Below are 239,781 nucleotides of genomic sequence, written 5' to 3'. Positions count from 1 at the left end.
CAATATACCACTAGAACTCAGGTGTTTGCATACATGTGCAACATAATGAAACAGGTGGATCTCCACCCCCCACACACCTCCAGTTTAAATTATTGTCTGAAGCCACTTCTCTGCATATCCCAAATTAGAACCCACACATCCCATGGTTTGTCTTTCCTTCCATTCACACCTTGTCATCCCTGCAGGTCACATTTCAACCCCTTCTAGACTGCCGGCTCTGCAAAGAGATTAGATTGCGTCGCAGTGGCCTGCTGCCGCACTGCTAAGCTTCCATCTGCTTCCCTTCTTTCACCAGTGTTGGTGGCAAAGTCAGCCGTTGAAGGAGAAATATGACCATGCACACACAGAACACCAGCTGGGCTCTGATGAGATCTCAGGTGAAGAGAGATGCCTGCAAAGAACCCAGGGCAAGGTCTGAGGCCAGAGGAAGGATTTCCTGCATCAGGCAGGGTGTTGGGGCTCCAGATAGTCCACAAGGCCTCCTCCAACTGGATGATCTGAGTTTATTTATTCTTAAAAAAAAAATACATTCAGCCATTTTATAAAATATCAGGGCAGTGTGCAGCAATAGGTATACAATAAAACACAAAACATCATGAAAAATGGTACAAAATAATCACTGAAATGACCACATTGACTTGTCGGCATTAGGTGGTCTTCAAGAGAGGCCTGAACATCAAAAGAGAGGGTGCCTGTCAAATCTCTGCTGGAGAGCCCCTGGAGTTGCAGGTGTGGCTAGGAGAGACTTTTAGCAGCTATGGCTGGTAAATACATTCATGGCCATTCCCTGATCAGGATTGTTTGACCACAGTTGTCCATGCATTCTAACCTCATGGCTGGATTACTGCAATGTGCTCTATGTGTAGCCACCCCTGTGATTGATCTGCATAGCTGCCAAGTTTTACCTTTTCTCGCGAGGAAGCCTATTCAGCATAAGGGAAAATCCCTTTAAAAAAGGGATAACTTGGAAGCTATGTTGATCTGGTGGTTGCAGCTGGTGCAGAACGGAGGAGCTACGTAGGTTGTTTTTGTGAGCAAACTACTACCATCATAACAACACTTCACTTGCAGGATTTGCACTGGCTGCCAAGTTTGCTACCAGGCCAAGTTCAGGGTGTTAGTACCAACATGTAAATCCCTATACAGCTCAGAACAAGGTTGCTTGAGAAGCGCCTTATACACCCAGTAGATTGCTGTGTTTTGCAGGAGAGTTTCTCCTGTGAGTTCCACAGACCTCAGAAGTGTTAGTATTTTAGCTATCCTTAGCTGCTTCAGCAAGGACTGTTAGGTTTGGTGTAAATCACATGAGTGTCTGAGAGAGTGTGAGAACGGAAGTTTATCTTATATCTTCCGCCTAAGTGTTGCTATTGTATGTGTTAGTTTCACTTCTGCAGTGTTGCAGTTCTGTACTCTTGTTTGGAGAACACAGACGTGAATTATGGAGTCTCTGTACTGTATATAGTCTGTAAATAAACGTAGTTTAGATCTACGGATGTTTCTCTCTTCTTGGCTGCAGCATGCTAGAAGACTTGCGTCCTCTTCTCATATGAGGAGGGTCTCATATTACTCGCACTTTGGACTGAAGGAACATGCTAGCCACAGAGGGCCTCACGGGAATCGCTCAGGGGTCTTGGAGTCCAGCGTCTTCGAGAGAGCATCACCCGACAAGAAGCCCTCTCCACAGTAGCTCAGAGCAGGGCTTTTCGTGTGGCTGCCCCTGTTCTGTGGAACAGCATTTCTGTCGAAATACAGCAGGCAATCACTATCTGCACTTTCCAGAAACAATTGAAGATAGTTATTGTTCTGACAGGCTTTCCTAGCTGGGTAAATGAGTATTCAGCATAAGTGTCCACTTTTTAGGGTTTTAGTCTTGCTTTAAGTGTGGTTTTTGTGTTCTTAACAGATTTTAATTATCTTATGTGCACACTGCCTTGAGACAGTGGTTTAGAAGGCAATTAATAAAGCAATAAAAGTAAATTTACAACAGGCTCTTGCTGCTGATTGTAATAACCAGATAGAAGGGCAGCCAAGGAATGAACACAAGCAGCAATAAACAATACCCGAGCCTAGATAAATAAAAACTTTATATGGCTTATTTTTAAACCGAAGTCAGCAACCACTGTTGCTGCTGTTTTTCAGTTCCTAGAAGGTAAAGGTAAAGGTAAAGGGGCCCCTGACCATCAGGTCCAGTTGTGTCCGACTCTGGGGTTGCGGCGCTCATCTCGCTCTATAGGCCGAGGGAGCCAGCGTTTGTCCGCAGACAGCTTCCGGGTCATGTGGCCAGCATGACAAAGCTGCTTCTGGTGAACCAGAGCAGCGCACAGAAACGCCGTTTACCTTCCCGCCGGAGCGGTCCCTATTTATCTACTTACACTTTGATGTGCTTTCGAACTGCTAGGTTGGCAGGAGCTGGGACCGAGCAACGGGAGCTCACCCCATTGCAGGGATTCAAACCACCGACCTTCTGCTCAGCAAGCCCTAGACTCTGTGGTTTAACCCACAGCGCCACCTGGGTCCCTTAGAAGGTAAAAGAAGAGCAAATTATTTGAGATCACAAGGACTGAAGGAGAAACAGTCTTATAGGTACAATGAAGCAGGATATGTCCTTTTGCTCTAAGGTACATGAAAAGGGCCAGGGCAGAGACAATGTGACCCCCATGAGGAATCCCTGGCAGCCCCATATTTCTTATTTTATCCGCAGAATGGTAGGCACCCACCTTGGGAAACTTTAGCACCACCTCTGCAACTCCAGCACCGTATTTGCACCAAGTCCAAACCGTAAGGCTGTGTAGAAATGCGTCGTCAATGTTTGTTCCAAAGTGTGGCAATTCCCTTTTCTAGGGCGTTCATCGAAACCTCAAGCCAGATGGAGCACAAGATCTTCTTGCTCATCTTGGCATTCAGCTAAGCTGGGAGATGTATTTTCAATTACTATAATAGGATGCAGCACTGCCTCAGCACTAAATGATGTTAAATAGTTTTAGCAATGATAGCATTATATCCTGATCTTCTTTTAAAACCTGTCAACATATGGCCGGAGCCTCCAGCCAAATACAAGCTGAAATCGATACACAGAAAACAATTCAGTTAGGCTTTGTTTTCCCCTCCGGCCTTTTAAAGCGCAAGAACAACCAATAGGAGCACACTACAAACCTGTGTCCCTTCTTCTTTCAGGCCTGATTCTACAGCATTGCCAGGAAGACCACATCTAATTATGGGTTGAAAAATTTCCATAACAACAACAAAACACCTCCTTCCTACAAACCATATGTCCAAATACAGATAATAAACCAAACACAAATCATATAGCATGCCCCCTCGCAGGACCTTTGCTTTGCTGAGACTGGTTCAGGTGCCCAAGTATGTTTTCCTGGGTGACGGAAGGTCAGTTAACCTCTATTTAAATACTGCCTTTTCACATTTTGCATGCTGCATAACCACAGAAATTCCAATCAAACACTGTATTTGACTAGAAGGCTGAACAGAATGTTTCAATCACTAGGCAACGGGCCTGTTAAAATTTATTCGTACCATCTGGGCAATTGACATCAGGACAATAATAGACTCTGATTTCCAGAAATCTGGTCTGTGCTGAGTCCAGTTCCTTTTCCCTTAAAGTAGAGGTGGAGAACCTGCACAGATGGCCCACAGCCCAGGGTTGGCACCACTATGAGCCTTTCTGATTTGAGGCAGCCACCGCAAACAGCACTCTGGGAGGAGTGGCAGGTTTGGGTCTGGGTTCTGCGCCCAACCTCCCTGCCTCCTGCCTGCATAATCTTCTACCCGGGACAGTTTCTTCACACTTACGAATCCCTTTCTATCCTCTCTCTTTCCACTCTTCACCCTCTCAAAACATGCCTCCTCCTTCCATTCCTCTTGCAGCCTTTGTGAGATCTTGAGGAGGCCACCAAAGCCCACAAGAGAGTTCCTAGAACTCAGTAGGAAGGCTGAAATTGCGCTAGTTAAAACTGCGCAAGTTGCGAGTTAACGGTATCCCAGAAACACCAGCATCTCCAGTCACCCTCATTCCAAGCAAACCAAAACCCAAGTGTGCCCTGGCATCTGTGGAATCTCTCACCACTTGGAGATCAGGGTGCATGTAACAATATTAAGGTCCATCTCCAACAAGTTCTGGTTATCGTTTTCCTGAAAAGTGGTTCACTCAGGCTAAAGGTGCTTCATTTCCTCTCAAACCTTTTGGTCAGGTTAGAGATCATATTCGGCCATCCTCACCCAGTTTGCAAAATATACTACTCCATTCCATGTCCCAGACAGATTCCTAAAGCATTGTGCTCTCTCAGGGTCCAGAAAACTGTAAAACTGGGGGCAGGGGGGTGGGATTACTAAGAGAATCTCATCCATGCTGCATTTCACATGCTGTGTTGCCCTACATCAAGTTGTTATGTAATGTTGCCTCAGAAACTGCCTTGCTGCTTGCCTCATGCAAGTTCTTTGTGGGCTTATCCTGCTGAATTGTACAATGGCAGTTTCCTATTGCTTTAGCTTATTGGTTCAGTAGATATACATCTCTCTCTCTCTCTCTCTCTCTCTCTCTCTCTCTCTCTCACTCACTCACACACACACACACACACACACACTTGCTGTGATATTTTTTTAAAAATCAGCCTTGTTCTGTTATAGACAGGAGACAGAGTCGATACAGTGCACAGTAAGACCAGCTAAAAACTCTGTTGCTGTATTAAGCAGCTAACCTACTATTACCTCAGATTAAGCTCTTTCAGTGCATTTTTTACAACCTTTTTACTCTCCTCTGACTAGCTGCTTCAGGCAAGGTTTTATGTCTAATCAACCCTTTCAGGATTCATCTACTTTACACTACAGTTCATACTCGTCCACTTTAAAACCAGTCATTGATATTATCTACACAGTGGATGAGCACTCAGCATCACTGTGGGCAGGTGGCAGAATAAATGCCTGGGCTAAGTCTGAACGCTGAATTTTAAAATGCAGTGTTCAGATACTGAGACCTGGGTTTGGGGGCGCATAGCCAAGAAGTTAGACTCTGAAGGCATATTTGAGTGTTTTATTACTATTACACTGAGTGTTTTGTTATATTACATTCTAATAGGTGTCTTATAAGTATGGTGCTCTTTATCTTTGAATATTAATCCACTTTGAGCATTCACAGAAATAGATAATGACTATCTTGTGCCCGCCCCCTGTCCCCCAATTCATTGGAACTCCTTCTGTGAGACAGCTATCCGGCTGCAATGAAGAGAGCAACAGGATGGTGAGTTAGTTCACCATTTTGTTCTGGATGGAGTAAGAGCAAGCATCTGCAGGAGGATGGATCTTCTGTTAGGGACAACAAAGAACAGTCAAAAGACAGGTGTATGTTGTTTCAGGTAGATAATTTATTTTCATTTTAAAAAATCATACCCATGAAAAGCAAGATCAGACCTAGAAAGAGTGAATCAGCTGCAGACTCTAAAACCTAAAATTGTCTAGGACCATATAAACAGCTACAAGATTCAGACCTCGGTGAGGCCACTCAATATTAGGTATCCCTGTTTCACAGACAGGCATTAAATAGTAGAAATTCCCCATGAAAACATGCTCTGAAGAAACATTAACCAAGATGCTCAGAAGCCAGCGGAATGGATTCCGACATAGCCATTCCCAGTTCCTTATAACAACAATACAAAATATCAAAAAACACTACTTGCTACTTACACAGTATGCAGTCAATAACCCGCCCCACCCTGAACAAAACCAGCAATCACCCAGCCCAGGACTCTTGGAAACCAAGAGCACAATTGACCGGGAATCTCTCTTTCTCAAGCCTTCTTGAAATGAATGGATGCCGCAAATCTTCTGGTGCAGCTCCCATTCATTTCAATAGCGCCCAAGCTGGAGGATTTTATGTTTGACTGTGTTGCAATCTTTCATTCCATTAGGCACACTGAAGTTGCATTCAGTTCAGTGGGACTCTAAGCACATATAACAAGGTTCAGGGCTGCCACCTAAATGCCCCCATACTTGCTGCAGATCCTCTTGGGTCAAAAAGTTAATTTCTTTTAAACCAACAGGGCTCACACACACCCCTCCTAGTTACCAATGTACGGTAGGAGCAGAGATTAGTCCCACTTGCGCCTCTTGTTCCTGGGCCTGCCTCAAGTGCCATGGCTGACCTTGAAGAGTGTGAGGAAATGCTAGAGGTCTACCTTGAAAATCAATCAGTGTGGAATGTTGCCAAAAGTTTTCTGGTGTCCACTAACAATGGGCATCATGTCTTAACTCCAGGTAAGTTTCCGGCTCCAGAATGACTAATGCTAGGGGAGGAGCCAATAATCCAGAATGTATACCGTGTCTGCTTTAAGCTCATCACCCCTGCAAGCTATACAAAGAGAGTGTGAAGGATCCCTCTAGGGAACAAACGAGGAGAAAATTTCCCAGGTGTTGTTCTATGGATATTCTTAATGGATATGTATGTACACTTAACTGAAATAAATGCAGCAGTATGCGGCACTCAATAAAACTCAGCATTGTCGATGAAACTTCCTATGACCAATCAGCTTTCCAAATTGATTCCCATGAGCTGCTTTCTACAATGCACCCACACCTTGGAGGTGTAGAGGGGGACAAATGTAGAGACTGGGACCAAGGCAGTCCCATACTCTGGCTACTTCTCAGGAGGTTCAACTTTGGGAGAGAGTCTTTAAAAACCATCTGCAACCCAGTGAGCCATCCAAATCAACACCACGTACTGTTTTTCTCTTACATTTTGCACCAGGGTCACCAATGGAGCCAGCCAGAGGCAGAAAAAACGCACTCATGACTTTCCCGTGCTCCTACATGCTTCCCTTCCGCGTTCTTCTCTGGGTCTCCAGCTGACCTGGGACCGCCACCCCCCAATACTACACCATCTTCAAACACACTTTAACATGTTAATAATCCACGTTCCAAACTCATGGTGAGCTCCATAAACGGCCTATGCAAAAAAGAGGAGTCCAAATGTTACCTCCTAGTCCAAGGCAGAGCATATCAAGCCGCATGCTTCTTAGCCACAGTCTAAAGCTGAGACTGTACTGGAGAAAGAAGAGAGATGGTCCCTTTGGCCTCGCTGGCCTGGCAGCTGGAATACTGGCAGTAATTGACGGAACTCTGTCATGCAGGAAAGGGCCAGCGTTGACACCTCAAAATAGGTGCAGCTGGTGTGATTTCTCCATACAGATTCCTCCTCTTGAGTCTTCTACACAGTCTCTACTTTTAAATCGTAACTTACATCGTTGGAATTTGGCGGATGGGTTGCTGATGATTCTACAGATGCGGCCTCAGTATCTGTCCTGATGGTGTTCGGTTCAATCAATATGGCCTAGAAAACAGAAGAAATTTAAACTTGATTTAAATTATAAACTTGATTATAAATAATGTTAATAAATAATACATTTTTATTTATACCCTGCCCTTCCCAGTTTAAAAACTGGGCTCAGGATGGTTAACAGCAAATACTGTATAAACATTGATTAAAATGCGACTTAAAAACAGCATAAAATACAACATAAAATGCAGCATCAATATCAATAAAATTCTAAAATTCAGGGGTCTTTTTTTTGGGGGGGGGAGACCCAGTCAGTAGACATCAAGTGGTATTATCAAGTGGTATTATTAGCTGGTATTATCACATTTCTTATCCCTATCCAACCAAAGCTATATTCCTATCAGCTAAAATATGTACCCCAGGACGTATCTGAATGTATTAATTTCAATTTTCATCCTTTTCTCATTTTTTCCAGTCTTAAATTTAGTTCTCCACATTTCTGCATCAGTTTGTAGACACTTTTTGTTTTTTGTTTTGTTTTTTAAAAAGAAATCATTTAAATTTCTCATAATTTAAGTGCAAAGTTTTCTTAATATATGCATTTCATAATACTTTATAACATATTTTTGGAGTTGATTTTCACTAATAAATGCACTTTATGCACACTTTCCTGTAATATAATGCATTTTTGAATTTTATTTTCACTTACATATGCATTTGTAAGCATGCTTTCCCCTAATGCATGCAGTTTTAGTACTCATTACTTGGTTTGAGAACTGAATCACAAAATTTGGAGATGTGGATTTTGAAGGATATTATTTCAGAAAATGCAAATTAAGTAGTTTTGCATTAAAATGTGAACCGGTTCCCCCACTATCTGCCCAACCTAATTGGGTCATATGCATTTACAGTGGTACCTCTACTTACGAATAACTCTACTTACGAATCTTTCTACTCACGAACGGAGCTCCGTCCGCCATCTTGGATGCGGTTTAGATAGGATTTTTTCTACTTATGCATTCTACAACGCATTCCTATGGGATTCGACTTACAATTTTTTTCGACTTACGAATGTGCGTTCGGAACGCATTAAATTCGTAAATAGAGGTACCACTGTACTTATGCAGCTGATTGAAGTGTAACTAATACACTCTGGCCCCCAAACACAGATACAATTGCAATTCTGATGAGAATTATACACTTACCTCATTGGAATCAGAACGGGTTGCCTTACACCAAAAATATGCAGTGGCAGTTGCGATGCAAAATTCCACAATGGTGAATGTCAGCAATACAATGGCAATCCTATTGCCTGTCTTCTCCAAAACGGAAACAAACACAATGTTAGAAAGCTGATCACCACACTGAACTTTATCCATTTACCTTCTCTTTATCCCATGAACCTGCCTAGATTCGTACCTTTCCCCCCTCTATTCTGTGTGAATGCAGGAAGAAGTTCTTTGAAGCTGTCGACCAAATCAGCTTTGATCTGGCTGTGGCATGGGTGTCTAGCTGCTAATAGGAGATGAGACTCTGGCTGTAATCCTGGGAGTAATCCTTATTGAACACAGTGGGACTTACTTATGAGTAAACATGCATAGGATTATTATCAGGCTGCCTGTGTCCTTTTTTTTTTCTTTAGAAGTTTTATTCATGTTTGGGATTTTTACATACATTACCGTATATTATCTCCTTCCAATTTTTAAATTTCCCGTACAGTTTTTTCCTTTCCCTCCCTTCCCGCCCCCCCTACCCACATCCATTGGAAGGGTTCAGACAGTTGACCTCAGCCATGGGCATAGCGTCTTTAGTTTCCACCGAATGTCTTTTGTTCCAGTAGTTTCTATCCATTGAAGATAAGGGTTCCATCTGTTCCTTATCGTGGTGTACTTGACCTTCCACGTTGTTTCCTGTAACGTGACTGCAACAATGTCCGACTGAATAAGTTCATACAAATAACTATTCCATGCCTCTACTGTCCATTTTTCAAAGCTATTGTTGCCTTTCCCGCTAATATCATAGTTTTGAAGGTAAGCTGGTCACCTTTCTTTATAGCCATGTTTCCAAGTACTGTATACCCATTGTTATGAAATCAAAGTCTATTGAAAGCTTCACTTAAAAAAATTCATTGATAACCTTTAGAATTTTATTCCAATATTTCTTTACCTCTGGGCATTCCCAGTACATATGAGAAAACCATCCCTTGGCTTGTTTACAGTGCCAACAGTTAGAATTCATTCCTGCTACCATATTAGCTAGCTGGGCCGGGGTTCTGTACCATTTTAGAAAGAATTTTAATTCCAGCTCCCTAAATTTGCTTATTTTAATCTCATTTATTCCTTTCATTATCCTTTCGACCGTTGATTTGCTAACTTGTTCTTTCTTACTCCACATCTTTTGAATAAGTTGGTTTGTCTGTTTCTTATTTGCAATCATTCTCTTATAGATTTTGCCTATCATTCCTTGTTTCGTTTTTTCCATTTGTTTGTATAGTTCCTCTATTGGCTCTTCTGAACACATATTTCCTATCTCTTGGGCTTTAGAAATTTTATTGTATAGTCCTCCAATTTTTAACCAATATTGGTTGCCTATGTTCTCTATTACTTCCTGCAATGACTTTAAGGACTCTCCTCTATACATATCTTTAACTATATGATATCCCTTAGTGTTTAAAATTTTCCACCATTTGTGATCTTCTATTACATCATAAATGCTTTCTAAGGGTGCACTTTGAGAAATCTTTTTAACCATAAAGGTTGCCATTTCCTCCATATACCTAATGCCAATTTCCTGGGGCCTATTGCAGGTTTCAAATCTTTGGTTACATTATTTGTGAAAATTCCAAATCTTCCTGCACCATTGTTTACCTCGTCTTCAAATTTAATCCACTTTTGTTTGTTTTCAACTGTGATTTCTAGTAAAGTTTTTAATTGAACAGCTTTGTAATAATTGTAGGTGTTTGGGAGGCCTCACTCTAATTCTGATTTGTGGTTGTACACAATAAATTGTGTGGTTGTACACAAATCTCTTTTGTATCCTTGATTATTTACTTCCAAATATCCATTGTCTTATCTCACGATTCCATTGTTCCAATTGCTGTTTTCTCATTCCTAATGGGATAGCTTGGAAGAGATGGCTCAACTTAGGGACTCAGAACATTTTGGTAACCTTGACTCTAGCTGTAATACTTAGAGTTTTGTTTCTCCATCTTTTCATATCCTTTAGTATTTTATTCCATACCTTCTTATAGTTCAGTTCTGCCATTTTGTTAATATTTCTGCAGTGTTCAATGTCCAGGTATTTTATTCTTTTAGACCCCAGGCCCATTCCTGTTATGTTGTTAATTGCTTTTTCCCCGGCTAGATTCGCATTAAAATACATTATTTCTGATTTTGTTATATTTACCCCTAATCTGGAATATTCCTCAAAATCTTCTAATATTATCTTTATTTCTTTTATCCCTTCCTTAGAATTTGTTATGATTACAATAATATCATCTGCATACAAATTTATTGTCATTTCCTCTTTCCCAGTCTTATAGCTCTCTATCCTTCCACAGTTCCTTATCCTTTCCGCTAATTATTCTATGGCCATTATAAATAGGAACGGCAAAAGAAGACACCCCTGCCGAATGCATCTGCATTTTGGGAAAGGTTGGGATTATTCACCATTAACTCTCACCACTCTTGTGTCCTTAGTCCAAATGATTAAGCTTGAGAAAACACCCAGTGCTGTACTTTTATGCCAGCTCTTTAAAGCTTTTTGGCTCTCTCTGTGTAAGAGAGACAGACAGAGAGAGACAGAGAGAGAATGTGAGGTGGAAGGGAGAGAGAGAGAGAGAGAGATGTTCCCTGCACAGTCTGGCTCCAGTCTCAGCTGGAGACTTTCAAGATTCATGACTAATAAATAGCACCACAATGTCAGTCACCTTAGGTTCTCTCTTAACCAGGATCTGGAAACAAGATCTTCTGAAGCTGGTTAGCAAACCCTACTTAAGATCAGGGCCAGACCATGACCAGGGCCTGAGGTGAAGGACAAGATGGTGCCCTCCTACGACCCTCAAGCCCACTGGCCTGGGAGTCAAATCTTACTTCAACACTGGCAATGGGACAATGCCCTTCATCACACCTGTGACTAGCAAGCAAACTCAAGGGGTGAAGAGAAGGCTGTGTTCCAAACCCATCAGTACCTGCTGCCTGAGGCAACTGCCTCACTTTGACTAATGGCAGGGCCAGCTCAGATGGCATCCTGGTTGCTAGCATTTACCATGGTTCATTGTGCTGATGCACCACCTAACAACGGTAAAGGCTAGCAGGGGGAAGGTGGCAGAATGAGATTTATGTTAGAGAGAGCTGGGTGAGGGAACATGTGGGCAGCTTTTCCCCTAGTGAATTTCACATTGTACAATGCCAACACAGAAGTGGGGCAAGCATCACGACAATAATGTGGTGCCTGACAGTATGGATGTGCGGGCTGTGCAATGGTTGCTCTTTGAGACTGTGCTATCCACATCTTGACCCTCGCCTACCATTTGGGATCCTGACAGTCCCTATGCAGCTGGCATGCTGACTCTGTTGTATGCTTGGCAGCGTTTACAGTCACCTTAAGCACATTGTAAATGCTAGTCCATTTATATTAAAATATGCATGTACTAACTCCTCTGACCCCCCCCACACCCCGTTAATCTCAAAAAGTTACGTTGTTGCTGAGGTATGGAAACTTACCATAACCAGAGAATAGTGATGATTATCATCGTAATGAAATGACCCATTTTTGCTCAGGTCTACTATAAAAGTCAATATTCCAAGTAATGCAAAGATGGCACTGATGATATTCATGGCTTGGGAGCCTTTCACCTGAAAAACATAAAACACTGAATGCAGGCTATTTGGGAGGAGGGATTCTGCTAATTTAAAGTGGTAGACAACTGGAGGAGCTGCCATCCTCTTATACTGTATAGTCTTTGCTTGGGAACTCCAGTCTCTCAGTTCCAATGTCAAGTGAGACTCATGATGTGAAGCACCCAGAGAGAGTGGATCTGGCAGCCATGGAAGCTGCTTAGGCTGAAAGACACAAATGGCAGCTTTGGAGGGAGCTGAAGGCGGCATGATAGAGACATCACTGCCTGTGATATACTCTTTTTTTTGTCTCGCTGTGATCTCTGCTCAAATAGGTTTTCTGAAACACTCCTCGCCCTCAATGCATCCCTGAAGAGAGACAATAGGGGTATGAACGCCATCAGCAGCAATGCCTCTGTTGTCTGCTATTGTCTGCCTCCAGCTTTGGATCACCCAAGAATAATATATCAACTTTCCTCTGCTTGAAACTCTCACCCTCTCTGCAGCTGCTTCATCTGGGTTCCCGGAGATTCAAAACCTCACTACAAAGGCATTCTTCAAAGTTCTTCCCATAAGACTAAGGAAAACTTCAAATGCAGCCCCATCATCCTTTGCATGCTTACTCAGATATAAGCTCAGTTGAATTCAGTGAGGGTGAGTCGTGTGGCAATTCTGTGCATATTTACTTGGAGGTAAAGCATTCAGTGGGACTTACTCTCATGTAAGTGGCTATAGGACTGCAGCCCTAATCTAGTAGATCTAAGGGAACCTGCAGCCCTCCAGTTGTTACTGGACTCCAGTTCCCATCAGACCCAGCCAACATGGCCAGTGGTGATGGATAATGGGAGTTGTAGTCCAACAGCAGCTGGAGGGCCATTCCCAATTTTCCATTCCTGACCTAAAGCTTTGTATTTACAATAATTCACAGGAATGGACTGAAAGGGCCTTGGAAGGACATGCCAGAAAGCAGAACAGTGCTTCTTGCTCTTGCAGGAAACATTATATGGAGAAGCTGTAAGGAAGATGACTAAATACTGGGCCACAGGAGAGGGGACATTGTTATCCTCCACACCCTCCTCCTCCAAGTGGCACAGTACAAGCCTCTCACTCTGTCCAATTTGTGGCTAGTCCATCTGGAATATATGGCAACTCAAAAAGGAGTGCAGTAATGCCACCAGAAGTAGCCCCATTCCTGCCCTGCCGTTTCATAAATACGGTATCTACCACAGTATCCTTTGCACATATCGCATAGCTCTTGCTAGCCGTACTCCCCATTATAAAACCAAGCTTCAGCAAGGCGGCTGCATCATCTACCCTCAGACCTGGGTATATGTCCCTTTGTGGTGTACTGAGCCTTTCAATGCTGTGCAAAAACTCTCTATATAAAGCAGAGACTTCCCCTGAAATAGGACCACATATATTTCATGAAAGCCAGGTGTACCAAACCTATGGCCCCCAATATGCTTTTGGACTCTATATCCCATCAGCATCAGCCAACCTTGCTAATAGCCAAGCACGATGGGAGTTGTAGTTCAACAGTATCTGGAGGGCAGAAGTTCCACTTCCCTGATGTCATCTATCAGGGCTGAAATCAGGCTTTGAATGGGACTTTCTTTAACCTCAGAATCCACTTTCACTTCAGATTATTGTTACAAAGTCTCCACTATTTCTTCATTGCATTTATATTCTATATTTCCTCCAGGAAGCTCAAGTAGCACATATGGTTCTCTCCCCCACCCCTCCCACAACCTGTCCTCACAGCAACCCTATGAAGTAAGTAAGGCTGAGAAATAGTGACCAGCACAAATTCTCCTCCTGAGCTTCATGGCTGAATAAGGATTTGAACCAGAATCTCCTCAGTTCTAGTCCAATGTTCTTTAACCACTACACCACAACACACTGTTGCTCAGTTGATCCCCGGAACCTGCCAAACCTTAGCTGTTCATCTGAGGTGAGCAGAGTTAGACTACAGTTAAAAGAACGGCTGACTTCAACTCACTGCACACTCTGTAGGGCTCTTCTCAGCACCAATTGAGAGGCATCCGGAGACAATGAACTGTTCGGGAGGAAGGAAACAAGTGTGTAATTGATAGTCATGTTAAAGGCAGTCACCCTTCCCACAATCACTGGACCCACCTTAGAAGGCTCTGATAGAAATCGAGAGGAAGATTGATACCATCCTTGCTGGCTTTTCATTTATTTTTAAGGATGGTTTGTTAAAGGAAGAAAAGCCTATTATAGCCTGTTAATCACATGTAACTAGGTTGCCCCATCATCTGGCCAGGTCAGATTTCCCACATGTAAAAGATCTCTACTGTCTGGGACAGCTCATCTTCTTACAACTCACTTAACATCCCAGTCGTCTACTTCAATGTTCCATTCTGGGCCTCAAAACTAAGACTATTTCTGTACTTTCTCTTGGCAGGCACCTCATACCTCCAAAAGGAAGTTGGAGACGCAAGATGAATGAGGCCTGACACCTCTGCCCTGCTCTGAGCCTAGGCAGAGCCAACCCCAGAATAATGGTTGATCAAGTGATCGCTGAAGTGACTGGGGTGATGTGGAGCCATGCTAAGGATTCTCTGCTTCGGAGCCACAGAAAGAGTGTAGTGCATTTGATGTCGTTGATTTTAGAGCTGAGATGAAACTTTTGGTTTTGTGAGTGTCAAAAATAAAAGAAGGTAAAATAAAAAGAAAGAAAGACAAAAAAGAGCCTCCTATTTTTGCAGTGTTGAACACTTGTGAACATATCTGACATTGACTTTAGCCCTCTTCAAGTGGTTTATGTTTGAGTTAAGTGACCACAAAAAGGGGGAGCTGTGGGGACAAGCATGCTAGCCCACCCCTGTTGCCTTCCCCTCTGCAAGTTGGGTGGTGGTGGTGGTGGTGGTAAACGTATGAACTGAAGAGCCTGCCATTTGGATCTGTTAGGATTCCGTTTCACACACAGGAAGACTCCGTGAGTACAGGAGGCCCCTCACTTTGTACATTCACCTTACAAGTCATGGAAGGTGATGGGAACAGCACCAGCGGTGTGGAATTAGTGCCCTATGCACACCCATCATGAGTTTACCTAACATACAGAATATTCAAAGAGGGCTCTTGTCTCATTGCTGGTCTTCTCTGAGCCATTTCCCTTTTCATCCTTTGCCCTCACAGTCTTCTTTAGCCTCTTTCCCCCACGCTGCCGTTTATTCCAATGGTGAACCATTTTATTTTGTCAATGGTTACACAAAGAAGGGGTGCGAATCTTAGGCGATGATGTCAAGGAAGCTTGAAAACAACAGAACCCACTGATCACCTCAGACAAAGTGGCTGAGGACTGTGAGGGCAGAAAGTATCAAAACAATCTGATTACTCAGTGAGACAAGTATCCTTAGCAGTCCTTTGTCTGGCTGTGTTAATTTCAAGGTGAATGTTTGCCGGAGCCCTAATCAGGGCAGGAGTGAGGAACAGATGCATCTTGGGGAAGAGGTTTTGCAGAAACAACTTAAGGGTGATTTCATACGCGAGGCTTAAATAATCTTTGAACCTCTCCATTGCTCAGCCATGGCCAATTTTAATCAGGCTATGCCAGCACTTTCAGACTGCTCCTAGGGTGCCAGCGCATAGGCCGGCAATGCAGAAGCCTAGCATTTTAATTCTCCACAATGCCCCAGAGTAACATGATATCAGGGGCATGGCAGGCAATTTATCATGGGGGCTTGAAGCTGCCCATTGCCACCAGCAGGTAAGCCTGAAGCCAAGGACACCCTGTAAGAGGAGGAGGGGCACCAGAAAAGCCCTCTGCCAAGGGCCCCCTCAGATTTGGAGATGGCTCTGTTAGAAAGCAGAACCGGGGCTTTTACAATATAAGTGTGCCTTCTGCGCCCCTTAGGTTTCCCATTCGCATCCCATCGCAATTTAAAGCAAGGATCACTTTAAGCCTCACACACAAAAAGGTAAAAGACAACACAGAAGGACACCAATAGACAGCGAAGGAAAATCGAGCTATAGAGTGAGACTGCCCAAGGCAAGTACCGGTAAGTTGTATGAAGTGGATGGAGAATGGAAGATGTGAACAGACTGCAATGTGAAAAATGAGATGTTGATGGAACTTCTCAGAAAAGACAGCCACAGGTTAACAGTAGGAGTGAACATTGGCAGTGCACCCCACCCTAACCTCACCCATTGCTAGGCAGCCATTTCCCCATGCATTTGCCCTAAAGTAAGGTCAGGATGCACCCACTATTTTCTGTATGATCTGCTATAGAAAGTAACTTGCAAAAGCGGCATTTTCAGATCACATTTCATGAACTGCATTTGTTTAGCACTCCACACTTCCTTCCTTCCTTCCTTCCTTCCTTCCTTCCTTCCTTCCTTCCTTTCCTTCCTTCCTTCCTTTCCTTCCTTCCTTTCTTTTTTTAAAAAAGTGTAAACATGTGGGTTTCATTACAGAAGCAAAGACTTTTCCACTTATCTGGCCAGAATTCTCATGCTATTTCTTCCCTTTCCACTAGCCCACCCTCACCCTGATCCTAGTTGCTGGTGTATTTTTAGTTTCCTTGCACTGCAAAGTTTGTGTCCACTGCATCTATGCAACTTCTACCAGAGACACCTTAGCAACCCATCTGCTCCTCAAACTGGTTCCTTCCCAATTCTTCCTTGAAATTGCAAGAGTGCAATATTGTGCAGTCTGTCATTAATAAGGAACAATAGTTTAGGCTCACAACTCCAGGAGGAGGAGGCGGCACATGTGTACAGGAGTATAGGGAGAGAGGGAGAAATTTGATTCAGTATGTATTTAAAGCTGAACATATCAAATTCATACCCTATCCTTCAAAATTCTCACATCAGAATTTTACAGTGCTGTTCTCCACCCCAAAAATGCTTCCAAGAACACATATATTAGGGATAAGAATGGAGGTATTGTTGAAAAAGAACACACAAAAATGCATTATATCAGGAGGGGGGAATTGCTTGACAAAAATGTGTACATTATTCAAAAGTGCATATAAAAATGTGTTTAATGGGAGAAATTGGCACTAAAACACTGGTGAATTTTCAAGAGGATTTTGAAAATTATTACTGCAAAAAGCAGACAACTGAGTTCAAAATTAGAAAAATGAGAAAACGAGAGAACCAAAATTGACATCCCTTCCATCCCTATATGGGAAATGTGTACTGAAGCAATACAAGATAAAAATGAACCAGAGATGATAAGGGCTTAACTAAACATTACAGGGAATGCATCCTGGCAGACCAATATCTGCCCCCTTCATCTCCTTGATAATGTCACTGTGATTAGTATTTCCCCACTGCAGTTAACTGGCAGCTACCGAGGATGGGGAAATAAATGCTTGACAGCATGATGTCATTTCACATGTTGATCTGACATGTTTATTTGACATTAATGGTGACATGCATATGGCATGGCAGGGCAGGGCGAGTCATGTAAGCTGGCAGCAGCTATGTGTCCTATTAACATCTGATTAAGCCCTGAAAGTGGTAAATATATCAGAAGAACAAAATTCTCTCTATATTCGAATACTGGATATTCAATATATTGAATTTCCCTAAACCTTGTCAAATGATTTAGAGCATAGAATTTATGCATGTTAAGGAAATAGCAGGGGAGTCCACAAAGATCTCAAAAAGCATTTGCTATCCCTGATCCTAAACCCCTTTTTCCCATGAATTAAGTCCAATGGAACTTCTTAACAAGTAAGGCTGCGCAATAAGCAAATGGTTAAGTAAGAATTCTTGCTGTCGTTCCTCTTCCATTAGAGGGTGGCAAGCTGGCAGAGAGGAGGAAGATCCACAAAGAGGCAGGGCCACATGGTTGCACTTTTCTGGCTTGGTTGCACGGTGACATCGTAAGAACGACCACAGAGAAGCCATACTGCATATCAGCTTGGGCAGATGGTAACCCAACATGGATCCTGATTAAAGTATGTGTTTGCTGTCTGCATGCAAGTTAAAACAGGCTCTGGGTAATCATGTGCTGTCCTTCTTCAAAGTTCCTTCTCCCATGCAGCAAGAGGAGGTGTTGAGAAGCCACAGAGAACTCTTGTATTTTAAAACACCTATTATGATGTTTCACTGGGAATAGACAGGGCCAGAAGGCCGGCTTGGATAAGTGCTTGGAAGGAATGAACTAATTCAGATGAACTAATTCACTGAATTGAAAAAAATCTCTGAATTACATTGGAAAGAAGCTGTTATAATTACTGGGTGAACACTGTGGAACTCTGGGCAATTTCTAATTCGATAAAATTTCAATTCTTAACTCTGTTTGTTTGTGGCCAATGCATTTACCATTTTTACCTATCTGAAAAGTGATGCTCCTATTTAAGCTTAAAGAACACAGTTCTTGGGGGTTATAAGTAAAGCAAATTTTGAAATTACACAGTGTGTGCTTTCTTAGACTTATTGAGTATATTTTACATTTAAGCAGAGCAGCTTGTAGAACTCTGAAGGCTGGGGGGAAATGCCAAGGATGATGTGAACAAAATATGAATTGAAGGGATCTAGTCCAACCCCCTGAAATGCAGGAATCTCAACTTGAACTGTACTGTACTTGATTCCTTTTGGGAGGGGTGCAATGCATCTAATTCCTTATTAAAATGAACTTTCCAAGTACTGGCTAGGACTCACGTTATTCACAGAGCACTGCTGAAAACACCTTCCTGAGGGGCTAGCTCTACTATCAGGCAGAGTGGAGTCATTGCCTCAGGAGTAGAGCCCCTGAGCCCCTCAGCTAAATTTGCCGCAGGCCTGTCAATATACCCCCTGAACTAGCCTGCTGCTCTCAGGTGCACGGTGCTATCACATTGACAGCATTGAAGTAAGGTTTAACTGCCAATCTAGTCAGCATCAGTACAGTGGTACCTCGGTTTATGAACACAATTGGTTCCGGAAGTCTGTTCATAAACTGAAGCGTTCATAAACTGAAGCGAACTTTCCCATTGAAAGTAATGGAAAGTGGATTAATCCGTTCCAGACGGGTCCGTGGAGTACTTAAACTGAAGCGTTCATAAACTGAAACATGGGTGTAATTGGTTCCGGAAGTCTGTTCATAAACTGAAGCGTTCATAAACTGAAGTGAACTTTCCCATTAAAAGTAATGGAAAGTGAATTAATCCGTTCCGGATGGGTCTGCGGTGTTCATAAACCGAAAATTCATAAACCGAGGTGTTCATAAACCGAGGTTCCACTGTACATAGAATGGGTGGAGACGCCATCTTGTGTTTTGTCTCAGACAGGGAAAAGTTTGGGGCTGGCCCTGCCTTCCCCAGCATCAAAGTCTGCATACCATAAGCAGAAGGGTCTTCCAATCTAACTGCTGATGTTCTGCCATGTCACTCTGAAAATGGCAGCTCTGCCCAGCCAGTGAACTGCACCCTTCAACCCAACAAGATTAGGTGAACAGAGAATCCAGTAAGACCAGTTTTGGCACTAGGTGGCACTGGATTTAGTTGTGGCTGGGTGAAGTCTGCAGTTGCTGCTCTGGTCTTGTTGGAGAGAGACAGGAAAGCTCTTGTCTAGCTCGCTGGACTCTGTCTCCTCTAACCCAGTGATTTGTAAACAGCCTCCTAACTTGTCTGCTCCTTCCCTCCTAGCAATAGCCTTTTAGTTAGACCCAATGCCAGCATTAGCAACTCCTTGCATGCTGAGTAAAGGTGGCCAGGAGTCAGAGAAGGTGGGGAGGGGGGAGAAGGTGAAAGGGTCAGAGGCATAGCTGCCAAGTTTTCCCTTTTCTCGCGAGGAAGCCTATTCAGCATAAGGGAAAATCCCTGTAAAAAAGGGATAACTTGGCAGCTATGGTCAGAGGAGGTGTTGAAGAAAATTTAAAAGGGATATACAAGGCAATCCTTGTTACCAGTATATAAACCAGGAATAAAAGGGGAATACATAGGAGAGAGAAACTGTTCTGGGAATGAGAAGTGGTTGTAAAAGGACCAGGAAGAATGGATGACAGAAATTGGAAATTGTGGGATATGGTACTAGTGTGAAAGGAGAATGGGAAAAGAAATTACAGGAGATTTTTTTAAAAACACACACACACACAACACATTTAGAGAGGTATGTGGGGATGAGGAGAGAAAAATATAAAAGAAAAAGCCTTCTTAATGGATCAGAGAGGCTGTCACAAATAGCTCCAGAGCAAAGGTCTGTACTTGAGGAAGGCTTAGGTATGGAACCCTTGCCATTAGGAAAATGCTGGAGCAAATAATGTAGGAATGTCCAAAGATGGATTAGATATTAGTAGGAAATGATGTCAGTAATTGCCAGCTGATTATGCCAAACTCTTCCTCCATTTGCCACCATTTTGTGACTGTTGGGGCTCAGTAATATGAGCCTTGAGAGCAGAAAAGGTGAGAACCTCTTGCTGTAGGCCTTCCATGACATGAAACCATGGTTCTGGACCGGCTCCTTAATGCTAGCTGGAAGGCCTCCACGGGTCTAATGAACTTTTAGCCTGTCAATGGACTTTTAAAAAATCCATTATCCAGAGACAAAGATTGCTTTTTTATGCCTCCCAAGTCTTAGGGTCACTCCTTCAAAAAGAATGAATTCACTATCTAATACCAAAGTTAGTTTGGTTGCCTCAGGAGATGGAAAATAGGTGGCAAATGTACAGACATTCACTGGGATGTTTATGTAATCACAATTCCAACCATAACACAACCACCACCTCATTTTGGTTTGGTTTTTCAAGGTTTATGTATGTGAAATACTTGCTAATCTTTTACAAAGCTTTGGAGGTGACATTTTGTCAAAAGATAACCAGGTGCTTGCTTCTGCCATAGACAGAAAGAGGTTTTTTTAAAAAAAAAACCTTAGGGTTGAAGGCACATTTTATCCTTTCTGTAAAAAAAGAACTAGTTGTGAGACTTGGAAACATTTTATATGACTGTGTGTTTTCACTTTATTTCAGTTACTGAAAAACTGAAATTACTGTTGTTTTTTCAGCATGAACTGCAACAGCTACGTTTAATAGGCTATATCTTTCTGCAGTCTTACATTCCCAAAGCCCTTTTACATGTTCCATGTTGTTGGAAGAGAAGACTATGAGTTGATGTTGCAGTCACGTAGTGTGGACAGGCACTACGTTATCTAAGATAATGTAGCCACCCTTTGGTACAACAATCTGGGCTGTTAAACGTTAATTTAGACTGCTGCAGTGGAAATTATACCTGGCTATTACCTGGTGATTTATTCTATGCTCCAGGCCCCAACCCCTGGAATCTTGCACCACTTGGAGATTGAGGTGGCATGTAACAATATCCTAAAAAAATAAATACCCTCAAATAAGGCCAAACCCCAAATAAGACTAGCGTGGCTCTCAGACCTGAATCCCTGAACCTATTTACAGAAGGTGCTTGTAATTACCAATCTTTTGGACTGGAACATAAGGAAATGAGGGCAAGGGTGTCCCTCTCTCTAAGGCTGCCACCCACAGTAGCTATATAACATTTGATAGATCTCCTGCAGATCTTCTTTTGAGTAGTTCAATATTCATAATTTCAAATTATGACTCAGGAAAACTACACACGTTACACAACAGTGTGTAAAGAAGCCCTGCTCAGTGTTTGTTTGTTTGTTTGTTTGTTTTAATGAAAAGTTGCCTCAGGAGGCTGCGATTTTGAGGGGAGTAGCAAAGGTGGTGCTATGCTTAACTCTTCCCTTGCTGGCTAATTTTCTGTTGCAACATTGCTCCTTCCAAAGCTGCTTTCTCCCTATTCCCCTAGGGAAGAAAAATCCCATTTTGATGTCTGGAAACCGAGGGTAGCGCATCCTGTTTCGCTGTTTGAGAAGAAATGGGGAATGCCACCCTGCCCGTGCCCCACTGCCCCTGCAGTGGCAGTGTGAAGCAGCAGCAGCGGCAACAGTAGGTTCCAGCAAGACCTTGCCAAAATCTCTCAAGATCTTGCTGGAAATCAGCGCTGAGTCCAGCACCACTTCTCCACCTGTAGTGGAGGCAGCAGGGCAGGTGCAGAAGGCACTAGCTTGAACCCTTCCACCACCTGAAGCAGCTTCTTCTCTGCCTAATGGTAGCCCTGCTGGAAACCTGTGAGGGCAGGTGATTTTGTACACACACACACACACACACACACACACACACACACACACACACAGCTTAGCATCCTTTCCCCCCTGCCACTTTTCCACTTGAAATTTAAGCCTTCCAAGAGTGCTTTTCATTTCATTTTAGTCAGAAATTAATTAAACCCAGGTAGTTTGCACCTAAGGGTTCGTGCATTTCTGTGTAATTCTGCATGGAGACCCAAAGGAGACATCTTTGGGTGACAAGATGTAAAACAGACTTTGCAGCAGAAAGGGCATTGTGTCTTTAGAGTTTTTGACACATTTGATTAAGTTTTGCACAGATTTTGTGTGGAAAGTGTGTGTGGGGGGGAGAGAAACCACACACATTCTAGACAGTGTCTGATTTCTCTAACATGAAATTTCTCAGAAGTAAATACTAAATTTATCCCTAGGAATTTAGTCCAAGGATCTCAGCACAACACAAACTTTACATATACAATCATTTATGTATTTTGCTCTCTAGAATGAGGAAGAGAGCATCTGAAAAGGTTTGATTTTCATTTTTGATTTTTTAAATGTAAATTGGCATCTCCCCAAAATGAAAACGTTTTCATTTTTAGTTGCACTACACTAACAATACAGTATAACGAAAAGAGAAGAATTCTGGACACTTCAAAACAAAACTGAAGAGGGAGGGAAGGAAGTCCAAATTTATAACATATTTTTTGAACATAAAGGACAATGTTAGGCAAAACACTTAACGAGTTTCAAAATGGATTACACACTTTTGAAAGATGAAAAACATCGTCTCTGTTGTCATTATAAACCAAGAGAGGATCTGATGGCTTCACTCCACAGCATTGCCTGAAATCTCCATTGGGGCTGCAATCCTACACCCACTTACCTGGTAGTAAGCTCCACTGAACTCAATGGAATTTACTTCCGAGTAGACAAGTCTAGGATTGTGCTGCAAATCACTGTAGTCCAGGAGTTTTCTGATGGCTCTGCAAACTTCTCCTTCAACAACTGATGCCCCTTCCAGGCTGTTACTATCTCTTTCTCACACTTGGCATGCCAACTCTCTTTCCAGTTTTTCCTTCCTCACTCTTCCACCTCGCTCCCCATCTTCCCAGGGGGGCTTGTCCAGTCCCATGTGTGATACTCACGGATGCTCCTCCCAAGAAGGGGATCTCTCCAGACACAAAGTATGAGGTATATACACTGGTCAAGGTGCTGAGAATGATCCCAAAGCTAATGTGTATGAAGCCAGTCATGATCTGGATGGTCTGTGGGAACAATCAGGGGAATAATACTTGGCACTTGATGGTCTAAATTAACATTCACACACACACACACACACACACACACACACACACACCCTTAATGATTACACCAACTTCGAAGGACTGATGCCAGAGAATCTACTGAGTTGATCTTTTTAATGGTAAGATCACTATTCCTTATGTTCTAGGTAGGACATCTTTCTGCTGAGAAAGTGCTTTCACGATTTTCATCTATTTCATTTGACTTTGTGTATCAGACAATCTTTATGTTCTCAGCACTTCCCGACTGTTCACCAGTATAGTTAATGTCATCTGGTAACTAAATGAAAGCTGACATTTACAAAATCTGCTCTAATTAACACTTCTGTATTGTTGGCAGAGGAGGAGGACATCCCACTAAAATCTACTCCAAACCAGGCTGAGCTGATCCAGGTGCACCTATGAGCAAGTAAGAGAAAGTGAGATTTGGAGGAGGGGGTTTGTGACCATTGCAAATTCTGGTCTTTTGGTTAACTCAGAATCAGCCAGATTATGGGAGATCGCAGAGGATGTATGCAGAATGTATTCAAATAAGCTGGATTCAGGTCACCAGCCATTTATGATAGGGCCACATCTATCTATCTGCACACATCCTGGTTTTACCACCTGCCTGGCACAGCAAAAATGGGAGGTGGGAGATACCTAGCAGGCTACAACTTATGACTGATGTTTAGCTGGGTCATAAATTACACAAGGCTATTCTAAACGAGGCAGTGGAGAATATCAAGTGAAATGTGTTCTTCTGCCCTGGCCTGTACACAGGGGACCATGTTTATCTGGTTTGCCACTGCTCTGGATTTTGTGAGGCATGTGTAAAAGGACTCTGTTAAATCCAGTTTTCAACTCAAATTGCTGTTGGTTGTACAAATATTAACAGTTTGGGCAAGAACAAACCGCCACCATGTTACAGCCAAAGAAACCGCAGCCATAGTGTAACATAAGCCTCTTGCATTTTGGTCAGCTGGAGAGACACTGATTAGGGCTCATAATACGTGGAAGATGCTTCTATTTGGAGCCTGTTTAAAGGCAGAAGAAGCCTGTGCCTGTCTGCCTTTTGGGATTTAGTCTGTTTTAGGACCATTCTTCTGTCCTGGCATTGGGTGACAAGCAGCTGAAGGGAAAGGGCCAGGAAAACGTAGACAAGTGCAAGGAGGAAAAGAAGGTAGCAGCTGTCAGAAGGTAATTGACAACATTACACGTTGGGGCTGAGTTGGTCAAAGTGGATCCCTCTAGATGTTGACGGATTACAACTGGCATCAGCCCTAGCCAGCTGTGACCAAAGATCAGGGATGATAGGAATCATAGTCCACAATATATGGAGGGAACCACTTTGGCTACCTTTGGGGAAGGTGCACATGAGAATAGTGTTTGTAGGGGTGGAGGGACAATATTTCTTCTGCTAGGTTTCCTCACAGTAACAAGTAAGAAACAACAACGGTGTGAGCATTAGGAAAGGAGCCACTAGGTGACAAGTCTGACACCTTCAGAGTTGCTAAATCACTTTTTCAAAGTTAAAGGACTCTGTTGAACTATACTGATGCATCTGGTGAAAATGGTAGGTGTATGTGAAATTACAGGCCAGGCCACATCTTCACTGCTGGTGAATTAGGTCCCACTTGGTGGAGCATCAGTTTTACTGGCTCAAAACCAAGTAGAATTTGCCATCCACAGGAGATTACCACTTGCATCTACTCCACACACAGTAGAATTGACTGGGACAACCCGACCAAGGTTTCTGAATTTACAAATAACCTGATATTTACTAGCCCCCATTTCTTCCTTTTTTAATGTCTGTCTGTCTGTCTGTCTGTCTGCCTGCCTGCTGCGGGGGAATTGTGTGCCTCTCATTTTTATCTGAACATAATCTTCATCTCCGTGCATTTGTGCTCCCATGAATTGTGCAGATTGTGAGGCTTGGTAAGAGAAAACAAGGCACACAGTATGAATTGCATTTGTGCCAACAGATGGGCAGGAAGAGTAGGGCTGCAATCGCATGCCCACTTTCCTGGGAATAAACCCCATTGAATACAGTGGGACTTACTTCTTAGTAGGCATGTGTAGGATTGCACTGTAAATGTTCTTTTCAGCATGGTGCAGCCTAGCACAGCAGTGTGCTGACATCAATTCCTCTGACAGGCTATTTTTGTGGTGACCCAAAGCACTCTTATAGCATATCTGTTGCCTCACAAGCCCACACGCTCTGGTTGGGAGCTGGGCTGTGTTCATAAAGGGAGTCGGTGTTGCTGGTCTGGGAAATCCCAGCACAGCAGCATACCTATTTTTAGAAGGTAGGGAAAAGTCTGTTTCCATGCTTTCATAATTCACTGTAGCATTAATGCATCGAATCAGCCATGAGATTTCCCTTTGTAAATGTAGTCTGTGCTGGACTCTCATTTATTCTGAACCTGTGGCAGGACCAGTACACATGAGTGTGTAGTAGACACAGCAGTTACTTTCTATGCAGATTCCAACTGATATGGCCGTGTGCTTAAGCTATTGTCTTAAAGGCAGCCCCATGCATTTTGTCTTCTTACAATTGCAGAATAAGAAACCTTTTTCACATGCATAAAGAGAGTGGCATGGAATCTGGGCTTGATAAAGACATTGTACTGAGCAGGTCCACTCAGTAATGTGGCCCTAAAGCCTTCTCTTTCCCCAAAGTGTTGCCCTCTGTCTTGCTATCTCCCATCATCGGTCTGTAAAGAGGCAGGAGAGTAAAGAGGGGAGAAGCCTGTTGTGGGGAGGGTGTGCTGCTGCGCCTTATTATCTGCAAACCATTGCAAGAGTGTTCTGACTCTGCCCTTAACATTCAGAACAAGGCAAGCTTGAAAACCCCACTCTGCCTCCAGGATCAGTGCCAAGACTTGTTTTGAGTCACCACTCACCAAGACTCAGCCATGGAACCCATTTTAAAAGCTAGTTCTGAGCTCTGGCAGGAGTATGTGGATTAATAGTGAGGAGAAGGCCTCTGGGCATGTGCAAAGTATTCACACCTACACACACACACACCATATCGGGAATTAGTGTTCAGGGCCGCAGGTGAGGTTTGTAAGCAGTCCAATTTCCCGCATCAGACTGATGCAGGGATAGGCGCCCATGCCCCCACTTCCCCAATGTTGATGGACTCCAGCTGCCATCTGAACCAGCCAATGGTCAGCGATGAAAGGAGCTGTAGTCTAACAAGACCTGTAGGACCACAGGTTCCCTGCTCATGGTCGGTCTAGTCCAGTACTGTATTCTGTTTCCAATTGCATTCAGCCCTTTGTCAGCCCATTGTGTCTGGAAAACTCAGAAGCAGGGCATAAAAGCAATGGCCCTCCCTTGTCTGTCCCCAACACCAGGCATTACGGGGTATACTGCCTTTGAACATGAAGGCTCCATTTAGTTGCTGTAGGCTAACAGTGATGGGCACAGCAATTCTCTCTCGCAAATAGTGGTGCTAGGATTCGATCATGTTCCGCTGCCTATTTCTGCCTTTTGTGCTGTGTTGCTAGAGCGATGCTGCTCACTTCCTTCATGTACCGAGGCACGAATGCTCATCTGTCGCCTCCCCTAAAATTGATGCTGAAGTCTGCAAGCCCGTAGCACGCACCAGGGCACCGGGCATTTTAGAGGTAGCGACCAGCAGGGTCTTTTCCCACTCTCCTTTCTGGCTGCAGATTTAGTTACTGCTCCTTGGGAATATTTAGCATATGAATACACACACACACACATACATATATATATACACACACAAAACCACGAGCTGCTCTCAAAAAGCTATTCCCTTTCATCTGAGAGGCATAATAAATCCCCAGGTTAGTTTAAGGGACCATAATGATTAGCTGTCCTGATGTTTCTCCCCCGTCCCCCGTCCTGCTTCTCTCTCTTTCTCTCACACATGCTTAATTCAGAAACAGGAGAGATCTAGAATAACACTGCCCCCTAAGTTAGGAGATCGGATGCCATTTCAGGGAAATCCACCCCAGTCCTCTCCATCCATCCATCCTCCTCCTCCTCCTCTTCCTCCCTCCCCCCCAATATTCCAGCTCACCTCCCTCCCCAAAGTGCCTCCCCCAACGTTCTGTCACTCACCCCCAGCACTCGATTCTTCCCTTTGGGAATGGTTTCCACTGTGTACATCACAGTCCTTCTCCCCAGCCGGAAGGTCCCCATTCCCTGCATGGGGAACTAGCTGGCGCGTTTGCTCCCAAGCCTACTCGGTCCCTAGCAACTGAACACTCAGCTGCCCCACGCAGGCTGAGCATGGATGGCAGCTCGCTTGGCCTGGCTGTGCTCAGCTCCAGCACTCTCTCTTCTAGGGAAAGGAGAAAGAGTGGTCTTATTGGCTTCTGTCAGTGGTGATGTCACACACAGTCGGATATGCTGCAGAAAAGGCAGAACGGGGTGGTGGTGATGGGGGATTCATTCCCTCTTCCTGCTGCTGCTCATAGGTAAATCCTGCTTCTGCCAGAACTGCTTCCTCAGCAAGCACAAAGGCAAAACCAGGGTGTGTGTGTGTGTTTTGCATGATGCTACCAAATTCCAGGGAAATAAATGCTTAGTTTGGAAACACTGATGAAAATCCCTGTGACGGGAGTTTGCTGCAAAAAGAGATGGAAAACTGTGAACATGAGGTACCAAGGAAGTGGTCAGAAAACCCTCCTGCACCAAAGGAAAAGATTCTTGGATCTTCTCCATGGCGATGCAAAATCCACCTTGAAATGTCGCTTTTGTTTTATTCATTTGCCACATTACATTTTATATAATGCTTATACATTTGTATCTTTTCCTCCCAGAAACTTAAGGCCATGTACATTGTCTTCCTCACCCCCGTTTTATCCTCACAAAACTCTGTGAGGTGGCGACTGGTCCAGATTCATCCAGTGAGCTTCATGGCTGATGAGTGTTTTGGACCCGGCTCTCTGTAATCTTTGCCTTGCAACACTAGACCGTGCTGGTGCATCTCACCTAAATATGAGATAGAAGGTGCAATCCTATAAACGTCTACCCAAAAGTAAGTCCTGCTGATTTCAGTGGGACTTGGTTCCAAGTAAATGTGTGTAGGATTAAAGCCTGAGTTGTCTCTTTCAAAGTCATTGTAGCTTCAGACTCGGTCCTGCCTTGCCCCAAGTTTGTGTCTTTGTTTGTCTTGCCAAATGAGATCTGCAGAGTATCTCATTTCTGCTTGTGGCATCTTGTGGCCTGGATTCCATTTGCTGAGGTTGTGTGGATCTAATCAGCCTTTGGGTGCTGCAGGGAGTTCCAAGAACTACCATATTTCATTCTAAAGCCAACCAGGGATCCCCCCTTCCCTCTGGCAATGTGCCAGAGGTATTAACTTGTGGTAAGTAGATACAACTCCTCCACCTGATTAGGAATAGGACAGATTAAGGCATTAATTTGGAAAGAATCAAGTGAACATTTCTTCTGACCTTAATTCCTCTTTTAGGGTGTGTTTATACAAACAAAAAGCCACATTATTTTAGCCTCATACTTTTTTGAACTAAAACCCATGTAGCTTAAGATCAGGCTTCCTCAAACTCGGCTCTCCAGATGTTTTTGGCCTACAACTCCCATGATCCCTAGCTAGCAGGACCAGTGGTCAGGGATGATGGGAATTGTAGTCTCAAAGCATCTGGGGGGCTGAGTTTGAGGAAGCCTGCTTAAGATCCTTTTTGCACTTTGGAGCAGTCCGCTATCCCTGAAGTTCTTCTTGCCTGATTGATCTATACTCTGTTTCTACCCACCTCTGCTTACTCAGCTGCATAAACATAATACAATACATTCTCTCTTCATAGAGTCAAAGAGGTTTCTGCTCCCAATGGTAGAGGATGAACAGGCTATTTTCCAACTCAAAAGTCTTGGATGCTTGAGCTGTCCATGAGGGCTACTATAGCAAGCATCAACTACAGTCATACCTCGGTTTAAGTACGCCTCGGTTTGAATATTTTCAGTTTAAGTACTCCGCGGACCCGTCTGGAACGGATTAATCCACTTTCCATTTCAATGGGAAAGTTTGCTTCAGGTTAAGTACGCTTCAGGTTAAGTACAGACTTCCGGAACCAATTGTGTTTGTAAACCGAGGTACCACTGTAGTGACGATTTGTAGTCACTAGAACAGTGGTTTTCAACCAGTGTGCCTTGAATGATGGTCAGGGGTGCCACAGGCAACACTGGCCTCTTTCCTTCGCTCCCTCCTTTGATGCCCTCTCACATCTCTGCCCCCCAAAGGCTTGCACAGCTGTTTGTTGCAGCAGCCCTGGCTACAGGCTCCCCAGGCGAATGGCGCCTCTGGGTCTGGTCAGGGGGTGCTTCCCAGGCCCCTGTGGGGCAGTGGGAGGAGGTACCTCTCTTTGAGGCAGGGGAGCAGCTCAGAGACCAGAGGCGGCGGCGGCAGCAGCCCAGAGGGCTCCCAAGTGGAGGGGAGGGGAGAGGAAGCTGAGGGAACACTCTGCAAGGAGTGTTCACAAAGGGGTGAGAGGCTGCCAGCTCTGCAGGCAAGGGGTGACTTTACTAGGCTTCTGAGCCCCCAGGGGTGCTGCAGAAAGAAGGTAGTTGGACAAGGGAGCTGTTGACCCAAAAAGGTTGAAAACCTGTGCACTAGAAGCATTAGCTACAGTGTATTGAAAGCAACAGCCCAAGAGGAGGCAATTCCTGCATAAAAAGGATGCAAGTTTAAACGGAAGACTGCCTTGTCACTCAACCAGCCAACCATAGAATAGCCACCACATGTATAGATCACGCAGACACCCTCTGTTACTGTGGTATAAGAAGTAGTGTTTGAGAAACTGAATAAAAACTTTGTATGAGTATAAACATGGTCCACATGAGGCTCAACTACACAACCTTCAGTAGGGAGAAACAAGCAAAGAGTACAATCAACTAATGGGTTAATCTGGCTGCAGATAGATCCAATTCCCAGGCAAATAACCATTTCCTTGTACGTCTCCATTCATTAAAGATAGATGCTGGAATCATTTTAGGTTTAGTAGACAATTAGCTAATATTTCATGAAAAGTACTTAGCTGTAATAGAGAACATTTCGAGATTCCATTAGTTGCTTTCTGTGAAGAAAGGTGTGTTATTTTTTGCTTTCCCAAAGTAATGTTATACTATACTGCCACTCCTAAAAATATACACATGCTGCTAGACAGAGTGCCATCATAAAATGCAGCATTAAAATACTGATGGATTACAAGTTCTGTTCTTGTAAATACTGTAGCTCCTTGTTTTCTGGGGAGGGGGGTGCTTTCTGCCTCCCAAATTCCTTTTGGATAACATGGATTCAGATTCTGTCCTTACTCAAGATCTAACCAGTTGGTAATATATCTTAAAGTGCAGAGGGGGAACAATATCTACAGCAGGTCAAATTGGCAATTGGCCAGCTATGGTGGAGCATAGAGACTGTCTTCTCCCGTAATGTAGTTCAGCTTGCTTGCCTGCTTGCTTGCATCTCCTGGATTCGCAGGTCCTTTTGGACCCAGAAGAGGGCAGAACAGGGGTGGGGCGGAATGGGCAGAGTGGGCTTATGAACATTCCACCAATGTGCATGGGGGCCAGGAACGCAACCCCGCACAAAATGGTTGCCGCCTATACAATGGAACAGCTAGTAGATAGTGTATGTGCATTTTTGGTTGGAGCATAAAAGCAGATGGGGCTACCACAGAATTTAGGTGACAGTGCCAGTATGCCTAATAGAGCACAAAGATGTTACACCCACAACTGTCAAAATGGAGCTGATTCATCTATCAGTTTCTACATGGTGGTGCCACCCTACAGTCACTTTTGAGGAGAGGCCTGGCATGATGAGCCAGTCTTTTGGGATCATGACTCAGTCTGTATTCAGTGGCAGCAGCAGCATCCAAAACTAGAGGCGTCACATTGCAAAGTGAGCTGTTCCACTTGTACTGACCCCATGGTCTCCCCAATGAACTCATGGATAGCAATACAGAGAGATCTGAACATAAGAAGATCATGATGCATCATCTCAAAGGCCCATCTAGTCCAGCCTCCTGTTCTCACAGTGGACAACCAGAGACCCTCGGGAATCCCACAAGCAGGACCTTGTGATTCTCAGCAACTGGTATTTGGAGGCAAACTGGCACAGTTTCTGTGGGGCTTATGGAGACTGGATATACAGAGCCAGCTCTTGTGGGCATGTCGTAAGGGGAAGAATATTGGATGTGATGCATACAAGTGGCCTGTCTGTCAAGGATGTTGCCACCCATCGTGAGTTAACACATGCCCCATCTCCACTTATCAACCTGCCAAGAGACAGAGACGTAGGTTATTAACCTTGTCACATAGTGTCAGAGGCTAGCGTTCCATAATCACATCTGTGCAGAGATCTGGATGGTTTGAAGTAAATTATAGGCAACCGATGAAGTCAACCATGGATAAATATGTTTGGTTTAAGTTAAATTTAATAGATTTATAAACTGCTTTGTAAGAAAACCCCAAACAAGCCAGCCAAAGCATAAATTCAATTCAGCAGAGTATGAACAGTATACAGTATATCTCCCAAGGATTCTAGAACAAGGGCTCCTACAGTATGTGGCTGTGTGGATGACCTCACCCTTGGCACTTCCTATACGGAAACTGTCTGGATGCCTCATGACAGGCAGAGATTTGGCCTTCTGTTTCTGCATAGCCCTGGGCAGTGATGCCGTTGGGAACTCAGAGGGTGCTGGGGAGGGGAGGGTCTAGGAGAGCTAGTCAGTGGACAGGAGGAGTGAGGTGTCCGTTACCCATCTCTTCTGTGTTCTGAGGTCACAGGTTGACCAAGCAGAAGACACACGTGTGTGTGTGTGTGTGTGTGTGTGTGAGAGAGAGAGAGAGATTTGTGTGAGCGGAACAGCTAATTAGCACAACCACCATGGAGACTGTGCACATGATCTGACTGTGAAAAGCAAATCCTGCACACAGTCTGTTGAATACACAAGTATGCATGAATGCTCAGCAACTGAGTGTGCCTGATCCCACTTCCTATTTTCCTGTATTTGTATAATGTCTGAAAGGGATTGCAGTTGGGGCTGGACATGTGGAGCATGATCCCAATCTCCAATCCACATGTTCTCTGAATGTGTGAAAATGTATTTGATGTTGACTCCCAGTTGCATATGCAACCAAGCACCACTGACAAGGAGCACTGCATCTGAATGAGCATCACATGATGGTACAAAAGTTCTATCTGTAAGGGCTGGTCTGGAACAGCATATTCAGACATGCACGTCACTAAGATCATGTGATGCTATAGTCAGTGCACGATGAACTCGCAGGGTGCACTCCTAAGCATAGCTATATGAGGCAGCAAGTCCCTTTGAACTCAGTAGGATTTATTTCTGATTAAGCATGTTTCATCTCAGGCTGCCTGGGTTAGCCAATGTAGTTCAATCCAGGTGTGGATTACATCTCCCACCACCCCTGATCATTGGCCATTTTGACTGGGCTGATGGGAGTTGTGATCTAAAACACCCGGAGGTCATTACAGTGGCTACCCCTGCTGTAAATGAAATACTGGTCTGTACAAAGAGACCAAACGAGTCCTTTCACTGGCTAAAAGCACTGCTTGAGTCCAAATGACTCCTTCAAATAGGACATAAATAGCACTTTGTGCAGGCCCATGCCACTGCCCCCTTGCCCAAATGTGAATGCCACCCTGTATGAAAAGAATTGGAGCTATTAAAGGAGAATGACTCAAGGAGACCTACATGCAGCCTTTTTACTGAATCTGGCATGGGGGGTATTGGGGACAGAAGCCTGCAGGGGTCTTTCTCTGGATGGAGAGGAAAAGCTCTGGTGAGTCATCGCAAACCTTCCTCTCTTGCTCGGTGTGAACTCAGCAAACTGTATGGTGTTGACAGTGATGCAAAGAGAGAGTAGGGGGAAGGAGGGAGGGAAGTCCATCTGTGCTTAGGCAGAGAGAGAGGAGGAGATGGATGGAGGGGAGAGAGAGAGAGAAACCAAGTCTGAAAACACGTTTGCAGCAAGTGAAAAGGGCGGACTATATTGCCTGAGCATGTGGCAGAAGACCCAGGGAACTGGGCTGGATCTGGTTTTGTTTGTGACCGTGCCACAAGGACACATGAGGCTCTCAGAAGGACTGACAGCTCATCCCCACGCAGCCTTTTCATCTGGGGAGAAAGCAAACAAAACGGCAGGGCTATAAGTAGGCACAGATGGAATCAGTGCAGCTAAAAAAAGCACCAGCCGCTGAAGCGTCACATAAAGCTCAGCCCCCAAGGTTTGAAAGCATTCCATCATTATTTATTCTCCTTCCCTTCCCTCCTCCCCTTCTCAGTGTTATTTCAGAGCAAGCCGGTCTCACGATGAGCTGCATCTTCATCTGCAGCAAACCAGCAATGGCTGTAAAGGGGAGTGGGGGAAACACACAAACACACACGTGTGGATTTGCATCCACTGGAGAGTGGGTGCCTGCATCATCCTCACCGCCGGGGAGCTGGTTGGGCTGCTATAGCACAGAGCTGCAAACTGGGAGCTCTGGCAGTAATTTAATTGCCCAGGCAGGACTCAGCAGACACCCCCCACCCTGTTTAAGTGTTATGCATAAGACCAGCATGTGAGCAGGGACATGTAAAATAGTCCAGCCCTTAGTGCTGTGAGAAGAACACCTGTATGTGGATTAGGGTTTTCCAAGAAATAAATAAATAACAGAGGGCTCCTGGGCACCCACAGGAAAGCATGCCTGTTGTTTCTCTGCTCTGGGATTCCTTCCTTCCAGTAAGATTCTGCTAGGCAGGAGGTGCGGGCGGGGTGTGTGTGTCTGATACATCAATGCCTTGCATGCGACTAGATCATTCAATCAGTCCCAGTACAGAAGGGCAGGTGCAATATCTACCCAGACAGAAAGGGACACTTTGAAACTATGGTGCCTTCAGATAGTGGCATCAAGGGTTTCCTTGGAAATGTGAAGCATGGAAATTCATCCTTTACATCCTGACAGAGCTGTATTGGTAGTTTTCATCCTGTTTTATGGGGGGATCCTAGGATTCCCTGGAAACTTATAAGGGTATGTGAATGAGAAGATTAGGAATGGTATACAAACATCCTTAAAAAGCACCCTCCTCTGTTGGTGTCCACCTAAAATGTCCAGCTGCAAGGGATTTCAGATGGGATCGAGGTGCATCAGCTTACAGAGAACGGTGAACCATAACGGTGAACCAAACAATACTTCTGTGAAACATGTGTACACCCTCAAACCCACCCCAGAATCCTCTGCAATGTGGAAGGGCTCCATGGCTGGAGCATAGGGATTCCTTGGCAGTCTTTTGGGCTCCAGGAAGTTAAGCAGTCTGATCACCATTTTCTAGAGGAGGAAACAACTTTTAGGCCTGGCCATGGGACTGAGTCTGCCTTGGTTTCCCTGCTGGATGACCTCGGTATGCGTGAGATGGGGGAGGACAAGCTTGCTCCTGCTTCTTGATCTCCCGTTGGCTTTTGATACCACTGACCATGGTATTCTCTTGGACCAGCTCCAGGCAATGGGAACTAGGGACATTGTACTGTACAGTGATTCCATTCCTACCTTCGGGACCATGTAGAATTGTACCGACAAGAGGAATTCCTCAAAATCTTTCACTTTCAAGGAAAAAGAGATTACGGTATTCATCCCAAACTCCAATTATGTCATGCTTTATCCCACCACCAATATTGCTCTTAATCAGGTAGGAATGGGAATTTAGTAGTCCCAGCTGCTGATATGATGGTTGTGTTGTCTTCTGGTGTTATGTAGGAACTCACTACAAGCTGAGTTAATGGTTAATCAATGGCCCATCTTCTGTTGACCTGTGATGTTTGCTTTCTTGCTGCATCCCCCCCTTGCTACATTCTATGCAACTGCACTCTTATTTCTCTGTTCTATCATATCCACATTTTGATTATTGTTAAGCTTCTATTAGGGCTTTTTCAAATGTGAAGTTATCTTTCATAAGTAGCTTTTCCTGTATGTGTTTTGAATTTGATCCCATTGGGATTCTGTCCTTTAGCATGTCATCCCCGTCTATGAAAGCACAGTGCTTGAGGATTAACTGCAGCTGGGTTACTCACTACTATAGCTTCTATTGGACCCTTGTTTCTCTGATTTAAAAAGTTTCATCTCCATGGAGGAGTTTTTTTCATGGCACACACTAGGCCTCAAAAGCTTCAGACTGCTTGAATCTGTCTTCTCTGCTTCTGTAAGCTTGCCACTACAGAGCCAAGTTTGTTTCTGCTCTTTTGTCCAACACATATTAGAAAATGAGCAGCTTTAGGGGCTGTAGACCACATATCGGCCCCTGCAAATATCAGTTCCATTAACTCCTTCTGTCTTGTCCAGTTCACTGCTGTGCTTCCAGTTTCAAAATCCATAAGTTACTTTCTGATATTCTGTATGTAGGCAGTGGTCCATCAAACCTCTGACGCCATGTGTTGCATTCTGCTATTGTGTATGAATTCTCCACAAGCTGAGTTAATGGTTGTTGTTGTTTAGTCGTTTAGTCATGTCCGACTCTTCGTGACCCCATGGACCATAGCACGCCAGGCACTCCTGTCTTCCACTACCTCCCGCAGTTTGGTCCCCTTCTCCTAGTGCCCTCCATCTTTCCCAACATCAAGGTCTTTTCCAAGGATTCTTCTCTTCTCATGAGGTGGCCAAAGTATTGGAGCCTCAGCTTCACGATCTGTCCTTCCAGTGAGCACTCAGGGCTGATTTCCTTAAGAATGGATAGGTTTGATCTTCTTGCAGTCCATGGGACTCTCAAGAGTCTCCTCCAGCACCATAATTCAAAAGCATCAATTCTTCGGCGATCAGCCTTCTTTATGGTCCAGCTCTCACTTCCATACATCACTACTGGGAGAAGGAATTGGCAAGCCACTCCAGTATCCCTGCCAAGAAAACTCTATGGAGTTAATGGTTAAACAAACTTAATTTCTGACGAGGGCTGGAAGCCTGCATAGAGTCATAACAAATTTTTCCAGTCAGGCCATACATTGTGAGTCAGCTAGCCAGGAGCTGGCCTACTGGTTCATAGCTGTTTCTCTTAAAGATGTTTAATTTAAGGTTACCAGATAAAAAAAATTCCTTCAGTAGCACCTTAAAGACCAACTAAGTTTATATTTTGGTATGAGCTTTCGTGTGCATGCACACTTCTTAAGGTTACCAGATGTCCCCGCTTCCCGGGGACAGTCCCCAGATTTACAAATCAGTCCCCTGACAAAATCCATCTACTTAGTAAGAAGTTGAAAACTGCCCCTGTATTCCTTTTAAAAAATCTGGTAACCTTAGTTTAGTTGATAATGCACATGTTAATAGGAATGTAAATTGAGTGGTTTATGTGCATAACAACTGAAGATTGTGTAGATTCACCAGGCCTCATGGAGAAGGTGCACATAATCAATTCATGAAGAGGGAATTGTGCATATTTCCCAGTCAATATTCATAGTCTCTAACAGGCCTTGGAGAATGTGCTTATATCAACTGAATTTTGTACATTCTCCAACCAAAATTTGGAATCTTATGTGGCCAACATACCCCACCCCCCCCACCCCGGTCATAAACTGGCTGGGGCTCCAGATGGAGATTAACTTTGTTAGCTGAATAGCACAAGGGGAATCCTGGGGAGAAGCAAGTTTTAAGCTTTTCCCCAACCACCCAGGAAATGTGTTGTTGTTGTTGTTTTTACTACACATGGCTGTTTCAGCTGAGCAGCACAAGGAGGATCACAGGATAGGGAAAGTTTTAAATCCCACCCCACCCCCTATTTGCCCTAACAGACCAGCCTCCACTGCCATGTCCCCTGAAGAAAAGGCTCTCTGGATGATTTTTAGAGATGGAGCTGTGCTTTATATTTTTGATTGTAGTTTATGTTATTATCCTTGTAATTTTGCTTTTGTATTTTCTTCTGTTTTTGTATTATTTGTTCATTTTATTCAATGCTTGTTTGTATGATGAATAAGTGTTTAAAAAGAGAGCGAGAGAGCGATGGAGATGGAGCTGTGGCGGCCTCTGGTGGATAACTTGGGCGACTCAAAAGAGCGGCAATATGCAAAGTCCTGCACCTGCCCGCACATTTTAGGGCCAGCTGTTGCTTAGAGGGATGGAGCCGTCGAACGACCTCAGAAGCACAGGCTCGTGTGAGGAAACCTCGTGATATGTGAAGGGCTTCCCTTCCAGGCGGTTGGATATTCCCAGCAAAACTGACAGTTCAAGACGCAGCATATTCTCTCCTTCGACATATCAATTTTGTAGCTAATAACTAAAGAGAGATTAGCAGGGGTGGAGGACTTGACCTCAGCCCTCCTGAAACTCTGAGGGAACCGTTGCCAGATAGCGCAGCCAGACTAAGGCTTCCCAAGCCGCAGCCTGCTTCATTCAGGTGGACCACGCAGCACCTGTGGAATTGTGATCGAAATTGACAGGAGGCAGCGCATTAAGTACCCACATTGATTTTTAAGTGCGTTTCGTGGCTTCTTGCGTTGCATTTCAGTTTGAATTGTGTGGGGTTCATCTTGTGATAGGCAAAATAGAGATGTAGAAGAATGAATGAAGAGAGAGAGAGAGAGAGAGAGAGAGAGAGAGAGAGAGAGAGAGAGAGAGAGAGAAGCTGCAATATTTAAAAGCATATAAAATTGCTACAGCGGGCCAAACAAACGAACAAAAAAACCATTCCGTGCTCCACCAGGTCCCTCAGCAATTTATAATTTACACAAAGCTAGATGACGCAATGGTCGGCCGTTTGTGTAAGGCAGCGTCGTGTGTCCCTAAAGAGCGCCAAGCAACCTCTGGGGATTTGCGCAGCCTCAGGAAGAGGGTATAGGATTGCACCAGGACAGATAACCCCCGGGAATAAGGGTTGCCCAAGGGCAAAGAAGATGGGACTCCCGCGCCCTCGACAGGCGAGGGAATTGCAGCAGATGCGACCGGGCGAGCGACACCGGAGGAAACTTCCGCTTCTGCAGTTACTAAAGGCGAAGGAGGAGCAACCGTATTCCGCCGCAGGTGTCAGCCCTGACCAGCAATGAGCGTGATTTCCGAGCGAGACCCATCGCGTCCCATGCCACTTCGGGCTAAGCACCGCGTTGCAAGCTCAAAAACCGCTAGTTGCTGGCAGACACTGCGAAAAGTTTTCCTGGTCGCTCATATTTTAATGTCGTTCCCGGTGAAGAAAACAGTAACGCCAAGTCGGGCGAGCTGGCCGGGTTGGATTTGATTTTTGCAAACGGGATGGGGCGGAAACAGGCGAGCGCGTGGCTTCGTTGGCGCGTTGTTGCTTATCTGCGGAGCATCTTCCGCCCTCCTTGCATTGTGGGCGCTGTAGTTCCTCCGTGCCTTGCCCAGGGCCGGGGCCTCGTCAGAACTACAGTCCCCAGGAGGCACCGGTCCCTCCCCGCCTCACCTCTCTCCACGTGCGAGAGGCTGCTGGCGCCTGGGGGAGGGCTTTGCGCCGAGAGGCGCCTGCAGAGCTCCTTCCCCGCGCGGCGCTGTGAGAGTCGCGCGCTGCTCAGGGACAGGATGGCGGCGGGGTGCCGCTTGCGAGGAGCCTGAATCCGTGCATTGGGAGAGCAAGAGGCAAAAGGTAGGAGAAGGGGCCGGGAGAGCAGGGGGGCGACGGGCCTGTGGCGGGCGCCGGGACCAGCCTTGTTAGCCAGAGGGAAATGTTTGGGATGCCACCTGGGAGATGCAGGGCCGCCAAGGGCTCTATCCTGCAAAAAACCGCAAAACCCCAATGCTCCCTAACTAGGCTGGTCCTGGAAAGAGATGCGGAACTTGTTGCAGCTTTTGATACTCTGTGCAAAGGAGCATAGGTCAGGTCAGGTGTCTCGCCCACGTTGCTCCTGTGTCAAATATATGTTTTGACACCTGGGAAGCCGTGTGTGAGGTAGTAAAACTTGTCGCGGCCACACCTTGCCGCGCGTTTGAAGGGGTGTTTAGTTTTTAGTTTTTTTAACTTAATGTATGCAGGCCTTTAAAACGTGTATCCCGGCCGCTCCTTTGAAAAAGCTGAAGGTGGCTTATGACACGGGGTGAAATTAAACAGGAGAACGAGATTACGAAAATATCAGAATACAAAAGCAGATATGAAGCAGCAATTAAAGTAATTGGCTGCCTTCCAACAGTGGAAACAATTCCTTGCAACAAGTTAAAAGCAGAAAACATTCACACACCCAATTCATGCTCCCAAAGCTTTTCTAAACAGGAAGGTTTTAGTGGTAAAGTCTTTCTAAACAGGAAGGTGTTGGTGGTAAATATATCCTGAAACGGTGCTTGTTTACAGTGCAAATATCCTAACAATGCTTAGAAGTAAATCCTATTGTGTTCACAAATAGGCTTCCTGGTTTTTAGGATGGCAACTTTAAACTATGGAAGATCTGTAACGCATATACCAAACTCTGCTGTTAAGTGGGGAGGGGGGCTCATTTTTAATGACTGCAGCTGTGGAATACAGTACTGATGTTCTCCTGATGAGCCTACAGATCATTATGTAGTCCTCCAGACCTATGTGTTTTTTTTTACAATAATTGTTATAAAGTAATGTAGATGGTGATATATTTAGTCAGACTGGACCCCCCCCCCCATACAATTGGCGCACTCATACAACTCCCAAAGCTATTTTTTATTTTTAAAAAACACCTGTTCATTGCCCCCAAAATAGAGAACTATCCTAGAGGTTTTTAATCTGAGGCTGGTTGACCACCTGCATTGAGAGAGTTGGACTGCATGACTTTTGGAATTCCAGCTCTCTGAATCTTGGCCCTTTACTTGTAAGTGCCAAGCACAATGTACATTCCCCCCTCTGCTGAAGAGAATATGTGTGCACACAAGCAATTGTATGTAAATATTAGTAGGGTTAATTGCTGTAGTTCTCGTGAACTGGTATAGGAGCAGCCGTCTACTGCATTGGTGTTTATAACATTCCAAGGGAGTAAGTTGCGTAATAAACCACATGTGACTAGCTGGCTGGCTTTCTTTACATACAGTATTTGGTTGAGAGCTGAATGTAATCTTACAGCTACTTAAACTACATCATATAATACATTCAGAAAATCACAGGCAGAGGAATGCTAACCAGGTAGATTCTGTTACATGTCACCCCAAACTCCAAGCAGTGCGAGATTCCAGGGGTACCAGGCACTCTTAGCAGGGTCTGTGTTTCCTTTTGGGCAATGAGACACAACAGAGACTGTGGTGTCTTTATGATAACCTGTATATACCCATATACCCTTTATTGAATCCATATATTTTAGGTGAGTCTTGACCCTCCAAAAAACTTATAAGAATATGTTAGTGTACCTCCTGTGTGAGATGAATATGCATCCTAGCTGCTTTTGGCTAGGGTTTTTTCTTGGGGGGGGGAATGTAAACCATCAGTTTTGGCTTTCCATTCACTCCTATGGGATGAATTTAGTTGCACCCACAATTACAGTGGTGCAAGTTATGCCAAATTATGTGGGTGGGACTAGTGGGTGGCATAAGAAAAAAGCATAAATTTGTTTCTCCTTCACTCCACCAATTCCTCAGCCTCGATGCTGTTTGCAAACACCATGGGAGACGTGAGGACAGCTGGCAGTCCCCAGCGGTATCAGGCCCTCCTGGCCGGCTGCCGGGCGATCTCCACCCTCCGGCGTAAGCGTGAAATAACGACCCAGGCTTTAGAAGCCAGGACATGCTGTAGTAGAAGGACCCACTGTGCAGCAGAAACGATGCGAGAGAGAGGAATGTGGCATATTTACAAGCGTTAATTTAAGCATATCTCAGGAGAGAGAAAAGCATGTCTGCTCTCCTTCGTGATCAGTGCAGAATAATAATAATAATAATAATAATAATAAATAATTTATTATTCGTACCCTGCCCATCTGGCCGGGTTTCCCCAGCCACTCTGGGCACCTTCCAACAAAAAATTAAAATACATTAAAATGTCACACATTTAAAAACTTCCCTAAACATGCCTTCAGATGTCTTCTAAATGTCAGGTAGTTCTTTATCTCTTTGACATCTGATGGGAGGGCGTTCCACAGGGTGGGTGCCACTACTGAGAAGGCCCTCTGCCTGCTTCCCTGCAGCTTTGCTTCTCGCAGTGAGGGATCCGTCAGAAGGCCCTCGGCGCTGGACTTCCGTGTCCGGGCAGAACGAATGTGCACCTATGAGAGATGCTGGGCTTGTGGATAGACTGGCCCCAGGCATTTGGGATTTTATGGGCTGCCCCAAACCAGCGCTTTGGCCAGTTTGGTTCAGTGCAAATTGTGGGAACATTGGAAGCTGCCTTATACTCAGTCAGACCATTGGTCCATCCAGCTCACTTGCATTGTCCGCCTTGTTTGATGGTGGCTCTCCAGGGTTTCAGGTCTCTTGCAGTACCGGCATAATATGCTCATTTACACACACACACACACACACACAAAAAAAAAATTATCTGGCCTTTAATACTGTATCTCAGAGTGGGTAACAGTAATTCAGGAAAACAACCAAAACAGAATGAGGCCATAAAACACATACATAAGACCATTCAGTTCCACACTGCTGAATGAATTCCAGTCATGTATCGAATGCTTGCATGGACAGCCATGTTTCAGTGCACCGAAGCCTCTTCACAACCACTTGAACCAGCTGAAAAACCCAATTGGTCTTGAAAAGTAACTTCATGTACCATGCATGCCAGTATTTAGTGGTCAGTAGTTAATCATAAGTATTAACCACTGTTATTGCCACTCATTCCTCATTCAGAGCCTGTGTGTTACAGCAGCGGCAGTGTTGGATTTGTATGGCTGGCAAACTTGGTTCTTATCCTTGCTCAGTTACAATGTGACCAATGTGTCCTTGGGTATTTTTCAGCCCACCTACCTCGCAGGGCTGTTGTGAGCCTTAAAGAAACCTCTGCTCTAAGCTGCTTGGAGTAAAAGAGTAGAAAACAAATGTATCAGTCCAGCTGATTAAACTCTGCTTCAGCATTCCTTGGTTTTTTGAAGTTCTGATCTGGCAGCCTTCAAGCATTCACAGGCACCATTTGGAAGCAGACTTGAAAGGCATTGTAGTGGCAGCAGGGGAGCGGGAACCAGTGTGTTGTTTGTTCTCTTAGATTTGTAGCTACAAAATTAAATAAATTCCTACCCAGATGATGGGGGTATTAGTTTGCAATGTTCCAACTAGGAAATTTGACGCGGTGCCAAACTCTCATTTTTCTGCAGTCACACCTATTTGTGCTGGAGGCTTTTCTGTGGCCAAGGGACAGGGATGGTGTGAAAAGAGCTCCTCTCTCCTACAACTGATTGAGACGACGTGGGCGAGCCATGTCTGCTGAGGCTGGAAACCCCGAAAAGCAACCCCCCGACCCACCCCCGGACCCACGCTGGAAGCTCCTTGTGTTCTACCTCTGTTTCTATGGCTTCATGAACCAGATCAGACCTGGAGAGAGCTTCATCACACCGTACCTGTTGGGGTCAGAGAAGAACTTCACAAAGGAAGAGGTGAGCTCAGGGGAGAGTTGCAGAAGGCCAAAGGGAGCCCTGGCATGTGAACGGAGCATGTTTTCCCAAGTAGCTCCTGGTTTGGGGCAGTAGGCTAGGGATGGCTGCTTCTTCATCCCCATATCCTTCCTGTGTGTGCTGGTGGGAAAATTGAGAGGTGGAAGTGGATCAGGGTATGGCTTCAGTGGGTGGCCCATGGGGAGGAGAGGGGTGGCTGGGATGTGCAGAAGACAGGTGGGCATAGGCTTCCTGTTGTGCAGCTACACATTAGGAGACATGTCCAAACATTGAGGGCTTATCCACACTTACCTTTCCCCAGCTTTTTCCAGCCACGGTCTGCGATTTAAAGCTCTGTGTCAGAGCACTTTTTTCCTCCTCCTTCGTAGCTTTCCCCATGGAAACCTGCACTTTAAAGCTCTATTGGAGCAAACAGCAATTGGAGGAAAACACAAATAGACATTTGCTCCAATTCAGCTTTAAGGAGCAGGTTTTTGTAGAGAAAGCTTGGGGCAAAACAACTAAAGGTAAGTGTGGATAAGCCTTGAGCTATCAGAAGCACAGACTGGCTTGGGAGATGGTGGACTCTCATTTGCTTGAGGTATTTAAGCAGAGGCTGGATGACCAGCTCAGGGATGTTGAGGCTGCATCCTGCATTGTAGAGCCTACGCTTAGTAGAGTGTCCGACAAAGTAACCTCCACGGTCCTTTCCAGTGCCGTAATTTGGTGATTCTGGACACAAAGGGCAGTGAGAGAAGAGGCTTGTGCTGAGCCAGTGCCAGCGTACGCAGCCCTTGCCATGCAGCATTGCATGCCTGATGGGAAATGGATTGTGCTTCACGTAGTTAACAAAGTAATGGAAATCACTGGGAAAGTGTTTTATCGTTTGGTCACAGTGCTGCAGGGTGCCAGTGTGCTTCTTTTTTAATTAAATGCAACCAAAAAGAACATCCTGTTGTCTGCCTGCCTGTTTAACAGTTTGAGTTTGTAAGTGAATTGTTCAGCTGGGTTAGCTAAGTAAGCATCTTGAGTTACCTGCTCACTGTGAACTGTTCTAACAATGTAGGATCTTTTTGCCCAGGAAGGAAGCAACATGTTTAAATGCATTGGGCTTTCTCTCTTTCTTTCTTTCTTTCTCTCTCCCTTTCTTCAAATGCTGCATTGTTTTAAGATTCCCCCCTTTGTTGTTCCTCTTCCCGTTCATTCCATCCATCCTTAGTTGTTTTCTTTCCTTTGGATTTAGCACTTTTGGGTGGCTGGGTACCTTTGGGAGATGGGACACAGCGTTCCTTCCTGCTGGCAGATGGCATCAAAGTGTATCTTTGCCCCTAACTGTAGCTAAGGAATTACTCAGCAACTTCTTACTTCAACCATGACCTCCTTTTCTTTCACAATCTGCTCCTGGCTATTCTCTAGTAGTTTCAGCAACAAGTGGTGCTCTCTGCCAGGAGACAGAGGGCATATTGGAAGAGTGCAGTTAATAATGAGAAGGAGGAGGGCAGTGAAGTGGTGTAAATTGCAGAGCATGTGGAAGGCCCTGATTCTCATAAATCTAGTGAAATCCCTTGCACATCTTATCCAGCTCTCGTTGACTTGCTTTGGACACCACACCAAACCATGTTTTTGACACTGATGGAGCAGTTAGGAACTCAAGCACTCCCTGATCCAATTCATGGCAATTCCCTGCCTCTTTCCTGGTTTGAGGAGAGCCATTTAATCCCACCTGGCAAACTGGTTTTCAATCCCAGGGCGAGCTCATACCATAGATGAGTTTTTGGACTAAATGGTTAACTACTGTATGCTCTGAACCAGAGTAGGAGGCAGGGGATCACCATGCAGAATGGGAAGAGAAGGAGGGAGTACATTAGCACAAGACTCCTGGGTCCTCATTCACAATAGGGCAAGCTACCATTTGACATTACCTCTGAACTGCCCCAGTTCTCTGGCTTGATACCTTGGTAGCCTTGATCTGTCAATAAAGCCTCAAGCTTCCAAGACATGCAAACATTTGCTCCTTATCTGGAAGTAACAGGTTAAGGTGCAGAGTTGTTAACTGAAGCTTCTCTCTGAGATAGTGAAGCATTGTTGACCTGTTACTTCTAGTAAGTAAACATTGGGACTAAGTCAAGGGCTCAGTGTGGTGTAGTGGTTAAGAGCGGTAGACTTGTAATCTGGGGAACCGGGTTCGCGTCTCCGCTCCTCCACATGCAGCTGCTGGGTGACCTTGGGCTAGTCACACTTCTCTGAAGTCTCTCAGCCCCACTCACCTCACAGGGTGTCTGTTGTGGGGGAGGAAGGGAAAGGAGATTGTTGGCCACTTTGAGACTCCTTAGGGTAGTGATAAAGCAGGATATCAAATCCATACTTCTCTTCCTCCTCCTCCTCCTCCTCTTCCTCTTCTTCTTCTTCTTCTTCTTCTTCTTCTTCTTCTTCTTCTTCTTCTTCTTCTTCTTCTTCTTCTTCTCTCCTCCTCCTCCTCCTCCTCCTCCTCCTCCTCCTCCTCCTCCTCCTCCTCCTCCTCATGAATAGAGCCAAACCACCTTGTGTGTGTGACTTGAACAGTGTTTCAGGGAGAGGGTTCCGCAGCAAGGAAGCATATACAGTGGTACCTCATGTCGCGAACAGGATCTGTTCCAGCGGCCCGTTCGCAACATGAAAAGGCCGCAACATGAAGCGCCACATCTGTGCACGCACGTGACACGATGCGGTGCTTCTGTGTATGCGCAAAACGCGATTTAGCACTTCTGCGCATGCACGCAGGTTACGGATGCACCAAACCCAGAAGTAGCCCATTCCGGGACTTCCGGGTTCGGTGCGTCCGTATCCTGAAAAGACACAACATGAAGCGGACGTATCATGAGGTATGACTGTATTTCTGCTCAAAGGAGATGGGGTACTGCCAGTCTTCTTCATGTGACTTCTGAGGATGAATACACTCTGGGGACTTCATTCCACTCAGTTACAATTGCAGTCAGAATGATCATTTTTGCTGGAGGATAATTGGTGTGTGTTGACTGTGGGGGCGAGAAGAGAGGGGAGATTTGGGGGTGTGATTTACAAAGTAAAGAACTGAACATTGCCAGGTAGTAAATGCCTAACAAGGAATCAAACTGAGCACTAGAACATTAATTTGATATAAACGTTTCAGTATTTGCTTTTTCTACTGATGTCTCATTTAAAAACTACAAATGGATCTAATCACAGATTTCAATATTACAAAAAGCCACATGCTGAAATCATTATCTTGGGAATGATCCTATTGCGCGAAAGAAAAATAGCAAGTATTTCTGAGTCTCGTCAGTTTTCAGCAGAGAGTTGACCATGTTTGAATCTTTTCCATTCAAATCATTGGGATTTTTTTTATCAGATCATGCCCTACTGCAGGGGTCCCCAACCTTCTTAGGCCCACATAAACAATTGCAAATTTAATAAATTGCCATTGGCATCACAGAATTCCAGTTTCACAGAAGAAAAATTGGCAAAGCTTGTGGATCTCCCCCCCCCAAAAAAATACAATAGCCAAAGCAGCGGCAGAAACTCCAAAGCAGGCAAAAAAAAGCAGAAAACACCTCCCAAATATAGGCAAAATCCACACACCACAAACAAAAGAAAAGTGGGCAAAACATCTCTCAAACACTTTCCCCCCTCCAAAAATAAAATAATAAAAAAATCAGTTAAAGCACACAATCAAACCAAAAATCATGCCAAATACCCCCTACGTCATGCACAGAGGCATTCTGGGGACATTTAGGTCAGAAGGTGAAGTATCTAGATGGCCTGCAAAGTGTTTTCCAATCAGCTCAGTGCCATTCATGTGGAAAATAATAATCCTCAATTGAAAAACTGAAAAGGGTGAGAATCTTGGTGGGTACTAAGGGAGTTTTGAGAGTGCCATGGTGCTTTTGGGAGGACACCAACCCTAGTGCATTGGAAGACCCTCTGCCATGACAGATATAGAGAAATACAGATCATACTCAGGGAAGCTTGAAGCTCCCCTTGCTTGATTTAATGATACATTCAATTTCAATTGTTTGTTTTGTAAAGTAGCTGTTTGAGTACAAATATTTTCCCTTGGTCTTTCCAAATAATGATATTAAAATGTCTGTGCTGGTAACCTCCCACATTTTTCAAATAGTAAATTTTCTAAACTTAGAATTATTGTAAACTTAGATTTTTGATTTTTTATTTTGTTCACATTTTGGACATAATAAATTAAAAAATGCTTTCAGTTGGTTAATCTGTCCACTAGCCAACAGCGCTTCTTCTTGCTTTTTTATTATCTAGCAATTTAAAAAGCACCCTTCACAAATGTTGTATGGATTTCTCTGTTACTAGCTTTAAGCGGGGAGGGGGAGAAGTCTGTATTCCACGACTCCCCCCAATTCTGAGAACTCTGAACTGCCTTAAAGAATATGAGCTGGGATTGCAACAGCCTTGCTGAACTTAACTCTCTGACCTGCTGACCTAATTTCCTGGTGGTTTATGTTTAAACCATCTATCTCTCCCTTTAGCAATGAATAATTTCTATTTTCTGTCCTCAAAGGCCTCTCTGGGACATGGGGCAACTCTCATCCCGCACAGGCCTGGCTGGGAGAGGTGACAGGGAGGCAGCCTGTATACATACATGATCACGTAATTCTGCCTTCCAACTTTGCCCTTTTGGAAGGGCCAAAGCTCAGAGACATGCTGATTACTGTGTGAGCAGTTTCTTTACATCCTGAAAGGACAAAGGGTGTGTGGGTGTGTGTACAGAATCTCTCCAGACTTAGGCACTCTTTCTCTCTGATTTTTTTGCCCCACTCATTTAACTTTTTTGATGTTCAGTGGAGCAGTAAACCCTGGCCCGAAGGGAGGCTCCCATTTTCCACTCTTTTGGGGCAGGGGGCACGGATGGTGTGAAAGTAAGGAAAGCCATTCCATGGCTCCCACTAGAACTTTGTGTATCCTTCTAAGCCTCTCCCAGCCTAAAAGACGAGGAGATTGAGGGAAGGCAGTGGCCTTGCTAGTGATAGATTGAAATATCCTACAGGTTGAATTCAATGAGGTAGTACCGTACTTTGAGACATAGTGCTGGACTATGGTAAAAAATATAGTTCCAGCACATGCCAGTGGACACAGAGCAGTTCCTAGAGCAGGAAAAATTGTAGGACCACATCCATAATTATTGCCCTAGAACAGAGATTTCAACCCTGTGTATTGGCTCAGCCTATGACCTCTATGTGTTCACATTTCCCAAACTCATTGAACAGAAAACCAAACAGGAACTGCCCACAGATAGACAAATAGACACAAATAGGTTCTGCTAAGTCAGGCATCCCCAGACTTCGGCCCTCCAGATGTTTTGGACTACAATTCCCATCTTCCCCGACCACTGGTCCTGTTAGCTAGGGATCATGGGAGTTGTAGGCCAAAACATCTGGAGGGCCGCAGTTTGGGGGTGCCTGTGCTAAGTGCTTGGATGGCAAGCCACTTGGCACCCCTGTGTATGTCCACGATGAAAGAACGGTGCAATATAATAAATGGCCTATATAAGTGAGGCATGTCCAAAGTCCGTTTTGGCCCCCGTGGTAGTACAGTGGACGCTTGGGTTGCGAACGTGATCCATGTGGGAGGCACGTTCACAACCTGTGCCTGTGCACGCGCGGGTTGCGATTCGGCGCTTCTGTGCATGCACAAAGCGCAATTTAGTGTTTCTGCGCATGCATGTGGACCGAAACCCGGAAGTAACCCGCTCCAGTACTTTCGGGTTTGGCATGGAGTGCAACCCGAAAAGACGCAACCTGAAGCAGCTGTAACCCAAGGTATGACTGTATATGTCCTGGGGTAAAATCCTAAAACAACTTTGGTCGGCCCTCATGCATGTTGTTCACTTCATCAAATCTGGCCCTTTTTGAAAAAAGTTTGGGCACCCCTGATATAAGCCAACAATTTATGTGCAGCCCTCTCAGGATCTAGGACTATCAGCCCTACAGATTTCAATATGAAGATAATAGATGCTCTTATAGATCAAGCCCATATACTTTAAAAATAAGAGCTGTGGTCAGGATTGCAGATTTGCCTTTGAAATATAGCAAAACAGTCGGGATGGCTCAAGTGTTAACTAAGGATATGTGGATTTTCTCCCAGGCACACCAATTTATGGGCAAATTATGTGTAAAGCATACACAAATGCCTGCAATTTTATGGTCTAGGTAGCATTTAAAACACAACTTGACAGGGTGGTTGTGCCAAATGTCCCTTGCGGCATCCATCATAATGTTTTGTCTCTCCTGATGGGGCAAGTGAGTTTAACCTTCCATGAGTCCTGTTCACGAGGCTGTCCCTTCCGCACCGCCCCCCCCACCACTCATTGGGCGAAAGCTTTATTTTTTGGGTCTGTGTCCTAGCAGGGCAGCTCTGGCCAAGGATCAGAGTCCCTCCTGCTGATTTGTTTCCATGGCTAGAAAAGAAGCAAGTTCCAATCAAAAGAGGCTGGAAGAAGCTTAGCTGACCTCCTTAGCAAGGGACCTGGAAGGGGGGTGGTGTCTGCTTTTGGGCTCCCAATGAAAGGAGCTCGAGATGTTTTGTTTTTGCAAGACCAAATATTTGTAATTAGGCAACTGTGATCAGCAGGTGCCTTTCCAGAAATCAAGGGGCCCCCAGGACATTTTGCACAGTTCAGCAGATTTGAGTGTCACCAGCGCCTCGCCTCCCTTGAACCAGCACACAGTGCTGTGCTTGTATTAGTATGCTTGCCTGCTCTGTGCACTGTGTAAAGTGTTCTCAGTGCACTGCAAAACGATACCGGAAAACAGGTGATCAAAATAGTGCAGGGTTAGGACTCCCAAAGTTGGTTGCAGTGAGAGCCTCTCCTAATTTAAAAGCGGTCATGGTTAAGGAAAGCCAGTTAATCCAGAAGGAGGTTAGCAGCAGATTCTGGCTGAGGTTGAACTCCTTCTAAAGGACCAAGTTTGCAGTTTGCGGGGTCTGTCCAGACCCTATACAAATCAATCTGTGGAAGGACAGACAGCAGTGGCTAGGAGCGCCCTTACCAGCTTTGGCTGTTACAGCAGCCAAAGGCCCTATCTTAGTGTGATAAATCTTGCTTCAGTTACCCATGCACTGGCTACCTCCAAACTAGACTGCTGCAATGGGTTTAAAGTAGGGCTTCCTTTGAAGATTGTTTGGGAACATCAAGTAGTGCAAAATGCAGCTGCCCAGATGTTAGTTGGGATAAAGCACTCAGAACATATGGCTTCAGTATTATATCAGCTGCACTGGCTGCCAGTTTGTTTCCAGGCCCAATTATAAGAGCTAGTTAAAATAGAGTTTCTTGAAGGACCATCTATGCCCATATGTTGGGCATATGCCTGGACCTTCCTGTTGACCTCAGCTCGTAGATCTGTCAGTGGGTAAATTAGACTGGCAGCACATGTGATAGGGATTTTTTGTGTGTGGTGTGCTCCTGTTTAAGAAGCTCCCTTCCCCAAGACTTTTATTTCACTCCCTGCTTTTGTTTGTTTGTGAGCCCAAATGTCTTCCCCATCTGCTTTTGGTTAAGATAAGCTGGAGTGACTGGCTGGAGTGCATCTGTGCTATTTGTTGCTCTTGTTTTGTATTTATGAGTTAAATATTTATTGATTTTAATGGCATGGTTAATAAAGTTTTGTTTTGTACTGCTTTGATTTTTTTTTTATTCTAAGCTGTTTTGGGCAACATAGAAATAGCTTACATATATCAGTAAAAACGGCCTGAGCCAACAGTAACAATTCACCTCCTAGGAGAATTCACCCTTGCCTGCCTTCAGCAAGCAAGTAAAGGAAACTTCACTGTGAACCGTGGACTACTTAGTAATGCCTAGGTAGCTTGGTAAACTGACCCGGTCATAAAGTTATTACTAAAGTAAAATGTCAGGTTGTGCATTTTGGAAGATGGAATATAGGTCAGAGCGATTACGGCTTGATGAACCACAGAATTCCGTGTGGATTTGCTGAGGAAGGTTAGTAGTGATAGCATACGAAGTACTGAGTGTGCTTTTCCAGACAGAGTTTGGATGTATTAACTTGGAGTTAAAAATGTTTAACATTGTGTCTGATGGCAGAATGCTGTGCATGCAGATTAAAGCCACCATTTCTTCATGCTCTCACTTAGTGATTTGGGAGATCTACGACATGGGATTTAGAGCATAGTCGTAATAATGCCAATCTCGTTACGTAGATGTACCAGCACCGGGGTCAAGGGCCATAGCTCAGTGGTAGAGCATGGTCCCAGTTTCAATCCCTGGCATCTCTTGATAGGGCCGAGAAAACCTGTGGCTCTCTAGGTTTTGTTGGACTAGAACTCCCATAATACCAGACCATTGGTCATTAGCTGCCCTCCTCTGGGGCAGACAATTACTGAACTAGATGAGCTCGATATAAGGAAGTTTCCTATGTGGGGTTGCTTTTGGAAGTTCCATCAGTGCAATCACTTTGGGAGGCGTTGGGGGTTTAGCTTCTGGAGATTGGGCTCTGCCATATTGCACTTGTGGACCCTTGGATTATGGCAGAACACACACAAAGTCTAGACTGCTGTCTTTTGCAGTAGCCTCTTGCGTACGCGCTGGGGTGGTTGTGTTGAAACCTCATTGATTTACCATGTGCTGTTGCTTCAAGAGGGGGGCATATCATGCCTCTGCACATCTTGCTCAGCAAAAGAAATGTAGGAAGAGAGCTCCAAATCAGTGGTTGAGGGAAAATAGGGACTAGGTTGTTTGACTACAGATATAGTGAGAATCTTTGTTCCTAACATCTGGGGTTCTCAAACCCAGCTTTGGGTTGGCATCACTTGGGGCTTTGAGGGGCAGGGTGTTCATAGAGTTTTGTCGTTCGTTGTTGGAAGGCGTTGCAATTGCTTTGGTTTTTCTCTCTCAGGTAACCAATGAAATCACACCTGTGCTGTCCTACTCATACATGGCTGTCTTGGTGCCCATCTTCCTGTTGACCGACTACCTGCGGTACAAGCCGGTGCTGGTGCTGCAGAGCCTGAGCCACATTGCCATCTGGCTGCTGCTAATCTTTGGGACCAGCATCCTTGCCATGCAGTTCATGGAATTCTTCTACGGCATCACCATGGCGGCACGGGTGGCCTACTCTTCGTACATCTTCTCCCTGGTCACCCCTTCGCGCTACCAGCGCATGGCTAGCTATTCCCGTACCTCGGTCCTCATGGGAGTCTTCACCAGTTCCGTGCTGGGGCAGCTCTGTGTCACAGTGGGGGGCACCACCTTCACGACGCTGAATTACATCTCCCTGGGGTTCATGGCCTTTGGGCTGCTGCTGACGCTCTTCCTGGAACGCCCCAAGCGCAGCCTCTTCTTCAACAGGAGTGAGCCTATGTGCAATGGCACCTCGCCCTCCGAGCGCGACAAAATGAACCCTGAGGCCGGGGATCCAGGGTGGCACAAGGCCCCCACCTGGAAGAACATGGTCTTTTTCCGGATGTTAAAGGAGCTGGCGGCATTTGTACGGCTGCCGCAGTTAAGACTTTGGTCCCTTTGGTGGATATTCAATTCTGCTGGCTACTATCTAATACTGTATTATGTGCAGATTTTGTGGAATGAGATATATCCCACAAGAGACAACAGGAAAATCTACAACGGAGGCGTGGAGGCGGCTTCAACGCTCCTCGGTATATAGAGCCTCCCCCATTTCCTGTTTGAGCTTGATTGTAGCCCCACCCCACCCTTTTCTCTCTCTGCTTTATGCCCCAAATATGAATTCAGAGCACCTAGCGGGGTCTCCTAGACCTAGACCACGGTCCTAAAGTACTGTATTTTTCCATCTATAAGATGCCCCCATGTATAAGACGTCCCCTATTTTGGGGACTCAGATTTAAGAAAATGGGGGGAGATGGCTCATTTTATAAGACGCCCCCTAATTTTTGACATTATTTTTTAGGGAAAAAACAGTCTTATACATGGAAAAATACAGTACATTCATGCAAAGGCAATTTCTGCTAAAATTACTTGGGTTTAAAGTAACTTCAGGTGATGCACCTCAGGGATCTCCCTGCATGGAGAGTGTAGGCCAACCATTCCACTAACCTTCCCCAGCCTGGTGCTTGCAAGGTTGGTCTACCAGCATGCTTTAATGTGTGCTAAAGCTCAGGGATGATGTGCATGCTCTGCATGCAGATGGGTAGAAGCTCAGTATTTGCCATCTCCAGCCAAAAGGGATTGTAGGGTCACTGTCAACCAGAACAGGGAGCATTGGGAGCAGATGCAGTAGTGGCTACACCCAAGAACTTGATCAGTCTGGTGCACTTCGGAAAGAGCACTGGCTTTCCTGAGTTGCCTCTCAACTCTCTGGGTTTTACATTGCAGTTTCCCAGCTGGTACCATGTTTAGAAACATACTGTTAAGAGTTTTACTCTTTCCCCACACCCAGAAGTTGTTTCATTTACATCATCCTAAAAACCATGCTAGAACTTTGGTGTATACTTGAATTCATTGCATCTCTGGTGCAAAAGGCTGGTACCCATTACAGGAAATTATGTTGAAAGTGACCCACCTCTTACCTTTATAGATGGATCCAGAGCAACTTGGTTATGAAACATTTTTAAGGGCTTGTCTCAGGACAAGTTTCCCCCCCTGCTTCTGTGAGAGTTGCACTTTACTGAAGCTGAATCCCATTCAGTATCTGTAAAAAAAAAAAGCCACCCAAAAAACCTTGCTTGCTAAATCCAATTAGGAAGGGCAAAAAAATCCTCTCCCCATTTACTTTTCGTTGCAGAACTGACATAGAAATAACTTGCCGCATAGTCCTTCTAGGGCAGGGCAGGGGAACCTGTAGCCCTCCAGATGTTTGGACTTCTGGCTGGGGAAGATTGCAATAACATCTGGAGTGCCATCATCTCTCTCCCTCCCCCCGGCCATTCTAGGACATTTTTTGTCCTTCGTATGGTAGTAATGTCCCCATTTTTCAGCCGCTCAGCAGTATACAGTTTAATTCCTGCAAACAAAAAACTGTCCAGACAGAACATAAAATATTCCAAGAAATTATTGGGGATTTTTTTTGTCATTGTGTGCATGTGTGTATCCTAGTTTAAAGTGTTGGGGTAAAAATGTCTGGAGCAAAAGGTGTTCAGGGAAGCAAAGGCAAGTGCCCAAAGAGAAAGTTCTTCCTCAATTACCTTGGGCTTAAAATAATCTCCTTGGATATTTGGGGTAGAAATTGTCCCTTGGGTTTTTCCAAACAATGACTGTTCTGCTGTGTGCCTTGTTGCGAGTGCCGCTTTGGAGAGTGGAGGCCTTGCTGTCCATATCTGGTCCTCTCATCCACATCTTGACAACATCTATGTGTCTTTGCAGGTGCCATCACCTCCTTTGCTGCAGGCTACGTGAAGATCCGTTGGAGACTGTGGTCAGAGCTTGTGATTGGTGTAGTGACGGCATTCCAGGCAGGCCTCCTTTTGCTGATGAACACTACTGCCAACATCTGGCTCTGCTACGTGGCTTACATCCTCTTCAGGGGCTCCTACCAGTTCCTTGTGCCTATAGCCATGTGAGTGGTGAGAACAACTTGATGACTAGGCCTCCATTAGTCACGTTGGTGGTGAGGAACATAAAGTTTATGATATCCGTCGTTACCTGGATATATATCATCATTCTCACTCTTTTCAACATGCAAAAAGACATGGGGGGGGTTTTTTGCATGCATACCCCAATATATAGTAGACCAGCTTAGCTTTCTAGTATCTGCTTTGCTAAAGGAGGGATTGTAATGCTAATACCGTATATACTGGCGTATAAGACGGCTTTTGAACCCAGGAATTTTTTTTCAAAAGTTGGGGGCCCGTCTTATACGCCGGGTCCAAGAATCTGCGGTCACCGCATACGGTGGGGGGAGCTCAAAAACGGCCGCATCCCCACTGTATGCAGTGACCATATGAACACAAAGAAGCGCGCTCGGGAGGGGGCTGCTCCCCGCCAGGGAGAATGTCTCCCTCATGGCTTTGTGACCTGGATCAGCACAGAGATACAGTTTTGTGTATTTCATTGGTGTCAAGCTGCTGCCTCTTCTCTTTTTGTCAGCGCAAAGCAAAGGGATCTTTCCGTCTCTCTCTCTCTCTCCGCTCTCTCTTTAACTGCTCTGCTCAGCGTCTTTCGCTGGCTGTGTGAGCCTCCGATGTCTCTGCCTCTCTATTTCTCTCCTCTCTATGGTTTCTTTCCCCCTTTTGATCTATGTCTCTGCCTCCCTCTCCCTCTCCCTCTCCCTCTCCCTCTCCCTCTCTATGGCTTCTATTCCCCTTTTGCTCATTCAGCCAGCCTCGTTGTCTCTCTCTCCGCTCTCTCTTTCACTGCTGCTCAGCGTCTTTCGCTGGCTGTGTGAGGTTTCTTTCCCCCTTTTGCTCGATGTCTCTGCCTCTCTATCTCTTCCTCTCTATGGTTTCTTTCCCCCCTTTTGCTCGATGTCTCTGCTTCTCTATCTCTCCTCTCTCTGGCTTCTTTCCCCCTCTCAATAACTAAGCAAACAAACAAACCACCATTTCCCCGGCTGCAGACTTGAGTGCTGGAGAAGACAGCCTCCCCTCCCCTCCACGCCAAAAAAGGGCTGGAGTACATCCCAAATTCTATATTTTAACTTGAAAAGTAAGGGGTCGTCTTATACGCCCAGTCGCCTTATACGCCAGCATATACGGTATGTATTTTCTCCCCTGTAAGGATGCCAAGAATAACCTTTTGGTCCCAGGGTAGATGGAGGCTTTTAGTATTCAGCCTAGGTTAACAAGCTACAGCGATTGCTGCTGATGTTCTGAATGATTAGCTAATTTTCTGGAAATGCTAAGGCGGGGATGGTTAACTAAATACAAAGAACTGGATTAGGTGGTCTTTAGCACTCTTCCAGGCCAGCAACTGTATGCCTTTAACCATTGGATGTTTCACTAACATCAGTGATAAAAGTATTACAGCTTCCCAAACTCTCCTCTTGGTGTAAACACTCCTAAGCTTCCTTATAAGGCAGGCATCCCCAAACTTGGCCCTCCAGTTATTTTGGGACTACAACTCCCATCACCCCTAGCTAACAGGACCAGTGGTCAGGGATGATGGGAATTGGAGCTGGAGGGCTGAGTTTGGGGGTGCCTGTTCTAAGGCCAACACAAAATAACTAGCGTTAGCCCCATCTCTATGCCATCTTCGGCTTGTAAGTGAAAATGCATTGATCTTTGTGAGTGCCTTGCTTGTCGGTGATGCTGCAGCATACCATCTGTGGCTGTTATCCTCGGATGGATAACCTGTGGCCCTCCCTGTGGGACTTGCAAAGCTATCACAGGGATAACTGGCTTGGGATGGCCAAGCATTCATAGCAGCGTCACCTTTTGATCCTTCAGTATCAGGACTGTGAACTACCATCAGCCCCAGGGAACATAGCCAGTGGTCTGGGATCGTGGGAGCTGTAGTCCTTCATTGTCTGGAGGGCCACAGGCTAGCCACCCTTACCCTGAGCCATAAAGCAAACCCTCCTTTTGTCCTTGGTGCCTTTTCAGTGATTGCGAGCAGAACTAACCTGCCTTCCTCTTTCTCTCGCTTTGACAAAAGTTTCCAGATTGCAGCTTCCCTGTCCAAAGAGCTCTGTGCCCTGGTGTTTGGAATCAACACTTTTCTCGCCACAGTTCTCAAGACTGTCATCACCATCATCATAACAGATAAGAGCGGTCTGGGTCTCTCAATCCACCCTCAGGTAAGAGGCACAAGTTACGCTGAGGCTTGCGGTAGCGGGCTTTTGACCAGTTCTAGCTGCCTTTGGGGCTTACTTTGTAGGTTCCTCCTATGGAAGAAGGTGGTCCTTTGAATAATCTAGTGAACCACATAGTGGGAACTCAAAGGGACTTATTTGCAATGGATCCTCTTGTCTTGCTTGGCCCACTTTTGGCTGTTGGCCCCATTCTATGCTTTGCCCATCATGTTTTGGAGTGGAAGCAGGGCTGGCAAAAACTCAAAGGCATGTAAGCCAAGAAAAATAGAACTTCTGTTCTTTATCTTCCTTATTTATTTATGTTAAGAGACTTATGCCCTTGCTTTGGGTAGGTTTCTAGGGTGGCTAGTAGTCACTCAGTTCTGCCCTTTCCAGAAAATGAAAGGTTTGTTCCAGTCTTAACACAGTCATCCTGAACACATGCCAACTCACATGATTTCAGTGGAACTTGTTGCCAAGCAAAGTTCTGCTGAGTTAACAGAACTACCCCCTAATAAACATGTAAATTGCTACTAATCCTTGCCGTTTGCTGATTTCTCTTACATTGTCCTCAACAAAAGCTCCATCCATTCTGCAAGAACTGAGCTTATATTTTTTTAAAAAAAATATGCTGATCAGGAAGCTGCAAATGTAATCTGTTCCCGTAAGGGCTGTCATTGCTGGCTCATGGCTGTGATGGGCTTAACAAAGCCTTGTAATTACCCGCTGCTCATGTGACAAGAAATGGTGGCAGTGCGTTGGAATAGCATGGCAGCAGGATATGCATGTGTGTTTAAATCTTCCTTATTGGAAGTAGCGGGCGCAGATTGGAGAAATATTTGGTTGGGTTAGTTCAAGTAGACTTTATCAATGAGGCTGGAGGAAAAGCAAGGTGCCTTTTTTAGCTAGAGTTCCAGCTTTATGTATGTCACTGCAAATGAGGTTGGCAGATGTACATCATGAGTGGAATTCCTGCTACTGTCAGAGATGGGATATGATTTTGACTTAGGATAGCTACATAGAACATCCCAGCTCAGATGCTGTGTTCTGGCAAACAGAAAGCAGTGGGGGACAACTGCTGTTATGCCTGTATGTGGGAACTTGAGGGGAATTTTCACCTAGCTGGCTGCTAGAGTAGATGGACCTCTGATCCAATGGGGCTCTTCCTGTTCTTAAAGGAGTTTCCCTCCTAGCTCTATTCTGTGCTTCTGTGGGCTGCTGATCATTTCTGATTTTTTTAGTGCTTTAGAGGAAAATAAGACACTGGGCCTCAACACATCATCTCTCCCCCTTTCTCTTTTCCAGTTCTACGTTTACTTCAGCTATTTCACGCTCCTGACAGTGGTGTATCTTTCTGCATCTGTGTATGTGGCTGTGAAGCATAATGGATGCAGAAAACCTCCAGAGGAAGCGCCACCCAAGGAACTCAGCATGCCAGTTGAGGACAGAGGCACAGAGCTGGCTAACTTGGAAGTATGAGAAAACGGTGGATGGGGAAGAAAAGAGGAGCTGGCCTACCTGCATACTCCCAGCTGGGATGCAACACACAGAACTCCCACGTTAATCAGCACTTAGAAGCGTCTCAGCTTTCCAGAGTATCAGGTCACTGCAGAAGGAAAAGGCCTTCCTTGACTTTTGGGCGTGTGCATCAGCAGCATGCAACCAGACGACTAGATTTCCCCCCAGTCTTGGTCATTGTGCGTGGCATAGGCTCCTGAGCTCAGGTGAGATTATGGAGACATTTGCCAGTGTTATGGTTGGTACCTGGTGATTTTATGAATGTAGTTTTAAACACCGAAAATACTCTGCACGCTTTCCCCTCAGCCTTTAAACGAGTCAACAGCGAGCAAGATGGATGCAGGTACTTTTTTAAAAATAATAATAATACAATAGTTTTACATTTTATAAAACAACCAATTTGTTACCAGTAGATATACTCTGCTGGGAGTTATGAATTGCAATATTTGTTGGAGCTCAATTTTCTTAGGAGGAAAGCTTCTTCTCATATTTTGCTTTTAAAAGTTAGAGTTATGCTTAAGAAAACAGGACTGAGAGTAAGACGTCCTCTCATCCATTTGGGACAGTGAGTGAGAAGCACAATGCGCTTTTAACAACCACTTTAGATCCTCCGGAGGAACATAATCCTTGGGAAGTATACACCTGCATTTTGTTCTGACTTGTAAATTCTTGTTCTCTTCCACTTTCCCCACCAAAGACGATTGATTTTCAAATACCTTCACTGTCACATACTAATTTATACTGGACGCAGTAGTATGCTCAGTGGGCATTTGAGAGGAAGGTGGGAGTGATCAGGTCTTTAGCAGATGACTTTCCAAACTAGCTTGGACTTTTCATGTGGTTTTGCCTCCAGGGGCCACAAATCCTTCTAGACCAGTAGGCCATGGGTGGTAGTCACAGAGTGGCTGCTTAATATAAAATGGTAGCCATATGAAAAGGAGCATGGCCACAAAAAGGTGTAGCTGTGCCCCCCCCCCAATCAGCCCCATAGGCACTCGATTGCTCATGAAAAGCTCTTTTGTGATGCTGTTCCGTGCAGAAGGGAGGATGAAATGTGTGCTGGGAGTACATTCAATGTAGAAAGACCAAATCAGTGCAAACAGTCTATTATTGTGCATCGTGGGCCTGTGAGTGCCACCCTGGCACGTCCTGCCTAAAAGGCACTTTTCCAGTTCTTCTGGAGCAAATGGAGTCAGGATTCAGTTCAGGGACATAGTTGCAATTCCATGCAAATGAACAACAAATAACAAGAGGATACTTTCCTTTATTCAGTGCCTTTAGAAAACAGTTTATAGAACACAACACACAACTGACAAAGATATAGAGATCCACAGGCTTTTAAAATTGCATTAAAAATTTCACAAAATACAGTAGACAGTAATAAACTGATTGTGTGACTTGCACAGGCTCCCCCGCCCTATCTGGTAATAAAATTTCAGAAAGACAATCAATGAAAGCTAGGTAGAAATTTAGCACCTTGGTTTGTCAAAACAGACTCAAATGCTCAGACATTAATGTGTTTAAAACAGAACTGATACACAGCAATCATCTGCCTGGCCAAGGCTTCTGGCACTGAAGTGGAAGGGCTGTGATGGGGGGGGGGGGGAGAGCTCCTAGAAGCTCAGTCACAGTTAAGCCCATAAGCATGACTTCAGTCACTCTGCATTCAGCACTAAAATGGCAAAATACTGCTTGCCTACCTGTGCTTGGGTGACACACACTAACAGACAGTGACTAGTGTGAACTCTAGTCCTTCCCCCTCCTCGAAAATGTCAGCACGATGCCATTCTGCTCTGATGCAGCAGAAGAAATGCTGGAAAATACAGCTATTACAGGCACGTCCAACAGGTAGATTGTGATCTACCGGTAGATCACTGCCCCCCCCCAAAAGAAGCTCAAGTTTTGCTCCCCTAAAAAAGCTCAACATTTCCCCCTGCACCCCCCCAAAACAGTGCTTTCCTCCTCCCTAAAAAAAAGTTCAACATCTTTGACCTGAACCCCCCAAAAAGGGGGCAGATCACTGCCAGTCTTTAACTCTGTGAGTAGATCGCAGTCTCTTGGGAGTTGGCCACCCCTGAGCTATTAGAAATGGCTTAGTTCTGGTGGTTCCTACCACAGTGTATTGAGGACAGGGGAGAGAAATGAAAGGGTCATTACTGGACAGATAGAGTTCTTAATTGCCTAAACTTTGTATTATCTCTTATGTTGGAGCAGTTGCTAATAACAGATTCCAGATCTGAGATATTTAGGGATATTTAGGAGAACATTCCTGGCTGGAGGATTATAAATCTGATCCCCTGCTACAAACACAACTCGCCATAGGTCCATCTGTTCTTCGGGGTCTCAGGTAGGATGCTTTCACCTCACCTGTTATTTTACAGTGGAGGTGCCAGGACTTGAACCTGGGTCCTTCTGCATGCAAAGCATAGGTTCTGCACCACTGGGCTTTGGTCACACTTCTGATAGGTTAAAGCAACAGAGGGTTCTGAGAGCTAGCATGACCCCCAAGGCTTCAGCCAGGACGGCCTGCCACTTTTGCACTAACCTGTTTTCTTTGAATATGGCTAGTAGAGGCATCCTCTATGGAGAATGGAGGAAGGCAGGGCAAGTAAAGTATAAAAATGTATAAAAACAAACCACAAATCCAAATACTGATTGTTACAACGGCAAGCAATTTCTTCTTCCATTATGGCCTGTAAGGAGACTGGCTTAGGCAAAAGTCACTTAGGAAGCTGTTAACACCTCTAGTTCTCTTTTAGAGCTAAACAATGTGAAAGTGGTGGGTGGGGGAAGAAGCAAAGGAGAGAACTCTGCCATAGCAAGACTTGAAGGTTCAGTCTCACTACTCTGGGCATGTCTCAGCAAAGGATACTGTCAACTCTGCAACAAAAATCGCAACCAGCTATGAAGAGTGTTTGCATCTATGTTTGGAAATAAGGCATTATGCTGGCTGCTGAGTCAAGCAGAGATAAGGGAGTGTATTTTCTGCAAGCCCATATATTACTCTCAGGGGAGGGGGGGCAGACAATCAAATTCCTGGTCTCTTTGGCAGGATTTTTTTCTCCTTGGTACTATGCACAACAGAAAAGCCGCCTCAGTGTTTACAGAAATCTTAATTTTGATGATTATGCACTGTCCAGCAGGGTCTAAGCTTGTGTTATTTAGCACCATGTCCCCACTATAAGGCAGGCGGTGCCAAGTTACCTGCAGCGCTACACTGACAGTAAGGGGGACGCTGCTGTTTGAGGGCTACCTTATGTTAATTCAGCCACAATAAATAGACTTTCTGACCTATCCCAACATGGCCTTGGCTTTTTTAAGGGGCCACCTGAGTGGAATGGAATGGGGGGGGAGAGGCAAACAGGGAAGCTTAACACACACAAACAATTCAAGGGTTAAACATGAGCAGGATCAGAGCGAGAAAGAGAGTTAACTGCTCCATGTACCACACTTGCCTGGAGATTGCCTTGCACACAAGCCTGTTCTGCTCCAGCCCCTCCAGCAGGCAGGTATGATTCACAGCAGCCACGCCAGGAGGAAAGAGACAAAACATTCAGCACCAGAGCTGCGCTGGAAGACACTCTTTGGCTTTGTCACTCATTCATCTGCTTGACTGATATATTACGGAACTGCTTGGGCACATGATCCTGTGGGGGGTGGGGGGTGGGAACCGCTTGCCCATTTCCCCTGTTCCTTAAAGGAAAACATTTGGGTTCCCTTCCTCCACCTGCAGCCAGTGCTTTTGTTGTGTGCCATTTTTTTATTTCTTGGAAGAAGTCATGAAGCTGTTTTCAATGCAGAGGACGATGAAGGCGTTCTTGCAGCTGCTGCTCTTCTGCTCGAGTAGCTTGCCCGACGCCAGCGAGGAAGCCTGCCCTGTCACCACTGTGTCGTCTGTCCTCCAGGTCTCACAGTAGCTCTCTGTTAGCCGCCGTCCCTTTGAGTCAGAGCCATGCCACACAGACTTCTGAGGCCTGAAACACACCAGAGCGTTAGGGGCTGTTTCACACGTAAGTGGCTGCAGGTGCCCCAGCCATCACGGCTCCCCCTTGGGCTGATGCTTCATGGGCTTCATAGAGTGTTAACTCTCAAAGCCCCCAATCTTGCCACATAAAGTGGGGGCAGCCAGTCTGGGCAGCATCTCGTAGGAATGAACTGCTGCCAGCCTTGGGATAAGATACCTGGGACATTTACTCCACTTCTTGACCTTGGACAGTCTTTTGGGAAGGAAGATATTGCTACACACACACATCATATTGCTGGGGCAACATAAAATGCTTGGCGTAGCCAACCCACTTGGTGTCTAAACATTTCGTTCCTGAAAACCTGCCCCCAAGAGAAGCATCACATGAGGCTGGAAAAAGAAGACAAGATAGCAAACACATTCCTCTTCTCTTTGCCTGATCTTTATAAACAAAGGAATCTTCTTTGATGCCCGTGGAGTTGCAGAGCCAGAGAGGCCAGGCCCAGCTGGTGGGGCAGCAAACCTGCAACCATCGCACATTCCCTGATCTTCAGACAGACAAAACGCATTTCCCCCACCTACCATGCAGAGTCTCTCAGGACGTCCCTTCCGTCAAAGGAGAAGATGCGAACCCCAGTTCTCAATGGAGCATCAGTGCCAGAGAAAAGGTTCTCCCAATTATTAAACAACAATTCATCCTGGAAAGGAACAGAAATGGGCAATGTAATAATGTAACTGCTCTGAGAATACTTTCTGCCTGTCTGATAACTTTGAGACAGGCTGCCCTTTCTATAGACAAGACCTTGGGACCTTGCATGTCCCACGTTCAATCCCTGGTGCCTATGGTTTTAAATATCTTAAGCAACTGGTCTGGGAAAGGCCCTGCCTGAGAACCTGGAAGGACAGCTGCCAGTCTCCCAGTTCAATGCAAGGCAGTTCTTTACAGAAGTATTCAAGGTGACGGCTTGATCTGCATTACAGATCAAGTATTAAAGATAAAGGTATTACCTTTCAAAGTTGGTTTAAACCTTTTTATGAACAGTAAATAAATATTAGGGGTTGTTAAGAGATGATGCCGCCTTGCAGGCTTGCCCCTGACCACTAGTTCTAGCCTCAATGAACACAACTTAGAGGTTGCAATCCTGCACGGGGCAGGAAAGGAAGACAGCAATCCCATCGCTGAGCTTCATGTGCGCCTTCCGCTGTCACGAAGCGTTGTGTTTGCTAAGGCCTCTGACCAGACGTACCCTGAGGTTGACAATAGGCACCGTGCCCCTGTCTGCTCTGCGCACTATGCTGTAGAGGTCTTGCAGTCGGGAGGAGAGGAACGCTCGGAAGGTGCCCGTCAGTCCAACCTCCCTGGCTTGCTGGAAGCACTGGAAGTCAGCTCCTCGGATTCCCCGCATGCTGCCACTCAGGGGAGTGTTCAGGGCTATGAGGTGGAGCTGGAAAAGCAAGAAGATGACCACACATGAGAAGGAGCCTGTACCACCAATACACAAGGGAGCTCTCGGTGCAACTGGCAGAGGTGCTAAGAATGCAAGGGGGAGGAATGTCCGGCCACCACAATACAAGCAGCCAGTCAGCAACGGGGCTGAGTATGGGGGTCTTTGCACCTTGATTCCTGATGCTGCTGCTGCTTTCTGGGACTCCTGAGAATCATGAGAGGCCAGCCCTGTTATTTCTCTCACTGGAAATCATTCATTGTTTGGGGGACATTTCAGAAGTACCGTGTTTCTCATATTATAAGACATGTCTTATATTTATTTTTTCCTCAAAAAAACACACTATGACTTATTTTCAAGGGGTGTCTTATTTTTTTCCTCCTCCTGCCGCGGCCGGCATTGCTGCTGCGCCTATCACTATGTCTTATTTTCGGGGTATGGCTTATATTCCTTGAATGCTTAAAAATCCTGCTATGGCTTATTTTATGGGTATGTCTTAAAATATGAGAAACAGGGTAGTTTGCCTATTCAATGGTTATGTCCACAAAGCAGTCAAATTATAACTGAAATGCAGAGGATATAGTATGTAGTAACGCCCTTGCCCTCATCAGAGCTATAGTGACACGGCTCTGGGGTGCATTCAATCAAATGAGAACTGGATATATTGTACAAATTGTGTGGGTGTGGACTAGCCAGCCGGTCAGCCCCTGTAGTCTCTGCTTCAAAGGCAACCTATACCAAGTTGTAAGTATAGGGTGGCCCCATGGAGCAGCCTGGGATGGAGTGGGTACGTTGTTGACTGGCTGCCTAGATCTGAAGCAAAGGGATGCAGGCACGCTCTCTGAGGGGATTGGGCCCTTTGGGCCCTTCAAGCCATGAACTCACACCCTTCAGAGGTTTCCATGTTTGATTGAGATTCTTGAAAGGGCCTCTTGCTCATTCATCCCTACTGCTGGCAAAGAAGCCCATTCAGATTCCTCTAACTGTGACAAGCATTGTTTTAACCTAGAGGAGAACTTTTACTAAGGTGTGAGGAGTATTTTGATCTGGGGACCACACTGTACAGCAGGCCACCCCTGGCATACATAGTAATGACATGTTGCTGTAATTCATTCTACGACTGCATAACTACATGTGGTGATGATGATGATAATGATTTTGATGATGATGATGATTTTGATGCATTTATGGAAAGTCTACCTTTGATGGATCTCTGTATTTTAGAATTTCTGTTTTGTTGGAAGCCGCCCAGAGTGGCTGGGGGAACCCGGCCAGATGGGCGGGGTATAAATAATAAATTATTATTATTATTATTATTATTAACTAGCCACAAGACATGAATCAAAATAAGGGGAGAGGCACTGCCAGAGGGCTCACAGTCTAAAAGGTGCAACAGGCAGCAGTGTTCTCTCACTCATTGCTGGGGGCAGACCATCATGCTAAGCTAGGTGGACAACCTGTGCAGAGGAGACCTTCAAGATGGTAGTCAGGAGGCAGGGGGCCCTTTGGTGCTAGCTGCTTTCATGACCCCACTCTCAGTGTCTCTATGTAGGGCCAATTGAGGCAGCCACCCAAGCAAAAACACCAAACTGCAGGAGGGGACTCTGCCAGGGTGTACAGGGCACTCACGGCAGGCTGGAAGTCATGGTGGGTGTGGACGGCAGAAGGAGCGGCATCGGGCTGGCGGTTGAGGAAGAAGGCGTCCAGTGGCTCCTGCTGGTGCTGGGCTCCCTGGTGTGGCTGGTGGATGGCGGGTTGCTCAGGAAGGCGGTGCTGGTTGGCCACACTCTCATCCCCTCTCCAGGGCTTGGCAGTGGAGTAAGCGCTGTATTCTCGGTGGGAATGCACAGGCAAATGCTGTTGGAAGGGGCGCTGGGATCCAGATGATGAAGCCGTTCCTCCATGGGAGTAGTGGACATTGGGAGGCCGATCATATACCTCATTGTCCTGCAGCGGAATGAAGGGTAATGTTCCTAGAACCCTTTCTAAGTGTCCTCTTAGGGGGTCCGTCTCACAGAAGAGCACAGGTCAAATAAAGCCAACTCGTAGCACAATCATCCGGCTGCATTACCAGCAGAGCCAAGCATGTACAGCACCAGTCTGAACCTACATCAGCTGCATCCCAGTACAGGTGATCCAAAATCCTTAGTATCCCACCGTGGACCTGATCATTCAAGTCACACTCCCCCTGCATGGCATGCCTCATTTGGATTTCCCCTGATCTATACCCGAGTGCACCATATACGTCACCATATATTGAAACCCAAGCACTAAACATTCTAAAGATTGACAATCCCTGGATCTCAAGACTCCTAGCAAGCTTGGAATGACCCACAATAGACCTAGTCCATGCTACAACACCAGATAATAATGTTTCACTTACCAGCCCAGGGCCAGAGATGGATATTCTTTCCTCAAGCTGAAATTAAATCAGAACAAGTCATTTTACCCTTTATATGATGTGTTTGGCTTACTTTGTAACACTTATAAGAACCCTAGGTTGGTCTTATTATCTCCAAATTGCAGGTCTGAAGTCTTGCCTAGGACCGCCCAATGAATTCATGGTTGAGGAAATATTTCATCTAGGGAAATTCCCAGCTCACAGTTCGCTCTATACCACCAGCGCCGTATTACTATTACTCTTTAGGATGAATTTTGCTATTTTCAAATGCATATTTCGTTTTGGAGGGAAAGGGAACATTTGCCAGAATGAAATAAAAGCTGTAGGTGTTGCAACCTGAAACATATCCAGGAATTCATTTGGTAAGAAGGAAACAATGTCTCTGGATCCCATATCAGATTGTTTCAAGTAAGCTTCTTCCAAATCAAGCCAGAGGAAGCTCATTCATCGCTACAAGGGAGCGTTTCTTCCTGGCATAGCATTCTCTGGCATTGCAATTAGCAGTCGGTTCTGCATTGCTCTGAGCATCTGCCAATACCCCACAGAGAAAGACCGCTCTCCAAGGTAGTAGTCCACCTACGGTCTTGCCCCAAGTCTGCTGTGTTCACACACATCATACTCACAAGGACTCTCCTGAAACCACTGCGGACACGGATGTAGAGCTCTTCCCTGTCCCGGATGAAAAGGAGCTGTCCTTCTGGCACCTCATGCGCTCTGCCCATCATGCTCTGATAGGTTGGCAAGATCCGCAGCTGCCAGAAAACAAATCATTTGAAAAAGGAACAATGAGAAGGTCACAGCCATTAATCTGTCTGAAGTACAAGGTGGCGGCTCACCATTAAAACAATTTATATTTGGTGCGCTTGTAAACTGCAGGCATATTGATGACAGCCCTTGCTTTAATCACACAGGGTTCTTCATCAAATAGAGAGCACCTGAGTTACAATGGGTCATCGTTACAGTCAGATTCACAGGCCAGGTGCCAGAAGCCAATAACAAACTTCACGGTCATCACTCTTACAGTGTTACCGTGTCTATTACAACAAATATTTGTTGTAATTCCCATAAATTGGAGTGGCGTTGCTTTCCATTAGCACCCTAGAGCTTTCCAGAACTAGCAACAGCTGTTCCTATTTGCATGGCTTGCAGCAGCAGCAGCTCTTCCTCCTCCTATTGTCCATGCTCATAGAAGGAGCATCATCCATCACTCTGGCAGTGGCCATCTCTAGCCAATGTGTTAAATCCTTGCTTGAGCAAAACCCATCAGGGCCACCCACAGGAAGGTAGCTTGCTCCACCCCCACTCCCAGCCCCACGAAAGGAACAGCAGTGACCCACTGCCTCTTTTTCTTACCCCAGAAGAAGATGCATCACTGGTGCCTGGAGTTCCCGGTGGTCCTGGTGGCCCCGGTGGCCCAGGAATACTGATCGCTGGAAATGAAACAAACCCGGAGCTAAATATTCGCACAAAGCTTGTTTTTAAGGCCCAAAGCAGGGCCATTTGCAATGAGCAGGTGGGAAAGGATCAGGCATTTACTCACATTGCCTATGGGGTCCTGGAAAGGAAGGGGGTCCTGGAGGGCCAGGTGGACCCGGGGCTCCTGGGGTCCCTGGGCGCCCCTCAAATCCTGCGCCAGGAGGCCCTTGGGGGCCAGGAGGGCCAGGGGGCCCTCTAATACTGTCCCCTTTGGGGCCCTGAAGAAGCAAATAACATACATGTATATTAGAACCACTGAAGTTTTACTCAATGGCAGAAACATCCACCTGTCGGTACTGATCCATCTAAGCAATTAATTAAACTCATAGCCAAATGCATAGTTCTAATCCTTCCTCCCCCTTTCTCCTTCCATTGCTCCACACAAACACATCCCTCTTCCAGCTTCCTAGGTCCCGCGGCACATGGAGCAAAGGAAATGTTAGAGTTTAGCTCCATGCCCCAAGGCAAATTATCCAAAGCTCTACCAACCAGTAACCTTTCCATTCCAGGTGCCCACCCCACAACCTGCCTCCTCTCTCACTTCCCTTGTTCTTCCGCCTGCTACTACAGTCTCTCTCCACTGCTTCTGCCACTCTGGGCAAAACAGCATTTGGAATGGTGGAGAGCCTCGTGGGATAAGAGAAGGCTACTTACAAAGCAAGCCCCCCCCCATCAGAAAGATGTAAAACAAAATCTGCCACCTGTGGCAGCTACCCTACTGTGCCTAATGGCAGGGACAGTAATGCCCAGCCGCTTGGGTGAAAAGCTAAGCTTGATTGCCAAAAGCAAAGACCTTGATGGGATGAGTAAATGGCAGAAGATAAAAAACATTGGAAGAGGGGAGGAATAGGTATATGGCTCTGCATCAAACACGGACCATGCCGAGAGCGGATTAACCTCACGGTGACAAGCTGTTACTTTCCTCAAACATTGCTCTCAGGCCATTGATCTGCTCTGGAGCATCACACACTCATACTAAGTGTATACAAGCACTTGCTATGCAGCAATGCACTTGAGAACTTCTGCACTTTGGAGATTGGGTGCTTGTCCTTCTCTGCCCAAATCCTCTACCAAAGGTGCCACTTACACACTCAGTTTCCCCTGACTTGGAAAGTATTCTAAAATGCAGAAGACTATGCCGTGGTACAAAGATGCTGGCCACCACGCCTCGTAACAATGCAGTGTGGGGTATCTTACCGGAAGACCAGGATATCCTGGGGGGCCTGGGGGTCCAACAGCACTTGATCCAAACAATCCTCCTCCGCCTGGCTCACCCTTTTCACCTTTCAGCCCTGGGTCCCCTCTCTCCCCTCTTTCTCCCTATGGAAAGATATTAAATAAGCAAATATACAGCGGTCAAACAAAATGCATTCTCCTATCTCAGCTCCAAGATTAGCACTATTTCCTTCTAGACTTGTTCCTCTGGCTTATCCACACTTCCCCTTGTGCTGTGCCTAGAAAACGGGTCCGAGCAGTTTTCTGCTTCACCCATGCTTTCTAGGCATGAGTCAGAGCGGTCTGTCACATTAGGGAATATCTGAGTAAAACTGGTTCATTGGGCAGACCTCTCTCTCTCTCTCCCCCCTACATCTTGCACCCCGCACCAATACACCAGTTGAACTTTAGTTGTTGAGCCACTGTAATGACAGGTGAAGACACCTCCTAGCTGAAGTTTCAGCAATATTCAGGGGCAACTAATGTGAACACCATTAAAACTGACAAAGGGGAAGGGGGAGAGAGAAAAATACAATCATTCAAAATATATTAAATAAAATGAAAAAATTGTTTAAAATATCCTTTAATAAAAAACCAGAAGCTTTCCTTTTGGGAATTACAGATTCTCAAAAAGGTAAGAGAGATCTTTCTATATGCTACGGTCGCAGCAAGAGTTCTCACTGCGGCAAACTGGAAGAGTGATAAAGTTCCCTCAAGATTAGAATGGATTCAAAAATTGGCTGAATATGTGGAACTAGATAGCTTGTCATAAAAAATAAAAAATAAACCAAAACAGGTATTTATCTCAAAATGGGAAATCTTTAATATTTATTTGAAAAATAACAATTGTAGCTTAAAAGTCTGTCACAGCTTTTGAGTAATCTCAGTAGTAGTTTCAAGTACGAAGCATAATTTAAAATAGTTTATAAAGTCAGTTGAACTCTAAAAAAACATTATGTTATGGCAGTGAACAAATGATGAGAAATTGAAGTAAGGAGTAGATGGGAAGTCCGTTCTATAGAAAAAGACCATTTTTATTTAAGGATTTTGAGATTATGATTCAATGTATTTAATTTCCTTTTTTGCTTTATGTTGGTGGGTATTTGTTTTTTCTTTCTGGTGTATGTTAAGGTGAAAATGAAAATAAAAAGATTTTTAAAAATATATCTTAAATAAAATAACTGGTTTTAAATTGTATTGTACTGGTTGTGGTAATGATGGTGGCTGGTTATAAAGTTTTATGTTTTTGTATTGTACAATGGTCTTCATAATTTGTTTTCTGTCCTTCAGGTGGTTTTTTTTAAAAACAAAAAACACTATGAAAGCCACCTTACAAGGATAGTTACCCAAAAAGGCAGCTTGTAAATTTTAGAAGCAAACAGTAAATCAAACAAAAAGGCCTTTTGCCTATCCCTGTGACCCTGGCCTCATTAAATGCAAAGCGGCCCAAACTTGTTTGCCATCCTAGTGTGTCCTCCCCCCAGCAAAACCCCTTAAGCTTCTTTTTATATTCTGTATATTCATCCCAAATGACAGACACTTACCCTGAAGGTGGAGCCAAATCTGCTGAGGTCATAAGGGAACTGGCCTTGTGACAAAGGGAGAAGAAAGGGAGAAGAATGAGATGTTTGTAATGGCAAAGAAACCAACTCCACTCACTGTGGGGCTTCTTTCCATTATGATCTTTGGATCTTTCTCTTATGATGGGCCTTCATAGCACAACCCAGCCATTTATGACTGTATGGGAAATGGCTTTTGTGTATTACTGGGTGAAAAATTTGGAAACAATACTTATGTAAAATGCATTATTGTGCTAATAAGCCTTGTACTTGTACTGATAAGGCTTGCACTGAAAAAGCCAGATTTTTCTCCAGGAGGATACAAACAAGCTCAGCTAGGCTTTGGCTTCCTGCACAATGAAAAGGAGGGGCCATAGCTCAGAGGTACATCTGTTGCCTGCTTTGCACATAGGTTTGATCTCTGGCTTCTATGCTTAAGGAATTCAGGTAGCAAAGGTGGCACCGGTGCATGTAACTGGACTAGATGACACCAGGTTTGTTCCAGCCCTATAGGTCTTAGGTTTTGTAGAGTACCCCGTGGTAAGCAGTGCAAGAACTAGCCTGTACAAAAGCTGTTGGATGCACCTAGCTGGAGACATAAAATAGGAACGATAGGCTAATAGTGACGGAAACCTGCTGCAAAGCAAGAACTTGTGTGGTGCAGCTGCCTCAGAACAACACACCTAAACCACAGCATGCTACAGGTCTAAGGCAGGAGCAGGGAGGTGAGGTTTATTGGAGGTGTGCAATGCTTAGATAAGAGTTGAGTGCCACACGGCTCAAGCACATGAGCCAAGTCACAAGAGGCTTCCATGACTGCCACTAGCTCATGAATCCATGATACCTCCTGGTAAGTGTTGGTTAAAAGGTGGAAGTTAAATGTAGGTAGCAACACTGCAGGAATCTTACCTGGGGGCCCAGGAGGACCCACATCACCTTTTTCTCCCTTCGGACCAGCAGAACCATGGTAGCCTGAAACAAAGTACTGGCATAAGGCTAGACAATCCCCAAGAGCCAGTGAGAAGGCACTGCACATCCATAGGCCAAAACTTCCAGAACCACTAGAGGAATGTACTCATTACACTACCGCAAGGGTATTAATTGCACATTCGGTTCAGATTAAAATGATTCCAAATGCCTTTTAGAAGGAAACAATGTTATGGTTCTGTACAGCAAGGGTAGCTAATCTTTCCAGGTGCAAGGGCCACATCACCCTGCAATGGTGTGGGCCGCAAGTCAGCTGCCCCACATGTGCCCACTCATCAGATGGGATGATCTGCAAACACTCCACCCAGCCGAGTATCATAATCAGGGTGGAAACAGCTGTGTTTCCACCAGTGCTCTACACCATTTCCCCCCTCTAGCGGCATTGCTACTGCCACCAAATTGGTTCAGGGATCTGGTGTGCAACCAAGAAAAGTTTGGTGGGCTGGACAGCAGGTCCCAATGCCTACTTGTGCAATGACTGACATTAATATGGGACGTCTTTAATGGTGACGCATAGAGCACCATGGAAAGGGAATTATGAATCCACCCTTTCATGCTTCTATAGAGGGATTCACCCCAGGAATCTGATGGGGAAAGCCGATCTTTGTCATCCAACCCCATGCTTTAACCGCTTCTGCAACATCCTTACCAGGCAATCCTGGAGGCCCTGGTGGTCCCACTTCACCAAATCCCTGAAGTAGCAAACAAACAAACAAATAAATAAATAAATAAAGCCCCCCCATGAAATACATTATTACCCAATCATTGTATAACTAACAAGACATTCACTTTATGGCATTTCCACATGTTTCCCCCTAGCAAGGAAAATGCACTTAGGCCATTACTCACATTGTTGTCATAAATAGGCACTATGCTGCCCGGAGGACCTGGGGGGCCAGGAGGACCAGGGAGCCCTGGAGGACCCTAGAGAGGAAGAGAAAAACAGGCATCCCATTATGTGGGGAACTGACTGAGCACAGAACAGACGGAATAGAACAGGACACTAGCCAATATCCACCATTGTGACAATTCTGCAACCCCCCCTGTATCTTTGTGGGTGGTGGGTGCTGCTCCTGGTTTTAACTGGAACACAAGATTGTGCGATGTGGCATTGCTTCTACTTCCAAGACTTGCCGTCAACTCAAAAGGTGGAAGACAGGAAGATGATACAGCCAGTGGAATGCATCCTGCATTCTGTTCCACCTCCTTATCATGCATGTCACCGGCATTTACAAAAACAAACAAGGTTTGTGCTTCTTTCCACCACCCACAGACAATACTTTCCCCAAATCTCAGACTCTAGGCTTCAAATATTTCATTATTCTGTCTGCAACAGCAGAGGAAACCAGAGTGTTCACACACAATATACTTGACAAAATTGTTCTTGCAGTGCATGGACCAGGATTAGCATTGCTTTACTAGAGTCCACATGATGGGTGGTTATGACACTCTCGTATTGGGGCACGAGAGCCCAGGGGTCTGGCAACAGCACAGAATTAGGCCTATGATTTTGCTTGCCTCCCCAATGCTGTGCTGCTGCCTGCTCCCTGGCTCTAAGTAGACCAGAAGCAAAATCACTCCAATGCAAAGGGGATGCATATACCCACTGCAGCACACATGAGAAATAGTGCTCTCACAAAAAATGTTTGGCCACTGCTGCATTTGGATACTTTTAGCCACACTAGGACAAGAGCAAGGTCATTTTCAGATGCCCCTTGGGGAGCCATGAGACCTTTTTCTTCTCTCATAACAGAGTCTGATAATGCTCGTGCTCGGGGTTACAGTGGGATACAAAGGCCATCAAAGCTAGCAGCACTGCATGCCAGCCTTCAGCGTAAACTGCACTACGCAGAGAGATGTGTCAGTTTCCCGCTTACCCTTAAGCCCAGGCCTCCTCTTGAGTCTGCTGGGTCACCTTTTTCTCCTTTCAACCCGTTCATACCAGGTCGGCCCTGCAAAGGACAAAAAGCCACTGGTGAGTCAGCTTAATGGACATTAGTAATGACACAGTGCTAATGAGGATTCAGAGTATAAAGAATGCTACAAACATCACTTTTTGTGCTCCCATCGGGTGAAGTGAAAGGGCTAAGGGAGAAGAATCTACTGAGATCTCACGATTTCTCTATGGGGAGCTCCTACGTACTACTACTGAAACTAAATGCCTCAAGAGTAGGGGAAACTATGCTGCAGTTCTGTCTAGAATAGATGATTTAACTGCAAAGGCCAGCACAAAGGTTAGAATTAAAGGGAACAAACAGCAGGTGAAACCCTTGGTACTATCATAGATCCCTGGAGGAAGCTGATGGCAGATTTTGCTGGTGTCGCATGACAAATCTCTGTCCTTTCTTAGCACTGTCACACACCTGCAAGACATAGAGACAGTAGCCAAGCCAGAACCACTCTGTCGAACAAGAAAGAGGGGCTTGTAGGACCAGGAGAAGGGCAGTTTCATCCTGACTGGAGAAAGACAACCCTGAAAAAAGGAATGCAGGGGCAAACCTTGTGTTGGTAGGAGCAGCATGGCCAGGAACTCCCAGCAGAATGTGAGACAGGAAAGAGGATGGTCCTGTTGTACATCTAAATGTACCCAGAGCCTCCATGCTTATGGGAGGAAGGAGTGCCAGTTGAGGGGACCCAGAGGCATAATTCCACTTCCAGATGCATGCAGAGCCACTGAGTGTTTCTTATGGCGCTTGCATCCCCTTTTGTTAATGGTTCAGTCTGGAGTGAATTAATGCTGGAGTCTGATTTCTGTAGCTTCCCTTCGAATTTATCTAGCAGAGAGGTAACAGTGACTATTCGAGAGGTGGATGAAGTTACTCCTCTTCCCCCATTCTGTCTATAATAAGGGAATGTACATTTGAAGACAATCTAAAAATCAAAATTCTTACAGGTCTTCCAGGAAAGCCGATTTCTCCTTTCTGTCCATGCCGCCCAGGTGGCCCCTAGAAGAAGAACAAAGAGAAAAGTCAGGCTTAGAAAGATGGTAAGAGATTGTAAATGCGAGTTCCCGCAATATCTGCTACAGGATTTATAATTCCAAATGGAAGCAGAAGACAAGGAAATCATCATTCCCTCTAATAGCAAACTCAGGAAGTGAGTGCTGACAAAATATAGACACCAGAGGGGAGAGGGATACCCTGCTTACACTCCTTATGGCTTACAGTAACTTGGGGAAGGGCAGGGCTGGCAGGCAGAAACCTGAACAGGAGAACTCCTACTAGGAGATGAAAACACACCGCAATATTTGGCTGCAGACTCAACTTTCCTAAGTAACCACACTGAAATAAATAGGAGCTACACAAAAGCTCTACTAGCAACACCACACACAACAATAACAACAACAGAGAGGACAATTTGATTATATCATCCATGCTTAATGGATGTTTAGATCTATGTAAATTCCTTGCATATAAGCAAATATACCCTGTGTAACTTACTGCTGGTCCCACAGGTCCTCGCAGGCCTGGTTCACCCTGGTGATAAAAGCAGAGGCAATTAGACCCTCCAAACAAGCTGCTTACAGTCATCCCGATTTGCTTGTGCAAAGTTTACCGCGGGGTTAAATTATCTTCAGTCTTTATTAAGCATTCATTTCGATTTGTTTGCAGGGTAGATATAAAACAATGAACGTTCATCCCGCATTCACCTGCTTTTCTTGTGGGTACACTCCACACTTTTCAAGGCATTTCCCCATCACTTTCTAAACAGCAAATAAGCCAAATCATTTTAAAAAGTGGATTTGTTCTACTAGGGCAAGAGAGCCCTTTATTCCACTTGTAATGTGCATACCTAAAGTTCTGGTATGCGCTTGAATCCCTCCCACAAAATAGTGACAGTGGAGGTATCCCATACTATTATTTAGAACAGAGGAGATGAACCCCCTCTCTCCAGCCCCACTTCGCACCCCAAGTACTTTGCCTGACTGGAGTGTATCCTCGATATTTGATAATGCCTCTTGCTTCTCTGCATGAAAACTACAGAGAGGTTTGTGAGTGTGTGTAGAGAAACTAGCTTACTGGACAAAGTTGAAATGTACACTTTTTCCTCTGGCTCCGTCTGCCACTGATCTTGGCAGGTTGCCCTGAAGGGAATGTCCTGATTTAGAGCATCCTAGGCTAGAGGCAAGCACATGGTTGCTAAGGGTCAAACTAGACCTTCATTGGAGATTTTGCATGAATCTGCATGTTTTTTTCTTATATAATACAGACATGTGAGGGGACAATCCTTTTCAAGAAAGGATTGCCTCTCCAGCACAATAAGAATGACCCCACAAACAGGCCTCATGGCTAAAAGTCTTAAGGGGAAAAAAGTCTCCCTTGGAGGCTTCTCGGCTGTGATTATTCAGATCTTGCTGGGGAGGGAGGGGACATAAGCCTTGATATGTGATGCATTCAACCCCTGACTTTGCCTGTAATTAAATAATATTAATAAACTAGATATGAGCAAATAAACACCTTATGGTCCTTAACAAAGAAAAGGGGACTCTCTTTCTCCCCCCCCCCCCACTTTTACCAGGGTGGTAATCGGGGAGAGACAAAGCAACATTGGTACAAACATCTTATTGCTTGGAACTTCCCGAAACCTGGCAACGCCCATGTCCCCTGCCCACTCAATCACCACACAAAGGCTGTGAGTGGTTCTTGCCAGAGAACAACCTCACCAACCATAGTCACTTTCATGGTCACATTGCAATGAATATTCTCTCCTCCCTTTCCCCAGAAAAGATCTGAATGGTACAGATCACGTCGGTAATCCCATGTGTGCGTTTGCTAACACAGCTTTCGCAGAGGGTGCACACCCAAAAACTCAGTGGCACACTCTCCCAGAAGCATGGGTGGGGGGCTCTCAATCTTTCACTCTCTTTTAGAGGGGCTCTATACCAGTCTTTACACCATGGAGGGGGAAATCCTTCAGCTTCTCGTTATACAGTAGCAAAACTGGGTAAATGAGAGAGAGAGAAATTCAAATGAGAGCAAAACATGCTCATTTCTACCTTTTCTCCTTTTGGATTAGTTGCTATGACTGTCCCATCAGGGCCGATTATAACCCCTGGCTCTCCTTTTTCACCCTGTCCAAAAGACAAATGGCAAGAATGAAGACAAAATGCTTGTGAAAATATAAACTTTGCAAAACAGGCAAAAAAATTCCTCTGGAACCAGGCCTCTGGCCTTTAACTATATATGCGGCCTTTTAGAAATAGGTGGGATGTTTTAATGTATTTATTGGGGGGGGGGTTGTTTGGTTGTAAGTCACTTTGGGTTGTTTTGGGCAAGATAAAGTGACTAACAAATGTAATAAATAATTACAACTGAAGTATTGCTCCAGAGGAAACATGACCCATGTTATAAGCTATCTAGTACAGTGGAACCTCGGTTTATGAACACCTTGGTTTATGAATTTTCGGTTTACGAACACCGCGGACCCATCTGGAACGGATTAATTCACTTTCCATTACTTTCAATGGGAAAGTTCGCTTCAGTTTATGAACAGACTTCCGGAACCAATTACACCCATGCTTCGGGTTAAGTACACTTCAGGTTGAGTACTCCGCGGACCCGTCTGGAATGGATTAATCCACTTTCCATTACTTTCAATGGGAAAGTTTGCTTCAGTTTATGAACACTTCAGTTTAAGTACTCCGCGGACCATCTGGAACAGATTAATCCACTTTCCATTACTTTCAATGGGAAAGTTCACTTCAGTTTATGAACAGACTTCCAGAACCAATTGTGTTCATAAACCGAGGTACCACTGTACAATGATCTTATTGAAGTAAGATTCCCCGACAGAGGATGGTGGCTGGCAATAGTGAGCATTTGGAGAGAGTTCGTGGAAGCATGAAATGCTATGCATGCCCTTAATCAATCATTGTAAGGCTGAAGTACAAAGACATAGAAATTGGTACTTTGGAAAGATATTTGGATTATGGAAAACAATTTGGAACTAAGGCTGCAATCCTAACCGTGTCTACTCAAAAGCAAGTCCTACTGAATTCAAAGGGGCTCACTCCCAGGTAAGCAGGGTGAGGGTTGTAGCCAGGAGCCAAATTGTAGGAATCCTCTTGATAGTGAATAAATTTGCATTGTGGTGATCAAGTTCCAAACTGGAATGCTTAAGAAAGGGACTGTGTATCGCCTTTGGTCCAGGGGGTAGGGCTCAAACCAATGGCTTCAAGTTACAAGAAAGAAGATTCCAACTAAACACCACGAAGTACTTTCTGACAGAGCTGTTCAACAGTGGAATGGACTCCCTTGCAAGGTGGTGGACTCTCCTTCCATGGAGGTTTTTAAGCAGAGGTTGGACAGCCATCTGTCATAGGATTGTAGAGTTGGAAGGGAGCATGAAGGTCGATTAGTCGAACCCCCTGCAATGCAGGAATATTTTGCCCAACATGGGGCTTGAACCTGTGACCTTCATGGATGCTTTAGTTGAGATTCCTAGATGAGCCTTGGGGGTCCCTTCCAATTCTATGATTATCTTACCTTTGGACCTGAAGATCCCGGAACACCTGCAGATCCTGTGTCACCTTTTGGTCCCACTGGCCCCTGTAGATGGAACCACAGAGAATTACACCTGAGGACATTGACACATGGCCCATCTTTTCAGTACCAGGAGTCAATGGAGCAATATTGCTTTGCTTTGATCTGCTTGCCTTGGCCTAAGGATGAGCTTCTGGTCTACGAATAACACCAAGAAAGTCATCAAAATAGTAGTCTTCATATTTTGGGGGAAGCTGGCTGTGGAAAGCGCCAGAGAAGCTCTGCTTTAAAACAAGTAAGGCCAATCTGCACACACACACACACACACACACACACACACACACACACACACACCCTTCCTGTTTTGTCATCTCTCGTTCCATTCCTTGTCCAACATACACAACCGCTGACAAAATAAAAACAAGCAAAACATAACAAAAGCTCGATGGCTGCCAAGTCTCAAAGCTGCCCTCCTTTGCATCTGGTTGCTCGAGGGCAGCTCTCCGCCAGAACAGACCCCAAGGGGGGAGAGCTGCTCACTGAGGCTTGGAGCAATGTCACCCAACCCCTTGCCAGGGCAGGTTCACACACATTTATTCTGACTTCAATTGGCTCTGTTCAGAACATACGGTATTAGTACAGCTGCAAAGTCTGTAGTAGTAGAAATAGGCCACTGTGGGGTTTTTATTTTTTTTGGGGGGGGGGAGGTGAATCATACAATCTACATGCAAATAAGCCTTTCAAAGGAAATCAAGCTCAAGTCACAGTGCCAAGACTTTTAAAAGGGGGTTGTGATTAGACACTTGCCTGTGCCAAAATTGCCTCCAGGTGACCAACCTAGGAAGCTTTCTAGGAAACTTTTTTACACATATGCAGATGTTGTTGTTTAGTCGTTTAGTCGTGTCCGACTCTTCGTGACCCCATGGACCAGAGCACGCCAGGCACTCCTGTCTTCCACTGCCTCCCGTAGTTTGGTCAAACTCATGTTGGTAGCTTCGAGAACACTGTCCAACCATCTCATCCATTTACTGACAGATAGATGTCAGTAAATGGACCAGTTACAGGCATGTCAAACCTGCGGCCCTCCAGATGTTTTGGGCTACAATTCCCATCTTCCCCAACCACTGGTCCTGCTAGCTAGGGATCATGGGAGTTGTAGGCCAAAACATCTGGAGGGCCGCAGTTTTGACGTGCCTGGACTAGTAAACTGGTTTCTTTGTTGGAGTGCTAGCAAATGTTAAACTGTTTCTTTGTTGGAGTGCTAGCAACTGTTGTGGACTTTACTCACAGTGCTGACTTAGGGCTCATCCACACTTGCTTTGGGGCTGCACTTTCTAGGTACAAGTCTGGGATTTCTAGGTCTCTGTCAGAGTGTTCCCCTCCCCTTCCTGCCGCATACCCCAGGGAAACCTGTGTTTTACTGCTGAATCGGAGCAAACGGCAATCAGGTTTTCAGCAGAATGTCATTTCTTCGATTCAGCAACAAAAACAGGTAAATGGCTTTCCTGGAGAAAGCTGCAGAAGGTGGAGGGGAAAACGCTCCGACCTGGACCTGGACCTGGAAATCCCAGACCTGTACCTAGAAAGTGCAGCACAAAAGGAAATGTGTATGAGCCCTTACACATGTGCTGCAATCTTTCTCTTGCAACAAAGGAAGCCACTGTATACTAATAAAAAAACTTTGACATGCCCTTCCTGCTCCAGCCACTGGTAAACTGCAAAGATGTACAGCAGCCGAATTCTTACAATCTGAGCACTGTGAAGCCACTGGGCCGTATTCAACCACATTTTTGCACTAGCACAAGGGGATTCTCCCTCCCTCCGTGTGCACCCTATGCTGTCCCCAAATCTGTCCTGGAGGGTTGGGAGTTCCCCCACCCGTAACAGATTTAGGGGAACACAGATGAGAGAAGAGGCAGAGATGGTTCTGTTGCACAAGGAGAAATCCTTGCACTGAAGGAATGATCTGCTTAGTGCTACATTGAACATTACCCAGTATGACTAGTACTGAGTCAACTACTTACTGGGAAGCCAGCATGCCCTTGTTTGCCCTGCAAGAAGAAACAGGGTAGCATAAATAACATATAAAATAAATAATAGTATTATCTCCAGCCCTTTGAATTTTAAAATAAATTGTTTGCACATAATCAGCCAAGCCCATATGTGTGGGTCACTATAGCTGCTCAGCCATGGTCTTGGAAACAGAGGCTGAGCCCTAACAAAGTGCATCAAATTAAGCGGTGTGGTGAGGATAACGGGGAATGTCTCATAATTCATTCTCACTCTTGCGCCAGCTTAGCTTCTGAAGCAGTTTATAAGTGGCTTTGTACATTTGTATGGATATGATACACATCAGCAATGTGAGGATCTGCAGCGCAGATGTTTTTATGCTTGATGCTTATTTATAATTGACATCTATGACAGGTGGATGTTGAGTCAGCCTCCTGAAGACCCAGAAACCAATCAGGGCTGGGTGAAGTATTATCCAATTGGGAGAGAGTAGAGAACAAAAAGTTAGAACAACAGTTAAACTGTCAGGTAAGGTTTGACTGTCAGGTAAAGATCAGGCAGGGCTTGGTTGGAGCCTAGATCGGGCTTCGAAATGGTTTAGCTGGGGATTAATCGGGTGGTTAGGGGCTTGCTAAACAAGGCAACAATATTATTCCCCTGTGGGGAAGGAAAATATCTTAGAAGGGGCTGGAAGTGATTTACTGGCTTAGTAGAACAAATGGTCATTCTAGGAGGAATCAGTTTAATCAGAAACAGGTTTAAAGTGAAGGTTTAAGTGCTTTACCTTATCAGTGAAATCAATAAGCTCTAATGCTCATCAAATACGTTTAAATAAAACTTCAGTTTTGTTTATATAGTGCCCCATCCTCTGGCTGAGGGATAAGTTTCCTTTCACAATATTAAAAATCCTTGCTGTTGGTTATGAGAAAACGCTACCACATAAAGATAATACCAGACCTCTCAAGTGTTACTGACGGGGAGTGTCTAAGTGTTCAAACACCCCAAACCAGGTCATTTTACCTCACTCCCATCTTTATTTTTTTCACTCGCTCCCATCTTAATTGAGGAAGTTTGCCACAACATCCTTCTCACAAAATCAGAGTAAGGTGATCACTAGAATAGAAATTGCTTTTTACTTACCTCTGGGCCTGGCAGAGTAGGTAAGGTTTTCTGAAAAATAATAGTGAAAGGGTATACTGTACTTAAAATGTAATCTTTATTGTATTTCCTCATATTCTTTGGCAGGGCAAACTAAAGTCTGATCCAAAGTCCAGTAAAATGCCACAAATTTCTTACCAATGACCTTGAATGGTTTATTCTTATTCCTACCATTATCCTGTCATTTCTATTAAATCAACAGTAGCTGGAGAAAATAGATGGACTTGAATTCAACATCATGCTATTACAATCGGTCAATCGGTGAAAGTATTTCAGCTTCTCTGATGGGACAATTCTCTTCTCTCCCCCCCCCCCCGCTGGCTGGGATTCTGGGGGTTCCTCAGGGATACATCCCAAGTCCAGGAGTTCTTGTGCTGGCTCCCACTAGCACTATTATTTAATCTGACCCCATATTTTCTCAGCATGAGGACCCACTGGCTTAAAAGAGAAATTTAAACCTTGCAATCTAATACATGTCTACTCAGAAGAATGCCCAACTGAGTTCAAGGACTTCTAGACCCCTTTGCCTAAAAACTAAATGAGCAGGGAAGATTGTTACCCTATTGAAGCGAGCCACGCCAACAAGGAACACGTAGAAATTTTCCTCGAGGCAATCACCTATTGGTTCAAACCATGGTTTAGCATGAACGTGCAAGCCTACAAGCTCCCCACCAGGACACTGCAGACACTTCCCTCCTCTCAGTCATTTTGCTGCTGAGCTGCCATGACCTAAATCATGCTTTGGCTTAGTGTGTCATCTAAACTCACGGTTTTAGCTCTCCTAGACAAACCACAAGCTGTAAGTAAATCAAGAACAACCTTGGTTATAGTTCATGATCTGTCTGGAGACAGGTAATTCATGAGCTCAGGTTTGGACAACATTCGAAGCAAAGTCATGGCTTAACTCCATGCAGCACAGTGGCAAAATGACTGGACATGAGCAAAGTCGCCATGATCTCCTCCCTAGGAGCCTGTAGGCTCACACGTTCGCACTAGTTTGCCTTAGTGTGGTGTGTGAACCAAGCCAATGTCTGCCAAGAAGGAAACTGAGAACTATCAGTCATTGAACTTCAGGGTATTAATATTTTCGTGGTCGATGCTGAACTAGAAAATACAGAAACAAATTACCCTTATAATTAGAAATAATGAAGTGATTCTGTGAGAAATGGCTTCTCTAAGGAATCGTATCATTTTGATTCACAGCATATAACATGATTTTGCAGAAGTAAGAGGAAGGGGTCAATAAAAAAGCACAAATATCCTTACATCATCACTGGGCAGGAGGATGACTTGTCCTGGAGGGCCGGGGGGTCCAGGAGGACCTGGCAGTCCTACTCCATCTTGACCTCGTTCACCCTCAAAAGAAAAGAAAGAGAACGTTTGAATGTGGTGCAGAATTCAGCAGCCAGCTTGCTCACAGGGGCAAGATAGTTTGAGCATATAACACCAATTCTGGCCTGATTGCACTGGCTGCCAATTAGTTTTTCGGCCTAATTAAAAGTGCTGGTTTTGACCTATAAAGCCTTCAACAGTTCAGGACCGCAATACCTCAAGGACTGCCTCTCCCCATATGAACCAACCCGGACGCTGCAATCATCATCTGAGGTTCTTCTTCGTGTGCTTCCTCTATATGAGGTCTGGAGGGTGGCAACACAAGAACAGGCCTTTTCTGCAGTGGCTCCTCATTTGTGGAATGTCCTCCCCAGTTAGGCTCACCTGGTGTCATCATTATATATCTTTAGATGCCAGGCAAAAACTTTCCTCTATAACCAGACCTCTGTCCTTTAACTATGGCCTTTTAAACAGGGGTGGGGTATTGTTTTCGTTTGTTACTATGGTATGTATTTCTGTGTTTTTATATTGTAAACGACCCTGTGATCCTTGGATGAAGGGCAGTATAAATAATAATAATAATAATAATAATAATAATAATAAAGTTTTTAGGGGGTGATTTGCAAAACCTCTTAACTGCACACATTCTAGCCCATTTTCTGTTTGTTTGTTAAAAGTATTTGTATACTTCAATGTCATTTTAAAAATTGAATTGGTTTACAACAGTTAAAATACAGTAACAACAAAATTTAAAACAGATCACCAGCTGACTATTAGGGAAACTGCTGCAAGCCAATCCTGGCCCGACTACACTTTACCGTAACGTGTTGTGTGTGCGCACACACACTCATACGCACACAAACAGAACTTCTCCTGAAATCCATGGGGGTACTTACTTTAGGCCCTGGGTCTCCAGCGTCACCCTTTGTCCCCTGAAATGAGAAAGATGGGGGAGACAAACACATTTTCAGGGAAGGATACAGATTTGCACAATGGAGAATTGTGTCTGGTGAAGAACTGTGTTGCAAGTGACCGCCAGTGTGGTCCAGCAGATGGAGACCTGGACAAGGATCCAGAAGATCTGGGCTGAACTCCCACACTTCAGTCATGGACTCATTGGGTGGGCTTTGGGTCACCTCACATCACTCAATCTGTTCTCCATTTACAAACAAGGAAGAAGAGTGATCCCTCTCTTGGGACTATCCCAGGGATGAGTGCAATTAATATTGTTGCATTTGAGGTGTGTGATTACTTACAGATGAGGACAACAACATTGTCACTATGTGAGGGCACACACCAGACATGGGAGATGAGAATAATACAGCTGTGTCCATGTTCAGCAGTGAGCTGCAAATTTTGTGCTTCCTGCAGGGTTTCTACCTGAGCTACACTTACATACAGAAGGCTGCATCCAACTAGGCTCTACTCAGAAGGGAGCCATCTAAATTAACAAACTAAGTCTGTTCATTTCAATTGGATACAACCTATTCATTGTTTGTAGGGGTATCTTAATTTTCCGCTTTTTACTTTTCAAAAAGAAACATTTGTAGGATATTCTTTTCTGCGAGTTCGTCAGAAAGATGCCAAGAACGAGAGAGGAATGACTGCACTGAAATTCATGCTCACCTGTGGTCCCGGGAAACCCTCTAGCCCAGGATGACCATCCAGACCTGCCAATCCAGGGTCTCCCTGCAAACAAACAAAGGAGCCTAATAAGGGATCCTAACCTTCCCCACAAATGCCACTCAGCAATCCAGTCCAGCTCCCAGTACGTAACAGAACACTACAGTACAGTAACAAAACATCTCTTAAAAACCAGCAGTCATGGTAGGGGAGGTGGAGACAAAGTTCTCCACATACTTCTCAAGCTTTATGACATGGCCTTACCTTCACTCCAGGTAAACCTGGGAGGCCAGGGCTGCCGACATCACCCTGAAAATTAACAAAAAGCAGAAGGCCTATTTTTACTGGTCACATTAAATAAAAGATGTGCTCTGTAATTTTTCTATTTTGGTTTTCCCTTTGAGTCCTAGCCCAGACTATCTTTTTGTGCTATTGATGGTGGGATGGAACTTGACAGTATGTGACACATGTGCAGCACCATCTAAACTGGACTGGTCCTGCTCTGCTAGGGCAGTTGGAGTGATGCCCCTTGCCTTTTGACAGTCCTGTTTTTGAGTCAGTATGCATCCTTTGTGAGAGCCAAGATGTTGCACCAAAATGAAGAGGTTATCCTAGTCTGAATGACAAGGGCCAGGACTAAGGAAAGCGTCGTGACAGACTCATCTTGCTGTACAATAACCCTTCCCTACCCACACCTGATTCATGCATGCCTTGCACAATATATTTGCACCAACCTGAATTCCTATACTAGTTCAACACTCTGAGTGCTTCATTGTAACAACACCACAAAACTCAGTAGTCCTCTGCCCCCTCCACCTACCACCACCCACGTTTTGCCTTATATAGTGAACTAATATGATTGGCCTGTTATGGAAAGGATCTTAATTGAGTAGGGAAGTGATTTTTAAAAAGAGAACTGGACACTAAATGGAGCAGGCAGAGAGATGGATACCTTCATTTGTGGTTGCAGTTCTGGCTTAAAACAAGCTAAGCCATACTGCCTACCAACCAACTAGTTAAATACACAGCAGAAAACAGCAACAACAAAATAGTAACAACAATAATTCTGACCTTGAGTCCTGGAAGCCCTGGTGGTCCCTATAAAAATATAAATGGTCATCAACTCATTTCTGTCAGATTTCATGACCTATAGAAGAGCACAATCTCCTCAAAGCCATATTTATACCTGTTATGCGTATTTAGCATTCATTAAGAATATCGACATACTTTTTATAGCGTAACTTAAGGTCTGCTGTTCAGATCTTAAGTATCACAGTCTACAGGCAAGGTCTGTCTTTTCAGAGTATGCCTGACACTCAGCTGTGGACTAGGACATTAACATGGCAATTAGTGGAATATGCTTGTTTCTGCAAGAGGAACAACAACAGACTGGAAGGTCTCCAGCTGGACACTGGCAACATGGAAAGCTTTTAATGCATGTCCAATACAGACCCAGGCAATAATATGCCATCATCCTGTAGATGAGGTCAGAAGATGACTTCAAAGGCTCATAACTTTCTTGTTTGGTCTGCACCCCTTAATCACAAGTGGTAGCACATGGCCACACAGTGCTGAAAGGTTAACCTCAACACTCGTAAAAAATATAAACTGATTAGCAACCCATTCCTATGCATTTTTACTCATAAATAAAGCTTGTGTTGTTCAAATCCTGCATGCCCCCAAGCAGGTGCTCGCAGTGCTGGAGTCTCTGGAGGAAGGCAATGCTGAGAAATGGAATGAGGAATACCTGTGGCCCTTCTGGTCCACGTGCTCCAGGAACAGCAGAAACCAACGGCAGCCCTGAGCCCTCCATGTCATCCTAAGAAAGAATGGATGTTGTTAGTCTCCAGGCAGAATTGTCATCAGGTAAAGCCTGTGGAGAAAAGCCCTAATCCCTTGCCATCCATTTTGCTTGAGCAAGCCAGACAAGTCCAAGTTCCCAAATACACAAGCACAGGATAGGTCCCTCTGGAAGCAACATCAAGAAATCCCAGTGAGAGGGAACACTAAGATGGTCACATCCCCAGGAGCTTCCTGTCATTGCCACCCCTCTACTCCCCTACAGGTGTTTACAAACTACATAGCAAATAATTGGCTGAGAAGTGCCACTGGACACTCAACTGTAATGTGGGTAAGGTAAAGGGACCCCTGCCAATTAAGTCTGGTGGTCGCAAACAACTCTGGGGTTGCGGCGCTCCCATGTGCCTAAAACACTTGGTTCATGCTATGGAGGTACAGAAATTGGGATTGACGGAGAAAAGCCAGTCGCTCTGGTCTTTGGGAGAGATGCAGTGGATAATTCTGACCATCTCCTGCTCCCTCAAACTACTCTACTCTTCCTTGTTGCTTCCTTTTCCTTATACCTTTCCTTCTAAAATATCTATGTGACACCACTCCGCTCTCACATCCTTCAAATCCCTCTTTTCCCAGGAAACCTTTGACTTAGACCCTTAGTCTTCATCTCCTACTGAAGCAAAGTCTCAACATAGTCACCATACATTTAAATCACCCCCCCCCCAAAGAATGCTGGGAAGGTGAGTTCAAGGGGGCTGGAAACTGTAGGTCTGTAAGCTGCAGTTCCCAGGATTCTTTGGGGCAAAAGCAATGACTGTTGAAGTGGTATGAATGTGTGGCTGTAACCTGTGTGTAACTTAATTTAATGCACATTCACCTATTTACCCTTGCCTCCACCTCTCTCTCCTCCTTTTATTGGCTTCATCCATGTTCACATTTAGTTTGAAAAGAGGAACATTTCTCTTTGTTTGGTACTCTGTTAAGCACCTCACACACTGATGGAACAACTAGTAGTAGTACAACCACGTTTTCCCAACATTTTGTACTTCTTGGGTCTTATGGAGCCCACTGTATTCAACAATGGTGTTTCAAATATGGTACTCACAAATCCAGGCCCAAAGCCTGGCCCGGGTGGGCCAGGAGGACCAGGTTGTCCTCGGGGACCCATGGGCCCAGGAAGGCCTGCCAGGCCAGTTTCACCCGGTGCTCCCGGCGACCCTGCATCTCCTTTACTGCCCTGGAAGAAAATGGGAAAGGATGTTTGAAAAGAGCAAAGAGAAGTAAAGTACAAGAGGGCCCAAAATAGCCTGGTAATAGGATATTATGCACAGTATTTCTGAAAGAAAACCTTGCAATGCTGCCTCTCTCTCGTTACATGCATTACAAACATCTGTATGTGCATCACATCCCAGAATGTCACATGCTTCTCCGTGTCCAGGGCAGCTGTTTATCAGCTCCATCTGGTACGCAGGCTGAGTCCCTACCTGCCCAGTGACTGTCTCTCCAGAGTGGTGCATGCTCTAGTTATCTCTCGCTTGGACTACTGCAATGCGCTCTACGTGGGGCTACCTTTGAAGGTGACCCGGAAACTACAACTAATCCAGAATGCGGCAGCTAGACTGGTGACTGGGAGCGGCCGCCAAGATCACATAACACCGGTCCTAAAAGACCTACATTGGCTCCCAGTACGTTTCCGAGCACAATTCAAAGTGTTGGTGTTGACCTTTAAAGCCCTAAACGGCCTCGGTCCGGTATACCTGAAGGAGCGTCTCCACCCCCATCGTTCTGCCCGGACACTGAGGTCCAGCTCCGAGGGCCTTCTGGCGGTTCCCTCATTACGAGAAGCCAAGTTACAGGGAACCAGGCAGAGGGCCTTCTCGGTAGTGGCACCCACCCTGTGGAATGCCCTCCCACTAGAGGTCAAAGAGAACAATTACCAGACCTTTAGAAGGCATCTCAAGGCAGCCCTGTTTAGGGAAGCTTTTAATGTTTGATGGATTTCTGTATTTTAGAATTTCTGTTTTTTTGGAAGCCGCCCAGAGTGGCTGGGGGAACCCGGCCAGATGGGCGGGGTATAAATAATAAATTATTATTATTATTATTATTATGCTTCTGATTTGCGCTCTGTTGTCAGATGCTCACACTGGTTGAAGTGTACAATGCCACAAGTGTTACAATGATATAAGTGTGTGCAGCTGAACAGAGGAAGCACCCTAAATTGCATAAAATGGGGGACTAACTCAGCCTGCATTTTTTTAATTTTGCAGCTGTCAAATTGCAGCTGACTTAGCATGTAGATATGCACCACACAGAACCTCTTAATGCATACAAGAGTTTATTTGCACCCTTGTACAGGAGTGGTTTCTGTAGCCCAAACTGGTGGTCTACAAACACGTTTAAGTCTTTTATATAAGCAAGTGTACTGGGGATATGTAAGGAAATCTGACGTCAGACACACTGGCTTCAGGACTGTACCCAAAGTCTGCATTTTGTTCATTATCAGGCAGAACATGTGCACTAAAAAGAGAAAGTAAATTATGGTCTATGGGAAGTGTAGCTTACGGAAAATATAGACTGCTTTTATTTTATCCCTAGATGCTATTGTCTTATCAGCGTTCAATAATACTGTAAAGGCATTCTCATCTGAAATGTTTTTAAGCTTGCTTTTAATAAAATAATGTCAAAAACCCTAAGGTTAAAGGATCTTCTTTTACATTTCTTAAGACTGCTGGGTTAATAGAAGGAGATGTGGATATATGTGTCATTTCCAGTGCCTAGGTGAGAAAAGAAACCTTACATGGCTATTTTTTTAAAATGGGACTACCACCACCAATTAGGCCAGTTCAAAGAACATGTTAGAAAACACCCAGAGCTGCATGTCGTACTGAAACAGAGGCCGCGGGTCTTTCTCCCCACAATTCCACAACATGCAGGATCACAATGTATTGTTATTCCACCTCTGCACACATATCAGACTGCATTTTTTGTGCCACACAAACACATGCGCAGAGACGTTACCTCCATTTGTTGTCTTCCCCTGTATGGGGCTCTGTAGTAGTAAGAAAGTATCTCTAACACATCAGGGGAGATAGGAAGCAGAGTGTTCTAGTTAGGTGGGGGAAAGTAAATGGAAAATAGGAAGGTTGGGAAGCAGGAAAAGAAGAATAAATGTCTAAACCACCTAGGAGAGAAGACAACCTCAGTCTTACTCTGCCCTGTCCTTGTACTGTACTGTACCCAGAAAGTGAGCTATTCTACCTTAGGTCCAGGTGCTCCTGGGAGGCCTAGTTCTCCTGGTTCTCCCTGGAAACAGCAAAGGAAAAGAAGTGTGAATTTTCTTTTCTTTTTTACTAAATCCAAGCCAGAGGCAGCCTATTTTCTCAGGCTTGCTGAGGCAGGATTACAGCTCCGTGAAAGGAACTTGCACAGCTAAGAGAGAAATATACATACACTAGCTCCATTCAGCCCAGGCTGGCCAGCTATTCCATCTTTTCCTGGAGAACCGGGAGGGCCCTGGAAAAGATCAGAAAAGGAAAGTTGCTTTAAAAGCTGCCATCAGCCAGTTTGCATCCATTAATCCCAAGCCCATTCTTTGTCAAAGGATACCGTCTCTTCCCTGTAAAAAAGAACTACATATTGTACACATCTTTGTGTACCAAAAGAATGAAAGCTATTTTCACTGGGTGCAACTTTTGCAGGAGGGTATGTGTTGGATTTTTATTGGAAAGATTGCTGTGTGTGTGTGTGTGTGTTAGTTATTATTTTATTTATTACATTTATATATCACCTTTTTCTTCCATGTACAGTAGCTCAAGCTACTCCAGATGTTGGCCCTCCAGATGTTTTAGGACTACAATTCCCATCATCCTTGACCACTGGTCCTGTTAGCTAGGGATGATGGGAGTTGTAGTCCCGAAACATCTGCAGGGCCAAGTTTGCGTATGCCTGGGTTAGGCTAAGTGATGATGATTGCCCCAAGTCACCCAGTGAGCTTCATGGCTAAGTAGGGATTCGATCCCCCACTCTCCCAGGTCCTAGTCCAATGCTCTAACCACTACATCACACTTGCTCACTGTTTCTTCACTCCAAGATGTGTCCACAAAGCACTTTTCTCCCTGTGATGCTGCGGCTGTGTGTTTATTCATAAAAGAAGCTCCATTGTTTGGAACTGTGCAGAGAAGCACCTCCCCCAAAGGAAAAGTAGGTTGTCCTGCGCTCCACAAGCTACTAGTTTAGACTGTCATACTTGCAACTCTTGGCTACAAGATTATGCAATAGTCACATCATTATATCTCATGCTTATATTTGGGGTACCATTTCAGCTTTCGGTGATGCTCACACATACATAGACCTATTTGTGACTTATACCCAAAGCAGCAGAACAGAAACCTAAAGTTCATATGCATCCAATTAACCAAGACCACGTTTCAGGTTACCTCCCTAAAAATGCTGCTAACGCAATACAGGGAGACTATAATGTGCAATAACTTGAAGGGTTTGGTAACACCTGGCAAGCTTTTACGTAGTGCACTAACTCCAGCAACCCCACAGGAGCACAACAAAGCAGCAGGCAAAGGCTCCCACCCCTATCCAAGCCTCTGGAACTGCAGTGGAAAAGTTGACAGCCAAAGCCAAAACCCCATAATACTGGGATCTGGAGCAGTTTCTGGAGACAGACTTGCATTATATCATCCTCAATTATTCATTCCCCGCATCTTCTTTAACTTACAGGAGGCCCTGGAGGTCCTGGGCTGCCATCTCTACCTGGCACTCCAGGGAGGCCAGGGGGCCCTGGAAGGTCACTGCCATCCGTCCCAATTCTTCCAGGTTGTCCTGGCAAGCCAGGTACACCAGGTGGTCCCGGGGGCCCAGGTTGTCCTCTGGGGCCCTGAAACACAACAAACAGGATTCAAAATCAGGTGTGAACATATAATATAAGAGAGCATTTGTGGTACAAGTTAACTTTTGAGGAGCATGCCATACACCACCTCCCCAGAAGAAACCCTTCTGAATGCAGCACCGCTTTTTGGTACTTACACGTAAGGTTTCCAAATCCCCTCCAAAACCAGAGCCTTCCATATCGATAAATGTCTGGAAGAAAAGCACACTGTTCTATAAGCACACCAATGAGAAAGGTGTAACTCTGGCTTCTTTGCTGTGAGTTTAACAGTTTAAGGAGTTGAGATTATCCCGAATGAGAGAGTCAGACTCAAGACATTGTGATGGGTGTTCTAATAATTGAGAAAGAAAAGTGCACACACTCTCTCACTCTCTCTCAAATTGCCTTGTATTTATTTTATTTATTATTCAATTGTTCAGCCTGCAAGGGCTCACAGCACTTCTTACAATAAAAAGCAGTACGATATTTAAGAGCAAAACAGATCATAAATACGGCAACAAAAACAGCATGAAAAATAAACTCTTAAAAGGTCTGGGCAAACAAAATGATTTTTACTGGATGTAAAAAAAAGAAAAAGAAAACACGCTCAGAAAATTAATGCATACAATAAAAAATTATGCCATGCATAGACTTGTTATTTTTTTTAAATGGAAGAGTGGTTTATAAATATTTAAATAAAGGGAGGGGGGAGAGGGAAGGGTGAAATGTGGCTTCAGAGGAAAGCAGACAGCTACACCAGACAGCTTCAACCAGGGGGGGGGGCAGTGACAAGGAGAATGGCTTCTTCCCATGCATTTATTGTGGGTATCTGGGACTCACCAACTTGTCCAGTTTTGAACTGAATCCTGGTTGCCCGGGTGGTCCGGGTGGCCCAGGAGGACCTCTTGGACCAATGCCTGCATCACCCTAGGTGAAGAGAGGAAATGACAGAGCTGAGAGCATTGGCCACACTTTCGCAAAGCAGCCACAAATGAAATCTGCTCAGAAAACACCGATGGCTGCTGAACTTGAGAGTTCAATGATACCAGAATATGCTCATGTGACGGAAACTCATACCTTTTCACCTTTCTGGCCAGGCTCTCCCAGCGTCCCAGGGAATCCTTGAGGGCCAACATCACCCTGCAAAAGAAGTAAGTCAGGGAAGTGATGACGTCTGGTTGATCCAAGAAGAGCCACACAGAAGCATCTACAACATGTTTATAAACAACAACACCCCCCCACACACAGTTGCACATCATGCCCCATTCACATACCACGCAAGGTTTTCTTCTTGGTTACAAGCTCATGATTAATCTAGAGAAAACCACAAGCCCAGGTTCAAATGATGCTCTAAAGGCAGGCATCCCCAAACTTCGGCCCTCCAGATGTTTTGGACTACAATCCCCATCATACCTGACCACTGGTTCTGTTAGCTAGGGATCATGGGAGTTGTAGGCCAAAACATCTGGAGGGCCACAGTTTGGGGGTGCCTGCTCTAAGGCCATTTGGCTAACTCAGCCCATCACAGCTGCAGATAGGTCTGTGGAGGAAGAAAGCAGCTATAAGCTCCTTCCCAATTTGGTTTAGAGTGACATGCAAACCAGACCACTGTGCAAGGCAGCTGAAAGTCACCCCAAGATGAAGTGCCTTCTGAGGAACAGCACCTGCCACCCGGGCGCTACATTAAGAAAATCTGCCTATAGAATAATAGAATTGTAGGGTTGGGAGGGACCCTGGGGGTCACATCTAGTCCAACCCCCTGCAATGCAGGAATCTCAGCTAAGCAACCATGACAGATGATAAAACCAAGTTCCTGTTGAGAAGCAGTACACACACCATGCATGCTGGTGGCTTAGTTTACAATGTTCTAACTATTTTGACGTCTCATAAACAAACATTTGTGACAAAATACCATACACAGACATGCTTGAAAGTGATGCGATAAAGTATTTCTATAAAATGTTAATACATTTACAGTAAAACATTTTTATTTTAAAATATATTTATTTATTTTTAAACTATGATCAGGTTGTTTACTGTTATGTTTACTGTTACTGTTACACAGGCACTTTGTCTGCACCAAAAAATTAAAAACCCCAAATAGGGATTTCAAGGTTCAGGAAAGAGAAACTCCAAGAACTGTAATTATTTTTCTATACTCCAAAAATAGGCAATAGAAGAGAGAAACTACTTTTTATGGAAAGCGCTAAAGTTAAATCTATTTCCCCACAACTATACCAGTTGAGGAATTTATCTTGAAAAGTTGAGGGACAAAAGAGCAGAACTTACTGGTTTTCCATCCTCACCAGGATCTCCCTAGTAAGAATAAAATGTAGGAGGTTAGCAAATGCCAGACATTTTCTACAAAGTTGTAATTCAGCAGCTATCATTTCAAGCTGCCCCAAGTCCCAGGCCTACTTTTCTTGGTACCTCTTCAGCACTTACAAAGCAACTGGGTTGAGACAGCTGGAGGAACAGAGTATGCAATCAAAAAAGCAGGAGAAAATTTCCCTAAAGAGAACATTATGCAGAAAACAAACTCAATAATGTGTGAAAGATTGGTGGCTAATTTCATTACTGTACTAGTAGGGACTACATAGGTGAGAATTACTTACATTTTGAAATCTCCATTAAAAAAATACCATCTGGGAGTCTGGTACAGGGGCTCTCACCTGCAGCTCTAGAGGTGTTTTATAAATTGGCCGCACACCAGCAGTTTAGGCACTTGCTGCTTTCACAGATCACAGTAAATCAAACTTTATTATGTTTGCTATGGAATGCAGTTGGTTCGTGCTTCACTCCTCCCCTAAGATGAGCTCCCTGCTTTTGTGATACATCTCAGCTGGGGATTGTTGCTTCTTTTGCTCCAGCCCATGAAATCAAGGTTTGTTCTTGGTTTACCAATCATTATTTGTTTGAGTGAAACAAGTTACAATCCTAATCTGAACATGACACCAGAACAGGAATTGTGGTTTGTTGCTTCTGCTCCTGTTACAGAAAGAGCAAAGAAGGTGCCACCTGTCTGGTAAACCATGAACTGGTAGTTTAACTACCAAGAAACTATGGTTTGCTGTGACGTGTTGACTGGGCCATTATTTTAACAGCAAGGATTCAAAGAGAGCAAGTGGTTTGCATAGCTGAACAACCCCTTTTCCTCCGTAACACAAACCCTGCACTTGAAACCAGACGTTATCTTTTAAAAAGTTCACTTACAGGCTCTCCATCCTTTCCGGGCAAGCCATCTTTCCCAGGCAGCCCTGGTGGCCCCAGGGGTCCTGGAGGCCCAGCAACCTGCTCCACCACAGAACCGTCAGGGCGCTGCACGATGGTCCCAGGAGGGCCTGGGGGCCCAGCAGGGCCAGGAGACCCTTGGGCACCAGGCTCCCCTTTCTGTCCTTTCGAGCCTGGGTATCCAAAGCCAGCATTTCCCTAGACATGGTTGGGGGGGAGGGAGAGAGAGATGGAAAATGAAAGCAAGCAGATACTATTTCCTCATGAGAATATAGAAGTGGGCATCTGCCAGATGTGACTCACTGACCCCTCTTACTACCTGCTTTCCTCTCTTAAAAGTATTTCTCTGCTGGTATTCATGTGCTTTGGGGGGGGGGGCTTCCTTTATTCCAGCCACAAATCCCTATCCTCTTCCAAATAATTGCTACTGGCAAGCTCAACACCAGCAGAGCTTTAGATAAGGAGGTATTTGGAGCAAGGATATATCCTCCCACGGCACACAATTGCCATATTGCAAATACAGATATCCATAGCGCATACAGTTATGCACACAAACAGAAAAAAACAACATATGTAATTTTCAAGGAAAGATGAGCAGTAAGTCTGATATTAATTACTGCCAAGTGCCCAGAGTCACATCCTTTCTGCCCATATGGGGCTGGTCCAGATGCTGCTTCACCATCCTGTCCAACCACCACCTTGGGTGGCAAGAGAACAGCTGCAACCCAGCTCCTTAAAGGGCCCCCACATGTGAGCAACAGGGTGAGCTGCAGTTCCATCTCCATTCCTTGGTAACTTGCAATAAGCCAAGGAACCAGGGGCGTACCCAGGATCAAAATGGGGGGGGGGTGGCAAGAGAGGGGAAGAGAGAGGGAAGGAAGGAAGGAGGGAGGGAGGGAGGAAAGGTGGGTGGGAGAGAGAGAGAGAGGAGGGAGGGAGGGAGGGAGGGAGGGAGGAAAGAAAGAAAGAAAGAAAGAAAGAAAGAAAGAGAAAGAAAGAAGGAGAGAGAGAGAGAGAGAGAGAGAGAGAGAGAGAGAGAGAGAGAAGGGAGGGAGGGAGGGAGGGAGGGAGGGAGGGAGGGAGGGAGGAAGAGGGGGGAAGGAAGGATGGAGCTCCTGTCCGCCCCGCCCCCCAGCTCAGGCTGCTTCTCCCCCCCCCATGTTCCTGTCGCTGGCTACAGACGCGGAGGGGGCGGAAACAACCCAATTTCAGGCTGCTTCTCGCCCTCCCCACATTTCTGTCGCTGGCTGCAACCGCGGAGGGGGTGAAAACAGCCCGATTTCCATAACCCGCAGCGACTTTTCCCCTTCAGTTTTCGGAGGGAAAAAGTGTGGGTTATGGTCCGTAAAATATGGTAGGGTTTTTTTTGCTTCTGGGGGGGCAGCTGCCCCCCCACCCCTCGCTGTGTACGCCCATGCAAGGAACTCTCAAAAAGGTGTGTTGGTTGCACACCATGTTCTAGAATAAGGCTGTGCATCAGCATCCTGGCTCCAGTTCTCTGTGAGTGCAGACATTACTGCATCAGAAACCACCACTCAGACCCCAAGGCACTATCTGGGCAATTGCTCATTTGGTGCGACTGAGTGTTAAGAGACCAGATGATGGTGATGGTGATGATTTTATTTGTACCCCATCCATCTGCCTGGGTTGCCACTCTGGGTGGTTTCCAACATATATAAAAACCATAATAAATTTAAAAGTTATATTCAGTAAAATATTTGCTCTGGAGTTATAACCAGTAAAATCTTTGGGATATTCACTAATTTACATAAATCTTAGGGGTGCATTACTGGAGGGATGTCATTCTGTTATAGCTAGCATCTGTTTCAATCTCTGGCATGCCTGTCTGAACCCCTAGAGAGTCACTGCCAATCCATATAGACAATACCAAGCTAGATAGACCAGTGGTCTGACTCTGTGTAAGGCACAGCTGCCTATATTTCTATATTGATGAACTTATAACTTTCATTTAAAAATACAAGTGGGGCCTGCTCCAAAGTGATGACTCCTTCTGCTCAAGGTTTCAGCCAGCCATGCCCTCTTCAGGTTACTCCATTCCATTCTTCCTCTCCACCTTGTTGTCACACACAGCTAGAGCCCTATAGGTACTAAGCACATTCAGCTCCGAGTGGGCTACTTTGTGTGTGACGGTGCTATTTTGGCTATATAATGATCCCCACTCTGAGAATGAGTTCACTGTTAGTGTATAGGATAGTTACGCTCTACATTTCCTAGTAGGAATCTACCTAAATAAATTATCATCATCACATGAAGCCACTTTTAAAGCAAACAATGCAACAGCTGGGCTCACCTTAACACCCAGCTCTCCTTTTTCTCCCTGCAAAAACAAACACACACAAACACAAGGCTTTTCAGTACAGCAAAACATAGCAAAATGAGGTTGAATTCTCTGTTTTAGGAAACAAACACCCGCTGACAATCAAACTTCCTTTTGTGGCAAAGGAAATGAGTTCATGGGTCATGTCTTTGACAATGGATGAATTAACTGATATGTTTTTTCATTAACACCAGCCACACCTCACGTCCCATAAGTTACGTTTTCTACAAGACCTAAAAAAGGAAAGTTCACAGTACAGGGTTGCAAGAAGCATCTCTTTCAAAAAGGGGGAGCATTAGTGTGATGAGCATAAGAAGCCGCCTTCTTCCTGGTTCATACACTTCAATATTCACCTCTTACCACACTCTACAATCAGATAGGCTAGATTTCCCCCCAGACTGGTGTCCTCCAAATATTTCAGGCTATAGTTCCATTAGCCCCAAGCGGTGTAGCTGTACTGGCTGGGGCTGATGGGAATTGTAGTCCAAAACTCCTGGAGTGCACCAGATTGAAGAAAGCTAAAGTAGGCTTTGTGTCTTTCCACTGGGCAAGCGATTAACACTAAGAAAACTGCCCTCTGCTGTTCCAGATTTATGTCTTGAGTATAAACATGACTGAAAGATGAAAGAGAGAGCAGAAAGGTGCTGGTGGTGGGAAATGATTTCACATATTGGCAGCAGCAGAATGTGAGCAGGTGTCATAATTCTGATTATCTGTGATCCCACTTCATGGCAATACCAGGACTCGTTTGGTTCCTTCCTTCCTGAAGGCTTTTGTTTTAAAGGTTAGTGATACTCTCTCCTCCACCCATCCACAACTCATATAGATTCACGGCAGGATTTACAGCAGACCTTCTCAAGTTTGTTTGCAAACCGACCAGATTTGGTGAAGAGTCACTTCACCGCACATGAAAAAAAAAAATCACGTTTCCCCCCCTTTATTCTGAAAGAGCAAAATGTCGCTCATCCCAGCCCAACAAAATGCTCAGAAACTCCAATCACAGTGACTTCTGCAACAATGAAGGCATCCGAGAGGCGGCAAAGCTCAAGGCAGGGAGCAAGTGATGCAAAAGAGAGTGGTGGTGAGACTCTATTCCTTTAGGTATCAACAATAATAACTTTGTCCCTTTTGGATGAAAACAGAAAGGGAGAGCCACACATTACCTTTTCGCCTTTAGCACCATTTGTCAGCAGAACTTCACCAACTCCAGAGTCCCCTTTAGTGCCACGTTCACCTTTTTCACCAGGGTCCCCTTTTTCTCCTTTGACTCCAACTATGATGGAAATATAAAGATAAGCATGTATAAATTATCTGTTGTGAAGGTAATTCTGCATTTCTGCAAAATTGAGAGAATGAAAATCAGATGCTTGGCATTCAGATTCAACATGAAAATGCTGTCAGACATTAGTGGATTTATAAAGAAAGGTCTTTTTCTTCTTTATAATTCTGATGTTCATGTCCAGAGTTCTTCTGGTAAAAAGGGGTTTTATTTAGTAGTAGTATTACCTACTGACATGCATGACATTGAAAAAACTGTCCTCTTCAATAAATTAACTAAAATAATCAAATACACGAACAACTATTGGTGCCTTTCTATAACCCTCTCAACTTTAATCACAAGACCTTCCAAAGCCCCAGTCTGAAAAATCTTGGGTGATATTTAATGACAGATGTATTCAGTGCATGCTTTGAGTACAGCATGTCTTTCATACTAGGGGTGATAAATATGGCATTAAAAAGAGGTGTAATCAAGGGGAAGGAACGATGTGGTAGGGTTGTGACAAAATTAAAAAATTATGGAACACTGTCTATTACAAAAATTTTTAAATGTTCAGACAAACTTTTGAGAAGAAACTTGAAGCCTTTCTTCTAGGCATTATGTCAATTGATATTTCAAATGATAAAAAAGGGTGTTCCTACATGCTACAACAGCAGCAAGAATGTTAATTGCTAGAATTGGAAGGGGGATAGGACATCAACAAAGGAAGAACAGCAAACTAAATTGTATGAGTATTTGGAATTAGCAAGAATGACAGAGGCAATTGGGAACCAACCAAACCAAAAATTCAAAAGCGAGTGGGAATGTGTAAAAGATTATCTGGGAAAACACTGCTCTCAAATAAAATCCTTGATACGTTTTGACTAAATTTTGCAAAGGAAAGATCAGATAGATAAGATATATTATGTATTAGAAAGGCAATAAGGAAAAACAACAGAAAAAAGACAGAAGCCGCACTGAGGCGGTGGGAAGTCACTTGTGTAGAAATATTGTTATTGTTTGGTTTTTATATGTGTACAATATATGTAAAAGAGTGAATGGAATATGTATATGACTAACCAATTTAAAACTCAATAAAAAGCAATTTATTTATTTTTAAAAGGGAGGCTTCATTGGCATTCTCTCTGCTGTAGTTCAAAACCTGTTTCCTCATAGCTACCCAACTGAAATTGCACGCTTGCATACCAATGAACTGCATGCTGATTCAGTTGACAAACATGCCCCAGCCCATGTTTCAAGGGGCATTGAAGTGTTTGTTTGTTGCTTTTTAAAAAAAAGGGAATTGCAGAACTGTTCCACGGATGGGAAGGTGGCAAGTCGTGACCTTACAGGTGCCAGGCAATCTGTGTCATCCATAGCCATTTCCATTAACATGAAAGTGGTTTGTTTATCAGTGCCCACTGCTAGAGAAGAAAGGAATGTTTAGATTGTATGCAGTAAGGATGCTTTCAAAATCAGCTCTGCTTTTGCATTTAAAAAAGATACCTCTGTGTTCACTCCCGAGGCCTACATTTCTACTTGCTCTGAGCAAGCACTACAAACCATTTTTCCCTGCCCAAAGCTTGACATGAGGAATGTGTGACATTCAAGGTTTTTCTTTTCCACTCATTTCTGTTCAGCACTATCAAGAAAGCTTGAATAGTCAGAACTACAATGGTTTTTTAAGGGACTGTCCCCAGCCATATAGAAAAACTAGACTTACCTCCTGAAGACAATGGGGGGCCTTCTTCTAGTTTGGTTAATTCAGTTTGCAAGTGGAGTTTCTCTTCTGGCTGGCTGGGCTTTTTCGCAATTGGGGGAGAAGTGACAGGTGGTGGTTCTGGCAGACTTGAGAGCGATACCTGGGCCAAGGGAGCAGGACTGAAGTAAACAATCACTTGTTCTGTCATAGGCAACCTAAGGCAAACTCTTTGCTCCTGCAAGCCTAATAACGGGGAGCACTTGCACTGTTGATCTTGTGCTATAAATATTTCACCTCAAAATATCATGGAAAATTTGAACTGCTTAAAAAAAGGAATAAAAGGGAAACTCTAAAGTTAACGACTGTTAACGACTGCAATGGGTCTTGCTTTTTCCTGCAAGACCAATTGCAGTTGTCGTTAACAGTCGTCAACAGGTTTACCACTCCTATCAGCCAATCACCCATTCCCACCACCCTTCTGAGTAATACCCCTCCCCACCCTCTGACTATACATAAGGGTCTGGTGACTTCTGTTTCAGTGTACCTGAAGAAGTGTGCATGCACACAAAAGCTCATACCAATGACAAACTTAGTTGGTCTCTAAGGTGCTACTGGAAGGAATTTATTTTTTTTGGTTTCGACTACGTCAGACCAACACGGCTACCTACCTGTAACTAGATATTTCACAGACATTGATCATGGATATATTATTTACTGGTATGGAAAATAAATAAAATAAGCAAATAAATGTACTTTCAGGACATCTGGTTTTATCTCCACAGTTACTATATTTGCAGTCTGATCCTATGTATGTTTACTCAAAAGCAAGTCCTACTAAACTGAATGAGGCTTCCTACAGAGATGGGAAGAAAGCAGCCTTAAAACAAAAGACAGTACAGTTTTGAAAAGTTCAGTGTTGTTATGAAGTTTGCAAATGTAAGTTTGATATAATCCAAATATTCATTACACACATACTTCTTCTGCCCCCACAAAGGTTTCAAAATTTCCAGAAACTTTGTACAGTACTGTATTTGCCTAGAAAAGAGAGATCAGATCGTCTGCTATTACACCTCTAGGCCAGTGGGTGGCACGGTTGTTCCACATCCAAATGCATGAGAAAAGTGAAGACTGCCAGGAAATCTCTTGGAGCCAGTCATGTGTCTAGCATCTTTTGTCCTAGTTTACATCATTAGATAGAAACTAGAACTGTCCCCTGTATGCATGAAACACTTGCACACTACTGTTTGCCAGTGTGGTGTGGTGTTTAAGAGTGTTCCGGGTTCAAAATCCTAATGCTGCTCAGCTACGGAGCTCATTTGGGTGATTTTGGACCAGTCACTCTCTTGCACCCTAATGCACCTCACAGGGTTAGTGCAATTTGTTACAAAGTGACCTTTGTTAAGGTGCTTCGAAGTGGAGCTCTGAGGGCTAAACCACAGTTCCTTGTGCATAATTGCTTTTATTGGAAGCTATACTCTCTACCCTCAGGAATATCAGCAGCTCCTTCTTTTGTACAAAAACTGGGTGACCAACAATTAAGGGAAGAGTTAAAATATATTTTGAAAAATATACTTATTTAGCATTTTTCCTGCTAAAATGCTATGGAATTGGGTAAAAACCAACTCTGGGAAGCAGCTTGTCAATATGTTTTAGACTATTCTTATTTTCCAGAACTGAGCTCTGCATTGACCTTGAATAAGTGTCAACTAAGGGATTGGCTCTTCTGGATAGACTCCAGAAGGGACCTGCAACTAATCAGGAACACCCAATCTTACCCTTGGTATCTACTCCTGAGAACAGAGAATTTCAGAGCTAGCAATCTGATCAAACTATCACCAGTTTCTCTAAGAAATGTCTTTACTGAACTGCATTTCCAAGTGATGCCCGCTGCAGTTTTGGATGGCCACTATAACAATGTCCCATACACAGAATTTGCATTTCCGGTCATCCTCAGGTGGAAAGCATCACTCATTATCCATTAGCCTGACCCAAGAGATCACTTTCTGAAATCTCTTTTTTTTTCTTCATAAGTAAGCAGGTACACTCTGTTATAAATGGTTTGCTTTCTTTTGAGTGACAGTAATAGCTTTGTAACATGCAGAGCAGCCATCTATGCAATGACTGCAAAAAAGATCAGGAAAAGAGAATTAAATAAAATCACTATGTTGTTTCGGTGATTCAGAGGTTTAAGCTAGATTTAAGCTTGTTGGTGTCTCTGGCATCTCCTCTTTCTCATGGATGTTGTCTTAGAATATTATGGATGGATGTTCTGTTTTATTTTATTAATACTATTGCTATATGCTTGTCATGGCCTTTTGCAAGAACAATAAACTTATGAATGAACGAAACTACAGTTCTCAGCATTCTTTTGGGGAAGGGAATGTGCTTTAAAGGGTCAGTGTGTACACAGCCTAAGGTACCAGGAGTACTGGGAGAGGGGTGTGTGTATGTGGATAAATAGTTAAAATGTGAGTAAAATAAATAGCACCCCTTGCATATGTTTGTGCACACATGTGCATGCATACATTACCTCTTCCTTCAGTGTAATGTATGGTGATGAGTCTTCACGTAAAAGCTACTGAACATTTCTGTGACATTGCTTTCAGTACTGCAAGTTCTAAACATCCCTGCTCCAGAGACCCCTTTTAAGAGACATCATGACTACAGGTTGTAGCAGGCTAACATCCACAAGAACTACCAACAAATAAGCATCCTTATACACAGGTTGAATACAGGAGGAGGCATTAAGCAACACTCTGCCTGAACGGTTAATCCTGGGTCCTGCAACATTTGGGGCCAAATTCGCAGAGGACAGAAAATTCTAAGGACAGAGTTGCTAAGTTCATTGCTAAATTAAGAGCACATTCTGGGCTGTTGTGCGCATGAGTGTCCTGCCTTACATTTCCATTCATTATTAAGTTTGTTCAGAACTGATCCAAGCGCAGTGGCTTCCAAGGACTAAATCTGCAATGTATAGAATCAATTTAAAAATTAAGTTATCATGAGTGTTGATTGAGTGACAGGTGCATGGCTGCATTTATTCCAGCAAAATTAAAGATGCTCATGAAAGAACATTATCCCTGATTTAAGCCCTTGTGTTTATTGATTTAACACTTCAGTCATGTTGGTCCAGGGTTTTATATGCCGAGTAGAATCCAGGCTGGCTTCACAAAGTGTAAAAATATACTTTGAAAAAATAAACTTTGGGAAGGCCATTCTATGCAATGAAGTGATTGTTTTTGCAACTTGATCTTTCATTAGTTCTGGCTGGGAGGATGGCTCTTATCTCAAAGCCAGGGAGAGATTTCTGGTAATCCCATGAGAAAAGGAAGGAAAGGAAAACTCTCAAGTTATCTAATTTTTGCAGGAAAACACACAAAGCAGCTGAGAAATGAATAGGCTCCAAACACCATCCATCAGCTACCCTGTGGACATACTAGTGGTGATTTTAAAATGTATCTTTTTACAAAGAGCTGCATGAACAAGGAAGTGACACTTCATTTCTGGGGAAGCTGTTACCCATCTTTGGTAAGGTACTTGGATCAACATTAACAAGGAAGAGTGGCAAATTCAAAGCATGTGTTGTCAATGTGTGGCAAGAAACAGTATGCTGCTGCAGAGGCTACCATCTGGGAGGAAAACATTAGGGATCTCACAGAGTGCTGTAAAACATCCCTATGTTTGATGTGTGAATAGAATACAGACTCAACAAATTAGACATACAGGGTATTTCAAAAAGACCTCAATCCCTGGAGTTGATGTCAAACATGGACATATTTTGCAGAAGAAAATTAGTGTGTAAAATTTGCTACATAGCAACAGGAATGCGGGGGGCAACGAAGAGAGGATTGCATTGCTTTAAATCTATACTTCTTAAATGGAAATTTTAAAACAGCAGGAACTAGACATTAAAGGTCATCTGTGTCAATAATGCAAGGTTTAAAACTGAACGGAAAAAGTATAATGGTGCACTCATCCATTTCCCAGCTATAGGGTTTTAGGACGCTGCAGAAGAGCTCCCAATTCCACCAGAAGCAGGAAACTGCTGCCTCTTGCCAAAAACACTGCTGCCAAAATGGTAACAAGTATCGCAGAAAGGTGTAGCTGCCCATCAGCAGAATTCCTACCATGGATCCCCCAGAGTGAGGTAGAGTGGTAGGTGAGGGGCACAGCTACACCAGATCTTGACTAACCCGTCTCAGTCCAAGGATCCAGGCAGAAATGCCAGAAATCAATGTCAGGACAGAGCCTGGCATAAGTAATTCCTTTTTCATTGACTCAAATGGGAACCATCTCATTTTGTCTCACCTGCCCCTCCCTGCCTTACCTTGGAATGGCTTCGGCACTGTAAATGGACCAAGGCAGAGCTCAGGACCTCTAGATTCTAAGCCATGCAACAGTTCAGTAAATTATTTTAAAGTGTTAGTGATGCAAACAATACACTGATTAAGGAGCTAAGATCAAGGGGTTTGTGCAGTCTTGCTACAAAGCAATAAAGCTTGTTGCTACAGAGAAGGAAGAAAATCATATTTTTTATAAAAGATGCAGTAAAGATGCTTTGTTGTTATTGCAGATTGTGACCAAACATACGAGGTTCAGGAAGAGCAATTTTCTTCCAAATGCAAATAATTTTTGCTCACATCTATATGTGTGTGTTTTTTTTGTGGAGAGAAAAAACACAGATTCTCGTCGTCAGTCCAGAAAGGCAAGGTTTGTGGGTCTGGTGGAAAAGGCTACTGGACTGCACTTAAATTGCCCATGTTTCCACATTTGCCTGTATCTCATCATCCAAAATGTTGCATTGGTGTGCCAGGAGCAAACACCCAACAATCTGCTCACATACACATTATTGCTGGACTAGCTTTTAGGGGGTGGGAGGGAAGCGGCATTAACCATGATGTGGGTAATCAGATGTGGGCGAGACAAAGAGGAAATCTGAAGAAGTAGAAAGTTAGCAGTCTAGAATTATGTGACGCACCACTGAAAACAGTCAGCAGCATGCCTGGTATGCTGTGCCTAGCCAAATGCTTGGATGGTGCCAAAAACCCAACAGCAGCGATCCTCCATTAGTAGGAAATGAGGAGTCCAGCTTGACCAGCTGCCTCAAAACATTATTGCCCTGGAAAAACCTCATATCCTTAATGATACAGATGTCTAAGCTTGGACACATTATTTGGATTAGCACAAAGGGGCAAGTTTCCAGGCTGCACTGCACATCTGGTGGAAAGAGGATAACTAGCAGATCATCTCTGGACTCTTGAAATCTTCCTTCGGGTAACTGAAATGTACAATGCCTGAAGCTGTGTTTTTAGAGTATAGAGAAACAAACGCATGGGCATACCATATGTACACTATATACACGGTGATAACACCAACTTGCAGCTCTCTTTGGTAGTTGAGAAACTTGCCAGCTTCGTTCATATCCTGGCAATTGCTAACTGTTATTGCAATGTGTTGCACATGGGGAGTATTCGAAGACTCTTCAGAAGTTGTTGCCAGTAAAAATGCCATCACCGGCATTGTGGCCAAACTTAGAATTTGGCTGAATTTAGAGAAGTGGGTGACACTGATCACTTTTTTTCAAAACTGGCAACTTGTTTGCTTTCAAGCAAGATTCTGGACATTAGTTATCACTTATTAAAGCCTGCTGTGCACACTTCCTCCCCACTCCATGCCTTCGGAGACTAGCCCTTCTTGATCCAGAACTAAATACAGGGATCCAAGAACTTCCAGAAGCTATCCAGAAGACAACAACAGTCTCATTCATTATGTAGTAGAAAATAAAACTCAAAGAGGGCTGGATTTAACTAACAGGTTAAATGCAAGGACTTGTACTAGTACAATGGGGTTTCTCCCTTCTCCTCCCCGTGTACTCCCATGGCCCCCCCAACAAACTGCCTCAAGGGTAATTGGGAGAACCTCCAGAACAACATGGAGTGGGGAGGAATGATCCATCAGGGAAGCAGAAATAAGGCTTCAGGGCAGGTTACAGCAATTTCAAATTCAGTATTAAAATAAATTTAAACAAATTGAAGTCACAGAAAGAGGGAATGTCACTCTAATCCCATTCTATCTTTTCTTCCACTGCCACCCAACTTTTCTCAGATGGGCAGGTATTAATAATAAAATATTTTATTTTTTAATTACTACTACTACTACTACTACTACTTTCATTCCAATTATTAATGCTAACAAACAATAGTAAGGTCCCAAACCATGGCCCCTTCCTAACCCTGCTTTGCCCATCCCTTGCAGATTCTAACTTCTCTGGACAGGAGCTACATCACTTTTCTTTTCCATAAAATGCTCAGCATACTGCTGTTGCTAGGTAAAATGCAAAGCAGCAGCAGGAAAACAAATTAGAGCATTACAAATGTTCTAATTACACAGTACGTAGATCATTATCTTAAAAATGAAATAGCACCCTGGGTAGAGATCCCTTTCCTTGTTGAAATGACCCTTGTGTTAAGGCAAGAAGTTATAGCATGAACTTACTTGCATGAGCAGAACGTGTGGGACAGTAAGAGGTGCAGATATGCACCAGAAAAAGTTTGGTTGGCATGTGCTGACTTTCCCAAGTTTTCCATTTATGACCACCCTGACCTCGTCAACTTAATACTACATAAAGAATCTCACCCTTCGCTGCTCAAAGGAAAAGCAACACTTATTTACCAGGTTCCTTGTAGCTCTTACATATTTTCTACTTACAGCAGTACAGTTGTGCTTTAGAGGCAATTAGAAATCCAGCCAAGCTTCAGGTTTCTGCTAACTCAGCACAAGGTTAGCTGAAGGTGGAGGGGGGTCCCTGCCATTGTGCTAGCTTTCTTTCCCCAAATATACACTTCCTAAGGGGAGTAATAGGGACCCAGGTGGCGCTGTGGTTAAACCACTGAGCCTAGGGCTTGCTGATCAGAAGGTCAGCGGTTCGAATCCCTGTGACGGGGTGAGCTCCCGTTGATTGGTCCCAGCTCCTGCCAACCTAGCAGTTCGAAAGCACGTCAAAATGCAAGTAGATAAATAGGAACCGCTACAGCGGGAAGGTAAACGGCGTTTCCATGTGCTGCTCTGGTTTGCCAGAAGCGCCTTTGTCATGCTGGCCACATGACCTGGAAGCTATACGCCGGCTCCCTCAGCCAATAATGCGAGATGAGCGCGCAACCCCAGAGTCGGTCACGACTGGACCTAATGGTCAGGGGTCCCTTTACCTTTACCTTAAGGGGAGTAATATACACTTCCTAAGGGGAGTAAGGGAGTTCCCACAAAAAAAACCCACACCTTTTAAACTTCCGAATCTGGATTGTTACGATGTGTGTCTTTGACATTCAATAAGCAAATGTAGCAAATACAAAAGCCAATTCGGTTGTTACCCAGCCACACGTTTCCTAAAGTCTACACCTCTTTGCCCTCTTTTAAAATTGGTCTGGGGATGGGTATTCCCACTCATGATTTTTGCCTAAAATTTTACTTGGGGAGAGCCCCGTGAAACCCCATGCTTTCCCATTCATTATTCCTGGAATCAATAGTTTGCTTTTCATGTTGTTTCCACCTTCAGCTCCACCCACCCATGGCAGAGTCAGAAAATCAGAGAAACTGAGAATCAGAAAACCGGATAATCAGGCAATCATTTGGCATCCACAAAAGGAGCAAGGACCCAATACATATTACTAAAGAGAGAAAATAAATCTGTTATTGGAAGCATCACAATCAATCAATCAAAACAAACAAGGAGAACATGCACATGTTTTGCACATATATTGTTTGATCGCAACTTTATATATGAGCACTAAACAAGGAAAAGTAAAATAAAAAATTAAGTATGCACAGAAAACCAGAAGCGTGCTGCTCAAAGCTATAGAGACAATTGGAAAAAATTATCCTACAGGGGCAGGGGCAGAAAGAAGGAAAGGAGGTGGAAGCAGATCACCCCAACACAATTCCCAGGCTTAGAAGAGGGTTTTCTGTGGATTGACGTTTGTTCCAATACAGCAGTAAATAGTGGGTTTTCTCGGGGAAAGTGGAGGGACAAAAAAAGAGAGCAAAATATCTCTCTTGAATCCATGATAATAGATTGATACAAAATACTAGAAATCACAGGACAAACAGAAGTGTGGATGGACCCTAAGTGTCATGAACTGGCAGAACGATGGGGAGGAGGAAGAGGATCCTGACAAGGGGTGTAGCTGGGACTGGGACAAATCAGGGCAAGCTGGGGATGGGGAAGGACAAGTTGGTACTCACGGGGTGATGGAGGATGGCAAGGAGGTGGGGGTCAGTGCACAGGAACCAGAGCAGCAGGACCCCTCACCAGAGCCAGAGGGGCCCCCGTTTCCATGATCATGGCAGGCTCAGAAGCATAGGGAGCAGGGGGAAAGATGATCTTGGAGGCTGAGGCAGGCAAGGGCCCACAGCCCAGCTGTGGCCAGGTGAGACTCGCTAGGTCTGGGAGAAGGTGTGTGATTCCTCAGCTGGAGCAGGTGAGGGTCATGTGACTCGTTAAGCCCAGATGCTGCCATCAACATGAAGAGTATAAAAGGGCAACAAAGCCCAGGTGCTGTATCTGCCCAACTGCCCATGTTGATGGACCTTGACTTGGATGCCCCTGGACCTCTCACGGGACTGTGCTTGCGAGGGGCTGACCTGCAGATGCCCTGATCCCTGGATCAGCTGCAGAGGCAGGAGCCTAGTCTGACTGAACTTGGGCCTTGTTGGCTTGCCAAAGTTGCATGCTAGCATCTGCTGTGGGATGGTGCCCTCCAGCAGGACATGCCGCCAGGTACCCTGTGGTTCAGGGCACTAAGAAAGATATCGGCTTAGAAAAGGGTTTCTCTTTCTCAAGTTGATAATAAGTAAAAGATGCCAGCTTTGCTTTTCAAGTTCTATTGCACCTTTCAGAGCATAACGTTTTTTCTTATCATTTTTACCTCTTCTGCTGCATGAACTAAACTGAAAGATAGCAAAGTGCCATGTACTGTGGGACTGGACAGAAGAGCAGAAGAAGTCAACTAGATGCCTACTGGCCAATTAGATGACTATGGGAAGCCCCAAAGTGGCACTCTCCCCACTTGCAATTCCCGGAAACAGGTGTTCACAGGCATATTGCCTCTGATGGTAACCTTAATCATCTCACACATCCTCGCTTTTTATCTTCTTCAGTTTATACTGATGCCACACACTGCACAGCCGTAGGTTCTAACCACAAGATGACAGACAAAATGGATAACTTTCTGCTGTCATCGCACCTACCGTGTTTCCCCTTTTTTAAGACGTAGTCATTATATAAGCCATAGCAGGATTTCTAAGCAATTGCGCGATACAAGCCATACCCCGAAAATAAGACATACTGATAGACCCTTCACCCACTAGCAATAACCCCCCTCCCGCCAGCCAACTCCCCCCTTAAAAATCTCTCCCCATTTTGCTGTCGCTCCACAGACACGTATTTCCTTTAAAAGCTTGTAAAAATGCACCGAACATCCGTAGCTGCTGGCTGCCGAAGCCTTGTGATTTCCCTTCCCCGTTTCTGAGAGCATTTTTTTAAATAAAAAGATCCAAAAATAATTTTTTTAGCCAAGCTGTGTAAGCTCTACTTGGTGAAGGGGAGAAAAGTGGGGTGGGGAGGAGATGAAGGCACGAGGAAGAAAAGAGGGGCCATTGAAGAATGCAAAGGCTGTTTTCCCTTTTAGGGAGAGACCTCCGTGTGCGCGTCTGTCTCTCTCCCCCCCCCTGCGTCTGTCTGTCTGTCTGTCTGTCTGTCTGTCTGTCTCTCTCTCTCTCTCTCTCTCTCTCTCTCTCTCACACACACACACACACACAGCCCACCTCTCGCTTCCCCCCACCTTTCCCTAAATTCCCTTCCATTCAATGCACGTCCCGTGTCTGATTGTTGTCTCATTGCTTTTACCGGGCATAAAGCAGCCTTTTAAAAATCCTGCTGCAGTTTTCTTTCTACCTTATGCTGCTTGGTTGTCTGTGGAGCTGCCCCTTTAAGGATTTGTAAGTAGTCTGGATCGCAGTCCTTGCCTTGGGGACTTTTTTTTAGGGCCGGGGAGAGAGGGCTGCACCAGGGACGCACACACCTCCCTTCCCTCAGACTCGTAATAAAAATACCAGTAAGACATCCCACCAAAAATAAGCCACCCTGTGGTTTTTTGAGGAAAAAAAGTAATAAGACGGTGTCTTAAAAAGGGGGAAACACGGTAGAAGTGGTTCTTCTTTGCTACACTACACATCTTTTGCATTTCCCTGCTGGAAATGCAGTAAGACTGACACAAGTAGTTCATAAGGACCACTTTCCTTCCTCTGCCTCCAGCAGCTCCATACTTGTGGCAAATGAGTCCTCCGACTCGCTCACCACAAGCAGATGCTACTACTTTGAGGAACATTATCAATTTCCTTGGTGTGGGTTTGAGTGGTGTCATGCAACGAGACCACCCATTTGTCACAACCAGAGCAAAAAAGTGAATAATAATAGCCGCCCCATATGCATCAACCCTAACAGCAAGGATAACTCAAACAAGGATTTTAGAAAGCATGGAAAGTTAAGGCAAGGCAGAGCAACATCAGGAACACAGACTAGAACTCACCCTTTCCTTTTCTGACAGCTGCGGCCTTTCTTCAGCTCCACTTCCACCATCTCCAGATATCTAAAGAGGTTTTTGTTTAAATGAAAGATAAAGGTAAGCAGAGGATGCAGATGCAAATGAAGGATGGTTGCACTAACTTGATTAAAGCATTCAATATAGTCAATTGTTTCTGGGGGGGGGGACCTTTTAAATGCAAAAGCCGGGCTATGACCATAGCAACAGAAGTTTGGTGTAAAAATATATCAACATGCCTCCACCATATGCAGAAAACTAATCCTCAAGGCACACTCAGCTGTTGTGAAGTGGTGTCTTCTCTCAACATTTATGGAACCCTTTTCTTCTTAAAAGCTTACCTCTTCTCTTAAGTGGGCAAGGAGGGTCTCTGCTATAGGCTTCTATCCCTGCCAACCAGGTTAAATCAACAGTGGCAGGTGACAGAGCTTTTTAACTACTCTCTTCCTATGGCTCACCCTCCTGCAGGAACCCATTGGCACCAGGTGTTTCTGGGCTTCTGAAGGCAAACGAAGATGGTTTTTTCAAGGCATTTAACCAAATGGTTTCCTAATTTGCTTGGGATTTATGATAAAATATCTTAGTGGCAGATACAGTCAAACTTGTAAACAGCCTCTGTTTTAAAGAAAAAGTGGCATAGAAATTCATTGCATAAACAAACACCACTGCAGTCTTGCTCTTTGTTGACTTTAAGATGAGAAATATTTTAACTGGCCAATGGAAATACTATCAAGTGAGGACCTGGAAACCAAATAGTTTAATCCAGTGAGCACACTACTTTCTATGGTCTAATAAGACAGTAGAGGAAATTTTCAAAAGGGTCCCCAACCTCTCAAAAGCACAAGTCTTCTGATTTTGCAATGACTTCCTGGGATTTGTGAATCAAGTCCCAAGAGGTTCCTCTTCACATTAAGGGATTTCTATACATTATTCTGGGATAACAACTCCTTAATTTACTTCATCCTTCTCCTTCCCTGAAAGGAAGGCGGGTCGTTTTGACTACGAGGGAGGCACATATACAGTGATAGCTTGGTTTACGAACTTAATCCGTGTTCCGGAAGTCGATTCTTAAACCAAAGCATTCTTAAACCAAGGCGTGCTTTCCCATGGCAGCGGGAGTCTCAATTTACAAACGGAACACACTCAACAGGAAGCAGAACATGTTCTGCTTCCAAGGCAAAGTTCACAAACTAAAACACCTGCTTCCGGGTTTGCAGCATTCTTAATCCAAGTTGTTCATAAGCTAAGCTGTTCTTAAACCAAAGTACCACTGTACCAGAAAGAATGCAAAAGGGAGAAACTAGTTCTCAAAATTGCCAATAATTAAGGCTTATTACAGCTCAGTGCATTTCAGAACAGAAGTTCCTTATTCAGGAGTTATTTTAAACTTCTGAATTCTATAAACTAACCAGACTTTCACAAATCCTACGGTCTGGCTAAAGAGGTATGCCTTCAGAAAATACTGATCCAGACTGATTATTGATCTGCCACAAGGAGAAGATTGAAAGTTTCCACTTCAAATTAACTGCAGTTTAGCAAGTTATCTGAATCCTAAACTGTGGTTTATCTCAACTATTTTTTGAGAAAACAAAAAGTTTCATAAGTAATAGTTTTGAATTTGGCTTGTTTCCACTAACCATAGTTAAGATTAACCACATCTTCTCATAGTGCTAAATTATGGTTTGGTAGCAGTATGTCTGAACCACCCCGATATACAACAGCTTTAATATGGTCAAATCCTGAGCCACTTACCATATCAGAATCACTTACCATATCAGAATCATCATCATCTTCCTCACACTGGACATCAGCTGCGTGAGGATCTCCTTTCACTTTCAATTCTGCAATTACACCCTACAAAACCAGAAACACAGGCATCATTACTTTTTTAGCTTCCATGAAGCAGAGAGCATCACTCCCAGTTGTGGGGGAGTACAGCCCTCAGGCCTGCACCCTAATGATTGATTACGTTTCCTACTTGATTGTAAGCCAAGAGTCATTTCCGACACAGATGCAGCTTACTCATATTTCCAATGGCAATGGCTCTATTTCACAGAGTCCCCCTGGCACAAGCTGCAATGGTTGTTGCATCACTTCTAATTAAAGCGAACTGTTCATTGATCTCTCATTGTAGACCAGAGATATCCCACCTATGCTGATCAAAACTTTAGCATCCAATGTAAATTATTTACGGCAGGAGAACAAAAAAACATGTGGGAAGGAGGTTGGCAAGCAATGTCCCTTGTGGTAGAGAGATGGACTTTATATGCCTTTCTGGTCTCTTCAAAATCTATGGTTCTTTCTGATAAGAAGGTTTTTGGGTGGTCAAGCACACAGATTCAGCATTCCCAGTACCCACAAGTCTCATATGAATTACTTCCCCCCCCCCCCGAATCTTTGCAGCCTGAGGAGCAAACCAGCAGCAAGATGTTTCATTTGGGGTGGTACAGTGTCTCTGTCTGTCTGTCTGTCTGTCTGTCTGTCTGTCTGTCTGTCTGTCTGTCTGTCACACACACACACACAGAGGCAGGGCTTTTTTTCAACTGGAACTCAGTTCTGGCACCTCTCAGGTGGGCATCATTGTCATTCTAAGAGAACGAGGGAGGGGTTCATTGTGAGTTCTGGCACCTCTTTTTCTAGAAAAATAGCACTGTATAACACAAAATTATTGCACTGCTTGGTATGACTCTCCTCCAGCATCTTCTCTGCCCCCCTCACTCCCACATACTTCATTTCCAGCATAGTGCTACACTAAAGCACCCATGGGGGTGACTGCCAAGTAGACATCGAAATGTCCAGATTGTCTTTAAGGAGGTAGTAAGTTTCTTTCATCCGAGCATTTAAGCATGGTTCATATATTTGAGGTAATACACATGGTAGGTCCTTGATTAAATCAGATGCAGTTAAAGTACCAGTTTGTCGCCGTCGTTTTTCTGCATAAAAGCAGTGCAACTACACAAAACATAAACGTTTTCAGCATCAACTTTTGCAGTACAAGATGAATTAATGAAATAACGTCTAGTGTGGCAACCCGATACCTGAATGCTACAATGTTCACACCTGCCTTACTTGCCTCAGATACATTCCAAAGGCTGTGTTTTGCAGTGCCAAACAAGAGCAGCTGTGGGCATGTAACAGCCTAACCACTTAGGTCCTAGGCACACATGCAGAGCTTAGGAGTTAAGAATGGACTAAAAGTCAGTTTCATTCCTTTATGGTCTAGTTTATAAAAGCAGTTTTAACAACTTTGTTCCATCATTTTTGACAGATTGAGAGTTCGGAAGGAAGGAAGGAAGGAAGGAAGGAAGGAAGGAAGGAAGGAATGTTTAGAGGAGAAATGTGAACATTTTCTGTTCCCACCACATACTGTTACAGTGAAGCTGATGCCCCCATTCACCCAGCTCACATTTGTCAGAATCCAAAGCGAACCTAAATATTTTAAATATGTGGGGAGACACTAGCTTTCCTCCTTAAACAAATATGTGACGTGTAGCCTAACTGATGCCCATAACTGAGTTTGAGATAAAGCTACGCTTCAAATCAGGCTGATGGGTACCACTAAGAAATACATTGCAGTGTGCCCACTGGTTCCTTGCTTGAGTTGAACCTTTGCTCTGCAGGCAAAGAGGTGATGACTTGTTCCCATGCAGCCCTAATATGTGATTCATATTTTGTGATTCATCAGACTGTTAGACAGACAAAGGGGTAGCTTTTAGGCAATGTCAGTTCTCCAGAGCCAAGGGGTGGGGTGAGGGATGCAGGCACTATAAAAAAAATATCATGTGTTAGATGAAATTTTACAGTGGATCCATTCCATCTGAGTTTACAATTTGGAAGGAAACTGAGAGCACAGCGTGACCATAAGCCAACAAGCTGCCCCTTAAATCTAACGGAACATTCCTGCTCCAGCCTGCCGACTGAGCCAATTTAATGGGAGTCACTGACAAAAGCCACAGAGGAGGACAAGATAAGTTTTTAACCAAAGTTCTATGTGTGCAGCTGCCCCTTCAAAGCTATTCTGCAGTAGACTCACAAAGGTTTTTTCATAGCACAGAGAGCATACAAACAGGAGTGATCTCCCTGCCATCTTCTTTCTTCTATGCTCGCAAAAGCCAAGCAACTCCCTCATTTGCAGGAAAACAGCCGGTCCCATAACTCAAAAGCATATTTCAGTAAACTGTTACAAATGCATGCACCCACACACATTCTCTGCTTTAATTTGAAGAAACTGCTCGTCACAAGTTGTGCAGATCACCTTTGCTTCCCTCAGCCTCTCTGGTGGCTACTGAAATTGCTTACATAGAGATGGCTTTCAACAAAAATTATGAACATTTAGGAATAGCTCAGATCAGCAGCTTCCATCCTAACTTCTGAGAATTGAAGCAAACCAACGCTTTTGGTGAACAGCAGATTGATCGGTCTTACATCAGCTAAGAACCAATGACACGCGTTCCTTTCTTTCCTGTTCACAAGCAGCAATGGTTTTAATGAGCCATGTGTGGTAAAAAATTAGTTGCAAAGAAATATTGCTAAAAGCTCCAGGTATCTCCACTACCAGTTCCCTACTGCCTCTTCACCAGTGATGGATCAAAAGACTTACAATGCTGAATCTTTCTATTCTCCTGACTTGATGGCTCTAGATGATGGATAGCCAAGGTGGTACCAATTTTGTGGTACAACAGTGTTTAATTTGGTCTCAGGAAACCTGCAAGCTCAGAGAGCCTTTAGAAAGAAGCAATCTTTGAAGACCCATTTCTGCAATGGCTCAATTCAAACAAACATCCAAAGTGTGATTTGGAGGATAAATTGAGGTATAAAGGTAAAGGTAAAGGGGTAAAGGGACCCCTGACCATTAGGTCCAGTCGTGACAGACTCTGGGGTTGCGCGCTCATCTCGCATTATTGGCCGAGGAAGCCGGCGTATAGCTTCCAGGTCATGTGGCCAGCATGACAAAGCCACTTCTGGAGAACCAGAGCAGCACACGGAAACACCGTTTACCTTCCCGCTGTAGCGGTTCCTATTTATCTACTAGCATTTTTTAACGTGCTTTCGAACTGCTAGGTTGGCAGGAGCTGGGACCGAGCAACGGGAGCTCACCCCGTCACAGGGATTCGAACCGCTGACCTTCTGATCAGCAAGCCCTAGGCTCAGTGGTTTAACCCACAGCGCCACCTGGGTCCCTGAGTTATAGTGGATGCCAATGTGGTCTAGGGGGTATTAGAGGAGGGGTGGCACCTCTGATGTCGTCTTTTTGGGGTAGTTTGTCCACCTTTGGTCCCCATCCTGCACCCAGTTCTCACCTGCAGCTCCTAGAAAATGTCAGCATGCAACAGCAGCCATACCCAGGAAGCGGATTCAACTGGATGGATAAACTACATGAGGGTAGCCGTGGGGTCTCAAACCCTTGGAAAGTTTGGGACTTCCACAGCATGCAAAGGCAGGCTGCAGCAAACTGAGTGGATGAGACCAATAGTGGGTCCAACAGTCATAGTATAGATTCTGATGTTGAATACAGTAGATGGGCAGAATTTAAGGAGGCAGTCAACCACTCCTCACACTTAATCATATTCATCATTGGTGAGCCAACAGCAGTGCTGCCTTTTCTTGATCATGTATGAAACAAGAACTATAAAGCACCAGCATTCTAAAAAGGTCTTACAATTCAAGACCGCCACTAACCCTTTCTCCTTGCCTTTTTGATAATTACCAATTTGACACAGCCATAACCATATCTGCCAAGTCTCCCGTTTTTCGCGGGGAATCCCCCGGATTTTAATCCGTTTCCCGCTGTTATCCCAAATAGAAAAAAAAAATCCCGTAATTCTCCCGATTTTCTACCTGCCAGGGAGGCTCCTTCTGCGCATGTCTGGACATGCGCAGAACCGATTTCGGGTGCCGCTCTGCCCATGTCTGGGCACCGGAAATCGGACAGAGCAGCACTGGAAGTCGCTTCTACGCATGTCGTGTAGAAGCGACTTCCAGTGCTGCTCTGCCCATGCGTAGAAGCGACTTCCGGTGCCGCGCCGCTGCTGATCCCAGATTTTTCAACGGGAGACTTGGCAGCTATGGCCATAACTCTGACCCCCCTTCCTTTCCCATACGTTTATTATGCTCCCCCCAGGTAGAAGTGAACATTTCTATGCACAGTGAGGTCTTCATCTGGGAGACTGCCAGGGCTCTATGTGGAGGATTTACCAACCGCATCTCACTGTAAACACAGCACACAATACATCATCACCTCATGCTCTTAGGGTAAGAGAGTAGAAACAGGAGGCAGGCAAGGACAGGTCAGAGGCTTCAAGTAGCTGCACGACCAAAAGTGGGGCGAACAGACAAACAAGGTGCTCTTATTCTTAACGAGAGAGCAGTTAAGGACAGGACAGCCTTCTGTGAGGAAATCAGCAAACAATTTATTGTGATCTCTCTAAAATCCTCCCACTGCTCATCATTCCAATCTTCATTTTGAGGGCGAAGAGAACAAGGAAGCTGCTGGTGGAAACAAGGTGCAGCTGCTATTATGGAGTAGGTGGGCCAGCTTTGGGTTTCTCATAATCTTTTGCAAGGGGAAAATATTCACAAGCCCCCTTTGCTTACCTTTTTGGTGTGCTATTCACTGTCTCCCTGAAACTGGTCCTTTCCTTGATATGTAGCATTGGCTAAAAAACAACCTCAAACATTCCATACCAGACACGCCATAATATTATAGGCAGCACAATGTTATCAAAGAGCACATCTCATTCAGTTCTGCATTGAAGGCAATGTTTCTTGACCTCACTTTTCAGTATGTTCGCCCTGCTTTGCAACTCCTATAAAAACTTGAAAGAAAGAAAGAAAGAAAGAAAGAAAGAAAGAAAGAAAGAAAGAAAGAAAGAAAGAAGGGGAGGTGCATTTCATGGGAGAATGGGGCTGAAAGTAGGTTTTTTGTGAAACATACGCTGCTGTTTCAAATCAGCACTAGGCCAAGGGCATTTTAAAATGTATGCCTAAGTCCAAGTTCCCAATTTTTCTTTTAAACATCTGAATTTCAGAGCCTATGTATGGTTATGTTTTCCTGACTAGGATTTAAAGTTTCTTTCTATGCCAAATCCTTGGTTTCAAGAACAGAGAGTGATCAATATTAATTCCCTTATTTTTCCCACTCTAAAGGAGGAAAATGCATGTGTTTATAAACTGTAGAATCTTCTCAACAATATTTCATCCATTAGCTTTGTTAGGATGCTACAATTTGTTTGCATTCCTGAAGATAATCCACACTTCTTTAGCATTTATTTAGTCTTTACAACTACTGTATACATCTGAAGCACAACGAATTCTTTCCTAAAAGTTCAATCCAAAACATATATGCCCTGTCTGCATGTAATGCTAAATAATGTTTTAGTGGTATGAGATCAAATCACAGTGAGCCTTAAACTCATGTGCACCTCCATACACATCCTCCAGTGTGGCGGTGAAGATGAGACTGGAAGCTTCCAATTCCAATTTAGGTTAACCATAGTTTAACATTCCATCCAAATCCTAAACTGTAATTAATCTTAACTATCATCGTGAACCCAGGTGGTGCTGTGGTTTAAACCACAGAGTCTAGGGCTTGCTGATCAGAAGGTCGGCGGTTCGAATCCCTGCAATGGGGTGAGCTCCCATTGCTTGGTCCCAGCTCCTGCCAACCTAGCAGTTCAAAAGCACATCAAAGTGCAAGTAGATAAATAGGCGGGAAGGTAAACGGCATTTCCGTGCGCTGCTCTGGTTTGCCAGAAGCAGCTTAGTCATGGTGGCCACATGACCCGGAAGCTGTCTGCGGACAAACACCGGCTCCCTCGGCCTATAGAGCGAGATGAGCGCCGCAATCCCAGAGTCGGACACGACTGGACCTGATGGTCAGGGGCCCCTTTACATTTACCTATCGTCGTGAAACTTAACTATCAGTGAAAACAAACTAGCTTCATAAACTGTGATTCAAAGTTGGCTCGTGGTAGGTCATTCCACAGTTCACTGAGATGGTAATGAATATTCCAGTTCACATTGGCTTAATTCAGATATAATGACAAACCATGGTTAAACTTTAGCAACAAGCCTGCATGAGCCACAGGCTCACATGTTACCTGCTTCATTTGGGGGGGGGTGTACAAACTATGTCTAAACTCAAGGAACTGAGGCTCATTCTAACTGGCATCTCACTGGCATCCTGCACAAACTATTATGAACCCCATGTAGTATTGACTGTGCCCTTCAACAGTGTTGGATGATATAGTATCACCTACCGCATCAGTGCATCAACATAAACATATTACCCTGTAACACACCAACACTGTGAGGGCATTTCAGTGTAGAAATAGAAGCTAAACTACTTTGGATGGAGGATGCCAGTCATACCTGAACCAAGTAAAGAGCACAACTGAACCAAAGCATCTCTTCTGGAATTAAAGAAACCCTTAACTTTTCAAATGTAGAGTGCTTAAATGAGGCTGCACACACCTTCTGCTGTACCCCAAGTGGCAATATCTGTCTTTGTGTGCTGTGGATTCCCTATGTCAGCCTTTACCAAAGGTGTCATGGGCTTTGAAGACACTCGATCTCAGGTCGCAAGGGAGAAACGTGCTAAGAGGAAGGCATGCTTGGCAAATCCACACCGTGATCAACTCCCGCCCAGAAACCAATGTCTCCACTGTGGAAGGACGTGTGGATCCAGAAATGGCCTCCACAGTCACTTACGGACCCATTGCTAAAACCGTGTTTATGGAAGGCAATCTTACTCGGATACGAGTGATCGCCAAAGAAGAAGAAGAAGAAGATGTAAGCCTTTACTGATGAGTGTGTGTGTGTGTGTGTGTGTGTGTGTGTGTGTGTGTGTGTGTGTGGAATTGCTGCTTTCAAAAGGTAGGTGCACAAAGACTTGAGGTGGGGGATAAATAAACCACATATTTTGAAACTCTTGATTTACACCAGATCCACAGTACTCCAAACAACCTCTTCAGAAAGATTTCTAAATAGATAAACATTCACTGGCACAGCTCTAGAGTAAAACTAGTCATCATCTTTTTAAAACACGCAAAAACCTGTGTACACTCACAGGGGTCAAGTCTATTTTTGTATTTTCCATCCAAACCCTGTTGCAGGCCATGGATGACTCTAATCCTGTTCTTGACCCAATACAAAGCTACCCTTAGACTTATTACATGGAATGTTTCCCCATCTGGAGTCTGATTTAACGCTCACAGGCAGGATGCCTGAGACAGGGAGGGTAACGAGTTGTGTTCTAATCAGTCTGTTTTGCAGATGGTGCAAAATAAAAGTTTCCTCCAGATTTTGTTCTTTGAAACAAACCAGAGTTGACACATATTTTAAAAAATCATACTTGCTGACATTTACTGCTCCCTTGCTCTTTTCAGTAAATAAATTAGTCTCCCATTATGTCTCATCAAGTGTTTTTGTACTGCTTTTGTACTGTACTGTAAGAGGAGTCTTGTTGGATCAGACCAACGGCCCATCTAGTTCAGCATTTTTTTTCCACAATGGCCAACCCGATGCAAGCAGGACCTGTGTGCAATAGCTGTCTCTCCCCACTTGTGACTGGTATTCAGAGGCATACTGCTTCCCCACAGTGAGGACAGAACATACGTAATCATCATGGCTAGTAGCCATTGATAGCCTCGTCCTCCATGAATTCATATAATCCTCTTCCTAAAGTCATCCAAGTTGGTGGTCGCTACTACTTCTCATGGGAACAAATTCCGTAGTTTACCAATGTGCTATGTAAGAACATGTAAGAACTTCTAGTTCAGTCACCTGCAGCTACTGTTTAACATTCCTCCTGCATTCTGGTAGCAGCAGACTAAAGAAAGTATCTGTTGCGTGTATCCCCTATGAATATCCACATCTGTTACTGAGTGGGCAGGGAAAACTGCTCCCCAAGGCAATCTGTGCTGAAAAGCAGCAAAAGCAGCATTTATCACATTTTCCAATCAGTTTTCAACAAGGCTTGGGGTAGAAATACACCATGCTTTTGTCTGCAGACATCAGCTGTAGAAAATTCTGGCCACCCTCCTCCACCACTACCACCCGCAAAAGAAGAATGCAGCAATGGATTTGATCTCAGTGGGGAGGGCCAAGTACAAATCACAGGGGTCACTAGACTGACAAATTAAGCCAGTGTCTGGAAATGAACTTGATGGTGGAAAATGTTAATTACTTCCCCTTTGTTTTTCACTCTGGATGATACACTGGAATGATTATTCAGATTCTTAAAGCTCTTTGCAAAGTTAAAAAAATAATCTCTTTCTGGAAAAAGAAAGATAGACTTCAAAAGACAGACGAAGTTGCCACTGTCACTTATAAGTACTGGCTATAATCACTTCCATATATTCTTCATCAGATTCTTCACAATGGCAATTCATTGGGTTGGCGTGAAAAGAAACATCAAAATACCTTTCAGTGTTCATTGATAGATGTGCATAATGAACATCCACACCAAAGTAAAATGGATACAGGCAAAAAAGATTTTAAAACCACAAAAATCACAATTTCTACAAACTAACCTACATTCTGCCGCTGAAACATCCAGGAAATCATATTCAGTAACATTACACTACTGAGCTAACTTTGGTCTACTGAGGCTGCCAAACATGGGAACTAGACAACCATCTGTCAGCTGCACAAAACACACATATATACAGACAGTTCTCCATAAAATGAGATAATGATCATGCATGCTGAATTTGATCTATATATAAGGAAACACACACAGGTTAAGAACCCCTAGTTAGACTAGAGGCTCTTTCCCATGCTCTGGTGAGGTCCTCATGTGCATGAATAAGAGAATGGGCAAATTCTCATCCCACAATAAACAGATGCTTCTATAAAAAGCAGTGAGTGATCCCACAACAGATCAATGCCCAGGAGATGTATGGTAGGCTTGCAATTAATAATTCACAGGGGGAAACATCACTATTCTTGTATCTTTGGATTGCCAGCTCCTTACTGGGCCTCTTTTCTCACCAGTGAAAGGCAAATGCAGATGGGAAATTGGAGCATGAGGCAGCCTGTGTACAAGAGCAAGGAGAAAGCTCCTTGATAGAAACTTTGGGTAAGCCAACAACATGTCAGTGGATTTTTAATTTTGATTTTGCTTGTTCCCACTTCCTTGGTCTACTGAATCACACAAGGCCAAATTATGTATTTCAACACTCTCTGTTCACTGTGAACTCACATCAGCCTGTGGCCATTTTCACTGGAAATAATGCCTTGGTGTAAGTCCATGCTCACCTGGTATTTATCGGGATCAGCTCCTCCAGCTTGTGCCACAAAAAGCCCCGAGCCGTCTTCCAGCTCCATCTCATCAGGCGAGCGTTCAAAACGGACCCGCTCGAACTCCTCGCAGTCTACGTAGAGAACGACTTCCTCATCCTGCACACTGATGGCAAAGCGAGTCCACTGATTGACTAGGGAAGGCACTGTGAATGCAGCAGCAGCATAGGAGTTCTGAGAGCCAGGCTCCGTATAATAGAAAATGATCTGCTGTTTTCCATCTTTCACCTCTGACAGCTTCACGCCAACATAAATGATTGACTGGGAAGCATCTGTGATAGCAAAAAGGACGCCTGCCTTGTCTGTGGTGGGCTGCACATGGAACAAGAGCGAGAAGTCTCTGTAAAAAGGGCTGGGAAGGTGGTACCGTGCCACTTGTCCAGTGTTGGCATCCAGTCCAAACACATAGCCAGGGCTGTTGTCTGGGCCATACACTTTGGTTATCTGGTCTGGTGGGGGGTCTCCAATCAGCTCCAAGAGGCCAACTTCTGTGCTGAAGTTTTCTGGTGAAGGGAGAAAAAAGGCATTTCAGAAATAAGCTAGACAGTGTTGTTGAGTACAGTATGGATACATTCATATAGGAGCGCCTTCCAAGTATCAGTGATATCGCTCAAACCCACATTGAAAGGCAGAAAACTGTGGACTGAACCCAGCGAAAGAGTCCCACTAGTGTAAGGCCCTCTAGCTGCGCAATGAAAATTTCTTGCCCCCTGTGCCCTCCCTAAATCTGCTCCAAAGGGTTGAAAGGAAACCCATATGAGATTTAGGGGGTCCACAGGGAAAGGAGAGGGAGGGAAGTTCCACTGTGCAGCCAAAACTGTTTACATTGGCAGAATTGTTTAGTTGGATACCTCCCTATATCTCAAAAAAATCCTGGAGAGGCAAGTTTGCAGTATGCAGTGTACATCACGGTGCAGGTAAGAGTGCACACCTAATAAACATATTTTAGGATCAAGCCTATTCTCTTGACTGTAATTTGTTTTAAATGCTTTGAGAACTATATTTTTTAATTGTTGTAACCCACCCAGAGACCTCATGGTGAAGGGTGGGAAAGAAATCTAAACCATCGCCAGCTATCTTCAAGGCAGCTTGTGCCTCCAGTTGCAAAGCTGAACTAAGGAGCCATCACACTTACACTTAGCAGCAATAAACAATTTGCTAGAAAGAATCAACAATGTAAATTGATGAGCTCAATGCCATAACTCAACAACTTAAGTCTCTCGGATCCTGAATATTTTCAAGGAATAAAATACTGTATGCTCACAACATTCTGCTTCCATGTACTTTAAGAGTGTCAGGCTTCAAGTACCTATCTGAGATATTAATTTCAAAAGACACTTTTATGCACACACACAAGAATGGACTAAACAGATATGCTCATTAAAGGCTATATATGCAGAAAGGCATGTGTGAATGAGCCCACTACATTATGCATGAGCTTTACTGCATGGAAAATCTGCCACCCTGAGAGAACCAGCTCTATTTTCCTTCTTGGCTTACTTCATGTTTCAAGAACTCAGAATGGCTGTTCAATTTATCACCACTCGGGGGGGGGGGAACCCCACCCCAAACAAACTAAACACAGTTCAACAATTTGGTTTTTATTAGGGAAGCATCACTAGATGAATAAAGTTGCCTCTGTAATGCTTTGGGGGAGAATTTGGCCTATGACGAATTCCATGATTATTATAGCTTCATAAAAAATAATAATTGCAAAGCTTCAAATGGAAGCCCATGGGCAAGCTTTAAAAATGTAGAGTGGTTAATATGAGTTTTGACCTCCATCCAGGGGGGTACCTAGTGGTTGGCTAGGTTGGCCCCCACCATGGGTGGGCACAAAAATTGTGAAGAAAGACAAAGAGAGCCAATGATTGCCTAGGGGGCACGGGATGGCAGGGGTGTCAAGGGCACAAGGGAGCCTAGGTATGTCTCTGCCTCCATCCTATGCTGCCTTTTGGATTGTGCAGAGAACATTTTACTAATCAGATTACAGTAGCACAACAGGACAGAGGCATTAGTTTATTAGCTGATCTGTTTTAGTTACCCTGAGAGGTTGCCTATGGCATTAATTTAACAAAGCACAATGGAACAATTAGAAAAGCTGGATGACTAGGATTATAATAATGAATAACAATTGTACATTATAATTAGAAATAATAGCTGCTGTGATACCCGCATGCATCAGCTGAAATCAAAGAAAATGTGTGTTTTTTTCTTTAGAACTTTTTCCACTCATAAGTTATTACACTCAAGTCAATCCGCTAAAGGTCATAAGGTTAATTGTTTAGCATTTCTTCAAACAGGTGACAGCTCTGCAAAAAGTGTGTGCGGTATTGGCAATGTTGAATGGTGAATGTTCACTTAAATGTCAGAATAAGCCCAGCAATAAACATAGAACCAGGAATGGCCCCCAACCTCTGCGTTTACTGCAGAAATGCATGTTCATTTACACACATATACCGTTCACAACTGATTATTATTATTATTATTATTATTATTATTATTATTTATGATTTATGATTTATGATTTATACCCCACCCATCTGACTGGGTTTCCCCAGCCACTCTGGGCGGCTTCCAACAGAAAAATAAAACACAGTAATCTATTAAACATTAAAAGCCTCCCTAAACAGGGCTGCCTGATAGTACATTTTGTTGTAGCATATTCTAAAACAAATTAAATGTGAATCTGCCCTGACATTCTCTTGACCAAAGGCTCACAAAAACCTGGAGCCAGCAATGCCTCGAAAAAAGCAAATTTAAGAAGACAGCTGAAAAGCCCCTCTGTTCTTCCTCTTTCTAGGCAGCTATTTACATTTCAATTAGATTACTGGTACTTAAATACATAATAAGCCACCCAACCCATGACACGTTCCTTTTCTTCAATGCAATTCAGATAATACAACCAGTGTATGGACTGTCTATAGGCCATTCCCTGGCGTTTTTGTGACAGCATGGGCCGGAAGACACAAAGGGCATGGCCCATTATGGGAGATAGTGCAAATCATGAATGCAAGTAGCTTAATATGTTGAGAATAAAGGGATTATTTTAAATCATTTTAGTAAAATACAAAATTATTAGTGTGAGTTGTGCCATGGGCCTATCAGTCACCCAAGCACTTTTGCTCTCACTCACTTCCAACCAAGGCCAACACTACATATTTATGACAAAATCCCCCATATTTGTCTCATATTGGTAATACTGAGACGAGGGAAGAGAAATTGCAGGGGGAAATGCGTAACTGGGTGGGGTTTGCAACCCTTCTCCCACCTGTCAGTACTGACTTCTGTAGGCTGTTTGCCCTTGATAGACTTTGGGGAAGAGAATGGATCCAGTGAGGCATTTGTAAGGGAGAATTGGTAGGAAGAATTCAGCACATAATTAAGCAGTCTGCAACATGTGCATTGTCAACTAAATATCTGGCATGTGGCCCCATTCAATAGAAACAGCTATGACCCAGGCAGCTAGCTCCTGGAGAGCTGACAAAGCAGTGTGACCTAGTTGGAGAAGTTAACTAGTACTCTGTAAAAATAAAGTTTGTTCTACCATGAACTCAGCTCTTAGTGAGTTTCTACATCCACAGCAGCAGGGGGCAACACACAGCCCTCCTGGTGTTCAGCCCTCTGTTCTCACAGTGGACAACCAGAGGAAAGCCTGAAAGCATGCCACGATCACAAACAGCAAGTGTTATTCAGAGGCATACTGCTTCTGGAGTAGTGCACAGCCACTCCCAATATTGCTTTGGCAAATTCAGGTTTGGAAACCTACATACAAACGTGTGTCCTTTAGAATGTGTGTGACAGGCTTCAGCCAAAGTTCCAGGGCATAAAATATACAATACAATAGCAATGATAAACAGCAGCAGTTAAAAACAACCACACCAGGCAAAATAAAACTGTTTTAGCCCGGTGCCCAAGGGGCTAAAGTTCCTTCCTGTGATAGGAATCTACCTAGAAGGTCCTCCCTCTCTCTGGTCACCACCCACCTCTCCTCAGATGGTGGTGCTACCCAGAGGACAACCTCTAAAGATGACACTGCATGGGCAGATTGATACAGGAACAGCTGTCCCTTCAGATAGCTGGTTCCCATGCTGTATGAGCATGTAAAGGGGAAGCACCATGGCCAGTGCACCAATGAGGCGATGTGAAGCAGCCTGCCTCAGGCAGCATGCTCCACATGGGCGGGGAAATCCTGACCACCACCACCCTGCCGCTGCCATTGCATCTCCACTTCTTTTCTTCCAACTGTCACCCCTCTCTGGCCTCAGTGGCAGCAGCTTCTGACTTGGCTTTGGGTAAGCTGAAGACACAGCCCAAAGTCAAAGCCAAGGAGAGTAGCAGCAATGCTTTGCAGAACGCTCCCTTTCCACCAAGACTCTCAGCACAAAGGGGGCATTCCTGCAGAGTGGCTGCTTTGCCACTGGTCTCCTCCCACACTGCTGAGGCACATGCCTGGATTTGGGTGTGGGGGCAGCAATGCTTCTTGCCAAAAGGTCTCTGTCCACCCCCTGGGAAGCACCTACATTCTTAATTGCCATTGGAAGTAGACTGGGAGCTAGCGAAATTCTTGAAGTGCTGGCAACATGTGTTCGCAATGGCCAATCCCAGTATGTAGCCCGCTGTACTTTAAAATAAGTTAGCAGTTTCCTGTTTCCAATGATAGTCCCAAATACAGCACATTACAGTTTACAGTAGTCAAGGCAACTTAATCCAGTCTTGCCCTGAGCAATTGGTTTGAATACTGCATTTCATTTTTCCTTATACTTCCCATGGATTTATATTTCCATATTGTTGACATTAAGGCTGAAAATTCAAAGTGAAGGGCCTGAAATAACTCTTGAGGGGCCAGCCTCCTTTCCCACTGTAATGACAGTCGTGGCTGCTAGCACTTTGTTTTGAAAACCATGTCATCAAAGGCAAATGTTCAAAATCCTCTCTCAAATTATTTCCTGTTCCACAGGGATAGCATTTTATTGATTTTCAAGGCTTACATGAAACGTACCATAACGTCAGCATCTGTTGCTTTCTGGCAGTGGTTGTACAGTAGGGACTAATTAACACCAACAACTGGTTCAGTGCTGTTTTGGTTTGTTTGGCTAGAGGAAGAAAAAGTCTTCCCAAACCACAACTGGAAATCCCTTCAGCAAGTCTCCTGCGGCTCTGCAGAAGACTCCAGTTGAAAAATTCATCCTGAGAATGTGAACTCAGCAAAGCCTGCTTCCCTTTCCACTCTAGCCCCAAGAGGATGGAGGCCACTCATTGCCATTTTTATCCACTCGTTAAATGAAGGATGAAGATTCACATAGATACAGTCATTGAGTTTCTAACTATGCAGAGAGATAGCATAGTTGGCGGTTACCATCAGGAACAAAAGGGTGCTTACAGTATTCGAGAAACTCGAAAAATTAGAGGACAGATTAAGATGGGGCAGTGAATCCTGAGCAATGGGTAATGAAGTCGCCAGCCAGATCTACATTTCAAATATGAAGATTTATATGAAGATAAAAATAATAGTCTTTCTCCTGCAATACTCTTCTCTACAAAGTCTTAGGGCTCATCCACATTTACCTTTTGCCCTACACTTTCTAGGCATACGTAGCTCCACACTTTAAAACTCTGTGAACAAGCACTTTTTTGTTTGCCCCGGTGCTTTCCCCTCGAAAAGCTGCTCTTCACCACTAAATCAGAGCAAACGGCAAGCCTTGGAAAACCATCCTGGGCAGCTTCCAGCAAAATATAAAAACTAAAATGAGGTCATTTTCAGCGGCACTCCTGTGACAACTGTAACATGTGCCTATTGGTACGATTACCCTTGTACTCCCCACCCAATCCCGCTATTTAGCCTTTTGAGGGTGATAAGAATAGCCATCTCTGTCACTGATCGCAACTCAACCTCCTGCTCTATGAAGAAAACTAAGAAGTCACTGAAGCAAGTAAAGTGGTGCCTCGCAAGACAAATTTAATTCGTTCCGCGAGTCAATTCGTTCTGCGAAAAATTCGTCTTGCAAATCGCGGTTTCCCATAGGAATGCATTGAAATTTCTTTTTTTGCCCATAGGAACACATTAATTAAATTTCAATGCATTCCTATGGGAAACTGCGATTCGCAAGATGAATTTTTCGCAAAACGAATTCGTCTTGCGAGTCACCATCAGATCGCAAGACACATTCGTCTTGTGAAAAATTTGTCTTGCAGGGCATTCGTCTTGCAAGGTACCACTGTAAAACTTCATTTTCTGGGAGTTGAAACGAAGCAGCTGTGTTTGCACCAAAACCTTGGAAGAGATCCTAGCACATATAATGTTCTCTTACACGAAATAGACTTGAGGGCTTTTCACACAATTAAAAAAGGGGGGAGTTTTGCTTCAAAACATTTGAAGGGGATATGTTTGTTTGCAAACTCCTATAAATAGATAGCTGGGAGTTTCACAGGGTGTATGTTGGCAATATATTTACAGACATGGGTCTCTCCTTCAAACATTATACTGCAAATGCCTCTTTCCTTTTGGTATTGTGTGCAAAGGCTCTCAAACAGAGCAGGCATCCAAAACCATCGCCACACTCCAGAGTTCATGGCCCTTCTGCTTGAGCTCCAGGGAAAGTTGTTCCCATTAAAGTGCACAGCTGTGAGAAATCTAGCAAAGCGAACAGACTTGGGCTAGGAGAGGGAAAGGATGAAATATCTATGCAGCTCGCTGCTCTGGACTTAATGCTGACCTTGAGTCACCTCCGTATTAGTTTGCTTGTAAAATGAGGTGACACGAACAGGAGGAAAGCGCTGCACTGCTCAAAGACAAATGCAGGCCAGTATCTGCTAATATCAGTGACAGCGAGTAGAAAGAAAAATGTGATTCATATCTTTCCCACTCCCCACCCACAACTTAATTCCCATGTACAAAGCCGTCAGTCATCTTGAATGGAAAACTTTTCCTGGCTGCAGTTTCAGTTGTGGAACACCTGGCTGTAGGAAAGATGACAAATCACAATGGCAATCATTCCCTGGAGTTGGGGAAACAAGTTGCCTTGGCAATAGGATCTGCAAACATCATAATGGCATGGCCTGAGGAGGATATATTTTAAAGGTATATCCCTATAGAGCAGCCTTCACCCATGCAAACATCTGGAGAGCACCTACTTGGTGAAGGCTCCTTTATAGGGAAATAACTGTAGCATCACTCTATAGGGGGGGGGAGGGTTTTACAGCAAGCTGTATCTATGACGTTTTTGGTGTGGCCACTTGCCGCTTTCATTTTTTTAATTTTTGCCAGAAATTACCCCATCCCATCCCAAAAGCCTCCAACATTGCCAATCCTACATTCTGTTGTTGTTGTTGTTGTTGTTGTTGTTGTTGTTGTTGTTGTTGTTTTATATACCACTCATCACACTGGGTTGCGCAGAAATGAATGCCACATAATATTCAGGGGTTCAAAGACCTCCGCAACTTCAGATAACCATAAAGGGAAACAAAATATTGCACTAAACACCAGGAACATGCAACTCAATAGGAGAACATGTAAGTTTGTGAGAGTATTTTGAATTTCTGATGGCCCTTGCCATCAGATTTCATGGCACCAAGTGACCTGACACCTCTAATTTTTCCTGTTTTGACACAGCTGTGGCTTGGTAAAATAGGACACATAGGATATAATTGGGATAAATGACCTCTTGACCTCTTTGTAGGGTACATCCAATTTGAATTAATTTCTGTTCAACCACTAGAAGTACTGTATACATTTCCACTTTCAAATAAACTATACTGAGCCTAAACTTTCTAAAGGCATTCCTGCACCAGCTGTTTTCCCCAGGACATGTTCAGGAACAGCTGGTGCCATCCACACAGCAGCCTGTCTGGTGTCCTTGATCTCGACTCCAATTCCAGGCTCCAATTTGCTGTGTTTGCCCATAATGTTCCTCACAATGCCCAAGCACATGATGTCTGCAGCAACTTTTTCTTTGTCCCTTCCCTGCTCCAAAAGGTGAAGGGAAAAAAAGAGTGCTGGTGCAGATACTTCACATGGCAGTTGTATTTCTCAAGCTGTATCATTGTTCACTTACCGTCAGCATTCACAAATATATAAAGGGTGAAAGAAAGATACATACGGTATCTCCAATGCAAGGTGACATATGATGTGCATGAACTAGGAAGGTGCAACTGACCTCAGTTCCCTGGCACATGTTTAGTGAGTGTCTGGAGATGCATGCCTCCCTTTCATAGAGTGTCGCTGCAGTATGTGCATGAATCTGGTTTGTTTCAATTTAAGATTATCCCCAGTTTAGGCTGTGGACAGCACTCTAAACTGCAACACACTAAACTCCATCTAAAATGGAATTGGAAGCTTGCTCAGAGCCACACTGAATGAGAAAAGATATGGGAAAGAGCGTGTAAGCCCAGGAGGAAACTCATTTTCCTAACAACAACAACAAAACACGCTCTAGCTATTATGTCCAAATGCTGCCATAAAGGAAATGCAACCTTTAATGTACAATCCTATACACCAGGGGCAGCCAAGAGGGTGTCCTTCAGATGCTGCTGGACTCCAACTCCCACTAGCCCTAGCCAGCAGGCCATTGGGGCAAAGATGATGAGATGAGCCCTGTTGGATCAGACCAAAGGCCCATCTAAGCCAGCATCCTGTTCCCACAGTGGCCAACCAGATGCTTATGTGAAGCCTGGAAGCAAGACCTGAGCGCAACAGCACTCTCCCAAGGCATAGCATTCCACTGTTAGTTTCATGAGAAAATGTATGAAACTGATGAATGCAATTGCACTGAGCCCAACACACACAATATTCTCTTGCAACCCCCTCCCTGCATTGCAAATTCTCTTCCTCTACTCCATGGGAAAGCCTCCTAGATCGACATTCCATGCCTCCCAACTCCACTGCACATTTGTACGTTTTGAATGGAAATGGAAATAATTATAAACAAAAGTACATTGAGTTTTCTCTCAAGGCATGCTGGAGTTTTCATATCCAGAAATTATTCTCTTACCAGCCCCAGCAGAACATCTGGCTATGTTCACGACCTGACCCTCACAGCAAATTCTTATTTTTCTGGCATTGTTTTACAGCTCTTCTCAATCACCCACACAGTGGGTGAGATTTTTTCCTAACACATGTCGTTTCTTCAAGTTAGAGCCAAAAAGTGCTAATAACCTCTTTCACTATACAAAAAAAGGGTTGAAACTCAAAATGCTGTTTTAAAAATTCAAGCTTTCAATTACATACATTTTATCCAAAACCGAAAAACTCTTTTAAAAAAAAAGAGTAAGTAAAAGTGCAGCAAAATTTGCTACGATTCAAAGATAAAGAGTGTGTGGGCATAGGGTGGGTTAAGAAGTCGGGGTGCGGGGTGGAGAGATGAATAAATCCAAAAGAACAATAATGTAAATGTCCTCAAAACCCAGCTGACTATCGTGATGAAGGCATGAACTCAAGACTCATAAGGAGCAATTTCATGGAGAAGATTTTAAAACCAGCGTCAAAATGAAAACGGAGAGAAGAACCTGAGAAATAAAAAGCATGATGGTTTTCCCAAGTACCTTGGGAGGAATACAGGAATGTACTTGGTTTCCCACGCTTGCAAAGTGTTCATGGCTAAGGGAAAGAAAGATTATTTTGCACAGAGAGATAACTTTAATCACATCCACAGACTTGAAAGGAAAATATCAATCAACAGCTGCATTGCTGCAACTTTCACCATTGTGGGAGAGGTTTTCTAGGTCAAAAAAGGGTCATTGTGTATTTAGAACCCTCCTCATATTCGGGGGGGGGGGGTCAGGAACCATTACTTTTAAAGAGTTCACTTTACACTATAGTAAAGCAAGACCATGGGGGTGGGGATTATCAAAAGCCAGGAGGCAAGTTTCCCCTCCAGGAATGCCACCTAGAAGAGAAACATTCTGCAACATTTGAGACAAACATTAACCACAGTCCTGAGACTCATTGACCCATAAGCAAACAAACTGACCTGTCTTATGTGCTATTTGCATTTTAGTTGTACTCACAAGCTGCTTAATCTCCAAAAGACATTAGCCTAACAAAATTTAAATGTGCTTGATCAGTAAAAACTCAAGACACACAGTGGGCGTTTCTATAAAATCTTGACAGGGGTGGGGGGTGCGGGAACTGAAGTAAACAGAAAGCATTCTTTTTCTGTGAAAAATTAAGAGGGTGAAAATTAGAGCATTTCGTCGTCAAAAAACAAACAAGCAAACCCTAATTATTTCAAGCCCATGAAATGTTGCCATTTGGCCTCTGCAGATGTTATGCTTTGAGCCAAAGGACCCTCGAAACCATACATAAGAGTAACTTTTGAGATAACAGAGAAAATGTGCAGCCAAGGACCTTTCACTACCACGCTCAAGTATCTAATATAAAGGGAGGCTGTCAGATCTACAACCCACAGGAAATAGCAAAGGGACACCCCACACAACTTCAGGACCCAGGACCATGCTGCTTTCTGACCCTGCCCAGTGCCAATACTGTGAACAAAGATAACCCTGTGTCTGTTGTGACTCACACATCGCCATAAGGAAGATTAATGGCTCCTAGAGGATGATCAGTCAAAGGAAATTACCAGATGCCTCCTTATCCCCTTTATATATAACAAATTGTTGAAAAGTTCACAAAGCAGATCTCATAGCAGGAGCCTGCCACCTTACAGACAGCTTTGGAGCAAAAGCCAGCCATGGAACTACTTTGAACCTTATACTAGAAGAATATTGGTCTAATGCAGCCTTTGGTCTAAGGCAGTGCCTTCCATCAGCTTTGCCTGGTGGCCTGCTGAACCCCTATCTGTACAAGGAAAGATTGACTTCTGTTGCCCATGCTCTGGTAACTTATAGGTTAGATTGCTGCAATGTGTTATACTTGGGACTGCCTCTGAAGATGGTTCAGAAACTTCAGCTGGTTCAGAATTCAGCACCCAGCTTGCTCACCAGCGCAAGATGGTTTGAGCATATAACACAGATCCTGGTTTGACTATACTGGCTGACAGTTTCCAGGCCACATTCAAACTTCTGCTTTTGACCTATAAATGGCTTAGGATCACAATACGCCCAAGGACCACCTCTCCCCATATCAACTGACCCAGAACCTGCAGAAGGTCCAGAGGGTGGCAACACAAGAAAGGGCCTTTTGTGCAGTGGCGCCCTGCTTGTGGAATGCTCTCCCCAGGGAGGCTCACCTGGCGCCTTCATAACATATCTTTAAGTGCCAGGCAAAAACATTCTTCTGCCACCTTTTAAACTTGGGGGGGGGTATTGTTTTTGTTTATTATTACAGTATGCAATTTTGTGTTTTTATAATGTAAACCGCCCTGTGATCCCCAAATGAGGGGCAGTATAGAGATTTCAATTAATTAATTAATGTCATTTAACATCAAAATGCAGCTTATGAAGCAATAGCACCACAACACAATAAATAACAGAATTAAAAGACATCAAAAAAGCAAACAAAGCTGACCAAACTGTGGGAGGCAGTGGAAGACAGGAGTGCCTGGCGTGCTTTGGTCCATGGGGTCACGAAGAGTCGGACACGACTAAACGACTAAACAACAACAACAAAAACAAGTGATAAAAGCATTGTTGTTTAGTCGTGTCCGACTCTTCATGACCCCATGGACCAAAGCACGCCAGGCACTCCTATCTTCCACTGCCTCCCACAGCTTGGTCAAACTCATGTTCGTAGCTTCAAGAACACTGTCCACCATCTTGTCCTCTGTCGTCCCCTTCTCCTAGTGCCATCAATCTTTCCCAACATCAGGGTCTTTTCCAGGGAGTCTTCTCTTCTCATGAGGTGGCCAAAGTATTGGAGCCTCAGCTTCAGGATCTGTCCTTCCAGTGAGCACTCAGGGCTGATTTCCTTCAGAATGGATAGGTTTGATCTTCTTGCAGTCCATGGGACTCTCAAGAGTCTCCTCCAGCACCATAATTCAAAAGCATCAATTCTTCGGCGATCAGCCTTCTTTATGGTCCAGCTCTCACTTCCATACACCACTACTGGGAAAACCATAGCTTTAACTATACAGACCCTTGTCAGCAAGGTGATGTCTCTACTTTTTTAAGATGCTGTCTAGGTTTGTCATTGCTTTTCTCCCAAGAAGCAGGCGTAAGAACATAAAAAAGAGTCTGCTGGATCAGGCCAACGGCCCATCTGGGCCAGCATCCTATTCTTACAGTGGCTAACCAGATGACTGCGGGAAACCCATAAAAAGAACCTGCGTACAAGAACATTCTCTCCTCCTGTGGTTTCCAGCAACTGTACAAGGGTCCTCAATGTCATTAAGGGGAGAGACTTCACCCAGCACATGGTACCAGGTAAACATATCTAGAGAGAAATCTATACCTAGGCACTACCACAGAAATCTCTCCAAATGTTAATGTGATGATAATGTGATGGTGCTGTGTTATTATAATCTTGTGAATACTCCCCAAAAAAGAATGGCTTGAACAAGAGCATATTGAACAGTTTGTTTCTCAGTTTTTAAAGAAATGCTTCTATACCTTCGTAATACAAATTATTGTTTCCAGCTCTGCTTCACAGCCCTGAGGCCTAGAACAAGAAATACTTAGAAATTCAGGTTCCCAGAAAGCAGAGCTTCAAGAAAACCTTAAGCAGCTGTGCTATTCCTTGAGTCAAAAGAGCCTAGGGCCATCCTAAAGGCACTCCTTCCCCACCCTGCCCTTCAAAACCCACTCCCTACTTTCTCCCCCTGTCCTTCCCCCACCGTCCAATGCAATTAAGTCTTATAAGAAAATCCTGTGAAGCAGGGAAAGCCAAAAAATGAACAGGGAGTTTCCTTGGAACGCATGCAGTTCAATGCAACGTATCATGTGTCAGTTTCCCTTAAAACAGTTCCATCTAGAACACTTACATGAAGTTTACAATGTGAGGTTTTCACATGAAATTCAGGTTTATCCTAGGATAAACTGGCAGCCATAAAGAATCAAGCCTCTCACTTCATATAAGTGCATCTAAGAGCATTCTGTTCAATTAAACATTACAATGGAGATTAAGGTGGTTCCATCTTCAATACACATGCTTACAAAGATGTGCGATACAAAATAATAAAAAAATCCTTCCAGTAGCACCTTAGAGACCAACTAAGTTTGTCATTGGTATGAGCTTTCGTGTGCTTGCACACTTCTTCAGATCAGTGTGATGAGACTATATGATAGGCCTTCACTGTAGCTATAGGGACACTTTTGCTGCTGCTACTGGGTTTTTTGTTTTTGTTTTTACAATATTAGCAATCAAACAGATGGTGTAAAGTGTAATTCCTTAATTTTTTAGGAGATCGTGTTCATGAACATCTGCAGATGGGTACGAGAGTAGTCCCCTCTCCTGGATTTCCAGATTCCCAGCTTTCGTTCAAAAACAGGGGTGGGAGCACAATTTTCCCTTGTAGAACCTGAGATCCAAAGCAAAAAATACTGATACGGATGCCCCCCAAAGAGAACCCTTTAGGCATCCAGGATTGTAGCACAGCTTTAATTGGGCAGTAGCATGTCTACCCAAAAGCAGCAGCAGAGCCAGGAGTTCATGATTTTTGTAATTCATGTCTTATTTTACACCAGAAAAATGTTACTCCCCCACCAGTAAAACTATTTAAAAAATCTTACCAATACCATTAATCACTATCACTATCAATAATAGTGATCAAATTAATTGCTATTATGTACATCAACATTGCAGGGGAAAGGGCTGTGTCTGAGAGAGTGTGGCTTATGCCAGTCCTGCAAAGTAACCCAATGTTATACCCATTTTCTAGGGCGGAGGAGGACAAGTTGGTGCATGAGAACCCTGTATTGTTAACCTAGGGCGCTGTTTTTTTCTCAGGGAAATTCAGGGCGGGCTATGAAGTTGACTGTAGCAGTAAGGTCATTCATTAAGGGCTAGAGGAAGTAGATGGAGCCAGAGAAAGGATTGAGTTTTCAACTGTGGCAGGACCCTGTCTGGATGCCAGGTCTAGCTGCGGATGGATGGCAGGTCTACCCTCACAGAGAAACAATGGAAGAGTTGACCTGGGATACAAGTTTTTCAGGATCTGCATGGGACAAGCAGATACTCAGTCACGAAATCCACCAGAAAAGGTTGCCCTGTTCCCAGATGCATGGTACAGATCTATACTTTGCCCCCCTTCCCTGGAAAAATTCTAGCAGGTACCCATGGTGTTATGTGTGCACATGTGGTGGAGGGAGGAGATAAGAATGGGAACATTGGGTTCATCAGCCAAGCACACAGCACTGTACGAAACAGACTGCACCAATTGGATTCATGTCCAGACCCGACCAAAGAGATTCTCCCCCCCCCCAGGATTGCTGACTACAATACTGTATTCTATTATATCCTCTTGACAGCTGTAAAAATTACAAGGCACGAATGCCAGCAAGTTTGGGACATGATGCAAATGTTTGCCCTGAACTGGTGCCATTAAAGAGAGAGGGTGTATGCCAGATGTTTCAAATTATGAAGTTGCTTAAACTCATATCCATACTCCTGTAAGGGGTAGGCAAACATTTGTGGGGGGGGGGTTTCTTTTTAAAAAACCCTCTTTTATCCATACTTATAGCAATAGAAAGAATTGCATAAAATGCATGTTCTTTGAAGGTGCAGCCTCAAATATGGATTTTGTGCTTGTGTGCACATTACCACTTACTCTGCCTTCAGTGCACTCTTACCACTGGTGTTGAATGCTGAGTACACATGATGTTAGTCACAGTCCATATGTTTCTTGTTGTTTCTTGAGAAATACTGTGATTTGATGTGTTTTCCCTCAATCCAGCTTCCATCCAGTTTGAAACCATAACTGTTGATTAAGGTGAGGTGTGTAGTTTTAGGACAGCCATGGAGCATGCGCAGATGACAGCTACCAGTACGTTCAGCATGGGGAAACAAATTAGCTAATATGTATCGTGTGAAGCCATCCCAGAGTCCTTTCTGGTGTGTACAGCAACATAAAAAGCATATTTGATACGCAGTGGCAGGAAACTGCTAACATGTACCATATTGGCCTGAATATAAGCCGCACTTTTTTTTCCAAATTCCGACTGTGGAAAGTTAAAGTGCGGCTTAAATTCGTGATCTTACAAAAATTGACTTTTACAATATCGCTGTAGGGTTTTCTTCTACATTTGCCATTTACGGGTGTGAGTGCCTGCAGAATTTTAGGGGAGAAGCTTATATTTGGTTATTATCTTTTTTTGTCCGTCCGCCCCCCCCCCCGAATTTTAAAGGTGCGGGTTATTTGCGGGCGTGGCTTATATCCAGGCCAATACAGTATATAGCCAGAGTCAACTCCAGGAACATTCTAGAGCTCTTAGGGAACTCTATACAGTACTTAATTTTCCCATTTTAAGATTATAATTTTAACTATCAGCACATACTGGGGTAGTAAGGTAGTTGTGTTTCCACCATGTTTCTCTGTTTCCACAGCAACCTGGTATTAACCCGAGTAAGTGATTGACACTCACAAGAATTTGAAATGTGGTGAATATTAGTTTTCACAAGCTAATGCCAGTTGAACTTTGTGAATGTGGAAAAATTTACATCAGCAAATGTGTGCAGTAAGCCAAATGGGACAGTCATGTATATCAAATAAGTAATGGGTGGCTGGAATCCCTATTTTCTCCAGGACTGTCACCACTCACATGTAAATATTGACTTCTAGCCCAAAAGTCTAAGCAGGACTGCTGGGCTCCTAATTTGGCCTCTGAGGCCACTTCCTCCAAGGCACACCCACTCACACTGATAAGAAGTGACTTCAATCACAAAATGTGCCTGGCGCCTGGAGAATTGTGAACACTGTCTAAAGGGTTAAAGTAAAATCAATCCAAGTGCATGTAAATGTGCGAAAATTAGACATTTCCTTTAGGAAGTAAAAGGGTTACAGCAATCAGCATCTGAGCATACACAAAAATGATGGAGTTTGACGCTTAAGTCAATGCAGAACACACATGCACTGAAAATAGAAATTAGCTCACAATCAGTCGGCTTTCCCAGGTAACATAGTGGGATAAATGAAAAGTTGCTCAGACCTGTGCTTTCTGGGCATGGGACAAGCAGAAGTGTGGACAAGCCCTCAGCGTTCCCCGCTACAGTGAGAAGCATTGTATTTCTACTTCAGCTATAGTAATTGTTTCTAAATGTGTGCGCATAAACATAAACTAGCACGTGCAAATTAGTACAGTACATGCAAATGAATGTCCTTTTTGCCCTCTTTCTGAGCAATACATAAGTGGCCATCCTAAATACCGCTGCTACATAAGCAATCACAAAGAGGAAAGGAAGAAACCAGCCCTCTTCTCTTTCCGATAAGTGCACTGACAAAAACCTCCTCCTGTCCTCCTGCCCCACCACATCACCATCAAGTGTAGCATAGAACAAAACATGGTATTTCAATGCACTGAAATGAACCCAACCTTACAAAGTACATTTTAACCCTAACCAGCAACCTTTGGAAGAAATTGATCCACAGCAAACATAAACATTTTGAAACATCTGAACCCACCAGAGTCAAACAGGGTGGAGTAATAGCCAATGAGGTACAGAACCAGAGTGGACGCAGAACATTCGTATGGCATCTTCTCCTGAGAGTTCAAAAGGCAATCCAAATCCTGGCTGAGAATGAGTTCAGCTTAATGGGAGGGTGGGGGGCACCACAGCATCCGCAGTCCTATTGCTCATGCTGGGCAAGGTGGAAGACAGGGAAAGGCAAAACACTGTGCCAGCCTGGAGCTGGTACAGTGATCAGGCATGGATCAGACACGATGTCTTATTGTGACAACAGTGGATTTGGCTTGGGATTCAGTGGATCCCAGGGCAGCTCAGCCATTCCTCCATGAAGCTCGGTACCAGTGGCATGGTGCTGGTATCACTCTGCAGGCAGAGTCCAACAAAGCCCAGCAGGGCTAAATAGAGGAACATTTCCACCCAATCCAAACCTGCTTCCCCCCAGCTTTTATAGCAGTTTCAATTGAAGTGTTTAGCGGCCAGGGAAAGGGAACTCCAATGAAGGATCCTGAGATCCCTAAAAAGGAAACAGTGAGTGACTAACTCATCAGTGAAAGCTGGAAAGAACCCCACAGTACAGTCCCAAATGCCTCCCTTGGCTCTTTAAAACTATGCGAGGCAGCTAAGACATCTCCACTGGTTCCTTGCACACAAGGCTATGCATGCTCTCTCGTGAAAGCCAAGAGAGGCAGCAGCAAAGGCAACTGCAGTAACCCTGTGTGCGCTCCTTCCTTCAGCTAGAAAAAGCACTGCTGCAGTATCCCACCAGTTGATCCCAACTTACAAGAAGAGAAGAAAGAATACAATCCCAAGGTTTAAAGCCTGAGGGCCTAAGGAGTCGGGACCCAGCCAGCCACCCCCTCTAAGTTGTTCTATCAACATTTGGGACATGTGTGTTTTCTATGAACTTTTCGCAACCTGTACTCATGGCAGGAACCACCTGCAGAATATGTACCTGCAGAATAAAGCATTGAAAATAGGGAAGCGTATTCATGGACCCTCAAGGGGAAAGGCTCCTTGAACATAAATTTTATTGTCAAGATGTGCATTTCCCATCTAACTAACTAGATATCCTTCTATGAGATTAGAGCATCCATCAGGGTTCTAGAAAGGCCAACAATACTAAGATTACAAAAAATAAAGGACAAAAATTAAGAACAAGACAAAGTAGAACAAACAACATCTTCCTAACACAACACCTCTCAACCTACTGGGGAACAACCGCCACCCTCCCAACACATTAATGAACAGAACATTGACCACCAACTACCACTGAAAAAATGTTACACAAAAAGGGACTCCACATGGACCCCTCCTGATGGACGCAATACTACACTAGATCTGTACATCAATTGCTTCCGCCACAGAATCCAACGGATGTGACCAGAAAACACCATCGCTTACAACAAAATCTAGACCATGCTGAAAGGAGAGCCATAGATAATCTCAGGAACAACCCAGACATTATAATTAAAGAGGCGGACAAGGGTGGAGCTGTAGTCATCATGAACAAAACTGATTACATCCAGGAGGCTCACAGGAAACTTTTACATAAAATTGGACTCAGACCCCACACAAGAATACAAAAAGAACAGAACAAGATTGTTAAGGAGCTACCCCCGCACATCCAAGAACAGATCCTCACAAACACACTAGCGGAACTTCAAACAGGAACTTTCTATCTTTCACATAAAATACACAAACCAGGAAATCCAGGGCGCCCCATCATCTCAGGTATTGGCACCATTACAGTGGGTGTTTCCAGCTATATGGACTCTGTTCTGAAACAATATGCCATCAGTGCTCCCAGCTACGTACGCGACACCACAGATTTTCTGAGGAAAATACAATCTTTGAATAATATTCCTAACAATACTATACTAGCCACTATGGATGTGGAATCTCTGTATACCAACATCCCACACAACGATGGTTTACAAGCCATAAGGAACACCATTTCAGATAAAACCACAGCGGACTTTGCTACCAAACTCTGCCATTTTGTCCTTACCCACAACCACTTCAAATTTGGTGATGACCTGTTCCTCCAGATCAGCGGCACAGCAATGGGCACCCGCATGGCCCCACAGTATGCCAACATCTTCATGGCAGATTTAGAACAACGTTTCCTAAACCCACTCAAACCTCTCTTGTACCTGCAATACATTGACGATATTTTTATTATCTGGACACATGGTCAACAGACCCTGGACATCTTCCACCAGACATTCAACCTAACAATGAACCAATCTATGCAGGAAATACATTTTTTGGACACTACTATAAAAACACAGGATGGGCGTATGGACACCACCTTATACCATAAACCAACTGACCGACAAACATATATACATGCTTCTAGCTACCATCCCAAACATACCAAACAATCCATTGTATATAGCCGGGCCCTACATTACAGCCGCATCTGTTCCAACTCTACAGACAGAGACTCTCACCTAAGAGATCTACAGCAAACCTTTTTAGAACTAAAATATCCGCCCAATGAAGTTAACAAATCAATAGAGCCAGACTGATACCCAGAGAGAACTTGCTGCAAGACAGACCCAAAAAAGAAAATAACAGAACACCACTAGTAATCACATACAGCTCCCAAGTTAAAACAGTTCAACGCATCATCAGTGATCTACAACCTATCCTAGACAATGACAGCTCTCTTTCTCAAGCTCCGGGAGGAAGACCTTTCCTTGCCTACAGACAGCCACCCAATCTTAAACAACTCCTCACCCACAATAATACAACCAGACTCAATATGGACGCTGGTACCAGAGCCTGCAATAAACCCAGATGCCAACTTTGCTGCCACATACACCCGAACAACACCATTACTGGCCCCAACACCACCAAACATACCATCTCAGGACTATTTAATTGCTCATCTTCTAACATTGTGTATGCCATCAAATCCCAACAGTGCCCTTCAGCTCTCTATATTGGACAAACAGGCCAAACCCTACGCCAAAGGATAAATGGACGTAAATCTGACATCAGGAATCACAAGACAGAGAAACCAGAAGGAGAACACTCCAGTCTCTCAGGACATTCTATACAAGATCTCAAAGTAGCTATCTTATTACAAAAGAATTTCAGAAATAGACTGGAAAGAGAAGTTGCTGAATTGCAACTTATTACCAAACTTAAAACCATGGAGAGATCTGGTCTGAATAGAGACAATGGATTCTTATCTCATTATACATGATAAAGCTATTTTTAGCCATCTCACCCCTTGCATTTTCCTGTAAGACCAATTGCAGTTATCAACAGTCGTCAACAGGTTTACCACTCCTATCAGCCAATCACCCATTCCCACCACCCTTCTGAGTAATACCCCTCCCCACCCTCTGACTATATATAAGGGTCTAGTGACTTCTGTTTCAGTGTATCTGAAGAAGTGTGCATGCACACGAAACCTCATACCAATGACAAACTTAGTTGGTCTCTAAGGTGCTACTGGAAGGAAAAAATAAAGGGTTTTATGCATGAAGATTCAATCTTGCGATGGAAGAAAAAGAACAATCACTCTAATTGGAAACCACACTGAAGAACGCCTTCCTCCCCACATGGCAGATGTGTGGACCGCTGAATCCCTGGACAGGAACATGTGCCTGAAATAACCACAATGTGGCACAAAGATAATAGTTCCACCGGGTGTGTGCAGAACAAAGCACATCTGAAGCACCATAGTGAATGTTATTCATACTGAGACACTTCTGCTCTGCATGCTCTCAGTAGATAAAAGTGCCATTTAAATATTTTAGTACAACGGTTCAATCTTAAGTTATCTTAGACTCAACTGGTGTCTAAGAAAGAGGCTCCTGCTTCAAGAAAAAACATGTTCTTTCTTGTAAGATCCTTAGCTTGTGTGAATCAATGAATCTTCAAAGAATCAAGGAAAGGAATTCAGGTCTGCTGCCAGGTTTCGGTGGGCCTTGAACAAGCTGCCCTCAAAGGGCACCCTTCAATGCAGACCCACTCCCCAGGAGCTTACCACCTGAGCCCTCAAAGCAGCAGTACTGTTGCAGCTGCCAAGCTCACACCCATTCAGCCCCAAGCCTCCCCTTTCAGACTCCCCTTTCCCTTCAGACATGCTTGAAGCCTTTTCTAGTGGTGACACCGGAAAGGGCTGGGAGTCAAGCTGCTGTTCTGTGAACAATTACACTGCTGCTGCCAGGTAAGCCCCACCAGCAAGCAAGCACAGGAGGGAAAGAGGTGGAGCAGCTGCCAGGCTCCTCCTCATGAGCCCTCAAGGGGGAGGCTGGCAGCAGTGCCATCACTAGAGGGTTCACATAACAGCAGGGCAAGCAAGCAGGCAGTCCTAGTGGGACTTATTCAAGATGTCTTGAATAAAATGGGTTTGTTTCAGAAGAGACAGTGAAGATTTTTATCCCAATGCATTCATGTGTCAATGCAGACAACTGTCTTTATAAATCCCACCAGGTATTGAGGAATGCTACCTTATTCTGTGGGTGTTTTTGTATGGAGGCTTTCCCTAAAAAGGAAGTGCAGCATCAAAACACTCAATAATGCTGTGTGGAGTTTTTTTCTGACCCTGCGATGCAAGATCTGTAAGAATTAATGATAAGGAAACGCCTGCTGGCTGCCTGTCTGAAGGAAGGAAGAGTATGACTGGGTGGAAAGCCAAGCAATCTTAACTTTTCCAGCTAACACTCAAATTAAAGAAGAAATATTACAGTAAAGAAAGTGAGCAGGCGTACATATTATTTTCAAAAAAACACTCTGGAGTGTTTTCACAAGTCAAATACCTGCAGACATAATGTGAGAACTAGTACGCAAATCCTATCTATTTTCAAAAGAAGATTTGTGAATTCTGGCAGCTATTTCAAGATTATTGATAGGCACAGGAGATAAAGATATGCACTCAGATATATAGCTACATATCATATCACAACTGGCCCCAAGGCAACGTTTTAAACATTCTGGACTTAGAAGTATGTGAGATCTGATTTTAAGATCAACTGTTCCCATAAATGTTATTTATTTTAGCCCCTAGTTTCTGTATTGTACAGCGTGTCCTTGTACAGCTAAAATTCTCTCCATTCAGTTCCCATCTGTAAAACCGGCAAACTACCGGTATATGCCAAACTTAGTCCTTTAAGGGCCTTTTCTGTTGTAGCACCTCTCCTATCCAAGCAAGGCCCATCAGCCCTCATCACTATGCTGTGTCAGGCAAATGGTGAAGATCTAACTTGATGAACTTTAATTTTGGCTGCCTCCCTTTTGTGTCTGGAACACCACCAAAACTGCTGGTCTAACCTTAACAAACACTGGGCTACTCTAGATGGTAGAGGGTATCCCACACCTTATTTTAGGCTCCTTGTATACATACCTATAAGCGGCAGCTCTCAATCCTACAACCCTACTAAGCTCAAGTGATGGAAATAATTTATCCGTGTTTACATTATGGATGCCAAGTCAATTCAAGTTCTTCAGCCCAACTGGGTCGTGAATCTGGGTTGCTTGCATATGCATATAATTATAGCAAACCCATAAAGGGAACCAATATGTTGAAGTTAATATCAGATGAACAATAAGGCAGTCAAAAATGGAAAGGTTGGATTCACACTCATTTGGCAGTCTTCATATCTGACCCACATAAAAGTGATTTAGCCAAAACAGCTAAAGCTAGATGTAATGGCTACTAAATTAAATGAAAACTGGCCTGTGTGTTCTTTGCAAAAATCAAGGTAACCTTTTCATCTTTAATGGTCCAAGGAACAGTGAAACATACAAGAGGATTAATTACTCCCATTCTGATTACATCTATCAATCTGGTGTGAATCCTAGTCTAAACCATTTCAACAACAAAAAAGCTATGTGATTGCAAATCCATTCCCCATTCCTCTTCCAGGAACCCAAACGTCTGATGGGACTTCTGCGGCTTCTGATTGGTTGCAGGAGCTTCCTACAGCCAATCAGAAGCCGCACCAAATGTTTTGGAAGTTGAATGGACTTCCAGAACGGATTCCATTTGACTTCCAAGGTACGACTGTAATTAGATTTTGGTTGCAGAATCCTGAGAATCTCAACTTATATTTTCTTAAAGCAAATAAATATCTAGCCGTGAAATGAAGCTTATGTTCCACTTCTATCCTGTCCACCTTCTTAAGATGCTTTCAGTGGCATTTGGGGCTCACAAAATCCCTGTGCAGTAAGGCTTAAGCTGAGATATAGGCTGCATTCAAATGAAATGCTAAACCGTGTTGGGCTATGTGAGCCTCAGACTTATGTATTATTGCCTCTTCCTCCAGCATGTCTGTGAGAGGGAAATGAGAAGCTTTTGCTTCCATTTTAGGCTAACGTCAGCTTGGTATGATATCTGAACCCAGACAAAATAGTTAGTGTTAAGTATGGCAGGGAGAGTGAGACCCACTTATCGAAACACATCACTCAACCACTATGCATCACAGTGTGCCTTGAAATTCCTCTCAGAAATTCTCAGAAAAAAGCACTGCATAGAAGTTCCAGGAATCAAGTATCATGCTTCATTGTGGGTCAAAGGCTATAGGATGCAACATTTTGAATGAAGTTAAGTAAACTTGGACCTCAGTGCTGGATAGGAGGCAGACTGGGAAACCTAAGTTTTTATGTTGAAAAGTAAGATTAGGATATAAGTGGTAATTACTACTACTACCGGTACTACTACTACTACTACCACTAATAATAATAATAAACTGCACTGCTTCTTGTCAATCCTCAGAAGATACAGAAGCAAATTTGGATAATTTATATAGGTTGGATACCCTGTATCCAGCCAGAGATTTGGGGAGTGTTGTACACACTATACCTTTAAAGCACATCCAAAGCCCATTTCATTCTTTTAAAGAATTCTGGGCACTGTAGTTCACTGCTTACAGTGTTGCAATTCCCTACAATCCTTAACTAACTACAGTGCCCAGAATTCTTTGAAAGAAAGAAATTGGCTTCAAAGGTAAAGTGTGTACTGTATATGCAGCCAGAGAGGGTACAACCCAGCTGGGACTTTTGAGCACATGGAATGGCATTTGATCCAATGGAGGAATCTGCTAATGGAGGGGTGATTTTTGCTTAGCCCCCCTCCCTGTGCAGCCCCCCCATGCCATCTTTCACCCTGCACTAGAGGGCCCCCAACCCCCTGAAGCAGGAGTGCCAATTTGGCCCTGTGACTGTGGGTGCCCGGGGCAGTGGGTGCCATGCAGCTTGTACAGCCCTGACACCTAATTTTGTGGGTGCCCGGCTCCTTCATGGGGAATTTTGTGGGTGCTCAGGCACCCAGGGCCACAGGGAGTTGGCACCTATGCTCTGAAGTTGATGTTCAGGGTGTGCTGCCGACCACTGCTGGATCAAAAACACTTATACCAGATGGAACACAAGGAATTTCATTCTTCTTAACTATTGTAGCCAATAGCCATTGATGGATTCATGGTAGACCTAATAGAAAGATATAAATCTGCCAAATAAAGAGGCATTGATGCCAACAGCTATCATAACATCCTGCGGCAATATACTCCATATCCTGGATTAATTACATGTTGCCAAAAGTATTTTTTTTCTGTCCTGAATCTACTGCCAAGCAATTTCACTGGATGACCCCCAAGTTCTAAAATTCTGAGACTGAGTGGATAACTCTCTGCCAGCAGAAATCTGAACTATCACAGAGGCACCAAGAAATAGTCATGTCTTGTAGGAACTTGCTTTCTAGAATGCTACAGTTAGGGCACACAGTAGAGAGAATGGGGAATTCCAAGATCTGGGAAAAGTGGAGACGCCCAATGCCAGGTAGCTAGGCAAAAAACATGTTTTTCGAAGATAAAGGACCTGCTAAAAGGGCATTACATTGCATAGCCTAAAATGTAAATGTGCTGGATATGAAGATGTGGGGGTGATAACCGAAGTTGTATTTCTTTCCAAATGTCACACAAAAAATTTAGCTCACTTAGGATACAATACAGGACACACACAACACTAATAATTAGGTATTTGACTTGTAAGAGTTTCCTATCATATTCCTACTCCCATGCATTTTTAAGCACCAATAGATGTTATTTATCACCACATATGTCACTGTGGGATTACATGCATTCTTAGGATATGAAGAGGCTTCACTTGAAAGATTTTTGTTAAATGAAGCAACCAAAGAAATTTTTATTAATTACAGCCCACTGATTTCATTCACTTCAGATGAGCGAAAATCTCTCTCTCTCTCTCTCTCTCTCTCTCTCTCTCTTACACACACACACACACACACATGCCCTCCATCAACTTATCTCTCATCCAGTTCCCATTAATTTCTCACTGTAGTGTTAAAGTTTCCCAAATGTTAAAAAGATTAGAATCTTAAGCAGCCGTCCCCAACCTGGTCCTTTCCAGTTGTTTTGGTCTACAACTGCTGTCATCCCTGACCATTGGGCATACTGGCTGGGGCTGTCCAAAACATCTGGAGAACACCAGGGTGAGGAAGGCTGATTGAAAACAAAGGTGGCCAACACTTTGGACAAGTTTGTCACAAGTCAAGCCCACAGTACACGTATCTCTACTGTACATTCAGTATACATGTAGCCTCCCATGTGTTGGTGGTGGCTTTCCCTGTAGTCTACAATGTAAATACATGGGCTACAACCAAGTTCATGGGCTCTCCTGCTCTTTCACAGAGTTCCGCAACACCTTCCCTTCCCACTTGCCTTTTGCCACTAGTGGTATCCATTCCACAGACTGGCAACTAATGCTATAATGTATGGCTCAGGACGATGCTCAGCACCAGGACCGTAAGCAATGGCGATCATCCTGCTTGTCAGTGAAAGAGAAATAGACACCTCCTTCATGCCCTCTCCTGAAAGATGGAGAGGCGTGATTTGTGTTATAAAGTTGCAAAGTGGCTGTTTTTAGTACCAGAATCCATCACAGAATTAGCTTACCTGGTTGTAGAGAGAGAGAGGGAGGGAGAAAGAGTTGGTAAGAGATATTATTGCCCCTGCCACATTACCTGCTGAAACATTAACAAACACACATGAATAAACACCATCCTCCGCTGGGAGAGAGTCACATGATATCGGAAGTTGCCCCTCTTTCAAATGAATCCAACACAGATCTTTCAGGGCCTCACAAAATCCCCGGCATGGTGGAGGTGTTATTGGAAGAGAAGCACTACACCCAGGTACCAGCAGCAAGCAGAAAAACCACTCCAAGTAGCGGTGACACCGAGTTTTAAGAAGCCCCTCCCACTCATGCAAAGCAGCCCGAATTTCCTCCTCACTGCCATGATGCAAATAATTCGGCACTCGGAAACGCTTCATGCCCAGGTTGTTGCAATATGACAGATTGGTCGGTAAGGGCAAGCAGTGGCCAGCTGTTGGAGTCAATCCAGGAAAGAAGGAAGGAAGCCCTGTGCTACTATTGCTAAAATGTTGCATAGTGTAGGTTAGTAGAAACTCAGAAGAGTCAGAGTTATTGGCAGGGGGGAAATCCATAACATTAATTGCATTTGAATTAGAAACAGAATCACTAGAGCGGTTCTTATGTGCATCAGCTACGGCTATCCCAGAATGCTTAAGGAAGGGGTGGCTTTTAAGGCTGAGATGGGTTCTATTGCCATTAGAGACTGATTTGTCTGGATCTGCGACATAATTGAATAGCCGGTGTTCTAAAGCACCCACCACCTTGTCTGCAATTCCAGCATGCATGCGGCTGCTATTAGCCTGAAGCTCCTGCAATCCCAAAACATTTGCACTGGACAAAATTCCTTGTTTTTCTGCGAAAGCTCCCCGGGGTGCCCTTGTTCCTGGGGTGGTGGCACTTCCTTGCCCCGCATCTGTGGATTCTTGAAAAGCCAACCTGGTGCCCCCAGTGTGATCATCTGGCGAAAATGAGAAAGAAGCACTACCTGGGGGTGGAATCTCAGGCTTCTTTAAGAGGACTTTAGTCTTGTTCCAGAGAACAGCAGGCTTTGTAGTCACTGAGAGAACCAGCTCTGGCTGCCCAGCTTCCAGGGAGGTCTGCACATCGTCGGTAGAGTTGGAAGTAGCATTTTGGGTGCCCACTGCCTCCGTCACAGGGATGGGAGATGCTGTCAGAAGATCAGCTGTTGCAGGTGCCTCAGTCCTCTCTGTCCCTGTGGTTGTCTTCTCGTCCCAGAGCTGAACCAAATTTCTGATTCCCTCAGCAACGTTTAATATTTCAGCCCCTACCCCTGCAATATTTCCTTCCCTGCTTTCCAGCTCAGAAGATGATGTAGCTGTAGGGATCGTTGTGGTTGCAGTCAAGTCTGGCCTTTTCAGGGTGAATATAGTCCACACTCTTCCCTTCTGCTGGGTAGTGCTTTCAAAGGGGGTGTTCAGGGTGGCAGCCTCAGGCGTGGCAAGTTGCTGTGCCGTCTGCTCCTCAGTAGTACCAGCAGCTTCTGTGGGTGGGAGGGTTTCTTCCTTCGAACCCCCCCACAGCCAACTCCAGCCCTGTGCATTGGATAAGCAACAGGTCAGCAACAGCAGAAGCCCAATGCTGAGCTCAGCTCGATCCATTAAAATGTTGCTTGGAGGGGGAGATGTGCTGTGTTGCAGTAAGTGGTGAATGGAAGAATTCACATTGATCTGTGTCCTCTGAAGCTCCGGGGTGAGGAAGCATGCCGCTCTCTTCCAAGTAGATATAAAACTAGTGGAGGCGTGGTTAAGAGAGCCCTCCCCTCCAGCAGCCTGCTTCCCATTACAGTAAATCAAAAACTAACTACAGCACAGCCAGCAAGGCTCTCAAAGGCAAGAGTGGTTCGAGCCACAAGCATATACTTGAAGATGCATTTGTTTCTATCCAATGCACAAGCACACACAAAAAGGCATACACCTAGAAGCCAGCAATTCTGCTCAATTGCTTCACCGTGTAAGCATTTTTCCTGTTTTCCCCCTGAAGCTCACAAAAGTATTTGGGCACGTTAAACTCCTCCCTGCCCCGAACTGATACTAAAAGGAGGCAGCGATCTTTCCCCTTCCTGGCTGATTACAGTTAATTTCCTTGACTTGAAATAATTAACATCAGCACTGAGAGTGCAGTGGTATCTCTTCTTTAGAGATATCCTTTCTAAAGGAGGAGGAACACAGCAGGAAACTTGCAGGAGAGTAGATATGCTCCAGTCACACAAGGGGAAGAATTCCTGTCTAGTTAAACTGTTAACATCAGCAGCTAAAGTTAAGCAGTTTTGAACCTAATTCATTTAACAGGAGAGTTAAATACTTGCTTATAATTCTGCTATTCAAATGAGCATAACTAAAAAGGTGTTTGTACAGTATTTGGCTTAATCATATCCATAGTTACTGTGACTGGGGGGAGGGAGGAAATGGGCTATCTTCAAATCAGGGACTTCCCTCCCCATACACATTATCACTGTCAACAGCCTATGTATTAGGTATTCACACACACACACACACATTAAGGTGCGAGTTAAGCCTCCCACATGCTCTCTTGAACCCTGTCCATTGTATCTGTTAAGATCTCACAGCTGGTTCCAGTTGATGCCTCACTTATGGAAAGGGTGATGCCCACCACACTGAACAAAAAGAGGCTGTGCATCCACTCCTAAGAGGACCGCCCTGGACCCTGAGGTCTTAGATAACTACTGCCCCGTCACAAATATTCCTTTATTGGGCAAGGTGATAGAAAGTGTGGTGGCTAGCCAACTACAATGGTACCGCGACTTACGAATGACAACCGAATTTTTCGACTTACGAATGGGGCAAATGGCCGCATGCTTACGAATTTCTTGACATCCGAACGGAAACCGTGGCAGTTTTAAATAGGGTTTTTTCAACTTACGAATTTTTAGATGGGGTCACTTTGACTTACGAATTTTTCCATTTCCTATGCATTCCTATGGGAAATTGCGTTTCCAATGGCGCTTTTCGACTTACGAATTTTTCGACCTACGAAGGCGCCTTCGGAACGGATTAAATTCGTAAGTCGAGGCACCACTGTACAGGCATGTCTAGATGAAGCAGGTTATCTAGACCCATTTCAATCTCGTTGAAAACAGCTCTGAAACAGCCTCAGTCAGCCTTACAATATGACCTTTATTTGGAGAGAGGCATAGGGAGTGCTACCTGTTGATTCTGCTTGACTTCTTAGCAGTGTTTGATATCACTGACCATGGTATCCTGGAGCAGCTCTGTGAGGTAGGGAATGGGAGGACTGTGTTACAGTAGCAGCATTTCTACCTAGGGGACAACAACTAGAGAGTAACATTGGAAGACTTCTGAATCATTGGGATTCATGCTGTTGGGTCACCATATCTATATGAAACTGGTAGGAGGTGCCATCTGGGGGCTTGGATGCAGTGTCATCAGTTTGCAGGTGACACACAACTCTTATCTCTCAATCCCAACTGAATAAGGAGGGGCTGTGCAAGTGTTGGGCCAGTGTCTGGGCAAATCCTGCCCATGAACTTTTGGATCAGCAAGCAGCTGATGCTGACATCTATAGAGTCAACAACACAAAAAGGTCTCCCATCTTGCCTTTTCATCACAACTGGCAACACTGGGTGCCTAGCAGCAAGTTATGGTGATGGAGGAGGGACCTCATTTTATTTCATTTAACCTTTCCAACGCAATCAAATTCAAAGTATCCGGGTAGAAAAGAAGTGGGAAAGCCTATGGCATTTTTTTTTTTAACAAGCAAAGCTGGGATTGTGAGCAACATGTCTAAGCATAACATGCCCTGCCCAATCCAGTCCCTGGCAGATGTAGTGTGGGGTTCTTCTAAATTCACCCAAAGCACAGATTTGCACTAGTTCACTCCAGCTCAGCATCATAATCTGTATGTGTCCCCACAAGTTATTACCCTCGGGTTGAAAAGATGGGAAGTGAAATCTTCCTGCAGAATAGAATAAACAATGCTACCAGATACATTCCATTGGGAGCCTCCCCTGAACAAAATAGCTGATATTAACGTCAGATTAACACAACCTGCTCATCAGAAATAAACTATTTTTCCCCTGCATGTTTTGCTACAGGCTCCTGGTTCAATCCACAATAGTCCTCAACCTTTTCAGACCAGAGACCTACTTGTAGCCCAAAAATACATTTGGGCACCCACTTTTTATTTATCATTTATTTATTGCATAAAATTTATATACTGCTTGATTGTACAGAAAAAAACCTCAAAACAGTTTACAAAAACATGAAGCAATAGCATTATTTTTGAAGCTTGCTGTTTTATTAGAATAGGGAATATTCCAGATAATCATATTTAATGAAAGAGCATATTTAAAAGCCAGGTGATAAACCAATTTTTCATGACATTTGTAGTTATTTCATGACTTTGATTGACACTTGGCATACATGATTTATTCCTGACATGAGTGTAGATTCCCATGCATGAGTCTGAATACAATAACTGACCATAACTCCCTCACACACCATCCACATAACTGGTATGGATAACTAACACACACACACTTCAAGCTGGGTAGAAATTTTTAATGCCAGAGCAAAAAAGGAACCAAAGTGCCCACAAACTGGTAGGACTTTGGAAGTGGAAAGCTGTTCCCCACTTCGCCCCATCCCACTTAGTTTTGCTGTGTCCAGCTGTAGTCCTATGCAGGCTTACTTGGGAGTAAGTCTTACTGAACTCAGTGGGACATACCTCTGAGTAAATATACACAGGATTGTGCTGCTAGGCAGATGAGATCTCTGATGTGCTTGCTCCTGAATTATCATCTTACTGCTGTCAGAATGATCCAACTTAAGTCAACATTCCATTGTTCACCCAACGGTTTGATAGCTCAGGCTCAAAATCTTGGCAGGAGCAGCATAGCCTAAAGTTCCTTTTGCACTGAAGCAGCTCAAAAGTCACCAACAGATGGCACACACTCAAGCGGGCACACAAATTATCACTTTTGTTCCTTCGTTCCTTATACCTCCGCCAAGGATTTCTTCAAATTTGGCAGCCCAAATATATTAAGCATATATACTAAATTATATAGTTCACATGATTTATGCTAGATGCAGATCTCGGGTTTTTTTCCTTCCTTCAATCATTTGTGGAAATCCAACATGAACTTCCAGCTCTGCTGCAGGCACTAACTCATGCTGTTCTTCTACATGATACATTTCCAAGGAATAAAATAAATTTAAAAAGAAAAGTCAAAGCTTCACCTTCCAATGAACTTTTGGGGTGTAGCTCAGAATGAAATCTCACACTCATTACCTCAGTTTTCCACTGCTTTGTAAGTGCAGGGTCAGAAGGCACTTCTGCAATCTCCTGTATCTCACAGAACAACATAATAGCATCCCACCTACGTCTGGGTATTTGAGGGAGAGTCTGCCAAAAACCCTCAACACTCTAGATTTCCAATTTATTCGTGACAAGATCCTCCCAAGATAAAATACAGTAAAACAAGTGTTTACATACCCCTAGGAACAAGTGTTCTTTACCCCAGTCATATTTCCTTTAATCTGTTACTGACCCCAGAATTGAATAAACCTATTATCTGTAAATCTCATTAAAGGATTATGATAACTGGGAAGTCCATATTCAAAAGGCATGTTCCTTGGCAAAAAGAAAGAACTTATCCAAAAAAAATGCTAAGGCTGGAGACAGATAAAAGAGAGTTTGGGTTCCCCCCCCCAAAAAAAAAAATTGTTGAAGAAAGTCTGAAAGAGGGCTAGGTTCTTTCGGAATGTCTACTGCGGGTGGTCATGTGTAGTACTTTACAGAGGCCAGTACTCTGTTCGAGAGCGATCAGAGGAAATGCCTCTATTTGAAAAGGCTGTCTGGTCCAGGACAAGTTTTAAAGAATCCTATGCAGGGACAGCTAGCAGGGACCTTGGTGTGGCCAATCAACAGTTAACACTTGGGAAAGTAGATGAAGCAAACACACAGGCTACCGTGTGTCTCCGAAAATAAGACACCATCTTATATTCATTTTTCCTTAAAAAAAACACTATGGCTTATTTTCAGGGGGTGTCTTATTTTTTTAATTAGGTATGGTACAGTTTAACCTACAAGGTTAAACTGCCTATCACTATGGCTTATTTTCGGGGTATGACATATTCCTTGAATGCTTAAAAATCCTGCTATGGATTATTTTATGGCTACGTCTTATTTTCGGAGAAACAGGGTACCTGGGCACAATCTTCCCTACTAGGGTGAGATGGAGAACCTGTGGACCGCCAGGTACGGCTGAGCTTGTTTGTTTGTTTGTTTGTTTGTATGCCTCCCTTCATCTGAAGGTGACGGGGCAGTTCACAACATAAAAACTACAGCTCCCATCACGCCTGGTCATTGGTCATACTGCTTGGGCTGATGGAAGCTGGAGTTCAACAACATCTGGAGGGCTCCTGGTTCCCCAGCTCTCATTTAAATTACTGTAATTATTTCCAAATTTGTATCTATGCATATACAAATCTGTGTCCTCTTTTGCCCTCTTAGCGGCCACTGTATGTACACCTGAATATGGTCCTACCACTGACTCGAAGTTGGAGTTAGATTATATGCAAGAAAAGAACTTGAGAGAGACATGTCCCTTGGCTTGAAACAAAATAATTTAACTCTTACTTTACAGCACTTTAGCAAACTCTTCCCCTCATTCCAGTTTTGCCTTTGCTCCAACACCAAACACCTCATCACCTATCTTGCAACCAGCAGAATGCAGCAATTTCGCATCTACATCTACACATGGAACTTAGCATTTCAGATTTCAACAGTATGTTGGAACAAAGTGGCTTCTGTTTTTCATCTGTATAACATGTCCATTATATAGGGGGATGCCCCTGCCATGAGTCAGCTAATTCAAACTCCTCTCCACAATCATGAATAGCTTTGGAAGACTGGGGAGTGGGGGAATGGGCTGGGGGAATGTTAACAGAGAATTGTTAACATCAAGTTTCCTTCTCTCCCTGAGCATTTTGCCTAATGTATTTTAAAATCTGGTTCCCCTCCCACCTCTCTCTGCATGTTTTCAGGATATTGTGCATCTACAGAGCTGACCCTTCTTCTAGCCCAGATTTTCTCTTTTCAATCAGCTCTATAAAAATGAAAAAAATCATTTCATTATTTTACAGAGAGTTTAGGAGACCAACCAATGGTCACTTTTCTCATTGGCTACACCTACTACAACTATTAACATTAGCTTGGCCATATGTCCTTTATGCAGGAAAGCCCAGTTTACAAACAAGTTAAACCAGAAAAGAGCAGGGCCCAGTGAATAGTATGAGAATAAGCAAATACTGTACTGTAGTTTTATTGAAACTCAGTGGCTGTACACCTGATCAGCAATCTTGACAGAACACGATTGTAAGTTCTGTATAAAAGTAATACTGGAATAGCTCAGTTGGTAGAGCATAAGGCTCTCAATCTCAGAGTTATGGGTTCAATCCCCATGTTTGGTAAAAGATCCCTGCATTGCAGGGGGTTGGAATGGATGGTCCTCATTGCCCCTTCCATCTCTCCAATGCAGTGATTCTATAATAAATGAAATAAACATTAAAAGGCAGAAAGGTGTGATTCAGCTAGTACACATAGGATCTATAGTGCAAACCTAAGCATGTCTATTCAGAAGGAAGTTCATATTTCCCAATATGTATGTTCAGGACTGGAGCTGGGCAGTGCAATCCTTTGTGTGTGCAGAACTAAGTTCCACTGAGTTCAATGGTGCGTGGGACCATTCAGTGTCACTGAAATCAGTGATCCTAAACTTACTTAACATTTGGCATCTGTCTATCTCAAGAAACAGTGGAGTGTGCCTCCGGGGGTGAAGTTAAACTGTTGTGTTAGCAGCACTGAAGTGACCATCCAACTGCCATAGGGACTCAACTCAGATTTGTGTAGGATTTATTCCTTAGCTTTTTCTTCTCCTGAAGATATCCTGCAAGGCAGCAGAGGTTTAGGATCCATAGCTGTCAAGTTTTCCCTTTTCTCGCGAGAAAGCCTATTCAGCATAAGGGAATTTCCCTTTAAAAAGGGGGGGGGAGAACTTGGCAGCTATGTTAGGATCAGAGTTTTCCTTCTCCTAGATAAGCTACCTTTCAAGGTTGACGAGCTCCCCCTGCACCTCACTTCCCTCTACATCACATGCACAAACCACCTTCTTGACCGTTGTACCCACGACTGGTCTCATCCACTCAAATCTGCTGGAGTCTGTCTTCTCATGCAGGGGAAGTCCCTAACTCACCAAGGGTTTGAAACCCACCAACTACCTTCCTCTGGTGTAGCCGGCCAGTCAAAGGCATTCCCAGTGTGTGGCCATTGTCACATGGAGACCGCTTCTAGGAGCCACAGGTAAGAGCTGAGTGCAGGGTGGAGACCAAAGGTGGACACACTACCCCAGAAGGAGCATGCTGTGTCTGTCACTAGAGATACTACCCCTCCCCTAACACCCCATACACCCCACTTACTTAACTACTCCAACTACATTGTAATGAGCTTTATTTTCTTAACTCCAGAACTAGTGTTTGTTTTGTTTCTTTAAAGGAGCCTCATCAATGGTCATATGATCACCTTATTTTGGCAAGATTTGTGTACAGAGGAACAATTTCCACATTGGAAATCATAATGCAAAATTACAGCAAAATACTTGAAGTTTGTCACAGTCCTCAGAAGAGAGGTGTTTCCAAAGTTCAATGTGAAAGAACTTTTAATGTTCCACACAAAGGACACCTTATGCAGCATTAACATTTTTTGTACAAACCTGTAATCATAGAAGATAACAGCTTGAAGAATCCAGGTATACATGTATTTACATGACTGCTTTCTGATTTAAAATGTAGTCAACCTATTTGTGTTTTTAATGTGCTGATGCCGAATTTCACAGGTGACTGCAAACATCTAAGACTACTCAAGCATGACTCTTTCCCCATTATTCCAGGAAAGAATGTTTTATTTTCACTACATTGTATTATTAAACATACAGAAAAGGCTGTGTATACTGTACTTATAATACTATATTGTAAGGCTATGGGCAGGGCTTTGCTGTCTTTTCATTTTATGTACAATAATCATACATGGAATTAATTCCATGCTATAAGAAAACTCAACTGCTCAGTGTCTATTCTATTACAGTGTTAAGGACAATAGGTTGAATGGCAATCTCTTTATTATCCATCCCACCCTCCTCCTCCTCCTCCTCCTCCTCCTCCTTCTTCTCTGTATATTTAGAAGTAACTGGAGATGAATGCATATTTCTGGTCCATTTAGCAAACAGCTAAGTGAGAGTGGAGAACTGGGTGAAGGTTGAATGGGGAAAGCATCTAAATTCATTCATATGGCACGGTATGTTCTTCCATTAATACCGGTATTATTATTATTTTAAAAATCTTAAAATTAAACACAATAAAATCAAACTCCAATTTAGGATTTGTTTATGCAGTTAAGAGATAATTCCAAGGTTGACGCAAGTTTTTTTAAAAAAATGTGAAGGAAAAGACAAAGATAACAATGTTAACCTTTGAATACTGGAATTTTTACTCCTTAGGGAGCCATGCAGCACAATCCTATGCAGAAGCAAGTCCTATCGTTTTCAGTGAGGCTTCCTCCCAAAGGAAGAACCTAGGCAGCTGCCGTATAACAATTCAGACCATTTCTCATCTATCTCAGTGTCACCTACACTTTCTAGAGTTTCAGGCATGAAGCTTTCCCAGCACTGGCTGGAGACGACAGAGATTGAACATGGGACCTTTCAGATGCAAAGCATACCCTCTACCACTGATCTGTGGTCTCTTCCCAGGTAAGTGTGGATCAGATGGCAGCCTAAATCATCAATGCTATCAATCAGTATCTAAAGAATTGCATGGAAAACATATGCATTTGCACTCCAGGTGCCATGAATGTAGTGATATTAGTAGTGGCTAGGGGGTGTGTGTAGTTGACTTGGCTTCCCAACCAATACAAATACAATTTATTACTAGTGGGTAGCATCTACCTATAGAGGTATAGATGGTTTTGGGACAGCTGAACTACATCTCCAATTGCACAATCTTCATTGCCAGTTTCCTGCCTCAATATGCCCCATATCTGCCCATTTCTATGCTACTGAGCAATACCAAGATGGTTTGCCAGGGTTGAACACACTGCTTTATGGAACTATGTTGTGGGCAGCTTACACCCTCCATACGCCTTCCATATGCGCTGCATCAGGAAGATTTTGGGCATCACACGGAAGCACAGAGTCTCAACAAAGATGTGCTCCCCAAGCCCACATTCCCAGCATGTTCACACTCCTGTCTCACTGTTGTCTGTGCAGACTTGGTCATGTCCACAGAATGGAAGATGGCAGGATCCCCAAGAACGTGCTCTTCGGGGAGCTGGCTTCAGGCACTGGCCTGCTGGCAGACCAACTCTGCATTACGAAGAGGTCTGCTAATGTGACGTTAAGGCTGGCAACATTGACCTCGCCATATGGGAATCCCTGGAGACAGTCAGGTCATGTATCCACAGAAGTGACCATATGAGGAATGACCACTGGGAGGAGCACACACAGAGAGAAAACAGCATGGTGCAGCTGTAGAAGCAAAACTAGGTGCCTTCATCTGCCCACCTGCAATAAAACATGCCCCTCCCGTACTGGTCTCTACAGCTATAGCAGGTGTTGTAACTCTCAAATGGTTTGACTTTACCCCCAAAGGTGCATTCTTCCATTGTCTCCCAAGACAGACGGATGCCAACAAGACAGGTTTTAAACTGACAACCTCCTGGTCTACATGCTGGTAGTGAACTACTTTTGGGGAGGTAAAGAAAAGGCAGTGGTTCATTTTAGGGCAGGTTTGGAAAACTGTGTATCACCTATGTAATATTCAGATATTTGCTTTGTTTACAAGACCAATTGCAGGGGCTCAGGAAGAGAGACAATGAATGCAAGTAAGAGAGGGATCATGCTGGCAGGCCCCTCACCCAGATCTCTGTGAATTCCTTGATTTTTCCTACTAGAACTTTAAAATTATGTCTGGATAAGTGGATCCACAAGCTCCCTCTTTCTATGAAAACAGCAGTGTTCTTTTGGAAGGATATGCTAAACCTAGCAAAATATCACTCTCCAGTGTTCTGGCAAAAAGTATGACATCTGAATATTTCATGTATATATTCACTTGTAGGAACATTTGACTGAGTTTCCAGAATGCTAGTAACATTTAACGTTTCCAGAATGCTAACAACATTTAACACAACATGCTTCTTCTTCTTCTTTGGCGATCCCTCATAGCCAAGTAAGATTGTCTTCCATAAACACGGTTTTAACAATGAGTCCGTAAGTGACTGTGGAGGCCAATTCTGGATCCACACATCCTTCCACAGTGGGGACATTGGTTTCCGGGCAGGAGTTGATTACGGTGTGGATTTGCCAAGCGTGCCTTCCTCTTACCACGTTTCTCCCTTGTGTCCTGAGTTCGAGTGTCTTCAAAGCCCATTACACCTTTGGTAAAGGCTGTTCTCCAACTGGAGCGCTCACAGGCAAGTGTTTCCTGATTGTTGGTGTTTTTTAGATTTGCCTTGAGACAGTCTTTAAACCTCTTTTGTTGACCATCTGCATCACGCTTTCCACTTTTAAGTTCGGAATAGAGCACAGTGGTACCTCTACTTATGAATAACTCTACTTAAGAATGTTTCTACTTACGAATGGAGCTACGTCCGCCATATTGGATGCGGTTTAGATAGGATTTTTTTCTACTTACGAATTTTTAGATAGGGTTGCTTCTACTTACGAATTTTTTCTCCCAATGCATTCCTATGGGATTTGACTTACATCTTTTTTCGACTTACAAATGTGTGTTCGAAACGCATTAAATTCGTAAGTAGAGGTACCACTGTAGTTGCTTTGGAAAACGATAATCAGGCATCCGCACAACATGACCAGCCCAATGAAGTTGATGTTGAAGAATCATTGTTTCAACACCGGTGATCTTTGCTTCTTCCAGTACACCGGTATTACTTTGCCTGTCTTCCCAAGTGATGTGTAAAAATTTTCTGACACACTGTTGATGGAATCTTTCGAGGAATTGGAGATGGCGTTTATAAGTGGTCCATGTTTCACAAGCATACAGTAAGGTTGGTAGTACAATAGCTTTGTAAACAAGCATTTTGGTTTCCCTGCGAATGTCCCGGTCCTCAAACACTCTGCACTTCAATTGGGAGAAAGCCGCACTTTCAGAGCTCAGGCAATGCTGGATTTCAGCATCAATGTCAGTCATTGTGGAAAGATAACTGCCCAGGTAGGAGAAGTGAACGACATTTTCCAACGTTACACCATTGAGTTGGATTTGTGGTGCTGCAGAGGGGTTATTTTGAAACTGACGGCTTGTGTAACCCACAACTGAAAAGCACCAGAGTCCCACCACTGCTACTTTTTTGTTTTGTCAAAAGTAGGGATGAATAGAAAGAGGAGGTGGTAGAGGAGACGGGTAGACCTATATGGCAGTAACAACAACAACAACAACACATGGGCCCCAAATGTCGGTTCCAAGTTTGAGAACTTATTCACTTAACTAATGGATTTTTGTGATATATTATTTTTTACCTCTCAAAGACCCAGTACAAATGGAACTCCCTCTTTCTGCTGGCTGTTTTCCCAGACTTCACAATATCTCCCCTCATGTCTTATCCTTGGCAGCTGTCACTGACAACATCCACCTCTCCACTCTGCTCCATTTTCTGAAAACAATGAATGGTGAAACAATCCTTCCCACTGTGAGGCTCCTTTCAGTCCCAGAGATAAAAAAAAGACACCCCCCCATAAGAACACATTCTTCTCCAAATAACTGTTTCCCCCATATTCCTCTTGTTTTCTATGGACCCTGACCTGGCAAATCTCTTAATGCATTTACATGACCCTCTATTGCCATGTCCTAGAGAATGTGAAGCCTGCCTTCAACAGAATATCACTGAAAGTGCAATTAATTGCTTCCTGTCTGGAGATGCATTAAGAAGCTATTGTATTTCAGATTTCAGGACCAGTTTCCATAAGAAAGGAAATGCACCGAAATCAGACCCACTAGGGAGCAGATAACATGGCAACAGAAGATTCTCTATTGCTCAGTTGGGAATCTGCCAGAAACCTGTTTTCTTTTCTGCACTTTTTTACACACACACAACTAAGTTGCGATGGGCAGTTCCACTATGGTCATATAATCCTGGAAAGAGCCATCACTACCCCCAGGAAGAGTCAAATTAAACATGATTCAGTAAATCTGTGAATACAATCTCTAATAGGGAGGGGTGAGAATTTGGATCAGACATACCCCTCAATCATCCCAATTGGACCAGGACATCCCAAAATTACAGAAGAAATCCTGGTTTCTGACTGGATCATGGGATGTCCTGTTTCTGCGGTCTTGCAATTATAAAATTGCTTCTTTGACCCTAAGACCTGCTTCCAAAGCTGTTGTATAGAGATGTTTTGTCATCACACTTCTTCACTTTCATAAATTCTACACGATTAGGCGAGCATCCAACCACTGAACTACAGCCTTTCCCACTTCCCTACTCCCACAATGAAATTCAATATTGCACTAAATAAAACTTGACTCTTTTCAGTTTAAACCCAAGCTTAGAGTCATTTGAATTAAAGCAACCACCACCTAGTCAAGAATATCACTTAAAGAAAACCTCCAAAAACATAAATTAATACATGAGCTGGGGGAAGAGGGGCCAAGCAAGAAAAAAGGATGTGAACATTTAAGCTTGTAGTTTCTCAAGGTCAATCAAAGGCGTTAACAAGGAGGCCTTTCTTCAGGAAGAGCAGCCAAAATTGATTTCTCATGCTGGTGACTCAAAGACCAAAGGGAGAGGGGCTGCTGTCTCAGTACCGCTGTACGGAAAATATTTTGAATCACTGTTGTACAGCTGGACTTAGTTTATTTGCCTCTAATATAGAAAATTAAAAATCTCCATCTGTGCTAATTTCTTGTTCCAAAATGTGAATGTAAATGTGAGTAGGCATATTCTGCTAGCACTAACTAGCTTTGCCCCTGGAGTCTGTGCCACTGTCAAACAGCTCTTACTGCCAGAAAGTTCTTCCTAGTGTTTAGTTGGAATCTCTTTTCTTGTAACTTGAATCCATTGGTTCAGGTACTAGTCTCCAGAGCGGGGGGGGGGGGGACAAGTATGCTCCATCCTCCATGAGTCCATTTTTGACAATAGATGCAGATCCACTGAGGGAGCACCCTGAGTTCAACTGGAGCATCCCCAGCACCAGATTTGGAATGGCACGTGCTTGTAATTCTTTACCTGCATGCAAGTCTGCCTGAATCAAGGCAGCAGCATCTGCAAATGCCACCAGTGTACAGGGAAGGGAGAGGGGAGAACCTCCTTGCCCTGCTGTTGGACTCCAAATCCTTCCTTCCAACAAACAGCCATGTTTCCTTCACCATACACTAACTAGCCTCATACCTCACCACAAAATTCAACATTATTGCAGTTTTGACATATGTGTTTGATGTCTTTTGCGGAGTAATCAATGCTCTGAATTAAAGCGCCACAAAGACACATGCTCAGTGGTGGCCACACGCACAGCCCTGCTTACAATATGCAAAAGTTACATAATCAAAACAGGCAAGAAAGACTTCATGAATTTCAGAGTGACTAAATATTTACTATCTTCCTTTACCATTAGAGAAAAAGCTAACAATGCAATCCTATACATGTGTACTGAGATTTAAAGCCCCACTGCATTCCATGGAAGACAGCTGCAGAAAACTGTGCACAGTACAGGACTACAGTACTGCTTAAATACTGCTTTTTAAATGACACCTTTAAATAAAGAGAAATATATACAGAGGAATCAATGGGATACAAGGCTATAACAGTGAGAAGGGAGGTATATCAGATAGGTAAAGGTAAAGGGACCCCTGACCATTAGGTCCAGTCGTGACCGACTCTGGGGTTGCGCGCTCATCTCGCATTATTGGCCGAGGGAGCCGGCGTATAGCTTCCAGGTCATGTGGCCAGCATGACAAAGCCGCTTCTGGCAAACCAGAGCAGCACACGGAAACGCCGTTTACCTTCCCGCTGTAGCGGTTCCTATTTATCTACTTGCACTTTGACATGCTTTCGAACTGCTAGGTTGGCAGGAGCTGGGACCAAGCAACGGGAGCTCACCCCGTCACAGGGATTCGAACCGCCGACCTTCTGATCAGCAAGCCCTAGGCTCAGTGGTTTAACCACAGTGCCACCTGGGTCCCTACCAGTGTACAAATCTGTGGAGCAGTTACGTTTAGGATGCTGTGCACAGTTCTGGTCACCCCATGTAGAAAAACATTATAAAGAACAGAAAAATGCAGCCAAAAGCAGCAAAGAGCTGGAGCACTTTGCCTTTGAGCAAAGTCTAAAGCAGGAATAGGGCAGATGTGGCCTTTCAGATGTTGAACTACAGTTCCCATCCTCCCTGACCACTGGCCAGGGTCCCATGGCTGAAGCTGATGTGTCACCACATGGTGAGACAAGTACAGGGATGAGCATATCTGTCCATTTTGGCTCCTCTCAAGTTTCTTGTTTTTCCAATCTTAAACTCAGTTTACCACACCTTTACATTCACATTTTGGAATAAGAAATTAGCACAGATGGGGATTTTTAATTTTCTATATTAGAGGCAAATAAACTAGTCCAGCTGTACAACAGTGATTCAAAATCACATCAGTTTGTGATATTGATTGATTTTGAAAATCCTCGTGAAAAACTGTCAACATTTTAGAGCACATTACTCCTAAAACACACATTTCCACAAGCGGTTTTGCCAGACATAATGCATTTTGTATGTTGTTGTCACCGACATGTTTGCTTTTATGTACACTTTCCACTAAAGTAGTACATATTTTTTGGGTTGGAGAACTACGTCGCAAAATTCAAAAGAGTGCACACTTTGAGGGATAGTTCCATTTGGGTTCATATATTGCTTCAGGAAGTGAGAATTGGGTAGGTTCACATGGAAGTGCCAAGTGAACTGACTGTGCTTCCCCTGCCATATTCCCACGGCTCCCAACCCGCAAGGTAAGCCACTGCCACATCATGTGCCAACAGCCATCTCACTAGTTTGCTGAAGATGACCTCTGTAAAAGCGTATGCTGTTCACAAGGGCGAAACACTTCCAGAGCCCTCTTCATTGAACTGCTTTCCTTTTGTTATTTCAAATTCTTGACTGTTGTAATCCTAGCCACAAGTTCGCAGTCTGACATATTTGTTCTGCCGACCAAATGGCGAATGACGGTTCTCGCCTGTCTCAATGCTAATGGCGGTAGCTGTTATAAAAAGTGACAGTTTACAAACACTCTGTGCTCCCTTCTGCTACTGATCTCATGTTATGTTTTCTGAGTAATGGCTGCTTCCTAAGCAACAAAGCTGGTTTAATGGCCTTATCAGCCACAGTGCCATAGCAGATTCCGTGTGAGCGTACCATGCATTCCTTTCCCATGTATATCAATTAAAATGTCTCACTGCATAGCCTGGCATGGATAAGGCAAAATAACAGATTTCTACCGGTTGTCTTTTTACCCTACCAGTTGTCTTTTCACAATTTCAGCTGCAAGTATACAATGCTGCAGTCAGGATGCATGTTGACACTCTGTTCACAAAACAATGTTTTTTAAGCTGTCAATCTACTGGGGTGTCTTTATTCAGATAATTCCAAAGCCTGCAGAAAAAAAATAAGGGCTGACTCCAAGTTTGACAAGGTGGGGGGGGGCAGCAAAATGTCGACTGGTCATGATTTCTAATTTGTTTTCACTTTGTGCATCGCCAGAAACCTGTGGCTGATAAACTAAGTGGGTTCTGGCAGTGGCAACAGCAGGTGGTGCCAGCAGTTGCCACCATTTAACTTTCCTACAATGCCCACGAAATTGTGTCACCCCAGGGCACGTTGAGAAATTCAAATGGTGGCTCCCAGTGCAGACCTTTTAAGAGGAGAGGCCCAGGACAGGCTGCAGCAGAGCACTCTGCAGGGACATTAAGGCTCTGGACAGCTGCTAGGCCTGAAAATTCTCCACAGGATATAGCTACACCATCACAACCTCCTGCTGAAATCTGGCCTTACCAGAAGCTTTTCACATTGCTGACTACCTGAGCCGTCTTCAATACAAGCAATATTAGGGGCATCGTTAGACAAGAGGTTGGAGAACTCCCACCCTCCCTTCCCCACAACCACCACTTCTCAGTTTGAAAGGTGAATTTCATTTGAAATTCAGTCATTGAATTGTTATTCAGGAGTACCTACCGGTAGATCTCTACTTGTTCTCCAGACAAAGTGACCATTATAAGCCTAGGTCTATTGGAGCCTCACCTTTCCAATGGCACTATGATGGTTAATCTAGGAGATGGTTATTTACTCTTCCCCCCCTGCTTCATTGAACTCAATGCATGCTGTGAATCCGCAAAGCCAAACCAGCTATTCCTGTTACAGACATACTATATTGGTGCCTTGCTCCAGTTACACACAAGGAAATTTAACTGGGTGATGGTACACAACAACACGATTGCTTCCTGGTGATGCACTGCATCTTCCATTTCCCTCACATAATGATCCCCATCCCTGCTCTTGTGAGAAAAATGACTGGACAAAACCCTTGAAGTGTTTTATCACAGAGAACAATAAAATAGAGCAAGGACAAGAAGTCAAAATAAAAACCTCTTCAGCAACTTCCCCGGGCACAGTCTTTGCAAGATTAATCCCTTGTAAGTCTATAACTGAAATCATGAGTGCTACCTAAGTGCTCACACCAAAATCAATGGGCTCTGTCCTGGCACGGCGACAAATGTTCCGTTGCTATGCCTTGCAGAGACATGAGTAATGTGCTTCACTTGTTAAATCAGAGTATGGCATATATCCTGGGAACAATGGATAAGACCTCCTATCGCTCTCCAAAAATCACTGGCACGCCTATTCTAAATACTTAGAAAGCTGCATAAGTGTGCTGAGTCTTCTGGCAGCCTGTCACCATGCTGAAATTCAAAACTGGCCTAAGAACAATCCTGCTTCTCTTCATAACTTCACTCTCCCTATATTCATTTTGTAAAAAGCACCTGTTAAAAGTAATTCCAGATGCAGGGCAGGGGGGTGGAAAGAAATTGGAAGGATATTTACCTTGCATTTTAGCAAGAGAAGAAAGAACAGGGAAAATCAAAAGATTTTACTAGATGCATGTATATCGGATAGGTATGCATATCAGGTGGACAAGTGGGTTTTTTTGTCAATGGCTCTGAGGATGTTGGGGTTTTTAATCAAGTGGGATATAAATTTTATGAAATGAATAACACCTTGCAGCTCAGCAAAACTTACAGTGCAGCCTATGTCGTGGAAATATTTCTTTCTCTTTCTTTGTTTTGCAATGTAATTACAGGCACACCATCTTCCAGCTTCATAGTTAACTAGAGCGCATGGCTTGATTACTGCACAGTAAGGAATGGGATATGTTGATGTTAACTGAAGGCTCTTAGATTTCATTATTCATATAATGCATAGCTGCCAAGTTTTCCCTTTTCTCGTGAGGAAGCCTATTCAGCATAAGGGGAAATCCCTGTAAAAAAGGGATAACTTGGCAGCTATGATATAATGATGTTGGGGTCCCTGGGGCTGAGGAGAAAAACCTGAGAATGTTTACGCAGCAAATAAACATGGTTTCAGCAATCAGATGGAGCCCAGGTGGTCTGCACCACTACTTATCCATCATTCTTTAAAAGCATATTGTCCTTATATCCTTCCCTGTTTCAATGACCCTGTCAACATGCTGCTACCGGTATTAAGGGAATGTCAGTGAATCGATTGTTGGATGTTAGAGATGGCATGGGGAGGCTCATTCCTGAAGCTCTCTGTGTGCAACCTTAAACAAGTTTCTATTTCTGCCTTAGCCAGGCCTACTTCCCAAAGTCATTTGTGAGGATGAAATGAAACAGCTGCCAAGCACTTTGCATGCTACAGAAATGCTACATTACGATCACTATGACTATTTATTAAATAAATTACGCTGAAGAGTAATAAAATTACTGTGCAATATAATTGCTTCAGAAAATGTTTCATAATCAGAGCAGCCACTGGCTCCAGCTTCTTAGAGAAACAAACATACTTTCTTCTTCTTCTTCTTTGTACTCTTCATCCCAAAGCCCTTTTATACTGCTTACAGGCACTTACTGGAATCAAGAACATTCCATATGTTCCATATTCCATTCATTTTACACTACACCTTTTGCTTCAAGAAGGGCAAAAACTTCCCATGTGCTTTCCCTTACATGTGTTAAGGAAAGATGGGGCCACAGAGCTCTAGACTCTAGACAGCATCATTTAGCATCAAGCTTCAAAAGGCTATTTGGCCGCACTGCTGAGTTTTTGAACTGATGCAGTGCGCAACACCTGTATCTACAGAAATGATCAATCAACATGAAAACAATTCTCTCTCCTTCTGGAGTTTCTCCACATCAAACCAAACAAGCATTCAGTGCTCCATGCAGTTCACATCTGGTCACCTCATCCAGGAGGGTTTGTTGCTGTTCCTGTTCCTGTGGTTTACTCTTCTGTATGTTTTATTGCCTCCCAGCCTGTTTATTTATCTAAACAAAAGCAACAAATACGTTGTTGTTCATTTTGCCAACAAGCCTGAAATGGTAAGAGATTACCAGCAGCTGACGAAAGAGAAGCATTTCCTGTCTCTGGTCTGGGCCAACGACTTACTTCCCAGGATCCAGCTTAAAAGCCTTGGTGGCCCCAGTCCACTGTTTAGCAATTAAGAGGGTGGAACGGAAAAATCATTTTTATTGGCAGTCACAGCAGAGGACTAAAACAAAAAAAGGACCACCGAAATCAAGTCTCAAGGCAAAATAAACTTTTAAGCACATACAGGGCCACCAGCACACCCCTTGGAAAAGAAGAGATGCTGAGAAATCCTCTCACCAAGTTAATATATAACACAGAAAATGTATCCCAGAAAATGGGAAATCAACACTCCATGGTCAGGTTACTGCTGTTAAATGTGCACCTACCGGAATGTGAAGGAGCAAAACCACCCACAGCCATTCCGCCAACAGTAGGGGCTGTCACAAAAACTGTGAAAGAGAGTCGTTAGCCCCATTTTCACAAAGCAAAAATAAACAAATATTTAAACGCACCCCATAAATTCCTTAAGGGCCATTTCAGTGTTGCCTAGGTAATCCAGGCTATCAGATAAAATCTTGATTCCTTGTCTTGCACTTCCCTGTTTTTATGAGACACAAATATTGTACAGTATTGGGACATATCCCAAGCTTGCAACGTTTTTGCTAGTTCCGGGCTGTAGCTCAGTGCTAGAAGAAATGTTTTGCATGCAGCAGGTCCCAGGTTCAATCTCTGGCATCTCCATGTAAGAAAGACTCCCTTTCTGAAACCCTGTAGAGCCACTGACAGTCAGTGTAGCCAATACTGAGCTAGAGAGACCAATGGTTTGACTTGGCAGAGGACTGCTTCCTATGTTGCCAAGCCTGGCACTGCCGACAAAGGAAGATGTACTCCTGGCAGAGTGTTACATTGTTGTTTAGTCGTTTCGTCGTGTCCGACTCTTCGTGACCCCATGGACCATAGCACGCAAGGCACTCCTGTCTTGCATTGCCTCCCGCAGTTTGGTCAAACTCATGTTCGTAGCTTCGAGAACACTGTCCAACCATCTTGTCCTCTGTCGTCTCCTTCTCCTAGTGCCCTCCATCTTTCCCAACATCAGGGTCTTTTCCAGGGAGTCTTCTCTTCTCATGAGGTGGCCAAAGTATTGGAGCCTCAGCTTCATGATCTGTCCTTCCAGGGAGCACTCAGGGCTGATTTCCTGAAGAATGGATAGGTTTGATCTTCTTGCAGTCCATGGGACTCTCAAGAGTCTCCTCCAGCACCATAATTCAAAAGCATCAATTCTTCGGCGATCAGCCTTCTTGATGGTCCAGCTCTCACTTCCATACATCACTACTGGGAAAACCATAGCTTTAACTATACGGACCTTTGTAGGCAAGGTGATGTCTCTGCTTTTTAAGATGCTGTCTAGGTTTGTCGAGTGTTACATTGCAGGACAGCTAATAAACAAGCACCGGTCACACAAAGGATACCACTGGCAACACATTTTCTTAACTCCCCTCCTCTCAGCACACTTTACTCCATTTTGATCAATGCTCAATTCCAATATCGTAACTTCACCAATATTTCCCCCCACCCTTGAAGCATGCCATGCAGCGTAGCAGGGGTGGGGAACCATTGTTAAGGGACTCAACAGCCAACCATCAAGGACTATGGAAGTTGAGTTCTTCTAACAACATCTGGAGTGCCAGTGTTTCTCCAGCCCAGCTTTATAGAAAGTCCTTTGATTAGATGGCTACACACACACTGTGTTCTCTCTCTCTCTCTCTCTCTGTGTGTGTGTGTGTGTGTGAGAGAGAAGATAAAGGAACGGACATTTGATGTTGACGATCTACAGGGTTACTTGAAATTAAGTGTACAGCAGCAAGCAATTGATGCCGTCTCACCACAACACATCTATTCAGTTACTGATTGCTGAGGTTATAAGGAAATCTTTAACTATTGGATGAACAAACTAAGTAAAGGTTTTTTTTTACTTAGGGAATTTTTATCTCCACCACACCCTGGTGAGACCTTCCCAAGGGTACCAGGTTGTCCACTGCTGTGATGAGAAGCCCAGTACAACAGTTCCTGTATTCTTGATTAAACTGAACAACAGGCCACCTTCCTTGCCCATATAAAGCTTCCACAGCCAGAACACTGGTTCCAATGGAGCCCAATACAATTTGTTCTGACTGGAGGTGACTCTTCAGGGTTTTGCATTGAAATGAACACTGCTCTCCAATACTCTTTAATTTAGCACTAGGCAGCTTTTTTCTATCAAGGGCCACACTCCCTCAAGGGTAAGCAGTTGGGGGCCACATGCCGACAGTGGGCAGGCGCAAAGACAGCGGTGCTTGGGTGCAAAGCCAGAAGTGAGCAGTGTTCAACAGCCTTCCGGGGAAGGGACACTCTAGCTAGAGGTCTGAACTGAAAAGGCCCTTCACCCCCTCCTCCTTCCATTCATTTTGGTTCTCCTCCCTTACATTCCCACCTCTCCCTTTTGGCTCCCATCACCACTACATGAAAGTAGGTTTAGATTCCCTACTCCTGCTTTAACTAGACATGCCGGAGCTTCTACCCTGGGCTTTCTTACATTTGCAGTTCAAATCCTCCCTATGCTCACAGATCTTGGGGGAGGAAAGAAACCCTTTCCCTAGAACCATTTCATTTGCCAATATTGTGCAAGTTTTAAGAATTATGGCAAAGCTGAAGCTTTGCAAGATCCCTCTAAGGCTATGTAGACATTAGTGGCTTAAAATGCAGTGAGGTCATTGCCCCCAATGTGTGTCAAGTCGCATGTGCTAACTACTATACACACCAGAGAGGGGGAGGGGATGTCGTAACCTGGTGCACATCACCTTTTGGGTTTCCCCATCCCTGCAGCACTCACCCCTCAATCCAATTTATGAAGCTGTTATATGTGCATGAGCCGTCATCCTTAAATGCACAGATCCTGTCTCAGATGTACACACACCTAAGCTGAACTGCAGAGTGAAGGTGCCTACAGGATAGCTCTGCATTGTGGGTAATGTCATGTGTACATGGATTCAAAAACCATCAGTGGGAGTGTGCTAGATCCAGGGCACACAGTGTAATGCGCATACGGCCTCAGTCATAAGCAGTGTAGACCAAACTTTTTTAGCTAACTAATGTTCTCTAGAGCAAGATGCTCACCCAATACAAATTCTGACTTTAAAGCCTACAAGCATTTAGGCAGCAGCACCTTTGAGCCACTTCACCATGTGAATCAGAAGGCTCCTATTTGTTTACTACTGATTTAGCTTTCTCTAGCCTTTGGGAAACAACTCTTCCGTTTCTAGCTCATTCAGTGCCATCTAGTGGCCAGCAACAATCTTGGTTGTGCAAAGTTTGTAGAGTGTTAGTACCTTGGAAAAGAAAGTGAAGAGAAGATCTATGAGAATCTCCCAGACCGATAAGCACACTCACATTAATGGATGAAAACATCATATTATAATTTTTAAACAAAACAAAGGAAAACCACAATCCAGTGTTTTGGTTGACAACAATGCATCAGGATTCCTAAAACATGGCATGCAAAAAAGCAAGTGGAATAAATGAACTTGGAACACTTTATTATGTACAAGCTTTTATACTGTTGCACCTTTCTACTGTCACCCAGTTCACTTTCATGAAGGAGCAATGTTAAAGGGATTGGGGGGGGTGTGTGAAAGAAGAGGCAATAAAGCACACATGGGCATCCCAAACCCAGGGCTATATCATTTGAAAGTCATTTCAATGTAACTTCTCATGAACTTTTGGGGCCACCTGTTTTGTCCTTCCTGAACCTAATCTTATCTATCTATCTATCTATCTATCTATCCCACATCATATCACCCTGGTACCATGAGTGAGTTGATTATGCTACTGGATTATCTATGTTGGGTATTAGAGAAAGGAAATGTGCCCATTCATTCTGCTTGACTCTTTTTAGTGGTTTTAATGTCTTTATGTATATTACTAGACATTATTCACTGCCCTAGGATCCTTTAGGGATGAAGTTTAGGGGGATTCTTTTTAAAGAGAACTGATAAATGAATATCTAGCTGTGACTAACAACCAAGAAAGGTAAGTCACTATTGCAATTCTCCCCCCACACCAGTGGCAGGTGGGCAGGAATGATGCTGAGTGAGTGTGTGGCCTGCCTAAAGCCACCTAATGAGTACATGGCAGGCAAGAACTAAACCAGGGGGTCCTGTGTCATAGCTCAAACTCTTAGGCACCACGCTGCTTCTGTGTGCTTTAAAAATTCTGATCTCAGCTACCATGGGTTGAACAGAGAGATGCATCTTAATAAATACTGCAGTGGAGCCCCATTTCTACACACAGAGACACTCACAGAGCAAGCAAACCTACCTTTGTGCCAGGCTGTGGGGGGAGTTGGACTGTCCAGCCTTGTTGGGTCTCCTGTCACTCTTAACACAGAACTCCCCATTGCACCTGCCAAATGTGTGAGCAGATATACAGTGCGGGCAGACAGTGGAAAACCTCAAAGCTTCACACCGGAGCAGCAATCTGCATCCCTCCCACTTGATCACTTACTCAGTAATACTTCTGACATCATCGTTATTCAGTTCTATGCACATGCCATTCTATTACTCTTTTAAAATTGCTGTTTTGTTATTGAATTCTACAAAGCACCCCTATAGTGTTTCAAAATAAGAGCACTCATGCAGCCCTTAGAGAAAGAGAGAGGGCAGGCTGCCCTATCACACAGGAAATGTTCCTCTATTTTACAAACCTTTGGCTTTCCAAAAATGATATAGTACTCTGTAAGCTTTACCCTTTGCTCTCAGCAGTGCTGAAATTTCATTTTGTTTCCAAGCAGAAATCCAGGAACACTGTAGCAAACGAGGATGGATTGCCATGCTACTGGTTCTGGATCAATGCTAGCCTAAGTATAATGCTAAGGATAAGATTCGGGTCCTTGCATTTTTTTTTCCTGGCAGGGCCACAAAGTTCACTGCATGCCCTCTGTGGCATCTCTCATTGCCCACAGAAGTCACTTCCAGCATTCTACGCCACACCTGTCTCTTCTTGGCAATTAAGGCAGACAGATACTCAGAGAACATACTGTAAGCAGAATTCCTGTTTTTGGCAGGGGACAGACAAGTGTGAAAGTACTAAGAAAGTGCTTAAATATTATTTGTGGGGGGAAGTTGCAAATCAAAAATAGCAACTCCAATTATTTTGAAAGAAAGTCACCATATCGCATTTTTCCTGGAATGAATGAGACTAGGGCATTTAAGAAGAATGGCAGCATTTTTTGAACCAGCAGAGGGAGCTACAAAGTTGGTCAGAATTGTTTCCTACAGCTTAAGACCAGTGAAACCTTTAAATTAATATATGTTGACATTTAGGAATAGGATCATATTACAACTGGAATTTATTTGAGAACTTATTTTAGGGGGCATAAAAATATATTGGGTCTTGTCTTTTTACCTTGAAAAACATTGAGCTGCCTTTAATTTATTTTTATTTTTAATGAGAGGAGGAGGAGGAAGAGGAGGAGGAGGAGGAATAAGAAGATTTGATACAACTACCCCAAAATTAGCAAGTCTGCATCCATTCTTCGCCTACTTTTATCTCAGCAGGTGGGATTGGATTTTTTAATGTTCATAATCATAGCATAAAATACTCCTACTCCGTACAGTTTTCTGGCCACACAGAAAGTAACAGAGCTGCTATTAACATTGTTTATGGTGGGAGATGATTGTCAGCCATCCACCCTCCAGAAGTGAAGCATCATGCCCAGTGTGGGGTACTCTGTAAGTAAGAGGCATTGCCAATCATCCTGTATTATCTCTTTCCCAAACATGGCCACAGTAATTCCCCAACCAGTGATTTGTTGTTGTTGTTAGAATACAGCATTTAACCAAACCCTCAGAAAGAGGCCAAGACCAATTTACATAAAATTATATCTCTCTTTCGCATATTTCAAATTGGTGCAAATGCTACCGGTATGTCAATTTCAATGCAGGCAACATTATCTACTCCCAACAGCAAAGTGGGCTGATCACCAAACACTTGCCCATGCAGCCCCTTCCATTGAAACCCAGTTGCTGTTGTTAAATAAATCCCTAAACAACAATTAATGTAGAATTTTAAAAAGTATTTAAAGGTTATGTAGAATTAAGACATGCTATTTCCCAAAATTAAATATCACAGACATTAATCTATGTATCCAAGCTATTTGTTGTCATTTTGAATTAAAGCCCACCATGAAGTATAGGGGGAAACTTTCAATGGCATGCTATAAAATATTCCCACTCAAACTCCAAAAACATCTTACAGTAGGCAAATCCAGAGATGGGACAATAATGAGAACTGCCCAGTATTTTCTATTACAATCCCTGCTTTTCAAGCACTTGCAGCTTTGATGGCATGGTAGTTTTGATTTTCTCTCATTTCCCACCCCACCTCTCATTTTGCACTTGTGCTATCTGCCTGAAGGATGATTTTCAGAACTAAAAGGGTCCTGTTGTATTCGGGAATGAGACCGATTCACATACGTGACAAAGAAATGTTCTGACTAACTTCATTGCTTCTGGGATCGGGAATTAGGAAGGCTGACATTAAGCAAGATCCAACATCTGAGAAACAGCTTTTATGTATGTATGTACAATGCATATTAAGTGCTTTGAAGTGCATTGTATAAATGCTAGATAGAATTTTATTTAAATCAATTTAAAATATCACAAAAATGTTTTTTTAAAAAAAAACTCAGAAACTATGAAACTGAAGGCATTAAGCTGATGGCCACTGTCAATGAAACCTTTAGCAGAAACAAAAATTCCCATTTCACAGCATGGTTATTTGAAGGCAGGATGATTAAATATAAATGAAACGGGGGGCAAAAAGGCATGATGAGGAAGGTGGCATTTCCACTATCTTGCACTCCTAAGTGACATGAGCATCGCATATGGGGGATAGGATTACTTAGTTAAAGAATCATTCCAGAGCTCTATATACGTAATGCAGCCAAGTAATTTCTACTCAAGAAGAGATTGCAGCTCATCCTTGATTGCAAGACAACATATTTCTCTCTCTTCTTGCCCAACTCAAGCCACCCACTGCCACTTCTGACCTGGGTAGGCCAGAGTTTCTTCTGTCCACCCACCACTGGGCAGGCTACTGCTAGAATGAATGAAAAAGGGGAAAGAGAGGAGGAAAGGGCAATCCACATACCCCAACCCATTCCATTAATGTGTGAGTAAAGAGCAACAATTTCTCTGCAACTTGGTCATATTGGCCTTCCCCACAGCTAGTGTGAAAAGTGTCTGCTTATTTATTTGTTTGTTTGTTTGTTTGTTTACCTCCTCTGCTGCTGAGTAGGACGTCTGGCCATTTGTGCTCAGACAGCCCAGCTGACTGGCAAACAGCTGAGCCCAAACTCTATGAGTGCACAGAGATCCCAGGTCTCATGAACTCTGACCAGAGTTAAAGAGACTTTATAGCCCAGCTATAATGGAAAGATGATATATTTAAAAAGCAGCAAGTCAATATGGCTGTATGTACACATGTACAGAGTTTTTAACTGTGTCCTAAAATGATGCAGAGGCTCTTTCTATACATGGGTATTTCCTTCAGATTTCACCCAGTGAGCATCCTGATTTGAACCCTGGTCTTCCAGGTCCTAGTCCAAAACACTACAAAAATCCAACATGTATACAGTACAGTGGTACATCAGGTTACAGACACTTCAAGTTACAGACTCCACTAACCCAGAAATAGTACCTCGGGTTAAGAATTCTGCTTCAGGATGAGAACCGAAATCGTGTGGTGGTGGTGCGGCAGCAGCGGGCAGCCCCATTAGTTAAAGTGGTACCTCAAGTTAAGAACAGTTTCAGGTTAAGAACGGACCTCTGGAACGAATTAAGTTCTTAACTCGAGGTACCACTGTAATCCTTACAAAAAAAAACACCTGTAAGGTAAATCAGTACTATCAACTCCCATGTTGCTGAGCTTGAGAGACCAGCTTGGTCAGGTCACACAGGAAGACAGCAAGTGTGACTTAGCACTGTTGCTTTTTCTGCCCCAAGACAAAATGCATAGTTCAACTTAGAGAGTTCTCTGTCACAAGATGTAGAAATAGTCACCAGCTTAGATGCCTTTAAAGGGGGGATTAGATAAATTCATGGAGGATGGGGTTATTTATGCCCATTAGTCCTGATAGCTGTATACCTCCAGGATCAGAGGCAGCACGATACTGAATGCCAATCACTGGGGAGTAGCAATGGGACAACAACCCCTGTGCTCCTGTCCTGCTTGGGGACTTCCTAGAAGCACCTGATAGAAAACTGCAAAATCACAGAATTGTAAAGTTGGAAGGGACCAGGAGAACATCTAGTCCAACCCCCTGCAATGCAGAAATCCTTTTGCCCAATGTGGGGCTTGAACCCACAACTCTGAAATCAAGAGTCTCAGACTCTACTGACTGAGCTAACTTGATGGATTATTGTTGTGATGCATCCATGCTGCGGCATCCTTGTGTAAGGAGCTCACACTGAAAAACCAACAGGCACACCATGTAAAACAGCAGCGTATCTGTAGCTGAGGTAATGCACTTAACGCAGCTCCCTCCTTCCCTCTCTCAGAATAGATTAAAGGCTACAAGATCAAGAAGTGTAGATAACAGCAGCAAGAATGCTCAGAACAAGTGAAATGATAACATTTCACATCCTAAGCAACAGAGCACTTGGGACAGTTTCCTGTGTATTAGAAACAGGCTTCGCTTGGGAGGCCAAGTTCCTTCCAACAGAAAGAAGGTTCTACCACAAGAAGGCATGCAGTGGAGCAGATGTGTATTTTAACCCCTCTTGTGATGTAATCTGAGACACTAGATAGGGGGGGGGAGAGAGGGAGAGATGAAAGGAAATACGTTTCAACAGAAAAGAGAATTCTACTGTAGGGGAATTCTAATATCAGAACGGGTCAGAGACAAGGATTGTGCTAACAGGTTTTCCCCTTTTCTTTTCTTTTCTTTTCTTTTTTAAAAAACGAATGTGTGGTCGAGTTTACCCATAATATGCTATCACGGCCAAGGCATGAACTATAGCTCTGGACCAATGTTTCCCAAACTTGCTACACCTGTTGTTGTTTAGTCGTTTAGTCGTGTCCGACTCTTCGTGACCCCGTGGACCATAGCACGCCAGGCACTCCTGTCTTCCACTGCCTTCCGCAGTTTGGTCAAACTCATGTTCGTAGCCTCGAGAACACTGTCCAACCATCTTGTCCTCTGTCGTCCCCTTCTCCTAGTGCCCTCAATCTTTCCCAACATCAGGGTCTTTTCCAAAGATTCTTCTCTTCTCATGAGGTGGCCAAAGTATTGGAGCCTCAGCTTCATGATCTGTCCTTCCAGTGAGCACTCAGGGCTGATTTCCTTAAGAATGGATAGGTTTGATCTTCTTGCAGTCCATGGGACTCTCAAGAGTCTCCTCCAGCACCATAGAGGGCTACACCTGAGGGCACACTTAAATGAATTAAAATTGGAGGCACACTTCATCCTTCAAAAAGGACAGCATGTTTATAATTTCTTGATTATGTCCCAGGACGATTGTCAGTCACCCCTAGGACAGTACTGTATAGTTAATACTACCTCCTGGTGTCCCATCATCCTACTGGCACAGTCAGATGTGGCTCAAGGATGTTAGTGATGCTTCAGAGACTGCTTCATCTATCCGTGAAATCGGATATATCGGGTAACCTTTGTATGTCTTTGCTTCCTCCATTAATGCATACAGCCTCCTTCTGTAATGGGGATAGAATTGGAGGGTGGATGCATCCCATATGGTAGCTTGATTTTTCAAGACACACATTAGAACACTAGTGTCCCAGCATACTCACTTTGAGAATCAATGCCCAAGACAAACAAATGCCACCCTGACTTTCCAGGGATTTTTCTGATATCTCGAATGGAGCATTTCAAAGCTCAAGCTTAAGCTACGCTTTCACTCAAAGCCATTGTAAGACTTTTCTTTCAGGTAACCACCTACCGTGTTTCCCCTTTTTTAATACATAGTCAAAAAGTAAGCCAGGGCAGGGTTTTTAAGCATTTGAGACATATAAGGCATACCCTGAAAATAAGCCATACTTCAGTGCCACGCAGAGCAAGACCACCAAGTGCCCCAGCCAGCTAGTGGGACCCAGCACGGTGGCCGCTACAGGAGGTGGAAGCCTGCCCGGTCGGGTCAGTGCCTGGAAGCGGCTGCGCAGCAGCCGATAAAGCGTGCAACAGCCGCACGGAGCACCGAGGGCACAAGCCAGCAGGATCCAGCTCCTGCAATGCCGGCTGCGGCAGGAGGAGGAAGCCTGCCGGGTCAGGTCGGCGCCCGGAAGCGGCGGCGACTGCAGCGCTAACAAAGCGCGAAGCAGCGCCGCACGGAGCACCAAGGGCACGAGCGGCAGGAGGAAAGAGAGAGAGGCTCGTTACTTGCAGCACTTTAAGAGAAACGATCTCCACATTCCGAGCCTCCCTTTTGCGCATGCGGGCGTGTTAAAGCCCCAATCGGTTCACTCCCCGCTTCCTCCTCGCCATCCGTCCCTTTCACACATTGCCTCGGCCCCGCAGACCCCTCTCTGGACATCTTCCCCTAAGTGCGGTGCTGCTTCGTGCTTTGTCAACGCTGCAGCCACCGCCGCTTCCGACAAAGCGCAAAGCAGCGCCGCACTCTGTGTGTGTGTGTGTGTGTGTGTGTGTGCACGTCCGTCTCTGTGCGTGCGCACGTCTCTCTCTCCCCTTGCGTCTCTCTCTGTCTCTCCGTCTCTGTGCGCACGCACGTCTCTCTCTCCCCTTGCGTCTCTCTCTCTGTGTGTGTGTGTGTGTGCGTGCGTGTCTCTCTCTCTCTCTGTGTGTTTGCGCGCGCGTCTCTCCCCCCCCCCCCCCGTGTGCACGTCTGTCTCTCTGTGTTTGCGCGCGCGTATCTCTCTCTCTCCCCCCCCCCGTGTGCACATCTCTCTCTCTCTCTCTCTCTCTCTCTCTCATGCTTTTGGAAGCATAAAGTGGCTCCAGTTGGGTGTACATTTGCCCAATGGGGAAGGTAATGGTATCTTCCTGGGCAATGCTGCTTACAGATGTTCTATGGCCATAGGGTGGTTCAGAATGGCTTCACCTTCTGGCTTTTTAAAAATCTGACATCCCCTCCCCATCTCGTTTTGCCAACAGACCCACTGCAAATCTGGAGGAGGAGTGGCTCTGGTGGGCTCTGAATAATCTCTCTCTCCCTTTCTCCTGGAGGAGGATCTGGTGTGTAGGACTTACAAACCTTCAGAGACCCAGCTCTTGGGGGGGGGGGCTTTTGGACACCACGCTTTGCCTCCCCTCTGATTGGGAACATTCTGGCATCGCAGGAGGTGGCCAAGCGGGTGGTGTCACTTCCGCGCCGGCCCCCGCTAGACTTGGCAATAAGATATAGTGATAGGCGCAGTTCTGGGGGGCACCAAGGAAGAGGCGAGGCTGGACACTGCGCCTCCGAGCAACAGCTCCAGCCCCGCCGGCAGCACCCTTAAGACAGCCCTGGATAAATGTACTGTAGATTGCTTTACCATACCGGTACTTATGTGGTAATAAAAAAAATAAGACACCACCTGAAAATAAGCCACCGTGTGTTTTTTTGAGGAAAAAAAGTTATAAGACGGTGTCTTAAAAAAGGGGAAACACGGTACATGGGAAGCACTTTTTATTGGTAGCTGAACTTTGCAAACCACGTGCAATAATCAATTAAAATATAAAGTGGTGCTTAGGACAGAAAAAACAGGCAGACAAAAGAATCAGCTGTTTAAATAACAGCGCAACATCCTTATTCACTTTCAATAATAGGTGCTGATTTGTCAGTCGTCCTTTCCTAATACCAAGGCACTGACAAAAGTCTTTACTGTTTATTATAGGGACTTGATGAAAGCCTTGATGAAGTTCATTTTTAATGATCTGCTGTGCTAATATCCCAAGGCCCTGTGGCAACCATAGGTGTTGATGGAAGATATAGAAGGAATATAAATGAGTTACAACACTGGGGACTCCTTAGACCAGAAGGCCTTGGTTTGCTAATCTGCAGGATCTGTTAGCAACACAGAGAAAAGCCAATGAGCCTTCCTTCTCCCCTGTATCTGGATTCTGTGTATCTTGGACAAAGAAGAGATTTCCTTCTAACTCAGCACTGAAAGAGAGGCAAAAGTTCCACTCCTGGATGGTTGGAGGCACATAAGCACTATAGAATGAATGATATGGATTTATTCCCCAGCTTTTGGATCTTGGCTGTCACACATTCAACACATGTCTGCATACAGTACATGGGGCAGGCACTCTGAGCAAGAAAAAAACATCAATGTGCATCACATGACCCCATTAGTCATGGTCCTCACCATATGGGCAAGGAAAAAGGAGGCATCCTCCCCTTCCCTCAGAATGAATAGGGCACAACAGGCCCCTCCCATCCCAGCTCAAGAGAAACCTGTAACGAAGAACACACACACAAAGCACTAATTATTAAAATTTCTATACCGCCCTTCATCCAAGGATTACAAGGCGGCTTACAATACAAAAACACAAACATCTCCAAAAGCAGTTAGTTTGACCTCCTCAGTTAGTTATCAATAATCACTTCTGACCAAATTCGCAGTTACACTAAATCCTGTGCCAGTTGATATGCAAGCGGGGCCCTAACCACTGACCTAAATCTAGGTAGGGGCACTTTCTTCTTGACGTCGTCACACAGAAACACTAAGGATCAACATGCCATTGAGCCAATCAATGCATTTGTCAACATGCAAGGTTAGTGCCGTGGAGAAAAGCCAATGAACCTTGCAGGTCCCTGGCATCTGAACTCTGCACAGCTTGGACAAGGAAAAGAGTTCCCTCTTGTTCAGTGCTGAGCTCAACTTAATTGTTTCATCCTCATCTAGTGTCTGTCCCCACCTAGAATATTTATTTATTTTTCATTTTATTGTCAAACAGTGCAGCCTGTTCTGGCCATGCTTTCTGAGCAAATGAAAACTCTAAGAGTTTGGTCTATAGCGGGATGGAAAGCCACATTTATCTTGTTACAACCACCACGAAGAGTCTTATGTGACACCTTAAAAACTAAGTGATTTATGGTGCTTACATACACAGATAAATAATTACACAATTTGTGCAGCCTTGTTCCTTGTTCCCCACTGCTCTGCAGGGAAGCCAATCAGTCAAAAGGATAAAATAAACTCTTGCAGTTAAGCATGTTTATGAGGTAGAGGAAACTAGAAAAATTAGCTGAGTTCTGGAGGCAGATGGTATCTTTACAATGGTTAAACTTTACAATTGTTTGAGATTATAATCTCAGTTTGACTGGAGTGAACCAATGATAGTTTAGACGCTCCGACGCTCCTTGACCAGAATTTGTTTGTTTACTGGGAACCAGAGGAAGTTGCTTAATCTCAGACTGGCTGAACTCAACTTTCTTCATAAAATATATGTACCCCGTATTTTTCCATCTATAAGACGCCTCCATGTATAAGACGCTCCCTATTTGGGGGGACTCCAATTTAAGAAAATGGGGGGAGGTACTATCTGTGTATAAGACGAGCCCAGATTTTGAACATGATTTTAGAGTAAAAACAACAACATAGTTTTATACATGGAAAAGTATGGTAATTTATGTGTAGAAATTATTATGAATGGCAAGAATTTAGGAATTTCCATTTATCAGTTAAACATATGGATGTGCTTTAATCAGGATTAAAATATTTTCAGCCCTCCAGGGGCATCATATAGGTAGGTTCTGATTAGGAGAATTCCTTTGTGGGGGGGGGGGGGGGGAACTGCCTTCGGTCAGGGATAGGCTCCAACCCTGGCTGCTTGGCTCATATGGAACCAGGGCTGGTGAACCTGAGACTCTACAGATGTTGGACTCCCACTCACACAAGCCTTAGGTGGCATCTGGAGGGCCAAAGCTCACCATTCCTGCATCAAGCTTTCATAAGAGATTAGAAAGTTAGTACCTCAGTCCCTATTTCAAGTACCTTTGTGGCACAACTGTGAGCTACAGAGGTAGGGCTTTTAGGTTAGGACGTCTCCTGGGCAACCATCTGTCATTATTTACAGAATAAGAATCTTTTAAAATATGTTTCAAATCATCTAGCACAGGACTGTCATAAGGAGGCAGCGCTCATGCTGCTGGATCGGAATATTTACCGTATAAGACGACTTTTTAACCCCAGGAAATTATTTCAAAAGCCGGGGATCGTCTTATACGCCAGGTACTACGAGTCACGGCTGCTCTATGGCGCTCCGGGCGCGCAGGAGGACCCGCCGGACCTCGCTGCCTCCGCTGCCCATGTAAGCAGCAGCCGTGCAAGGAGAAGGGACACACAAGGCTTTCCTCCCTCCTTCCTTCTCCCTGCATGGAAAGAAAGCGGCAGCCGTGTAAGCGGCTGCCGCTTTCTTTCTGTGCAGGGAGGAGGGAGGCACAACAGTCACGACGCACAGATCTTGGGAGGGGCGAGGCGAGGGGCTCCATTGGTTAAAATTACCATATTGAAGGGAGACTGAGGAACTGAGCAGGAGTCCTAGAGAGGATAGGAAATGAAATCCATGGACAGGTCCTCCAGAGCACAAGCCCCGCCCTCCCAAGGTCTTTCCTGTTGTCTCTCTGCTCTGCAAGTGCTGACTCGGCGGCTCCTTCTGGGTGGGCGGAAGGAGCAACTCAGCCCTCTGGAAGAGGGGTAGTTTTATACAGCGAGTGTATACCAAACTCTATATTTTAACTGGAAAAGTTGGGGGTCGTCTTATACGCCGTCATCTTATACGCCGGAATATACGGTAGTAGATTCTCTACTCTACCCTTCTAATGCAGAGTATCACTTTGACGGCTGCATCCTGCAGGCCCATAGTAAGAGGATCATGCTGCTGTATTAATCTCTCCACTACCTGAAGGTAATTACAAGAACCTCCTAGTGTTCAAGGAATGGTTGGTTTCTTTGTACAAACATGATTCTTGGCTGCTTTTGGATCTTCATTGGTTCTATGTTTCTTCAGCTTTGGAAATGAGAATTTAGCATTAGGCCGTATCACACACACCAACAGGCATTGTTCATCAGGGGCAACTTCTGAGAAGAGCATTTAACCTCAGGCACTTTTATCTTAAATCATCTTTGACCTCAGTGCCTAAAATGCAAGGTACAAATCAAACACTTGCAAAATAAGGAACAAACTGACACATGGGGGGATAACAGAGCTATTGGAACCAATTTTACTATCTTTAGAAAATGCTTTTGCATGAGACAATAGGGCATATTTCATAGGCTGGAAATTTATAGCATGGGGCAACTTTAGCTAACAAGGGCTGCAATCCTGAGCATCTTTTTTAAAAACAAAACTAATCAAAACCTTTAAAGGTTAGCCCTGTGGGATTCAATGAAACTTCAGGGTAAATTTGGGATTAGGCTTTACTACAGATGGCTCGGAGGGGGAATCTAACAAATGCAGGAATAGCAAAGAAGTGTTTCACCAAAACAAGCAAGCAAGCTTAATTTCATAAGGATTTTAAGAATCAGGTATTCAGTTCTGGAGTAACAATGTGGGGAAGTGAAAGGAAACAATATTGGATAGACAATCAAATGGAAATTAAGCTCTGCAAAATCACATCAAACAAAAGAGACCACACACTTCACAGAATGCAAGATGCAAGTAATCATACTTGTGGTACTGTCTAGGATTGGTTCTGAAGCAAGTCAGAAGATAACTGCTTTCCTACCACTAGAGATTTTAAATGCCACCCTTAAAAGTATCCAATTTTGCAACAGCAGAACTCTTACATGGTGCTATCAACTGTGACTTAAGCATGACAGTGAAATGTCATTGTTTCCCTGGATTAAACATGAATTGGTGACTGGAAATGGACTGACCTTTTGCTTCCATGTTTGCTGTTGTGAGGAAACTCCAATATTTAAACACTCATGGACCACCCACAACTGATGGCAAATTCCATGCACAGTGCCATTTAAACATGCACCATAGTTAAAATGAAAAATACGAACAATCCCTAATTGCATGTGTGTGAAATCATGTGAGATGGCAGGCCACCATGACAAACACTTGCATTCACAAAGCTTTCCATATAGCCTACAGTTCTCTTCCTAGAACCAAAAAAAACAGCAAATAGACACGGCAATCTCTTTTTTATGAGTCCAATTTGAATTAACAGGTTATCATATTCTCTTATCTGAACAGTTTAAAAAGAATATCTGCTGACATCCTTTCACAGTTTTAATTAAAGTGGTATTGAGGAGGGTTTTGGTTGTGGAGGGGAAAAGGAAGAATTCCACTACTCTAAACTTTTGAAGAATGATAAATTGACTCTGTTTTACTTCACTTGGGACTAATTGACAACTCAGAGATAAGGTGACATGGGGATATGATCGGAATGTGACCTCCTCACATAGTGCACACCACGAGCCCTTCCCATTAATAAATTACCTTCAAGACTAGGAAGAGCAGAATGGGATCCAAGAATGTTCAGCTGACTATCTTGCTAGGATAGCTTGAGATGGTTTGTTTAACCTTCAGTCTATTTGCCCACACTGTGCAGCTCCGTTCAAGCATTAAATATTTCAGACAGACACAAAATGGGCATTTGATTCATTTTCTTTGTTCTCAACAGAAGAGGAAATCACAGTGATTGGATGTCTTTGTGGAAAGAATTTGCACCAGAGTTGGGGGGGGGGTCACTTGGTTACAACATACGGTGGTCTTTAAATGAAAGGGGAGGGGAACTCAACTAAGAAAGCAGTATAAACACATTTGCATGGCATTTCTTTGCTCTAACAGCAGCTATTGAATAATAATGATAACAATAAAGGATTCCCATATGAGACTTTAATTTACCCCCATAATTATCACTTTCTAAAAAGGAAGTGAAGAGAGAAAATAGATATTCTGGTAAGGATTATAAAAATCAAATTGCATCAGAAGGAAACGGAAAGTCTTCTGATTCAACTGTCTGCCCTAAAAGTGAATCACCCACATTTTGGCAGATTACATCAACCTCTGCAGATTACATCATGTGGATTACATGTACAGAGCTAGCTCTAATAAAAGTGTGCCATGTGCCAAGAGTGCCTACGGGCAAGGAAAAGTTTGGCAAAAGATTCCAGATGAATTAAGAGAGTTAATTGCTGTCACATTCTATGGAAGAAGCTCTCATTCTGCCCACTCCAAGGATGCTAACCAACCAGAACTGGGGGGTGGGGGTGGGCAGGAGGAATCCCTCCCGCCCCATTATTATAATACGATCCTGAGCATAAAACAAAAACTATCCACCAAGCATACTTAACATAGCACTTCCTCAGATGGAGCAACAAGAGGAAGACAGCTATTTTCTCTAAACTTTTACTTATTCTCTACTTCACCCACCCCAATGAGAGCTGCCGAAATTAGATCATAATTAGATCCCTTCTCTTTCCTGGCAAATTGGTGCCAAAATTACACAAGGCTTACAGTGATGGAGGCTAAACAGTATGAACTGAGGGCATATAGATTAATTTGGTCTATTATAGGCACATAACTTAATACAGTCTAAAGCAGGGGTGGTCAACCTTTTTATACCTACTGCCCACTAATGCATCTTTCTTGGTGGTAAAATTTCCTTACCGCCCACCAGTGCTCGATGGAAGGAGGATTCATCTTGTGCCATAGAATCCCCTACCGCCCACCTAAACTCCTGAAATGGCCACTAGTGGGCAGTAGGGACCAGGTTGACAACCCCTGGTCTAAAGGGTCCAGGGGTTCAGGCAGAGGGCAACCCAAAACCCTACCTAGAAATGCCGGGGAGCAAACCTGGGACCCCCTGCATGCATAGCAAGTACTCTGCCCAATTATGAATACCATGGTAAGTATATCAACTGTAATTATCACTTAGATGGAATGTATTGTTGTGTTTTGCTTCTCATGAAAAGCAATTCATAGCAATAGCAAAGTAAACAGTAGACCTTCCGTGCATAAGAAGTTCCACGCTTCTGATGGACAGAATTTCTAAAATATGAACAATCCACATAACCACTGACTGGAGGTCCGGCCCCCCTGCCCCCCGCCCCACCCCCGGTTCCATTATTCCAACTTAGTCTGAAGGATTCCAGGCACGATGGTGTTTTGGAGATCAACGTCCATATAGAGCTGCAAGGAAAATTGGTTTGACACCTCACACAGCGGTGCTTTTAAGAAGAAAATTACATGAAGAGTTCTAGTCATGGACTTTAGCATAACACATAGTTTGGCCCTTGACATGAATGAGTGAATATTAGTCAGGAAGGAAAGCAACTCACACAACTTGCCCCATTGCATTGCTTTCCTGGAAAAAATGGATCCTTTTATTGATAAGACTCCGTTTTCAAATCCAGCCCTGAAGTGATTATAGCCAACTCCTTTCAGGTACCTTTCCCCCCCTACTGGAATTAAAACTGCAAGTGAAAATAGTTACACCACTAGTAATTGTACTTTATTTGACGACTAGCAACTGTACTTTACAGGACCCTCATCTCTGACCTCTAATTCCCAAACCATGACCATAATTTGCTTAGATGCACTCTGTAGGCAACAGCACACAAAATTGAGCAGCATAAGTAATAAGTAATAACTAATAACTTAAAAGTCTGCTCAACAGTGTGTCATGCCTATGGAGCTTAGTTTTCTTTCTTTTCTTATTAAAAATATGGATATCATGGAAATAATATTTAAGATGCATAAAGTCACTGGAGACAGTCTGATGCCCTTGCAAAGCCTGTTCACAGTTGAAGAGGGCAAAAGAAATATTGGAAAAATATTGTGGCAAAACAAGAGTGCAGTTTTGCAGCTGATCCAGACAGCATATGAGTAATGCATTCCAAAGACACTGGGATTGTTCAAGAGATAGGTCCATGCAGATCTGAACGTGAAACCAACTGGGTGTGACCCACCTCAAATACATACTGATTTTTTTTCCACCCTCAGGCGCCTAAGTTTTCCTAAACGCTACATGGCAATGATCACCTTAAATGTGGCCTGTGCAACTTGTGACCCATCAAGCCAAGCCAAGCCCACCAGCAATCTATGGCATCCCAACAGGGGCTTAATAAATGTTCTTCTGCCAAGCCTTAAGCAAACAGGTTTGGCACCAGCATGGCCCCATATCCCATTTATGGTGGTAAAGGGAGACCCATCTTTTGCTGTAACCCCTTTTAAGAAATGATGCACAATTGTTACTGCAGCTGGCAGGAAGGGCAAAAAATCCACTGCGGTCGTGATTTTAAGTACTGAGAAGTTCACTCAAGAGTTACTAATGTTAAATCATCACAGCTTTCCATGAGCTCTTCTTGTTCTAAGTGCTGCCTACAGACTTGCACAACATTCATCCTGTTCCCACATTTAGTCACGTTCACCACAAGCACAAAACAAGACAGACACATATAAACTTGTTTACAAAACACAAAGGCCAACTGAGAAAAGAGAAATTGCTTGACCCTGTCTTTACAAATCCATTCTATTCAGATTAAAGGGAAACTATATTTTTGTCTGAAAATTAACTTGTGGAAGAAAGATAATGTCTAAAAAACTTGACTTCCTCACTACTTAAATCTCTCACATGCTCGGGAAGCGTGCTGCATATGTGGCAGAGTTCAGAAATTCATTATTGCCTATGCCCGTAAGTGCAACATAAAGGATCCCCAATACTATGAGCATTCCTCTTTTCCATTCACAATTCAGCTGTACAAAGTTACAAGTGATACGCTTGGGAACTAATAATAAACATGATCCTGCCTTGAGGCAGCGAGTGGGAGATGGTCTTTTGTTCCATTCTGGTTCTTGGACTTTGCTATTAGCTGGATATGGCTGAGGATGAAAACTGTCAAAGGATATTATCTGTATCTCACAGTTACTACAGCCAGCAATGTAATATAGGGTAGTATTCACCAACTATGTCCCGTCAGCACAAAAGATTATGGCCAGCACAATGGGATTCCCCACTCCCAGCTTCTACCTTCACACACACCCTACGTCCTTCCCAAATCTGCTCCAGGATATTGGATGGACCCCTAGAGCAGATTTAGGGGGCACACGGGGAAAGAGAGGGAGAGACTGTTCCAATGCAGAAATAGAAATCTTTGTGCTGCTGTCATTCAAACACTGCTGAGGAAATGGATTTAAAAGAGGGTGAGACTATTAGTGGCTACTAGCTATGTGGCTATAGGGGCTATGTCCTACCTCCACTGTCAGAAGTAGTATGGCAATAAATGCCAGTTGCTGAGAATCTCAAGGGGACAGAGTGCTGCTGCTGCAGCTGCCCTTGGATCCTAGCTGCAGGCTTTCCATAGGCATCTGGTTGGCCACGGTGAGAACAGGATGCTGAACTAGAGGGGCCTTTGGTCTGATCCAGCAGGGTTGCTCTTCTGTTGTTCTTAAATTGTTTTCTAATTAGAGGCCTTTAAAATGGCTTTGGGGTAACTTCATGGCTAACTTAAAACATGGTAACTTCATGGCTAACTTCATGGCTAACTTCATGGCTAACTTAAAACAGACTTAGAACAGACTGGAAAGGGAAGTTGCTGAATTGGAAATCATTACCAAGCTTAAAACCATGGAAGCACCTGGGATGAATAGAGATATCGGATTCTTATCTCATTATGCATGATCAAGCTTTCTTTAGCACCTCAGCCCAGGACTAATTGCAGCCATCAGCAGCCATTAACACCCATCTACAGGTTTACCACTCCCATCAGCCCATCTCCCATTCCCACCCACCCCCACCACCCTCTGTATATATATAGGGTCTGACACTTCTGTTTCTAGTGTATCTGAAGAAGTGTGCATGCACACGAAAGCTCATACCAAAATATAAACTTAGTTGGTCTTTAAGGTGCTACTGAAGGAATTTTTTTTTAAATGCACATAAGCTGCTTTAGATAACAAAGTCTGCAAACAGGTGATCTGGTTTCAAATTCCAACACAATGCATTACTTCCCCACACTTAAAATTAGGATAATTACATCCTGTGGTTAAAGCTGATGGGGGGGAGTGTACACTAACAGTTGGGTGCTATATAAATTAACAACACATGCATCATATAATGCTGCCTAACCCTTTCCAGAACAAGAGACGGATCTTAATTTAACGTTTGAGAACTGATGGGTGCATGGAGGGATACTCTTAATGTAAATCATGCCAGTATTCATGCAACCATAATACAGTATTACGCAAAAGAATTGGCTCATTGGGTTTCTTTTCACATGTCACAATGCTGCCATTGTTTTGCTGACAATTGTTAATTATCTAGAAACTGAAAAGCCTGGTATTTCCAGCCTACAGAAATGGTAAGTTTGACTTATGGCAAAGGTTCCTTCTGTCCAATAGGTAGGAGGGCAGGTATAAGAGGGTTAATTTCTCTTCCAACTCAGATACATATTGGTGAATGTGTAACAATGTGATGTGTGAACCCTTATTTGGATGGTCCAAGAATAAAACGGGGGAGGGGGGAGCATCAGCTTTGCAGTTTCCTTTTTAATGTTTTGCCATCTAGTATCTAGGTCAGACATCCCCAGACTTCGGCCCTCCAGATGTTTTGGACTACAATTCCCATCATCCCTGACCACTGGTCCTCTTATGTAGGAATCATGGGAGTTGTAGGCCAAAACATCTGGAGGGCCGCAGTTTGGGGATGCCTGATCTAGGTGAACTTTGTTACCTTCCTTTATAATTCTCTGGAAATGTGTACCTAAGATTTTAATTTGTCTTCATGTTGAAAGTAGTACAGTACAAATTCTAATGCATCTTTCTACCACTTTTAGGGCACAAATAGCTATTAAAAGACGCAGAAGAAGAAGTGCTGTGATTGGTCACAGCAACACATTTTTAGGAGAGGTAGATTTATAGCATGTGCTCGTGCCCACCAAATTTATGGGGGGCGGGGAAGGCCAACAGTCTGTTACTTACAATAGTAAGTGAAGTAGAAAACCCTACCAGTATACCTGAAGGAGCGTCTCCACCCCCATCGTTCTGCCCGGACACTGAGGTCCAGCACCGAGGGCCTTCTGGCAGTTTCCTCACTGCGAGAAGCAAGCTACAGGGAACCAGGCAGAGGGCCTTCTCGGTAGTGGCACCCGCCCAGTGGAACACCCTCCCATCAGAGGTCAGAGAGATAAATAACTACCTGACATTTAGAAAATACCTAAAGGCAGCCCTGTTTAGGGAAGTTTTTAATCTGTGATATTTGATGTATTTTAATGTTTGTTGGAAGCTGCCCAGAGTTGCAAGGGAAGCCCAGCCAGATGGGAGGGGTATAAATAATAAATTATTATTATTATAGTACTACCAGAAAAGGAGGAATATTACACACTATCCAAACCCTCATGTACCACCAACGTTGTCCCACCAGGAATGCTACCTATTGAAAGGCTATTGCCCCAGCAACCTCAACTTTGCTTTTCCCTTTAGACAACATGAATGTTTGGTTGCCAATCGTTCGCAAGCACCCATAAAACAATAAAGCTTCACAATAGCTAGCATCAGCATTTCCCGTTCAGATGCACAGAGCATGAAACAGACTGCTCTCAAATACAGTTGACAAGCAGCACTATTTGATTGTTAGAGCCAGTCCATTGGGCATTAGATGAAGGATGCAGATGATTCCCATCCCATGTCCTGCTCCGATTAGTGTTTCTCTTCCTTTTGTTAGTACCAAAGCTAGTGCCGCATTAAACAAGTAGCCCTATTCATGTGACAGCCCTTCTGCTTGTTTAAACATCCCATAAGACTCCTCATCCTGGCTACATCTGCTCTGCCTACTATTACAGAATGCTAGACAGACACACACTCTCACCACTTCAGCCATCACCACCATTCAACATAAAACATATCACCCTCTCCTTGATAATGCACAACCCCAGCTATTTCTCTTGGGAAAACATGGCCTGCTTACTTAAATGTGATTGAGTTATGATGAGCTGGGTCTCTTGAGGTTCCAGACTGGAAGCCTTATCCCAGCCTACCTGAAGATGCCAGGGACTGAACCTGGGACCTTCTTTGAGCAAAGCAGATGCTCAACCACTGAGCTATAGCCCTCAAATACAAATGTCTGAAAACAGCTAATTACTCCGCTGTATGATAAATAAATATGCTTCTGCAGTGCTGGCTTTAAACATTTTCACACCTTTAGTGAAAGTAAAAAAAGATACCTCCTCTCTCAATTCTTTAAACTGGACTTCACACACTGTTTACATCAGAAGCCTGGAGGCAGAAAATATATATCCTTTCTGCTGGATTTGCTGACTTCCACAACCCCTTCGGCAAGGAATCAGGCTTATTAATAAAGAGGCAGACTACAAAGTCCAGAACCAAACAGAGGAAAAATAAACATGAACAAGCTGAGAGTGAAATGATTAACCATTGCCTTCAGGTGAACAGCAAAGCAGAAGGTAGTTCTGGCAACAGACTTACTAAGAGCAGCTAATGCCTTAAGGGTGAGAAATACAATAAAGGTGGATTGTTTTGAAATTTATGGTGATAACTGTGACTACAGATAGGTAGCTGTGTTGGTCTGACGTAGTCGAAATAAAATAAAAAAAATTCCTTCCAGCAGCACCTGAGAAACCAACTAAGTTTGTCATTGGTATGAGCTTTCGTGTGCATGCACACTCATACCAATGACAATGAAGAAGTGTGCATGCACACGAAAGCTCATACCAATGACAAACTTAGTTGGTCTCTAAGGTGCTGCTGGAAGGAATTTTCTTATTTTGTTGTGACTTAGCTGTTAAGTTATATCTGTAGTACCTTGCTCTTCCTGGGATATATCCAAGAAAGAGCAGATGCACTCTACGGGTAACTCCCCTTTTAGGTTTTCAAGAAATCATAGTTCCCAATTGCACATAAGGGCTAAATAATGTTCACCTAAATCTAATGAACGTGCAGAGACCTGAGGACAAGGTTTGCTTGCCACTGTGATCCTACTTCTTATCATGCCCCCTTTAACCCAATGAATTTATTCACCCTGAATTAATTTCTAGAGTATCTGTCCATGACCTACCGTACTCTCACAGAGTATAAAGTTCTTCCAAAAAATCATAATTCACCTAAATCATGTTCACCTAAATCTAGTGAGCTCCCCTAGAAGTGACTGGGGAAGAAATTATTCAACAATAATTCCTAATGAGTTCAATAATAATTACTGTTCTAATGAAACAAGCAGTGATGGTAGGTATATGCATACAATGTTGCTATTCCAAAACCAAAACCAAAAAAACCCAAAAACTCTATTTCAATGCCACAGTTTCATTTTCCAATAATTGGAAGGGAGGAACTATTCTTACACACTTATTTGCACAGGACACTTTGAATTTATTGTAAACCTTTCCTCCAATACTGGTGTACAGTTCAGTTACAGAGGAGAGTGGTTTTTCCCACACTGGTGCTGCTTTCTGGACTCTCTTTGCAAACACAGAAAATGCTGGAGCCAAGGAGGTGGGACAGCACTGGCACCACATACCATAGCAAGACTCAGTGACTGTCATCGTCATTCTCAAACATTAATCCACGTTGCTAAGCAACGAGCTGGGGAAGAAATGCAGTACTTTCGGATTAGCGTCTAGACTGCCTGACCTTTCCCTTGGTTTTTCTGGATATAATTGGCACAAAAATTCTGGGCCCATGAGTAGATAGCCATTTTAAGAAAAGTAAACGATTTGTAGTCCTAAAGGGCAAGATTTAAGGGCAGGAAAAGGGAGGCAGGAGCCTTGTATCTAAAAAAGGCCATCAAACTCTACCTGTTTTAGGAAAGTGATGTGCAAAGGAGAATTTCAGGCCTTGCAGTCCGGCTGCCAAGATTTTGATTTGCCCAGCAACCAACTCTAACAAAGGGTTCTTTCACTCAAGGGGATAATGTCAACTCTTCAATTAGCAAAGAAAGAACTGAAAGAAGATTATTACCTCCAGTGCTGCCGGGGTGGTGGTGGAAATCGCCTCCCCCTGACATTTTCATTAACTTTTTTTTTAAAAAAAGTCAATGTGACTAAAAAAGGTCAAGAAAAGATAACGTTGGCTTGTAGCTTCTCATTCCTAACTTTCATATATTGCTCCTTCTTTAGTGTATTATATATATTTACTGCTTCTTTAGTATATTACATATATTTACACACACAAGCATCCCCAATAACTTAAAATTGGGTAAGTTGTGTAGTTTGAAAATCACTACGTACTTTCAATTTCAGTCATCCTTGGATCAGGGGCTGGACTTTCTGCCTTTTCAGCACAACTTCAGCATTTCAGAGGCTAGCGGTAAATCCTGCTGGGCTACACCCTACACTGTGGCTTGGAAAGGTTGGACAGCCGTATAAAGTGAAAGCTGACTAATGGTGGAAGAAGACAGTTCATCCAATATGGAATAAAGAACTTGAGGGCTCATGCATGTTTTAGAATGGAAGTCCTGGATCACAGTACAGTACTGTATGTCTTTAGAAGGAGAAAGCTCAGGTTGTCAAAGTCTCAGGACCGACCCACCAATGAGACGACTGCCTTGGGTGGCAGGATCTATAGAGACAACAGATCCAGCCTCCAAGGAATACATCACCCACCACTGCTGCCACACACTCCCTGGAGGCCAGATCAGCTGTCTCCACCGCTGCCTGTCGCCCATGCCACTTCTTGACCCCCTAGGGAGGAGGTAGGGAGCTGCCCTCTGGGATCTCCTGGGCTATGCACCCACCCAGCATGATTCAGAAAGGGCCCCTTCCTCCCCCATAATGGTCTTTTTATTTAAACTTCAACCATCAGGTAAATCTGAGTTGATTCCTCCCCCCTTGTTCATGATGTAGATCTTCACTCACTCACCCCTTCTTCCTTGGTGCCTGGGGGCATTTTGTGGTTTGCCTCAGGTGCCAAAATGTATTTGGGCTGGCTCTGCAAACCTAGCCATAAGTGCTGGACGGCACTGGGGGGGTTCTGACCATCAGCACTGCCCTCTTAAATGGGATCCTTAGTACAGCCTTCCACTGCATGTATTTCAGCCAGTGTGATGACTCTATGCCACATATTGGCTATTGACGATGGAGAGTGCAGCGTAACTGGGGCATGGAAAAACAACTGAAGCTATAGTATACAATCAATAATTCCTGTGCTGTCCATACGGACTTGTCAAATCCCAGATACAGCAGATTTCCCCAAGGATATATGGGTAACCAGAAGGAAGACATGTATCCTCAGAGCCAAAGAATGTTGCAGTGGCACTCTAGGATCAGTGCCTGGGCCTAGAGTTGTTCCCAGCTGTCTTTTGGGTATCTCCAAGTGAATACTTTGATCAAGTAGCACAACAAGGTCAAGCCCTTTTGATTATTCTGGATTTCTCTTCCAACTCTATGATTCTATGATTCAACCAATGAATCATCGGGGGGGGGGGATTTAGGGTCACTTCACACTCTAATTCTAACAGGAAAATGCTATAGACCATCTTGTAAACTGGCTAGAACCAACATTTGAAGCATCTCTCTTAAAAGTGGCATGGCATTAATTACATGGATTCATTTAATGGGCTTGTTTTTATTATGTAACTGGCAACCGTGAGGAAGACTGAGTAGACTTGGGACCATGAGGCTGGGGGGTGATCATTCAACTCTCACTCTCACACACAAAATTTCCCTCTCTGAAGCTGTTATTTGCATTTCAAGGGAAGTTGCATTGGCCATGACTGGGAGTGAATGTTAACTCCCCCCCCCCTTTTCTACGGTCCCTAGTCTGCTTGTAACCTTCCCCTTGGCTGCTATTTATGTAACAAGAAACATGGACATTCATCACATACACACAATTAAGGTCATATCTAGTTTGGCCTTAAGATTCATTGGAAGAGGTACAAATCATGAAGTCCTTGATTCATAAACTGAGGATAAAATGAAAGCAAGGTATAAATAAGCAATTAAATTTTCTCCATATGCTTATTTTCAGTGAGTGACGGACATTTCACAAGTGCTTTTAAAGGATACATTTCGGATGAAATTCCACTTAAAACTAAACCATTTGCCCAGTTTCCTTAAGTGTGTGCATGAACACACACACACCCTACACCTTTCCCTGCCACCTGTGAATAAATAAATAAATGCACTGTTAAACCTTGGACAAAATGGTTCTGGAAGGTGAATATCTGCTTTGTGCCCTTATCTGCATTTCCTGGGGAAATTATCTCCTTTTGCATAATCCTAAAAAACACAGAGAGTTTGCCTACCATGTCAGTGGACTTAACATACGGTGACAATGATCGCTAATTAATAATTTGAAACCTCTTCCCTCAGAACTAAGTAAAGTCATATAATCTGTATTTAGAGGCACTTTCCTTCCAGCATTATCAGTCACCTGATTAACAATGTTGTCAGTGTTTTCCCTGGCAGGGCTCCAATGCCTTTAACAGCTGCATAATGAGATGAAAATTAGTGTATGAAGCTTTTCCATAGACATGAGGTGCAGTAATGAGAAATGCTTCAACCTCTGAATACCTGCTTGTTTGTTAATTGTTGAAGGTCCAGGATACCCGATTTCTAAGATATCAGATTTAAAGAGGAGAGAGGAACCCTACAAGAAAGGGCCACTTTGTCTTATGGGCCAGGGGAGCAAGGCCTGTTTTTTATGGCAGAAAGTCCTTGCATTGTGAAAGGACAAAAAGCCAAGGGGGAAATTGTATTTTACCTAAGATACCTACTCCTCGGGTTCTTTATTAAGCCCTATTCAAGCTTTCCCTTCATGTAGTTTTTATGACAAGGTACCACCAGGCATGTTCCATGGAATCAGTGATGAGGCTATCCTACATTTTTATTTAAAAGGGAAAAATAACTATTATCTGTACGTTTTATACCATGATGACAGCAACAGTTGGGTGATGCCTTGTGCTTTTAACATCTGTATGGCTGGCAAAAATTAAACAGGGTAAACCTTTTATACTATGGAATATAATTATGGAGAAATTCCACCTATTGACATTCTGTCTGTCAGACATATTGTTACTTGTGTGTGGCCCCCCTTTTACTTTTGGGCTCTATGCTTTAGCATAGCAACCTGTAATACTCCAAATGCTGATATTTTATCTTCCTCACCTCCCAATGAAGTGCACATGGATGAACTTGAAGTTTGTTCTGTAAAAGGATGAGCTGCAACTAGTTCCTTTAAAAATGAACTTTCCAGCTACTAATTCTCTCTGCGTATGTGTGTGAACTTTCTGTGCATTCTTCTACAGCACTGGAGTGAACTGGAGAGCAAATGTACTATATAGTTCAATGAATGTTCATTCAAGCCCATCCACCAAGCTCCTCCCCACTTGCTGGAAACTAAGTTGAGACCAAGACCTTTTTATATTTTGTGTGTCCCCAGCTTACTTTAATGTGAAATCAGACCTAGAAATAGCCAAACTAGCTATTGCACTATGATAGACTTTTATTACTCATAATGAACCACTGCAATATGAAAACTTAAAGGAGAAGGCCTAGACTAAATGGGAAACAGAATCCATCTTTTGTTAAAGTTAACAGGATGCACTATGTTTTCTTTATTAAATTTTGCTCATCGAGTGTGTGTGTGTGTGTGGTGTAGGTAACAGATCAGGAATGGCACTTCAGATGTTGTTCCAACTATCTCTGACCACTGGTGATGCTGGTTGGGGTTGATAGAAATTGGAATCCAACAATATCTGGAGGGCCACAGGTTTCCCATCCCTACAACAGACAGTGTAAAAAGCTTAATAAAGGCCTACATTTAACAGCTATGGATCAAGTAGTCCTTGGTAATTTAGAAGGCAAACAATAGGGATGTTTTAGGAAATACTATTAAGCAAGTGGATGTTTAAGCGGACATTAAGTCATTTGAATCTGCAGTTTTTGCTAACAAAATTGCTACTTATCTGTTTCAGTTGCATTACATACCCAATGCTGCAGGAAAGAAGCCATTTTTGAGCAATAATAAATTTACCAGGAATGTGTCTTGGACTTCTTTTACATGGGTATAGAAAGTGTTTTGTATGAGTAGAACAATGGTTTTGTTAAAGATCTGAGAATGAAGTGGCTACATACAGAATACTGGGCTAAATCTTCTGTTGACCTTTGAAAATATTAGTGTTACCCAAGCACGACTAAGGGGGGATTCCAGGGGCAAATTCCATATGCTTCAAGAAAATTATTAACATCACTGAGCTCATCTGTTTTGAGTATACTACTGTACTCTTCAAAGTTGAGAATGGGCTAGGCAAGCTGCAGAGGGGTGAGGAGAACAAGATTAAATGCATTTCAAAACAGAGACTTTTCAAATGGGCTGGTAGCAAAGACCGTAACTCAGTAGTAAAGCTTCTGCTTTGCATACAAAAATTCCTTCAGTAGCACCTGTATGCTTTGCATACAGATAGCCCCAGGTTTCATACTTAGCATCTCCAGGTAGGGTTGGGAATGGCCCCTGTCTTAAATCCCTGATAGCAGCTGCCAGTCAGTGTAGGCATTATTGAGCTGAATGGACCAAGCATATGAATCAGTGTAAGGCAGTATGTTCCTATCATGTTATGGATGACAAAACATACCTAGAATTAGTTCTACTTCAAAAATTATCAAGGCCGCAATGGCACCTTTTAGCCTTTCTTCGATTATAGCAGGGGCAACAAAAAGCCAGATCAGGGCAGTCAGAAAGCAATATTCCAAGAACGCAGCTGCATAAGAGTTGATTCTAGCAGCTGGTGAGACACCAGATAGTCCATGAACAGCACAGCCTTTGTCCTTCAAATGCCTGGGGTGAAATATAAACTCCTTAATACCTCCAGCACACCTTTCCTTTTTCACTACCTGCTACAGTGAATGCTTTCTTTTCCTAGACTTAATCTAAATGAGAACAGTCAGTTCGCTGCCAGTTCCTGCAACTTCATGAACCTCGAAGACATAGTAACATGAAATCATCAGGGATAGTATACCAGGTAAATTAAATGTGTTTCTTGAGAGCTGAATAATGACATCAAGGCTGATACAGCTTGCATTCTCAATGCACTTTGCATTTTTTGGTAAACTCAGGAGATAATCAGCAAACACTTCAGCTTACTTGCCTCTAGCCTCTGACTATGTTAAAGCTGTCCCCTTGCTCTTAAAAGCATTTATGGGGAGCATTTCTCAACAAGACTGAATGGAGTGTCAAACAAGATTTTCCTAGTTACTGAATCTGCACTGTCCATAGATTACTGTATAGTTAGAACTGACCATGAAGATCATCTAAGAGTCTGTTCCATTACACCTCCTATCCCTACCTCATCATAAAGACTGGGGCAGAGGTGTGAGACACTCTATTTTTAGGTCTGTAGACAACAGAGGAGCAGTGTTAGAAACTCAGATATATAAGCTACCGGTAGGTGCCAAATGGCTCCTTAAACCAGGGATACAGTCGCCAAAATGGAATGTCTAGTTGTCATTATTGGGCCGGACAGCTCAAAAGTCGTATTTTGCGATACATATTTTTGGTTCCTGAAATTCATCATTGATTGTGTAGATAAAATACAATCTACAGGATGTGTTGCTAGTGTGTGAAAACAGTCAAGATCCAAGGATCCTCAGGTATGCACCTCCAGATGGTGGAGACATCAGACACCATCCTGGAGCCCATACATTTTCACTTGGTCACAAGTGGCTGATAGCCAGGTGCAAAATGTGCCTGGTGCCTCGCCTGGTGAATTTCAAATTCTGCAAAGGAGGAAAGGGACCTTCCCTCGTGCTTGGATAGAGCTCCAGTTGAGAGACTCCCCCCTCCCCAGCTACCAGTTGCTATCACTGAGGCCACCAGAAGGAGAGGGAAAAGCAGCCCTTTACCATTGTCCATAATCCATTTAACATTTGTTACTAACTTGACCAGAGCTATGCTTTTTTAAATTAGATGCCTCTGCTACAGGATTCTTACAATAAACATCCAAACATTTCCAATAATGGTCATCAGGTATGCTTTCACCAGATAGGACAAGGAAGGCTTCACTTAAAAGGCTACATATGCTGCATTAGTACCCTGAGTTCCACATCCTTGAAGCATCAGCTACAATAAAAATGCTGCAAGAATGAAAGAGCATGACTCACACTGGACCACAAATTAGCAATTTCCTTGGAATAGTCCCAATCCAAGAGGCCTCCTGGGCTTGGATGTAGGAAGCCCAGTTTCAAACCTCCATTCAGAGTCAATTCACATTTTACTCTTCCGACACAGTCCTTGATGAACTTCAGTTGCACTTGTGAGCCGATTGCACTGAGAATTATGCCAGAGGAGATATGAGGGTAAGTGGGAATGAGCTATCACAAAAGTAACAACTTGCTAAATGGCATGTTTGTAAGAACAAGATGCAGCCCCACTGTATTTATGCTCATTACATGGATGCATTTCAGAAATTCCAGAGCCTCTCTGCTTCACTTTTAGCAGCGAGAAAGAAAAGAAGTGTTCCTCTAACCACAATTTCTGCACATTCCCATCCCAAGGTCAGTCTCTGTTCTTGGGCTCATGTTATGAGTCATCCTAGTTAAGAATAATTTCACAAGCCTTGTTCTCATGGGTCATACTGTACAACAAGGAGACTATTTCTGGGTCACTAGCATTGGAATCTGGACCTGCCGCTGTGTTGTCCCTCTGCTGCACAAATAGGATCAGAAGCCATCTCTCTCCCACAGTGGAGAAAAGTATTTTTGTCACCAGCACAACTTAAATCTCCCCTATGTTGATGGGAACCCATTCTGACAATCACAAGAAACAAACAAACAAAAAATATGCAAGCAGCTACAATTTCAAATGTGAGCACCCATAGTCAAGTATAAGCAGCTGTCCCATAAATTAGCTTATCCAAGATACAGTGGTGCCTCGACTTACGAATTTAATCTGTTCCAAAGGCACCTTCGTAGGTAAAAAAATTCGTAAGTCAAAATGCGCCATTGGAAACGCGATTTCCCATAGGAATGCATTGGAAACGAAAAAATTCGTAAGTCGAAGCAACCCCATCTAAAAATTAGTAAGTCGAAAAAACCCTATCTAAAACCACCGCGGTGTCCGTTTGGATGTCGAGAAATTTGTAAGCTTGCAGCCATTTGCCCCATTCGTAAGCCGAAAAATTCGGTTGTCGAGTCGTTCGTAAGTCGAGGTACCACTGTATGCCGAGCTTCACCAGGAAATTGAGAAGCCTACTGAAATAATCCATAGCTATTATTTTCACACTCATACCAGAGAATATTATAGTAAGATGAGGTTGAAATCTGCCCTGCACTAACCCGATGACAGAAATCAGAGCAAAGGTTTTCAAATTGTGTTTCTGGGAATCCTGGAATTCCTTAGCAGGAGGATCAGTAATGGTGAACAAGCTTAGTAGCAGTACATCGTGGAAATAGGTCAGGGATGATTCCAGGGGTAGCCAGCACTCCACTCATTACTCTCCCAGCTGTCAGTCACAGTATATTTGTTTTTAATGAGCATAGCAATCCTTGCTCCCGTAATAATGGCCTTTGCTATCTCTTTGCTCTCCTAAACTAGTTCTTTTGGGGAATTGCCTCTGGAAGAGCTATATGCCTATATGCAGCAACAGTTCAATTTGTAATTCTCCACTCTATTCAAAAGGCTAGTTTTTGCGTACAACTAGTTATTTTTTTGTTGGGGGCTTCCAGCAGACCTCTCCAGAAGCAGCATTCAGATTTGGCATCCATATAAAGTTGTTCAGCCATGGGCTATATGAACCACAACAACTGGATCACCATCAGTCATGCACAGACCACCCAATCCAGGTAATAAACAAGTATGTTGCAGTATTCTTTCAACCTACAAACACCTAGCCAATAGCTGGCAAGGTAGGGGATCCCGTCATAAGTACACAGCTGTGTGCATGAGAAGAAATTACTGTATTCCAAGTTAAACACATTTCATGCAGTAAATATTGCATGTATCCCACACACACCCTCAAAAAAAAGAGGGGCTGACAATCCATTGGATGGAATAAAGTGTTATAAAATGAGAATAAACAGATATGATTTGAATAATTTTGGGGAAATATTTGCCATCAGATATATTTAAGGATCATATATTTAAGGATCATTTAAATCCTTTTATTAATCTCACAGCTTTGGGCCACTGATATGTATCCAATGTTTAATCACAGATGTCTCCCTTATCACTTTGAACTCTCTTGAAATGCCAATTGTAATTCCTTTCTTGGTAAGCTCTCAATTTTTTAAAAAAGTACAGACAAACCCTTTGAAACTGCTCTTTAAAATGTAATCCCCCTAAACCATTAAAAACAGATTAGTCTAAAAAGAATTTGGTGTGCACACAGGAAAAACGGCAGTTAAAGAAACTTAAAAGGGAGGGGAAAGGATGAAGAAATTAAGTGGCATATTAAACTCTCTAATGGCTAAATTGCATAGCATTCACCAACAGCGTCATGCCACACACACGATCCAGGATAAAGGAAGAGTCAGTTCTTTCCCCATCATGTCCAGGTGCTGTTTCAGAAAATTAATTTCCAACATGGTCCAAAGGTCTGCTTCACATGTTTTTAAAAGTAGGGGCATTTGCAGAATATTCATCAGATGAGCCTTCAATGTGCAGTGCATCACTTGAAGGAGAGAAGATGATTTGCAAAACAAACAAATGTGGCTGGGAAGATTAGCCTCAGCCACATTCACAGTACAGTACCATGAAGTGGACACACAGTTCACTTCTGTTGGTATCATGTGGAGCAGGCCCAAGAGTTTTTTCAGCAAGGTGGGACACTTAAGCTCCAGCTGGTTCACCCACACCGTTCCAACTTCACTGCTGCCTTGCCCCAACACAACCAGGTAAGCCACTGTCAGGAAAGTGGTTCTGTGGCACCCCCACCACACCAGCTGCTCCTGGTTTTATTTGCACATAGATTCATTCCAGTTTATCAGGCATTTGCTTTTCAATTAGATCACTATAAGTATCCTCCTGGGCTATGGATTTTCATCCTCAGATTCTGCACCACCAGGCAGTTTCAGATTCTACATCCATAGGAAAATAAATGCACATTAGTGAAAATTCTCCCCCCCCCAATAAGCTGCCCAGTTTGCATGCTTCATCCCTTCGTTCTTTTGTCTGTCCTGAACCTACTAATAATCAATCTCATTGGATAACCCTAAATTTTTGTATAATGCGAAGAAAGTAATTGTTTGAAAAGTACTGATACTTTAGTCTGGTGCATTATTTCTAGAGAAGCAGAGTGTTTCATAATATCTCTTACCCCCCTCTACTCCCCCCCCAAAGGGTTACAATTAGGTCTGTCCTCTCTCAATGCTGCCTTGCCAGTAATTAGCCGAGCTTCCCCATCGATATATTCTTCCCTGAAATTTGCACTACATCTGCCTCATCTTGGAGAAAATAAGTCAGTCAATGATTCATGGTCAGTCAGACAGGCAGATCTGGTTGGCCATCAACTATTATAAAACTGATGTCCAGCTGCTGCCAAAATGGAATTTCTGAAAAGAAATGACTTACTAAATGGACCAAGTTCTTCCCACTGAGGCATTTTAATGGAAATTAAGTGCCTCACCTAACACATTTTTAAGCATATGCCCTTCAATCAGCCTTCAGTCAGTATTCTGCAAGTCTCTTTTTTTAATAACAATTTATTAAATTTTTCCAATTAAACACATTTAAAAACATTGAACAAAACAAACAAACATTCAATACAACACAATACATACATCACTCTTTTTAAACTTCTCACAATCTCCTATTAAGAATACTCCGCCGAGTTTGACTTCCCTCCCTCCCCTCAATAGGTTTTCTAATCAATTCTTATCTCGCAGTTCCTTTATATCTAGTCCTTAAAGTCAATTCGTAGGATTTATTTCAAGCCTGCAAGTGTCTTTAAACTTCTACAGTTCTTTTCCATATAATCCACAAATTTACTCCAGTCTCTTAGAAACCTTGTCTCCCTCTGGTTTCGAATCCTGCTAGTCAGTCTCGCTAATTCTGCATATTCAATCATCTTTGTCTGCCACTCTCCAATTGTCAGTAAGTCCTGGGTCTTCCATTTTTGGGCTAGTAATGTCCTCGCCGCGGTTGTCGCATACAGAAATAGAATATTGTCCTCCTTGGTTATCTCTTGACCTATCATTCCTAACAAAAATGCTTCTGGCTTTTTGGGAAAAGTATATTTAAAAATCTTTTTCAGTTCATTATAAATCATTTCCCAAAAACCTTTAACCTTTTCACATTTCCACCACATATGATAAAAATCCCCTTCCTTTTCATTGCATTTCCAGCACATTCTATTACTCATTCTATACATTTTTGCTAATTTCACTGGGGTTAAATGCCATCTATACATCATCTTCCAAACATTCTCTTTCAAGGCGGTACATGCTGTAAATTTTAATGTTTGGTTCCATAGTTTCAACCACGCATCATATTCAATATTATGCCCAAAGTCTTTTGCCCATTTCATCATTACCTCTTTCGTCAGTTCATCTTTAGTATACCATTCTAACAGCAAATTATACATTTTGGACAACAATTTTGTTCTGCCTTCTAGCAACTCTATTTGAAATTTGGAACTTCTCTCCTCAAAACCAATCTTTTTTATCTTTTATGAATATATCATTTATTTGGTGGTATTGCAGCCAGCTCGTCAAAGATACTTTGACCTCTTCATAGGGTTTTAATTTCCAACCTTGTTCAGATTTTCTTAAAAGTTCTTCATATATTGGTCTCTCCCCTTCCATATTCACCTTTTTCACTGTAATTACCTCCATTGGTGAAATCCACCATGGGGTCTTAGTCTCTAACAGCGCTTTGTTTCTTTCCCATACTTCAAATAGTGACCTTATCACATGATTTGTAAATCCTTTATGGGTTTTTTTCTTATCATACCAAAGATATGAATGCCAGCCTGCTCTGTTGTCGAATCCTTCCAGATCTAACAAATCCGTATTTCCCAATGTTATCCAGTCTTTTATCCAGCAGAGTCATGACGCTTCAAAGTATAATTTCAAGTCTGGCATGGAGAATCCGCCTCTTTCTTTCCTATCGACTAGAATTTTATATTTTATTCTTGGTTTCTTCCCCTGCCAGACAAATCTTTGTAAATCTTTTTGCCATTCTTTGAATTGTCTCGTCCCCTTTATGATAGGTATTGTTTGAAACAAGAATAACATTTTGGGTAGTACGTTCATCTTTATTGCTGCTATTCTGCCGAGAAACGACAACTTCTTCCTGTTCCATATTTCTAAATCCTTCTTTATTTCTTTCCATGCCGGTTCATAATTATCATTAAACAAATTTATATTTTTTGCTGTCATCCATAAGTATTCTGCAAGTCTCAATGCCACCTTGTTGGGTGCCTCTTAGGCATCTGGCTGACAACCACAAGAACAGGACGCTAGACTAGATGGGCCTTTGGTCTGATCTAGCAAGAGTTTTCCATAACCTCTTTATCCCGTCCATTAACAGATACAGATAGCACAAAACCAAATGGGAAGTCCCACCCTGCCAGGTAAAGCAGATCAAGGAAGCTACGTCACTGTATGTATCAAAACAGGAGCTGACTTGCATGAGAACCTGGCTCCTACCAACAGGTAATTTTGGTCATCAATGTAAGTGGCATGAAAATCATGCTCCTATCGGTAGATCACATGAAACACACAACCCTTTCAACTTTGGCAGCTGCAGATTTCACTCTATGCAGTGTTGTCTCAGACTCTCAGTCAAGCGCACAAGGACTTTGCTGCATGTGAAGTGATTCTTAGTACCTTTTAAAAGCAAAAAATGCAAATGATAAGCAGCTGCATCAGGAATTGATAAAGTGAAAAATAAGAAACGAAAAGAAAACCTACCCTACTGGACATGTGCTCACATCCATCTGAGAATCTAGTTTTTTTCTACAAGTCCTGCAAACCCAGTCCTCTTAATACTTTGGGCTGGATTCAACTAACCTGATGCCTTGTGCTCTCCTTCTCCACCCATACCAAATTTGGGGGGGCGGGTAGAGAGAGAGAGAGAGATTGGGAACAGCATGTGGAGAAGTGGGGGGGGGGGGTCATTCTCTCTGGCAAGAGAAATGCTTGCACTGCCAGAATGACTGGAAGAGCATGATGCTGAATTCCACACACTGTTTTGGTGTTGATATGTTTATGATTGCACCATTTAGTCAAGACTTTCTATCTGTCTTCTGGATAGATTAATATCATGCCTCAGAGACATGAAGCAAATTCTACAAGCGTGGTTGTGAATGCCTCCTACATTAAGATGATAAAAAGTGACTTGCCACTTTATTACCCAAAATGATTTGTTTTGACATAAGCCCAAAATGAAGCTGTTCCCCCTCCAGCCACTCAGTTCTTTCCATATTATCTGATTATACATCCATATACTATGCTTCTCGCTTCACCTAAGGCATGGTGAGAATAATCCCAAGGTACTGCTGAGAAAATTGATTACATACTAGAATATATACAAGCTTTCCAAATGTCCGTATCAGGTGTCTTATTGATGATCGTCTTCCAAAGCAACTACTGTACTCTATTCTGAACTTTGGAAAGCGTAATGCTGGAAGTCAACAAAAGAGGTTTAAAGACTGTCTCAAGGCAAATCTTTAAAAAATCTAGTATAAACACTGACAACTGGGAAACACTGGCCTGCGAGTGCTCCAATTGGAGAACAGCCTTTACCAAAGGTGTCATGGGCTTTGAAGACACTCGAACTCAGGACGCAAGGGAGTAACGTGCTAAGAGGAAGGCACACTTGGCAAATCCACACCGTAATCAACTCCTGCCTGGAAACCAATGTCCTCACTGTGGAAAAGGACGTGTGGATCCAGAATTACAGACTCATTGTTAAAACCGTGTTTATGGAAGACAATCTTACTCAGCTACGAGTGATCACCAAAGAGAGAAAGAGACATTATTCGCCCTAAATAGATGGCTCCTCTGCCCCTTTCCCTAAGTTTGTTTCCGTTTTACTAGAGAATATGAGATCCATAAAACTAAGCATTTTGCCTTGTTTGGCAAACACGGCCAGTGAGCTTGTTAGCTTTTATTGAGCTCTTAAACCAGCAGGTCCTTAAGCTTGTTTGAGCAGAAAGTCAGCACTTTTAAAGTACCTCTTAGGTTTGTTCAGCTTCACTTCTGTCCTGTTCCTGAAGTATTTGCACAGAATGCAAGAAAACTGAAAGCAAGTGACAGAACAGATCAAAATGTGTTACTGTATTTCAAAGAAAATTGTCTACTTTAACCAGCTAAACAAAACCTCTTCCAATCTGTATGCCTGCATTTGAAATAAGCATGGTAAAGGGTGCATAGCACATCTATGATGCCTTAGACACATTAGGGGAAATTCTATTAGGAAAAATAGAAAAAAGGAGGATAGTTGGAAAGAGAAATTGTAAGGCAATTGTCTGCCTACAACATTTTGCTATTATATGTATTCTACTTTTAATAAATTTATAGATGGGGGAATCAGACCTTTTTGCCTCTGTCATTAATGGCAGTTGTAATCCAGGCCATTTCACAAGGTGGGATGCATTGCTGCTACATTCCATCAGTCCACCTATTCTTCCCCCACCCAAAATGTGCAGGTACTCATTTTGATCCATTCTCACTCTAGTTACACCAGACAGGGAAGGGCAGAGAATGGCAGCCTCATCAGAGCAGGAGATAACATTCCTGCAGGGAGAATGGAGCATCCTGCTCCAGCACTGCCTGGTCCCCCACTACCAGAAACATTATATAACTGGAGTTCCTTAGCCACAATTGGATAGCAGGTAGAAGGCACATCTCCCTACCCCACCCCATCCCCAGGCCCAAATTCATACTCTGAGATTCTCAGAAGTTGCTTGCTACCTTTACATAATTAGGAGTTTTATCTACCCATGTTATATAGACAGTACTCTGAGGACTTTTGGAGACGCATACTACCTGCTTCCCAATATTTTCCAGTCAAAATTCTCTGCTGTTGGAAATCTTTGCAAAAATACAAACCAAACAGCTGAAAAGGGACAGGAGGGGAATACTATGTAATCACGAGAGAGGGTGAGAATCAGGAAGGTAGGTAAAAGAAATAAATTATAATGCGTGGATATTTATGTATCAGTTGGCAAACGGTCCCAAAGCAAGCTAACAAGGTAATGTGACTTTAGATACTGAAAGCTAGAACCACTTTTTCTATTACCTATATTTTAACATGCAGCTCGCTTTTATCTCTCACTACAGACATTTAGGGCTTGGAGTTCACTGGTTATTATTTTATTGTATGGAAGGCTGAGGTGAGGGAGATGCTAGGAATGTTATCTGGTTAAGATTCCTCTCTACTTTGTAATAAAGAGAGGGAGTTCAGGACTCTTTTATATGCCATGACAGCTACAGGGAAAGAACCATGGGAGTTTTCAAAGAAAATGCAAATGCATAAATCATAGTTAAGCCTTCTAAATACAGCACTAGGCAGACTATGATCTGGAAGTATTTGGTGAGGGGCTGACACAGTAAAAGCAAACAAAAGTGACTCTTATTTTGGGCAGCTGTACCTATCAAACATAAACCAATTTGTCAAAAGGGTCAATTACTAAAGCCTGCAGCACACACTGCTTGCTTCTTGTGCTAGGCCATGAAGTCACACTAACACCCAATTCCAGAGTAACCAAACATTTCACCCTCAGATGTTGCTGGACTAGATGTGGCAATTCCAATCATCCTTGACCATGGTTTGCCCATTAGGTGTCCTCCATGCTTTGGGCATGTGATGTGGTTAGCCCATTGCGAAGCAAGCCTGCCATTCTAGGATATCTCTTTAAAACTACAATATCTATTATTCTCAAACTGGTATACTGAACAACTTTATTATATGGACCTAAAGTAACATCTGAAAACTTCAGACAACTCACACCATAATTTCACCATGCAAGCAAGACAGTATGAACTTGCAGAACCTAAACTTCCATACAATGGAGTAATAATAAAAAGAGGACACAGCACAAGGTGTAGCTATCATGTATACCCACATGTATATATACACCAACACAAACATATCAACTGTGACTTTAAAACCTGAAAAAGTAGCAATACAGTGGGACCTAGACTTACAAGCTACTCGACATCCGACGTTTTCGAGTTACGAACGAAAAAAGGGGCCGTGCGCTTACGGTTTTTTAAACATCTGAACGGAAAACCCATTTGCGGCTAGATGTGGTTTCCTCGACTTACGAGTTTTTAGATGTGGTTTCCTCGTCTTACGAATTTTTCTGTTTCCAATGCATTCCTATGGGAAACCGCTTTTCCTATGGGAAACTCGACTTACGAAGTTTTCGACCTACAAGTGTGCATTCGGAACAGATTAAAGTCAAGGTCCCAGTGTACATATTAGTGGGAAGCTTCATTTATAGGTCAGGTTTCAGGTTATTAATCTAATATGAACATCAAAGAGCAAACTGTTATTTCTTTGGCCAATATAAAAATAAGCTGCTTGTTTCTGCCAAAAACAACCTATCTAGGATAGGAGAAGTTAACATGGCAGTTTGCTAACTTCTTTTAATTTGTGCCATCAGAACAGTCAGTGCACATGTATCCTTTAAAAAGTTAATTTTGATGTCAAAGGAAAGAACAAATCCCTCCCTCCCCAGATTAGTGCTACTACCTCCCACAAAGCTCAATGGAAGATTCTCATAATCTTCAAGGGACGGGATGTCTTGAGGGAGGAAACACTTGTAGATAAAGAAAGAAGCACAGTGGTAATAAGCAGAGAGAGGAGATAACAAGTCAGGTATTTACTTTCCATGGAACCAATCTTGGAACTAAAAGGGCAACAAGTTCCAGTCAATTTCTGCATGGATTTCCATGCCAATATCCAAACATTGCAAACATCACAGCATGGACATTAAAGCAGCATTTCTCAAAGCTTGTGAACTTATGCCCTCTTCTACATTTATTCTGCCCTCTGTCCCCCAGAACAGCCATCCCAGCATAATCATCAATCTGTTTGACAGCAGAATGTGCAGAAATCCTTCTGCATAGTTGTGAAAACCTACCGGTATGTTTGATAATGGAACTCACCACAAGCACAAGAGTCACATGTCAGATTGGTGCTTTTGGACAATACTGCAGAGCATAGCTGTCAAGTTTTCCCTTTTCTCGCGAGGAAGCCTATTCAGCATAAGGGAATTTCCCTTTTAAAAAGGGAGAACTTGACAGCTATGCTGCAGAGGCTATAATGGGATGCAAGTGAGAAGGTAGCCTCTTCTAGCAAGTTATGATTCTTAACTCACCTGACTTAGGCATAACTTGTTACTGGCCTTCCTTAACCCAATGTAGGATCATTTTAAATATTATTCTATTGTGTTTGCATATTACTCCTCCTCCAATGAGCTCAAGGCAGCATACATGGCAGTAGCTCCTTTTGTCTTTATGACAAATGCTTTGAACCATGACTCCCATCATCCCTGACCATTGGTCATGCTTGCTGGGATGTAATCCTAAACATCTGGAGGGCACTACAATGGGGATGGCTGGTTTAACTAACAAATCATCTTGTTCTCAGAGTGGGCAACAAGATGCTTATTGGAAACCCACAAGCAAAACGTGAGTGCAATAGCACTCTCCCTCCCATGAACCCCAGAAACTGGTGTTCAGAGGCATCCTACCTCTGATTACTGGAAGGTAATATATACTGCCATCATCACTAAAAGCCATTTATAGTCTTGTAAATTTGTCTAATCTTCTTTTAAAGTCAGCCAAGTTGGTGGTCATCACTACATCTTGTAAAAGCAAATTCCATGGTTTTACTACGCACTGTGTGAAGTACTTTGTTTTGGTCTGCCCAGAACCTCCCAACATTCAACTTCTAGCATTATGGGGGAAAGAAGGGTATTTTCCTTATCCACTATCCCCATACTATATATAAATTTATATTTATTATGTCCTCCCTTTCCTAAACTAAAAGGCCCCCAAAATTGTATATTTCCCTTTTCCTCTTAGCAAAGTTATTGTTTTGGTTGCTCTTTTTTTGGAAGCACAGCCATCGTAACTACCGTGTTTCCCCTTTTTTAAGACACCGTCTTATAACTTTTTCCCCTCAAAAAAACACACGGTGTCTTATTTTCAGGGGATGTCTTATTTTTTTAATTATGTTTTTATGGTACCTTAAGGCCTCCTTGGCCGGGCCGGCCGAGGGCTCGGGGTGCTGCTGGGTGCTCTGCATGGTGCTGCTGGGCACTCTGCGAGGCGCTGCAGCAGCAGCAGCAGGTTCCAGGCACCAAGGCGACAGGTCGCTGGCTCTTTGCTCTGCCCAGCACTGCCGGGCGCTCGGCGCTGCGGAGCGCTCCGCTCTGCAGCCGCCGATTCCGGCGGCGGGGCGGCAGACCTCCTCGGCTGGGGCAGGAAGAGGCCAGGCTGTTGGCTCGGCGCTCCGCCCGCTGCAGGGCGCTCCGAGCGCTCGGCGCTGCGGAGCGCTCCGCCCTGCAGCCGCCGATTCCAGCGGCGGGGAGGCAGGTCTCCTCGGCCGGGCCAGGAAGAGGCCAGGCCGCTGGCTTGGCGCTCCGCCCGCTGCAGGGCGCTCCGAGCCCTCGGCGCTGCGGAGCGCTCCGCTCTGCAGCCGCCGATTCCGGCGGCGGGGCGGCAGACCTCCTCGGCTGGGGCAGAAAGAGGCCAGGCTGTTGGCTCGGCGCTCCGCCCGCTGCAGGGCGCTCCGAGCCCTCGGCGCTGCGGAGCGCTCCGCCCTGCAGCCACTGATTCCGGTGGCGGGGCGGCAGGTCTCCTCAGCTGGGCAAAAAAAAAAAGAAAGAGGCAGGCCGATCCTATGCGGAGCGAACCTTCATCTGCCCGCGCTTCAGCATGCGGGACCCGGGAGACGCTGCAGCGGGGAGAAGAGGCAAAGGGGGAGGAGGAGGAGGCGGTGGAGGGGGAGGTGGCTCCGGCTTCGCCTCCTTTCCTCCCTTGCAAGGCTCCTCGGCAGCCCCAGCGGAAGGCAGAACCTCGGGCCCGGGAGCCCCCAGCCGGCACTCACTGAAGGGAAAGGACTCAGCATGCCGGCGACGTGGCTCGCGTGTCTGTTAGCTGCCCCCATCGCTTGGATTCACACCGCCTCTGCCATTTTCCTGGGGCTCCGCACATGCCCGGCAGCAGCACGGGGGGGCTTCTCTCCCCCTTCGCGTCCTCCCTTCACAGCCCCCTGACAAACCCACCGCCTCCGCCGCTACCACCATGCTGCGGACCCGGCTCGGAGGTTTCAGTGGTGGTTTCGGAAGAGGGAGCGGGGGGCCCGCTTCGGCAGAGATTAAAAACTCTCGCGCGCTCTGCGAATGCGGCAGGCGCGCAAAAACTAAATAACTAAAACAACAACAGGGGGACGAAGAGCGTGCGGGGTGGCAGCAGTGGCGGAGGTGGCGATAGCGAGGCTGGCCACCCTCAGGAGCTCTATCCAGGGCCGTCTTAGGTATGGCTTATTTTCGGGGTGTGGCTTATATTTCTCAAATGCTTGAAAATCCTGCTACGTCTTATATTATGACTACGTCTTAAAAAGGGGGAAACACGGTATTTATAGTATTCCAACTGTGGTTGCACCATAGATTAGCATAAATACATTGTGATGTTGTCTGTTTTATTTTCATTCCCTTTCCTAATTATCCCCAACATGAAATTCACTTTCCTCACAGCTGCCACATGCTGGGTAAACATTTTCATTCCACTACAAGATCTCTGGTCAGTTACCACCAGTTCAGATCCTATGGGTATATATGTGAATATAGGATTTTTTTTGCCCCAATGTGCATCATTTTGTGCTTGTTTGCACTTTCCAGTATGCAGGTGATACACAACTGGAAGGTAACACTAACATAAAAAAATCTTTGCATGAGGGTTCTTCACATTCAGCATCAGGAATGTGAGGTATTTCTGATCTTCACACATGTGCTTTTCTAAGTGCTGAAAACGCTAAAGAGTCGTTTAGTACTCTGTGCTTTTGGTTTGTGGAAATAACAGTTCCACATTAGAAAGCCAGGTGAGACAGTCCCACACAGACAGAGACAATGGGAGGAATTCAAGGTCTCTCCTCATTTTGGCATTTTGGCATGCCAGACAAAACAATCCCCACTCTCCTCCCCACCACCATGCACTCTTCAAGTGTTCTCCTGACTCTCCCCAGAGCTAGTATGGAGGACAGAGAGTTCTCTTGTGCATGTGGAAGTCCTTGCACACAGGACTTCTGCTGACAACTCATTAGTTGATTCTTGCCCATTATGTCTAGCCAGAAGTACATGTCCACAACATCCACAATGAACCAATCTAGAAGGATAGCTCCCTAGCATTCACCGAGTGTGCTTTCCAGCACCGCCTTGCATCAGAGGAACACAGAGAGAGACCATTTTCACCCATTTCCCTTCCTTCTAGCAATCATAGAATCATAGAGTTGGAAGAGACCACAACCACCACCACCCCAAAAAAAACCCCACCCAAATCCCATCCTGTTCCCAACACTCTGGAGCAGATGGAGGGTGAGGCGCTGAATGGGGGGAAGCAGTGAAAGTTTCTGCCCTCCTGGCTCCACTGTTGGAACCTTTGCTGGAACAAAATGCCTTTTGTCAGCTGAGAGACACTGTTAGATACAACCCATTGCTGGCAAAGAGAGAACACAGTAGGGAAAACACAGGACTGTCTGCAAGAACTACAGAGTAGGAACAGAATACTGTAGATGTCTACTAATTAGTTAGTATGGGGGGGGGGGTTAATACAATACATCCCTGCATTAGAAGATGTGCAAGAACTTATTAAAAAGATATAGCACCCCAGAAAAGCTCCACACAATTAGGCTTTTACTACTAAATTACATTTCAATCTTCTCCTTCATATTTGGTAATAATTACATAAATATGAACAAAGGTACAATGCATGGAGAACAGCAAAAGGAATGTCAATCTGTGTGTATGTACACATGAGTCTACTGACAAGGTGACCATTACATCACCAACCAGGCATTTTGTAGCTGCCCTTTATAGTCTATTCAGAGCATATTTCTGTGGACTGTCAATGCAAATTGCACATAGTTTCACAGCAATACAGAAGAAACTATACTGGTTCTTTCATTGATTTTACATGAATCTTGAGACTGCATAAAGCGCAACAATCAGAATGTCACCATTTCAAAAGCACAGCTCATATTGCACACATCAAAATCTCTCAGGAGCCATTTAGGATAATTTAATTTTATCCTGTTGAGAAACAAGATACCAGTGGCCAATGCCTTAGGAAAATCCAAAAGTGCATTTGGAGGCAGATTGATTATCAAACGCTGCACATATTCACATCCAGTGCCCTTTTAATAATAAAAAAGTATATGAAGAACATAAACAGTTCAATTACACCGCAATTTTTCAGCAGATCAGTAATGAGCAGAATAATGATCTGGATAGGCTCTTATCTTGCCACCCTTCATCAGCTGAGATCCCAGGGCACTTTACAAGGCAGACATCAAAACATTAAGCTCCCTTTTTATCTCACCGTTTGTCCAAAAAGTGCAAGTTAACCCACAACTCCTTCTTTGTTTAGTGATGGATCTCCATCAAGCACTTTCAGATAATTCTCTGATTCCCAAATGAACCATGTCAGTCTAGAATTTGTCTGAAATATTGCACACATCTAAGCTTCAGAAAATACCACATTACAGCAAGCAGAATGTTGGTGGAATTGTATGCAAGTCACTGCTCTCCTCCGATGACAACTGAAGCTGATTAAGAGACATCAGCCAAGATTAAGAGACATCAGTCCTCCTTCTCACTCTAGATCCCCTTCTCCATAGGTCACTACAAGCCCCTGCCCCCAACAAATTATGTAGTATTTATACCCACCCACCACCTCTGTCTCACTCACACAAAATGTGGAACTAGAAGTGATGGTTGGAGAGGGTGTGTGGAGAACAAGAAGGGGCCTTCTTGGAGGGCCTAGGTGATCAGAAATTCAACATGGCAGCCAATGCGGGTGTTCTATTTTTTACATTCTAATAAAGCACAGACATTTTGCTTAAATTGCAAGTCCACCCACCTGTCATGCTGCTAGGGTTGAGAGTTTTGAATCCAGCCTACTGTCCAGATTCAGTCTCCTCCTACCCGTTTTAAACAAACCATCGTTAACATTAACTACAATGTTTCAGGCTGCAGAAGCAACAAACCATTGTTAAGCATTGTTAAGGAAAATAGCTGAACTCCTCCTGGCCATGCCACAAAAGGGCAGAGAAGGTTCACCTGATCTTATTCACATCACTTCAACCTATGCAGTCAGTACCTTTGATGGGGAAAATCCTTTCAACACTATCAGTTTAGTCAAGGACAGGCTCTCCACATATGAACTGACCTGGACCTTGCAATCATTATCTGAAGCCCTTCTTCGTGTGTCTCCTGCATGAGCGCTCTGGAGGGGGCAATAGGAGAAAGGGCCTTTTCTGTGGTAGCTCCCCATTTGTGGAATGCTCTCTCCAGGGAAGCTCGCTGGTGCTTTCACTATGTATCTTTAGGAGCCAGGCAAAAATGTTTCTCTATAACCAGGCCTTGGGATGATTAACATTCAATAGCCTTTTAAATGTGTTTGTGGGAGGGGGAATTTGTTTTGTTGTTTTCATTTTGTATTTTGTGTTCTCATGTTGCATTTTTATATTGTGAACTGTTCTTTGATCTTCGGATGAAGAGTGGTATACAAATTTAATAAATAATAATAATAACTAGATCTAAATTCATCAATATACTACCATAGTATACCATACAAAGAAGTAGCATCTCCAATATTTGTTCATAGGGTCACTAACCTTTCTTTTCAACTGATTTGATCTTAACACCTTTTCTCTTTGTTTCATGCACATTGTCTTAAGAAACAGAACCTCCTTCTGTAAGTTGAATATTGACAGTCAATTCACACACTGGTATGTCAGAGGATATGAATAAAGTGCTCCCCAGCAAGTAACTTCTACAGTTGGCTTAATATAAAATGGGGGAGCACACACTCATCTGCATTATATACTCGCCAATAATTCCATATTGTAAGCTAGAATTGTGAACGGGGCATACATCCATGAAGTTGCTGGTTTTAATTCAAGAGGCTCATGTGGAACTTACTATATACAAAGGAGCCATGAACTTATCCTGTGCATTAAAGGGTACCTGTCATGGAAACCACATACAGCAGGGCTGATGAACCTCTGAGCCTTCAGGTGCTGTTGAACTCAGCCAGCTAGGAATGATGAAAATTGGGAGTCCAGGAACATCTGGACTCTGGATGCCCATCCCTGACCCTACGTGTGTCTTCTCTGCAAACCAATGGGAAACTTAATATGAATGTTTTCTTTCCAAAGCAGAAAGGTTTCAGCCGTGAAGAGATGTGTCCTTAAAAGTTGACCAGCTCAGCTCCAGGGTGATTTCTTGTTAAACTCTGAGGAGGGCAATGCAGCAGAAAACAGCTGCACAACAATGTCAGCACCAGGAGCTTATCATCTGTATTAATGAAACCTGCCATACAAATATGTGACATTCAACACTTTTTCTTCCATGGATAGATTGCAAACGCGGAGGAAAGAGAGCGGGAAAACTGCATCTGGCCTCTGCAAACTTTCCTCTTCTTGTCCTAACACGTTCACTTCGGCTCAATCAAATAGATGTTACCTTTAGAAGTCAGAGAATGAAACAGTCCTAAAGCTCCCATTAAGCAGTGTTAAAGAGGTCTCCCTTCCCTTCCCCCCTACCAGTCAATACAAGCAGGGTCTAATGGAATGTGTGCATTTGTTGACAGAATGCGTCACTCAAGGTTCCACTCAAAGACAGTACATGCGGATCACACTTAAGCACCCTAGAGCTTTAAAGCCAAACAATGTTTCACATTTAATAGTTTAACCAATAGTGCAGATACATAAGAGTTTTATTAGCTCATGACTCATGAATAGCCAAAGGCATTTTAAATAAATCTTAAAAGTGCCTCAGAACACCTGCCTGGCAAACACTTAGGTTCATGTTGTCTCACTGTCTTCATGGACTACACTCTCATCAGTGTTTACAGACCAGCTCCTATGTGGATAAAACAATACAGAGGTTATTTGCCTAAAATGTACAAACTTTTTATTAGTCTTGCTCGACTCCTTTAAAGACTATCAATATCTAAGTGTCTCTGCAGGGTTCTAGGATTAAATTAGCAACCAGGACACCTGAGCTTTTTTCAGCTTATGCTGCACAGCTGTAGAGCAAATAATATTCTCATGACTTCTTGCACATTTCATCTGTCAAAGGTCTAAAATCTAGATTTCCAGTTATCAGTGTATGGCCAGGTTTCAGATGCAAAAAAGGGTGAAGGAATTCCATCACCTAACAGCTTTGGTCACTATGCACATTTGCACACAACATGCATAAAAAATAAGAAGTGGCACAAATAGGAACTAGCCTAAAACATTCATAGAAAACCTTTTACATACTTTATTCTGACAACTCTTCCTTGGATGTTAGTCCTAGAGAGTCCCAAACATGGCACATCAGTTTCATGGCACATCTACATGGAGGATCAGAACCATATCCAACACCCAGTTAACACACACCAAGTCCACATACAGTAAATTTGTAGTTTAGGCTGTGCTGGTTTGCCAACAAACTAAGGTGATGGTGGGAGCCTGCAGCACCTATGCAATCTGAATAAGTGGGTATCTAATGGCACTGCAATTTATTTGTCCATCACCATATATATTGGCTTTTTCAAGTTATATTTCCTTTACTTCTAGCTGTGCATTGAGCTGAAACACAGGAAGCTCCTCTGCAGAGATAATTTTAACTAGGATTTCAATGGAACTTGCACAAGCAAAGCATCTTATGAGCTATAGCCTCAGGGCCACTTCCTAAGACTTAGAGGGTTTCACAAGTGATGCTAAAAATGCCTTTTACGGTAGTCTGGAATGTGTCACTTGCAAATGCTAGTAATACAAGACAGAAAGCAGAAAAGAACCAATTCCAATGTCAAAATGTACATAATATCTATCCAAGATAAGTTTTAAATTCACATTACAGAGATGGGGAATGCAGAAAAGGAATTTTAAACAAGACTCTCATGCCTTTGATACATTTAATGTATACACTTAAGATACATTAAAACCCATTATGTAAACTAATTAATATACATTTCCTGATCGAAGGCATTAGAGGGAAACTTATGATTAGCATATTTCATAAAAAATACATTTTCATACTTTGAATGCTATGGAGGCGGGATGAAGTGTCTTCTCCAAGCCTGGTAGGAAGCAGATTCTGGGCAAATCCTTAACTCTGAGCACAGTCTGCTGCAGAGAACCGCATTTGGCCAAGGTTGTGTTTGTTTTGCAAAACTGAGGAACACCTTTAAATCTTGAAAATCCATACAAAGCAGGGCATGCCCCTGTGCAGTTAGTGTTACTCAGAACACACCTTTTTCATGGAGTAAAGCATCCCAGAGAAGCAGGCTCTTTCTGCTCCAGTTTTCAAAACATTTGTATTCTATACCAAAGCAATTTCTTTCATTAAAAAAAATCAGTTGAATATTACACCAAGAGAAACTTAAATCCTCATTCTAACAGAGCCTCGTAAGTAATTAACCATCACAAGCACCTCTCTCTAGACACACCAAAATAACATAATTCATCAATCTAGTATAGCATATTAAGGTGTTATGATGATGTATTAAAAAGGGACGTGGGTGGCACTGTGGTCTAAACCACAGAGCCTAGGGCTTGCCGATCAGGTCAGCATTTGAATCCCCGCGATGGGGTGAGCTCCTGTTGTTCGGTCCCAGCTCCTGCCCACCTAGCAGTTCAAAAGCACATACCGCTCTGGCGGGAAGGTAAACTCCATGCGCTGCTCTGGTTCGCCAGAAGCGGCTTAGTCATGCTGGCCACATGACCCGGAAGCTGTCTGCGGACAAACACCAGCTCCCTTGGCCTATAGAGCGAGATGAGCGCCGCAACCCCAGAGTCTTCCACAACTGGACCTAACAGTCAGGGTATCTTTACCTTTACCTTTATGATATATTAATTCGCCAGCACAAGCAGTAGACTCAAGAAAAGTTTGGCTTCAGCACCTCAGGTGCACTATTTTGGCTAACCATTTAAGATATAAATTCAGGATGGAGCAGGGTGGAGACAACTCTAACCTAATCATAGGAACCAACTCCTAGGGGCCCGAGGTCCCTTCTGCCCCCCCCCATTAAAATATTTGAGAGGGTCGGGAGTTCCCAAAGTTGATGGGCCTCACCATTCAAATCGGTAATCATGTGATCAATTATGCAGGGATAGGGTTTACTCCCCCCCACACACACACACACACAATATTTCATTCAAGTTGGCACCCATGAACCTATGTCTACTCAGAACAAAGCCCCTATTTATTTCCATGGGATTTACTTGTGGGTAAACCGGGTTAGGAACTGCAACATGAAGCCGCTCAAAAAAGCGGCATGATGCGCCCCATCAGGGACTTTAGGAACTTCTGGAAAGGGGGAGGAGGAAGAGGAAGAGCGCCTCCAAGGGAGGCTGCGGCGGAGCGGCCACTTCCCAGCCACCCCATGGGAACAGGCGGCGAACTTCTCGCCGGACCTCCGGAAGGCACCGGGCACCCTTTGTGCGCTGACAGCCCCTCAGGGCGCAACGCCGGAGGGCAGAGTCCCGGGAAGCCCCCTCGGGTCGCGCATCCTGCAGGCTGGCTGAGAGGAGTCCTCCTCCGCCCCCCAGGCACCGGCGGAGGGAGAGGCTTCCCCTCACCCCAAAGTCTTTTCCGCGAGGGGGGGGGGCAGCAGGAGGTCAGCCCTCGCTGCCTCGCCGACTTACCTCGCTGTGGCGACGCGGGCGCAGCGAACAAGACAAAGAGCCCGAGCAGGAGCCGTGGCGGGAGACACCTGCGGGGAAGGGGCAACAGGTTATTTAGAGCCGAGCCAAGCCGAGCCCGCCTTCCCGCCCAGCCGCGGCCACCGGCATTCCCGCGCTCCGCTTTGCCCCGCTCACCTGGCGCGCATGGTCGCGGCTGCGCTGCGCTGAGGCGAAAAGAAGCAGCCGCTGCCTCCTCTTGCCGGGGCAGCAAGTTCTGAGCAGGACTCGCCTCCCAGGGCGCGCTCGCTCGGTCCGGCGGCTGCGGGGTCCTAGCGCCGCACGGTGTTTAGCGGAGCAGGGGGCGCCTTGAGTTCCCCCTCATCACCCAGTGCCGGATTGACGTACAGTATAAGCTAAACAAGCTATAGCTTAGGGCCCCACTCTCTTGGGGGCCCCCTCAAAAATATACTTCTTAATTGTATTTACTATTAATATACTTCTTAATCGTATTTCAGTTCAACAATTACTTTGATAAAATACATATTTTGTTATGTGCAAATGGCTTTAGATACCTATTAGGTCCCTAAATTATCATATAGCATATATTCAACACAAAAAACATTGACAATTTGTTGTTGAGGAAGGACAGCTGGACGTATAAAGGGCCCCATTACCTTCAGTAGCTTAGGGCCTCATCAAACCTAAATCCAGCCCTGATCACAGCCAAGGGCTAGCAAAGATTGGGGGGGGCTGCGTCCAGAAGGTGGCGCCTCTGCTAAGAGGTTGCCAGCGACCAAGAGATCCGCCTGCTGCTTTCTAGTCCAGCAATGGGCAGGGGAAACGCTCAAGAACGGGCATGATGGAGAGACTTGTCTCCGGTTCCCTGACCCCCAGCATGTAGTAAGGGCGCCACAGAACCCATGAGATTTAAATGCACATCACATCATTTCTCCATCTTTCTTCCAGGCAAGCAAGAGGTTCAGGGACATATTCCAGCCAGGCAGAAGCACTTGAGGAGGGTGTTGGGGCAGTGTCGGGGGGGGGGGGTTACAGGGTGGAGGTTGTTATGTACTAAGCTTGGATCCTATATTTCAGAGGTAATGGGGGGGGCTGTCTGGGGAGAGACTCCATGTCAGCATTTGACCCTCAGGTCTACGATTAGGTCTGCGATGTTTAGCCTGGAGAAGAGAAGGTTAAGGGGTGATATGATAGCCATGTTCAAATATATGAAAGGATGTCATATGGAGGAGGGAGAAAGATTGTTTTCTGCTGCTTCAGAGAAGCGGACACGGAGCAATGGATTCAAACTTCAAGAAAGAAGATTCCACCTAAACATTAGGAAGAACTTCCTGACAGTAAGAGCTGTTCGGCAGTGGAATTTGCTACCAAGGAGTGTGGTGGAGTCTCCTTCTTTGGAGGTCTTTAAGCAGAGGCTTGACAGGCATATGTCAGGATTGCTTTGATGGTGTTTCCTGCTTGGCAGGGGGTTGGACTGGATGGCCCTTGTGGTCTCTTCCAACTCTATGTTTCTATAATTCCTCATCCTTGCTCATGCTCATGAGCAGCACAGCACCTTCTAGCAAATTAAAGCCATAAGTTATGTATGTGTTGTGCAGTTCCTTCATGTGCCTCCTACCAATCCGAATCACTGGATCCCTCCAGGGATTTGAAAGAAAAACATTTTCTTCTACATTCTGTCTATGATCACATACCCATCTGTCCCCCATTCATGGGTGTAGGCATGAGGGGGCAGCTGCTCCCCAAACAAATAAAAATACTTAACTGTCCCTACCCCAAAAAAAGCCTAGCCCCCCCCCAAAAAAATCCTAGCTACACCAAACCACCATTGCCATCTTTTCTTCTTAACTCAAAATCTCCAAGTTCTCTTTCTTCATAGGTGCAGTGCTCCATCTTCCTGGGCAGTTGCCCATTTCTGTGCCTTCCCCTCCGTGGTGATCTCAGTGGGGTGATCAGAATGATAAGCATTCCAAATTACAGCTCATTAGTTTGTGGTGGGAATGCTGAAGTCCCAGTTTGCATCATTTTGCACTTCATCTGCCATTCTGTTGTCCATTCACCCAGTTCACAATTTATGAATATGTTAATTGGGGGACTCCAGTGTTTACTCCCTCTTAGTATGGAATAGTGGCTCATATTCTATGCTTCCTCTCTTGGCTGGTTATTGACATACACTTGCCCACTTATCCCATCCCACAATACTTCCTTGTGTTTCTCAGCCTCACTACCTGTTCTTTTTACCTTTGTTTTTATTACATTATTTTTGTTAACTGGTGGCAATGGGTGGTATACAAAACTCTTAAATAAATATTTAAGCCACTCTTTCCTGCCCTACTTACCTCACTTACCTCTTAAGCTCTCTTTTTCCCACAACAGTTAGCACGTCCTTTCTCTTCCATGACATCATAGTAACTCAATTATAAAAGAGGGCTTACAGACACACCACAATTTCTTACATAAACAAAAGGTGCATAATATGATGTAGAGTTCTGTGCTGCCCAATGCCTTTGCCGGTGTCAGTGATGACCACAAAGTCCTGAAATTAGGGTTTGAGAGCATCAAACAAAGATTCAGTTTATGCACCAGCAACTACTTCTGGCCAAAGAAGAGAATTACAGGGAAACCACCCATATTACAAGGCAGCCTCTTGACAGGAATAAACTCCTCATTCATGTCAAGATAGGCCAGGCTTCCTCACTTATCTGAGCAATAAGGGTTTACAGTCTACATTGCCTTTGCACACACACCTCAAAAATTGTAGGAGATAGGCATGGAAGTTTTTTTTAGCAAGTTCTGTTTTTTAGCTCAGGTCACCTGTTCCATTGTATGCAGCTGCTTGGAACAATCCCTTCTCATGGTATTAGCAGCATCACTTCTGTACATCAGACGGTAAGTTATGTCTAGAATCATAAATATGGCAACCTCTTTGACATCATTTTCCCTGGAAATGGAGTCCTAGATTGGCTGTGCTATTTATTACACTGACATCTGCTGGTAGGGTCCTTCTTCTGCATGTGTTTGAAGAGGCTCATTACAACAATTCTCCCTGAAAAGTTTAACAGAACCTAGTAAGGTATAAAGCATTGTCTGTACAAGTTGAACCTAAAGTAAAATTGTATAATTCTATACAGAATTCTATAAATGTAGAGTTCACTTCCTCAAAAAATTGAGGCAAATCTGCATTTACTTGTGTTTATTACATCTTTCTCCAAGGAGCTCAGGATGAAACATGTGGTGTTTTCCCCCATGCATTTTATTTTTGCAGCAACCCTTTTAGGTAGGATAGCCTGAAAGAAGGTGACCAGTGAATTTCCACTAAACCTCATGGCTGAGTCGGGATTTGAACCTGGGTCTCCCCTGTTCTAATTCAACAGTGTAATACCTTTGTTTGTTCAAGATCAATATAAAATACAGGAAAATAAGTTATCTTTTGTTTTGTTTTTAAAAATATAATCCAAATATTATAGTACAGTACTTGAGTTTTAGTGAGCACAGTCCAAAGAAAGTTAGGAAAACAAAGTGTCGACAAAATAAACAGGGTTTAAGCAGCTGCAGCAACAAGACACCCCAAACATTTAAATTCCAATACTTTCAGTCACATGCAAGCTAGTTATCTGTATTGCACCCTCTGCATTTTCAGTACAGATCACACAGGGTGGGTATTTCTAGAATCTAGATGAAGAGAATTGGGACCTAATCTATTCCAGATTTCCAAATGATGACAGGTTTGAATGCTACTTAAAATGTTTTCGCAACTGGCTTGTAATTTAAGGCTTGTAATTTAAGGATGCAACCCTATCTACACTTACTAGGAAGTAAACTCTATGGAGCACAGTAAGACTCACTTCTCAGTAAAGATGTGCATAAGTGTACTATAAGGCTTTGTTTCCCTTGCAGAGGATCCTGGTTATACTATGTACAATTTTGGTTCACACACAGTGCCACAACTTCCAGATCTTGCCAGAACAAATGGCATACACCATTTCAAGCTACAGATGTCTCAGATCATGCTGAATCACAGTAACCAACCTCTTGCAGACAAGGCCTCACTTTTTAAAGCAGTTGTTGTGCAATGTGTGGGACACATGTTCCCTCCTCTAATTTTAATCCCCTCCTTCCTAATCCGAGAGAGGCCGGTGCTTGCCTAGGGCCTCTGAATGGAAGCTTTTTTACATGACAATAATAATTGTTGTCTGTGACCCTGAGCTGATCACAGAATGCCAGCTCATACCAAAAGAACGCCAAGCCTGGCTAAGCTAAAATCAAATCCTTCCTCTGCCTCCCCCACCTCTTCTCCCTTTACTTTGCTGGCACAAGGAAATGTGAAGACTCTTACAAAACATCAAAGCAGGAAGGTCAAAGCCTGCTACTCTTTTTATTAACTTCAGTCATTCAGATAACCATTATGGCCAGCCTGCGAAATGAGAGTGTTGAATTCTTCATGTTGTGGTTTGGGTGGGTTGGTGGTTGATGCAGCTTTGCAGTCTCTTGCCTGATGTGAGTGGTTTAACACAGAAATTCAAATGTCTACAGAGAAACACTCAGCCCACCAGTTTAATGACCTAGGCAGCACAAGGCAGCTAGCCAAAACCTTTTTTTATTATTATTGCAAATAACACACTTTTTCTTCAACAGGATCTAAACCACCCAGGTAGTAACATTAGTGAATGCATATGCTGCAGAACATCTATATGTTTTTTCCCGCTTAATCAACATTTGCTGTTCATGGTGTTATTCCAATACTAACAACCAAACAAAAACAGATGATAGAAACAAGCCAGGCATTATAGAACTGGAATTTTTGTCTACAACATAATTACATACATATACTAAGTACTGAATTTGTGAGGCAAAATAATAAATTAAAACTAGCAGTGTAAAGAATGGAAGGGAAGACCATTTTTGCTCCAAGAAAATAAGAAGGCACAGAGATTTTTGACAGTCTGATTTTGTTAGTCATTCTACAAGTGAGGCCTATTTTAAGGTAAGATATCTAATTGTTCCAACAGTAGGCAAAAAAATTTTTCAGCTACTACAACAAATTATATAGAAGTGACATTGTTGTAATCAAAGCAGCCCCATTAAGCTTTAGCAAAATGCTTCTGAAGATGAATAATAAAAAAGAGCACTCTAACATATCCCTGGAAAGAATACCGTAGCTAACTTGGTCTAGTGAACAACAGCACAAGAACCTTCTGTGCGCAGTGTAGCTATAAAGGAGGATTAAAGCAGCCTAATGTAGAACCATATTTTGTAACTCATTTCAAATTTCTCTGCAACTGGGAAATTACCTATTATCCCACATTTGGCAAGGTTCCATAAGCTTTGCAAGTGTTTCGAGACTGAGCTGAGAGACATATGCAGCCAGAACTTAAGTTTAAGTTGAGAAGAGGTGAAATGGAATAACTTTAAACCAGTGGCAGGGTTCTTTTTGAGGGGTATTTGAACAAGATGCTCTCAGAAGGCACCTCTTCCTGCTGTCGCCACTGCCCATTCACTTGACGTCTCCTCTTATGCCCAATCAATAGAGGCACAAAAAGGAAAGAGAACAAGATGAATGGAAGTGGCTTCTCCTCCTGCTTGCTCCTGTTACTGCTCACTTGTGGACAGGTGATCAAGCAGCAACAGCAAGGAGGACCACAAGTCAGGGGGATCCTGGAGCTGGCAGTGTCCCCTACTAGGATATGGATGGTGATGATTATGATGATTTATTACTTATACCTTGCCCATCTGACTGGGTTGCCCTAGCCAGTCGGGGGGGGGGGGGGGGCTTCCAACATAATAAAAACTCAACAGAACATCAAACATGTTGTGACGTGGGGTTTGTGATTTCAGCTCTCTTGACAAAACATGCTGGAGACAGTTCTCTAGTAACAGCTCTTTATTAAAGTGAACAAGACTGAAGACTGAGGAGAGGAAAGCTACATTTATAGGGACAGGGGACTAGCTAGGAAGGGATACATTTTGGAGGGAACAATATCAAGCAATCACAGTGCTGCCTTTTGGAGGAAACCAATAAGACAGAGGATCCAAATACAGCAGCTTAAATGAACCAATAGTAGCTGTACCCTCTGGAACCAAAAGGCAGTTACTTTATCCTAATGCAAATACAGACAATAATAATACAGATATAAAATCCTTTGACTCAATACACAACACCCCTCCCCCCCTAGTGAGCACAGCAGACGTAATCCCTCAGGTACTGTGGGGTCCTACAACTTCTACCTGATCTCCTGACAACAGGTGTTGCAGGTTCTGGATTGGGTGTTACCTGTGGTGGAGGGGCTGCTATAGGGGTTTCATCAGGAACAGATGGAGTCCCAGACATCTCAGGGTCCCCGACCTGTACCTCGTCATCATGAGGACTAGCAGACCCTGGTTCATTTGCTGAAGCCCCTGGTGACTGTACCTCTGGACCATTTTCACTCTGGTCTTGCAGCTGTGCGTCATTAGCCAGGGATGAATTATCTGACTCCTCCCTGCTGAGCGCCCGGCGCCTCAGCTGATCTATATGTCTCTTCCAAACTTGCCCATTTTCCAAGGTCACATAATAGGACACAGGTCCACTAGCCCGGGTGATCACACCGGCCACCCACCGCGGACCTCGTGAATAGTTCCTCACCCAGACCAGATCTTCAGGGGCGAGATACCTTGTTGTGTCAGTCTCAGCCTGGGGGGTTGCTCTTGAATTACGGTTTGGCATTTTATCTGGGTGGACATAATCCAGCACCGTTACCAGTCTTCTACCTAAGAGCAGCTCGGCTGGTGACTTGCCCGTCGCAGTACACGGCGTCGCATGCTGCAAAAATAACATTCGCGCAATGCGAGCCGACCAGTTACCCTCCATTAAGCGCGCAATGGATTCTTTGGCTGTTCTTACCATGCGCTCAGCCTGCCCATTGGAGGATGGGTGAAAGGGCGCGGATGTGACCCCTCTTATAAAGTTATCAGCCAAGAATGCCCTGAATTCTTGGGATACAAAAGCTGCCCCATTATCTGATACAATGGTCTCAGGTAACCCGTGGGTAGCAAACAGCTGCCTCAACACCTTGATTACAGCAGCTGATGCCATGCTAGGGACCATCGCCACTTCTAACCATTTGGAATATGCATCAACGATAACCAAAAAGACCTTCCCTTGGAATGGCCCAGCAAAATCTATGTGCAGCCAGCTCCAGGGAGTCCTGGACTGCTCCCACCAGTGGACTGGTGCTCTGGCCACTTCTGGCCGCACCTCTTGGCATGCCTTGCATGTTCGTACCCATTGTTCTATGTTCTGGTCCATTCCAGGCCACCACACATAACATCGGGCTAGCGACTTCATCCTGACCATTCCCGGGTGTCCCATGTGAAGCGTCTCAAGAACCCTGTTTCTCAGTGGTGCTGGGATTATCACCCTATCTCCCCATAGGAGACAACCCTTATGCATGGACAATTCGTGCTGCCTTGTCGCATAAGGCCTGAATTTTTCTTCATGCGGACCACCTGGCCACCCCCTCCCCACCCAAGTGAGCACACGGGAGAGAACAGCATCTTTCCTAGTTTTCTCAGCTATATCCGTAGCTGTTACAGGAGCCCCCGGAAGTGTTTCTAGCATCATAATGTGCTCCGCCGGAGCAGGATCCTCATTGCTCCCGCCAGGAAGGGGCAATCGACTCAGCGCATCAGCATGGCACAACTGTTTCCCCGGCACATGGGTCAAGGTGTACTGGAACCCATTCAGGAATATTGACCAACGCAACATTCTGGGGGAGAGAATTTGTGGCGTTTGTTTGTTTGGGTTGAACAACCCTAACAGTGGTTTGTGGTCCGTTTCAATGGAGAAATGGCGACCGTACAAATAATCATAGAACCTTTTGATTCCGGACACAATAGCCAGTGCCTCTTTATCAATTTGAGCATAGTTGCGCTCTGTGGGCGACAACGTACGGGAATAGAAAGAGATGGGCTTTTCCGACCCATCCGGTTCCCTATGACTCAGCACAGCCCCCAGACCGTATTGAGAGGCATCACATGCCAGGACCAGCGGCTTTGACTCATCATAATGAGCAAGGACGCTCCTGCTACTCAGCATTCCTCGCAAGGAGTCAAAAGCCTTCTGCTGCTCCCGCCCCCATCGCCACACATTCTTTTTCTGCAATAGTCTATGTAATGGTTCAGCTACCGAAGCTTTCTGGGGTAAGAACGAATGATAAAAGTTAATAAGTCCCAGGAATGACTGCAACTCCGTCTTGTTCTGTGGTCGTGGTGCCTCGATGATGGCCTTAATCTTAGCATCTGTGGGGTGGATGCCTGATGCATCAATTTTAAACCCCAAGAAATCCACAGTTGGCACCCCAAAACTGCATTTTTCTTTTTTCAGTTGCAACCCCACCTCCTTGAACTTGAGCAACACTGCACGGACACGCGCAACCAGTTCCTGTGGGTCTTTTCCAGCAATCAAAACATCATCAAAAAATGGCAAGACCCCCGGCAGACCTCTTAACAGGCGTTCCATGAGCCCTTGAAAAATCCCTGGGGCCACACAAACTCCGAACTGTAATCTGTTAACTCTGAATGCCCCTTTATGTGTGACAATAGTCTGTGCTTCCGCTGATTGTGGGGTTACTGGCAGCTGTTGGTAAGCTTGTGCCAGGTCAATTTTGGCGAACACCTTGCCCCCAGCCAGTTTAGCCAACAGATGTGATACGACTGGAATGGGGTATGAGTTTCCCCTGAGTGCCTTATTGATAGTACATTTGTAATCTGCACATATCCTGACTTCCCCATTTGCTTTAAGGGGTGTGACTATTGGAGTCTCCCACTTAGCAGAGTCCACGGGTGAGAGAACTCCCTGCTTGACCAATTTATCCAGCTCTGCCTCGATCTTGGGTTGCAGTGCAAATGGCACTCGCCTTGGTTTGAGTCGGATTGGAGCCACCCCGGGGTCCAACTCGAAGTCAACTGGGGGCCCTTTATAACAACCCAGTTTTCCATTAAAGAGACCAGCAAATTCCTTGCATAATACCTCACTCATCTCAGGGCAGGTTTGGATTGAATTAAGCCCTGAGATACTCAGTCCCAGGGCAGGGAACCAGTCAGTGCCCAGGAGACTGGGGCGACTGCCCTTTGCAATCACCAGTTTGAGTACAGCCTGTTTGTCCCGGAACTGTACTCTCACGGCACACATTCCCATAACATGGATGCGGCCTGCTGAGTACGACTGCAAGGTTGCCGGAAAGGGCTCCAGAGGGGGCAACTTACCCCTGGGGAAGAATGTCTTCGCGGTCTGGTCCGACACGATGGTGAATGCGGATCCGGAGTCCACCTCCATGTCGCACTGCTGACCCTCAATCTTCACCTTGACGTGTGCCTTGCCTTGCGCTGGAAACTGCACGGCCCTCCCGTTGATCTCCGTTACGTAGTGGCAGTCCTTTAGAAAACGAGTTGCTGTGGGCGGTCTGCGATGCTCCAGTCTAGGTGCTCCTGTCGCTCCCGACGCCGCCGATCTACAGACCCTGGCGATGTGACCCGTCTTTCCGCACGTCCGGCAGATAGCATCCCTGAAACGACAACTCTTCCTTTCATGGTTTCCGCCACAACCTGGGCAACTGCCTCGGCGATCTCTGTGCACTGTGCAGGCCTGACGCACCGACTCGACCCCACGGACTGGGCTCTGGCTCGGAGTAGCCTCTAGCTCGTCCATGGCATGCGCAACTTCTATCTGTGGCTTAGTAGCCTTGCGACTGGCATCAAGCTCCTCTCTTTCATAATTCTCCGTGGCGGTGGCCTCTTTCAAGGCTGAAGCAAGGGTAACCTCTTCTTTAGCCACGATGCGTCTTCTGGCTTTCTTGCTGCTCAGACCACCAATAAACCGATCCAGGAGAGTCTCTTCCAGATTTTGGAAGCCGCAGTGCTGAGCGAGCTTCCGGAGTTCAGCCAGAAATGTGGATACAGACTCCCCAGCATGCTGCTGCCTCTTATGGAACTCCATCCGCCGGGCCATCTTGGTCTCAGTAGGCGCCAAGTGGCTTGTTAGGCAGGCAAGAATATCTTTGAGAGATGTCTCACTCAGCTTCGCTGGAGCAAGTAATGCCTTGGCCAGCTTGAAGGTCTCGGGCCCACAGTAGCTCAGGAATGTGGCCCTTCTTTTGCTGGCATCGGTGATCCCTTGAGCCACTGCAAAGAACTCGAAGCGTTCGACGTAGTCTTCCCAGGTGTGGGGCTCTGATGGCTGGAAGGGCTCCAATACCCTTGGACTCTCCATTGTCCTAGCGGGCAGGGTCGTCTTCTCAGCTGGCCAGTGAGTCTTGTTCTCAGCTGCAATCCGGACTCTGAGGCAGGGTTGTGTTTAACCGCTCCTCAGCATTCCGGATCCCATCCTCGTCGCCAGTTGTTGTGACGTGGGGTTTGTGATTTCAGCTCTCTTGACCAAACATGCTGGAGACAGTTCTCTAGTAACAGCTCTTTATTAAAGTGAACAAGACTGAAGACTGAGGAGAGGAAAGCTACATTTATAGGGACAGGGGACTAGCTAGGAAGGGATACATTTTGGAGGGAACAATATCAAGCAATCACAGTGCTGCCTTTTGGAGGAAACCAATAAGACAGAGGATCCAAATACAGCAGCTTAAATGAACCAATAGTAGCTGTACCCTCTGGAACCAAAAGGCAGTTACTTTATCCTAATGCAAATACAGACAATAATAATACAGATATAAAATCCTTTGACTCAATACACAACAAAACATTTAAACTTCCTTATACAGGGCTGCCTTCAAATGACTTCAGAAAGTTGTACTGTATAGCTATTTAGCGCCTTGACATCTGATGGGAGGGCTTTCCACAGGGCAAGTGCTACTATTGAGAAGGCCCTCTGCCTGGTTCTCTGTAACTTCACTTCCTGCAGTGAGGGAGACACCAGAAGGCCCTCAGAGCTAGATCTCAGTGTCCGGGCTGAACAATGGGGGTGAAGACGCTCCTTCAGGCCATTTATAGCTTTAAAGGTCATCACCAACATTTTCAATTGCGCTCAGCAGGTACCGTCATGCTGACTCCTGAGACCAGCCCTGCTTAAAACAAACAAGCCCACAAGATAACTGCACAAAGTAAGGAGAAGTATCCTCCAGGTTGTCTTAACAACAGTGCCATAACAAAACCAGAGCCAGTAGCAGCAACCCTATGCTTCAGCAAAGTGGTATTCTTAGGTAATATCAGTAATGGTGGACAGCTTACCCCCCTCTCCAGGAGGGCATTTGATGAAGGTAGGGCATTTCCAAGTTCACAATAAGCAATGGTCACACCCAGAGAGTGCACGCACTAGAACATATCACCCTTTGCAATAGGTAAGAGATTTTGTAATGGACATGTTCATATGAAAAGTGGACCCCAAATCATTAATGTTGAAAGTTATATCTTTTTAGCCTAATGTGAAGCTCAGGGCTGAGCTCCACTTTGCCACCTGAAACATTCTGAGCCTCTTAATAGCCTCTCTTCTGCACATTTGGTTGAGAGACTATCTTTCCCACCATCTCTCAGCAAACAGGCTTTCTTCCTGAGTTACCTTACCTAGCTGTAAATCACTGTCTAATTGGTATGAATGGCTAAAACCCAGAAGGAGGCCTGTATCTACAAGCCTGAGCTCATGATTAATTGGGGAAGGTGCAGTGTGTTTTTTCCTACCCCGTCTGAAGTTTTATGTATGACAAAAACTTACCGTATGCTGACAAAGAGCAAAAAATGTGTCCAGAGGCAACTGATGCATTTAGAAATCTGCAGGAAGGGAAAGGTGTGCTGCGTTTAGTGAAAACTTCAGTGTATTGGACCTGTCCGGCAATGTAATGCTCTCACTTCTGGTTTTTAAATTTTAAACTTTGAGCCCATGTGTGGGAGTGGAGTGGATGTCTTTTCCAGTTGCACATTCGGTTTGTTTTGGTGTGTAAGGAAAGGCTGTGGCAGCCAATTAACTTCCCACACATGAAATCTCCAGGCCAAAGCCACAGCCATCTATGCCTTTTACATACTTCCTTTTGGATAACTGCTGCCATAACCTGAAGAGACAGATGTTACTCCATTCAGCCCAATGTTTGTCGGAAAAGGTTGCTTTGTTTCCAGATCATGTCCATGTAGGGTTTCTCCTTTTGCCCCATATTCTATGGTGTGGACCGAAGGAACAGTGGACTGTGGAGATGGAGGCATGAGGCTTTCTGCTGCTTTCTTTGCCTTGATGTATTGTAAATTGAAAGACAAGTGTATGTCTTATTAACTCCTTTGCTCAGCTGCTTCTTGGGTCGACTCAGATGAGATGACCCGTTTATGCAACAACAAAGCATAGCTCACTCCACCTTCGATCCACTGCAGCAGCAGAGGCTGGAAGAGCTATCATAGATACAAGGAACAACTGGTGGAAATGTCAAACAAGGATCTCTTGCACCTCCGCAAAGTGATCCTGTAAATCTAGTCTTTGCCTGACACTTCATACAACAGCTGCTTATGGGCTGCAGAGAAAGGCCTCTTTCTTTACTACACAACTCTAGAATATTATTATTATTATTATTATTATTATTATTATTATTATTATTATTATCCTGTCTTTTCTTCCAAAGGAACTAGGGCGGCCATGCAACATTACATCAAAGTCTTGCATGTCACACATCCCAAAGTTTCCATTTTAAATACAAAGCTGCCATGGAAGCCGCCAAAATATGATCTAAGCCAGGCATCCCCAAACTGCGGCCCTCCAGATGTTTTGGCCTACAACTCCCATGATCCCTAGCTAACAGGACCAGTGGTTGGGGAAGATGGGAATTGTAGTCCAAAACATCTGGAGGGCCGAAGTTTGGGGATGCCTGATCTAAGCAGTGGAGGGGGGGGCATCCCTTCTGGTGCCATTTTCCAGATCTAAAACAAATTTCCTCCCCCAAAAACCTCTTAGTTCTGCAGGAGAAAAAAATGCAGGTACATGTATAACTTCCACTATGGAACTAATAACAGTTTGAGGGAGGGAGGGGTATATTGGAGAATAACATGGTAGTGGGTATAATTACCTCTCCCCATAGCTCCAGTTAAATTTGGGGCACACCTGCAGCAAATTAAAAACAAATGTTAGGAGATCCAGCTATGAGTCTCAGATTTTTCATTCTGTGGCGTCTGTTTGTTTCTCATACTGAAATGATTGTCATGTAATTGCATATCGTGTATTCTTTTTATGGATTCACCTTATTGGCATGTATTTCAATATAATTTCTTCTATTTGATGGGCTTTAATTAGTTTTCCTACTAGTAATAAACAACCTCTTATGTGTGGGACTGCTACCATTGCTAAAGCTTGCATAGCTCCCTTCAACTAATGCTGTGTCTTGTTCCTATGCCCTGCTTTAAAATATGAAAATTGACTTTCTCCAAAAACAACAACAACAACAATCTTCCTATGTAATATTCTTTATGCTAGCAAATGTTTCAGAACGTTTTCTGCCCTGGCTCTTGAACCGCACTTCTTCATCAGGCTTTCTCCCAGGCTCTTTCTCTTTTATGAATTATCTTTCCTTCTTTTAATTGCTTCTACAGGCTGAGCAGCAGATCCAGCCATTTTCACTACTGGAGATCTATTTTCAGACCAGTTATAATGGGAGAAAGAGAAGCCCCTATGTGCTGTAAACAAAGCACAACAAAAATTGTGGTGCCTGCCACACTTGGCCAACAAAGAGCAACTAATGAAGAAAAATGTGAAAGAATGTGAAAGAGGTACGGTAGGCTCTGGTGGTTGCAGCCTTAGCTGAAGAAAGAACACAGGCACCTGGGGACAATTGATACCTAATCCTTAGCTATTCAGATGTAAATGGTATTGCCAGGGGGGAGAGGTAGCAAGCAATTCCAAGCAGGGGAGTTGCTAATGGTAACCCACCACCATTGGGGGAGGAGAATTTGATATATTTTTCATCAACCACATCTACTGTATTATTTGACTGCACATTTATTTTATTTTCATTCATTCATTCAAACATTTATTTCTTTGCTCACTTGTTTATTTTTAGGGTGCCTGCAGACCGACATTATTTTGTAAGTTCGGTTCAAATGCATACCAGAACTACAGGTTTGTGCCTTTAAAGTGGATTAAAGGCCTCTGTCTCTAGCTATGTGCACACCTTTAAAGCACACAATCCAAGCAAATCACCCCACAAGCTAATCAAGATGAATGCTCAATGTCATATAACTGCCCTGCAAACAAATAAGAATGAATTGTGAATATAATCTAACGTCTGCATAAGCATTGTACAAGCAAATCGGGATAAATGTTCAATAAATAAGTCGCTGGAGAAGCCCATAATCTAACCCAGTGGTGTCCAAACTTTTTTCAAAGAGGGCCAGATTTGATGAAGTGGGAAACTGGGCAGGCTGCAAGCCTGGGCAGGCCGGGTTGTCCTCTTAAATACCTGCTGGGATTGACAAGGCATCTGACCTTCACGTGAATCTCATAGCTCTCCTGTAGCTGCCTCTGATTAGTTATCATTTAACTCTTGGGGAAAATAATTAGCATCACACATCATGTGCATGGAAGTTGCCGAACCAACTAACCAACTAGTTAACCAACTAACTAAATAACCAACTGGTGCTATTAAAAAGCACCAGTTTTCCTATAACTCGATATAGGAAATAAAAAACAAAATAAAAAAATTCCTTCCAGTAGCACCTTAGAGACCAACTAAATTTGTCATTGGTATGAGCTTTCATGTGCATGCACACTTCATCAGATATTGCTGGATAGTTTTGATGAACTGCAAAAGCATTTTTAGTTTGCTTTCTGTTGCCACCCTGGAGCTTTTCTTTATTACTGCCACTTTGTTTTGTACGATTCCTTGCAAATGAAGGAAAACAACTTTTCTGCTTGTGTATGTTGATAATATAATTTTGGTTAGTGAGGACAAACAAGATTGTACAAAAACAAGATTGGGTGCAGGCCTGGCCAGTACATAGGCGTCCTGACTGTGACAAAAGTGACCTGTGTGCTTGCTTGCTTAACAGCTGTTGGGAACTTCAAGGTCCCTGCCCTCCCTTCTTATGGTCTTTGTACTGGACCCCTGCACCAGGGCAATCTAGATGGATTTTATTTATATCTATAAGATTTTGCAGACTTTGGCTGTGAACTGGGGCCCTACCAATAAAATTTTTTTAAAAAATCAAGTTGCGCCCTACTCATAGCTGCCAAGTTATCCCTTTTTTAAAGGGATTTTCCCTTATGCTGAATAGGCTTCCTCACGAGAAAAGGGAAAACTTGGCAGCTATGGCCCTACTGCTTCAAATTGGGCCTCACTGACTAGCCCCGAGTCTCATAGTTGCTGGGCCTGAGTTGCCCTGCCCTTGCATAAAGTCTTGGGTTTACAATTTTGGGAGAGAGGAGACTGCAGCACTGGGGAGAGGGTAGGCTGGTGAGGCCCCCTAGATTTAGAAGCCTGAGTTGCCCTGCCCTCGCATGGAGTCTTGGGTTTGCCATTTGGGGAGAGGGGAGACTGCCTGCTGAGGAGCGGGAGGGCTGGCGAGGCCCCAGAGATTTAGAGGCCCTCGGCTTCACCTATTTAGCCTATACATAAATCCGGCACTGGACCATCAAGGCGGCGGCTGCCCCTCTGCCACCGCCATCGCTGCAGCATCAACATCCCGAACATGTAATCTAGTATTTAGTTAGTTAGTTAGCCACGCCCCCCAGCTGACCAGATTGGTTGACCCAAGGAGTGACGCAGCCAGGGACTCCCTAATATCGTGGGGGCTAGCCATGCCCCCTGCACAGAGGGGAGAGCTCACAAAAAGGAAATGGCTTTGGTGGGCAGGCACTCGGGGGCTGCAAGAGTCTGCTTTTTCAAAATTGCCTGGAGGGCTGTTTGAAACCAGCCTGGGAGCCGCAAGTGGCCCCCGGGATGGACTTTGGACATGCCTGATCTAACCTCTGTGTCAACTTTGAATACACAGGTTGCCTGGAGGGTTCCAGCTTAGCTTACAATGCCTGAGATCTCCAGGCTGGAAGAAAAAAACCATATAAAAATGACTACTTGCAATAAAAAGTTAACAAAAAAGACAAGACACTGTAGACCAGGCATCCCCAAACTGCGGCCCTCCAGATGTTTTGGCCTATAACTCCCATGATCCCTAGCTAAGAGGACCAGTGGTCAGGGATCATGGGAATTGTAGTCCAAAACATCTTGAGGGCCGAAGTTTGGGGGTGTCTGCTGTAGACCACCCCAAAATTACATCCAAACATTAAAAATGATCAAAGGCTTGGGGAAACGTTTTTATATGATTGGATGAATGACAACAAAGCTGGCACCAGTCAAATTTGGGAGATGGTTTTAAGGCTCCATCTAGCTACCCTGTTCAGTAGCTGTATAGCTCAATATTTTGCACTAGCTGAAGTGTTCACATCCTCTTTAAGGCCACAAAGAGTATAGTACATTTTTTGAAACTGAGCGACTGTGAATTACTATGGCCAAGTTCCTATCCAGGGATGGGAGCAGCTCTGCACTGCAAACAACACTTGTGCCTCTGATGACAGAGCTGGACCTAAGAGTAACCCCCAGACTATACACCTGTTCCTTCAAGCAGAGTTCAACCCTGTCAACAACAGGTTCTCTTACTAATCTCTGGATCGAACAACTGCAAAGGTCCCAAGTAAAAACACTGAGCTCAGCTGCTGTAGTGTTAATGCAAATGCAAATGGCTGTTTGAAGAAAGAAGAGGTCATACACAAATGATTTCACGCCATACATGGGATTTGCCACGAAATAATGTGCTACAGAATGAGTGTTCCCATTTCCTGAAGCCGTCATCTCATGCAGTTCAAATGTTAGAGGTTGTACTCTTTGCTACTGTTTCTTTTTCTGGGGCTGACAAGATTCTGGATGCATGTACCAATACCCATCCAGAGGCATGAAATCACACAGAGCACATTCTCAGTAAAGGTTGGAGATACTGTATTAGCATCAGTTTTGAAGTTAGACTCAACTGTCAGTCCAGTTGAATACTGTTTGTGGAACTGCGAGGGTCGGGATCTTTTCCTTTGTCTTAGCCAATAAAATGACTTCAGTGCTAGCTCTTGGTGTTCAGTGCTAGCTCTTGGCTCTAGGGGAAGCCACTATGCTTCATCCCTTCCCCTATCTGTGATCCAAGGTAATATTACCTACCTTGCAACACTGTAGTAAGAATTGCAGAGATAATGCATGTGAATAACATTTAGGAAATATGTTGATTTGGTATTGATTGAACTTTGATATTGACACCAGTTATCTGAGCAGCATGTCAAGGAAGTCCTCAAGAAAATAAATTACAGATCAGTTGAATTGGCAAACACCGGCTTCATTTTTATTTTGACACAGAGCCAGTACTGTATTATTATTTAAAACCAATTTATCACACTGCTCAGAAACTCTGATCAGAATCCTGCTGTTGTTGTGCTAAGCAATGTATATGTTCTGAGAAAGTCACAGATCATAACCCCAGGCAGCTTGCTATGTTGGTGGTTAATTACAATACTCTTTTATAAACAGTTATATTAATAACTTGAAGCACCAAGGACCACCAGGACCCTGCTGTGTGCTTTAGGGGCAGGAGGGAGACAGGAATAGATGCTGCTTGTCTCCAGATCCTCCCCTGCAATGCTGGCAGGCAGTCTCTGTCTGTTTCTCAGACATTCCCTGCTTAACCTTGTTTTTCTGCCTTGCCCTGCTGTTTGTTTTCATTGGCTGTGATTTATACACGAACTTGAAACTAAAGGGAGAAGTGTCAGGACCATTAAATAAGGGCTATTTGTGTCTTCTTCCTCTTCTTTCTTGCAACAAAGGAGGGTTTGCATTTATTTTCAGATGTACAAATGCTATAAAGGGTGCATGAAGAACCCTTTTCATGAATCTAAAGATAAACTGGGTGAAAGAAGCCCACCTTAGAAGAAAGCACCCTCAATCTATGGCTACCTCCCCACAGCTATTGTGGTGAAGAACAGACTGTGATGCCCAAAGGTTTACAGGTGGTACAGCTCTCCAGCACAGGGCAGCTTCTAATTTTAGTGCAAATGCAATAAAGGAGAGATGACAGCAGAACAGGGCTGAAATATTGGTTACAGTTTCACCCTGAGCAAAATAATCAAAATGAGTTCCATGCTTTTGGAATTGGAGCCTGGGAGGCTAGAAGCCCCTGGGTGTTATCACAGGGGAAAGGTGCAAACATTATATAAACCTGGGCTTATACTGCTGATAGTATAACTGCAGTATAAAAACAAGACTCTTGAGTTACTTGATTCTTACCAAGAAGAATAACATACCTACTTTATGTCATGAAAAGCGACAGGTGGCGCTCTCTCCTTTTTACCAGAAGTCCCGTCTTTTAATATACTGTATATTTTATATAGGTATTCTAAGTCGTTATTCTATTTTTCTCCAAGATCAGGCTGAGGCCTCTGTCTATTTTACATTTGTGGTACCAACTGAGGCAAGATTGGTTGTCACCAGAAGCAGGGCCTTTTCAGTGCTGGTACTCTAGATAGGGAACTTCTGGTGAAAATTCGCCCAATCTGTTCTACATTATTGGCCTTTATGCAAAAACTTTATGCTTTGCTTATTAATTTTGAATATAGGAGCAAATATACAATAAATTACAGTTCCCTCCTGTCATGCCCCGTAACAACACCAACTAGATCCAGTTGTATTAATAATAAGAAAATAAAACATTAATGTGCCAATTTTAAAAGTGTCATTTCACAGGTTCCCATGCATCTTGGGTGGTTTATGTACATGAGTGGTTTTTTATTGTTGTGTTTTGTTTTGTTTTGCTGCAAATGAAATAAAAATGGACCACGTTTTGTAGATTCTCATGTTGTCTTATTTATTGTACTCTTTCTATCAACTTTTCCATCAAGGTTAAGTCGCAAACATAAGCATACCAAATTTCATATACCGGTAAGTTTGCATTCAGCGTCCTCTTGCTCTTAGTGCTTAGCAACAGCAAGACATGCTGCAGTTATAAGATGCATAATTAAGTCTCTGTCCCTAAGATCTTGTGCTTCATCTGCAAATATTGAAAGTAGTGCCATTTGGGGATGTGAAGTACGTAATCAAATGAAATGTAATTTGTTCCATTTCCTGAAATATTTTTAACCCGAAGTTTTTAATTAGTAGGCTTTCCCACCACATGTTACTTCATTCCCATAGTTTCTCCAGCATTGTGGAGAATGTATTTTGTGGAGAGGTATTCTTGTCTATTTAGCCGTGTGGAATGCAGGTACCCTCTGTAGCTTTAAGGGAGTTTCTTGCTCACAAGCTTGAAAAGGATTTGCCGGCCACATTCCTCCCCACAAAACATCATCATTCTCTTCCCACAAGTGTCTTTCCCATCTAGTCTGCAAATTGGAGGATTTTGATGTTGAGAAGTTTACAATAGCTTTACAAATTAAAGAAATTAAACCTTTGCTCCTAGGGTCTGTTGTATATAAAACATTTTCAAACATGGTTAATGATTTTGTGCCCTGTTTGCAAACGTCTGTGCTACTTATGAAGTGAATGATTTGATGGAGTACCATCCAATTGTGGGAGAAGTTTTGAACCACTGGTCGTATAGCTATTCCGTACAAAGGGGTGCCTCTTTTGTAAAAGGCTTTAAGCCAGAATAGCCCCACTGTTTCCCATTTTTAAAAAGGAATGTTGTATCTTGCTACCATTATCCACTGGATCACTTCTAAATGGATTCGGTGCCAATGAAGACAAGCTTTCCTTTCACACCACAACCCAATGAATGAGAACAGGTCAGAACTGGAACCACACTCATGCTCTCCTGTGTTTCCCAAGCTCTGAACTAGAGAAGCTCTTCCAGAACCTGCTGCCATGACTAGAATCTGACAGAGACACAAAAGCCATCTTGTAAAGCTCAACATATCTCAACCCGATTAGTTCTTTGAATCAGTACAACTGCCCACAACCCTTCTGTTTGGACTGCTTTTCAGTTGGCACTTACCCCGAGTTTGTTATTAGACAGAGGGGTGCCTTGAAGTGGGAAGCAAAACTTCAGTAGCGTCACCAGCCTGTAAGACCTGGAAAGTAATTCTTTCCCAGTCACAGTTGTTTAGGCCCGAGGTATGCAGTCAAGCCAAGTATTAAATTTTCTGAGGCAAGGCTTGTGAGGTACCAACACAGCAGGCCTACCCATCTGTGCAATAGCTCAGCTGTAGCCCCTCTGATACTGACAGGAGCTGCAGTGGAATAAAACTAGCCTAATATCTTAAGTGGGGGAAATGAGTTCCTGGTCTCAATAGACCATTATTGGAAACTTTAATGGATCATTACATATCAGTTTCAAGAACTCAAGTTCACTTCTGTAGCCTGCATGACTGGTGAGCATCTGTTTGGGCTAACCTTACTCTCAGAAATCCTATTCATGGCTTGGAATATATAATAATTTGAAGGTAGCTCATCTGTTATGATTGTATCCCTTCACTCAGCCTCAAAATATGCATGTTCAGATGACATTTGCACTTAGCAATTAGCTACCAACTGTTTCCTCTCCTTGCTCCTGTGACTCATTAACTTCTGTTGAAAACAAACACTTCTGCAAATATAAAAAGACAGCTAAAATAACAGTTTCATGGGAAAGTAAATAGGAAAAATATTTTCTAAGTGCATCATCCATTGAGTTTACAAACCTCTGGCACATTATCGGTTAGTTCTGCCTTACAGCTGTGTGTATAAATAAATCCTACCCACTTCCTTGCTGTATCTGTAAAATGTCAGTGGGAAATCTGATCAGCTAGCTGAACCTGGCAAGCTTTTACCATAGACTGACCATTGCCACATGCATTTGACATGACAAGCCATGGATTCTGGTTTATTGTGCATGATGTGCCCCATCACTTCCACCTTTGGTGCAAGCAGCAGAAATAAACTGGGAATCCACAATTGAACAGCTTCCTGTTATATCTAAACCCAGGACTATAATTTGTTTCTCCCTAACAAGCCAAGATCACCAGTCGGCCTTAAGCCATAGTTTGTTATTGGCTAACAGATCCTGGCTTATTTTGGAGCAAAATAATAATAAAATAATAATAAACCATGATCCTGGATTCAGATGTAACAGGAAACCAAACTTGATTACATCTTCTTGGTTTATTTATTCCATTCACCTAGTGACAATCAAAGCGGGAGCAATTGGGCAGAGTAACTCTCAGTAGACCAAGACCCTAGCTTATAAGAACATGTGAATGAAGCCAATTAATGCATTTTCCAAAGCTGACATATTTGACAGTTGCATTGGTTTCAATAGAATGCACAGCTTTAGCTTATGTATGACATTAGTTCCAATTTTATAAAACTGAGTTTACTCATTACAGGTAGGTAGCCGTGTTGGTCTGAGTCGAAGCAAAATAAAAAACTCCTTCAGTAGCACCTTAAAGACCAACTAAGTTTTTATTTTGGTATGAGCTTTCATGGGGGGTGGGGGGTGATACACCCATTCCCATCACCCCCACCCTCTGAATATACATAAGGGTTTGGTGGATTCTGTTTCAGTGTATCTGACGAAGTGTGCATGCAAACGAAAGCTCATACCAAAATAAAAACTTAGTTGGTCTTTAAGGTGCTACTGAAGGAGTTTTTTATTTTGAGTTTACTAATGTAAGTGTGCACCGGATTCCAGCCTCAGCTGTGTTAATCCATCTCTGGCTTGTGCTTTGTATGACGGGTTCTCCATTACAGAGAGCACGATTTGCGGTGGGGGCTGAAAACCACGCCTATGGCAAAGGTGGGGGCATGAGTGGCCACCGTTTGATTGGTTAAGGGCTGTTGTTGGGCAAATTGGTATGTATCATTTTGTGAATCAAACCTTGGGGTGTATTTAAGCTTAACGTTGGTTTTTTCTGGACCCTTCTCTTTGGCTGCGTTTCTGATCCAGGGAGCCCAGTGATTGGCAGTCCGCTTTTGGTGCGATACCTGGTAGTGGTGAGCATTTTGGCTTAACAGCCCTCACACTACAGCGAATATCACTGCCTTTCATATACTTCTTGTGCTGCTGCTCGCTTTATTCCGGGATCCTCTAATGATATGGCTGGTATTCCTTTCAGCCTGCTTAGGAAGCGCCTTGGATCCTGGGCTCAGGTCCCTCAGTTATTGCTGTAATTTCCAACCTACCTGTGTCACTTTGATAATAATTACTAATTACAAGGTATAGCTTCCATTTTCCCTTCAGCTTCAGGTCTTAATGAAGGCCTGGACTGCTCTTATGGCATTTAGCTGGCAGTCCACGGACATTCGGAGGTACTTGTCCTCTCCTTCTGAGCAGGTCCTGCAAGTCATGGCTTACTTGCTGCAGAATGGCGGTGATCAGGAGACTACCCATATTCAGCCCTGCTGTGTCTGTTATCGTGCGGCTTTTATTCAGAGACCCTTGCAAATGGTTTGTCATGCGCAGGGCTTTGGAGGGTTGGGATAGGTTCCAACCTCACTAGACGTCAGATGGGAAGCCAGTCATTTTGTCCTCTTTATAGTATCCCACAGCTATAGCTAAGATTGTCTGTGGGTTAAGTATCTAGGCGGACCCCCCCCCCTTCTCATGCCATTGCATTTTGGAGCATTAAGGGTTGGGGTAAGTGTGTCGGAGCCTGCACGGGGTTGAGAGTCTGGAGGCTTATTGCTTCAGGACTTTCCTTTACAGCCTTGGAGCTTGCCGTTAAGAGTCAGGAGCTCTAAGACGGACCTAGCGGGCAGGGGTACCATCATCAGGCTTCTGGTCACAGGTGGAGTGGGCCCTTGCCCAGTTAGGGTTACCTGAAATATCGCACTCTTCATCCTCTTGGGGGGACTGGCCTGCTCCCAGTGCAAAGATTAAAAGGTTTCCCGTTAACCAGGCATTATTGCTCACCTAGTGTGGCAGTTATTCTGCTTTATGCTTGCCCTTCGCTGAACGTGCCTCATTCCTTCCAAGCAGGGCTGCTACAAAGGTTGGGCACTGGGGACCTGTCAGGGGACAGGATTGTGCATATGGTTCATTGGAAGGGTGACACGGATAAAGGTTTAAGTTGGGAAGTGTCGTAGTAATGCCTGAGCTAATGCCTGTCTGTTATTTTCCTTGTGTTTTCAT

General features: G+C 44.0%; 3 protein-coding genes across 5 annotated transcripts; 1 reads left to right on the top strand and 2 right to left on the bottom strand.

The window, feature by feature from the left end:
* Positions 1-5,354: 5,354 nt before the first annotated feature.
* On the bottom strand, positions 5,355-27,948 carry LOC118090200 (membrane-spanning 4-domains subfamily A member 12-like). The gene is made up of 6 exons (XM_088664607.1): positions 27,549-27,948; positions 23,319-23,438; positions 14,120-14,176; positions 12,007-12,138; positions 8,488-8,598; positions 5,355-7,336 (listed from the first exon to the last, which is right to left on the bottom strand). The coding sequence occupies exons 1-6, from the start codon at positions 27,636-27,638 to the stop codon at positions 7,214-7,216; spliced, it is 633 nt and encodes a 210-aa protein (XP_088520733.1). The 5' UTR covers positions 27,639-27,948; the 3' UTR covers positions 5,355-7,213.
* Positions 27,949-38,858: 10,910 nt separating this feature from the next.
* On the top strand, positions 38,859-60,007 carry SLC19A1 (solute carrier family 19 member 1). The gene is made up of 6 exons (XM_035124194.3): positions 38,859-39,028; positions 42,636-42,914; positions 51,803-52,559; positions 54,241-54,433; positions 56,470-56,611; positions 57,911-60,007. The coding sequence occupies exons 2-6, from the start codon at positions 42,738-42,740 to the stop codon at positions 58,082-58,084; spliced, it is 1,443 nt and encodes a 480-aa protein (XP_034980085.1). The 5' UTR covers positions 38,859-39,028; positions 42,636-42,737; the 3' UTR covers positions 58,085-60,007.
* COL18A1 (collagen type XVIII alpha 1 chain) lies at positions 59,368-217,003 on the bottom strand. Of its 3 annotated transcripts, XM_035124182.3 has the most exons (43): positions 216,877-217,003; positions 216,703-216,770; positions 120,832-121,376; positions 111,343-111,426; positions 109,561-109,620; positions 98,999-99,137; positions 97,181-97,290; positions 95,991-96,017; positions 93,662-93,877; positions 92,738-92,764; positions 91,526-91,588; positions 91,289-91,375; positions 90,607-90,660; positions 90,299-90,457; positions 89,020-89,082; positions 88,828-88,872; positions 86,675-86,806; positions 85,523-85,594; positions 84,847-84,873; positions 84,040-84,084; positions 83,779-83,841; positions 83,049-83,084; positions 82,087-82,176; positions 80,803-80,832; positions 79,677-79,703; positions 77,656-77,718; positions 76,167-76,241; positions 74,611-74,646; positions 74,062-74,115; positions 73,048-73,122; positions 72,020-72,094; positions 71,820-71,862; positions 71,093-71,155; positions 70,169-70,212; positions 68,607-68,729; positions 67,474-67,627; positions 67,287-67,363; positions 66,557-66,685; positions 65,916-65,951; positions 65,162-65,479; positions 63,335-63,532; positions 62,670-62,785; positions 59,368-62,097 (listed from the first exon to the last, which is right to left on the bottom strand). In XM_035124182.3, the coding sequence occupies exons 1-43, from the start codon at positions 216,885-216,887 to the stop codon at positions 61,884-61,886; spliced, it is 4,173 nt and encodes a 1,390-aa protein (XP_034980073.1). In that variant the 5' UTR covers positions 216,888-217,003; the 3' UTR covers positions 59,368-61,883. The 3 variants fall into 3 exon arrangements, with proteins under 3 accessions (XP_034980073.1, XP_034980055.3, XP_034980065.1); XM_035124164.3 differs by lacking the exons at positions 216,703-216,770; positions 216,877-217,003 and adding an exon at positions 146,385-150,339; XM_035124174.3 differs by lacking the exons at positions 216,703-216,770; positions 216,877-217,003 and adding an exon at positions 147,282-150,339.
* Between the last annotated feature and the right edge of the window lie 22,778 nt (positions 217,004-239,781).

The sequence above is a fragment of the Zootoca vivipara genome, chromosome 1 (assembly GCF_965207765.1).
Source record: "Zootoca vivipara chromosome 1, rZooViv2.hap1.1, whole genome shotgun sequence".
NCBI lineage: Eukaryota > Metazoa > Chordata > Lepidosauria > Squamata > Lacertidae > Zootoca > Zootoca vivipara.
The sequence above is the reverse complement of the archived record's forward strand: the minus strand, read 5'-3'. Positions and strand labels throughout refer to the sequence as shown.

Bases quoted from the DNA above. Each gene is read 5' to 3' on its own strand.
- SLC19A1 (XM_035124194.3), top strand. From the start codon at position 42,738: ATGTCTGCTGAGGCTGGAAACCCCGAAAAGCAACCCCCCGACCCACCC. The intron at 42,915-51,802 runs GTGAGCTCAGGG...TTTCTCTCTCAG, and splicing joins AGAACTTCACAAAGGAAGAG to GTAACCAATGAAATCACACC. The intron at 54,434-56,469 runs GTGAGTGGTGAG...CTTTGACAAAAG, and splicing joins TTCCTTGTGCCTATAGCCAT to TTTCCAGATTGCAGCTTCCC.
- LOC118090200 (XM_088664607.1), bottom strand. From the start codon at position 27,638: ATGCAGGGAATGGGGACCTTCCGGCTGGGGAGAAGGACTGTGATGTAC. The intron at 14,177-23,318 runs GTGAGTATCACA...CCTCCCGAACAG, and splicing joins CCTTCTTGGGAGGAGCATCC to TTCATTGTCTCCGGATGCCT. The intron at 7,337-8,487 runs GTAAGTGTATAA...TCTGTTTTCTAG, and splicing joins CCCGTTCTGATTCCAATGAG to GCCATATTGATTGAACCGAA.
- COL18A1 (XM_035124164.3), bottom strand. From the start codon at position 147,915: ATGGATCGAGCTGAGCTCAGCATTGGGCTTCTGCTGTTGCTGACCTGT. The intron at 111,427-120,831 runs GTGAGCATGGAC...CTGGTTTTGTAG, and splicing joins CTGATCCCGATAAATACCAG to GGTGTAATTGCAGAATTGAA. The intron at 92,765-93,661 runs GTAAGTGAACTT...TATTCTTACTAG, and splicing joins CCGGAAAGGATGGAGAGCCT to GGAGATCCTGGTGAGGATGG.